Genomic DNA, 217,876 nt, shown 5'->3' on the forward strand with positions numbered 1-217,876 from the left:
TCCAAAATTTATACGTTGAAGTCCTAACAGAACAAGACTGTATTCGGAGAAGGGTCTTTAAAGAGATAGTTAGGTTAAAAGCAGGTTGCTAGAGTGGGCTGTAATCTAACATGTCTGGTGTCTCTGTAAGAAGAAATTAGGACACAAATACACAGAAACAGAAAAGACCATATGAACCATCTATAAGCCAAAGTGTTTCTCAAAGTTGTCATATCAGTTTATACTTCATTAGGTAGTAGGTTAAAAGTTTTCCTTATTCTTTTTTTTTATTTTAATGATTTTATTTATTTATTCATGAGAGACACACACACACACAAAGAGAGAGAGAGAGAGAGAGAGAGAGGCAGAGACACAGGTAGAGGGAGAAGCAGGCTCCATGCAGGGAGCCTGATGCGGGACTCAAGCCCGAGTCTCCAGAATCATGCCCTGGGCGGAAGGCGGCACTAAACCACTGAGCCCCCCGGGCTGCCCCAGTTTTCCTTACTCTACATCCTTGCTAACTCTTGGTATTAAGACACTTTCTAATTTTTGTCATTCAAATTCATGTGATATATCTTGTTGTGGTTTTAATTTCCATTTCCCTTGTTAATAATGAGGTTGAAAATTTTTACAATGGTCCAAAAGTGATATGCATTCAGTAAAGGTCATACTTTGAATTTTGAAATTTTTTTCATTATTTTAGGGCTGTTCATGTTTCCTCTTCTATGAAATTCTCATTCATTTCCTTTGCATATTTTTCTATCAGATTGGTCATGTTTTTCTTATTTGTTTTAAGATGTTTTACTTATATCAATTCATACTAGAAAATTTACAGTGATTTTCCAGCTAAGACTTTATTAAAAATTGTAAGATGTTTACTGAAGCATTTTGGTAATACCAAAGAAAAATTGGCAATAACCTAACTAGCCATAAATAGGAATTGGTAGTATAGCAAGCGGTACAACTGAACTATAGCCATTAAAAATAATTTTAATACATCTCTGTTGAAATGTAACGATTTCCAGAATCCAAGGGAAATAATTCAGGAGAATAGAATCTATTGTATATTCCCATTAGTGTAAAAAATTTTTTTTGAAGAATGTAACAGTATATAAACATAGATTCTACATACACACATCTACGTATAAGCTGGTATATGCATAAAACCTTTTGAAATTTAGCAGGAAGTTACATGGTTATATCTGAGGAAAGAGATTGGTACTTAAGGATAATAATAGACTTTTTTTTTAATATAAATTATTTGAGAGAGAGAGAGAGCCCCCTCACATGAGCAGGGGGAGGAGCAGAGGGAAAGACAGAATTTCAAGCTAACTCCATGCTGAGCACAGAGCCCTTTGCATGGCTAGATCTCATGACCCTGAGGTCATGACCTGAGCTGAAATCAAGAGTCAGAGGTCTAATTGACTGAGCCACCCAGGTGCCCTGAGATTTACTTTTATTTTTTTCTCTTCTGTTTTATTTTTTTCCATGTCATGTATTACTTTTATTTATATTTTATTTATTTATGAAAAATTTAGAATTTTAGATTTTGAATTTAGAATTTTTAAATTTTATGAAAAATTTAGATTTTTCCCTAGTGAAAAATCTATCCTTAAACTCATCTTTTCATAGCAGTGGTGCAAGGGAAATAAATTGTGAAACTTCTTGCTTACATTTTGTGACAGAGTATAGAATTTATTATTTATTTATTTTTGTTATTTTATTTATTTAAAATCAATTAACATATAGTATATTACTAGTTTCAGAGGTAGAGTTTAGTGATTCATCAGTTGAATATAACATCCAGTGCTCATTACATCAAGTCCCCTCCTTAATGCCCGTAGCCCAGTTACCCCATCTTCTTACCCACCTTTCCTCTAGCAACCCTTAGTTTGTTTCCTATAGTTATGAGTCTCATATGGTTTGTTTCCTTCTCTGATTTCATCTTATTTTATTTTTCCTTCCCTTCCCCCATGTTCATGTTTTGTTTTTTAAATTCCAGAAATGAATGAAATCATATGATATTTTTCTCTGACTTATTTTGCTTAGCATAATATCCTCTAGTTCCATCCATGTCATTGCAAATGGCAAGATTTCATTCTTTTTGATGGGTGAGAAATATATATATACCACAATCTTCTTTATCCATTCGTCTGTCAATAGACATCTGGGCTCTTTCCATAGTTTGGCTATTGTGGACATTGCTGCTATAAACATTGGGGTGTATGTGCCCCTTAGGATCACTATGTTTGTATCTTTTGGATAAATACCTAGTAGTTCAATTGCTGGATCGTAGGGTAGCTCTATTTTGAACTTTTTGAAGAAACTCCATATTGTTTTCCACAGTAGCTGTGCCAGTTTGCATTCCCAACAACAGTGTAAGAGGGTTTCCCTTTCTCTGCATCCTCACCAACACCTGTTTCTTCCCGAGTTGTTAATTTTAGCTTTAGAATTTATTATTGACAGTGTACATTAATGCTATTGGATCAGATAGATCATTAGTTCATTTGCTAAAACTGTGACCCAAAGTAGCAGAGGCTTAATAAGGATAGAAATTTATTTTTTTTTCATGTAAAAATCCAAGTAGATGGACTAAGGCTGGTATGGAAACCACACAAGCTTCTTTTCACTTCTTCTCCCATCTTTTTATTCTATCATCCTCGACACATGGCTTTCATTATGGGACCCAAGGTAGCTGCTCTGACTGCTGCTATAATGTCTGTGTTACAGCCTACCTGTGTGGTAGGGGGGATAGGGGAATGGCAGGCACTACTGTATTTTGAGAGCATAATACAGAAGTGCAGAAACAGGGTCACAACTAGCAATGCAGCTCAATATTCTATTGCTATATATCAAGGGAGAATAGACAATTAGCCATGTCTTCCACAGATGTCTGTTCACAACCCTCTGACTCCTAAGTTACATTTATTTCCTTAAGTGGAATTGAAATCTATGAAAATGACCTTCCATATATTTCAGAGTTTTAAGGTCCAATATAATTGTCCGGCACAGTAAAAAGTGGCATGAGAAAATAAGAACACATGAAACAGGAGTTGAGGTTTGTACAATGAAATATTTTAGCATGTGGAAATATATAAGAGAACAGAAGTGCTGATGGCTTCTGTGAAGAGGAAAGTTTGGACAAAATGTATGTGTAAAAAATTTTTTTAACTTTTGTTATTCAAGTATCCTTGATACACAATGTTGCATTAGTTTCAGATGTACACCATACTGGTTCAACAAGTTTATACATTTTGCTATGTTCACCATAACCGTAGCCACCATCTATCACCATACAACACAACTATCAACAGAATGTTTTTAACATTTCACATTATGATGGGCCAAACTCAGACCTAATAATACAGTACACTGAGGACCAATAGCTAGAGTCAATACACATTGAGCAGGAAAATTAGAGTTTGGGAATATATTACCCCTCCCCCCCAAATATCTGTCCTATTTACCATCAGAAACTAGGGTAACACATGTGATAATAGATCTTAAGGGCATTGCATAGTGGTGTGAGAATGGCAGAATGTAAGCCTGACTGGGGAAATTCATTGCCAAGGGGACACTTTCCTGACTCTAGATTTAATGTCCTGGCCAAGATATAACGTTAAGTACACTGTAGTAAAACAAATAGAAATGATGGAATTACCTTAGAGGAATATTGAAAAAGAGATCACAAGGCTCATGGAGGAAATACATTTATTATATGATCCCATAGAACCCACTATTTGTTTATTTTCCCTGGCAACTTGCCAGAGGACACTCCTTTGCTTAAGGCAATATGGAATGCACTGATAAAAGTGGAACCAGCATCTTTAAGAAACTCAGTAATAGCTGTCTGCTGAAAGCCAGCATTGATAGGAGGAGATACAGCCATAGAACTAGGCTCAAGAAGGATGATGGTGTTCTGGAATGGCAGTGTCCTAGGGGCAGCACTTATATGGAGAGGCAAGGTGGAAAAAATAATAGCAAGCAGCAAAAACAGGAGGGTAACTAGGGTCTGTTGTTTGTTTAAGAGATCACAGTGTGTTCCTAGGAAGAAGACATATGAGCAGCCCAAAACTATGAAAACTATGACAAATATAACCAGACTTGCATAATCCAGAAGATTAGCAGCTGGAGCACAGATGTCAGTCACCATATTGGATAATTATATCCCTAGAGCCAGTTTTGAGATCTAAATAAACTTTCTCTTCATAAAGACCCTGCAATACTACAGCAAATAAGCATGATAAATATTTCCTCAGTTCTCCCCACAGGGACCTGCACACATTTACCTGAAAGTGCAGTGAAGAAGGGGGATTACATAGTCTTCTTGAGGATTGTTGGATATAAATTCTGAGCTGACACTGATTCCAAAGATCCTAAACGTCATTGTGGTACTCTGGTTAGACTGGGGCTTATGGTGAAAACAGATTAAAAGAGTCATGGGACAAGTCCATCTCACAGGTGGATCCAATGCATTTGCAAACTCACACTGGTTATTTCTCCAGTAACCAAGTACAGAACTTTGATAAATATTCTTATCAGCTGGCAAAAGTCTTACATTGGTTTCATGACCTATTGAACAAGAGCCATTACAGTAGAATGGACTAAGTCATGGGATGCCTGGGTGGCTCAGCAGTTGGACTCCTGCTTTTGGCTCAGGTCATGATCCTGGGATCAGGGATCGAGTCCCGCATCAGGCTCCCTCTGAGGAGCCTGCTTCTCCCTCTGCCTATGTCTCTGCCTCTCTCTGTCTGTGTATCTCATGAATAAATAAATCAATCTTTAAAAAAAAAAAAAAGAATGGATCAAGTCGAAGCTCCTAAAATTGCCCATATATCCTCCTGCGAAGACAGTGAAGAAGCAATATGTCATCCTGAGGAGAGTTGCAGAGATTAGCACTCGTATAAAAAACTTAATGAAAGAATGAGTAGCAGTCCTCATTTCTCCATTCAAATCTTCTATATGACCTTTTCGAAAGTTGATAAATCAAACATATGGTGGTGGGCTATTATAAGTTTAACTAAATGGTAGTCCCAACCGTAGCTGCTCTGCCAGATTTGGTATCTTTACTGCAATGGATCAACACAATCTCTGTGACTTGATATACAACTATTGATCTGGTTAATGTATTTCTTTAGATTTCTATCGGTAATGACAATCAAAACCAGTTTGCTTTTACACTGGAAAAAGAGCAGTACATATCTTTGCAGTTGCTCCAGGGTTACAGTAAGTCTCTTAATGTTATTTTAATATGGCCTGCAAGAACCCAGATCATGCTGCTATTTCATAGAACATCACATTTGTCCACAATGTTGGTAACATCATGCTATTTAGACTTAGTGTATGGTAAAGAGCAAGTATTCTGGATTCCTTAGTAAGACAAATACATGCCAGAGGTGGAAGATATAATACACAAATTCAGAGCCCTGTCACATCAATATTTTTAAGGGATTATATGGTCTATTTAGTGTAGAAGAAGATGGAGTTCTGCAGAAGATCCAAACTGTGGTGTGAGCTGTTCTGCTGTTTAAGTCATGTGGCCCAGGGATGCCTGGGTGGCTCAGTGGTTAAGCGTCTGCCTTTGGCCCAGGGCATGATCCTGGAGTCCTGGGATCGAGTCCCACCTTGAGCTCCCTGCATGGAGCCTGCTTCTCTTTCTGCCTGTGTCTCTGCCTCTCTCTCTGTATGTCTCTCATAAATAAATAAATAAAATCTTAAAAAAAAATAAGTCATGTGGCCCAAGAGATCCAATGATGCTAGGGCTATCGATTGTAGATAAAAATGCTTCACGGAGTCCCTAAAAAGGCCTAATATGAGAGATGCATTTTAGATTCTCCAGGGTTGTGGGTTAATGGCAGGACTTTTGTAACAAAGAAGTACTTGATGTTTGAAAAAGAGCCCTGGAAGAGACTGAGTGCCTGACCACAGGATATTGAGTGATTATGTGACCAGAGTTTCACAACAGAAGATATATACTATCAGATCTAGGGGATCACGTGGTCAAGCTAATGAAACAGCACTCTGTCAAATAATAGAATGGTACATTTAGATCATACCAGAGTAAGTCTAGAGGTCACAAGTAATTACAGAAACAGATGTATCAGTGTCAGAAACAAGACCAGAATTCCACATCATCTCAATTGTATTGTTGCCTCTCCCCTTAATTATATTTAGGATATCATGGGGGATTCCATGTGACAAACTGAGGAAAAAGGTAGAGAGTAAGGCTCGGTTCACAAATGAGTTGGCTCAATATATTGGTGCTAATAAAAAATGGACTGACACCACTCTACAGCTACACTCAATGTAACCTTGAAAAAAATAATAAAGAAATCCTTCCAGCGAGCAGAACTATAAGTAGAGCATTTGGTCATTCATTTGTATAGAAGGGGAAATGATCTGAAGTACGGACATACTTGGGCCCCCCTGAGCAGGGACAAATGACTTAGGTGACTGTTCAAGGGCTTGGAAAAGCAAAATGGAATCTTGGAAACAAGGGAATTTGAGGAAGAGACATATGGATGGACCTTTGGGAGAGATCAGAAATTCTGCAGATTGTTTTGCCTTATGTTAATGCCCACCAGGGAGCATCTACTGAAGAGAAGGCACTAAACAACCAGTCTTACCAGACAGGGCAACACATGCCAGTGCTTCAGCCATGCAGTGCTTATACAATAGGCCCTTGAACAGAGTGGCCATAATGGCAGGCTTGGAGGCTATACATGTACCCAATAGCATGGATTCCTCTTAGGAAGCTGGATCTAGCTACTCCCCCTGCTTATTGACCTATCTGCCCACAACATAGACCAGTGCTGAGTCCTCAATATGAGATCATCTTTTGAGGATGCCAGCTAGGCACTTAGCAGTAGGGTGATTATATCAGGGCCCTTTCCACCCTGGACTAATTTATCCTTACTGATATTGACATTTCTTTGCATATGTGTTTGTCTTCCTGACTAAAGTGCCTCTGGAGATCATACCATCAGAGTGGTTACAAAATGCATGATTTACTGACATGGGAATTCCATACAAAAATGCATCAGACTCAAGAGATCCATTTTAAGACAAAGGAATTTATTGACCTGGAAGACCTGGGAAGTTCTGACCCAACAATATACTAGCTTTGTAATCTTGGCCAAGTTATTTAATCTCTTTTTGTCTCAGTTTATTCATATTTTAAGATGAGGATGACAGGGATCTTGTTAAGATCATGCGAGATGAGGCAATGTGTAAAAAAGCCCTTCAGATACCATCAGGTATAATGATAGGAATGCATTCTGGATGTGGAGCTGTGGTCTATAGGAGGAGCTTGTGGGGAAGTGGTATTACATGTTACAGGATTTGCCATCTGGTAGGGGAAGGAAATGTGCCTGCACCAGTTCCTATGGCCCTGAGACCCTGTGGTTTCTTCTAGCATTCAGGAACAGATTCCAGGTGGAGGCAGCTTTTTGCTTTGTTTTCTCAGGGAAGTTTTATGTATAGTAATCATTCCAAGTTGATGTGCTCCTTTTGTTTCCTCTGAATACCTGAACTCTGTCCAGTTTCTTTTAAAAGAACTATCTTTGAGGCTTTCTCTTTCTGTTGTAAATATAAACTTTCCCAGGGACATAAGAATTTTGGAGCTTGAAGTTGGTTGGCTGAGTCACGAACCCATGAGAATTAGTGTTCATAGTTGAAGTTATGCCTTATTCAGGTTGTACAGAAAGTGGTACTTCTTGGGGATATGAGCCAGATCTTCCAAAGGACAGTCTGTGAGCACCAGAGCCTCCTTATGACCATACCCCTCAGCTTTGCAGCTGTCATAAGTAGTCATACATGGTCCCTCTTCCTGAATTATTCTTGAACATATTGAGCAGAAAAGTCTTTGGTTAGATATATATTAAGCTTTTCACATAAGCTTCTGTGTAGATTTTATTTAAATGGAAGAGAACAACTATGCAGAAGCAAATAGCTAGAAAAATAAAATGTTCTGCTGTATTTTTATTCCTTGCATCATCCCAGCCAAATTATTATCTGTGGAGAAAAGGGGATTCATTGTCACTGTTTTCTGTGGGCATATGTTGGGGATAGTGGTTATTAGATCTCAGCAATTAGTAGGTACTACTCACTTTACTTTAAATATTTAAGAAAGTTCAATTTTCCTGTGTCATACCTTGAAGGACAATGCAGATCCTTGAGAATTTGAAAAAGATGGGGTCAGATCAAACTATCCTTAAAAATTATCCTGCTCTGGGATCAAGGATACCTAGGAGTTTGGTGGGAGAAGGGCGTGAAGTGATGGGAGGAAAGAGCCTGATATACTCACAGTTGAGTGAGTAAAGGGCAGTGAGAAGCTCCTTTCCACTCACTAGAACAATAGGGGTGGGGCACAAGGCATAAGGATTGATAACCAGGCAGGAATAGGCTCCAGTCCCCCAAGGATCATAATTTCAAGAGTTGTAAAGTGAGCTGGCAAAGGGTTCCGTTATGTCAGCACCACGAGGTGATTTGGTAAATTAAGGGATGGCATTGGGGCATGAGTTCAAATTGCTCTTTGAGGGAGAAGGAGGAGTTGCTGTAATGCTCTGAATCAGTTTCACTGGGAAGCTATGAAGAAATCCATGGGCCACTCACAAGCCAACACTGAGAGTCACCCACGCAACAAGAACAGGCCACAATCATTGGACAGTCACAGCACATTAGGCAGGGATGTGGTCAGTCTTTCTGTGAAGCTGGGGCTATTGAGGTACTACAGAGAATCCAGACATCATCTCACAAGCGGGAACCAACCAGAAACTGAACCAACACAACTGGCTTAGGACTCTAGCAGTGACAACTTCAATAACATCACAATGGGAATCTTTTTTTTTTTAATTTATTTATTCATGAGAGACACACACACACACACACAGAGAAGGAGAGAGAGAGAGAGAGAGAGAGAGAGAGAGAGAGAGAGGCAGAGACACAGGCAGAGGAAGAAGCAGGCTCCATGCAGGGAGCCCGACGTGGGACTCAATCCCAGGTCTCCAGGATCAGGCCCTGGACTGAAGGCAGCAGTAAACCGCTGAGCCACCCAGGCTGCCCCACAATGGGAATCTTGAATGCCATGTGTAGGCAACTGCAAATCTGCCAAACTGAGACTGATAAACTAGTGAAGAGAGAAGAAATATTCAGAACAAGGGAGAAAGAGAATGAGTCCACTTGAAATGAGTTCACAAACCCAAGCAGCTAAGTCAAAAAAATAGACCACAAACTTGATTATGAATTCATTTCAAACAAAGTAACTACAATTTTGATGAGCATTTTTAGGATTGTTAAAGAGATAAATGTAGAAATACTGCCCATAAATGCAACAAGAAATTATGAAAAAGATAGAGAGGAAATAGTTAATTGAAAATCTTGAGGGGATCCCTGGGTGGCTCAGTGGTTTAGTGCCTGTCTTTGGCCCAGGGCGTGGTCCTGGAGTCCAGGCATTGAGTCCACATTAGGCTTCCTGCGTGGAGCCTGCTTCTCCATCTGCCTGTGTCTCTGCCTCTCTCTCTCTCTCTCTCTCTCTCTCTCTGTGTCTCTCATGAATAAATAAATGAAATCTTTAAAAAAAATTAAAAAAGAAAATCTTGTAAATTGTACACACACATATATATTAATACTTACATATTATATAAGTAAATACATAAATGCAATACATATGTAAATTTTGTTGCATAGGTATGCTATACATGATCTATGCATATATGTTATGTATGTATTAGGCATAATCAAATATGCACATACATTTAATATGTATATTATGTATATATATGTGTATATTCAATAAACATGATAAATTATGATTACACAAAAAGAGAAAATTTGTGCATTGAAAGATACTTTTGAGAAATTTCTTCAAATGAAGCACAGAAAAAACAAAAATATATGAAAGAACCATTAAATACATGGTGAATAGTTGGAGAGACTTCAACATATGTCTAATGATTCCAGAAACAGTGAAGACAGAAAATAATGACAACATAATATTTATTGAGATAATGGTAGATACTTTCCAGGTTTGGAAAAAAACATGAAATCTTTGGTTGAAAAGGAAAGAGAAATAACAAATAAAAGCAGAAGAAACAAAAATAAATCCATAGCTGGACATAGCATAAAAAAACTAAAAAACATTAAGTTTAGATACAAAAAACTTAAATTCCCAAGGGAATTTAAGGAAAGGAAAAGGAAAAGTCCTAAATAACCTATAAAAGACTGGGGACAGAACCATCAACAGAAACATCTGATGAGAAAAGACAATGGGGTAACATATTCAATATTTTGAAAGTAGACATCAGGCTGGAAATGCACACTTGGGTAAACCATAAATCAAAAGAAAAAATGAAATTAAGACATTTTTTAGACATAAAATTTCTGGAGGATCTGTCACTAATTGATTCTTATTGAAAAAAATGATTACATGGTGAATTGTAATAGCAGTAGAAGTAAACCTAGAGGGAACACACGTGACTTAAAAAATTGGAGACACATAGGACCTTGAGAAAAATATGGAGGCACACAAATTGATAAAATATGCCAAAAACTTAATTCTCTAACTAAAACTCTAAGCATCAATAAAAGGATGTGTATGTATGTGTGTATTTGTGAAGGAATATTAAAGAATTGTATTTTTCAGGGAAGGCTATAAAGATATGGATTAACTTCAATTTTTAAAAAAGTGATTGAAAAAATATAAGGACCACTAAAGGAAGAGAAATACAGTCTACAGCTACTATGAGAGTAGAGGATATAAGTAATGTAGAAAACTTTATCAATTTAATGGGAGACATGAAAACAAACAAACAAAAAAGAAACAGAGAAAGGATGATAAACAGAAAACAAAATATGAAGAGAAAATGAAAATATATACTGGTCTCAAGAGAAAATGCACATATATACTGATCACAGTGAAAATAAACGGATTAAACTCAGTGAAATTCAGTCTGTTGTGTTAACTATCTGCAGCTTACAAGAGACTCAACTAAAATAAAAATCACACAGATTGAAAACAAAGTACTTACAAGTATACCAAGCAATTAATCAAAGGATATATCAATGTTAATATCAAATAAAATAAAACAGGATATAAGACAAAAGACTTTGATAAGAATGAAGAACATTCTACCAAGAAAATATAATAATGAATTTGAGGGCATTTAAAAACATAAATGCTTGAAACATATAAAGCAAAAACTAAATTACATGGTGAAATTAACAAGACACAATGTAGTTGAATTAAAAACCTAAACACGACATGAAAAAGATTCCAGAGAAATATTGAAAACCTGAGACTTGAACTCAGGACTTTTGTCACAAGGCACAAAAACACAAAGTATAAAAGAAAATATTACATATTTTACATTAAAAAAGCATTGTTGTAACAGAAGATATAACCAAACTCAAGAGTTCACCACTTGGGGTGCACTAAATTGAACACTACTTGAGAAAATACTGAAAGTAAAGAAATTTTTTAGTACTTATTACAAGTAAGGGGACAGGGAGGTAGCTCTCAAAGTATTGTCTCCCATGGGATTAGTACTGGGAGCTTTTATTCAGTGTATTAGATGGTAGGTGTAGGGAGTTTGCACAAGCACTTTGGTTTAACTGTGCATGCCTAGCATGTCAACATTGCATATTTAAAAAAATGGCAGAAAACTCTGCCCATAGGAGGAGATCTTAGTATTACGATAAACTAAAGTAACTTCAGGACAACTCAGTAAGGCTTCTGCACAGGTTCTAATCTCCAGTCTGGCTCAAACTGGCTTATGTAAGGGGCTATTGGGGGATGCATACCTAGCAAGAGGTGATCAGATGAAACACCTAGTTGAGGTCTCCTCTGCTGCAACTATTGGTTCTGCAAAACAAAACAAAACACACTCCTTCCATTCTCTTGTCCCTTCCTCTTTCTCTCTTCTGCTTAAAGTTTTCAGCCCTCTTATTTGAGTAACTTCCCACTGCATCCTAGGTAAAAAAATATCATATAAGACAAAAAACACAAGTCACATAACCAAAATAGGATTACAAAATCAAGAAAGGATTAATATCCAGTATGCAAAAACCTTCTGCAAATCAATAAAAATGACAACTTACTAGAAAAACAGACAAAAGATGTGAAAAAGAGAAAATCTGAATGGCCAATAAACATAAGAAAAGATTTCATCCTCACTAGTAATCAGGGAAATATATATCAAAACTATTTCATATCCTTAGATAGGGAAAATAATATGAAGAGTTGGAGCAACAAAACACTCATAGGTTCTTGGTAGGAATACAAATTGTAAGGGGAGCAATTAGTATTACAGAAGCTGAAGATTTCTATGCAATTATGCAAGATTTCATGCAATTTAATATTACCCAACAATTAAGATGGATGAACTAGGCCTACCTGTATCAGCATGAATAAATCTCCAAAATTTATTAATTCATGATAAAAGTGAGTTGGAAAGTATCTATAATATGGCACCATTCATTTAAAATTTTAAAACTTGAAAACAATATAAATTGCTTATGATTACTGTTGAGTAACAAAAATCCAACTGAATAAATTTTAAGTATATAATTGGCTTTATTAGTTGATTCATGCATGAATCAGGCAGTATCCCATCTAGCAAGTAAAGGGGAGGGTCTTATCATGCAGATTACTTCATTTTCCTTTGGGGAATGAAAAGGCTCATGTGATAAACTCATTGGCACCATCTGAAAATTTCTGACTGACCATTTAAAACTAGATTTTGGGGGGAGGCTGAAATTGAAATCAGATTAACCAAGCCCCAGTTTGAGGACTCAGCCTAAGAGACACCATTTTGAATCTGTGGTTTTCTTTTTAACATTATAATTTTAAATGAATGTAAAATAAATTTTAGGTGGGGTACCTGGATGGCTCAGTTGGTTAAGCATCTGACTTTGGTCTCAATATCAGGATTGTGAGTTCAAGCCCAATGTTGGGCTCCATGCTATGCATGGAGCCTACTCAAAAAAAAAAAAAAAAAATTTAGGTGTTATATTTTGTTTAAAAAGTAACTCTGACTCCTGGTTTAGTATCCACATGTATAAGGCTCTAAAGTAGTTGTTCCCACCCTTATAATAAAAAAGTGTGTTGAATGAAATAAACATCAGTGATTTTTTTCTTGGACCCCTCAAAGAACTGAGGCCATAAGACAAATTGCTTAACTGAAATCTGGACACACAGGCAAACGCGGAGAATATAGTTGAGATCTGCTTACCTGGAGCAGAAGCCAATGAAGTCATAAAATGATGAGGACACTCAAGTGGTAATTTTGATGAATTGCTGGAGGCTGAGTGTGGACTAACATGAAAATGAGAAACTCTTAGTCTTAGGAGGGACCTACATTTTCATAGGTTTTGCCTCTAGGTAAAGAGCCAAGAAAATTCTGTCTCCCAGCTCTGGCCAGGGGAGAAGAAAAGTAACCATTTTGAAATATACCCAGAGCATTCTTCATAAGAAAGGCCTACTCTCTAGTGGGAAAGAATTACCCAGTGTTTTACTCCACCCACTAAGAAGGGCCTTTACCCAGCTCCAGCTCACTTTGCCTTAAGTAAGAGGGAGAAGTTAAGAAATAGTTGTGAAAATCACAGCCAAGGAACACAGACTCACTAAAAGCCTGAGATTTAATTACAGAATTATAGAACTTTTTCCCTCCCCCACACCTTAGCACCCATTAACAGGACTCTAGTATAATTTGCTGTGGATTATAGCTAAAAGAACTTCAAAATACAGACTTAATTTAAGGAGGATGCAAAATCAAGGATACTAGGGGAATTTAAAGTCTCTGAAATCTATAGCTTATGCATTTCCAGGGCCCAGTATACCTGGGCCACTGAAACAAATGACCACAAACTGAGTGTCTTATAGACAACAGAAACTTATTATCGCACAGTTCTGGAGGCCAGAGGTCCAAGATGGGAGTGTTGGCAGGGTTTGTTTCTTTTGAGGGCTGTGAGGGGGAGTCTGTTCCATGCCTCCCACCTAACTTCTGTGGCTTCAGGTGTCCCTTGGTTTGTACATGGAGTTCTTGTGTCTTCACATAGTCTTCCCTCTATGTGTCTCTCCCTCCTCATGAGGTCACCAATCATATTGGATTAGAAGCCCACTCATCTTAACAAATTATATCTGCAATGATCTTATATCCAAAGAGGTAACATTCCTACATACTAGGAATTAGGACTTAAACATATGAATTTTGGAGGTACACAATTCAACTTATTACACAGACTAACAAAATAATAAACAAAGAAAACATAAATTGATAATATCAGAAATAAAAGAGAGGTCATCATACACTGTGTTAACTAACTGGAATTAAAATAAAAATTTAAAAATAAATAAAGAAAAAAAGAACAGTGAACAACAACAAAAAAGAGAGAAGTCATCACGACTTATTCCACTGACATTAAAAGCTAATAGAAGAATACCGTGAACAACTCTTGTTACAAATTTGGGATCTTTAATGAAATGGACCAATTTCTTGCAAGATACAAACTATCAAAACTCACACAAGGAAAATTAGATAATCAGAATAGGCTTATATTTTTTTAAGATATCAAGTCAATGATTAGTAATCTTCCAAAAAAGAAAGCACCAGACCTAGATGGTTTTACTGGTGATCTCTACCAGACATTTAATAAAGAAACAATACTGGTAATGCAATCTTTTCCAGAAAACAGAAGTTGAGGGAACACATCCTAACTCATTCTATGAGGCTAGTAGCGTCACTCTAATATCAAAACCTAAAAAAGACATCATTAGAAAAGAAAATTACAGGGATCCCTGGGTGGCGCAGCGGTTTGGCGCCTGCCTTTGGCCCAGGGCGCGATCCTGGAGACCGGGGATCGAATCCCACATCAGGCTCCCAGTGCATGGAGCCTGCTTCTCCCTCTGCCTGTGTCTCTGCCTCTCTCTCTCTCTCTCTGTGACTATCATAAATAAATTAAAAAAAATAAAAAAAAAGAAAATAAAATTACAGATCACTATCTTTCATGAACATACATGCAAAAATTCTCAACAAGGTATTTGCAAATCAAATCAAAGAGTATTTAAAAAGAGTTATACATCTGAACCAAGTGGAATTATTCCAGGTATGGAAGTATGGAAGGCTGTTTCAACATTTGAAAAATAATTAATGTAATCCACCACATCAATGAGCTAGAAAAGAAAAATCATACAATCATATCAACTGATACAGTAAAACATCTACAACTAACATGATACTTTATGGTGAGAAACTAGATGCTTTTCCTCTGAGATCAGAACAAGGCAAAGGCGAAGATGTCCTTTCTTACCACTCCTACTTGATGTTGTACTAGAAGCCCTAAATAGTGCATTTAGACAAAAACAAATGTACCGATTGAGAATAAGGAAATAAAACTATGAAGATCATTAAAACTAATAAGACTATTGGAGTAATTCAGATGAGAAGTATTGGTGACCTGAATCTATATGTAGTAAAGATGGAGAGAAGAAAATAGATTTAAGAGGTAGGAAATAGAAGTGAAGGAGATTAAAGATAGATTAAGTGTGCATGGTGAGGGAGGTAGAAGCATCAAGGATAACTTTTAGAATTTGGTTTGCATAGCTAGATCCGTGGTGGGGCCATTTATAGATCTGAAAGAGGAAATTTGGAAGGAAAATCATGAGTTAGGTTTTTTTTTTAATAGATTTTATTTATTCATAGACAGAGAGAGAGAGAGGCAGAGACACAGGTAGAGGGAGAAGCAGGCATCAGACAGGGGAGCCTAATGTGGGACCCGATCCAGGGTCTCCAGGATCACGCCCTGGGCTACAGGCGGCGCTAAACCGCTGCGCCACCGGGGCTGCCCATGAGCTAGGTTTTGTCAAAGAGAGACAGAGATGCCTTAAAGAATTCTAAGAAGTGAAGAAATATATGTGCTTTTATATGTGTTTCTGGAGTTCAGAGAAGCACTGGACTAGAAATTAGAGTTTGAATCATTTGTGTATAAATGGTAATTGAAACAATGAATAAGAAGAAATTGCCTAGAAGAGATTATAGATTGAGAAGAAGGCTAAAGACTGAACCATGATATTTAATGACCAATGGGAAGAGGAGGAGGAATGAAGGAGACAGAGGAGTGGCTAGAAAAGAGGAGAAAATCAGGGATAGTGAATGTGTGACCAACACATTGGTCAAGAGTATTGAGTATGGTAAGATACTGCAATGAACACTGAAAAAAGCCATGAGTTTGGCAACATAGAGGCCATTAGTGGCTTAACAGGTGTTTAAATGGAATGATGGGGTCATATGCCAAACTGGAATGAGTTTAGGGTTGAGCAGAAAGTGTGAAAATTGTGAAAACAGAAATAGAAAATTAAGAACAGAGAGAAGAAGTCAGAGAGAGAAGAGAGTCAGAGAGAAAAGACTGTAGTTTGCTAGAAATTGTGAGGTAGAAGAGATGAGTTTGAGTGAGGAATTATTATTTTAAATAACAGACACTTGTGTATACTTTAACGCTGGGGGAAAACGAAAACATTCAATTGAAAGAAGAGGTTAACTGTACTAATTATAATAAAAGGGATCATGGATAGTGTAAAGTTTTTGAGTAGGAGAGGGGAAAGAAGAGTTGGAGAGATTAGGTTCCTCTAAGATAACTGGAGAGATGCAGCCCAGGACAGAAACACAAGGGAGGTATGTATTTTTATTTTAGAAAGCTGAAGAAGTTTCCATCTGGTGACGTCTGTTTTTTCTACAAAGTAGGGACTTTGCCTCATTTATCTTGACTAGTGTATATGTATAATAAAACAATATTTCCCAGCATTCAATTTTTTCGGTAAATAGTAGTTTAGTTTTGTGGGTTATGGATTATATTATTTTGGGGATACTATCGCACACTGTAGAGTTACATACCTCTTTAGGCTTCTAATAGTTTATGCAAGACCTAAAATCTTTCTATAAGGAGAAAAATTATAGAAACTAAAACTAAGGGTGATTTTTTTGGCATATTTTTAAATGGCTGCCTCATGTTCCATCTTATATATGCATTATAATTATTTGAACATTAATTTCTTTTAAATAAATGCCATAATAAATATTCTTATATGTGTGTCTTTGTCTCTCATCATTTCCCAAACATGAAATTACTGTTAGAGTCTAAACATTTTAAAATCTCATTATGAATATTGTCAAATTGCCCTCCAGAAAGATATTCAGTTCATTTAGTCAAACCCAAAAGGCAAAATGTAATTGAGTGATAAGTATGCTAATTTAAAACCAGGTCTGTTTATAGTTTCTAGAATTTATGTTTTAAACGAACACTTTCTAACTTGGAACCATAGGTGGCACTAAAGCATCAAGGAATAGAACCACTTCCAGAATCCTAAATTGGCAGAGATTATGAATGGACATCCCAGTTACTCTTTTATAGGAGGCAAGCTATATTTCTAGAAAAAGAATTCTTTCTGTTCTTAACACTATCTAAAAACCACCTTCTAATCTTATACTTTTAGTTTTAATTGACATACTTGAGACTCCATAATAATATAAGCCTATTTGCATGTATCTCATCCACTAGGCTGTGGAATACACTTCACCATGCTATTTGCAAACTATTCCTTAAAATACCAATTGTCTTATGCAGAACTTTTCAGTCTTCTACTTCTATAACTTTTGTTTTTTTCCCAGAAGAAAAGATAGGTCATGGGTCAGAAAAGCAAAGAAATCTCACATGATCTTATCATAAAGGTTAGCACTCTATCACTATGAATGTGACTTCACGTGACATATTTAATTTGCTAAATTGTATAGTAGCCTCCTAGTTTTGTGTGTGAAAATTGTGTTTTAAACAAAACATATAAATGCCAAATGCATGTGTTCTGGTAGAAATGTTTTTTTGCGTGTTCCCACTGTCCACTGTTTATACTGGTAGCTATTCTCAGCTATTCTCGCCATCCATGTGAGTTCTGACCCAAACATTCTAGATTTCAATAGGCTAATGACTGAGAAGCAAACAGGCTTGCAGAGCACCTGCTTTTCTTACAAAACCAAATGGCTCCTACTGATACAGACAGAGCATACATTAAATACAGCTAGCCTTGACTTAGTCTGAAATGAAAATCTGGTAGTTGGCTTTCTCACTCAGTAACTTCCTTCAGCAACGACAGTAGAAAATGGTTTTATCATCCCCAAATTATGGTTGGAAGATAGGAAGGGAAGAGAAGCAGCAGGAAGCATTTGTGTTAGTTCCTTTCGGAAGATAATGTCACAAAATGCTAATCCTTACTACCTTGCCACTTACAAAAATACAGTAGATTCAGAGGACACAGGAACTGAGTCTATCCATTAAAACTACTTTATACTAGTTTAAACAATTATCCACTGCTTAAGAGATCTTCCAGAATCACATTAAATACACACGCACATACACACAAACACATATCCTTTAGCTGGGCCTTCTTGTTTCTATACAGATAAAGATCATACAATATTCTGGGAGCAGCTCAGTATCATAGATATGAGTTAAAATTCTAGGTACCCAATTCTAGAACTTTCAAGAACACTGCCTTATCTTTTTCTTTCTGCAGATAAAGTAGTTTACAGGTCTGCTTCACTGTAATGGGAACATTGCCTGAATACATATAAATATGTACATAGATGTTTAGACGTATAAAAATAAATTTATATGTATGTATGTGTATGTATTATATACATAGCAAGAGAGACATACTGCTTTTGATTATAGTTTGCTGATTCTGCTCTAAAAATTTTACACTTTATCTAGTTTCCTTCTGAAAAATGAAAACCTGAGCACTGAACAAATTAAACAGATGATTAAATGGTTGTGGAACTGTTTAATTCCAGAGAGCTTAGAGGCTTTAGCTGGGGACATTGTAAATTAAACACATGGCTTCATGAAGCCTCTCATACAATTTTACAAAGCAGTCTTTGCTGGATTGGCTGAGAGAGACACAATAGACATTTACTCATCAGTTAATGCCATTGGATGGGTGACCTAACTTCTCTGAAACTCAGTTTGTTCATCTAAAAAGTAGAAATAATACTTCAAGAAGTTATTCTGTTGATTAAGGGAGAAAATTTATATGTTTAAAAATATATATTACATAATATATAACATATATATTTGCCTTCTAAAAATTGAAGTATAATTGACACACAATGTTGTATTAGTTTCTTTCAGGTATACAACATAGTGATTTGACAACTCTGTAGGTTATGCTGTGCTCACCACAAGTGTAGCTACCATCTGTCACCATATAACACTATTGCAATATCATTGACTCTTTTCCTTATGCTGTGCCTTTCACTCTTGTGACTTATTCATTCCCCTTCACTTCTTTTTGCCCATCCTCTCTCCCAAAAAAGCTTCTGCTTTGTTTGTTCATTCATTTTGGTTTTTAGATTTTACATATAAGTGAAATCATATAGAATTTGTCTTTTTTTTTTTTTTTAGTTATTTCACTTAGCATAATACCCTGTAGGTCCATCCATTTTGTTGCAAATGGCAGGATCTCATTCTTTTTCAACTGAATAATATACATATACATACCTATATATATACACATATATATATATACACTATATATAACACACACATACACATGTATATACACAGACACACACATGCCCCATGTCTTTTTTATCCATTCATCTACAGATGGACACTTTATCCATTCATCTATAGATTGCTTCCATATCTTTGCTATTATAAATAATGCTGCAATAAATATAGGGATACATATATCTTGTAGTGTTTTCATTTTCTTTGGGTAAATTACCTACTGATTTCCACAGTGGCTGCACCAATTTACATTCTTACCAACAGGAAATAAACATAGGGATACATATATCTTATAGTGTTTTCATTTTCTTTCGGTAAATCACTACTGATTTCCACAGTGGGCTGCACCAATTTACATTCTTACCAATAGGGCATGAGGGTTCCTTTTGCTCCACATCCTCTCCAACACTTGTTATTTCTTATCTCTCTGATATTAGCCATTCTGACAGGTATGAGGTGATATCTCATTGTGATTTTGATTTGAATTGGGGTGTGTGTGAATATATCGTAAGTACCTAGTAGAGGTTGGCATCTATTGTACCAATAAATTAAATGGATCTATGAAAGGCTTCTTCCTCAGATTGTCTTGTGGGTTCCAATTCAATGTGTTTCAGTTCAATTCCAATTCAATTCAGTTCAATTCATTTCAATAACATAAACTTTTTTCCATAAGAAGCAAGACCACAGTTGTTTTTTATCTTTCATTAACCCTCTGACTAACCTTGCAGTTGCCATGGTAGCCAACAGCCCATACTCTCTTGGTGACAGAGGCTTCTTTACTATACAAATATCTATACACTCTGATGAAGAAAGAAAATTCTGGGTTTCATCAATAAAATTTTGTTTTAAATATCTTATTGCTGTGCTCTGAATCTTGATGCCCTTCTCTGTCTTGGGCACAGCTCCTATCAGGTGGAGAACCACATAGTTCAGAATCCTTCATTTGGGGATCCCTCCATGCCCAGAACCACCAGCTGACACAAGTGTCCCTTATTCACACTCTCTGGTTTCTACTTTCTGGGATCCAGTTTAGGGTCAGGGAGAAAGGAATTAAAGGCAGGAATTAAAACAGGGAGAAACAAAATCAGAAAACAAACAAACCAAGAAACAACAACAACAAGCCAGAAAACCAGAAAGAAAATGACAAGGAAGATGGAGAAAAAGAAAAGAAGTTAAAAGAAAGGACATAACAATGTTGAACAAATGAAATTTCAGTCAGATATATAATTTGGAGTGTTATGTTATCCCTATATAAATGTTTTTGTCTTTAATATTATTATTGTGAACATATATATCAAGTAGTACAAATCTATGTAAAGTAAAAAAAAAAATGTAAGCCTTTCCACCCACTACTCCTTCCTTCTTTCCAGTGGTTGCTAACCATTCATAGTTTAGTATGTTTCCTACTGAATATTCTCTTTGCATAAAGATTTTCTTTTTTTAATAATAAATTTATTTTTTATTGGTGTTCAATTTGCCAACATACAGAATAACACCCAGTGTTCATCCCGTCAACTGCCCCTGTCAGTGCCCGTCACTCATTCACCCCCACTCCCCGCCCTCCTCCCCTTCCACCACCCCTAGTTCGTTTCCCAGAGTTAGAAGTCTTCATGTTCTGTCTTCCTTTCTGATATTTCCTACCCATTTCTTCTCCCGTCCCTTCTATTCCCTTTCACTATTATTTATATTCCCCAAATGAATGAGACCATATAATGTTTGTCCTTCTCCGATTGACTTAATTCACTCAGCATAATACTATACAATTCCATCCACGTTGAAGCAAATGGTGGGTATTTGTCATTTCTACTGGCTGAGTAATATTCCATTGTATACATAAACCACATCTTCTTTATCCATTCATCTTTCGATAGACACCGAGGCTCCTTCCACAGTTTGGCTATTGTGGACATTGCTGCTAGAAACATTGGGGTGCAGGTGTCCCGGCGTTTCATTGCATCTGTATCTTTGGGGTAAATCCCCAGCAGTGCAATTGCTGGGTCATAGGGCAGGTCTATTTTTAACTCTTTGAGGAACCTCCACACAGTTTTCCAGAGTGGCTGCACCAGTTCACATTCCCACCAACAGTGTAAGAGGGTTCCCTTTTCTCCGCATCCTCTCCAACATTTGTGGTTTCCTGCCTTGTTCATTTTCCCCATTCTCACTGGTGTGAGGTGGTATCTCATTGTGGTTTGGATTGGTATTTCCCTGATGGCAAGTGATGCAGAGCATTTTCTCATGTGCTTGTTGGACATGTCTATGTCTTCCTCTGTGAGATTTCTCTTCATGTCTTTGGCCCATTTCATGATTGGATTGTTTGTTTCTTTGGTGTTGAGTTTAATAAGTTCTTTATAGATCTTGGAAACTAGCCCTTTATCTGATACGTCATTTGCAAATATCTTCTCCCATCCTGTAGGTTGTCTTTTAGTTTTGTTGACGGTATCCTTTGCTGTACAAAAGCTTCTTATCTTGATGAAGTCCCAATAGTTCATTTTTGCTTTTGTTTCTTTTGCCTTCGTGGATGTATCTTGCGAGAAGTTACTGTGGCCGAGTTCAAAAATGGTGTTGCCTGTGTTCTCCTCTAGGATTTTGATGGAATCTTGTCTCACATTTAGATCTTTCATCCATTTTGAGTTTATCTTTGTGTATGGTGCAAGAGAGTGGTCTAGTTTCATTCTTCTGCATGTGGATGTCCAATTTTCCCAGCACCATTTATTGAAGAGACTGTCTTTTTTCCAATGGATAGTCTTTCCTCCTTTATCGAATATTAGTTGACCATAAGTTGAGGGTCCACTTCTGGATTCTCTATTCTGTTCCATTGATCTATGTGTCTGTTTTTGTGCCAGTACCACACTGTCTTGATGACCACAGCTTTGTAGTACAACCTGAAATCTCTCACCACTGCTATTCAACATAGTACTAGAAGTCCTAGCCTCAGCAATCAGACAACAAAAAGACATTAAAGGCATTCAAATTGGCAAAGAAGTCAAACTCTCCCTCTTTGCCGATGACATGATACTCTACATAGAAAACCCAAAAGACTCCACCCCAAGATTGCTAGAACTCATACAGCAATTTGGCAGTGTGGTAGGATACAAAATCAATGCCCAGAAGTCAGTGGCATTTCTATACACTAACAACGAGACTGAAGAAAGAGAAATTAAGGAGTCAATCCCATTTATAATTGCACCCAAAAGCCTAAGATACCTAGGAATAAACCTAACCACAGAGGTAAAGGATTTATACCCTAAAAACTATAGAACACTTCTGAAAGAAATTGAGGAAGACACAAAGAGATGGAAAAATATTCCATGCTCATGGATTGGCAGAATTAATATTGTGAAAATGTCAATGTTACCCAGGGCAATTTACACGTTTAATGCAATCCCTATCAAAATACCATGGACTTTCTTCAGAGAGTTAGAACAAATTATTTTAAGATTTGTGTGGAATCAGAAAAGACCCCGAATAGCCAGGGGAATTAAAACAAAAACAAAAAACCCATAGCTGGGGGCATCACAATGCAAGAAAAAATTTTCATTCATATAAAGAACCATAGCATAAAACTGACCTGTGACATGTTGTTTTTCAGCTAATAATAAGTACAGGACTTTCTCCCATGGATTACATACAGATTTATCTCTTGCCTTTTAATAGTCACAGAGTGCCCTAACTCTCTTTGACCAGTACTTACCTTGATAAGTATCTAGGCTGGTTTTTTGTTCTCTTCCTTTAAATAAATAATTAAAAAAAGAGAAAAAAATCCAGAAATGTTCTAGAAAATGTTTGAACATTTTATTGACATAGTAAGTTTTTGGTAACACTATAGTGTGTATAATAACTTATCAGTGCTTCCACTAAGTTAGTGCTGCATAAAAATGATAAGGGTATTAGTGAGGTGACATGTTGAGTTCTCAAATAAGAAAGCAGACCTTTTATATCTAGTTCCTGGTTCAGTTATTTAAGCAAAGGTAGAGCTTGGTTAAGATTTGGATCTGACAATATGTGTCTGCTAGGAAGATATAGATATTTTTAGTAAGTTAATAAAATCCTAGGCTATGGAATTTAAAGAAATTAAAGAGTTTGTTTGGTCGTACCCTCTTACATTACAGATTAGACAACTGTGGCTGGGCACAAGAAAATGGTGTTTAGTTTTGCGTGGATATATACACTAGTATTTTGATAATATCATGCCTAGGTTTGTAACCTAGTAACTAAATGTTATTTCATTTATTTAATTATTTCATCCATTGTCTTGTAGGGGTAAATAGACATGACGGGGCTCCAACAGAGTTTTGTGGGTAGCACTATGGGCTTACATAAGAGTCTTGGATGTTATTGGGGTGGCTGCATAGCAGAGGTAATATAGGCACTGATAATTTTGAAAAGTAAACAAGAATTTTCCAGAAGGACAAGGAGACAGATCATGGAGGTTTTCTATATACAGTCATGATGTATTTTATTGTTCCAATTGGGACATTTTTGAGAGTAGATGGCTTAAAACAATGTAGTTTTAAGTGTGTACGTTAGAACAGTGGAGTGGTGATGAATAATCTCCTTCATGATATGGAAAAATAAATCAAGGTTAGAAATTAATTGATGGATATGGAATCAAGCGAGTGTCTTTGTCTATTAATACCCAATTATGACTACTTGGCAGGTTAGTCTCTTCTACTGAGGGTTGAAACTAGGAATCAGAACTCCCAGTTAGTAAATTTCTTAATATGAAAAATCATAAAGTTAAAAAATTTAAAAACATATTAAGTTATATGTTAATTAGACTAGTAATATTTCACTAAAATAGAACTGTCAGAGAAAATGTGGTTTTAGGTGGTCATCATTGTAAACCCAGGAACCATCTTCACTAGGGACAAAAATATATAGGACCACCCTCTTTCTTATTTATGGATACACAATGATAACATTTGTGTTCAATTTCTCTCTCTTGCTGCCTTTTAAAAATGTGCCCAGATTATTCTTAAAGTTTCTTCCCAAGTTCTCTTGCTTCTTAACCTTCCTTGGCTTCTCTCTAATTTCCTAAAGTTGATGTTTCAAAATGTTTCCCTCTTTGTTTGCTCTCTATCTCACTCTCTTGCATCCATTTCCACTTGTTTCTCATTTCTATTAAAAACTTCAATTTTATTCAGATGTTCACTCTTCTTCCACACAACCATGTGCTTCTGGGAGTGTTGACTTCATCTCCATCTCCAGGGGAGTAAATTATGAGTATTGTATCAATTTAATCTCATATCTCTTGTTAGTAATTCCTTTAGGAGAGGACATGTGGTATAGCCAAGGAAACGCTACTGGAATTCTGGTGGAGGCTGCTGGGAAAGGTTTCCTTACACATAAGAAAACAATCTAGGAAAAAGGTGGTTTTTCCATGTTCTTGATTTTGTGGTGTCTAGATGTAATTTCCATAATTGATGCAGCCATCTATAACCATGAAGGCAGAGTGGAGAAATGGAAGAGAACTTGGGTTTTTGATGATATTGTTGAGTCGTTAAATTAACCAATCCTGGAGTCTACCTTACATTTGAACTTTCAATTACTTGGGATATAATAAATTATTCTAAGTCAGTTTTATTCAGAGTTTTCTTTTTTTTTAAATTTTTTATTTATTTATGATAGTCACACACACACAGAGAGAGGCAGAGAGACAGGCAGAGGGAGAAGCAGGCTCCATGCACCGGGAGCCCGACGTGGGATTCAATCCCGGGTCTCCAGGATCACGCCCTGGGCCAAAGGCAGGCACCAAACCGTTGCGCCACCCAGGGATCCCTATTCAGAGTTTTCTGTTATTTGCTACAAAAGACATTATAAGTATATAAAAATGATTCAAATTTACTTCTTAAACCCAGGCCTCTCCTTAAAGTTCTCATGTTGGATATGCAGCTGTTTATCAGGCATTTCTATTTGGAATCTTAAACTACTCCTGACAAGTGATCTGTGGGTCACAAACTAGTTATTTTATGAGTGATAATGATAAAATTTTGTAGATACAGTCAGACCCTGATAATTCTCCTTTCTTTCTTTCTTTTTTTTTTAATATTTTATTTATTTATTCATAGAGACACAGAGAGAGAGAGAGAGGCAGAGACACAGGCAGAGGGAGAAGCAGGCTCCATGCAGGGAGCCCGACGTGGGACTCGATCCAGGGTCTCCAGGATCACGCCCTGGGCTGCAGGCGGCGCTAAACCGCTGCGCCACCGGGGCTACCCTAATTCTCCTTTCTGAAGAACAGTTTGATAAGGTTTTAGTGAACTGCAGGAAAAATAGCTCCCAAAGTTTTCAATACCCATGAGAATCAGTCTCAGAGGAACTTGGTTATTGGAAACACAGTAATTTATTTGCCTCTAATAAATGTAGTCTTCATTAAATATACAATGGGCAGTTAATCTAATTGAGTACAGTTCAGAAAACATTTATTGTTGGTGTTCCAAAGTATATACGCTGGGATGGATGCCTTAGGGGATACTCAGAAGAGCATGCTATCATGGGTGTCTCTGAAATCCTCACCTCCTGGGATAACTGCTTTATGTAGAATTTAAAGAACTGACTGCTCTGAAGCTTCAGAAACCTTTTGTCATTAAACTAAGGGGGAATTCTGCTGCAGGGAAGAAGCAATCTGTGAGTTTATGCCCTATTGTATAGCAAGCAATTGAACTGTCATCTTCCCTAGGAGCATATTCAAGTGAGAAAGTTCTCAGACACAAAAAACAAATAACCTGTTTGCTGGAGGCCCAATGGTATTTGAAACTAATGAAGTTCCTATAGTAGGGCTAACAAGAAAATTTGGTGTGTACTCCACTCTAGGATGCTGCCCTGTTCAGAGAAATCATGTGGTACCTTGGAATAGACCCTGGACTTGGAGCCAGAAGTGCAGTTGGGGATCTGCTCTGCCCTCATTGGTTTGGTGATTTCCAGTCTTTTCACTTCTGAGTCTGTTTCTTCATCTATAAAATGGACATGCTTGTTTTAGTCACAAGGTTCTCGCGAAAGTCAGCAATGGATAAGAAAGTGTAAACCTCAAGGTTAACATGATAATGCTAATAAACACTATCTTGGACATGAGGAGGAAGGAGAGTAACAGTGTAAAATCCAAGTGCTGTGTTTGATTTCCATGTCTGCTCATGAGAAGAAACCTTTGTTTTCTTACTGCCTTATGAAACTAAAACGTACACATTCACATATTTTTGAACATGAACTTTAGAGGAATATATAAGAATTACATAAGAATTCACAGGGATATAGAGCAATACAGAAATAGAAAATAAAAACTTTCTAAAAATAAATTAAATCTTTAATAATATAAACTATTACCCATATGTCATGTGCTGTGTTCCCACTCAATTTTATTATTATTATTATTTTTAAAGGCTTAAAGCTTTATTTCTACAAATCACTGTTAAACACCAAAGCCTTTACATATAGAGACCATGCTCCAACTCAGGCCAGGAGCACTGCTCTGCAGGAAGAGCTGCTCCGAGGAAAGAGGGTGGCACCATGGTCAGAAACCCAAGAAGTCCAAAGTTCAGGGTGAAGAGGGGTCAGGGTCTGAGGACCTCAGCCAGAGCAGCCCTGGCAGCTGCAGTGTGTGCACTCGATGATCCGGCCTACTTCCAGCTTGCTTTTGGGGACCCGGCAAATGCAGTTCATCCCAAAATTGGTGTCCCATGTCTGAATGCAGCGCAGACAGCATACATTCTCATACCCCTGCTTTTTTTTTTTTTGCGATCAGGTTTTTATCAGCATAGCCTTCTTTAATACAATATTCATACAGTTCTCTGCTTAAGGCTTTCCGCTTATAAAAGAAGTCAAAAATATAGCAGCTTTTCTGGTGGTGGATCCTGAAGATAGGCTGAGATTCCACTTCCCTCTTTCCCTCATGAGATTCTGTTTCAGCTTCTCTCATCTTTTGATCTAATTCATCCAGTGTTGGCTCCATCAACTCCCAACCATCTGGGGGAGCTTTCCGGCTTCTTTTGACTTTAGGCATTTTTCTCACGAGATAATTTGCAAAGATCGTCTGCTTCTCAAGAATGTAACATAAAGAACTCTGGTCTCTTCAGTTACAGGCTTAGGTTCTTGTCCAGCTCTACCAATTACTATGTGACTTTGGGGATGTCACATTCCCTTTCTGGTCCTCAGTCTTGTCTGAACCACCATCACCATCAGGCACCACTTCTCTCAGATTTTATTATTTTAACAAAACTTTATAAGGTGCTATGATCTTGTAAAACTGAGTGATCACATGGACTATCTTTGAATGTATGTATGCAGTTTGTTTTAACTGAAATTGTCTTATTAACATGAGAGCACAAATGTTAGAAAAAGAAGGGAAACTCTTTTATTCACAAGTATTTTATCTTTGTTTAAAAGTCTTATCAGTAGGATATATTCTTTAATCAACGCTAGGAATACAATTCTATTCCAAGTTAGAAGCAGCAATAGAAAGTTAAACATTTTAACAAGAGCTCAGCTAAGATTATGTTTAGTTAATAAGGAAAAAATTTTAGGGTGGTTTTTAAAGATTAATTTGTTTATTAGATAAACATCTGGGTTTGGTTCATCATTCATTCCTTTGGCAACCTTGATTAATTTATGAGATTTTCATCCCCCTATACTAAAAAAGCAGTGAGTTATCCGGTGTTACGCACCATTGACAGCAAGTTAATGGGATTCTAGATCCTTTCACATTTCTCCCTTTAGCAATTCCTTGTTGCTTTGAGTGGAACCATGCTCCAAGAGCGTATCTATGTGTGAGAGAGCAATACAGAAATGAGAAGAATTACAAGTGATTGGAAAGTGAGTCTGAAAAAATGAAAATATGTGTTTGTATTTCCTTTGGTTTGTGATAAGATATTCTGGAGGGATACACACAATTAGCCAAACCAAAAACGCAAACCAAAAACTAATATGACGTCTGTCCTGATATATACTCTTTAAAGGATTTTAATTTGTGAACCGTGTGAATGCATTATTACCTGTTCATGAAAAGGCTGTATAATATTGTCTGTGATTTAAAGTGTTCCAGGGTTGGGTCTTGTAAGGGGGGTGGGGACACAGAGATACAGCTAAAGCTTATTGTGGTTAATCTGCTCTCAAGTAAGAAATGCAGGGCATTAGGGAGGGAATTTGAAATTGAAGGGGAGGAAAGGCAGATGGAACTTGGGCAAGTGGTGCCTGGGAAAGCTGACCGGTTCTCTTCCAGCCCTGTGATGGGACTGCAACCTTTCTTTGGCTCTGACAGTTACAAATTGCATTCAGTTTAGAAGTTCCTCCTTAGACATCCACCTGTATATGCCGTGTGATCTCGGTGTTATAAAACAATACTGAGAGGTGAAGGGGAATTCATCATACTGGTTATTAACCTCATTTCTGCTTTCAACTTGTCTTTGTAAACTCTCATTGTTCCTTCATCTTGTTTTATCAACTTTATTTTTTGGGTGTATTTTATCTTGTTATATTATGCATTTATGTGAGCTACCATAAATTCTTTCTGGAACTAGAAGGTGTATGAAAGAATACATGCATAACTAACCTAGGGAAACGTTAACATATTATTTCTGTGGAGGTTAGAATACAAGTGATTTTGTATTATTTTTCTAGCCTTATGAGATATAATTGACATATAACATTGTATAAGTTTAAGGTGTGATGATTTGGTACATGTACATACTGTAAAATAATTTACCACAATAAGGTTAGTTAGCACAACCATCACCTCACATGATTGCAATTCTCTGTTTTGCTGTTGTAAGAATCCTTAAGATCTACTCTCTACAGGTGATTTTAACTATCTTATGGTTAGCCTTATGCATTTCCGAGTATGTAGGTACGTATATTATATATTTATTTACAGAGGGTATTAATTCCTTTTCAAATTAGACTATGTACATATATTTTACCAAATGCAAAAGAAAATGTTTGTGGTAGGACTGGTGGACTTTTCCAGCAGAAAAATACATAAGGTGGTAGAGAAAGAAACCAGAAAGGGGCTGTGGGACTTAATTTTCCTTTCACCATGTGCTTCTGTGAAAAGATGGGAAGAAACAATGTAAATACAGTGGTTCATTTGAAACACTGAAAAAGAAATGCTATTCTTTCAATTTCTTCCTTGTGTATAAAATAACAAGTCATGAGACATAGTTTAAAGTCAGTAAATACAGGTGTGTATCTTTTTTTTTAATAGTTGCAGTGCAACCACTGTATGGATCTAATGTCATTTAAAATTCCCCTACTGTTGAATATTTGGGTTGTTTCTACTTTTATTTGGCCAAAATGAAATCTTACAGTATAGCACTGTCAGGTCAGAGTGTTTGTAGCCAATGTAATTATACATATTCATCTTTCATTTTGGAGATCTACAACACTCAGATGATCATTCTGTCCCCACTCCGGCCTCTTGCGTCCTACATAATTGCCTTGTGTTACTTTGTATACCTGCTTCTCTCTAGGTCTCTGACCACCTTCATTTCACAGAGTTTCTGCAACTTGATCCTTGGTCATCTTGTTTTATCTGGTACCATTTATTTAGAAGTCTTGGCTAATGATGATTGTTATCTGAATCAGTTATTTCACTTAGAGGTTATAAAATGGAATTTTCTAATTCTACCACTTGGTCTCTAACTGATTTTTTTAAAATACAGCAATATACAAGGAGGGAGACCATTTCCAGAATCAGCAATTCAGTCAAGTAAAAATTTTAAGCCTGAAAAAAAAATAGCCATAAAAGAGCAAGATTCTTATTTTTAGTAGTTCTCTGTAATCCACACTTAATTGCACACTTGATTGAAATAAGGATAAAAAATCTAATTGTACAATTTGACTTTTCTGTAAAATTTTTGACAAAGAGTCAAGGCCATATGAAAATCAAAACCAGAATAATTTATTTGAATCCATCTTTCCATGAACAAAAATAAAAATAAGACTTTAGTATGTCATTTCCTTCAGTGTTTTACATCTTTCAAAAAAAGTTATTAGTAATTGACAACCTAGGAGAAGGGAAGTCTTGCTGTTGTGACAGCCATCCTTATTGTGTGGTACAAATAGCAGGAAGGAAGTTTGGGAATAAAATTATAAAAATTAATATAGTAATTTAACAGTAATGAGAATTAATAAAACAAAGCCTGTTGGAAATTTTACAAATATAAAGTTTCCACATTTGGAAATTAGATAGAAGTGTCAGTGTTGATGAAAGTGAAAGTATAGATTAGAAGTAATTGAGCTTTTTAGAGAAACTTGATATGAAAAGAGTAATTGGAAAGTCCTGTCTTTTTTCTTCTCTCAGTCACTATGATAAACTGTCCACTGAGGACTATTTCCCCACCATGTTTCTCCGTAGCACAATGCATTGTGTATATGCTGGAAAACGTTCAGTACAATTTTTACAAATGACTATTCTGCATTTCAAAGGAGTAATGAGTGAGAGGTATTAGGCTTGGTTTCTTCACTGATTCCAGATGAATATACATTTCCACTGTTTTTCCTCAAAATGTTCCTTCATTATTTCACTCCAATGCACTGCTTTACCCATGAATGCTCACCTGGCAAAGAGATGTTACAAGATATATAAAATATTCTACAGATTTCCAGTTCCATAGGTAGAAGAACCTTAAAATCTTATTCTTTTCAATAGCTGCAATAGGAATGTTTTGAACTAGTCAAGAAAATTACACTTATAAACAAATAAGTATAAGGAGTAAGCAATCAGTAAATTTTGTAGAAATTTTCCTTTTGAAAGTAGAGGTTTACTTACTCAAATGTCCTGATTTTAAAATACTAACAGCCAGCCAAGGGTTTAAAACAAACAGTGCCAGGAGCATTTAATGAGGTCAACAGATGGCATTTAAATGAATGTAGCCATAAGTTCAATAAGCAAATAACTGGGTAGAGTACTAAAATATGAAAACAGGTTGACTTACCTATTTATTAAACACCAGTCCAATTAGGTAACAGACACATGCAGCAGTGAAAACAACACTGCTAGAATAGTCTAAGAGCCAAAGAAAAGAATTTTTTGGCTGTCTTTCCTATCTCAGAAGCAACTGTCAAACAGGATTACAAGAAGGCAGAAAGTTATTATTCTTTACTCAGAGCTCCCACATTCACTTTGGGAAGTAGGGAGGAAAGAGATTCACCAGCCACCTGTAATACTGCATTATTCATAAAATTGATCTTTGAGTTTAATTGGACTTAAAGAATAAAGCCATGGGCAATCAGGAGGGTAATATGGCCTTTGCATGTTTAGGGAATATTTATTTTATTGAGGAATATTTATTCTATTAAGGACTGCTAGTCTTTGTTACAATAGCAAACAAGAACACACCAAACTATGGGGTCCTTAAAAGACTCAGGCTTTCTTAACCTCTATCCCTAGCAGATAATGTTCTGGAAATGTTTGTAGACTGACTGTAAATAAAATAAATGTAAAACACTTTCTGAAGAAAATAAAATACTCTACTTGTTCATTTTTAGTATATGTGCTGCCAAAGCGAGCACTCTACTTGTTCATTTTTTAAATTTAGGTAAAATAAATCTGTATTCAAGGAAAATTCCACTTTAAAAAATGTTGGCTCTCCTTTAGGATGAGTTAGGAGAGAGAGAGAGAGAGAGAGAGAGAGAGAGAGAGAAGGAAAATTTTAAGAGAGAGAAGAAAGAAGGGAAGATTCAGAGAGGTCAGATCAAAGGATGGAGGTAAAAGAAGAGAGAATCCTTGGAAGATAAAGATACACAAAGAGAAGCAAAGAAAGACTAGAAAGACAGGAAAGGAGGTGAGCCCAGTCCATGGAGACAGAAGACTGGGAGTGTGAACTGGGGTTGTTACCCCTAGAGGGAGCATGTCCTGAATAGCAGTTTTGAATAGTCCTTTATGGACTTGAAAAAGAACATTTCTGCTTTACTTTCAACCTTCCAAGTTTACTTCTAAAATAGAGTTTTATATTCCCAAGAAACTCTAAAGATATTGCTTATGTCTGAGAGCACTCTAGTTTCAGAGAGTGATTTTCTTTTTTAGCTTAGAGAATCATGTTTTTTTTTTAACAAGTGAAACCAACCTGATCACTTTGTGTTCTGAAATTATAGCTGCTATATTCTACAACTTTATAAATAAATCAACACTTATTTTATTATTGGGAGCTTTAAAACATAAACCTCAAGTTTTCATCTGGTTTGTTTGCATTCTAAATAAAAAATAGATAATGCAGAACAAAGGACATATAGAAAACCACGTGAATTTAAGTAGGATAAAAATCTTAATTGGATACAATCTTAAAATTGGGAAGCAGACACACTCTCAAAATTCTTTCTGTTCTTTACATTTAACAACAAAAACAAATCCCTTAATTTTCTATTCCAGAAGTAAAGAGAGTCAGGTGTCATTTGAGAAGAGGTTTATTCATTTGTGAGAGAAAGAGAGACAGAGAGGCACAAAGGGGAGAAGGACAAAGAAGGGGAGGGAGAGAGACAAGCAGACTCAGAGACACGATGAGCAGAGAGCCCTACCTGGGGCTCCTTCCTAAGACCCTGAAATCGTGACCTGAGCCAAAATCAACAGTAGGACACTAAACTGATTTAGGCGCCCAGGTGCCCCAGTAATATAAACATTTTCTTTTCTTTTCAAGCCAGAAGTTCCTAGCTCTGTCAAGGTCTGCTCGTAATTTACCTGACTCCCTTTTCTCACGGTTCCCTGGGTCAAGAAGCAATGCAGTGATACCTCTAAGGTATCCTGCCACTTAGCCCTTAAATGACTGCATAGTCCACTGTCCCCACCCCCCAGGACTGGGTCTCATTCCCCTACAATAATTTCCCATGCACTCATCCACTGCTGGCTGTTATTTTTGGTATTTATCCAGAGGTGTGCATGAATTACTTCGCTAGAACTGTTTCTTTTGCCAGAGGGGAAGTTCCTGTGTGTGGTTATTGATGTTCTTTTCAAAGTCAATAAATGACAAATAAAGAAATGATGGAAGATGATTTGTGGCAGTTATGCCTGCAGGAACAGCATGAAAAGGGGAAGTTCATTTCATTATTTCAAAAGGCTGTAGGCTTAATTTCTCCATGGCCAAGAAGGGAGGGCAAATCCTTAGTGTCAGCCCTGGGGTTAACTGGTAAGTAGTTTCCTGGCTTTGGCCTCAGCTCAGATTTTATCCTCTCTGGGTGTGAGGCCAGTGATTTTGTTCATTTGAGAGTAGAGTAGACTGCTTTGAATCTGTAATAGGCTGGGCATTTGATGATAACAGTGCTGTGCATATTTTGTCAGTTTTTTTTTTTTCCTGGTCCCAATTGTAATGACAGATCATGGGCTCTAAAACCACCACAGTCATTGGAAAATCATCAAGATGACCAAGATGGTTTGAGAACTGGCCTGAAAATCTCTTTCATACCCAGACTCATTGGGGGAAATGCTGGATTCCAAAGCTCTGCATTCTAGACCAGTGGCCCAAGTATGTAACTCTAGAAAATACTTTTGTGTTTGTCTATTTTTTCTCTAAAATTATTTTCTAGTGGGGAAGTGTGTTCAAATGTATAGGAGGATAATTTCCTGTTTTAATATTTTTCTTCTGAGCCTTCCAATACATTTTGGGGAAAGCAAAGTAGCATCACCAAATGCAGGTTCATACTTACTCTGGATGGTCGTGCTGTTGGGCAGGGATGTGCTGAATAACTTCATATATTGTACTGTGAAAATCTTGTCCTGATACACCATCAGAGGCTGGAACAGACCTACTTGGCATCTAGAAAATGTGGCACACACAAAAAATTAGCAGACTAATAAATAGTATGACTATTCTGCTGCATAGCTGAAAACAACTGGAAGTAGCGATGATTAGAGAAGTAGATCTGTTTATCTTCCCTATGATATCCATTTTCTCCTTGCTATGGTTTCCTGCACTTACCCTATGGTAGTTTGTGCAGCAGCATAGCTATGAAGTCAGAAGAGGACTTGCTTGACAATACTATCACTTTTTTTTCTTCATTTAAGAAAAAAGCTGGCAGTACTGTAAAGGAACTATAATAGAAAGAAAAATAGCAAAAGAGTAGATATCAGGACAGTTTAGAATCAGAGCATATACTATTATCTTTTATATTACATCTCAATTAGCTTTTTGACATTATTTGCCAATTATATGTGCAAAAATGGTTGAGAAGAAAGAATAACGTATAGATAAAAGCCCTCATCACACTGCAAGTTGATACAGAGTGTACCCAAAAATACAGAACACATGAAGGGATGTGTTTTGGATTGAAGGCAGTCACGGGCTCTAACAGAAGGCTTGGAAGAGTGTGGAAGTACTGCAGTATATTTCTGCCTGGTAAAAACCAACATGTGTTTTACTGAAACTGGCACTCATGTTTTATTAACTCCCATTCCTTATATCTGATCATTTTCTTCTTCCAGAAACACTGCTTTCCAATTAGTTAGCTGAAGTCTGGTTCCCCTTCTCATCCCAAGCTCTTCCAATTTTCATCACACTTCCAATGGATCACTTTCAGCCCTTTATATTTATAGAGCATCACCTAGAGAACTCTTTGTCCTTAATAAATCATCTGAAGAGTTTGTTATCTCATTCCAATTTAATCTGCTATGTTGTATTGGAATATCTTAGCTTTGTGTTTTCTTTGAAAACGATTTCCATTCCATTTGCTAAAGTTCTCACGTGCAGCCTTAGGATATGTAATTCATCCTTGCATTTTGTGCCAAGGAGATTTTTTTTTTAATTTAAAAAAAATTTAAATTTATTATAATTATTATTATTATTTGGAGTTCAATTTACCAACATATAGCATAACACCCAGTGCTCATCCCATCAAGTCCCCCCTTAGTGCCCATCACCCAGTCACCCCTACCCCCCACCCAACTCCCTTTCCACTAACCCGTTGTTCATTTCCCAGAGTTAGGAGTCTCTCATGTTCTGTCTCCCTCTCTGATATTTCTCACTCTTTTTTTCTCCTTTCCCCTTTATTCCCTTTCACTATTTTTTATATTCCCCAAATGAATGAGACCATATAATGATTGTCCTTCTCCAATTGACTTATTTCACTCAGCAAAATACTCTCCAGTTCCATCCACGTCGAAGCAAATCGTGAGTATTTGTTGTTTCTAATGGCTGAGTAATATTCCATTGTATACATAGACCACATCTTCTTTCCATTCATCTTTCAATGGACACCAAGGCTCCTTCCACAGTTTGGCTATTGTGGACATTGCTGCTATAAACATCGGGGTGCAGGTGTCCTGGCGTTTCACTTTATCTGTATCTTTGGGGTAAATCCCCAGCAGTGCAATTGCTGTGTCCTAGGGCAGATCTATTTTTAACTCTTTGAGGAACCTCCACACAGTTTTCCAGAGTGGCTGCACCAGTTCACATTCCCACCAACAGTGCAAGAGGGTTTTCCTTTCTCCGCATCCTCTCCAACATTTGTTGTATCCTGCCTTGTTCATTTTCCCCATTCTCACTGGTGTGAGGTGGTATCTCATTGTAGTTTGGATTTGTATTTTCCTGATGGCAAGTGATGCGGAGCATTTTCTCATGTGCTTGTTGGCCATGTCTATGTCTTCCTCTGTGAGATTTCTGTTCATGTCTTTTGCCCATTTCATGATTAGATTGTTTGTTTCTTTGGTGTTGAGTTTAATAAGTTCTTTATAGATCTTGGATACTAGCCCTTCATCTGATATGTCATTTGCAAATATCTTCTCCCATTCTGTAGGTTGTCTTTTAGTTTTGTTGACTGTTTCTTTTGCTGTGCAAAAGCTTATCTTGATGAAGTCCCAATACCTCATTTTTGCTTTTGTTTCTCTTGCCTTCATGGATGTATCTTGCAAGAAGTTACTGTGGCCGAGTTCAAAAAGGGTGTTTCCTGTGTTCTCCTCTAGGATTTTGATGAAATGTTGTCTCACATTTAGATCTTTCATCCATTTTGAGTTTATCTTTGTGTATGGTGTAAGAGAATGGTCCAGTTTCATTCTTGTGCATGTGGATGTCCAATTTTCCCAGCACCATTTATTGAAGAGATTGTCTTTTTTCCAGTGGATAGTCTTTCCTCCTTTGTCAAATATTAGTTGACCATAAAGTTGAGGGTCCACTTCTGGATTCTCTATTCTGTTCCATTGATCTATGTGTCTGTTTTTGTGTCAGTACCACACTGTCTTGATGACCACAGCTTTGTAGTACAACCTGAAATCTGTGTGCCAAGGAGATTTTGGTTTACGGTTTGTACAGTTGACTCTTGAACAAATTGGGTTTGAACTGCACAGTTCCACTTATACATGGATATTTTTTGATAAATAAAGTACAATACTATAAATGTATCTTCTCTTCCTTATGCTTTTCTTAGCATTTTCTTTTCTCTAGCTTACATTATTGTAAGAATATAATGTATAATACAAATATGCATTAGCTAACCGTTAATGTTATTGGTAGACTTTGGCCTCCAACAGTAGGCTACTTGTAGTTAAGTTTTGGAGGAGTCAAAAGTTACAGGCAGATTTTTGACTGAGTAGTGTTAGCACCCCTTATTCCCATCTTGTTCTAGGGTCAAGTGTATTTGAGATCAACTGTTGAGTTTCTTTGGTATGGGGGTGTCAAGGGCTATGATAAAAGCAATCTATAGGTAATAACTAACATATTGACCTAGGCTTATATTGGAGCTAGTGATCAGTAATAAATTTGTTCATTTCATGCCATTGCTTTCTGTCCAATTTCACAAAGAGGTGCTAAATGGACATAAAATGAAAATGTACAGCAAGTAGAGAGAGGAGGATTCCACATGTCCATGTATCACAAGCTAAGAGATGATTCTGATTTTTAAAAACTCAAAAAGTTAGTAATTTAATGTATTTCCCTCTTCCATTTTGAGATCTTGGTTTTATTATTATTTTTCCTTTTCTTCTCAAAGTCATTGCATTTGGCTGCTAATCTTTACACATAACTGCCATGCTGGCTTCTAACGCAGATTCTCCTACACATATCCTGTTCCTCATCCTTTTCCTTCCATTGTTGGTATTGATTTCTCACTCCTTCCAGAAGCACCTGTCACTATCAATGAAGAACCTTAGCTGACTCCTCAGGGGTTTTCAGCTTTGAATATGGACATGGCTCCAAATTAAGTTATTCTACTTATGACAGAAATAAGTGGGGCTTCTGATCCATAATTAAAGCGTTCATTTCTCTGCCCCAAGTTCTTGGGGATTATAGCATTTTGCACAAATACAGTCCCTCCCAAAACATTTTGAAACTGAGTACTAATTAATCACAAGGCTAAATTTAAAGTTTCTTACATAGATCCCACCCCTTTCTAATGAATTCCTAAGAACAAAAACTGCATTATTTTAAAAAAAGAAACCCCCAGCTTCAAAAACTCAATACTAAGTTTTACTGGCTCTTCAGTTTCCTGCTTTTCTATTTAAAAGCCACACTTGAGAGGGGGCTTTCTGCTGTGGTGAGAAGCTACTTGAAATAATATATCTACAAATATTTATTTTTGTCTTTTTGGTTGTAGAAGTGAAAGGTGAGCCAATGCTGTCTGAGACTGAATAGGGCAGTGCAAAGCTTTGCAATGCAGTCTCGCCCTTCATTTGTGATGATGGTGTTACCCACTTGCCCTTAGGAGGATGAAATCCAATCAGTCTCCCTCTATTACTTTATTTATTTATTTTTTTAGTATATGCACTGCTGAGACAAGCATCTTCTTTTACTCACATAGCATTTGCAAAGTAAAGTCTGTGTCTAGGAAAATTACTGGATGAATCTTACACATGGACAGAATTCACTAACAGATGAGGTAACCTATCCCTAAGGACAGATAGTTCCTTAAAAAAAAAAAAAAAAGGGAAATGAAAATGCCTTGAAGCAAGCAGTCTGTTTATGGCCCCTTCCCTAAGTGAACTATCACAGGGGAAAAGGAAGCAGAAGTAAAACTGGCCCTACAGGAATCTATAAAGATGCTAACAAGCTGATTAGCTCAGAGAACATTCTTTATGTCTGTTAAACAAAACGGATTGTTTTAAAAGACCTTGTCTTTGCAGACTGAAAAAATGTTTCAGTGATGTAAAAGCTCCTCTTCTCACATCTCAGGCACCTTTAGGGTAAAAAATAAAGATGTGCACTTGCATACTTTGGGTTTAAATGGTACCTTTCTTCTGAAGAGCAGAAGGGTATGATTGTCTTTGCAAGCTATGAGGGGAAAGGAAGGGGAAGCTGAGGAACACAGAGGGAATTCAGTGACATTACAGTCTGTAAACCATTGAGGTGATGCAGAATGTTTTAAATCAAGGTCCCCTGATCCACTATTTGTTTAGTTTCTTGAACATCAGCCTAGTTCTCTTTTCACTGAGCTTACCAGATAAAGAATGTTTACGAATTAGTGTAACTTCCTAATTGGTGTTAGCCTTACTTATAAAGGCCAAGAAAGATGCTTTAGCTCCTCAGATCTGGCAACATCATTCATTATAGAGCGAGTAAACTGCTGAGAGTAGCACAGCCATTTGACCACACTGCCTGAGTGCTTAACTGAATGCCGCTTACACCTGTGGTTAATCAGCCACTAGGAAAACCAACCCTGGGAACACCGGAAGCATCTGGAAAAGCAACAAATTCATATATTCCAAAGTCATCCAGAGCATCTTCATGGCCTGAAATGTAAAACAAATACTACTTACAAAACAAACACCTCAAATTGGTATTGTAGTTTTTTTTTTTTTTAAAGTCTTAACTTACCTTTATTGTTTGCTTCAAGTGCTATGTGTATAAAACCAATGTAAGGTTTCCTAATCCCCTACCGTCACATTGCTGCTAAGCAGTGTTGGAAATCATTCCTTCTGAAGCTGAATTGGGACGATTATTCTTAAAGCTTGATGTGGGAGTTGTGTATTCTATATTCAAATGAACATATGGGCAGGCTTGTCCTCTGTAACTCTCAGATATCAAAGAGCACACCAAGGTTTCAACCTGGGAGTCATAGCATAATTTACACATAATATGTACTACACCCTGCCAGATCTAAAACAGAGACCATTAAAACTAATAAGAATATATACTTAAATAGAGCTGCCCATGTGTCCAAAATATAATACAAGGCAATATCAAAATCACCCAAACTATCATCTATAAAATGATGTGAATGGGGTGGTTGGGAGGAGCCAGATGGTCTCTGGGGCTTGATAAGGGGAAGTAGACCCACATTCACTAAGCGTCCAGTCATATTAGGTACTCTACCTACATCATTGTATTTAATTCTCATAGCAACCCTGGTGTGTGTGTGGGGGGGAGGTGTGGATAGGGGAGTTATTATCTCTTGTTGAGGTCAAGAAAAATTAATTTTCTCAAGGTGACATTGGGGAAAAGTGGCATATATGGCACTGAAACCCAGCTCCATGTGACTCCAACGCCTGAGCTAAAGCCCTATTGCTAACTTAAAACAACTCTGCAGGGAGTCAGTAGAGAATGGCAATGAGGGCCAATGCTAGGGACAAGAAGCAGCAAGCCAGTCAAATCTCCCTTTCCTCCTCTCCCTGGGGTGGAGCTGCCAGCATTTATCTGCTTTAAGAATGAATAAATTGAGAGGGTCCTGGGCATTTTCAAAATAATGCAAGGATCAATGGCTTAGGATTCAAAAGAACTCAGTGACAGTGGACAAGTGACTTAATATCTGAGCCTTGGTTCTCTTGCCTCTAAAACGGAGTTGAGTGCTTTTCAGGCTTTTTTTACAGATTTGCATGACTTTCATAAAACCAATAATACAAGGGATAGCACTTTGTAAAGTGAAGGCACTATTCAAAGGCAAGGGATTGTTAGTATTATATTAATCTTAGCTTATGTGAATTCTATTATATTAATAGTAGATTATATATAATAATGAATATCAGTCATATGAATTAATATACATTAACATTGATAGTAGTCCCTTTCAGCATGGCCATTACCTGAAAGAGTTTGAGCTTTTCGGTATTCTGTTTCTGGCCTGAAAAGACAAATAGATGTTTCTGTTAGTAATAACAATTGAGGAAAAATCATTCAAGAAAAAATTATTTTTGTAGAAACATATGCATTACCTGCCTTCTAGCTTCTGTTTTATAACTAAAATCAAGAGAGAAAAAAACATAGTAAGGTACTTTGTCATACATATATACAACAATTTGTAAATTTTCTTTCTAATTTTAACCTACCTTTGTAGGGTTGATATTTTTTCCATAGGAAGAGAAGACACATGGATATAATCAAAAAGAGTGATACTCCTGTTATACTTGCTAAAGGGGACAATGATTTCCCTTTCTGTGCAAGCTTCTCCAGTCCTAAACAAAAAAGACATACTTTAAATATTTTTATTAAAGATCAATAATAAATTACTATATAATTTGAGTTGTTTATGCTTTATCTGGGGACATTACTGCACTTATATATTATTTCTTGTGTGTATGTATGTTTCTACATATATATATATACACATATATATGTATATATAGAGAGAGATAGAGAGAGATTGAGAGAGAAAGAGAGAGAGAGAATGCATTAGCAAGCAAGTGAGAATGATAAAGTCCAAGCAGAAGGAATTTTAGAATACACAGCCATTTGGCCACAGTGGCCTAAACTCTCTAAGAATATTTGTGATTGGAAATGTGGTAAACTGCCTAGGATAATATGGATGTGTTGGACTAGATGTAGCAAATAGCTTATGCCATACTTTCCAATAGGGTTTACTGTGTTCACTGCCATTAACTTAGATCTGTTTGACTTCATTGTATAAAACATCCGCAGATACTGAGTTGTTCTCTTTCCTTCCATCTCACTCTTTCAGTATAATTAGGGTACATGGATTTTCTAGGCAGGTGGTGTGTGATTAAAGGGCCAGAGGGGAGGTGTGTATTTCAAATACACTCTACTAATTTTTGATCAATAAATAAATTTTAATTCCTAAAATAGAATCTATGTGATTGTCAATAAAATATTTGAAGTCTCACATTGTAACTAAGATTCACTTTGTTTTGCAAGTCATTCCTTTTATTAATATTCCTATGTAAAATATGGGGTAGTAGGTAACATCTGCTGAGTGCTTATAATACATCAGGCTCTGTTCTAAGAGTATATGATGTATATTAACCCATTGAATATTCACAGTGATCAATAAGGAATTATTATTATCCACCTCTTATAGATGAGGAAGCTGAATAATAATTTTTGATGCTGGATGAATATGTCCTCAATTTTTTGTGCCATACATAATGTAATGGCTAGGGGCACAATATACTTTTAAATTTGATCTGTATTATTTTCTTCATCACTTTAAGTGTAGACAATTTTACTATAGAACAGCATCCTGTGAGTTTTTAAAAGTAGTATTTTCATGATAATTAAGTTCAAAATATTTTATAATTTTCATTGAGATTTCTTATTTGACCTATGGGCTATTTAGAAGCATGCTGCTTAACTTCCCTTAAGTTTGGGAGTTTTCTAGTTTTGTATTCTGTTGTTGATTTTTGAAAAGTTGAAGTCCACTCTAGAATGTAGACTCTGTTTGATTTTGATCCTTTGAATGCCAAGATTTTAGAAAAATGACCATACACATGGTTATAAGAACACAGAGTGTGTTCTAGAATTGTTGCATGTTATATTCTTTATTATTTCAATTAGGTCAAATTATTTTTCTCTATTTCTACTAAGTTTTTGTCTATTTGTTCTATCAGTTACCAAGAGAGATATGCTAAAATCTCTCACTCTGATTATGGATTTTTCTACTTCATTAATATTTGCTATTTATTAGATACACTTTGAAGCAATGCTACATACAGATTCAGAATTTTTATATCCTCCTGCTGGATAGACCACTTTAATCTTATGAAATGTCCATTTTTTATCTAAAGTAATACTTATCTTTTTTTTCCTTTTTTTTTTAAGATTTTATTTATTTATTCATGAGAGACACAGAGAAAGAGAGAGAGGCAGAGACACAGGCAGAGGGAGAAGGCGGTTCTATGCAGGGAGACCGATGTGGGACTCGATCCTGGGTCTTCAGGATCACGCCCTGGGCGGATGGTGGGTGCTAAACTGCTGAGCCACCCAGGGATCCCTAAAGTAATACTTATCTTTAAAAATTATCTAATTCTTATCTAATTTGCCTGATATTAGTATAGCTATATAAGCTTTCTTGCTTTTTTTAAAAAAGATTTTATTTATTTATTCATGAGACACACACACACACACACACACACACACACACACACAGGGAGGCAGAGACACAGGCAGAGGGAGAAGCAGGCCCCACGCAGGAGCCCTATGTGGGACTGACTCGATCCTGGGACTCGATCCTGGGACTCCAGGATCATGCCCTGGGCCAAAGGCAGGCGGTAAACTGCTGAGCCATCCAGGGATCCCTTATATCAGCTTTCTTTTGGCTATTTGTATGGTTTATCTGTTCAGCCTTTTACTTTCAATCTTTCAGTATACTTACACATAAGATGTATATTTTATAAGCATCCAATTGTATTTTTTGTATCAAATAGTAGTTTTTAAACCAGTTTTAAACCAGTTTGACCATATTTGTCTTTTAGTTGGAATATTTAATGGAATTACTAATATATATTTGGCTTAGATCTACAATCTTATTACTTTTTATATATTTCCTCCCTTTTTATGTCTCTTTTCTTGTTTTAATTTGGATTAATCAGGATTTCATTTTATTCCTCTTTTCTTGTCTAGTTACTTGTTAGTTGTACATTTTTCTTTGTCTCTTAGACTTTGAAGATTAAAAAAAGTTAACCAAAACTAATACTTGCACTGCTTACCACTTCCACTGGCCTCCAAAATATGAGAATAAGTTCCATATAAAAGATGAGAAAGCTAAGACTGCAGGATACACGATGTAGGGCTAACAGGGGCCAAGGGGGAAAAGAGGCAAGAGAGCAATAAGGAAGGAGTCTGAAGAGATAAGGAAGTAGAAGTGCCTAGCTGGCTCAGTTGGTGGAGCCTGGAACTCTTGATCTCAGGATCATGGTTTTGAACCTCATCTTAGATGTGGAGATTACTTAAAAATAAATGTTAATTAATTAAAGAGATAAAAGAGATTAGGAAGCGATGGTAAAAGTAACAAGTGGGATCCTCTGTAGGATAGAATATGCAAATTCAATCATTTTAGGAAACAAATTAAAAGGAACAAAAAGTTAAAAATGAAGGAGAGGCAAGAAGATGTCTTATTTAAATATAACATGTCCAATCTGCATATTAAACTAACTGTCAAGCTTCAGGATCACGGAAGTACCCGGCAAAGAGCTGATGCATGCAAGAATGTAACTTCACCATTAGAATGAGAAGTACTTGAAGTAATAATTATTAGCATATATAGGCAAAGAAATAGTCTCAGAGAAACTACAATATTTGCCATAGTCAATAAGTCATAGAACTAAGACTGGAACATAGTCCTAATTTTTTTCCATAGTCAAAGAATGGTTTTGTAATGCAGGTAGGCTCCTATATATTTGGCTTTCCCTCTAATCTTTTCTAACACCATACTTGATGTGTTTCAGCTCTCTCACTTCTTGACAGACTGCCTTCACCAAAATTCCCCTAAGCCCTCACAAAAGTATTGAATTCTAATTTATTCTTGTCAGGTTTCTGCTATGTGTTTACCATGAGAAAAATTGCAGAAAGACATTTTGGTATAGTCTCAGTTGTTTTTCCCTCTCAAGATTGGCCCCTGTTAGTCCTACATTGGAGAATTACCCTGTAGTGACCAGTGTCTGTACCCCAAAACCTTTGCTATAGCGAAGGCCAACCATCATTTTCCTGGAGAATGAGGAATAGGGATAGTACTTATTCTCAAAACAAATGATCTTCCCTGTAGGCCCCCTTCTTCTCTAGAGCATCCTGAGTCTCTCCTCTCAAGATTCTCTGTCCCAGAACATGAAATTTGCTCCCTTTCATAAAATAAAAAATGCCAAATATGTCAAGGATCAAACCAAGGGGCACAGTTGCTACAGTCTCAGCTCCAGGCAAGTGTGTTTTAGAGAGATGGACTTCCAGACCCCAACTTGAAAATAAGGCAGCAGGGAAATTCTGATTCTATTGCTACAGAGAATGTACAGGAATTCTGAATGCAGTTCTGGACACTCACAGGAGCCTCATTTTTTCTTCCAGAGAGTTTTCTACTGTTCAGCTTATAGCATACCATTCTCTTCATTATTTAAATGTGACTGACTCATTTACCAAAGCCCTAGTGCAAATGCTATTTGCCCCCTCCTTAGGCAAACACATAAAATGAAATAACATATTAAGTGCAAATATGGGCAAGAGGTGTGGTATCCATGGTATCACAGCCCTGCTGTTTGAGAGACTGCACCCAGAACAGGACAGCCATATGCTCCCAGTCTGCATGTCTATTCCTAGATCAGAATGGAGTTCTGAGATCTCTCTCATCCAATCTGTTTGCTGATTATGGTAGCTGTATGGATGTCAGGGTTGTAGTTCTTTCTCAGCCATTTTCTCCAGTGGCCCAAAGTGAAACACATCTCCTTAAGATCTTAACATGAGAAATTTCTAGACAGAAGAAATCAGTCAATTCATTTTACTGTTTTGGATCCTTTTTTTCCTTCTATATGAAAATATGTACAATAGAAATAAATACAAAAATGATAAACTTTTCAGGATCACATGCAAATTTGAGACATTTCTGTTATATCTGAATCTCAAACTACAGCCACATGGCTCTTAGGAACTCCAGTAATTTATATATTTGAATGTCTTCATTAAATGTCTTCATTAAATTTAGAACACTTGAATTTTGATCATAAACATCTTCATTCTAAAGAAGTCCTTAATCAAAAAAAAATCATTGATTTTTTTCAAAATACAAGTGGTAATTTTATTTTTTTATTTTCATTTTTTAAAAAGATTTTATTTATTTATTCATGAGAGACAGAGAGAGAGAGAGAGAAAGAGAGAGAGAGAGAGGCAGACACACAGGCAGAAGGAGAAGCAGACTACATGCATGGAGCCTGATGCGGAACTCAATCCCGAGACTCCAGGATCACGCCCTGGGCCAAGGGCAGGCACTAAACCGCTGAGCCACCCAGGGATCCCCAAGTAATTTATTATTCTAATTACTATTCTTCCCTTGAAACTTATATTCTAGATATGATTTTCAGTCACAGGTTTTCATAATTTCTCATTAATATGAAGCATACACATGCCATGAACAAACTAGAGTATCTCTTTTTATATGGCACAAAATTAGTTAAGGGAATGAGAAAATGCGCACTATCCTGTATATGTGATCTATTTTCTATTTTTTTTATTTTTATTTTTTGTGATCTATCTTTTAGAAAGACCATAGTCTTATTGATATTCTTAGTCGAGAATGTCAAGGGAGGCAGTTTATATAGTGATTAAAACAAGGGATGTGAATTCAGATATTTTATCACTTACTAGCTGTGCAACTTTGGGCATTGCTCCTGTTTTCTTTAGTGTACCTCCACTGAGACAGAAAGGTCAATTAGTATTTCAAATTAGATGTGAATCATAGCCCATGAGGTGGAAGGCACCATCTAGTCAAGTCCTACCCAGACAAGAAACATGGAGCCCATCATCATGTTCTCCAGGTTTCCTCTTTCCAACTAAAAGAACTTAATAAAACTTTTGATTATTTCCTAACCCTGTTATTTCCTTTCCATATTTGTGGTCTTGGAGTCATTTCTAACTCCTTTGTTGCCCTCTATGGCTCATTGCTGAGACTTTCTGGTTGGCCACATTATTTGCCTCAGTAAAAACAAAGCAGATCATCTATTTTTTACTACTGGCCTCTGGTTGTACCAAATACAACTTGGTTCTGAAAATATTTCAGAGGCTAGTATCTTATCCGTCAAAATTATTTCGAATTCTCCACCCATCCTTTTTTTAAAAAAACATTTTATTTATTTATTTGAAAGAGAGAGAGAGAGCACACCAGTGAGTGGGTGGGGGGTGGAGAGAGGCAGAGGGAGGAGCAGATTTCCCCACTGAGCGGAGAGACGACATGGGGCTCAATCCCAGGACCCTGGGATCATGACCTGAACTGAAGACAGATGTTTAATCAATTGAGCTACCCAGGTGCCCCATTTCCACTGATCTTAACATAGATTGCTTATCACAGTGGATGGTCAGTTAGCGATCAATTGGTAGCTACAAATGATGTTCATTTTTTCACTTTAGGTTAGTATACACTTTATTGCAGAGATTTGTTAATTTGGAAAACTTTTTTAAAAATCAAATATTTAAAACATATTAATACTACTCATTTACTTTGCCATTTGCTGCCGTCTGAGTTAAAGTTCTGTGGACATATGGGGGTTGAAAAATAGCTCTAAAAACCAAAAAGAGGTCACTAATGTTGACAACTCTGAATCCCTCTGAAAAATAAGCACCTGCTCTTCTTATTTACTATAATAACAAATACCTGGTCTTTGTACAGGTCAAACAGGTTTTTTTTTTTTTATATTTTGCAAAAGGCAATTATTTGATATAAAGACTGTAGCTGTCTTTGGGCTTTGGTAATAAGATCTTAATCAAATATTGGGGGCTTCTGATATTATGAAAATACTTTGGCTAAATATTAATGGAGAAAGTTCAGGCAGTGTGAAAGTTTTCAATGCAGTATACAACTACATATTGTAGTCATGTTTTCACTTGCAATGAGAATGAGGAAGAAGGCTAAGATGACAACCAGTTTGCTATTAAACGATTTCATATGCTTAATTACAGCTTGCTTTAAAATTATGCTTTGGTTATCTACTGAGGTAAAAATCTGGGTAAGCATATTAAAAGTTTAGTAAAATAGAAAGCAAAGGATGCACCTTAGCTGTTTATATGCTTGCTATTCATATTAGGTTGTGGTCATTTTGTTAGCAGGGATTTTTTTTTTAAATTGGCATTCTCAATGCTTACCACAGTATTTGGCCCATAACAGGTGCTAAATAATGAATAAATGAGTTTCTGATTTATAGCACTCTAAACACATATATGCTTTGGGGAACTATAAGGGAAATATCCATTGCCCAAATGACACATAATTCAAGTAAAAATTCTAGAATTGCACTGTCCAATATGGTAGCTACCAGACACATATGGCTATTTAAGTTATAATTAATAAAATAAATTCAGTACCACAGTTGCATAGCTAAATTTAAATGTTCAAAAGCCAGATGAAGGTAGTGGTTACCATACTGGCTAGTGCAGATATCAAATATTTCCTTCATTGAAAAAAATTCTGTTGGATAGCACTTTTCTTTAAAAATTTTTTTAAAAAATTTATTTATTTGAGAGAGAGAGAGAGAGAGAAATTGAGCATGAATAGGGGGCAGAGGGAAAAGGAGAGGGGTAGCAGGCTCCTGGCTAAGCAGGGAGCCCGACACAGGGCTCAATTCAAAGACCCTGGAATTATGACCTGAGCTAAACGCAGATGTTTAACTGAGCCACCCAGATGCCCCTAGATAGCACTTTTCTAGAAAGTGTGATATTTTCTTCATATAAAAATAGCACCTCAGAGTGCCAGTATATAAATTCATATGATTTCACAAATATGAATACTCTCAACTTTAAGGAATTCTGGAAGGATTCTATCCACTATATATTTCTTCATCAATTTGTAGTTTGTTATGGTCTTAAGAATTCTTGGTGGCTTTTTAATAAGTTCAAAAGACTATAGAGGGAAAAAAACTTAAACACATAATTATCATACTTGTGCATGTTAAATATTCAGATTTCTAGATCCTACCTTCAAGATCTGACTCAATCGGTCTGAGAGGTCTTAATAAAAATACATTATTAGGCCTATCCAGATGATTTTGATGCACATGGCCCAAGGGCCACATATTAAAAAATTTAGCCTAAGAATTGGAAGGATTATTTTCTTGTTTCATTTACTCAACAAAATGTATTGACCCTTTCTATATTATGAGCCCTAATCCAGGCATAAGGGCTGTAAAGATAGAGAAAGAGATCAACAGAGAAAGTATTGATGGGTGGTACTTTTTGCACACTTGTTGCTACACCACTAAAAGGCAACACCAGACACCACTCCCTGTCCAAACCTGCTCTTGGGTGTACCCCAGGTGGATACTGGCTTGTCTTTATGTGTAAAGTTGTGTCCAGGAGAGAGAGAAGAGAAAGCTCAAAAGGATGGGAATTTGGCAGAAATACATTTTTAGGTAGTGATATTTAACTTTCTGTGGATTGATGAGCTTTGCGAAAAATCAGATGATTTCTAGAGAATGTCAAAGTTCACAGACTTATAAAATGTTGTAGTTTCCAAGATGTTGAGACTCCTGTTGAGAACTTCCAGATTTTAGGTGTTTAAATGATGAAAGAGGAAGGAAGGTCCATGAAGGACAGTTAGGAGTCAAATTAGATAGTAGGAAAACCAGATTTCCAACTTATAGAGATTTATTCACCTGAATTAATGTAATAGCAGATATAAACCAGTTTAAATGAGTAGCATGCTTCTATTATATTCCTGATTTTAAAATCAGGAAAATACAAACACATATTTAGAAATCATTTATTGACTTGTCTTTTTCTTCATAGTCCCTCAGAGTTAGCAATTGAATTCTCCCTCCATTTTGTTTTGAGTTTTCTTTCTTTGACTCATAGAAGCCATGGATTAGTTAACTCAGGAAAGAGTTTCTTAGAGCTTATAACAATCCACAATAGTTTTTTTTTCACATAAGTGTAAAATAGAGCTAGGACAGCTTGTGTTTGTATTTCCTTGGGATCCTCGCCTTTTATGTCATACTTACCTACAGAGGTGATGATGACTGTGAAATGAGCTTCATCTCGCCGTCCAGTTACATTGTTGTAAGCACAGCACACATAATCAGTTGTCTTCTGGGCTACTTTTTCTGATGCAACTTCCAAGTGAGGCCCGTGCTTAATGACATATGTTGTATTGTCAGTCCTCTGGATCCAGGAATAGGTGTTGGGGGGATAAGAATCAGCAGAGCAATAAAACAAGATGGCCTCTCCAATATCAACAGTAAACACTTCTCCTACTTTAAGCCCTTTGTCAGAATTAACTCGAAGTCCATAAGGTCCATCTGCATTAATTAAAAAAAAGAAATAAAGAGGTGGCATAAATAATCACAACACAGTTACAGAGTTTGGGAAAGCTTGGCAGCATTTTATTTTCTATGAAAGTCTTCATGTTAAACCTTGGCAAACAGGTCCTCATTTAGATTCCCAATAAATCATGAGGACCTAAAAATGTGTTATTCTGATATCCATGACAATGGAAATTATCTGAGATGTGATTGAGCTTATCTGAGATAGTGAAAGCCTTGAAACTTAGTACATAATTTTAGAGACACTATTAACTGTGTGTTAAGCTTTTGAGTAATTAATGTATTGATAAATCTCCAATCATGTTAGACAAGTATCATTTTTCTGAAACCAAAATTGCACTTGAAAGCATATTAGAAATAGATTATGGCCATTATTTTCTCCATACTGTGAGTATTATCTGCTTTACCTTTCAGTTCTAGGGTAGGTCATACAAATATTTATAGAATGTATAGTTTCACATGGAGCACAGGTTTATGCTAATAGATACAGCAGTGTCCCATATTTTCATGACACGTTAACAATTAAATAATTTTAAAAATTTCTCTCTGCAAACTAAGCTTAGAATGTTTGGAAAAATACATCTTCACTATCATTAACAAATATTCATCAATCATTAATAAACTACTTAATTGTGAATATCGCATGGTGTTTTTCCTTACTGCAATTTTCTTGTGGCATTTTGCTATGTCTATGGCACCAGACTGCTTGCAGATGGAGACACATTTCCATTGCTTTCTTCAGAAAATAAAGACAGATTGAAAAAATTTCCCAGTAAGATAAAATATTTCTTGTTCAGTCTAAATTCTGGTTTATATTCTAAAAAATTTAAGATTTAGACATGATTGTGTTCAGTTTTCAACTGATCATCACCAACATCAATTGGCTACTTTCTATATGAAGTCACTTTAAGTGCTTACACAGACAACCACATTTAATCTTTAAAGCAACCACATGAGGTAAATGCTATTATTTCCATTATAAGATGAAGGAAAAAACATTTAAAAAATTAGTTTTCCCATGGTCCATAGCTTTTATATAGCAGAGTTGGAACTCTATAATACATGCATTTGATCATTCTAATTACCTCCCCCAAAATGTATGTGGTATAATTTTCTATATTAGAATAGTTCCTTATTGTGTAACTATAGTATTAGCTCTACAATAAAATTGTCTAATTATATATTAATTCTGTACTCAGTCAAGTAATAAATAAAAAAATTCTTGTTTGAGAGATACTATTAGACAATATACTTAATATGAGCGAAAAATGTGTAAGATACAGTTCCTCCTCTCAAGGAATTAATAAAATGGAAAAGGCTATGGATTATTTGCTCAGTAATAACCTGATCTCAAAGGTTCTGATTTTCTTTTTAAAGTACTGATGAGGGGCACCTGGGTGGTTCAGTGGTTGAGTGTCTACCTTTGGCTTAAGTTGTGATCCCAGGGTCCTGGGATGGAGTCCTGTATCAGGCTCCCTGCAGGGAGTCTGCTTCTCCATCTGCCTATGTCTCTGCCTTTCTCTGTGTGTCTCTCATAAATAAATAAATAAAATCTTAAAAAAAAAATAAAAAAATAAAAGTACTGAGAATTCATCGTTCATTATATGGAATAATATGATGTAATGATTACATAGTAGTCATTATCAGTTATAACTACATTAAATCCTGATTTTGTCAGTAATTAGTCAAGTGTTCTTCAGAAGTCATTCAAACTTTTAGGTCTCACTTTCCTCACCTTTACTATAAAAAGTTTGACCACAGGAATGGTTGCCAAAGTTCTTTCTCCCTTTGAAATACGTTTGAAAAATTGATGCCATGCTAAAGCTATTTTGGATACTGGCAAGCCAACCTTAAATTTTTTCCCAGAGTGGTTCTCTTTTATGTCAGCATTTTCTGACTAATCTACCATTGTGGAAACACATTTCCTAAGATAAAACAGAAACTGAGATACAAAACAATAAATGATATTTAACAAGGGAACATGAACATTACACATATTTGCTTCCTAAAGACACAAACATCTACAGGAAACCTATAGATTTACATTAATATGTATACAGGAGATGATCCTGATTTCAGAAGGCAAATATAGAAGTTAGTACCTTCAAATTTGAAGTATTCAAGAACAGGAGGTAGAAGATTAAAGTGAAATGAATGCCCTTTCCAGCACTTTATTAGCTGTACTAGAACCCTGTCATATGGCTCTCTCATTCCAGGCTATGATACATTCTCTGGGGAAAACCACTCTTTCAGAGTTGTGTGCTACTTGGAACCCTCTTATTCTGAATTCCACTAAACAGTAGGTTATATAATGGGAATGAAAAGTTGTTTTCACTCACTCAACCAAAATCAATACTGAGATGTTACTGTGTGCAAAATAGTGTTCTAGGCATCAGGAGGGAATCCGAGTGTCATAGACATGATTTCTGTGGCTGTTCTCCCAGGGAGCAGCGGGGTCCTTTCAAGTTGTCAGCATTGACGGAAGCTGACAGAACATTTAAGGAAGCAAAGACCACCAACTGCCAGGTACAAGTTATGGTTCACATAGTGGGAAACCAAAAGAAGGAATCAACTAAATTTTGGAACAACAAGAGATCTGAGTCTGTGCACAAAAATTAAAGTCTGAGAGAGCTTTTCTGCAAGTAGTGATAAACAAGAGAAGTGTGGTCATAAAAATACAGTCATTCAGTTTAAGTCTTTGTCTTTCACTGGATTTACAGAATGTGACTATAAAAACAAATTGCTTGATAATTTGATACATATTAAAATAAGTAATATTCTTTTCAGTCTGCTGACATTATTCAAAACTTTTTGAGAACTCCTCAATTGGAATTGCCTTAGGACCCTGCAACATAATGGAGTATTCTCAAAAGTAGTAATTCTTCCATTTTGGAGAATGGGCTCAATTTTTAAAGTAAGCCCACAGTCACAGCCAAGCTTGGTGAATAAGGTTGATTACCTAAGTTAGTAATATTGCTCTTGTTAAAAATAAAACGTGCTTCTAAAGAAAGGAGTCTTAGCTTATCTTCCCTATATGTATGCATATTTTGATTTTGCTACTTCCCTATTTGTTGAGTTTCATGATTGGCATAAACTTTTCTCCTCCATCTTAATTATGTGCAAATCTGGCTCTTCAGAGTTAGCCTCAATATCCCTCAAACTTTCCCAGCCTCTGTGGGAAACATTTTTTCCAGGTCTTGGAGCCTAACACCTTGAAGCATTTAAGTTCCTCGCTTCTGATATGATTTCTTAAAATGTAACACACTTTATCTGATTATGTAAGAAATACATGTTCATTGCAGGAAACCATGAAATTTAGAGAATCACGAAGATGGAAAGAAAACTCTTGTATTTTTACCATTTGAAGAACTGAATATCTGTATTTCAGTATATGGTCTTTCAATTTTCTATACTTCTCTCTTCCTCTCACACACATCTATCTCCTTCTTTCCTTTCTTTCTACTTTCTCTCTCTCTACTGCTTACAATGTTTTTTTTCTTACTACACTATGATGTTTCCTTTGTAGCAATCCAGTCGGACCCTCTTTTACTTTGAGGTACAGCCTAACGCGTTATTCATGAGAATGGGCAATCCAATTGAAGACATTTGGAGTGATTCACTAGTGTGGCCTCTTACATTAAAAATGAAAGCAGAAGGATGTTTCTACTTTAACTTTGGATTTTGGTCCAGTTTCTTTCCTGTGGTAAGAAAACTCCCAATTGAAATAAACCCTTTGCCTCAGAAATGGCTGTTTACTATGTGACTTGTAAAATCACATATCATCTGTTCTCTTTAACAATTTATGGCTGGGCGGGAACAGTACCGAAATTTCCATCATGATGCTGCTTGCCACCCTGCTTGGGAGCAGATGGTAAGTATTTACTGTGAATGACCTTTTTTTTTCTTTAATTTTTATCACTTAGAGTACTTCCCTGCAGCAGTACCATATGTTGCACACAAAATGCAGTGGTTACTGGGTTATTATTTACAACGGAGCTAGAAGGCATATACATTTCATGGATTATAAGTAGGAATTTGTCTGAATTACCAACTTGATGTTATATTTCAAACAAGTCCATAACTAGGTTATGACGTCATAACCTCAAACATACATGACCAGTCTTGATAGATTCTGTTAAACTTTTTCTGCCAAAATAAAAAAAAAAATTCCTGCTTTCATGAAGGAAGCTATCACAGAAACAGTGCCTTAGGAAAACAGAATTGTTGATTTATGCTGAAATTCTAAATTATGATGTGGACCTCCATGCAGGAATATTGGAATATGACATTTTTATTGAGGAACTCTGCTAAAGAGCAGAAACTAAAACAAAAACAAGAAATAAAACTAAAGGCCAAAGTACTATAATTAAGAAACTGTCATCTTATAATAGGAATTTAACATCACTATAGCATCATTAAGTAACACTGGAATCTGAAAGGGATATGAAGATCATCTGTTCCATTTTAGTCAAGTTCAAGAAACCTGTATTGAACTCTTAATCCATGTCAGGTATTGCTCTAGGGATACAAAAATGAATGATGCAGAGCTTCAATTTGGGGTTGAGATGCTTATGAGTAGAAAGACTCTAGTGCAGATAGTACTAGGGAAGAAGGTATATAGGAGCACAGCAAACCTCTTAGTCATACTGAAGAGCTGAGACAAGGTAGGGGTAGATAAGCCTTCCTGGAGAAGATGATACTATGAAGGAAGAGGAGGGTGTTGCCAGGTGAAGAAAGAGAAGTGGGAACATCAACCAAGGCACAAATGCTCAATTTGTATAGAATGATAAAGATTGCAAAAATGTTGATGCCACATCATAGGATAAATGACCAATTTTCACATTATATATTTTATTTAATTATTATAACCCCAAATTAAACCAAACCCAAACCCAAACCAAAACCAAGAACAAACAACAGGGCTAAAATAGCAATAGAATGAAAAATGTAAAAATCAATGAGTCTGAAAAAACTTAATGAGTCTGAGTTATGCTTCTGTATGCTATGTGATAAATAATTGTTTAGCACAAACCAGACCATGATGTTTGATTTTTGAATCAAATAAACTATGAGTGAATAAGTGAATGAATGAAGGTAAGATGAGATTGTTGACTAAGAGCTCTGCATTTGAATGTAAAAATAGTCAAGAAAGTAAATTAATACTATATTCACAATTACCACTTCGTAAGAGTAACAGTCGTTGTTAAACTGTCTACATAATTCATCTTTACAATGAGTAAATGGAACATAAATTCGTAAATTTTCTAAATGTTCTTCTTCCTACTATCTACCATTAGTCTTTACTCATGACTCTGTAAGACTGCCATAGACTATGTCTAAAAGAATGTAAAGAAAAATGTTTAGTAGATGATAGAAGACATATTCTGTGAAATCTGAATTTATTCAGATGAGGATATTTTCATTCTTTAAAATAACACTGGGTCAGAAAAAAGACTTAGGAATTTAAAGGTTTAACATTTAACATTCATATTATCTACCATTTATAGGTGTGATTATGGTTTTTTCCCTCATTTTTATTCTTTACATACTGTGTATCACCACATTCTATGATAATAATGATATTGGGGCATGAACTTGTGCATGTTAAAAGAAAAATTAGGGGTGCCTAGGTGGCTCAGTCAGTTAAGTGTTTAACTTGCCTTCAGCTCAGGTCATGTTCTCGGGGTTGTGACACTGAGCCCCTAGCCAGGCTCTGCGCTAGGCATGGAGTCTGCTTAAGATTCTCCCTCTCCCTGTCCCTCTGCCCCTCCCCCTCCCTCTTGTGCACACACACATGCATACATGCTCTTCTCTCTAAAAAGAAAAGAAAGAAAGAAAGAAAGAAAGAAAGAAAGAAAGAAAGAAAGAAAGAAAAAAGAAATACATAAAGAGAAAGGAAGAAAGAGAGAAAAGTCTTATTCTCACTTTGTCCAATTAAAATAAACTATATAGCCAAATAAAAGTATATTTAAAGATGCAAATGATACTCTCATGTACCTGTATTTGTTCATGCAATTTCCCCCAGGAATTTTTTGTTTAAATCTATGGCTAGAGTTTAAAGATAGGCAAATAGATGGAGAGACACATAGATATAAAAAAGAATTCATGTAAAGAAAGTATTTTCACGTAAACAAAATAAAGTATGTTAACTACTGATTGTGTTCGGGAAATAAAATGTTCTTCTCAAGGCATTCTTTCAGTTTTCATTTTGCAGGCATCTTCTAAATGATACAGGCTCTCCATAATTTCTTGCTGCCATATTCCCAATTATATCAGTCTAGATTTGGCTCACAGGAAAAAAAGCAAGCAAGAAAAAAAAAAAGGTGTATGGGGGGGGAGGGAAGAACTAAGATCATTGAGTTCTTCCTATGTGCCACTCACTGGCTTCTTTATTCATTAATCTCACCTAATCCTCCCCAGCACTCTTTTTTTTTTTTTTAAGATTTTATTTATTTATTCATGAGAGACACAGAGAAAGAGAGAGAGGCAGAGACACAGGCAGAGGGAGAAGCAGGCTCCATGCAGGGAGCCCGATGTGGGACTCGATCCCAGAACACCAGGATCATGCCCTGGGCTGAAGGCAGGCCCCAAACCACTGAGCCACCCAGGGATCTCCTGCCCAGCCCTCTTGAGACAGGCATGAACCTTATACCAAGGACAGTGGAGATAAGGAGATGATGACATTGATGCACAAAAAGGGGGTCTCTTGCATATACTGCTAAAGGCAGAACCAAGGCTTTAGCTCAGGCAGTCTCAATTTTCAACTCAGGCTCATAACCACTGTGCTCTCCACTGCATTCCCCAAATGACATGATATTAACTAGAATTTAATGTTGTTAAAACAAAAGATCATCACTTAATAAGGCATGCTCCAGCACAAGCTCCCTTCCTGCTGTCTCTCACCATACTGAATGATGGTTCCTTTGGCTTAATATTCAGGAGATGATATCCGGCTGCTTTAATACCTTGTTTTGCATTTTGTCCCTTCTATGTGAACATAAACCATTTAGACCAAGTAATAAAGAATAACGTAAAGATGTATCTACATAGCCCTAGGTTTGATTCACTTTGCCTGCTCATATTTTTTTTTTTTTCACTGTTTCAATAACTTCAATGCTTAGGTCTTGTGCTACTTGCAGTTGAATGGAAGTGTTAATTCATGTCAGAATAAACTTATTCAGTCAAGAAGATAACTACACTTATAAAAAGACTGCACCAAATCTGAATATTTCACTCCAATACAATGTTAGTCATGCAGATAGACACAGTTTATACTCTCTTTGTGAATCTGTTTCTCAGTCTGTGCATTAAGGCAGTATTTTCATAATGTCATCTGAATATAAAATTACATTAAACTATAAAAATATAGCTAAAAATTCTGCTATAAAAATAATGACATTGTTAAACACAGTGTAATTAATGACTGTAAGAAATCTCAAGTAAATTGCTTGCAGTGTGTGATGTTTTGGTGTTTCTTGGTGAAAAACTGTAATTTCCTCCTTCTATGGCACTTTTTCATATAATTTCTTCTGTTTCTACATGAAGGGAATGGTTCATCTCTGAGACAATGAATTCTGGACTACGTTGGACTAGGAATTAATCCTCTTTGGTTCCCCTACACCAAAAAATGAATTATACAACATATGAAGTCTTTTTTATGTGGAAGATTACTTTTCAGAACAAAATATTCTCAAATTGCTCTTAAATATATTTAATCACTGTATATAGTTCAAAATTGGTGACTTTTCTTTTCTGTATTGTTGGTTAATAAAATAAATATTACTTCCCTTTTTCCCCTCTCTTAAATATACCATTTCTATATCTGTATGACGTTTGTGATCTATCTTGAAAACGTGCTCTCTTGACAAACATTTTTTGATTTAGCCTAGACTATGTGTGTACAAGTATTAGCTTATAAAAGACTAGACGTTTTTTATTTGAACTTTTGTTTAAAAAACAATTTTTCCTCATTGTTTACCACATAATGCTGGGTGTTTAAAGTTCTCCATGATTCACCTCAAACGTATCTATCTGACCATCTAGTCTACCACATCCCTTGCTGTATCCTACACTCTAACTAAACTGGACCATTGGCCTAAACTTTGACCTCTGCTTTGTGTTTGGGTTCCTGCTGTCCCTATTGCCTGAAATGGTTTTTCTGGACATTGCTACTTGCCCCAATAATACTCATTGTTCAAGATTCATCTCAAATATTACTTTCTACAATAGTGCAAGAAGTAATGTTTTCCTTCTCTGAATTTCCATAGCTTTATAACATTATAGTGATAATAATGGCAAACAGTTATAGAGTACTTACTATGGGTCAGTCACTGTTCTGGGCAATTTACATGTAGTAACAGATTTACTCCTCACAGTAACTCTATGAAGTAGGTATTATCTGGTATTATAATGGTATTATCACCACTATATGGATGGAGAAACTGAGGCACAGAGAGGTAAGATTTGAACCCAGACCCTCTTATTCCTAGCCACTATGGTCCTTTGCACACTTCCCTATGGTATTTATGACATTGTATTTCATACATTTTATTGTGCACATATTCTCACTTCTGTTTAACTATAGAATAGCTTCTAGTTTCAAGATTCAATGAAAGGTTAGTGCCTTTGCATGGTTCTGGGTTCTTAAAATTGAGGCTCCTACTTTCCACTGGATATAAGGTCACACAACTGACCAAGTCAGAAGATGTATCCTAAAAGGCCCATGGCTGGTATTTCAACTTATTCTTCAAGAAATAGGATTGTGCTACTAGTTACATTTCATGACAAAGACAGTGTGTAGGAAGCATAATTGCAACTAATACTGTACTACAATAATGTAAAAACAAATGAGTTTGTGTTGATATTCTCTGTGAACACCCTTGTGTAAATTTCCCAGAACAAAAGTCATGAATATATATATTTTAAAAACTTACAATATATGGTAGGCATAATGATGTCACTTTCCATCTCACTGACAGGATTCTTCACCAGGCAACTGTAATTCCCTATGTCTTCTTTGGTCACTGGAGCAATATGAAGGGTATTGTTTTGCAGAGAAAAAGAGGTGGTAGAGCTGGAGTGGACAGGCCTTTCGTTTTTTAGCCACTGATAAACCAGCCGGGTACCTCCTTCCACGAGGCATGTCAGGGTCATGTTCCCCACATACTCCACAGCTCCAGAGGAAGGCTGAGTCTGTACCACTGGTTTTGTGACAGGATCTGCAATATCAAAAGAGATAGAAATGATTTTTGCTACCATGGAATTATAATACAAGTCTGTGTGGTCTTTCACATACCAAACCTGGGGAAATGATTCTAAAATTTTACATTTTTATAGATGTAGACAGTTCAGAAAATAATTAAATATCAATAAAAAATAATTAATGGAAAATGCAAAATAACAAAATATAAAAATATCGTTTATATTCTAGAATGTATTCTTCAAGGATTTTCTAATGAAAACCTTTAGTTTATAGATAATGCAGTTAGTGTATTATCTTATTTCCTGTTTATTGTACTTTCTCCCACACCATAAAGGTATATGCTCACGGGCAAAGTTTACATGGTATTCCCCTCTCTTGATTTGTTTTAATGTCCCAAGAATAGCTGTTTGGGTTAGATGAACCTAAATTTTTATCCACCATCTGTAAAATATATAGCTCATATATATTATACTCAGGAAATATTAAGGGAAAGTTTTAGATAATCACATTTTCACCACTTACATTTCTTTTTCTATATAAATGAACTAGTGATATGTTTCAATTGCCATGCAACATTATGTTAGTCACTTTACAAACCAAACCAGTCAACATTTCAACACTGACTCAATTTCAAAACAGGATAAAATGTTATTGCAGCTTTATCCCATTGGAGATATAAAAGACAAATCCAGTAGTAATTTCTGTTGGAACTTAAGTCATGGAAAAATAGTTTTATGTCATGAATCTGGTACATGATGTTATCTGTCAAATGAACAAATTTCCATGAATGAGTAAATATTTCTTCCCTGAGCCTTAAATGTAAAATTATTGGGTCGTAGTTGGAATTATATAAGTATCCACAAATATTTTCAGGAAACTTCATTAATCTTTGAAGTTCTTGGCTTTGTTTGATAAAGAGTTACACAGCAGTCAGTGATAAAATGAAGAGGGCTTTATATCTAGCAATGTTTCTCTGCTGCATTTTGGAGAGATATATGTTTAATAATCTTCTATGCATCTTCACAGGACTCAGAGAGGGTGAGATGATATATAAGTGAGAAATGATTGGTTCCAATATTTAGATTTCAATTTCCTATCGAGATTTAAATTGGGGTTGATGCTTCTCTGTAGGTAAATTCCTCTTGACTCATGTACACATTTTCCCACATGGAAATATGTGCATTGAGAAATAAACAGATCCAGTCCTTCAGCCCAGAGACTATAGAAGAGAATGAAAAATAAGAAGAAAGTAAATTGAAATAATTTGCAAGGGACCTAAGTAGTTCTGAAGCCTCCAGTTTTTCTTAAGATGGGTATAATCAACTTGTCCATTCAATTTAATCCTTTAGAGTCCCAGGCAAGAACAAAGGATGTGTAGCTTTTGTGTATATTATTGTGATTTAAAAAGAAAAATAAGTTGTGTACATTTATTACACAGGAAAAGCTTATGTTTCAAATATCTCTGTGTAGAAACAGATGTGGTATGAGATAAGTCAAATAAGTAATGTCAAAGGTCTTCTATGGGGAGAACCAATCAGAATAGGCTGCCTTAAACAGTGTGACTCACATGTGGAAGTTTCCCAGGAAGATATTTTGCATAGGCCCTAAACCCCTATTAAAACATTTTAGTTGCATTTCCCCAAATAGATCCAATTTTACGATATATTAACCTGCAATGGAATGTTCCAGTTAGTTTTGGGGAGAGGTAGGATACTACCTGGGAGAAATTCATTAACATTTTCTCCTTTTCTCTTTTCATAGTTGCTGTGTAGGCATCTGCTTCCACATCCTGTGCCTCTGCTCCTCTCAGTCTTTCTGCTGTCTACTCATTTACTCCACACACACACTGAATGCCTACTAAAGTCCAGCATCAGCTTTTAAGTGCTGAGGACAAAGCAGTAAACAATACAAAGTCCCTGCTCCCATGAAACTCTTATTCTAGGTGGGGGAGAGAAAAAATAATCAAATAAAAATATATGACACCTTGGTGGAAATAAGTGCTGTGAAAAGAATAAAGCAGAACTCAAGATAGATAGTAACTCTCTTTTTTTTCCCTCTCTCTCTCTCTTTCTGTTTGGGGGAATCTCTCTCTCCATCTCTCTCTCTCTCTCTTTCTTTCTCTCTCTGTGTTTGGGGGATTGAGGTTATACTTTATAAGGCAATCAGGAAGACTTTGGTAGATAAAGTGACATTTTGTCTGAGACCTAAAGGAAATAGGGGAGGAAACAATGCTACTATCTAGGAGAAAAGGAGTCTAGGTAGACTGAATCAAAGGCCCTGAGGTATAAGTGTGTTTGATCTGTTGTAGGAAAAGCTAGGAGGGCAGTATGGTCAGAACAGAATGAGTGAGGGGGAAGGGAGGTAGGAAACAGAGTCAGACAGATACTGGGTATGCTGAAAGGGATCATGTGGGGCCTTGTAGGACATTGTTAGTACTCTGGCTCTTATTCTAAATGGGATAGAAAGCAATCGCAGAATTTAAGGCTGCGGGAGGCAGGAGTAGAAGCAGGGAGGTCAGGTGGTGGCTATTAAGGATAGTCCAGGCCAGAGCTGGTGGTAGGGTTGAGACGGGCAGTAGAGGGAGTGGAAAGAAGTGCCTGAACTCTGCATTTTGAAGGTAAAGCTGACAGTGATAACTTGTGGACTGGATGGGGTGTGAGAGAGGGTCAATGGTAATGGCAAAGTTTTGCCCTGAGCAACTGATGGAATGGAGTTGGTATCTGCTAAATTGGAGGAAATTTTAAGTAGTAACCTGTTAAATAGGCTTTAGGGGAAAAATCAGACGTTGGGATTTGGACATAATATATTTCAGGAATGCTACTTATATACCTCAATAAGGAAACTAAATGTATGAAATTCAGCTGACTCCATATTCCCCCAGAGGACATTTCCAGCAACTTCCATGGCTCCTTCAGTACAGTCCTGGAGCAAGTCTCATCCTCCCCCAAATGGTGTATCAAGATAAAAGTATTCATGTGACAAAAACAGGGCTCTTCCCAAGGTATGTTCTGATATTGAGAAAATAAAATTTCTTCCATCTTATTATATCAGCAACTTTATCCTTGATGGTTTCCAGGAAAACAAATAATAAGTTCTGCTTATTGCTTATCTTTAGTTGGGCACTATGCATATACTTTTTTTTTACTATGCATATACTTTACATGTGTGTATTATTTAATCTTCAGAAAGCCTCATGAGATAGATAATGTAACTTGTGCCATGAGACACTAAGGCTTTGGGTTAGTTAATCTGCCCAAAGTTACAGAGCCAGGACCTAAAGCCCAGGTAGTTTAATCTCCTGAGCTGTTACTAATTGCCATGCTACCCAGCTGCCCATGTCACTTATAGTGGACTCACCATCAACGGTCACTTGGATCTTCTGGCTAGCTGATAGAGTTCCATTTCCCTGAATGTTGACCTTCACAATGTAATTGCCTTCATCGGTGAACTGCAGTGGGTTGATGAGCAGAGATGCATTGGGTGGCATCATGGTGAACTTGTGTTGGTATTCCAAATCAGGAACCACAGACTTGTTCACGGAGCTCAGTAAGTATTTGGGCATCGTGTGGGTTCTCTCAAACAGCCATATGATCTGGATGTCTGATGCTGGAGTGTGGAATCCATAGTGCACGGGAAGGTAGAGGGCCTGACCCCTGATGCCATGAACGGTGTGTGAGGGCACTGCCACTTTCAGCCCTGAGCAAGCACCTGCTATGAAGGAAAGGAAAGTCATAATGACCCTGAGCCACATTTCACAACCTAAGGGGCAATAAAGACAGAATCTGATCTGGCGATAATGCTTGCAAAGAAGAGAGGCTTCTAGGTACTGACCATTCTAGGACCTGTACAGGTAAATATTTGTCTCTGAAACCTTCTGTATTTTAAAAACTCCACCCAAAGACTATGTTGATTCAATGGCTTCTTTAAAGTCAAGATGAAAAGGAAAAGCAGAAGTTATTATCTATGACTGTTAAAGAATAATGGGAAAAGGAGAACTGGGAAAGATTATTAGTTCTAAAGTCCAGTGAAACTTCTAAAAATTATGAAATTGTGTTTGAATCATATCGTATCCTAATTAAACTCTGTGATTCTAGAAACACTTGAGAAGCTACTTCCTCTTCAGAATCTCCCTCCAAAGTCTTCTGCAATGGCTTACTAGTCCATTATTAGAAGTTTTCCCCTTTAGCCAAAGGCTTGTCACATGGAAATATCCCAAGGAGAATGGCATTAGATCATTAGGATTCATGATCAGTCATTCTTGCCCAGAAGCGTGAATCTGGTTGGCGTGTTTGAGGGATAGCAAGAGGCAGAAATAGAGGGAGCAGAGGGGAGGAGGGGGAAGAGAGTGGTAAGACATGAGGTCAGCAAGGTGGCTGGGGACAGATCAGGCAATATCTTAGGATCATGGCAAATCTTTTGGCAGTTTTACACTGAGTGAGATGGGGGTGAAACTGGAATTTTGTGAGCAGAGAGGGATATAATCTTCATTTTTTTTTTTTTTGTATAATCTAGCAACTGTGAGAATAGAACAATTTAGGGACAAAAGCAGGAGCAGGGAGACCACTGAGGAGGTGACTGCAGTAAAGTAGGCAAGAGATGTTTGTACTATAGACCAGTGTGGTAGTAAAGATATTATGAGAAAGGCTGAGATGCTAATAGGATTTGATGACACACTCACGTGAAATACAAGAATCAAAGAAGAGTCAAGAATGATTCCAAGGTTGTTAACGTGATCAACTGGAAGAATGGATGCCAACTAAGAAATTAACCATGGGGAAGCCTGGGAACAATAGATTTTTGTGAGGCAGAGTAGGAGTTAATTTTGGACACGTTCATTTGAGTGCCCATTTGACATCAAAGAGGTAATATTGAAAAGATATACTGGGGATGAAAGCCTGATTAATGTGGGTTTAAGAGAGAATGAGAGCCAGGGGGGCCTTAGGGCATGGAGCTCTGCTCAAAGCATGGCCCTGGCTTCCAGCCTCCTACCTACCTGTGTGGTTTGGGCCCATGTAGTCACTGCTATGTATGCAGGTTTCTTCTTATTCTCTTGCCCCTGGAGATTTCCACACTTTTACCTTGAGCCATGATACATATATTGAAAATTTATTTAGCACTTCTAGTATTTGCAATTAAGAAGAGGATCTTCCTTAGTTCAGACTACCATGTTGCTGGAATCCTAAATTAAAAGCTATGTGTTTTGATACCTTCATTTTAAAAGGGAGCAATATACTACTGACAGCATATGAACATTTGAAATAGTGAAGGAAAGAATGGCAGGAATTTAAATGTGAAGTACTTTGAACAGTGAGGGAAAAAAGAAAGAACAGAAACTATATTCAGTGAGTATTGACAATTCTTCTGGGGAGTTTTGTTGTAAATGGGAACTGGAAAAATTTTCTTTTCTTTTTTTTAAACTTCATTTATTTATTCATGAGAGACACATACACACACACACACACAGAGAGAGAGAGAGAGAGAGAGAGAGAGAGGCAGAAACATAGGCAGAGGGTGAAGGAGGCTCCATGCAGGGAGCCTAATGTGGGACTCAATCCCGGGACTCCCAAGATCACGCCCTGAGCCGAAGGCAGATGCTCAACTGTTGAGCCACCTAGGCATCCCAAAATGTTCTTTTCTTTCTTCTCTGTTCCTTTGGATGGATGCTGAACATTATGTTTGTAGCTACTAAAATGATCCACTAGAAAGAGAAAACTTGATGAAGCTGAATATGGAATAAAAATCCTAGATAAGAAAAGAGATTTGGGCATAAATACAGATATCTTACAATTTCAATTTTCCCATATAAAAATGGTTATTTTCTTTGATCGCTTTTCCTTTTCATCTCTACTGGAAAGAAGGTCTTTAAGCTTTATCTAAGTGATGTTATAAAAGGCCATCAATAGGGGTGTCTGGGTGGCTCAGTCAGTTAAGTGTCTGCCTTCGGCTCAGGTCATAATCCCAGGGTCCTCAGGTCATGATCTCAGGGTCCTGGGAGGGAGCCCCATGTCTGTAGGTTCCCTGCTCAGTGAGGAGCCTGCTTCTCCCTCTCCCTCTGCAGCTCCTCCTGCTTGTGCGCGCGCTCTCTCTCTCTCTCTCTCTCTTAAATAAATAAATAAATAAATAAATAAATAAATAAATAAATAAATAAAATCTTAGGGAAAAAAAAGGCCATCAATATTAGGAAAGGAAAGGTAAAAAAGTCTGTGTGTATGATTTTTTTTGAGAAACTAAAAGAGGTAGGTCTGCTACTATGAGGAACCAAATTCTACCAACAGTAAATCTCTCTCTTACTTCCCAGGGTGGAGATGAGGGTAAAGATTTCCATCATTTTGGTCCTCAGTTAGCTGTTGGTAGAGAGTGAGACCTGGATCTGGCAGACAAGTTAGAAAACTTAGGAGAAAGCACAAAGATGAAGATCACAGGAAGTGAGTAGGAGAAGGAACTCCCAGGTGCTTACCTGAGACTGACTATATGAATTGAGAATTAGGTAACTCTATGGGCAAAATGAATATGTGCCTTATAGTCTCCTTGGACTCTGTATTTGTGATGGATTTTATAATTTTTTTTTCTGATAATGGGCTGTACCTGCACATTCATTTTAGTGATTTGGTCCATAACAAAGGAGTTACAAAGGTATGAGGATTCACTTCTGTTTTCTTTTCTGGCAAGTGTAAGAATGTTAGATTTGTAGTTGGCCCTAGTTTGAATCATTAGAAAAAGAAGGAACTGGTGCTGGGAATTCTAAAGAGGAGGTAAAGTGGATTATGCAAACGAGTAGTGGTTTCTGCAAGGAAATCATTAAGAGAAAAAAAGAGAAAGTAAATCTAGGACCTAGACCTAGTAATGCCTGTGATATGTGAAATAGGGACCAATAGAAGAAAGTGAAGTTCTTCAAGTCACAGATTGAGAAAGACACTGGGCATTTAGATGGGGGACCAGAAAAGGAAAATATTCCTCTTAACATATGTGTTACCTGTACAAAACAACATACATCTATATGTTTTTCATTGAAGTTGGGGGTAGGAAGTGCCTGACATAATCCTGGTACGCGAGAAACAAAAACATTTTTTTTAATACCCAGGATCAGTAACCTGAGATACATCAAATGTAATTTTCACTGTACTTATAAAGTGTGTTGCTGTCTCCTTTTATACCAGTGAATATGAAAGTATTTATGAGGTTTCATGGTTCACTCTTGGGTTTGGACTTCCTTGTCCTACTCTCACCATTCAGTCATAAATTCATCACTTGCAAATTGCTTTGAAATAAGAGATTTTAGGAACCTAATCTTTAAATTTGCAGAGAAATTTATGTATTTGACACTTTGATAAAGTTAAAAATCAGCTGAAATGCAAGGTCTTAGTAAAAGTTTACACACTAGGGATAAAATAGCAATTGGCCAGGTAAATGGCCTTAGATAAGTCATTTTAATTCTCTGGACCTCAGTTTTCTCATGCGTGAAAGGAGGGTAATATTAGATGAGGTCTAAGTGTCTTCCTACTCTTTACATTTTGTTCTTGACATCCTTAGATGCTTTTCTCAGGGTAGCAGCTATCTTACATTAGAAGGTGAAGGACCCATTTTTAATTGAGAGGGCCCAGAGAATTTTGAAGTATTGACTCTCAGGTTTTGGTCTGCTTACATTACAATCCCTGGATGTCCTTTAGTAAGATGGAAATTCTGTGGTTTTTTGCTCAGGAACTGTGAGGGATGGTGGGAATCCACATCATTGTCTTGAGAATGCACTGGAAAAAGCTGCATGGCTGCTGCCTTAAAACTCGGTAGTTGACTTTGACAGTGAGTTGTAGTTATAGATCGCCTGAATGCAATTCTGGCCAATCAGTTCTTGTTTGGGAAAGTCAGAAGTCCTTATTTATGTCTTTTTTCCCCCTTTTTTTTTGCTTTGTTTTTTGGAAAAGGGGAAGAACTGTTTTTCATCTACTCTTTTTTTTTTTTTTTTTTGTAGTTGTAGTTTAAAGTATAACTGAGATTTTATTAGTCAGAAAATTGTTGGGAGGCTCTTTACTACTATGGGGGGCTAGCACAACTAGAATAGAAAATGTTGGTGACTTTGGGATCTTGAATCAGAATATTGAGTCTTAAGTATGAAAAAACTAATTGGAGAGTCTATGACTGAAGTTATGGGAAGCTAATTTTATTTAATAAATGGTTAAATACAATACAAATAAGGCAGCCCAGGAATAATGAAACTATTTTAGAAGAAAATAACATTTTATATGTCATAATAATTGTCTACGGGGTGTGAACTAGTTCTTTGGGCTATTTTAGAAATTGTGTCATGTCATTGTGCCTTAAATAATACACCACTACCAATATCTCTGAATGCATTCAATATATATGACATCAAATCATATGAAATCATATCATTTAATTTTTTCAAATATATGTGGTTTTTCAAATATACATATGACAGAGATAGTGCAGCTATTACAATAGCTTTTTCCTTAGATTGCCTATACCATTTTATCAGATAAATTATAGATAGCAAGTTATAAGAATATCAGCAAATAATGTAATTTTCTTTATACAGTGTCTTATCTCAGCTACTAAAATATTTTCATTTTGTAGGAAAGAACCTATTGATATGATATAATCCTTACTTGTAGTGAACTTTAGTGAATAAACAGATAATTGGATACCTTCTGTACATCTTAAGAACACACTCTTTCGCCATTGCTGTATTTTGCACTATTGATGTGATGAAGCTATGCTGTCATACAGTAGTGTATTAACTTAAAAAAATTACCTTCATTTTGAGAATTTTTCAAGCTTTCTTTTCTAGGTGTATGAGAAAACCTAAAGAACTGAAGCTATTGATTTTAGAAAGTTAACCTCTGCATGAACAAATAAACCTTAGGAAAATAAATGATCAAAAATTGATGAAATTTAATTTCTTTTTGATATTCCAAATAATTGGACTCAAATAAAAATTCAATTTTATTATTAGATTCACTAACACCTACTTTTTAAATATAAAAAAGAACCCCCTCCCCAAAAAAGAAAACCCTTATAGACTTTTTGCATATAAGGCATTATGTTAACTTGGAGGAACATTAATAATCTGACGTACAACATTATAGCAATAATCTCCCTTTTAGAGACTTCCTTAAACTGTTTAACAATAGCACTATAAAGGAATGTCTGGTGTTAGGAAACACTTGAAGTCATATTGTAAAATTTATCTATATTCCAGCAACAAAAGACTCCCTAGACCAGTTTCACTGTATTGAATATAAACATCAAACTTCACAAAGTGACCTCTAGCTGTACCTCAAGATAGTTGGCATTTACTTCCCCTTTATCATGTATGATATTAGCAAGCATAACACAACTATTGTTGACTGAAAATAAACTCCTGTATCCTTAGGGAAAATAGAAATTATGTTGTGCTTTGAATAGACTTTAAAAGCTATATTTTGGGCTTCAAAAATTTTAAGATTTTTTTCAAAAAAAAAAAGAAAAACAGTCAGGTTTCTAATATTCTAAAGACAAAAAGATTTCCACATCACATATGGTCTTTACAACATACTATCAATGGAGAAAAGCGAATTTGCGTAAGAAAGACTTAAGGGATAACTTAAGGAACATGCTATTTCTTTTTTTTTTTTTTAAGGAACATGCTATTTCTATGTACTTTTGTACATTTTATTTTAGTCAAATTCCTCAAATAAATTGTCTTTAAGTTCTTCTTAAAGCCAATTTCAAAAATATTACTCATGAAATGACAGCATTCCCGTTGTTATAAAATTAAAAATAAGTGGGGACACTGACACACAGAATACTTTCAGAGCCCAGAAAAATGCTCAAAGATAAAACATCAGTTATGGTGATTGTTGATTTTTTCTAAAAACTCAAAAACTAAAAATCTATATAGGTTTGAATTTGACAACATCAACTCTGGGGCAATCATAACTATGGGAAACTCAAACACTTTCTAGAAAAATTTACAAACTGAACACCTCAAAATACGTGGGATATATAGTTACATATAATTTGAATAATAATCGCATTTACAATGAAAACTATAACAAAAGATAGTGAAAGCGAGGCTCTAAACTGCAAAAGGCTAAGACAAATTGCTTAGTTAATCCATTCTTAAAATTTAAAGAATAAAGTCTTTTTTGAGTCCCTATCTGTTGACTATAGACAAAGCAAGAAAGGAACTTGATTTTTAAAACTAATCAATAAGAAGAATGAGAAAGGGAACACCTGGTGAAAAAAAAAAAAGATGACATAAAAACAACGGGAATGTTAGAGAAAGACTCTTAAACTCTAAGAATGAAAAGACGAATAAAAGGAAAACAGTAAAGTCAAGAAAAAAGTAGTTAATAGGACTAGCCACTGGGCAAAGAGAAAGGCTAACGATATTTTGGAGAAATAATATTTTAACACATTTTCTCCCTATTGTGTATAAAATGTTTTTCGTAACTTTGAAAACTCACCTTTTCTCACATTTCATGATAGGTAATTTAAAATGAAGCAGTTTATCATAATTAAATCATTTTTATAAATTGTTATGAGTTTCACTAAAAACGGTCACAAATTCATGACCTATGTGAATATTTGCCAAAATAAAATGCATTAGAGACTATGAAATCTATATGTAAAGTTTGTAAAAAGAAGAAATTCATTAGGTTTTTTTTTTTTTTAAGGATTTTATTTATTCATTCATGAGAGACACAGAGACACTGGCAGAGGAAGAAGCAGTCTCCATGCAGGGAGCCTGTTGCAGGACTCGATCCCAGGACCCCAGGATCACGCCCTGGGCTGAAGGCAGGGACTAAACCCCTGAGCCTCCCAGGGATCCCCCTCACTGGGTTTTTAGAAGGTCTTAATGAGTGCTGTTGACAATAATTGCTGTTCTAAGAAAACCACAATCATCTGTTTATCAAACCTCATTTCTCCTAAATGTTCTTGCTCTTTGCTGGAACAAAGTGTGTTATTGTTCAAAAGGTTCTGAGCTGTTCTTCAATTATCTGAGTGAATCTACAGTTTAGAGCAAATATTTACCTTATGCTCACGATTAAAAACAAAACAAAACAAACAACAAGCTGAAACACAATTCATGCAGTGCCTTACCTAAGAGAAGGAAAGCCCCCAACTGTGCTGCTGAAGGACTCCATGAAAGCATCCTGTCCCTGCATATAATGCCCTGTTCCTGGTGGCAACGTGGTTCATGGACCAGCAGCTGCTGGTTTATTTGCTAGGGAAATTAGCAGTGAGGTAACAGACCCTATCCTGTCTCTTGCTTCTGTGATTTGAATACAGAATGAATGTGTATACAAAGGACAGAGGGAGTGGGAACACCTGTTACATGCTCTGCAAGAATAGAGGCTTATGACTTTAGAACAGCTTCTTAGCGGTTATCAGACTATCAGTAATTGTCAGTATATGTCATGAATCATTCTTGGTTATTAATCACGTGAAGGAAAATATCCTTTTGGGTGACTTTACTGAAAAACTGTATGCTTTCATAATGAGAGCATATTGTGAAATTTCCTGGAAAAGGTAAATTGGTTTCCTATCATGCAAAATTGTGCCATTATTTTTAAATTAAAATTCTTTTTCTGTGAACATTGAAGTATTTCATGTATCTCCTAAGGTTATAAATCATCATGATGTCATTAAGTAACATGTAAAAGTTATACCAAAGCGTCAAAACAGAGCACCCGAGTATCTTTTAAAATGTATTTTTTATGTATTGTTTTCCATTATAAACATCTGGCATGGTTTTATTCAATCTATGGATTCATGCTATTTTTAAAAGCAAACCGCAGGTGTGTTTCCAAGTGACAGTGAATCATGGACCATGCATAATTATAATGAAAACAGATAATATCTGAAGCCACATTTTCACAGCTAAAGCATAGAGGAAGTAAACCAATGGCCCAGAGAAGCTCTTGTCTCTGCTGAGGTGTCTGGGCTACAGCTTTTCAGCCTGACTTCTTCATTGCCATGGGAGCAGGAATTCTTAGCACTTTCACTTAATTTACTAAGTTATAAGTTAACTCCCATTTAATTTCATTTATTGCAAGAAGGCTCTAGTCTAAAGGTTCCACTACATAAAGTATATAGCAAACGTATGTAACATGAAGCATGTAACATAAAGCATGTAACCAAATTTGCATGAAATCAAGCAAAATTCTTTGCATAAATCATTTTTAACAGTAAAGGCTCACTAAAGGAGTTCAATGATAATAGGAAAAAAGACTATTCCTCAAGTATAAAGGTAAAAAAAAAAGGAATGATAGTTATTTTATAATCTAAGTTTGCAAACAGTTTTTGCATTAAGGCTCCCAACTTTTCCAGAAGTGCTCCTATAGGTAAAGAGAGTGAGTGACTTGGAAAACCTGAGGCCTCTTCAGAGTTCATTTTATAATTTCTCCACGATTCAGAAAAACAGCAAGAGCTTCCTCCCAGGTGATTATATCACAAATTTCTCTGTGCTATCTCTAAATCTTGGACATACATCTACTGTAGCACTTATCTCATTAACCTCATTAATTTTGCTGCATGTTTATTTTACTCTGGGCAACTCAAATACAGAAACCATTCTAATTAATTATGGATGCTTAGCACCTTGCTGGTGCGTAACTAGTATTTTTGTTAAGTTGTTCCCCTCGAAACAAACCCCAAATGCTCCTTGGCCACTGTCTTCTGATTCTCAGTTGATGTTAAGAAATGCATATTGGTTTGCACAAAATACAATTCGGAAATACAGACGTTCTACAGATACCACATAGATTCTCCTCACATCTTTTTTTTTTTTTCTCACATCTTTTAAATCAATATTAATCTCTAATTGCCTTCTTTAAAATAAGCTCTTTCCAGGGTTTTTTTCAAACGCAGTGCTGACTCATGATGAAGCTTTTTGGCTCGTAGGCAAATGAGAGAAATAAAGACAACGTAGTGAGTTTTTCTTAATGCTAGGTTTACTCAAAGGACTGATTTTTATTTTAAGATTTTTTTTTGTTTTCTTTCGTGTTATATTTTAAAATGTCCTTTATTTTATGACATGGTTGATAACAGACACTACATAAATAAATGCCAAAGTGAATCATAGTTGTGATCTTTTCATGTCACGGCAAACATTAAAAATGACAATACTTGTACCAAATGCCTTGGGAAAGTGCTACGTGGCATATCCCCGACAAAGCCCCCTCTAGTGGCAGGTGGTAGGCATAAAGTCTTACCTGCCAGAGCAATTTCTGGATTCAGAATGTTTGCACAGGAAGCCATAGAAGGTAACGCTAAAATAGAACTTCAACTGTTGTCAGTTTTTACATGATTGCTAAAAATGATTTAAATGTTTTACTATTATATGAGAAATTTCCCACCATCAATATCTCACATCTGACTTGTAGCCTACAGAGGGGTTCTGCTCTACTATACTGTTCAGGGGCCTGTTTATTAATGTTAGTTATATTTACATTTAAAGTGAAAAGTCTGATTAATTTAAGCAATCCATATCCATGGTGATTAAATTTCAAGCAATGAAAGGAGCTGCTGTGTGTGTGTGTGGGGGGGGGCTAGTTTTCTTGGGGGTGGGCTTTTTTGTCACTTCAAAGTTTTTATTTATTTTGTTATTTATTATTTATTTATCTAGTTTGTTTAAATTGTAAGGTTGGTCTCATTTTGTAAGGCAAGCAGTCGCTACACAAATTTTATTTTATTTTAAGATTTTATTTATTTATTTGACAGAGGGAGAGAGAGAACACAAGCAGGGGGAGCAGCAGGCAGGGAGAGAGGAAGCAGGCTCTCTGCTCTGCAGAGTCAGATGTGGGGCTCCATCCCAGGACACAGGATTATGACCTGAGCCAAAGGCATATGCTTAACTAACTGAGCCACCCAGGCCCCCAGCTACATGCATTTTAAACACCTGCATTCATTATTTGTTGGTAGATATGAATATTTTGGAACGGTAAGAATTGCAAAGGTGGTAAAATGCCAGTGCCAAGGTCAATGTAGAATAGTGGAGACTAAGAATGGGGGAAAGAAAGCACTGTCTTATGTCGTAATTAGATAGATCCTAGGAAAGGTTATAGTTTACAGGTTACCGGGAAGAGTTGGCCGCTAGAGGACCATCTCATGGTCCTATGCCTCTGCTGGTATTCACTCCTTCACAGTTACATCTACAGTGCTGCCTCTCAGAAGCCTGGATTTACTGATGTGGCTGCTAAATAGCTATGCAGCAGTCTTCCTTCCTGGGCTCCTCTCCAGGTCACCGATTTACCTTCATCAACTGTTTTCTGCTACTGCTTGCTTAGAAAGTGTAGTTACCTAATCCTGGAGAGGCCACAACTTTGTCCTGCTTTGATATTTATTTATAGGATGATGTGAAATGTATCTTCTTAATCAAACCAGCTTTTATTTAAGTTTCCAAAGGCTCTTCTTGTTTGGGCCATCAGGAATATGCCCTTATCCTACTTTACTGCTAATGCTGCTGCCTTGAATCAGAATAACTGAAACTCAGCCCTGATGTTCCAATCTGCAAAAATGGGGCTGGCACTCCTTTACCAAGGGCCTATCACGCATGCAGTAAGCTTTCCTCAAGACTTGTTGGCAGACCATCCAAACTTTCTGCTAGTTGCCCTGGCCTATCATTAACAACCTTTGCAAATGTAAAAGTCATAAATAAGCCTTACATGCATTTTTGAAAAATGGAAATGAAATAACATGCTTCCCTTTTAAAAAGTATTTTTTAGGGTTCTAGGATTTTGTTGTTGTTGCTGTTTGTTTGTTTGTTTTTTAGTTTAATTTAGGAAGTTAAAAATGCATCCTGTATATCTCCATTATTTTCTATAATGTCAGGATATATTGGATTAGAAAATCAAGTTTTTTAGACAACAGCACTGATTTACATGTTTTCAATATTATAATTTGAACTTTTAGCAGACTGGATTGTTTATTTTTAGGTTATAATAAATAAGCTAAAACTTAGAATATTAGAGTAAAACAAAGTTTTAATGCTTTCTTGAATTTTCAGTGTCAAATAGACACATAAAATATTAATTTTCCCAATTAGGCTGATAGAAAAAGACAAAATATACATGGAATAAAAAAGATTTTTGTTTTGTCACTTGTCATTTCATGTATTGTATGAGGGGGAAATTTTGGGTTTGGATCTGGGTTGCAGTTCTGATTCAAGCTCTGATTTTAAGATGTGTGACCTTGAAATCATACATGTATCAATTTTCTTATTTCTTAAGAATGGATTTGAAATGCTAGAGCTGGTTGCCTGTGAGAATCACTGAAGATCTGAAACAAAGAACCTAAAAGAAAACAATAACAAGGGCATTCTCTTCAGGTGCATTTGAATGGTCAGGTTTGAGAATTATATGCTTTTCAACTAAATTATAAACTCCTTGAGGACCAAAACTCTATGTTAACTAACTAAAATGCTTAGGATATAGTGTTGCCTAGTGCCTAACAATCAAAAACTGAATTGGGTTTCATTTTACATGCTAATATAGTCAGCAGTTTCTGTTTCTTTTGATGCTTTCAGGGACTTATTATTTTAAAGATTGATTTTATTTATTTATTTATTTATTTATTTATTATTATTATTTATTTATTTATGAGAGAGCAGCAGAGAGGGAGAGAGAGAGGGAGGAGGAAAGAATCTCAAGCACACTCCGCACTGATTGAGAAGCCTGACATAGGGCTTGACCCCATGACCCTGCCATCATGACCTGAGCCATAACCAAGAGTCCCCATGCTTAACTGAGCCACCCAGGTGGCCCTTCAGGGACTTCTAAATATTGAATATTTTCACTTAATAAGAACTGCCTGGCAATAAAGACTAGTGTAGGTAAGGAATGAACTAAACCAGGGTTGCCCAAAAGTGCCTGGAATTTTTATGGGCTTAGAAATAACAGAGAAGCATATAGGCAAACATAATTTCAAAAGCAATTGTTAAGCCCAATGATACAAGTATGTACAAAATGATTCTGTTGGAGCAGTGAACTGGGCAGATTTGTGACTATAATTCTTCATAATTGTAAGGTGCTTAACAATTTATAAATTGCATTCACCTACATCACCTCATTTATCCTTACAAAAATCTTAGGTCAAATATTACAACCTCATTTGTAAAAAATGAGACAAAGACAAACGACAACTCAGAGGTCAAATGACAGAATTTCAGAATTGGAAATAACCTCTATATTGTGGCTTCCAAATTTCAGTCATTTGCAAACCACTTTTATTATTTTGCTATATCTTACTACCACTCATTATTGTTTACCTAATATTTTTGATTACTTTGGCACACTTTAACACTTTTTCAGTTGTCCTACGAAAATTTTTAAAATCATGGGCTTTCTAATAAACATTAATTAAATGTAAATTCAAAAAAATTATTGGTACTTCAGGACTCACTCTTCAAAACCATACATGAAACTCTTACTTAAAACAACATCTGGATAATCAGTCCTTCAGTTTCTGTTTGCATGTCTGCAGTAATGTTAGGCAAGTTAGTTTCTCCATTACTTAGTTTCCTCATCTTTAAAATGAAGGTTAAGTGCAGAGAGAGAGAAAATAAATTGGGGATAATTGTATAACCCTATAGAATGTTTATGTGGATAAATAGGGTAATATATGTAAAGCTATTAGCAGACTTCTTTTTGGCAGAAGGAGAAGCAGGCTCCATGCAGGGAGCCCGACGTGGGACTCGATTCCGGGTCTCCAGGATCAGGCCCTGGGCTGAAGGTGGTGCTAAACCGCTGAGCCACCCAGGCTGCCCCAGAGTTCTTGACATGTGGTAAGCTCATAAATGCTACCTGTTGTTAGCTCTGGATTGCTTTCCGTCCCCTAGTAGTCTCATAATCGGAAAATTCTTCCTCTGGACGCCCGGGTGGCTCAGCGGTTTAGCGCCGCTTTCAGCCCGGGGCGCGATCCTGGAGACCTGGGATCGAGTCCCACGTTGGGCTCCCTGCATGGAGCCTGCTTCTCCCTCTGCCTGTGTCTCTGCCTCTCTCTCTCTCTCTGTGTTTCTCATGAATAGATTAAAAAAAAAAATCTTAAAAAAAAATAAAGTCCTTTCTTTTTTTTCTAGAGGTTTTATTTTTTTAAATAATCTCTACACCCAACATGAAACTGAAACTCACAACCCTGAGATCCAGAGTGACAGGCTCCACCAACTGAGCCAGCCAGGCACCTTTGGGAAGTTCTTTCTTTCCTTTTTTTTTTTTTTTGGGGGGGGGGGGAGGGGGAGTTCTTTCTTAAATTAAACTCTGAACATCTCTCCTATCACTTTCCTCACTTTAAACGGCTAAAAGTGGAAATGAGAACTTCAAAGTGGCATGTAGACGACGACTATCATTATTGTTAGGCAGGTAGTGAAACGATAGGTGGGGGCTAAATCCTTGGGCTTTAGAGGTTTTTTTTTTTTTTTTTTTTTTTTGCAGAGATCCCGAGGCTGAGGAAGAACAGCCCTAACCCTGGACAAGACTGTCTATTAGACCACGCCTTTCGTCAGGCCGAAGTCCAGAGCCAGACGGAGAGTCCCAGCTTCGCAGGTCCCTTCTGGGACAGACAGTGCCTTTCCTAGAGTTCTCGCGTCCTCCCCCCCCACCCCCCCAGACTAGGTTGGGTTTCCTCCACTACACTCTTAGCGGGAAGTCACGTCAGTCCGCTTTACATACTGTCTTTTCAACGCTTGTTTCCGTCGCTTAGTGCCTGGCCACCTATGAGCTAGGGTTTCGCCTCACCGAAACGGGGTGACCAAGAGCAAGTACCTCCGTAAAGACAGGCGGCCGCCGTGGTCAGAGCAACAAGATTTGCAAGCTAACTGAAGCGTCTCGGGAAATGTAGTACCTGAACTGTCCTCGTCGCCTCATTGCCGGTGTCCGTCGCACCCGGAAGACTACAGTTCCCAGCATGCTCAGCTCAGGAAAGGATGACCCGGGTTGGCAGCTCCACGTGACCACCCACTATGGCTTCCTTGTGTCCTGGCCAGCTGTCTGGTGGTTCGGCGTGATTTGTTAGTGCTTTGCTGTAGGGTACCACTTTCACGATTTCGACATGCAAAAAATCAAATCTCTTATGACCCGACAGGTAAGTCTCGGAGGCTGAAACAAAGGCCTCTTTCGTCTCTGCTGGTGGAGGAGCCTAGATAGTCTGTTTCTGGGCCGGGGCGGGTGGAGACCTAGGGTATGGCTGGTGGCAGGTGTCAGGGGCACTGGGAAGTCGGGGGCACCCTGGAAAACTCTCCTGAGCCACCGTGATTGGAGCCCTGCTCAGGCGGGCTGTCGCGTTCCTTTAGATAAGGTCAATGAATGAGTTTCAATGAGGGCTATCTTTGTCTCCCTTCCTTTCCTTTTGGCATCTTTCCGGTGACAGCCCCAGACCCTGCAAGCCTCCCTTTATCTAAGCTGTGTGTCGTCTGTGAGCAGATGGCCTGGGTAGGGAGGTGAGGTCTGTGTAATAGAGATGACCTGGAAAGAGTGGAAAAAACGGATGAGTTGAAGACAGAATTGCTAGCTTCATGACTTTGGGCAAGTTCCCAAACCTTGTAGCATAAATTTCCAGATGTGAGCATGAGAAATAATTATTCTTGTTAACCTTATCTTACAGTTCTGACAGTCACAAGTAAGTTAATGTATGTGAAATGATACTTTAAAAAATCTTTGTTATGGCAAAATAGTGGCCTTTTATTTTTTATTTTTTTATTGTCACAATGATAATTCATGAATAAAAGCTTTGGCTGTTTTTGTTTAATTATTCATATATGTTAGGGACTTCAAATAATGTCTCAGTTTCCTTCAAGGAAGAAAAGGCAGAATTTCCTTTTACATTCTTATTGGTTATGAGTTGGTTTTAGAAGTCAATTATTTATTCAACCCTAATATTTCACCAGAATTGGCCATTCTTTATTATCTTTATATGAGAGAAGTAGAATGTAAAGTTTTGAATCAGAGAATTTTGAGAACTCTGGAGAATATGGAGAGTAGTCATTTAGTGAAAGGTTCATTTGCGAGTTTTGTTGTTGTTGATTAGAAGGAGATTACAAATTCCAAATTAAACTCTTATTTGAAAGGTAATCTGAATAGGTTACAAATGGTAGATATCTTGTGAAGAATACATGAGTCCTACATGATTGTTTTACACCTTTTAAATGATATTGTTAATGTCATGAAAATAAAATTTTACAGATCTATGAATAATAAAGTATTTCAGTAAGTGGCGATCCCTCACATTTGTTGAGTACTGGTGTTATGTACGGTTCATACCACTTATTACTTGAGAATATTTGGGTCCTGCTTCATTTTGCAGTAGCTATGTGACCTTGAGGAAGTCACCAGACTTTTTAGAGCTTTTGTTTTCACATCTTTAAAATAGGAATAACAACATGTATCTCATGGGTTCAGCCTGGTGGTGATGTTCATATAATATGATGAAGATTAAGAGAAATAGGAGTTAACATATCTTCTGGGTCTTATCAAGGAAGTGCTTGATCACAGAGGTCATCTCAGCAGCTGTGCGGATGCTGGAAAGCAGGAAAGCTGGAAACAGGCTGTTGCAGTAACAACAATAGATGATTTCAGACTGACTTTTGGTATCTGTTTGATTTGGAGGGGCATCTTTTTGATTTTTAAAACAATATACACTTTTGAACATTTTACCACTACTACCCCCTAACCTGACTTTAGAATGCTGAATTTGGACTTTTGTACAACAGTAAAGTTTGGTCTTCTCTCATGTTGCACACTATGCATTTCTGTGTAATCATCACTGTACAGCAACTTTGGTGTTTTGTTGTTTTTAACCTTATTTTGTGATAATGAACAGTAAGAAAAAATACACAAGTCCAGATACCAGTGATAATACGTTTTTATCTTCTAAATGTAGTGGAATTGTTGTGAAAATGGTGACTCTTCAGCCTCAATCCGTTGCTTATTGGACTTGAGCGGGTCAAATCATTGCTTAATTGGTATAGAAAAAAAACTAAAGAACACATACAAAAAGCTGGAACTATACTGTGTAAAATGTGAGGTAAAATTAGGAGTTTTATACAGATTTTTGAAAAGATTTTATTTATTTATTTAGAGAGAGAGCATGCGAGAGCAAGAGCGCAGGCAGGGGGCAAAACAGAAGAAGAGGGAAAGAATCTCAAGTAGACTCCATGCTGAGTGCAGAGCCTGACATCGGGCTTGTTCTCAGGATTCCAAGATCATGACCTGAGCTGAAACAAAGAGTTGGGCACTTAACTGACTGAGCCACCCAGACGGCCCTACACAGATTTTATTTTATTTTATTGTTTTCCTACACAGATTTTAAGAGTCACCCTTATTATTTATGACTTGACTTCCACATATTTAATCATAACTAATACACATTTCATGAATCTTTGAGATATGAAAGTAGGGTGCTGCCTGGAGTTACACTGGAGATTTTTAATTAGTACTGTTTATCATTGGGTTAAATATAGTAGTATTACAAATAAATATACACAAAGATGTTTCTTTTTTGTGAGGCTAAAGAATATATTGATAGTATCATTAAAGTGAAGAGATATGAAGGGTCTATGAAACTTAGGTATTTTGGCATTTCAGCTGTAAGGATCTTGGGTTTGGAAAAGAGTGAGAGGGTGGGTTTTGTTAGCACTCTTTATTTAGATGAGGTCTGTTGTTCAGCTTTCTCTATTATGCTGGCCTCTGTTCTTTCAATTCATTCAACAAATGTTTACGGATCACTATGTGACAGGCACCATTCTAAGTTTGGGGGTGCAGCAGTGAACAAAACAGACAAGTGCTCAGGCAGACGTAGTGATTAATGTTTGGGAGGAATAGAGGATAGGGAGGCCTGGGAGTTGGCAGTTTGGGATCACTTATAATTTTAGATAGTGTGGCCATGAAAGGCCTCATTGAGAAGGTGACGTTTGAGTTAAAAACCCAAAGGACATGAGGAAGTGAACCATGTGGTTATTTGTGAAGAAGCATTCTGGGTGAAAGGAAGAGCAAATGCAGAGGCCTTCAGGCAGGAGCATGGCTGAGCAACATCCAGAGGCCAGTGTGGCTGACATAAAGCGAGTGAAAACAGTAGGAGATGAGGTCTGGATGAGGTCAGAGAGCTAAGGGCAGGAAGCAAGATCACCTAGGACCTCATCTTGACCTCATCTCCTATTACTTTTTCTAAAAGCAAAGCCATGCTTCTATTTTGATTGAAATAGCAAGCAGAGGATTGATGTCATTTTACGTATATGGACTTCAGAAAGATCTTTCTGGCCTTTTAAAAGAATAGATTGAAGAGGGAAAAAGAGCAAAAACAGGGAGAACAATAAGGATGCTATTGCAGTAATCCAAATGAGAGACAGTATGGGCCTTAACAGAGTGTTAGTGGTAGAAGGGTTGAGAAGAGATTGATGGTGGGTACACTGTAGATATAGAGTTAACATGATTTCTTGACAAATCGGACTTGGGCTGTGAGAGAAGGAGAAGCATCAAGGTTGATTCCAGATGGCTTGGCCTCAGCAATTGGAATTGCCATTTAATGAAGTGGGTAAGATTGAGGAAGGAACAGATTCAGGGAATGCAGAAAGGTTTTAGACTTGCTCATTTGAAAGCCTCTTTTGAATATTTAAGTGACAAGATAAAGTAGGCACTTGGCTAAGAGTCTGAATTTCTGAGGACAAACGCAGGGATATAGATAAAAATTTGGGACTTATGAATGCATATACGGTGTAGAACTGGCTAAGATCACCAATGGAATGAGTGTAGTTATAAAACAGGAGTCCAAAGTTGGAGCTTTTGAGATTTCAATGTTGAAAGATGAGGGGAAGGAATGCCTGGGTTGCTCAGTGGTTAAGCGTCTGCCTTCAGGTCAGGTATGATCCCGTGGTCCTGGGATCAAGTCCCACATCGGGCTCTCTGCATGGAGCCTCCTTCTCCCTCTGCCTATGTCTCTGCCTCTCCCTCTCTCTGTCTCTCATGAACAAATAAATAAAATCTTAAAAAAAAGATAAGGGGAAGAGGCAGGTTAAGGTGGATCTAGTGAGGCAGATTGAGGAGCAGCCAGTGGGGTAAAACTGCAGCCATCTCAAAGACCACCTCACCTGTCCCATATCAGATCCTCAATAAATATTTGTTGGATACATGGTGGATAAAGAGAACAACTAAGTAGAGTGAAGTCCAGAAGCCAAGTAAAGAATTTAAAAGAGGAGGGAGTGATCATCTGTGCTAAATGCTGAAGATGAATGACAGAAGATGAGGATGAGCCTTTGGACTGAGCAGCATAGAGGTTATCAGGTACCTGACAACAGCACTTTTCATGAAGTGATGGGGAGGAAGGCCTGTTTAGAGTGGGTTTGAGAGGAATTGAGGACTAAGTATAACCGCTATGTTGAATTTTACTGAAAAGAGGAGGAAGAAATCACCTCACTTGATTTTTGATCTTTGGGACATTAAGTTGCTGGTCTCGTAAATGGAAATAGAAGATTGATGTAGATGTAACAGAAGTAGTCTGAAGTGTTAATCTGCTTTGGCCAAAGAAATAAAGTGCAGAGGCAAGTATTATGTATGCTGAATTTTGTATAAATTTAAATGGGGGAAATTTATCAAAACAAATACCAAATGCAAAAGAAAATCAAATAATGGTTAAAGATTACAGAGGCAGTTTCAATTTCATAAAAGCCAGGTACTGCTTTTGTTACAACTCTGACTTCCTGCTTTAGAAAAGTGAGGATAAAAATCATGACTTCATTTTTGTCAATAGAAATTTATAAAGTTGCTAATCAAAGGATTCAAGATGTATAATCCTAAAATACACGTGAGTGTCAGATGTGCTCTGAGACATTTATGTAATTCTTCATTTCTGTTTTGATAAAAGAAAAACATTTCTCTGTGAGATCATAGTAATATTCAGAATAATGGCTAACATGTAAGGAATGCTTGCCATGTTCCAGACACTGTTTTTGGCCTCTCACACACATTATCTCCTTTACTCCTTATTATTGGCCTCTGCATTATTGTTACATTGATTAGAACATAAAGACAGGTAAGTTAGAAAAGTTGTTCAAGACCGCAGAGCCCATTCCGTGTATCACTGAGCTCCTCTACTTCCTAACATATAATAGGGTTTCCAATGTTTACTACTTTTATTTTGTATGTCTGGTAGAGGGTTGCCATATATTAGGAGCATATCATTATTGTATGGGGTGACTAATTTGGAGGTAAGGCCTTTTCCTATATATTAGTATACATCACTTCTTTACAGCTCAGGTATTGATTTCTTTACTCATTAGCTCTGGGGAAAAAGAAAATTACATGTGATATATTCCTCCAAGAATTTCCTTAGATTAGTTAAACACATCTATATTTTTTAAAATGTTTGTTTAAAAAGGCATGGCAGGGGCTCTGGGGTGGCACAGTAGTTTAAGAGACTGACCTCTGGTTTCAGCTTGGGTTGTGATCTCAGGGTTATGAGATTGAGTCCTTTTTCTTTCTTTCCTTTCTTTCTCTCTTTCTTTTCTTTTCTTTTCTTTTCTTTTCTTTTCTTTTCTTTTCTTTTCTTTTCTTTTCTTTTCTTTTTTCTCTTCTCTTCTCTTCTCTTCTCTTCTCTTCTCTTCTCTTCTCTTCTCTTCTCTTTTCTTTTCTTTTCTTTCTTTTCTTTTCTTTTTTTTTTATGAGATTGAGCCCTGCCTCAGGCTCTGCACTCAATGCAGAGTCTGCTTCGATTCTTTCTCTTTCTCTCTGCTCTGGCCCGCCGTGCTTGCGCACTCACTCTCTCTCTCAAATAGATAAATCCTTTTTTAAAAAAAGGCATGGCAGTTATATTTAAAAAATGTATTTTGGAACGGTCATGATTTTTTTTTACAAGATTTTATTTATTTATTTGAGAGGGGGAGAAAGGGAGAGTGGGGGTGGGAGAGAGGGAAAGAGGGAGAGAGAAAGAGAGAGAGAGAGCAAGAGCAGCAGGAAAGAGAAACAGATTCCAATGTGGGGCTCAATCCAAGGATGTTGGGGTCATGACCTGGGCTGAAGGCATATGCTTAACTGACTGAGCTGCCCAAGTGCCCCGGGATGGTCATGATTTTGAATCAAATTTTGAAGTTTGGCACTTGTGTGTGTATGTGTGTGTGTGTGTGTGTGTGTGTGTGTGTGACAGAGAGAGAGAGAGAGAGAGAGAGAGGGATAGAGAGAGAATATAAGAGAGAATGAAAATGAGAGAAAGCTGGGTGGGGTGTTCTGGGAGTAAGGGAATACTTGGGGGTGAGGCAAAGCACCTTGTCATAAAAAAACTGTAGTGATCACTGGTCATATTTTGTAATAGGGAAGATAAAATACAGGGCTCTGTAATTTAAAATTAAGCACGTTCTGATGTAAGTCTCAGATAGTCAACCTAAGTATACCATATGTTTTGTTTACTGAGGACATCAGAGGGCCAATATAGGGCATCTAAAGGACAAAAACACTCTTCAGATTTATGTGCCAGCTAATTTTGCTTACAGACTAATATTACAGGGATTTTTAGGTATTTGCCTTGAATAGCCAGTATTTAAAAAAGAAGCTTTCAAAGAAAAGTGAGATTGCTAAGCTTCTTTCTGTCTTGATAACTTTCCCTGGTACAAGTGAGAGTTTCAGAATCCCTCACTTGATGTGAATATAGAAACAACCTAAAGAACAGTAGAAAGAAGCAAGACATGAGAGTTAAGTCTCAGTTATGCAGTATAAATTGGGTGCATTGGTGAGAGATAATCAGGTAGAATGAAGGTATTTATGTATTAATTAAGCGATTAGCATTATTCAAAAGTCTTTGATGAGCTCAGCTGGTTGGTGTATTGTATCAGGAAATCATAATACTTGGTCCTTCTTACCAGATGAATTTGGTAATAAGTAATAGATAAGTGCTTTTTAGAATGCTTTTTGTCATCCAATTTTCTTTTCTTTTGGTAGTTTTTAAACCATGGTTAAGTTAGACTTCAACCATTGTTGTGAAGTTGCCATATAATACTTTTATTTTAAATTTCCAAAAGTACATCTTTACTTAATTTAATAATAGTGCTATATGTAGTGAGTGTTGTTTTTACAGCGTATGTTCTATATATTTTAAAGCAGGAAAATTCTATTTTTAAAAAATAGATTTCTATTTTAATAATTATGTTCTATTATTTTACAGTTCTGCAGCATAATTAAAATTCTTTTGTATTTTATTATTTTATTATTTTTTTAAGGGTCTGAAAAGCCCTCCGGAGAGCCTTAGTGATCTTGGTGCCATTGAGAGTCTCCGGGTCCCTGGAAAGGTATTGATCTACATGTGTGAGCATGACTTTTCACTTCCTTAAAAAATAATATTGCCTTTGGGTAATAATTGATTCACAGAAGCTTTTCCTCCCCACAGGCAGATAGTAGTTATGATAAAGCTAGGTAAATTTTTATAGGATAGTAGGCTTGGGGCTTGTTTTTGCTTTCATTACTCATTGAGATATAGTATGATTCATTATAGTGAAGCAGAAAATGCAAAATTGATAGTTTATTATTGTATCAAATTCTTAGCATGAAAACTGTTATATATATATATAAACATGTATGTGAAACTTATTGATTTATCTGCTGTAATTTGGAGAAATAAAATAAAAATAACTTTTTATGCTGTAACACTGAACCAAAAATCATCGTTAATTATGTTTTTGTTATGGTGGAGAGATTTTTGAGAGGGTAACTAAAGCATAATTTATACTAAATTGTAGATATCTTAGATTTTAATCCCCTGATTCATGTAAACTTCTCAGTTTACAAATTTAATAAGTATTATATGAAAGCTAGCTGGCTTTCCCTCAGAAGAATTATTAACCATTTTAAAAAAATAAATAAATCCCTGCTGTTTCTCACTCCGGGGTGTTGCCACTTGGAGCGCCTTGTGAATAGCAGCTCCATCACAGATCAAAGCTTCTTCTTCTGAATGTCTGCTCTGGTGATTTTCAATTTGAGGATCATATTTGAAAGTATAACTTGTTTTCTGTGTCTGACATCTTAATACATAGGGTTTGTTTCTCTTGGTCAGCAATCATAAGGCCTTTCCTGACACTTCAGTGTCAGCTGCTTAGGAGAGGGATATCCTATTCCTATGAGGAGCCTTACCCCCTAATGTGAATTTTGTATTTATAGCTTAGCTTTTGTTTTGGGTCAGACTCAAACATATTCTATAAATATGATAAAATTCTAACCGGCCCATATGCATTAAATGACTCAGACAAAAACATCAGATGCATTTTGAACAGTTTTGTATGATATTATAAAAGATTGTTGCATCTGATGAAATTGGGAACTAAACCAAAACCATAAATCCTAATTGAAAAATAATTCTTTTTATTTCTTTGACTCAAGCAAACCATCATGCATTAGGAACATGCCTTGAATTAGGGTGAGTTAGATGGTTCAGAATCAGTGTAAAATTGATGAGAACCTCTTTAAAAAATACATTATTGCATAAGAATGTTCTATTGTTTTTAAACCTTGCAGGAACTTTGCTTGTCTTTAAACCATGCGCCTTGATGTTTTTCTAGTAGGGGTAGGTAGTGAATTTATAATGATCTCATTACCCACTCTTCTCACTGTCCCCCCACCCTAGCCCCATCTGGTGCCTGTGGTATGTAATTTGAGATGACTGGCTCTGGGTAGAGAGGCCAGGCTGGGATCACAAGGTCAGCAAATGTAAATGCTTTGGGTGATGATTAAGCTTGGGGCATTGGTCTGATTGACATACACTAAGAAGCTAAGTTAGTAAAACTGTAGAACAGTTCATAGAAAAAGTTATCAATGCAATCAATCAGCTTAAATGTAGCTTCACACTAAGAAAGCTCATAAACCCCTTGTTCTCACTGTGCATTCTCTTGAAACATCACAAGTGCTACAGGGTGAGCAGACTGCTGCCTTCTACTCTGGGCACTTTTGAGATTTTAAGAGTTGCTGGGTCCAGAGATTTGCATAGCTCCAGTCAGTACACAAAGTTTGACGTGGGTTAAGTCCCAGTCAGGATTGAAATGAAGAGTTAAAGAGACTCATTGTTCGGAAATTCCCTTACCCACAGAATAGCATGATATAACTTTAATGCTGAATGTATGTTTCATAATTTATTTTATTTTATTTTTCTTTAAAATTTTTATTTATTTATGATAGTCACACACACAGAGAGAGAGAGGCAGAGACATAGGCAGAGGGAGAAGCAGGCTCCATGCACCAGGAGCCCGACGTGGGATTCGATCCTGGGTCTCCAGGATCGCGCCCTGGGCCAAAGGCAGGCGCTAAACCGCTGCACCACCCAGGGAACCCGTTTCATAATTTAGATGTTACTTTATAGTTAGGTGATATGTTTTCTTAAAAAAAAAATTCTTAGATCACCAGAACTTCATCTTATCACTTGAAGTGTATACTCTTTGGCCAACATCTCTCCACTTACCCCACCCCGTAGCCTCTGGTAACCACCATTCTGGTCTCTGTTTCTATGAATTTGGCTTTTTAAGATTTAACATACAAGTGATGTCATACCGTATTTGTCTATCTCTGTCTGACTAATTTAACTTAGCATAATGCCCCTACTGATCCATCCATGTTATCACAAATAGCAGGATTTCCTTCTTTCTTATGGCTGAATAATATTCCATTGTATATATGTACTACATCTTCGTTATGTATTCAACTGTTGACTGACACTTAAAAGTTGTTTCCATATCTTGGATATTATAATGCTTCAGGAAACATGGAAGTACATGTATCTCTTTGAGATCCTGTTTTCTTGTCCTTTAGATATATACCCAGAAATGACATTGCTGTATTTTTAATTTTATTGAGGAACCTTCATTCTGATTTCCACAGTAGCTGCACCAATTTACATTCCCATCAACCATGTGCAAGGGTTCCCTTTTTCCACATCCTAGCTAGCACTCATATCTCTTTTCTTTTTAATAATAACCATTCTAGCAGATGTGAAATGATACCTCATTGTAGTGTGATTTGCATTTCCCTGATGATGAGCAATGGTGATATATATTTTTACATGGTTTGTTTTTTTATACAGTTGCCTTAAAATTAATGTCATGACTAGTTCTTGATCACTTGAACTTCTATGACTTCAGAAAATGACCTTTATAATGAGTTTTTCACATTATGGAAAGTATTTCAACAAAATCTAGAACATTAATTTGAAATGATTATTTTTATTTTTAAAAAATATTTATTTATTTATTTGAGAGAGAGCATGAGTAGGGGGAGAGGGAGAGGGAGAGGGAGAAGCAGACTTCCTGCTGAGCAGGGACCCAGATATAGTCTTGATCCCAGGGTCCTGAGATCATGACCTCAGTTGAAGGCAAATGCTTAACCAACTAAGCCACCCAGATGGCCCTTATTTTTATTTTTTAAAAGATTATTTGAGAGAGAATGCTCATGCATACATGAGCAGGGAGTGGAGGGGAGGGAGAGAGAATCTCCAGCAGACTCCCCACTGAGCACAGAGCTGAAGCATGGTGTGGGGGCAGTGCTGGGTCTCACCACCCTGAGATCATGACCTGAGCTGAAATCAAGAGTCAGGTGCTAAACTGAGCCACCTAGGTGCCCTGAAGTGATTATTTTAAAATCGTCTTTTCCTTTAATAAAAAAGTAATATATACTGTGAACAGAAAACATGGTAAACAGAAAAAAAAAAATCTTTAAAAAATCACCAACATAGTCAAAGTTAACATTGCCTTTTGGTCTTTTCCTTATGCATATTTAAAAATTTATTAAACATCTGTTTTCTGTTAGACATTCTGTAGGGACTGAATATAGCAGTGGAAAAACAAAACTCCTCTGTTGCCTGGGAGCTTAGTTCAAGTGGAGGGAAGATAGGCAGTAAGCAAGGTGATTGTGAAGTATGACAAATACTTTGAAGGAAATAAGGTGATGAGATAAACCCTGAAGCTGGAGGCCCTTTCACATGGACTACTCAGTGTAGGTTCTTCTCTTCTCCATTTTTTCTTTTTCAAAAATGGCAATATATTCTACAAATTATTCTGAAGCTTGGGTTTTAAACTTAGTAAAATCTAGTACAGAAAAGAATGCTTATGGTATAATACTAGGTTTGAAAAGCAAGCTGCCCAATAATTTGGCTTGGATAGGTATTTTTTGAACTTGATTTATACCTGTCATATTGTCTGTTATCAAAAAGACAAGGAATAACAAGTCGGTGAGGATGTGGAATAGCCCATGTGTGCTATTGGTGGAATATAAGTTGGTATAGCCACTTGGAAAACAGCATGGAGGTGCCTCAAAAAATTAAAAATAGATAATATGTACAGTTTAACAGAAAAAAATAGTATTACTGTATGTTCCAGCAATTCTACTTATAAAGAAAATGAAACCAGTAAGTTGAAAAGGTATATTCACCCGCACATTCATTGCAGCATTATTTACAGCTGCCAAGACATGGAGATAGCCTAAGTGTTCATAGATGGATGAATGGATAAAGAAAATGTGTGTGTATATGGGCATATGGCATGCACACACATACATACAATGTAATGTGTATGTATTACTCAGCCACAGGAATACAGTCTTGCTGGAGTACCTTGGTGGCTCAAGTGGTTGAGCATCTGCCTTTGGCTCATGATTCTGTGGTTCTGGGATTAAGTCCCACATCAAACTCCCCACAGGGAGCCTGCTTCTCTCTCTGCCTATGTCTATGCCTCTCTCTTTGTGTCTTTCATGAATAAATAAAATCTTAAAAAAAAAAAGAATACATTCTTGCCATTTGTGACAATATGGATGGACCTTGAGGGTGTTTTGCTAAATAAGTCAGACAGAGAAAGACCATATGATCAAATACTATATGATTTTACTTATATGTGGAATCTAAAAACTAAACAAGACAAAAAAGAAACAGGTGCATAGATACAGAGATCAGAGGCGGGCGAGGAGAGGTGGGGCAAAATGTGTGAAGGGGAAAAGTATAAACTTCCAGTTACAAAATAAATAAGTCGTTGGGATATAATATACAGCATGGTGACTGTACTTAATAATACTGTTTTGCATACTTTCAAGTTCCTGAGAAAATAGATCTTAAAAGTTCTCATGTAAGAAGAAAAATTCTGTATGTCTGGTGATGGATGTTGACTAGATTTATTGTGACGATCATGTTGCAGTATATAGAAATATTGAATCATTATGTTGTGCATCTGAAACTAATTAATGTTGCATGTCATTTGTACCTCTCAATAAAAAAAAAATGCATCACTGTCTTAGTTTGGGTTCCCCTAATATTCCTAATGCAAAAAGTAAGAAACAAATCCAATTTATACTACTTAAATAGTCAATGTAAGTACTTGTATAACAAAACTTTTATTTTTTTAATTTATTTATTTATGAGACACACACACACACAGAGAGAGAGAGAGAGAGAGAGAAGCAGAGATACAGGCAGAGGGAGAAGCAGGCTCCATGTAGGGAGCCTGACGTGGGACTCGATCCCAGGACTCCAGGATCTGGCCCAGGGCTGAAAGCGGCGCTAAACCGCTGAGCCACCTGGGCTGCCCTATAGCAAAACTTTTAAACGTTAACTTCATCTAATAGCTTTACCTAACTCACGTGTATGTACATAGAACATAAAAAAAGATATCCTTGATCTTTAGATAAGGACCCATTTCTTTTTCCCCTTGTCATAATGTCTACATTGTAATAAGGAATTGAGATTTCCGGGGGGGGGGGGGGGGGGGGGGGGGGGGGGGGGGAACGGATGTTGCAAGAAGGAAATAGTTTATAGTTTAGCTTGGGTTGTGTTATGTTAAAGGTTCTCGATGGGGGGCCTGGATGGCTCAGTTGGTTAAGTGTCCGACTCTTGATTTCAGCTCAGGTCATGATCTCAGGGTCATGGGATTGAGCCCTGAGTCAGGTTCCACACTTAGTGGGAAGTCTCTTGGAGATACTCTTTCTTTCTCTTTCTCTCCCCATCTCCATCTCTCTCTTCCTCTAAGTCTCCCACATGTGTGCTTTCTCTCTCAAACAAATCTTTTTTTAAAAGTTCTGGTATAATGAAGAACAAATAGAAGGGAAATATTAGGATGAATTATGGGAAATGGCTGTTTGTCTAGGTTAAAAATAAACTAATATTGGCAAATTTCATGTGATGTGACTTCCTAGAAAGAGGAAGATGATGAAGGAAAACTGAAGGGTGTTAGGTGTGCTTGAGAATCCAGAAAGGACTATTGATTGATTGATTTTTTTTTTTTTTAAGAACTATATAAATTTTGAGTGGGAAGAAACCTTAGAAATTGTCTTGGTACAATTTCTGCATTTTATGGACAGGATGATACTGTATCCCATTTCAAGAGATGTGAGTCAAATAATAATCCATATACTGGAAATTAGGAATTTTGGTGGAGAAAATAGAAAGAAAAAAATCAGGATTTTTTTCTGAACTTTCTTTCTTTTTTTTTTTTTTTTCTGAACTTTCTATAGAAAAGGAAACTTTGAGAGAGTTCAAAAATCTTAGCTTAAATTGTTCAGAGGCAACATCAGTGGTGTACAAACTTTGCTGCATGTTAGAATCACTAATAACCAGGGCCTCCCCCATTCTAATTAAGTCACAGTTTGTGGGGTGGAGCCAGGTGTCAGCAGTGGTTAGAGATCCCCACGTGATTCCAGTGTGGGGCAGTGTTTGGGAACTTTTGGCCACGTGGAGGTTGTGATGACAAGAATGGAGAAAGGGAAACCACAGGAACTGTTGTAGAAAAAATTTCTGAAGTTTTATTGCCAATTTTTGTGGGAAAGAATAAAGAGTTAGTGATGACCTAAAATTTCATTCCCGGGTAATGGATTATGTTATATTTCAAATTAATCGGATTTCTATGCTGAGGTAAGGATATAAGAAATTAATCTATACATTATTTACTGACTAAATTTGTTATCTTTGTAAAGAAATTTATACTTTTTGAATTATATGAAAGGTTTTTATTTTACATAATTGGTTATAAGACTTATGAAAACTTGAAACCAAAATTTATTATAATATATAATAATCACAATAGCTACAGGGTTAGTAGTCACAGAACTTATTAAGATTGCACTCAAAAGAGTATGTGTTGAATCCTGATTAAAATGTCAGTAATCAGAATCTTATAAATCTATATCTTGACTTTAAACACTTTCCCATAGTTCTTCCATAATGGTTGTATGTCATGAAAAGAGACTGTTAAAAAAGTACTAATATTAATGTCGTAATTTTTCTGGACTACTGCCTTCTGATATTATTCTTTAAAGATAAAGTTTTTTTGTTTGTTTTTTAAGGCCCTGATTTGACTGACTCATAAATACAAATTGAATTCAGCTAGGTTTGCTATTACATGATTGGTTTAGCTAGGCCTTTGATTTTTTTCACTAAAGAAAAATATAGGCCAAGGGAACAAAAGAAATCTCTGTTGCAGTCAAAACTGGAAAATATATTTGTCTAAATATGAGAAGGTATTTTTGTTTGTATACTTAATGTATTCTACACATATTTATTGAGTATCTTTTCATATACAATGTTCTGGGAATTTTCGCAGAATATTTTCTTGCTTGTAAAATACTAATGTGAAGATAAATGGATTTGGCTTGACTTCTTAGCCTTCATGAAAAAGAATCCTAAAAGCACACACTAACTACAAGCTTTTTGTTTTCAGAACTTTACCAAGATATGAGAAAAGTATGTTGGAATAAGAGTCAAGAGAGCTAGGTTCAAGCATTGAGGTCAGCTTAATGAAAGGAAGTTGTCTTAATTGCCTGATTAAGGAGAAGATGAGAGCACGAAGTGTAGGAAATGAAGAAGGGTTAAATTTGAGAGACTTTTTAAAAGCAGAATTTAGGACTGAAGATTTTATTGCATGCGGAAGGTGAAGGTATGGGAAAGACTGTGGTTTCTAGATACGGTATTGAAGGTGTTGTGATGTCTTTTCTCAGAATAGATAGTATTTCTTCTTTTGGAGGATGGGTTTGATGAAATGTTTTTAAAACTGATAGAAAAAAATCCACATTATACACTGGACTTCTCAATTTTTACTTCAGTTTGTGATGTGTCTTTTCTTTAATATTAGCCTCCAAATGGGCAGGCATGTGGCAGGCAGCTTGATGTTGTTCACTGAAGTTGAGAAATTTTTAAAGATAGCTTTATTTTTTTAAATTTTTTTTTATTTTTTATTTATGATAGAGAGAGAGAGAGAGAGAGAGGGAGAGAGAGAGGCAGAGACACAGGCAGAGGGAGAAGCAGGCTCCATGCACCAGGAGCCCGACGTGGGATTCGATCCCGGGTCTCCAGGATCGCGCCCTGGGCCAAAGGCAGGCGCTAAACCACTGCGCCACCCAGGGATCCCTAAAGATAGCTTTAAAAAAACCTGATGTCTCTAAAGCTGTTATCTTTAATATTTTTCTGTTCATAGAAATACATTTAGAAAAATACCTATTAAAGATATAACTGTTGAGGGACATCTGGGTGGCTCAGCAGTTGGGCATCTGCCTTTGGCTCCGGGCATGATCCCACAGTCCTGGGATCAAGTCTTGAATCAGGCTCCCCACAGGGACCCTACTTCTTCCTCTGTCTTCCTGCTTCTCTCTCTGTCTCTCATGAATAAATAAATAAAATCTTAAAAATATATATATATATGTATATATATATATACACACACACACATATATATGTAACGAGTAAGAGAAGTAAATAAAAATATTTGGCAGAGTATCACATATGAAAGGTTAGCTTTTTAATTTTGTGTTTTTAATATATGTTAATAGCTATATTTCTGAATAAAATCAATTCTTATTCATGATCTTTTTCTTTAAAAACAAATATGTATGTATTTGGAATGCTATTATTGTGTAAAAAATCATTAAAATACATTATTTCGACACTTAAATGTTTTATAAAGCTGGATTAAAATAATACCACTTTAATAACCTTCTAGAAAAATCTATAAATCACTTTACAGAAACCTCCCTTGAAATTGTAACCTCACCAGTATTCCACTAGATGGCACTGAAAGCCTGAAAAAACCCTGAAAAACCCCAGGTAGGCTTTAAAAGCTATGTTTTATTTAAAATACACAAACGCAAATGGATGATGAGCCGACTGCTTTGATGGATCATTATTGTTGTTCTAATGGGATTTTAAGAAAATGTACCATTTCCCCACGTAATCCGACATCTGGCAATTCATTAAAATTTATATGGTATATGTATGGTTTTAGGGTATCTGATATTGAATCCTGTTTCATTTGGAGACAAAACCTATTTTTGTTCAGTGATTTATGATTTTTATGATACTGATTGGATATTGAAAACTTTGTGGTTTTGTTCTTCCTTTAGCTCTGTGTAGATTTTGGTAGCCAAACATTTTTTGCTGTCATTTATCTCTAATATTAACTTTGATAAGACTATAATTATTTTTAGAATTTATTATAACAAAGTAGCTTTTTTATGTTGATTGACGAAGAAATGTAAACAGTAAGAAAAAAAACCTTTGATAAGATTTGTCTTGGTAAACCCCAATTCATGCTTTATAAGAATAAAATTTCTTTTTTTTCTTCCTCACTCCCTCTCAACACAATGCATTTTGCCATTCAGGTATGTTAATGTGAACCGTAGTCTAATAAATTAAGTACAGAAATGGAAGTTGATTTGCATTTCATATTTTTTATTCTATCCATTTTTTGTGAGGTTTTAAAACTTGACCTGTGAAATGGAGATTTTGCATTCATCTTTTTGTTTGAATAAAAAGCCTACTACTGAAGATTATGTTTCCAAGCTTTCTTGTGAGTTTAAAAATTAGGTTAAATTGCTTTTCAAAATTAAAGAGAAAATTGAGTTTAATAATGGTAAGGAGAACTGTGAAATTGTCATTACTCACTTTTCATGCTTATGAAAGTGAATAGAATGAAAAAATTTGAACTTGAGTGGGTATTTTTAATTTTTTTTAAAAGATTTTATTTATTTATTCATGAGAGACACACACACACACACACATACCCCGGGTATTTTTAATTTGTGTGTTATTTTGTATAATTTAAAAGTAGTAGTCAAATGCAGAATTCCTAGGTCTTTTTTTTTCTTCTAAACTTGAATACAGGGATCCCTGGGTGGCGCAGCGGTTTGGCGCCAGCCTTTGGCCCAGGGCGCGTTCCCGGAGACCCGGGATCGAGTCCCACATCGGGCTCCCGGTGCATGGAGCCTGCTTCTCCCTCTGCCTGTGTCTCTGCCTCTCTCTCTCTGTAACTATCATAAATAAACAAAAATTAAAAAAAAAAAAACTTGAATACATTCCCTTAAGAGATGAACTCTTAAGTGGGAAATAGCTGTATAAAGTTATAGCCTAGTTCCTTAAAAACCATAAATATACTGGAAATGTTTAATAACACCTTACAGTTGGGCAGCCCAGGTGGCTCAGCAGTTTAGTGTCGCCTTCTGCCCAGGGTGTGATCCTGGAGACCCGGGATCGAGTCCCACGTCCGGCTCCCTGTGTGGGGCCTGCTTCTCCCTCTCCCTGTGTCTCTGCCAATCTCTCTCTCTCTGTTACTCTCATGAATAAATAAATAAAATCTTAAAAAAAAAATAACACCGTACACTTGAGGGCTCCAATTGTTTTATAGACATGAATCCCCAGTTCTCATGAACCTTTTGTTATGTTGAGAGGACAGATGGCTTGGCTAAAACAAAGATGTTTACTCAAATTTCTGTTACGATTGTTTTCTTTTATTATGATTGTTTTTCTTCATTTTTCATAAAGTTACATTTATGATGTGCATTTGATATTTATATTCATGTAGCTTTATCCCAGAGATGATCAAAATGGAAGAAAATAGGCTAGGCAAAATTAGATGCAACTCGCAGTGTATTGTGACTGCTGAAAAAGACAGCCTCTAAAATATTGACTAACCTCTTTGTTTTCTCCCCCTTTCCTAAAATAATCCTGCTCAGTTTATTATGTTAAGAAAATATTGAATATTTATGCTTACTTTTTTGATACAGCATCTGGCATAGTGATATGTGTTAAGATATCTTATTTTTAGTAAAGGCAAAATATTCTAGGATATATAAAAATATATTGTATTAAAAAAAATCTCAATTGTTGCATTTTATTGCCTCTTGACGTACATGTAGATGCTCCCCTGACATTTTTCCACCCTGGGAAACCACCCTCTGCCATTTAACCTGTTCTATGCAGTTACAGTTACAGTTTTTATTTGTGTTTTGCTTTGTATATGCTACCTTATTTCCCCAAATTTCTAAGACTTGAAATTTCACATACTGTCTCTTCTCGAAATGGCACCTTTTCCATCAAATGTGAACTCCATGCCCTTTGGTGCCCTAGGATTTGTGTGTTCTCCTGAATGTGCCACCTTCCAGGGGATTGCTTATGCATCTGACCTTTCCTTACTTTAGCAGCTAGTTTGTTTGTTTTTTTTTACTTAGCTTTGTTTCTGTATGACTTAGTATAGGGAATTCTTATGTAGTGGGAATTTTTAAAAAAATGTTAAATTGAAATACGTGACTTGATTGAAAAGGTATGATAATGGAACTTTGAAAGTAGGCAGGTTATTTCCTAATGATAGTATAGAGAAGGACTTGTTCTTTTTTGCCACTGTATTTTCTTATCCCCTTTCCAGTTAAGTTCATTACTTTAATTATATTTTTTCTTCAGTTTATTTATTTATTTATTTATTTATTTATTTATTTATTTATTTATTTAAAGATTTTATTTATTTATTCATGAGAGACACACAGAGAGAGGCAGAGACAAAGACAGAGGGAGAAGCAGAGGAAGAAGCAGGCTCCATGCAGGGAGCCTGATGTGGGACTCCTGGTCTCCAGGATCACACCCTGGGCTGAAGGTGGTGCTAAACCGCTGAGCCACCAGGGCTGCCCTTTTCTTCAGTTTTAATTTGGGAGTAAGCAATGTAGTTCTTTAAATGTAATTGATTACCGCTAATGGGCAAGTTGTGGCGAATTTTGATGGTCTATAGTTTTGGTATATAATCTCTGGATTTTCAAGTTTTATAGAGCATTTATACTAGTCTAATATGTATTTGTGAGTTACTATGTGACTTAAAATGTACTATAAAATAAAATCCTTTAAAGAATTGTTATAATATTCTGTAAGACTAAAATATTTTATTCTCAAACTTAGCTTATCAAATACTATTGTAACTTTAAAAGAAATCACATATTTTAATATGGTATAAGGAATTTCATTTGTTATTCTGGTCCCCTGATTTTGCCTTTTAAATTTTATTGCAGGAAATCTTTTGTTCATTTTGTTTATGTAAAATTTTGCCTCATACATATATATTGGCTTGCAAAGTTGGTTTTAGGTGAAGAATTACATATTTTTATCCATCTCCAATTCTAAGAAACCAGTTTATATAATGGCAAAATTATGGAGTAATTGTGGTAAGAATATACAGTCTTGCACTTTCTGTTTATTTTTCTAATTTACATGCTTAATATGTCTCTAAAATTATTTAACATTTGTTATTTCTAGTTAGAAGAAAGATCTTTTATTAAGAGTTTGTGGAAAGTTTTGACTATCAAGGCAACATATGGTCTTTTCCTTTTTTTTTGTTCTTATTTTCATACAGTTCACTGTGTAAATTAATTTTTAGTTAGATCAGTGATTGTTACCTACAGCGTGCCTTGGCACTACAGCGCATAATTATGGAGAAATCTCAGTTCTCAGAATGTGTGTGATGGGATTGAGCAGGCCGTGCTAACATTAGCAAGACATGCAGAGAATGATCAGGTACAAGCAGAGTCTTCTAGCCTTCAGGTGCAGTGGGAGTAAAAGGAACAAAGTGATCAGTACCTAGTTAGAATGGAGTTTGTCTGAATGAGTTCAAATGCATATTTTCACACATGAAGCCACTAAGTTGTCTGGAAGGAGAGGGCATTTTATAGGGATATAGTTTTGGGGATATGTTTTGGATTGAATTCTACTTTGTGTGCTATGTTTCTTTTTCTGCCTTTCTTGGTTTTATCCTCTCCTTAGTCTAGGTTACTTAGAGTGTCAGGTGTTATGTGTCCATTCTTTGAAATTATACGGGATAGTCTGCTTTCTGATATAATTGCTTAGTTCTCCAAGAAGGAATGGCACTTGACCTTTTATATAAATATACAGATTGTACTCTTTTTACAGATTCATTACTTTTGTGAAACGTACACCTATGAGATATTTATAAATGAAATCATGTTTTCCCTTTGACATTCTTAATAACTTTAGATATTTGTTTCACTGTCATTTTGTGTGTGATGGTGGGAGCAGTGTTTGTGTAAATGTCCTTTATAGGTGAGAAAAATGAGGCACAGAGAGACTGTGTTAATACCAGAGTCACAACTAAAACCTAAGGGTCTTTACCTTTAGATCAATTAATTAGGTAGTATATGAAAAACCTCAGTGTGGAGTTATATGTCATTGACATTTATATATTTAAGATTGGAGTGTTCATTCATTGCGGTCTATTTGAATTTTTTGCTTGACTTTGTCCTTGATATTTTCAGTCTTAGCAATTTTTATGAATCTTCAATTTTTTTTTTTTTTTTGAGAGGTACCAACTACATTTGTTTGTTAGTGGTGCTGTGAAATTCCTAGGGAGGCAACATTGCCATCTCCTTATCTGGGTCTCTTTCTCTGCCTCAGCTTGCAGAGTCTGAAACTGCTATTTCAGATGCCTGTAGACTCTTAGGGAGGGAGATTGCCAGGAATTTCTGATCTCGTTTTCCGTGTCTCACTCATTTCAAATTCTTATTAAATGCTTGGAGGTTGCCCATGAGTAGCCTCGTTGAAAACCTTTCTGTAAGTAGTGTGTTTTTTTTTTTTAAGATTTATTTATTTATTTATTTATATTTTTATTTATTTATGATAGTCACACACACACAGAGAGAGAGAGAGAGAGAGAGAGAGGCAGAGACACAGGCAGAGGGAGAAGCAGGCTTCATGCACCGGGAACCCGGCGTGAGATTTGATCCCAGGTCTCCAGGATCGTGCCCTGGGCCAAGGGCCGGCGCTAAACCACAGCGCCACCCAGGGATCCCAGTAGCGTGGTTTTAATCCAAGTTTGTTCCTCAGTACCACTGTCTAGGGTGCAGATTAGTATGTGTATTGTCCATAACCATGCCAGGCCCCCAATAGCAATGCAGCTCCCACTATAGGATGCTGGATTTCACTTTACTCTTAGTTTTGGATTGCATGCTAAATCATTGATTACTGTATCTTTGACTTTTTTTTGTTGTTGTTAATATATTTTATAAGTTGAGTTATGGTACAAAAGAGGCATTTTCTTTCCTATGCTATTTTAATTATTTATGCAGATTTCATTTTTGTGTGACTTTGCTTTCTCTTTTAAATTTATTAGAATTTTAAATATAAACAGTTAACTATTCTCTTGAGTTTCAGATTTATTGCTCTAATATTTTCTTTTATCTTGAATCTAAGAGGAGATAATCTTATAATTAATAATTTTACATATTTAAGTTATAAATTAGTCTAAAAGATGTATAAGCTAGTTTCTTTTTTATAAATGAAAACCTATGCCCTGCAATAAAATAATCTAGAGTATTTCTGTTTGCAAAATTATGTTCTCTAATTGACATTATAATTTTGTGGTATTTAATTAATAATGATTTATTAAGGACTTTTGTTAAGTATTATTTTAATCACTGTAAAATTATTTTAAATATGAATTTCTTTTGTGTTCTTAAATGTATTTGAGATTAATATGAATAAAAATCAAAGGACTAAATTATTATATGTCTATAATAATGTGTTGATTAATTAGTATGGCAGAGAGTATCTGAATTAATGATATTTCTCATTTAACTGAAGGTTTATCCAATTATGCAGTGAAATTACATAGGATAAGTATGCTGACATTAAGGGTAGGGATTTGTCTCTCAAGCTCTTTTTAGTTGTGTAAATCCATAGAAGCCCCATTCTGTATCATTAGAAAGAAAACATTTTATCAAATACAGAGCTTTAGATTCATAATCAGATCATTAATTGAAGTATCAGCACACTTTGAAGGAAGCCTCATAGGATTACAGAGCTAAACTTGTGAATCATATCTGGAGCCAGTATTTCTTAGTCTAGCAGTGAGATTTCTAGCACAAGGAAGGATGGATGTCTGCTCTGCTCAGGGTCTCAGTGTTGATTGTGACCCACAAGCCATTGAGATATTATCTGGTTATCTGTGCTGAGGAAGATTTTAGAATGTTAAATTATGAAAATATGTATATATGTAGTATGTATTATGTATGATAGCTAATTACATAACTGTTAAACTTTTGTTAAACTTCTTTTTTTCCTTTTGTTAAACTTCTAAGTTCTTTCACCTACCAGTTGGCACATACAGAATTGAAAATAAAACCTGAATCGCCAAACTGCTAGTTTTTTTTCTCCAACAGATGAGTAGTTTTTAGTGTTTTAGTAGTCCTAATTTTCCATGAACTTTCCTGTTTTCTGTCAGTTGATCTCCTAGCTCAGAATGATTCCCAGGAGATGTGTGAGGGTTAAGACAGTGATTATTTATTTCCACACAGGTAGAATTAATTATAAAATGTACAAGTACCATAGTTGTGTTTTTTTTTTTAAGGAGGAATTCCGAGAACTTCGAGAACAGCCTAGTGACCCTCAAGCTGAACAAGAACTAATTAATAGTATTGAACAAGTATATTTTTCTACGGACTCCTTTGATATTGTTAAATATGAGCTGGAGGTAAAACAAAATTCATTAAAACCTGTTTAAACTCTATCTTGTTCAGTGACTGAATTTGTGTATGAGATTTGAATGCTTTTTGGGGTGTTTGTCCTTCATTCCTGCCATCCTTCCTTTTTTTATTCCTTCTTTCTTTCCTGGAAAATAGCTTTAAAAAATACTAGGACTGCTTTATGATGACCATACAGTGATTTATTAAACTGTTCATATTATTTAATCATGAAATTATTGTTAAAAAATATAAGATTAAGTGCAACTATAGAATATTGGTCTAGAAAGCATTTATGTATTTTTTTTTAACTGTTAGCATATAGTATATTGGTATTCTGCCTCTGTGTTATTTTAAATTGTATGTTTAGGGAAATTTTGAGACTTTTAATCATGAATGTATCATTACATAATTATTTACCCATGATGAAGACCTCTATGCCATGATGTTTAAAGCGTTGGTATTTTAAATTTATAAGAAATTCAAAGAAGTAGTAAAATCTGGTTTTAGATTAAAGCAAATACAGTGTGCATGCATATTTTACATGCAGTACATACAGTCAGCCCCCACTCATTCTGAAGTTTCATCAGTCCGTTAACTGAAACTTGGAGTTTCCAGTTTACACAGTGGTATGCACTTTTGTTATTTTCCTATCCTATCTTCCGAAAGCTTTGTGGGAAGAATGTACTCCAGCAACTGTCACTGTCACTCTATAGTGCTTAGTTATTAGTCATAGTACTTCAGAGGGGAAATGTGTTTTGAGTTCTGTTGTAGACAAGTAGGGCTATACCTGTGGCTTGTAGAGGGAGATGTTAGGATATGGGACTTTCTCTCATTCCCCTGTACTTTAGGGCTGAGTGAGGGATGGAACTTGAGCATCAGAAGGTTAGGTAACAAAGATGTGTAAGCTTTTGTGTCTGAAGTCTAGTGGAGAAAGTGGAGAGGCCAAAAGGAGTGGGTGGGAATGGGATGTGACCCTGTTTTACATGCACAGATTCTAGTTTATAAGTCAGAGGTGTGCAGGTAAATGAAACCAAAGTAAACTATTTTCTACTCTTCATTTATGGATATTTTTAGAAACTCCCTCCCGTCCTCAACTTGCAAGAATTAGAGGAGTACAGAGACAAATTGAAACAACAGCAAGCTGCAGTAAGTAAAAAACACCTTGCTTCCTGACATAAATGAAACAGCGAGGAAGTGTAATGTTTGCAGATTTTATGGTTTAACTTAACATGTTAAACAAATATTATTTAACATGACTCAGACTCAATGATACATTTATATAAGAATTGAATGCCTTTTCAGTTTCCCTCATGTTACCTTGGTATAGATTTGCTTCTAGAACTTAGAGTTTTTTTCTTTGGAATCCTGAATGTGATCAAAGGTTTTTGAACTTTTTTTTTTTTAGATTGCTAGGTAACTTTAGGCTCCTTATCATGCATGTATGACTTCCCTTCTCTAGTTTCTTATCTCAGAATAAAGGCCCCCATTTCTAGTTGAAATAGGCCCAAAGAGAAGAGAGAGTTAAGATTTAGAATGTCTCAATTGTAGTCACTGATTAATTGTGTGGCATTGGGAAAGTCACTTAGTTTTGTTAGATCTGTGAAGTGATGGGTTAGGCCTGCATTTTCTCAGATGCTGTAAAATTCTGTGATTCTGTGATTTGCCTTGCATTAGGCTGAGCTCCTTTCATAAAACTCAGACTATACTGTAGAAGATTAAATAATGTTAGTATGTGATCTTGTTAATTTTTTTTTAAATTTTTTTAATACTTAAGGAGAAGTAGTGGCTTATCTGTTTGAATTTAAGATGTAACTTTTAATAAAACATTTGACAAATAAAGGAAGATATACTTCTTCTTTTGTATTACACTCAGTGGTCTCAGTAGGTCCTGGGATCTCCCTGGGCATAACAGCAGTGGTGTGGGGAACGGACTTCACAGTAGAGGGTTGTGTGGTAAAAGTTTGTCATGCTTTTGGAGAACAAGATTTCGGTGGATGATGGCATCTTTTGCCTTCTGTTGGTTTCAGCGTGTTTACATATGTACCCATCTGTCTCTGTACTTGATGTGTGGTAGTATTCTTTAGGGAATGAGTCTCAGCACACGGGCCAGATAGCACAGTGACCTTTGGAATCTGGTAAGCCTGGACTCAAAACCCAGCCTTGCTGTAGGGGGCTGTGGGTCGGTTACTACTGTATGTAAGATTATTCATCTGGGAAATGAGGCACCCATTTTAATAGATTGTCAGGAGTACTAATTGAGATAATGGAGGGAAAGCACTTAGTATACTATTTGACACAGTGCAGACTAGCAACTATATTGACTACTTAAGTAGAAAACCCAGTTTTGGTAAAATTAGATCAGTTTCTGCCTATACATCTATGAAATTCATATCTATACAAATTCAAAGCAGTTAAGAAAATATGGAAGGATTAATGGAATAGTATGTATTGCTTTGTTCTCAGTTGCTTGGGGAAGGGGAAGGGAAACTCAACTAACTGAGTTTCCTGAGTAAAAATTCACTGAATGCTTTGGATGTGCCATGATGGTATCTATAGTACAGTCTAGTAGGTGCCCCTGAAACTGTGAAGTAAGAGCCTCATATTCAAAATCATTACAATTCTAACTTACATACACTAACATTTTTCATGGAATTGACCAAGGAAACCTCAGGTATGTTCATAGCATTCCAGAAAAACCCCTCAAGAAACACATTTTCAAGTTTTCAAAAGTAGAGGGCCAAATTACTGTTTGTCTTTGTATGTGGTATAAAGGATGTAAAGGGGTATAGGAAGTTCTGTTTCCCAGATACTGTCTCCATAAGTTCACTAATTATTTATCTTAGAGGTTCATCTTTTAAGAGTAAATTTTGTGCCCTTAAAGATCTTATACTTTTGTGTATGTTAGTAAATGATTCTCATATTATTAACAGTAATAATGACCATTTATTAAGTTTCTATTAAGGACCAAGTATTATGCTCTCTGTTGTATCTCTTTTACCAAGTTCATAGCACAGAGCATGCAAATATCTGCTGTAGAAGTTATTGGAAGACCTATGGAATATTCTTACAAAAATTTAAAATATAAAATGGAATAGGAAGTATGTGGCTTTTTCTTTTACTTCCTTTGTTTGAATGCATTTTTTATAGGTCTCTAAAAAAGTAGCAGATTTAATCCTTGAAAAACAGCCTGCTTATGTAAAGGTAGGATGATATTTGTCATTTCTAATAGTAAAATTTTTAAAATGCCTGAATGACTTACACTTGAAACTGTTGAAGTAATTCATTCTCTTGTCTATAGTTCTATAGCAACATATTGACTCTATTTGGGATGTGGGTGTGTGGGGCTATACAAAATGTTTTTCTCTCTCATTTGGGGGAATTTACCAAACAGAAGAAGTGAGGCTTTAGAATTGATTCTAAAGTAATCTTGGGACGCCTGGGTGGCTCAGTCAGTTAAGCGTCTGCCTTTGGCTCAGGTCAGGATTCTCAGACTGAGCCCCACATCAGGCTCACTGCTCAGTTAGGAGTCTGCTACTCCCTCTCCCTCTGCCGCTCCCCCTGGCTTGTGTTCTCTCTCCTGCTCTTTCTCTCTCTTAAATGAATAGATAAAATCTTTTTTAAAAAGTAATCTTTTTGATTTTTCCAAACTTTAGAAGGCCCAGTGAAAATTGCTTCTTTGTACTTTATAACATGTAGGTTATTAATAATGACTGCTCAATAGCAGTATAACAATCTGTATTTAAAATATAATAAAATTAGAATCTTCTTTTTTTTTTTTAATTTTTATTTATTTATGATAGTCACACAGAGAGAGAGAGAGGCAGAGACACAGGCAGAGGGAGAAGCAGGCTCCATGCACCGGGATCCCGATGTGGGATTCGATCCTGGGTCTCCAGGATCGCGCCCTGGGCCAAAGGCAGGCGCCAAACCGCTGTGCCATCCAGGGATCCCAATAAAATTAGAATCTTATAGCTGAATCTGTCTTTGCATCAGAAAACCAGAGATTCCAAAATCTATTGAAATACATGCCAGTGTTCAAATGAAGATGTTTGTTGTCAAAGCATCTTAGCAAACAGAAATCATACTTGTCATATCCTTGATTATTTTCTGAAGTTCTGTTGAGTAGAAACATTTTAATGGATATATTATTAGTATTTGCTTATGCCTATTTAAAGCAGGTTGGGTCTAGATTTCCTTATAAGCAATACTGACTAAATATTTTATCATATGTCATTGTGGAAATCATTTGAAAACAGTCATTTTAAATTATTTTGTGAAAGATATACCAACAGCTTTCAATTTGGGGTATCTTTGTTGCTTTGTTTTCCAAGCAGGCTTTTCTTTGAAACCCACTGAAATTTTTGTTAGAGTATCATATGAATAATAAAAATAAAATGCCTCCAACAATAACTTATACCTAATTTTTCCATAGGAACTTGAAAGAGTTACCTCATTGCAGACAGGTCTTCAGTTAGCTGCTGTTATCTGCACAAATGGGAGGAGGTATTGCATTTGATGAATATTTTGTTTTTTTAAGCTGGAAAACATTTCAAGAAAAATTGTGAAACTGTCATCAATAATGGATTTTTTATTATGACTATGGTTTCTAGAATATTGTTCATTAACTGAACATATATTATGATTTAAAAACTGCATTAAGAAGGTATGTGTGAAATGAAATGTCTGCAAATCTAATTATGGCTTTAACATATTACTGTTTTTATATTGTTTAGATTAGTGGTTCTCAAAGTATAAGGATCAGATTTTATTCTTTTTAAGTTCCAACTTACCACAGACTATTTTTGTAAAATGCAATAAAAACAATACTAAGAAAATAAAAAATAACCAAAGACATAGAGAATATAGTATCAATTGTTTTTATTAACTCATCAAACATAAAATTATTATGTCATTTTTTGCTCCAAGTGGTTTTTTAATACTTATTATCAATTTCTTACTTTTCTTGTGATGGATCAGTAATGGTTTGAAGATTGGCACCAGTCCACCCACCATGCTTTGAGTAATGCTGGTTGAGATTGAGCCGTTGAATAAATTTGTCAAATAGTAGTCACAATCCCTGATTTTAAGAGTAATTGAGGACACCACCTCATCGGTTGCCTAAATTGTTTTGTGTGAATAGTGTTCTTAATATAATAGAAAAATTTAAGTATTTCTTCTGTTTTTTTGCAGACACTTGAATATTGCCAAGGAAGGTTTCACTCAAGCTAGTTTAGGCCTTCTTGCAAATCAAAGGAAACGTCAGTTGCTGATTGGACTTCTGAAATCTCTGAGAACTATAAAAACATTGGTATATACAGGTTACTATTTAAAATTTAAAACCTAATTTTATGGTTGAAACGGATTTTACCTTTTTTTTTCCCCCCGCAGCAAAGAACCGATGTGCGCTTAAGTGAAATGCTTGAGGTAAGAAAACCAAGTTTGGAAATTTCGTGATCCTAGTACTATTAAATAGAAAAATTGTAGTGAAAAACAGTCAGATATGCATTTTTTCAAATTGCTACATGGTATAAAGAACATTTTGAGCCATGTAGAGCTATTTGCTCTAGAGCATTTTTCTGTTGACATAATATTTAATTTAGAAAAATTTATCTGGGGAAATATTTACTTTGTAGCAATGTGGGAATGTTAACTTCAGGAAGTTGATTGTATTTGCACTCAAATAGTAATAAAATTATCTTTTGTATCAAACAAATAGGGGTGAGTTAAGGAATATGTCATATTTGAGTTACGTTTGGTCTCTCATATATTTTTTTTTAATATTTTTTGGTCTCTCATATATTAATTGGTTTTCTGAGTGAGCCATCTGTTTTCTTTTTGATGCTTTCTTAACATTCTCTATGTACTTGTTTTATAAAGCATAATATAATATTTCCCATAATACTTGAGGTCCTTCAGGTAGGTACTTTGTCATCACCTCAGTATCCCCAGTGGTGTGAAGTGCATTTGTCCAATTATAGAGATGAGCCATAAGAAAAATCTTTTATGATTTTCAGTAATCACTGTGTACCTCTAAACTTAGATTTGAGAAATGCATATAAAAATTTCATTTGGCATTAAATTACAGCTTAGATGATAAAGACATTCCAAGGCATTAATGAATATTTCACTTTCTCCCATCCAAGTAATAACCAGGGTTGACCCTGCTTAGCTTCCAAGATCAGTTGAGAATGGGCACATGCAGGGTTGTATTTTAAAATATTTGTTGATTTCTTGGTGGTAGAACTCTTGAGTGTTGATTACAAGTGGAATTCATACTGGTTTGGAACATTTTTATATAAACATCACTGAAAGATATTAACAGTTAAAGAACACCCTCTATGTGAAACAGCTTATTATTTTGTGTAGGCTTTTTCCACATGTCATGGTCTTAGAGGGCTGTTACTGTGTATATGAATGAGCAGAATATTTTTTTCTATGTATATGTTTTAGGCTTGGTCTCTTTATATTTTATTATTTATCTATCATTGGTATCCTAAATTTTATTTAAGAGGAATTAAAATTTTCTGGTTCTGGAACTTTTGGATAGAGAATGAATGGAGATTCAGTTTCTTTAGAGGCTTTAGGAAAAATGTTTCCTTTCTAATGACTTCTGTTGTTATCTTAAGGAGGAAGACTATCCAGGAGCTATTCAGTTGTGCCTGGAATGTCAGAAAGCCGCTAGCACTTTTAAGCATTATAGTTGCATAAGGTAAGGTAATATAAAAATTGTAAAGCTGACTCTGTTGTCAGTTTTTAACATAAGAGATGTGTAACATAATGTTAATAAACATTGAAAATTAATGTTAAGTGCTGTGTTCTAGTTCAGCATTCTTGTTCATAAATGGGCAGTACAATGAAATTATAAATAATAATTCTTAAGGCATGAAAGATCAGATACTTTAATAATCATACCCCTTCTTTTCACCTCATTAAAACTCTTTTTTTTTCATATTCCTTACAATTTATAGAGTAGTAGAGAAGAATAAATTTATCTATTTATGTTTCTCTTGCATCTCTTGGGAATTTTTCCTCCTTAACTCTGCCAGCTTATAAATATTGAGAGTGTTACTGCAGTTTGTTTTTCAGAACCACATGGTTCAAGTGTTTGGCTTACCCTGATAAGAATTCTTTAGGAAAATTTAAGTGTGGTTTAATTTTATGTAATAATCATCTTTGTCATATTTAAGTGATTATGTATTTAATGTGTTATATCTTTTATTTAATTATTTATAAAGTGTACAATGTAAAAATGGCCAGGGCAGCCTTTGCTATTAGTTTTTATTAGTGGGTTTTTGGTCTGCTTCAAATGAAGGTTTTGGATTACTGGTGTTAGTCCCTTGGGGAGGCTCAATCCCCAGGTGTAATTTCCATCGTTCCTGTAAAACCATCTCAAGTAAGCATACAACCTAAGTAAAATCGTGTGCTTGTCAAGAAAATCTAGTTTCAAATGAAATTCATACCTATCCTAGAACATAGATAGCTCCTCGATCTCTCCTGTATGGAAATTCTGATAGTTAGTGAGCATGATGCACCCATATTGTAGATGTTGATTATTAGTACCTGAAAAATAAAAGAATTAGGGTAGACCAAAACATTAATACAGCTTTAATAAAATTTTTTCTTCTAATATACTCTCACATCATGGGTCTCTGCAAGATGTAGGATAAGAGATATCTATTTTCCCACTAGGAATGCTATTTAAATATTTATGGTATTTTTTTTCCTTCAGGGTCATGCATACTGAAGGAACACACTTTTTATTTGATTAGTAAATGCATAGTTGTATAATTCCAGTGATATTTTGTTTTTATCCATTGTAACAATGAGTGACTATCACTATTAAAGACTTGATTATGTTATTTAGATTTTTTAGATTGAGTAAATAGAGAATTAGCACTAATATGTGGAATGCATTTGAAAATTTCTAACAAGGGCCTTCTGGGTCCTGAAGAAACATAGCACGCATTTAGTTTGTTTTGTAGTGATAAATCAGTTACAGTGAGAACAGCTTATATATGACTGGGTAAACATAATTCAGGCAGTTATACGTTACTGAGTGCTTATTATATTCCAGGTGCTTTGCTTTGGAATTGGTTGAATAGTGATGAACTATACATAATGTAATCGTTAAAATCCTTGGTTTTCTAGATAATCTAAGTAATCTATCAAGAAGGGCTTGGATTGAAGAAAGCATAGGGGATGGTGGGATGGAGCTTTAGGGAGATGGGCGTTGAGCATACAGAGGAAGTATTGGGATGTAACTACTTTCAGGGTCAGAACTAAGAAGGACTTGAAGGAGGGGCATAGGAGTTAGCTAAGATAAGGGATGAGGGTGGTTGGTGGATAGGAGATGATGGGTATCATGATGAAGTCTTTGTTGCAGAGATAACAAGCAAAATGAGGACTGAAAATCTCTATTGGATTTATAACAGAGAAATCATAGCTGACTTTCTTGGGACAGATTTACTTGAAGTAAAAGTATTTCATTTGGCATTAAATTACAGTTTGGAGATAAATTTCATCTAAGTATAGGATGAAGAAATTTTATAGAGGGGAGATGTGGAATTGAGGGGGAAATCTGCATATTTGAAAATCTATGGGAAAATGAGAGGTTGAAAATACAATAGAGAATATAATGTTATGCTAAGGTTTGTAGGGGTAGAGTTGACTTTGAAAAGGTCACCTCTATTATAATAGGAAAGTATGAATGTGGAAAGTTGATGGCAGGAAATTGAGGTAGTGGGTGACATGTGTTGGCACTTTGGTTTTTCTCAATAATTAGAAACGTTGGCTATGCTAAAGTAATTATCTTAGTTGATGATAGTTAACTATACAAAATGTTTTTTAATGAAATTTTTATTTGGGCTTTTTAAAGGTAGCATGAAGTGGTTTCTAAGTACTTTCTCATTAATGTATATAGAGATATGTGGAAGAGCTGTAACTACAGTTATCTAAGCTGGTGAAAAGATTGAAATTGAAAAGATCTGGGCAGCCCCGGTGGCTCAGCGGTCTAGCGCCTCATTCAGCCCAGTGCACGATCCTGGAGATCCGGGATCAATTCCCACGTCGGGCTCCCTGCATGGAGCCTGCTTCTCCCTCTGCCTGTGTCTCTGCCTCTCTCTTTCTCTCTGCCCCTCATGAGTAAATAAATAAAATCTTAAAAAAAAAAAAAGAAATTGAAAAGATCTATAATGGTGACTTCAAGTAATAATTGTTTTATTTTACGCTTTTATTCCTACTTGGGAGAGCATGAGAAATTAGCTCACTTCTTGTAGGTAATGGGATAGAAGATATAGTGATAGACTTAGTTGACATGTGGGTCAGGTTGAACCCAAAAAATGAAAGGAATTCTATTCTGACTTCCTTTTCTGGTTTTATTATTTGATTGTACTTTTTAGGTTTTGTGCATTTATTTTCCCTTTTGCTCTTTTTCCTCTTGTCTTCTAAGTACAATACTGAACCTGCTTTTGAGCTCTCTGGTTCGGACTGTTCAGACATGATTCATCAACACTTTAAAAATTCATTTAATTTACCTAGAGCTGTGGAATTTAACCAAAGGCAAGATTTAATCTTTGCTTGGGCCTGTGTGAATCAGAGTGAAAAATGATTTGACAGTCTGGTCATCATAGGAATAGTAATTAATTACCAACTATTTATATTCTCAATTTCTTTAACATTTAAATTTATTTTCATTTCTGTTGATGATGACTAGAGAATCATGAAGTATTTTCCTTTTAGAAATGTCTGTAAGAGATCAATCCTTGATGCAGGGCATTTCTGGATTCTGGTGTAACTTAAAAAAATTTTTTTTAGGCAGGTTCATGTGCACAACGTACCTGCTTGTCCACTTCTTAATTTTTCCTATGTAGAGCATATGTTCCTCTTTTCTTTGCTAGTAACATTGTTCTTTTATTGGAAATAAGGGTTTTGGTAGATGGCAGAGATCCTGTGGTCTTAGGAGTAGATTACATGGGGCAACTGAGAGCTGACTTTTAAGATTCTAGGAGCAGGGAAAACAGAATTCATGTATTTCCTTCTTCATAAACAGCCCTTGACTGTAGGTCTCAAGTTATATGACTGGGTAGTTTAATACATAAAGTACCAAGTAATATGATGCCCCCTGTTGATTGAAAACTGAAAGAAAACTTGTACCTCTTCAGTACCTTGTATTTTCCTTGAGATAACAGTGTTTCAACATCTTTAATAAAAGATACTGTAGCACCAGTTTTGTTCACTTTTATAACTGACAGGGAACATTTTTACATTATTTGACATTTCTTGAGTTGATTGACAGAGTCATATATTTGGGATTCACTGGGAATAGGAATCAGCGTGTGTTTATTTAAAGTGTGTCTGCGAATGAAGTGTTTAATTTATTTTTCACTTGAAACTTATCTAAAGTAGTTTTAAGAAAAGTTATTTTTTAAAGTCAAAACTACTTTATTGTTTTTTATCTCATTTGAAATAAACTACTTGAGGGAATCTGAGAGCATTCTGGATTATGCACTGAAAAGTTTATATACCACCAGAACTGGAATATCTGTTGAGTACTATACTTTAGCATAGACACTTAATTTAATGTCTCATGATCTTCAAAATACCTTTTTTCCCCCTCAGAATATGAATTTAGCAGTTGAATACAAATTGTAGGTTATAAAACTTCTTTGAATCATAAAATAGTGAACACAGCTTTATGGAAAAAAATACAACAATACTAGGAACTATGTATACTTCCTCTGTTGCCCTTGATTCCTTTCTAGTAAGACCTCATGCTCTGTCTTTATCTGGGTTCAGGGAACCTAGGAACCTTGCCTGGGATAGTGTTTGAGTGGTTAAGTGTTTTGGCTGGGTCACCAGCCCAGCTAGCTAGACCCGTAAGTAGATCTGGAGTCCTTATTGTGCCATTTGCATCAGCCAAATTATTGACAGCATGCTATTCACAAACTGCCTGCACTTCTTATCTTCTATTTTAATTTTTTTTTCTGTCTCCTGCCCCCATGCTGCACCATTTTGAAATAATGTAAAGTAAAATGTACTGATGGCAAAACATAATATTTAAACAAAAGTGTCTTAAACAAAAGAAGTTTCTTTCTGCCTTACCCACCATTCTCTTTCCTACTCGCTGGAGTAAGACACTTTCGCAGCTTATTAGTTGTTTGTAGATAGTTGTTGATTCTCTGTTTACTCCTCATATTAAAATACCAGTAAGAGATAGGAATTTGGTATACTTTCTTTTACTTTTCTGTCTTCCAGGATATGTTAGTGAAACTTATTTTTACTTGGTCAAGTTTATAACGTTTATATTCTTTTTGCAGCTATAATTAAATCTTCGATGTTTTCTCAGTAGGTTACTTCTAAAAAAAATTAACCTAATAGAAATTGTATTTACTAAATCATGATTATATAAATATTATCTGCAGGACTAAGTAGAGTGATTGGACTTATAAAAAAAGAAAAGTAATCCTTTGTCTACATGAAAATCAAAATCCATTAGTGTTTGTTTTAATTTATTGAACATTTTTCACCTTTTTATAAAGATTTTATTTATTTATTCATGAGAGAGAGAGAGAGAAAGAGAGAGGCAGAGAGAGAGAGAGAGAGAGGCAGAGACACAGGCAGAGGGAGAAGCAGGCTCCATGCAGGGAGTCCAACATGGGACTTGATCCCTGGTCTCCAGGATCACACACTGGGCTGAAGGCGTCGCTAAACCGCTGAGCCACCTGGGCTGCCCCATTTTTCACCTTTTTTAGGTCCTACTCAATTGCTGTCATTTCTATAATGTTTCCTTTTTTAAAAATATGTTCCTTTGTCTTGTTTTGTTAAAGTTTTATTACAGTTATCTCTTTGAAAATTTTTTTTGAAATGGGAAATGTGGGGGATCAATTTTCATATTTTGAAATGATGTTAATTTAATCCATACTCATGATTGAAAGAAAAATTATTTTTTCCTTAGAAATTGGAATGCATTGCTCAGTTGTTTTCTAGCCTTTCACTTGTAGGACAGGGTCAGATGCTATTCTTATTCTCTATAAATAGTGTTTTTTTTTTTTTTTAAGAAATTTTAAGGATTTTTCTCTTTTTATTTGGTGTTCTGAAATTTCACCAGTTGTTTAGGAAAGTTAACTGTGTCAGACTCTTTACTCCTAGATGATGAGACAAGAATGAAGTATTATTTAATCCTTATCTGCATGAGATGCTGTGTTACTTGTTATACCAAGAGCTTTTGAAATGCATTTGTTCTCTAGGAGCTTATAATAACAGTCAGTTAACAGGCAGGACTGTGGAATAATATGCCAGTTAAGAGCACAGAATATATAAACAAAAGGACATCAGAAGTGTTCCTGCTGTGAATGGCTTGCTTCTTATACTCCTACAGGAATGGAAATATTGACACGTATAAGAGTGTGAATAGCAGCTAGACACTTAGCTTTGACAGCATTGACTGACTGTACAGTAATTCTAAATTAGATTTTAATTAGGTTTTTTTTCACTAAAGCTTTTATTTTTTAGCTTTTAAAAATTGAATCATGATGGTGGTGATAGTGTTGATGGTTGTGATAATATTTAACATTTTTTGAACTTTTCTTTGTGTCAAGCACTGTAGTAATCACTTCCCTTCCCTTTTCTTATTTGGTATTGATAAAATAGTCCACAGAGGTATTATTATTGTCTCTATTTTATAGATGAGGAAATTGATGCTTTGTAAAATAAGTGGCAGAGCCAGGTTTTAAACTTAGGTCTCTTGGAATGCAGAGCTTGTTGCTTTTAACCACTACTACGCTATACAATGATGTAGTAACTATTACGTACTTCAGAAGCTCTGCCTTAGGAGGCCAATTTTTATTAATCTGCTTTAGTAGCTGAGTTAATTGCATTTTTTTCCCAAACCTTTTTCTACCAGTTGTATTTGTTACTGGAATTATGTTAAGTAAATAAATTAATGAAATGAAATAGATTGTTGAAAGTAGATGAGACAATTCATAAAAATTGGGGGATAGACGGTAACTAAATGTGATTTGATATATGGATTGTTTTGCATTTATCTTTAAGTTCCTACCTTATCACAGAGAAACTGAAACTTGAAGTTTTAGACAATTTATGTGTGATTTGGCTCACATAAAAACAAAAGTTGAAACTCCACTCAAGTGAGAAGATTTTGGGTCTACATCAGAGATGGGTAAATGAAGTACATTATACAATTTTAGTTAAAACATTCACTATACATGTAAACAGATATGCACACACTACGTAGAAATATTTTTGTTTTAACTTTGATTAACTGACCAAATGAAAGGTCTGCTGAACTTGAGCACAGGGTGGGCAAACTGTCTTTAAAGAGCCAAATAGTAAATATCTTAAGCTTTGTGGGCAGTGAGGTGCCCTTACTTCAACTGTTCTTCAACACCTTCAACTGTTCAGCTCTCCCCTGGCAGCCTGAAAGCAGCCATAGACAATATAAATAAGTTTGTGTGGCTGTGTTCCAATAAAACTTTATTTAGAGATATAGACTGTTGGCTAGATTTGGCTCCTGGGCCTGATACTCTGCTCTTGAATTATAATTCATAAAGTTTGAAAATGTTTTGAACATCTGTAGTATTAAGTAGTGGACTCTGATTTCTGAGCAGAGTAGGAACAGAACTCTGGGTAGATTCAGAGTGATCTTAGGAGTTCTTTTATAGTCTATTAGTGGTTAGAAGGACCATGTGGACCCTTGATGGTATCTCACCGTTGTTGGTCTAGCTTCAAAGTGTTTGAAAGTCAGGTTTTCTCTGAAGTATGTTAATAAACTCTCTGCTAGCTGTGCCTAGATTGAAACCACTGGAATAGATCTCTGATCTAAATACCTGCAATATCCAGGGTCAATTAACATATAGTATAAACTTGGGAGTATAAATTTTACTTAAGATAATTTCATAAGTTTTAGCACTCTATTGAATCATATACAAAGTGTAGTAATTGGGTAACTGATATTTAGCATATAATAGAATCTTGAAAATTTAGAGTGGGAAGCGACCCTTTGGATCTAGCACTCTTTTGTATAGGAAACTTATGCCCAGGAATATTAAGAGACTTAAATCACATGACTCATTAATAACAGACCAGGGAAAGATCATTAAGATGTTAATTATTTCTATACCATGTTGTCTTCCTATATGGTCAAATTTGTACAAAATTTTGATTTATATGCAACCTTTTCAGGACTCATTTTATGAGTGTATATGTCCTAGATCAGCTATTTAAAAGAAGAATATTAGTTATTTATGGATGTATTATATGTAATATCTTCTATAGTGATGTTAAAAATGCCCCCTAGGGACACCTGGGTGGCTCAGCGGTTGAGCCTCTGCCTTTGGCTCAGGGTGTGATCCCTGGATTCGGGATCAAGTCCCACATCGGGCTTCCTGCATGGAGCCTGCTTCTCCCTCTGCCTGTGTCTTTGCTTCTCTCTCTCTCTGTCTCTCTCTGTCTCTCATGAATAAATGAATAAAATCTTTTTTAAAAAATGCCCCCCAAAATTGTTTGATTAATTCTATTCAGCTTGCAAATAGCCTTTAGCAGCTTTTAGCCTTCAATCTTAGAACTGGTAATTTTTTTTACTGTATTGTAGCTTTTATTTATCCAAATGTTTATGAGCAGATCCTTTTAGCATACTTTGTTTTTTTTTTTTTTTTAGCATACTTTGATTAACTGACTGAAATGCCTTGAATTTGTGTTGCTCTAAATGATGGCTAAAGGTTTCTTTGAAGGCTGTATAGTCAGTATATATACTCCTTAATCATATAATTTTTATATATGTATTTTCAATTAGTGGTAACTCGTCAAAATGCAGTTGTAGATTTTGAAAGCATTTTTTTTAGTGGGAGGGTGGAGAAAGAGGTGGGGGAGGGGCACTGGGAGAGGGTGAGAGAATCATAAGCAGGCTCCACACCCAGTGTGGAGTCTGACACAGGGCTTGATCTTACAACCCTGAAATCATGACCTGAGCAAAGATCAAGAGTGGAATACTTAACCAAGTGAGCCACCCAGGTGCCTCTTGAAAGCATTTTAAAGCCCAAATGTTTGATTTATAGATTTTATATTTAAAGTGTTATACATGCTCTTTACATTGCCATGTTTACATTAACTTTTTTTTTTTTTAAAGATTTTATTTATTTACTCATGAGAGACACAGAGAAAGAAGCAGAGCCATAGGTAGAGGGAGAAGAAGGCTCTCTGCAAGGAGCCTGATGTGGGACTCAATACTGGACCCTGGGGTCATGTCCCAAGCCAAAGGCAGACACTCAGCCGCGGAGCCACGGTGTCCCTTTACATTAACTCTTAATACATAGGGTATAGAATCATTTTAACCATAAATAATACAGGCAGTAAAACTATCCAGATTTGTGATAATTTTATAAATACTATAAAATTTATATTATTTACTATAAAATAGTTTTATAAAAACTATTTTTTTCAATTGAGTTGAAGAAACCATTACTCTCAACTGTGAGTAAGCTTAGATATATTTCTTTTTCACCAAACTCAAGATACTTCCTGTTGGAATATGCTTACCAGTTCTAACTTACTTATTAATCCAGGTATTCTTGCCTTTCTATATCTGTATCTCTATCTTCAGCCTTCGGTGAACTTCTCAGCCCTATATGATAGAGGAGTAGAACTGCTTTAGTTCTGCTTAACTGTCTTTTCCTCTTGTTAAGGCACCTGTAGACCCAGTTTAGGAAAGTTCTTTTTCTTCTAAAACATTCTTCTTTCTCTTTTTCTATCTCTGTAGTTTTATTTATTGAGGTAGAAAATAGGAGCTAAAGGAATGTGATGGGAAAATTTTACCCTTTTTGTTTAAAGTGCAAATTTGACTCAGCAGTGAGTCAGACAGTGAGTTTAGTTAGTCCTGGGGAATCTTGGAGAATAAGCCAGTCTGCTTAGGGAGACGGTCACAGATATTTGGGATGCTGGAAACAGAGCATTGTGAAACTGAGCGGAACAGTCTACAGGGGAAGACTTCCCAGAAAAGATGACATTAGGATGGACCTGAAAATACAGATGGACATTTGCGAGTAAGAAATGGAGAAAATATGTTCTGGTTCTCATGAACCTTATATACAAGAACAGAGTGTGTGAGGTCTGGGGTTGTTAGGGGAATTGCATCTAGTCTAGATGACGAAAATGTAGGCACTCTCACAGTTGAGAGTAATGATTTCTTCAACTCCTCAATTGAAAAAAATAGGTTTTACTGTTTATAAAATTATCATGAATCTGGATGGTTTTACTGCCTATATTATTTATGGTTAAAATGATTCTGTACCCTAGGTATTAGTTAATGTAAAGGGACACCATGGCTCAGCAGCTGAGTGTCTGCCTTTGCTTGGAAGGTAGTATTTCATGTCATTGTTAAGAATCTTGATGCTGTACTAATTTGGGGCTTTACCTTTGGTTTATTGGGGGGAGCCACCAAAGGTTTTAAAGCAGTGGAATAATACGAATTTATTTCTGCTTTCATTAAGAGCTGGAAACTCAGATGTCTTTAGGGACCAGGCAGGTAACTTTTTTTTTTTTTTTTTTTCCAAGCAGGTAACTTATATGAAGCTGACAGATATTAGATAGCAGGAAATGGTCAGGCCCACAGAACTAGTCAGGCCTGACTGAAGCCTTTCACATATAAGTTGGGGAAAACTATGTCTGCCGGGTCAAACAGAATATTGACCAAATCCAATCTGAAATGAAGACCCTGCTCAGAGTTATCCCTGAGAGCTTTTTGGAAGATGTTACACAATGTTTGGTATATAGTAGGTTGATGGTGTTTGTCAAATAAATGGCTGATGGATTGAAGGGTGGGTGTGGGTGTTGTGCAAGATTCATTAGGAGGCCATTAAGATAATTCAAGCAAAAGGTACTAACGCTTGAGTTAGGACACACAGTTGAGAAAGAAGCATAGGTAGATATGAGAAATACTGAAAGGGTAGAACTGTCAGATTTGATTACCAGTTAACACATGAAGAGAGGGAAGAATTAAAGATGACACAGAGTTTTCCAGCTTATATCGAATGGGTGGTGATGATGTGAATCAAAAGAGGGAGAAGGGGGGATCCCTGGGTGGCGCAGCGGTTTGGCGCCTGCCTTTGGCCCAGGGCGCGATCCTGGAGATCAGGGATCGAATCCCACATCGGGCTCCCGGTGCATGGAGCCTGCTTCTCCCTCTGCCTTTGTCTCTGCCTCTCTCTCTCTCTCTCTCTCTCTCTCTCTCTCTGACTATCATAAATAAATAAAAATTAAAAAAAAAAAGAGGGAGAAGGTGGGAGAAAGAACAACTGCAGGAGAAGATACTATTTTGGGGGGAAGAGGTGGAGGTGAGGAATGTTTTAATTCTTTCTAAGTGCCAAGGTACTTATCATGACTATCATTTTTGGTATATTATTTTGGGGCCTTTAAGTCTCATTCTCATTCTTCAATCATTCATCCATTGTTCTTTGAACAGAAATTATCCCAGAATCTTTTTTAGGTTTTTAAAATTTTTTTAAAGGAAAATCTCAGTTCTGCCTACAAGTATTCCCTTAACCTCTATCTGTGGCTATGGCTATTTTTCAGGCATAAACCCTGAGATACCTTAATTTTTCCGATAAGATATCAACCCGACACTGTTGATTGTCAAACTTCATACTTTTGTTTACTCTCAGTTTTTACTAGAGTAGTCTCCAATTCTCAACCTTAATCAAAAGTGTGCTTATGATAAATAGTATTTGTAGCAAATTGTCTAATTCCAACATAGTTTGGGCATATATCACTGAGACCATCAAAAAATGGATTACTTGTATTATTAGTTTTACTTTTCTGATACATTGCTTTTTATGTATCTACATCTGTATCTACATGTATCTACATGAAATAACACCAGAGGGATGATATTTCCTTAGCTTGCATTAAAGGTTTTATAAGAAGCAAATGCAAGGAATCCATGAATCCATCATTATATATTTTATAAGACTATTGTCAAGGGTGTTGTGCATTAGGAGATAAAAAGTCATTGTACCCTTTTCTAGGACTCTGGTAAAATATTCTCCCAGAACTTCAATGCCAACAAAAGTGATTTTTGTTTCCTTGGGCTTTTTTGTTTTGTTTATCCCTTGAGTGCTGGTATGTTTTGATATTATGGATACTGAATTATGTTGGACCCTTCCTGTTTGTTTTGGCTGCTAGGACCTTGAGAGTCAAGTTTATAAACAGTTGTAAAAAATACCTGGTATAATTATACTTTTCACTTGTTCTATTTGGTTTTAGTTTGTTTTAATTTTGTTGTTAGAATATTTTCTCTTGATTGTATTTATTTTGTTAGCTATCACAGGTCCTTTCTAGTAATTAGATACTATAATTCAAATAATATTGGTTCTAGTTTTTAATTTTTTTAACTGACCTAGGGAAATTAAAGGGAACAAAGGCAGATTCAACAACTAAGTACATTTTTCAAAGTGAACATAGTTGTTTAATTATAACCCAGAAATGCAAATAGAACATTTCTGTTATCCCAGAAACTTCCTTCATGCCCAATCCCAGTCATTTTTCTTCCAAGATAACCCCTGTTGTAGCTTCTGTCACCAAGTTAGTTTTGCCTGGTTTGAACACCATATAAGTGGTATCATATACTGACTTCTATATAGTAGACTTCTTTTTTTTTTTTTCTAAATTTTGGTTTGTTTTTTTTTTTTAAGATTTTTATTTATTTATTTTATGATAGTCACACACTGAGAGAGAGAGAGAGAGAGAGAGAGAGAGAGGCAGAGACACAGGCAGAGGGAGAAGCGGGCTCCATGCAGGGGGCCCAATGTGGGACTCGATCCCAGGTCTCCAGGATCACGCCCTGGGCCAAAGACAGGCGCTAAACTGCTGCGCCACCCAGGGATCCCCGATAGTAGACTTCTTTTGTCCAATATGTTTTTGAGGTTCAGGTGATACATTTTAATTGCTATAGTGTTTCATCATATAAATATGTCACACTTCATTTAATTGTTCATAAACAATTGTGTTTCTTTAAGTTTTGCCTGTTACAAGTAATGCTGCAAGAGTTGTGTATGCATTTCTGTAAGATATGTATCTAAGACTCCTGGAATGTAGAATAAATATATATTGAGTTTCAGTGTTAGAGTTTTTCAGAGGTTGTATCAATTTCCCCTTCCTCCAACTTTGAATTCAGTGTTTCATTTGTCCTGCATCCTTGCCAACATTTGTTGAAGTCATTTTTTTTTAATTTTTAAAAAATATTTTTAGCCATTCTGATTGTTTGTTATGTCTTCTTGTAGTTTCAGTTTGCATTTTTTGAATGCCCAGTTGGAGTACCTAGTATATATTTACTGGCCAATCAGATATCTCCTTTGTCAAGTATCTGTTCAGGCATTTTGCATTTTATTTTTATTCTTGTTATGTTGATCTGTTTGTGTATTCTTCTGTTTGTACCATGCTATCTATTTTAGTATATGTCCACCAACATTGTTTTTCAGATATTCCTACCTATTCTTAACCATTTGAGTTTCGACATAAATTTTAGAAGCAGCTTGACAGTTTTCATATACACATACAAAGCAAAACTGGCCAGAATTTTAATTAAAATTTCAGTTATTCTAGAAGATCATTTTGACGAGAACTGATATCAATGATATTACAGGTTATAGTTTATTTAAATGGTATATATCTTCATATATTTATGTCTTGTTTTAGCTCAATTTTGTATTGTATATTTTAAATTAGATTTATTCCTTGGTATTTGTTTTTTTTTTAAATGACATCTTAAAAATATTCGTCCTCTAATTTTTTGTTCTTAGTATATAGAAATTGATTTTACTTTTGAAATTGTACTTTTTATCTATATTATGCTTTTTAATCTTTAAAACTTGCTATCAATTTTGAATTCTTGAATTCTTAGTTTTTATCTATAGATTCTTTCAGAGTTTCTACCTATACAATTTTGCTTCTAGTAATGACTCTTATTCTTTTCTAATTCTTTTCCTTTCATTTTTCTTGCTTTATTGCACTGTCTGTAGGATCAGCATATTTTACTGTTCATACTATTTGTGAATTTATGAATTTTTTATTCAGCTAGTATATATATATATATATCCCTTAGTTTGTCCTTAAAGATAGTCACATCTAACTCTGTTTTGTTTGATAGTGAATTGAATTCAAAGCTTCAAGATACTTTAGAACAAATTGAGGTAAGAAGGATTAATTACGTCATAAGTTAAAATGGTTTTCTCTTTTCAGAGGTTTTTGAAAAGTACATATGCGTCTTATGTTTTGATTTTTGTGTTATCACCAGTGTTATAGATCACAGCACTTTATTGTTTTTTATTTGGGATATCTGTGCATGATCAAGTTAATGTTAATCTACTTATAAACTCAGTAATACTTTTGGAGTTATGCGATCTGAAAATGGCATTTTGTTTCTAAAAACACCATATCCAGAAAGATCCCCAAACTGTTAGTCATACATATATTTTCATGTAAATTATAGCCAAAACATTTACCATGTATTGATTATTTTTTGATTATTAACTTTTTTAGTTCAGTGAGCTAATTTGTTTAAAAATGATTCTTGGCCAATGAACCTTCCTAAATTCCTAAACCTTCTAATAAATGGAAAGGAAAAGATATGTCATTATGAGCAGGAAGTCTTGCTTTCCTCCTGCATTTATTCACAGTTCATCTCTTTCCTTGGCAATCTTTGAAAAGCAGAGTATTAATTCTAATAAATGTAATAATTATTTGTTATTTTCTAATATTTTATAATTTTCTAGATGAGAATACTTATAAAAATTGAAGTTGGACTTTCAAATGACCTTTTGTGAAAGTAGTTTTTCATCATAAATGCAATTATTTACTGATTGTGAGAATGACAATTTATTTGATAAAGATAATGCTTTGAAAATCCCTTAAGTAAATAAACACTTGAATATTGAAGACTTTCTTTTGAAAGCTCAGTACTTCTTTATTCTCAATATACAATATTATTCTGTGCTTATGTAGAGAATCATTATTTTGAAATGAAATAGTTGAAATAGAAATCCTTAAACAAAGTTGGTGCTTATGTAGAGAATCATTATTTTGAAATGAAATAGTTGAAATAGAAATCCTTAAACAAAGTTGGTGCATATGCACTTAGACATATAAGGTCAATGTAGTATCATTGTGAATTACTTTTCAGTGATTATAGAAGGGCTATTATTATTTTTTAGTAGTCCTACAAATTCAGTTCATATAGTTGTAAGATTTTAGCAGATGCTTGAGGAAACATAAAGTAAAAATAAAAAATAAAATTCCATTAGTAACTATTATTCTGTGTCCCTTGAAACACAGGCATGGGTCTTTAGATACTCATATATTAATAACATCTTAGTAAATCTGATTATAGTTGGTAATACATGAGAATTATAATCTATTTTTATTTAAATTTGTTTTTGACTGTTAAGTCTAGTGTGAGAGTAAATGTCTTTAGATATTAATTAAAAGTGACAAATTAGTCTCAACAGTTTCTTCTCATTGCCTTGAATACATAATTCCTTAACTGCCTCTTGCCTTCTCTCTTAATTCCATAGGAACAGTTGGATGTAGCTCTTTCCAAAATCTGTAAGAATTTTGACATTAACCATTACACTAAGGTTCAACAAGCTTATCGACTTCTTGGAAAAACACAGGTTAGTTTTGAAAGAATGTTTGCTTTTTTTTTTTTTAATTGGGAATCTGTTGATCTTTATGAATGCTCAGATCTGAGTATTACTAATGTAGCATCCTTAAAAAGTTTCATTTAACAAAGTACATTTTAATGCCATATTAATATAGATTCACATAGTCTCAGTATATGGACTATGATTGACACATTACAGAAGTTTGTTTTGAGCTATGAAGTGTTTGTCAGGTTTAATAATTTCACACTTTTAGGTAGGTTTTTTTTTTTTTTTTTTAAGTGTATTAGATGAGGATTCATTTTGGAGAGGATGTGTACGTTTTTACCTCAGCTCTTGGTCCTCGGTGAGAATTTCTTAATTTGAAGCTTCATGGTTCCTAGATAGGCCGGCATGGTTTCCTCCAAGTGATAGGTCAGCTTGTGTATATTGTGTATGTTTATTTATAAAAAAGGTCCATTTCATTTATCAGATTTTTCAAAGGATTCTCTTATTCTCCAAATGTCCTCACTATTCCCATGTTGTATAGGTTTACCTACTCTTACTGCTCAAGGGCTTCCTTTCCTTGAAAAATCTGCCACAAGTGTCACTGTTTGAAAGTTAAGTATACCTTCTGCATATACAGGATTATACATTTATCTATAAAACAGCTAAACAGGATAGATGTAAATGTTTTCTTCCTTTAAATGGTCTCCTACCTTAGAAGGAGATCTAAGAATTTACCAAACCATTGAAACTTCGTTTACTTTTAAAAACTGAATAAAGAAATTTGTTGCCTGGAAAAATTACAAGAAGATAGACTCTTGGTCATTTTGGACATGTTTAAGGACCCTTGAGAATATGATTGTAACTTCTAATTACCTTTATTAGACTAATTCTTATACTTATTAAATATTTATTATCACCTAATGTGTGCCTTGCTCCAGGCACCTCAATATGGGCCCTCATCTATCTTATCTTCTAGTAAGGGAAGCAAACGTTAAAGAAATAAATGGGGCAGCCGGGGTGGCTCAGCGGTTTAGCACCGCCTTTGGCCCAGGGTGTGATCCTGGAGACCTGGGATCGAATCCCACGTTGGGCTTCCTACATGGAGCCTGCTTATCCCTCTGCCTGTGTCTCTGCCTCTCTCTGTTTCTCTCATGAATAAGTAAATAAAATCTTAAAAAAAAAAAAAGAAAGAAATGGACAAGAGGTTGGGTTGCAATAAGTGCTATAAAGAAATACATATCAGGTAAGTGGATCAAGTCATAAAAAGTACTTATTTATATAGGATAGTTAGGAAAGGGTTCTCTGAGAAGGTAACCATTGAGAAACATCCTGAACAATGTAAGGGAATGATGGCAGAGGGGTTCCAAAGATGTGATTATGCATGACATGTCTAGAAAAGGGCAGGATAGGTACCAGTCATAAACACAAAGCAACAGACCAGTGTTCACCATGAAGATTTATTTTTAGGGATATAATGTGGTTATTTGAAGGGATTATTTGCAAATAACAGTACAATTATAATTTAATGAATAGTATTGATTTTTGTGCTGTATCTATAATTGATAAAGATTTTTCCTGTATTTTTCAAATCCATTGAAATTTACCTATTTTAATAACATAAAATTATGTTGTGTGTGTTTTTTCTTTCCACAGACAGCAATGGATCAACTTCACATGCACTTTACTCAAGCCATTCATAATACTGTATTTCAAGTTGTTCTTGGTTATGTGGAGCTATGTTCAGGAAACACAGATACAAAATTCCAAAAGCTGCAGTATAAGGATCTCTGTACAGTATGTAGCAACTTAATTCTATTCATATTGCCTCTCTTTTAGTTTTTAAATTCATATTCCATTTTTCATAGCACATGCTATTTGAAGATGCTACTAAAATAATAAGAAATGTTTGCCAAAATTTTTTTTTCTCCCATATTGTTCTTTTTCTCATAATGGGAGATTCAGTCACACAAATGGTAAAGGTAGATGAGATGGTACAGATTTATGGAGTGCAGTTGCTTCTAAATGGACTCTTTACTCTGTCATAGCTTCTTTTACTCTTTTCTCTCAGGTTTTTAATTCTCTTCTGTGATTGTATGTAGGGTACTTCTAAGCAATCATCTTAGCTGGTTTCCTGTATACACTTTCAATCAGCCTTTCTGTGTGTATAGGTGCTGTAACCAATTTCTTTTCATCCTTAAAGAATCAGGCGTCTATAGGAAATATAACCACAGGTGAGAAGTGAACTGAGTTGGGCTCTGTTTTAAAATTGGTCCTGCTGATGGATTGATGGAGGGTGTGAGAAAAAGAGAATGATGAACAACTGGGAGAACAGTGAGTGGTGTCATTTGTATTTACAAGGAAGACTGATTTGTAGTGAAAAGTCATGAATTCTGTTTCATACCTATTAGCATTCAAGGGAACTTGTTCAGGAGGCAGTTGGATAAAAGAACTTACGGAGATGAGAGCTGAAGTTATAGAGTCATCGGAATATAATTGTACTTAAAGCCATGATATTTGGTAAGAAGATTGAGTGTAGATAAAGGACCTTGAGGCCCTTAGGCCTTGTGATGTTCAGAGATTAGGTAGGGAGGAGAGACCAGTTAGAAGGATATGAGAAAAAATAGCTAGCTGTGTGGGAGAAAAACTAAGAGGTGGTGGATCAGCCTACAGAAGGCAGTATTTCCATAAGAATTGACTGTAAACCTATGTCAGATGTTTCTGAGAGTCTGTATAAGGTGATATAACAGAATTAACAACGTGGAGGTCATTGTTGACCTTGGTCTCTACTTCTAGTTCAAGAATGTTTTGTATCTCTCACTGGAGGATTCTTGAATTATTTATAAAATCTACTTGGAAAATAACAGTTCTAGAAGGTAGATATCTATTCTCTACTGTAATTATGTCCAGGAGTTAGTATAAAATTAAGCTAATCTTCATTCTTTAGTGAATTTATCAAAAAGTTACATGTTCATTGGAAACTGGAGAAATCTTATTTGAGCTACAGCAAATATTCCAGGAGGATATGATTATATATGATAGATTATGGATTAAGTTAATAATAGCAGTGGATGGTTGTTAATATAGCTAAAATTTTTAAAAATCATTTCATAAATCCTGAGGACTGTCACAAATACAATAATTGTTAACTTAATGTGTGATATAGTTGCATAATTACATTTTTAAATATCCAGTTTTAAGTACAGCCATCATTTGTTAAATTTCAGTGATTTTGAAATGTGTTGTTTATCTTATTCATATATTTTTTTAGGTTGATAGCATATTTAAATTAAATATACAAGCAATCAATTTCATTTTTTGATTCTTTTAGTGTTGTGCTGAAGAGATGATTTAAATGGTAAAGCAATTTATTACAAGGTAGTGATTTCTCTGTTACAGCAGAAAATAACTTTCAATAATTAAAACAAACATTTTAAACTAATTAGGCTTGTGTCTTTCAGTCGTCTTTGGTTAAATCTTGTGTGTGTTTGTGTATATGCATCGTGTACTTGGTTACCATTAAACTTTTATATATTTTTAAAAATCATAGACATATTTGTACTTCTGCTTCTTGAGAAAATCCTCTATACATTTACTTAACACAAAACTAAAAGTTGTACCTAACTTATAAATGTTTATGAACAAAAATTTGTGCTTAAAGTGTTCATCATAGCTTTTTAAAAAATTTTTCACTTTTTCTCAAAGTTGACTTTTGAAGTAGCTGTGTATATTTAAATTATCAGATAACAAGGGGCTTATCTTTCTTAATTTTATTTTGAGTTAATGTTTGTTAAAAGGACTCCAAGAAACATCTGGTAATTCTTTATAATATTATCCATCTATGTGTGATAGTGGTGAGGTATATATAATTAAATTAAGGAAACAAGTGATTTATTGGTATATTAGAGCTTAGTCATAGAACACCCTTGCCCCCCCGAACAGCTGGCACATATGTTATTATTCATCCAATATAGTCGTACACTTCTGGTTTACATTTCAAGCTGTGCTAAGATATGTGTTGAAGGAGTTTTGAAGTGGTAAGAATAGTAGCAAATATTGATGGCTTCATGAAGGAATTTCATTTGAGGAAAGGGTATAAACAGAATTAGGTATGGTAGACTATGTTGAAAGAACAGACTCAGAGGAGTACAATAATGAAGTGAAGAGTGTGATACATTTTAAGGTGGCCCATTTTCTTTGGAATGATTCTCAATAAAAAATCAAAGAAGTTCAGAAATTACCCTGAGCCTCTTAGAAGTATTTACATCAGTGTTGCTACAAGCAGACAGGGATATGGATAACTCTGAAACCTAACAAGTTTTCATTTGTTTTGTAATACTGAATTCTGTTTGATCTATCTATCTATCTATCATCTATCTATCTATCTATCTATCTATCTATCTATCTATCTATCTATCTATCTATGATTCTATTTATTTATTCATGAGAGACACACAGAGGCAGAGACATAGGCAGAGGGAGAAGCAGGCTCCATGCAGGAACCTGATGTAGGTAGGACTCTATCGCCAGACACCAGGATCACAACCTGAGCCAAACGCAGGCGCTCAACCACTGAGCCACTCAGGTGTCCCAAATTTGACATGTTTAAGCCAGGGAAAATTAGGAATAATTATTTCTCATTTTATCTATTTATCTATCTATCTATCATCTATCTATCTATCTATCTATCTATCTATCTATCTATCTAAATCTATCTATCAATCAGTTAGATTGATGAAAAGATGTGGACTTTTAGTAACTGAGTTCTATAAATGGAGGTGACTGTCTCAGGAGAGGAAAAATGGAAGCAACCCTTAGAAATTTAATAAACTAATGAAAGGAAATTTAAATATGTTTTCCTATTGAGATCACATATAAAGGATCTGGAATGGCACAGTTCAGGCAAGGGAGATGATTTGTGAAGGAGTCTTTAATTAGAATGTAAGGTTCTTGGTTTTGCAATGCATAGCAATTGGGAATCATTTTAGCCCTGATTAAAAGTAACTGATAATACTTACTGAGGTGGTGCTAGTGGAAGAGTATATCTGACAATGGAATGTCAGGTAAGAACAGAGTCCTCCGGAGATGTGTATAAGATGTTGACTGGTAGATCTTAGAAATGAGAAGAAAGAGTTCAGGCATTTGAGCAGTTGTTTTTCTTTGTATAATAGTAGTATTTTGAAGGAAGTCCTTAATCACAGAGTTTAAATATAACATTAAAAAATGAAATACATAAGGGGCACCTGGGTGGCTCAGTTGGTTAAGCATCTGCCTTTGGCTCAGGTCATGATCCCGGGGTCCTGAGATCAAGCCCTGAGTTGGGCTCCCAGTTCAGCAGGGAGTCTGCTTCTCTCTCTGTCACTGCTCCCCTGCATGTGCTCTCAAGCGCTCTTCTTTCTCTCTCAAATAAATAAATAAAATATTTTTAAAAACTGAAGTACATGAAATAATATACTGATCAGAGTTGAAAGGAATGGAGTTCCTATAAACAGGGAACAATTGTGTTTCCTTTAAATGGAAAGAGATTGGAAATGAAGAGATCTAATCATCTGCTTGTCCCTGTTCATAGTATTTTTAAAAACCACTCATATCTGTCTATTACTAAATGGGCTAGAATGAAATTGAACTAAAATTTTTTGATATCCCTTTACAAAGAAATCTGGGACAAAATTAGGGTTCTGTTTCTATTTACTCTGGTAAACGGAGAACTTCAGAGTTCTTAAGACCATCAGCATCCTATCCTGTTATGACATTTCTGCCATTTGTATCCTGTCAGCCATTGCTCTGAGTTTAAAAGCTTAGTTGGCTTTGAGCTTATTGAAATTATTTTGTTATTGAATGTACTTACTTCTCTTTCTTTACCAAACAATGTTTTCTGAATGATTTAATTAGAAACACAATTTTTCTTTTTATAGTTTATCTTTTAGTCTGGTTTTCCTGTTTTTCTTGAATGTATTGGCTTACAGCTGTTAGATCAGTAATTTAGGCTCTTTTAAAAATGTGTACATTATTTTGAAGCTCAAATTCTGATACTTAGCAAAATTTTCAAATGAGAATCAAACCTCATTCATTTCTGGAAAGGGCCAATGTAAAGGTTTATTTACTGAAAAAAATTAAGCCTTGTTTGTGATAGTATTTGCATAGATGTACCTTTAATGTTTATACCAGTCTGTGGAGAGATTTATAGACACCAAGTGGATGCTCTTTATTTAGTGATGTTGTAGAGAAACTTTTTGTAGATTTTTTGAAAGTTTATGAACTACGCATCAATTTAAAACATTTTTTTTTACAACCTTCTTTGGCAGGCTGTTGGATTTCCCTGGGAAGCTTATACTAAGATGTTAATTAGGATGTTATTGATTAAATTTATGATAATAGAGCTGGCTAAAGCTGGTTGAAATTTTCCCAACCACTTAAAATTTTTCATTTCCAAATGAGCGTAATGAGTTTTGAGTTCTGTTTTTGAAATGAACTTGATAATGTAGTAATACTTTGGTGAAAAATTGAGTTTTGTTTTTTTTTTAAACTTTATGAAATAATTTCAGTATGTGTGTGTCTTTTTTTTTAAAGATTCATTTATTCATGAGAGTCACACAAAGAGAGAGGCAGAGACATAGGTAGAGGGAGAAGCAGACTCCCTAGGGGGAGCCTGATGTGGGATTTGATCCCAGGATCTTGGGATCCACAGGCAGATGCTAACCACTGAGCCACCGAGGTGCCCTTCAGTATGTGTTTTCTCAGAGTCTGGCACACTGGAGGTATTTAGTAAATGTTTCTTGAGTAAATTGGTTTGTCCTCTTTGTCTCAGACTAATTGGTATAGTGTTGACACATTTCAAATTTAAGTATGAGGGAAAGAGAACCAACATTGTGTACCTTCTGTGTACTGTGTACTTTTTCTAAAGTTTCTATTTATTTATTTGAGAGAGAGAGTGGGGTAGGAGGGGCAGAGAGAGAGAGACTCTCAATCAGACTGAGCTGAGCATGGAGCCTAACTCTTGGCTCCATCTCATAACGCTAAGATCATGACCTGAGCTGAAATAAAGATGCTTAACCGACTGAGCCACCCAGTTGCTCTTCTGCCATGTACTTTTGCAAATGGTTTATGTGCATACATCATAGAAAGACAAACTGAAGACTGGTTTAATGTTTCATTCTTCTAGGCTTTAAAAATTTTATTATAAATAATATCTTGATATTGAATTATAATTCAGTGTCAGTTTCTTTGATGGTTAGTAAATATCTTTAGTAAGATCTCCTTTGAACATACCGTTTATTTTGATGTTCATATAGAAACCTAAAGACAAATTCCTCTTTTTAGCAAAAAACATGTTTCTATTCCCAAATTCTCAGAACATTTTCTGTTATGAAGAATATGTTTTTTCTCATCAGCTAAGCATGTTTTTGCTTCTCTGTAACTCTGTAACTGTCTCGTTATTCTTTTGCTGTTTTCTGACTTAAAATAGTCTGGTATTTATATGTTATTACATTACTTAGAGTCTTTATAGAGTTAGAATGTAGATTATATAAGTAGTTGCTCAAATTAAGCAATCATTAATTAACATGTTTACTTTTAAAAATATACATATTTGAAATCATAGAAGTAAAACATTAATAGAAAAATATACATAAGCAAAAAGAAGAAAATAAAAATTATTTATGCATGCAAAACTGGTTCTTTTAATGTGTACGTAAGTGAATAACTTTTAAAAGTAGGATTATGCTGTACAAACAGTTTTATAACATTTTCCCCCACTTTCTATGTTATAAATAATTTTTCATATAAGTAAATATGCTACCTGCATAACTTTTAAGAGCTTGACAATATTTCAGTGTAAGATCTTCTGGATTAATTAACCAGTTTTCTATTCTTAGATATTTGTTTTATTTCTAGCTTTTGTCATTATGAACAACACTGTAGTAAATATTCTTAAAGCTAAATCTTTGCACACATCTTTCATTATTGAGGGTAAGAAATGAAATTGCATTGTCAAAGGCTTTGCATTTATAAGGTTTTTGGTTCATTTTTTCCAAAGTTGCCCTCTAGAAAGTGTTTCAATTTATACTCCCCATCAGTGATGTCTGCTTTTATCCCTTTCCCTATATTCATGAATGCTGATTATTTTGTATTTATTAGCTTAATTGTCAGATACCAGAAGGTAGCATATCAAGAATAATTTATGTTGTTTATCACACAGGCATATTTAGGATGTGGAAGAAATTAAACTGGGATATTTAATTGATTGTTGGGGTTAATTTGGTTGATTTGTTGGATAGGTGAGTAGATATTTCTCTCATTGGAAAGTACATATTTGAACATTTGGTCAAAGAGAGAAGTCTTTTCAGTTAGAAGAGTAATATTATACATTTCCTTGAGTGGCTTCCGCAGGTCTGTTTTAAAATACTCCAAAGAATAAAGCTGTCAGATTTATTATCACATATTTGTACCATCACGACTCCTATATTTTCTTACATATGAATATATATTGATTTCTATATATTTAAGATAAAATAAAAACTAAGCTTTACTAATTTTTAAAAACTCAAACTTAATATCAAAAGACAGGTAAGGAAAAATGTTCCATGCTATTTATTCTCTGAATTGTCAAGAACCATGAAGGTTCTGAAATTTCATCCTCCTTACAAACTGACAAGCTAGCCTGTTACCCTTTCATGGATGCAGGCATAAGACACAACGCTCCATTTTCTTAATACTCTGACTTGCTAAGTATAAACCAGTTCCCTTATCATTACTCAGCTTTGTTAATCAAGTAATCAGTTCAGTTCAACAAGTATAGATACGGTTTTACAGAATATATAACCCAGTAAGGTGTCAACATTAATTTTGGTCAGAGGTAGGATAAGAAAAGTTCAAACAGCATAAAGTGTCATTGGGGTCAACACCTTTTTTTAAGGGATCTAAGGAAGGCAAAACTATCTTATTGTTAGGAGGTTGCAAGTTTTGAGCTAGGTCTTAGATTTCAATAGGCACAATGTATATGGCTGGGTCCAAGGGATAGTAAGGTACTATCCTGAGCAATGGCATGAGAAAAGTAGAGCATAGAGCAGGAAAAGCAACCATAGGTTGTCCAGCTTGGTTTAACTGGATTTTCAATATTGAAGATTTAGTTGTTTACAGTGTTATCTGGGACTGTGAGTGCCCCTGGAGTGCACGTTTTGGGCTGTAGTTATCTGGGTAGCCAGTCTTCCCTCTTTGGCTGGAAATGAAAGGGTTTTCTGGTCACTTGTGTGGCAAGGCCTCTGGGCTGTCCAAGTCGAAGAATCTGTCAGTGTAATGTAGACTCCTGGGCGAATTGTGTGTGTGTGTGTTGTTGGGGGAGGGTTGGGAATAGATGCTAAAGAACCAACCTGTTTTTAGAGCATGGCATGCACTGCCAGCAGAAACAAAAAATAATTTACTGATAGCCATTCTTGAGATCTGTCAAGAAACCCTATTTTTAATTTGATAGTGTTCTTACATTTAAATACTGTCCCTTTTTTGGGTGCTAATCTCAGCTTAGAGGTTCACAGCATTTTATCACCTGTAATTTTGAAAAATAAATTATGTATTCTAATTATACCTGCTTTGCTTGTTTTATTTGTATTAAGATGTCTAATTTGATTCAGGCCATATTTAACAGCAATTCGAAAAACATGAGAATCGTTTAAAGGCAACCCTTTTGTTTTACAATTTAAAAAAGATGCTAGTTAGTTGGTTCCAAGTTAGCATCACTTATATCATACAGAAAATATGATTTAATGGGTATATACAATTATAGTATTAATGATAAAATGCCTGGGAGATGGGAGTGACTATTTTCTCACCATGATATATTTGTGTTTTTATATCATGAATGAATCCAGTTTGGTACAAGGAAAGTTGTGCTATAGCATATGTATAATTGTTGTCTTTGGAGAGTCATAGTGTTTAAAGCTTCAGAGAGAATGTAGGTTATTTGTTTCATCCCTAGGGGTGTCTAGATGAATGAAGTGATATTACAGCATCATGACCAAGTAAGTCACAAAGTTGGGCCCTAAGCCCAAAAGTGTGCTATCTGTTCCACTATACTGTGCACGTCTCTGGCTTCCAATGGCTAGAAAGTACTGATGATGTTCAATTTTATACAGCTTGGCCTTTAATAGACGTAATTAGAGGTTGGAGAGATCTTGTAATTGCTTGGCTCAGCCACTTTCTTAGGTCCAGAGTTCAGCCTCCCCAGAAGTGTTTCTAGCTCCTGGGCCTAGTGCTGTTTGGATCTGCAGCATACTTCCTGAAGCCTCCCAGACAAGCCGTGGTCCTCCCCACCAGCTTCTTCTACATCATTCACAGTGCTAACAGCATTCATCTGAATATAATGCTAACTCTTTGTTGTTTTTTGAAATCCATCTATCAGTGTGTATATGAAGTTGGGGATGGGGGATGGCAGCCCTGGGAGTTTTGGGTCTCTGTGTGGATGCCAAGACATCTGTTCCCTTTATGTTTGTCAGGATGTGATTAGAGTGTTAAATCTAAGTGAAGCAAGAACAAAAAATACCTTAAGGATACTCCTAAGAATTTTTATTTTGACGTTTTAACATAAAAATCATCTTCCTGAAATTTTTTTAGGTATTTGGTAATAGAGATTTCTTTTTTTTTTTTTTTTTTTTTTTTTTTGGTAATAGAGATTTCTGATCAGGGTAAAAGTAAATTAGTAAGAATTAAAAAACTAAATCTAGCAGCCTCCTTTTTTCATATGAAACACTTAGCTTTGCACTTAATCCACTTTTAAAAGGTGGCATTTTTTTTTCATTGTGTGCTTCAAATTGGGAAAGGCTGCTTGTATTCATTTCACATTTTTTGAAAATAGCCTCTATATTCTTACTTATTGTTTATAATTAAGGCTAAGATGTTGCTGGTTTTACTAAGCTGATTTTATGATTTAAATTTTGACCAGGTAGGTAGGTTGAGATGGTTAAATAGCAGAAATGGAAGGTGCAAAATGTTACTTTTAGCCGACTTTTCCCCTCACTTCACAACTTTTGCTGAATAAATTGATACTACTAGCTTTCAGCAAAGAATGGCAGTGGAGAATAGCTCTAGAACACCGTAATATTTGATAATTAAATTTCTACTTCCTATATATTCCCAATATATTCTTAATTTTTAAAACAATTTAAGGACATGTTATTTTAGTTCTTTGGGGTGTCTCTTTGTGAATATTTTCTAAATTGACCAGTTGAAGACTTTCATTGCTACTACTGATAGGTAATACAAACATGGAACTGGAATTGCAATATGGCACTCCTCTGCCTTCAGTATTCCTGGTCTTATTCTAAATAAATCCTCCCTTAATTGAGACTTGAACTGTGATGAAATGTTAGTATTTAGTGATTGGTGGATGGATTAAACTAGTGGCAAGGTAGGCAGAGCCAGTAATCTCTAACACTGTTTTATGAAAGGTGAAACTTCAGTCCTGAGTGGTTTGTTGTTTGAGGACATATGACCACTAAATTGTGGAACCAGACAGCTGACTGAACCAGACAGCTCTTCTCTAGCCTTTTTTCTATTATGCCCTGCTGGTGTGAAGAAGAATAAATGTCTGAGTAGAAGTTTGATGGGCTGTTAATTAGGACACTCAAAATTCTCTTCTTGGCCTGCCTTTTATTTTTTGATTATTTATGCAGTTATTTGTTTATTTGCTGTTTTCCTTAAATTTCTTTTGTTATAGTTGTGATTCACCTATGTCTGTGTGATAAGATTCTCTACTTGAAATTTAGAGGTGATTTTCATAAATTAATGAGAGAACACTACTTGAAATGATTTTAGTAATAAGGTGTTAAAAGCATAACAATCATTTGTTGCAATTAGAGTTGATGCCAGTTGGTTATATGGTATACTGGAAAGCGGTTTTGGAGTCTAGTTTTAAAATGAAATGACACTTTTAACTTATTGCCAGCATTGTCTTCAAATGCAGAAATTAACATATCCAGGCTTAAATGTATCAAAAATGATATCTTTTTATCTATTCTACCTTGCCCTCTTTCCTTAAACTATATACTGTATATGTATTTAGTACAATGAATCTCTACATTTGTTTATATTTTAGAGTATAAATTTAGGCAAGAGTCATCTTGTTATTTGGTGCTCAGTATGTCATAGTCTTAGGTTTGTACATATGAACATATTTGTGAAGATAATAAAATTTGGATTCTTTTGGAAGACTTTTTAGGCATGTGCAGTGGTTTAGCTAGATTTGTGAATGTTTACACTTGGAACTATTTGGTGAAAAAAAGCTTGCTGTAACTTCAATAATTTTGACTTTTTTGGAAAGGAATTTACATATACATCTCTTTGTATCTCTTCCAAACTCGTTAAATTTCAGCAAATCATCAAGAGGTAACAGTAAAAAAACCTCCTTTTCCTCAAATAACTAGTAAAATAATGTAGCTCGACAGTAGCTGGGTTGAAAATAGAAGGTAGCAGTAGTTCTAAGATTCAATTTTCTGGTTTGTTAAACTGTGACAAGTATAATAAAAATTAATTGGTGAACTATAACAATTATTTGTATAGTCATAATTTTTCTTTGGGAAGAAATAAGACTAACACTGTCTTCCTTTTATCTATCCAAAAGAATGTTGGGATATAATTATATTAAATTTATTTGCATAATATAAATATAAATTTATGTAAAGTTGAGTTTATGAAGATGAAAAAAATTGACTTGTAAAAGAATACCTTTATTCAGGTGAATGATTGCTGAGTTGCAGCCCAGAACTTTTTTGTGATTTTTTTTTCCCCTCTGCTTTAGCTTTTTCTTGAACTTGTGCATCAGTAACAAGTTTTTTATTGCATGTGTGCTTTAAGAGATATGTAATGATGGGATAAAAATAAACCAAGGGGGGAAAAATATCAAGACTGGTTCATTGTATAGGTGGTAATTACAAAAGTAAACATGGAAAGTAGGCATAAAAAATCACTTCAAATTATGGCATAAGTAAGCAAAAATATTTTATATTAATCTCTGCAAGCTACTGCAAGCTATGTGTAAATCTGGATGGTCAGTCTAATTCTTCTGTGAATACGTACCTATAGCAAATGTGGTGTATTTGGAGAAATGTCACTTCCTCCTATGTTTCTTTCATTATTTCATCCCTGACCCCACCTTGTAAAGGTAACTAACTACGGTGTTTTCCTTGTTTATCTTCCCTCTGTTTATTTTTGTTATACCAGATATGTGCATTAAATTTTTCCTATTTCTTATGTGTATAATTTTAAATATATTTTATATATATCGTATATATAACTTACACAGAGAAGTTAAAATTTTTCCCTTTCTCATATATGTATGTATAAAGGGGAAATTTTTTTAAAAAGTTTAATTCCAATAGAATTAACATACAGTGTGATGTTAGTTTCAGGTGTATTGTATGTTGATTCAACAATTCAATATATTACTTAGTGCTCATCAAGATAAGTGTACTCTTTTTTCTTTTTTTTTTTTTGAGGGAGAGAGAGAGCATACATGGGAAGAGGGGAGGGCAGAAGGAGAGAGGAGGAGAGAATCTTAAGCAGGTTCTACACCCATCGCAGAGCCTGATGCAGGGCTCGATCTCATGACCTGAGCCAAAACCAAGAGTCAGGTGCTTAACCAGCTGAGCCGCACAGGTGCCCCAAGATAAGTGTGCTTTTAGTTCCCTTCACCTATTTCACCCATCCTCTCACCCACTTCCCCCCTTGGATGGTGCTAGAGAATATAATGCCAAGTGAAATATATCAGTCAGAGAAGAAATTTATGTGGAATTTAGGAAACAAAAAAGAATGAGCAAAGGAAAGAAAAGAGACAAACTAAAAAAACAGGTTGTTAAGTATAGAGAACAAACAGATGGTTTCCAGGAGAAATTGTTTTAATTAAAAAATTTAAATATGCGTGTATCAGCTTATTATTTTTCATAGTTGCATAGTGCTCTTTTGCGTGTATGAACGGTAGTTTATTCAACCAGTCTCTTGTTTGGACATTTAGATAGATTGCAGTATTTTGCAGTTATAAATAATCCTTCACAATGAATAACCTTGTGTATATGTATTTTTGCATTGTTTGAGGTGTATCTTCAGGACGAATTCCTAGAAGTGGGATTGCTGGGTCAAGGGGAATTGTACATATGTGATTTTGTTAAACAGTGCCAAATTCCCCTCCATAAGTTTAGATCATTTATCATTCCCACCAGCAATGAATGACAGTGGGTGCTTTTTCACAGCCTTGACAATAGAATATATAGAGTGTCAAAGATAAATAAAGCCAAATGCTAATTAAAGTTGTATGGACAGATTTTAACCATTGTTTACTGTTGAAACAGGGAAAAGAATCCGGTGTGAAACAGGCTCACCTTCCATTTGTACAGAGGTGACAAGGGCATTTTAAAGGAAAGGGGATGAGATGGGCCTCAAAGTCAGAGAATGAAAACTTACAGAAAACAGGAAGTGGAGGTTAGTTCCTGTGAAGCCCATCTGGGTTTGCTAACTGTGGCTTCTTGAAGTTAGGCCCCCTCTCTCCCTCAGAGGCTGGGAGACAGGGGACCTATCTTCAGGGCTTAGCTGAAACGACAGTAAGTTCTTTTGGCAGACTTGAGTTTTCTCAGGCAGGTACTTTAACAGGAACTAGGGTCATCCTAGGGATCCAGCCTTGAGCTATTAGAAGCTATGTTAGTGGTTTTTTGTTTGTTGTTGTTGTTTTTTAATTATTTATTTATTCATGAGAGATGGAGAGGGGCAGAGGGAGAACCAGACTCCCTGTGGGGAGCCCGATGCGGGACTCGATCCCAGGATCCTGACCTGAGCCAAAGGCAGATGCTCAACCACTGAGCCACCCAGGTGCCCCGATGTTAGTATTTTATGCAAGTCTTTATAGGCCAAGCATGAGGGCTAGTTGAAAAGAGAGCTTAGAGGATCTTGGCTAGAGTTTGGTCAAGGAGAGAATCTTTGATATGGTCAGCTTTAAAACTCTCACCAATCTGATGAATGAGAATCTGTGTCTTATTTAATTTTAATGTACATTTGCCCTATTAAAGAGTGAAGTTGGACATGTTTTCATATGTTCAATGGCCATTTTTGTATCTCTACTTGTGCAGTTTGCTTGTGACTTCTTCCCATTCTTCTATAGGATGTTTGGTCTTTTTCACCAAAACTTTGAAGAGTTCTTTATAAATGCAGGATATTAATTCTTTGTCATGATATATGTTGTGAATATCTTTTTAAGTTTGTCATTTGTCTTTTGATTTTGTTTATGGTGCTTTGTTTTGCCATGTAAATTCTTTTTAAAAATTTTATGTACTAAAATGTATCACATCTTAAATTTTATTATCTCTGATATTTGAGTCCTAAGTAAAACAGCTTTCCCTGTATCAAGCTGATAGAAGACTTAACTTAAGTTTTCTTCTAGTGCTAGTTGAGTTTTAGTTTTTACTTTTTAATCTCTTAACAACTTGGAGCTTATTCTTATGTATGGTATGAGGAGTGGGTTATTATTTGTATATATACATGTTATTTTTTTGTATTAATTTTATAACCTGCCACCTAGCTGAATTATTTTATTTTTTGAGTTAGTTTTATTATTGGTTCTCTACAAATTATATTCTAAATATATTAACATGTCATTTTCAGATAGAAATAGTTTGATTTCTTGTTTTCCTGTTTATTTGCTTCTTACTCTTTTCTCTAGTCTAATCACATTGACAGATACCTCCAGAACATTGTTAAATAGGGGTGGGGATAGTGGGCATCCTTATCTTGTTCCTGACCACAGTGCTTATGCCATAGTTTCCTTATCTTAAGGAAATAACCATTTTTATTTTTTAGGAGTTATTATTAGGAACAGCTGTTGAATTTTGTCCAAAGGTATATTCCAGCATCTATTAGGATAATCATTTGGTGTTAATATGGTGAATATATTAATAAATTTCGTAAGATTGAACCATCCTGCCATTCTTGGCATAAGCCCAACTTGTACAGTCTGACTCTGGAGTTTAACAACTCCTTTATTTTACAACTTCCTAGTTGAGTTTCAGAGATTTGACATGCTTGCACAAAAGTGAACTGAGCCATACAAGTTAGTATTTTTATTAGTTGCTTGATGAATGTTTTAATAGACAAGGAGCTTAGAGGAGGGAAAGATCATTACGGAGAGAAAAAACATTTTGAAAGAGAGGACCACTACCAACCTGTGCTATATTAAACGTCAAATACACCATAGCTATATTTACTATGTAGTTTATTTCTACTAGCTATTTACTTTGGAGGGCTTAATATACCAGTCTTACTAGCCTTTCAGTGCTTTATCAGCATGATTGGTTGTGGTAGATTGATTTAAAAAAGGAAAAAAAGCTATGAAATCTCAAATGATGAGACAAATGCTCCATTATAACATCCAAAAAAACCAGAAAGCCAGCAAAATAGATTGGAGGCATCACTCTACCTGCAGAAAAAAAAGGGCAGAATGACAAGCTGGTAGTTTATGCAAAGGATGGGGGGGGTGGGCGGATTCTACTTATTTTCATTAGTGAGATTTGAGACCACATAGCCATGTTTTATAAAATATTATTTTAAATGTTATTAATAGATATGGAATATCTATAATATCCTTGTGATTTCTAGAATTTAGAGATTGTCAAAGGTACTTAATTTACACAAATGACATGATTGATTTTCCTTTTGCAAGTTGTGATAATTTTTAAAGTTGACTTTTTAAATTTTCTTTAGCATGTTACACCAGACAGCTATATTCCATGTCTTGCTGACCTATGCAAAGCATTGTGGGAAGTTATGCTCAGCTATTACAGGACTATGGAATGGCATGAAAAGCATGACAATGAGGATACTACTTCTGCTTCTGGTAGGGTATTATTTTATTTAAAGACAACTATAAATATGCCATATTGCTGGGCTAAGGAGAAAGAAAAGGGATAGCCATGCTTTTAGGATTTCAGGGACTTAGGTGACCATAGGTGAAATGCTCACCGAAGAAAGTCATTCAGCTTCTATAAAAGCTCCATTACCTTTGGGGATTAACTGGGCCAAAGGACTTCTTAAGTACAGATATTACCAGTTTTCAGGAATATGTAATGACAGCTTTAGGACTAAATTATTAACAAAGAGCTTTTAAAAAATTAATTGTAAACTTGGTAAGGCATTGGTCTGTCCAATTTACTGTAAAATTAATGCTAATGTTTAATATTAAATCTATTTGCTAATTTTCAAGTTTTACTAATAAAGCTAGATTCTAAGAATTAGTAATTATATTTTTCTGGGGTGCCTGGGTGGCACAGTTGGGTGAGCCTTTGGCTTAGGTCACCATCCCAGAGTCCTGGGTTTGAGCCCCATGTCGGACTCCCTACTTAGTGGGGAGCCTCCTTCTCTTTCCGCCTTTCTCCCCACCACCATGTTCTCTTCCTCTCTTTCTCAAATAAATAAATAAAATCTTTAAAAAATACAGCAGGACTTAAATTTCATAAAAAGCAAGGTTGTAAAATATTAATCTTTGAATGGAAAACACCACTTTAAATGACTATGGTATTGTCAGCTACATATAAAGAACAAATATTTGAGAAATTATATTAACTAGACAATATGTTTAAATTACTTCATTTGTATAATTATATATCTTAAGTGGTTATCCTTGAACAATAGCTTAGATTAAGTATTCAAAATAGTTTTATTTTTTCTTTTTATTTTTTTTCAAAATAGTTTTAAAAGTAATAAATGTTTTTATCCGTGTTCTGTTTAATATGGGCAAAATAAATTATACTTCACAAGTTTTCTGTATTGCATACAATTTAATGTAGCTAAGCAAATTATTTTAGTAACTTCTAATTTCTGAGGTCTTGGTTTCTATGTTTGGGTGGATGGAAGAATACAAATGGTATTGTAGGATTCTGGTAGTACAGAAGACATAAGTTTAATATTTGTCTTGATTCTTAAGCTTATAAATATAGATAGCAAAAAATAGGAAAATTTTATAGAAGGATTTTCATCCTTTTATAAATATTGCTGGGGGGGATGATAAAGGAAGGGAAAGAGGAGAAAGCAAGAGAAGAGGTGGGCATTGAGTCAGGTTTCTAGGTCAGACTGTTTTTAACCCAACTCCTATGCTGTCATCCCTGTACTACCTCTATGAGCCCGGGCTTTACAGTCAGAGATACCTGGTTTCAGATTTTACTGCTATTTTCCAAAGATGAGAAATGAGACCTCAGTTTCTTTCTTAAAATGGTAGGTAAAAAAAACAAAACAAACCTCAGGAACACATCTAACCTGTAGGTTTGCTGTAAAGTTTAGGGAAAATGTAAAGTCCTTACACTATAGATTGTTAATATCAAAGGAAATAGGTCAAGAGATGATATTAATAATGATGGTTGATGATGAAATGTCCATAGGCCCTTTTTTCTTTTTTTTTTTTTTAAATCTCAGGTTACTTAGGGAATTGCTTGCTGGGACTCCAGATCTTCACAAGTTTATCCTTTTTTAGCAACTTTTATTTTTTTCTAGGTGCAGAAACTCAAGACATTTCAGCACCTCTTTTCTCTTTTCTAATACATTATTTAAGGAGAAACCAGACAAAATTTGGAACGAAATTAATACACACTTCAGATACAGGATGAGAGTTTAGGGGACAACACATACTCATCATAGTGAAGTTTGCTTTTTTGCTTCAGGCTCATAGTTTGCGTGTATTGTTGTATATATGTATGTATTTTCATTGGGGTGTAGAGTCATACTTAAAACACTCTTTGAGCCTTATATACTTAATCCTCTTCACTACAATTCCTTGACTTGATTCTGTGTATCTTAAGAAGGTCAGGACTCTGATTAGCTTAACAGGTGACAATATATAGAACTCTAAAAAGTCATTTGTTCACCTGAAATTATTCCTTTCATATTCACATTAAGAAATATAATTATAGGAGTCAGTACTTTGAAAATTTTTCTCCACAGAACTTCGTAAAGCTGATAGGGTCTTAAGAGGTCATCTGCTGTAGCTCCATAGTGATACTACTGGTATCCTAACATTTTACCATTCTAAAGTAAAACTCTAAAACTGTTGTCCAGGTGAACTGTCCTGAGCTGCTGGGTCCCTAATAGCCAAACCCTACAGTTAATAAGGCTTAACCTGTTGGAGAGTGGTCAGATGTACATTAGGCATGAATATGGGGCCTGGCCAATGCAAGGGCCTTTTGCTGGTTACCAGTGGTCATTATGCTAGCCTGAGATGAAATAATATCCTCAGTTGTTCCACACAGTTCATTCCATACAGTTCACATGCCTTCAAAAAGGCATAATCTTTTAAATATAAATGTATATAATTGTATTTCAGTTGCTTTTATGAGGAAATTTGTTTTGAAACAGGTCTACCTGTTAAAGTGGGGCATTGTCAGATTATTTATCTGGAATGGATAAGATTATTCTGGATCATGAAAAATGTAAACCATATGCATCATTACCTTACTGTGCGAGCAGTTCTGCAGTTTGTACCCTTGTCAACATAGATGTTAACTGATAATTAAGTTAATGAGTCCTGTAATGCCCTGGCAGTAGGCAGTATATAAATCATTGAGGACCCTGTCTCTGGGATCACCCTAATCCTAACACCTGTTTTAGACATTGTTTTGGTTGTATAAATATTAAACATATTTTCTGTATTTTACATAGTCTTACAATATATGAGAGTTAAAATGACTTCTTTGGAAAAAATGTAAAGCAAATCTGAAAACGTGTATCCTCTTTTTTTTTCAGAAGGGAGTAATATTGGTACTGAAGAAACTAATTTTGATCGTGGCTACATAAAAAAGAAATTAGAACATGGACTTACACGAATATGGCAGGTTTGGGTTTTTTATATCTTTTTTTTACAAATGCAATAGAAAGTTTCACGTCAAAGTTATTTTAAAAATTCAGTGTTTGAATTTTCTGTTATTTGTATTCCTTATAGAGTTAATTCTATGTTAGTTTTTCTTTGGACTAAATCTGTCATTCAATTTCTATAATTTAGTTCACAATTGTATTTGACTATAAGTCTTTTAATTTGAAAATCTCCATTGGAAATATACGTCTATTCCTTGTATATTTCTGCTTTTAGTGTCCTAGCAAATATATGCTTTCCTAAAGAAACTACTTTCTTGTTGAGATACTCTTTATTTTTATTTCATTTATTTGTGTTTTCTATTAATTTTAGGAAAAGGATAACTAAATAGGTCCCATAGTTGGGCTGAATCTAGTATAGAATGAAAAAAGATTTTCGCAGGTAATGATTTTTGTCCCTTGAGGGCATCTTACATGTTTATTGGCAGAATGTATCTACATAACTTTTTTTTTGCAGTTTAATAGCATAGTTGTTATCAGATAATTAAATTTGTTAATTTGTTAAAATGTATTACTTCCTAGATAAAAGTGTAATTTCTTTGAAGATAACTTTTTTGTTCTTTTCGGACTGTTCTTTTGGATCATATGGTAATTCTATTTTTAATTTTTTGAGGAACCTCAATACTGCTTTCCACAATGGCTGCACTGATTTACATTCCCACCAGTAGTGCATAAGAATTCCTTTTTTCCACATCCACACCAACACTTGTTATTTCTTGTCTTTTTGATTTTAGCCATTCTAATAGTTCTAAGGTGATATCTCACTGTGGTTTTGATTTGCATTTCCTTGATTATTAGTGACATTGAGCATCTTGTCATGTGTCTGTTGGCTATCCATAGGTCTTCTTTGGAAAAATGTCTACTCAGGTCCTCTACCCATTTTTAACTGGATTATTTGGAATTTTTGGTGTTGAGTTTTAATAATTATGTATTTTGGGTATTAACCCCTTAATATTTTATATAAACTTACAATATATGAGAATTAAAATGATTTTTTTGGAAAACAAAAATGTGTGAAACGAATCTGAAAATGTATCCTTTTTTATTTTCAGAAGGGAGTGATATGCATTTGCAAATATCTTCTCCCATTCAGTAGGTTGCCTTTCCATTTTGTTGATGGTTTTTTCACCATGATAAAGTTTTTTATTTTGGTGTAGTCCCAATACCTAGTTTTTGCTTTTGTTTTCCTTGCCTGAGGAGACATATCTGTATACCACCCAGGCAACCCTATTTTGAGTTTGTTTGTGTGTATGGTATAAGAAAGTGGTCCATGGGGCGACTAGGTGGCTCAGTTGGTTAAGCACCTGACCCCTGATTTTGGCTCAGGTCCTGATCTCAGGGTTGTGAGATTGAGCCCTACATCAGGCTCTGCACTCAGCAGGGAGTCTGCTTGGGGATTCTCTCTCACCCTCTCTCTGCTCCTCCCTCTGCTCTCTCTCTGTCTCTGTAAAATAAATAAGTAAATCTTTTAAAAAAAAAAAAAAAGGAAAGTGGTCCACTTTCATTCTTTTGCATGTAGCTGTCCAGTTTTCCTAGCATAATTTATTGAAGAGATTATCTTTTCCCCATTTGTATATATATCCTTGCCTCCTTTATTGTAGATCAATTAAATGATCATTTATCATACAAATGTAGATTTATTTCTGGGCTCGCTATTCTGTTCCATGATATATGTGTCTATTTTTGTGCCAGTACCATACTGTTTTGATTACTGTAGCTTTGTAGCATATCTTGAAATCTGAAATTGTGATACCTCCAGCTTTGTTGTTTTTTCTCAAGATTGTTTTGGCTATTCCGAGTCTTTTTTGTGTTTCCTTACAAATTTTGGTTTACTTATTCTAGTTCTGTGAAAAATTCTGTTGGTGTTTTGATAGGGATTGGATTAAATCTGTAAGTTGCTTTGGATAGTAAGGACATTTTAACAATATTAGTTCTTCTAGTTGATGAGCATGGAATATCCTTCCATTTGTCGTGTCTTCAGTTTCTTTCATCATTGTTTAATAGTTTTCAGAAAAAAGGTCTTTCACCTTTTTGGTTAAGTTTACTCCTAAGTATTTTATTCTTTTTGGCACAATAGTTAAGTGGAATTATTTTCTTAATTTCTCTTTCTGCTACTTTGTTATTAGTTTATAGGAACACTACCAATTTCTAGGTAATAAGTTTGTATCTTACAACTATACTGAATTCATTTATTACTTATAGTAGTTTTTTGGTCTAGTCTTTGTATAATATCTATGTATAATATCCAGTGACAGTTTAAATTCTTTCTTACAAATATCAGTGCTTCTTATTTTTTCTTCTTGTCTGATTGCTATGGCTAGGACATCTACTACTGTGTTGAATAAAAGTAGCAAGAGTAGGCATATTTGTCTTTTTCTTGATCTTAAAGGAAAAGTTCTGTTTTTTACCATTGAGTATGATGTTAGCTGTGGGTTTTTCATATATGGCCTTTATTATATATTAAACTACTTTTTAATTTACCATTAATTGTAGGTTTGGGCTGACTTTTTTCTGAATATTATGTATACTGGAAAGGGAAATCTCATACTAATTGAGTATATGTCTAAGGTCAGATATCAGTTGTTTCTTATTTAATCTCCTGATTTAGTCTCCTACTAATAGACACTAATTGTACTTAGTTGAAATTGTAGTATCTATGATAGAATTTCTGGTAATTCAGTTCCTTTGAAATATTGACCTTGCATTTTATATAGCTAGTTTTCATTCAGTCTGGCAACTTGATATTCCTTGATGTGTTAAATATGAGGTTTAGTTTAGAGCCGTTCTCATTTAAGCATTTGGCCATTTGGAAGTGATCATGCTTTTGAGTATAGATTATTGTGTTGTAGGTTTCAAGCTTTAGAATATCTTATCTCTACCACTCCCAAGTCTCTTTGGGCCTCCACCGCCATTCTCAACTAGTTCTAAAACAGTATTTTGCATACTTTAGGAACTCTTTGAGTATTTGTTAATTGAAATTACAAGGCTCAATTCAATTGCAAAAAGTAAAAGCTCTGAAAAACAAATGTTTCTTTCATAACACATTCAGCAGGCAAAGCCTGACCAGATTTGGATTCTTTCAGCAGTAGAAGCAGAAGAGTATTGTCATAAAGCTTTTTTGTAGTATTTATTTATCTCATTAAAGTGAACATTTATATGTCACAAGAGTATTAATGTGTTTTGTTTTGAGATACTGCCTTAGACCCCAAAGGGTGTTAAACGTATATGCTATAATATGCCATAATGCATTTCTAACATCTGAAATCTTGAATTCTAAAGCACAAGTGAGCATGTGACAATTTATATACGTTTATCATAAATTTATTATAGAGATAATGAAAAATGAAAAGCATTAGAAAATATTTAACCTTTTGACATAAAAACTAAACTCAAAATCAGAATGACTGATTTTTTATATGAAAATTTTATTTTCCATGCATTTTTTACTCCAATAGAAAATCTGTAAGAAGAATAGTTGTATCAGTTGTACCATTTGGTAGACACTGTGGATTTAAGAACACTGTGGTGAACCCATGGTACTTGACCTTATGGAGCTTACAGATCTAACTAGATGGAAAGTCTCGATCTTCCAAGATTTTCATTTTCATCTTTAAGTATTTGATATGTAAGAAATTAGTCATATTATTCTTATGCATCTTTTTTCTTTTTACTATAGAGAATTGGGGTTGCAATATTCTTTTTTTTTTTGGTGAACTTGAGATTTTCTCTACATCCTAGAATGCCACCCACTTTAAAAATTTTTGCTTGAGCATTTGGAAAATAACCATGTATTTCTTCTTTGTGGTGGGAGTTAATTTCTAAGTATATATTAAAGCAAGCTTATCATTAATTGTATTATTCTAATCTGTATCTTTATTTTTTCTTTGTTTCCTTGGCCTGTGTAATTCTGAGGGAGGAGTTTTAATCTTCCAGAAAGATTGTAATTTTGTCAGGTTTTTGTTTTATTTCTAACATTGGCTTTTGCTTTTTATACTTGGATGCTATGTTGATTGATGCTGCTATGCTAATAACCACTTTACCTACCTTCTTTGTATGTAATTCCCTTCATTAATTTAAAAAAAAAACATACAGTTCTTTTGTCCTGAGGCATTTTGCTGTGAATTCTAGTTTGCTTTATTATTACCATTGCTGTGTTTATTTTGTTCCTTTTTTTCTTTGACTGTCCCTTTATTTTAAATGCTTTTGGATCATGTTTTAGTTGTATCCTCTATAAATATAAAAGAAATGTTATTTTGAGACAGAGACTTTATCTTTTAATTGGGCAATTAAATCTGTTTATATTTTTATTAGTGTTTTGCTTTTTTATTACTATTTTTATTAGCGTTTTAATTCATACTTCTTTGTTAGAGAAGCTAAACATTTAAAAATCCATTAATTATTGATTGATGAATTATTTACTCATTTTTTGTTTATAAATTCTAAATGATCTATGTGATAATGAGTAATCTTTTGTATGCAATCATATATTTTCACTTATTATATTTTCAGTGTGCAGATGATCACCATTTTTATGAGGTCAAACCATAACCTTTATTCTTTGTGACTTATGGTAAATTTCTTTTTCTTTTTTTTTTAATTAAAAATTCCTTTATTTTTTTTCCTGGTACTGTTACCACAATTTACAGGGCTATATACTTGATGTAACAAAAAGGAAAAGAAAAAGAAAAAGCTACAACAGTATAAGGGCTCAGAAATGTACATCTAATGGACACTACATTGCATTAATCAATAGCTGCACTTTTTGCAAACTGGACCTATGGCAGTCCTGAGCAGCAGGCTTTCCTGTTAAAGCTGTAGTAACTTTTCTTACTATGGATCATTGTTCCCTCTATGGCATTTTTTTACAGTTCCTCTAATGTATTTGGGACAACTGTCTCAAAGTAACCTGCAGCTTTCCTGACAGCTCTTCACTCTCTCCTGCTAAGATCCGTAGTCCATTTTTCTGAATTGTTTTAGAGCCTTCTGCTACCGTATCCACCACTTCCACCACCAGATCCATAACTACCACCATAGGGACTGCCTGAGCTTCTTCCACCAAAATTGCCCCCCTTCATGGGTCCATGATTTGATTACTGTTGTCCACTATAATTTCCAAAATCATTATGATTCCCACCACCAATGTAGTTACCTCCAAAATTTCCTTCTTCATTATAATCATCATATCTTCTACCACTGCCACCATATCCACCTCCTTGGTGCTCATATCCACCGTAGCTTCCTCTACTTCTATAACCAGGACTGCCATCATAGTTATCACCATCATCTCCAAATCCATTATATCCACTATCACCTCTTCCATAACTACCTCTGCTGCCACCACCTTTACGTGGCACCATAGCCTCCTCTTCCATAGAAGTTTCCACCACAACCCATAATGTTACCAGATCCACCTTCATGATGTCTTGTGATCCAGCAGATGGCATTTCTTATTTATAAAGAATAAGAAATTCACTTCACAGTTATACCCATTGATAGTGTGGTACTTCTGAACAATTTGATCAGCTCTATCATGATCATCAAAAGTTACAAAAGCAAATCCTCTTTTTTCCACTCTGCCTGTCTTCCATAACTTCGATGGTTTCCATCTTGCCATACATTTCAAAGTAGTCTCTCAAATTATATTCTTCTGTATCTTCTTTAATACCATCAATGACAATTTTCTTCAGTGTAAGATGGGCACCAGGCTTTACAGAATCCTCTCTAGAAACAGCTCTCTTTGGTTTGACTACAGGACCATCAACCTTGTGTAGTTGAGCACACAATCCTGCATCCATCTCTTCAACACAAGAGTAAGTCACAAAACCAAAACCCCGCAACATTTTGTTTGGGGAAGTCTCTCATCACCGCACAATCTGTAAGTGTGCTCCATTTTTTAGAATGTTCTCTTAAACTATCATCTGTAGCTTCAAAACTCAAACCACCAACAAACAGTTTTCTCAACTGCTCTGTTCATTTGGATCTTGGCCTTCTTCCCCAGCAGTGGTGGCAACTCCCCAGGAGTTGGGCTGAGGGGCATGACTGGGCAGCAGTTTTACTTCTGTTTTGAGCCCAGACTTACCTCTTCCAAATTGAATTCAATATCTGTGCTATATTTATTCTTAAAATACTTTTTCCTATGTAAAGCTCAGATCAATATTCATCTGGTAATTATAGATGTTTATCTAAACTTTCTATTAATTGCTATCTCCCTAATACCTAGAGTACTGTGTAGGACATTTAATAAATACTCGGAAAATATTTTTGCTTTATTGGATTAATTTTTAATGTTTTACAAACATACAAAAACATTTAATCCATTTATCTGTCTTTTGATATGTGATATAAAGGAAGGAGAGAGGAGTTTTTTACCCCAAATCTAGTTAGTTTTCCCTTTGCTACTTTCTGAATAATCTTTTTTCTTGTCTCTGTCTGTGATGCCTCCTTGGGAAAAGGAGACTGAAGGCAGGGAGATCCGGATTCCAGTCTTAGCCTTGTCATTCATGGGGCATGTGAATTTAGGCAATTACTTGACCTATTTGCGGTTTTTCTTCTCTTAGGAGGATAGTAAATGCCTGCTCAACAGAGCTGTTTTAGGATTAAAGATAATATGTAAAGTTCTTAGCATAATGCTGACAAAGAGTAAATAATCAGCAAGCAGTAGTTTTTACTGCTGTTTATTAAGCTCTTGTATATATATTAGCACTATTTCTGAGTTGTTTGTCCTATTTTGTTGATTATTTGGGAACTGATAGTATTCTTCTTTTAAAAAAAGTTTTTAATATATTTAATACAGGTAGAAAAAGTCTTTCAACATCACTTATAACTTTTATTTTGTCTTTCTGAAGCTTTATAATTTAAAAAGAGGTTACTGCCTTATTTATATTTCCAGTGAATTTTAGAATGATTATTCATAGGAGAAGTTTTTTGTGATTTTGGTTAGAAATTCACTGAACCCCTACGTTAACTTGGAAAAGTTGACATCTTTACACTCATTCAGTCCCTTGACTCTCATTTTATTGAAATTTCTTTTGTATCCTGTTAGAATTGTTAGTTATTTAGGCCTAATGTTGCCAATTAAAATTATTCCTAAGTATATTTTTAATATTCATTTTAGGGATCCCTGGGTGGCACAGCGGTTTAGTGCCTGCCTTTGGCCCAGGGCAAGATCCTGGAGACCCGGGATCGAATCCCACGTCGGGCTCCCGGTGCATGGAGCCTACTTCTCCCTCTGCCTATGTCTCTGCTTCTCTCTCTCTCTCTATCTGTGTGACTATCATAAATAAATAAAAATTAAAAAAAAATCTTAAAAAAAATATTCATTTTAAATGAAGTCTCTTTTATTTTAAGATACTACAGTAGAAGTACATGAAAACTTATTTTTTATGTATTGCACATAATCACTTCCCAGAGTTATTAATTCTAATTATTTTTTAATTGATTATTTTAATTATTTTTGATTTGGTTATTTTGAGGTTTCTAGCCTACCAAGTCACACATAAATGATGATGATTTTTATCTTCATATCCAACACAAGGATATAATTTTTATCTTGCATATGTGTATGTATTAATAGTAATGATTATTGCCATTACTGTTTTTATATCTGATGTTATGGGATTGTCTCTGTGATATCACTGTAAGGATATTGGTTATTTGCCTAAATGTATATTCTTAAGAATGTATTTCTGTCTCATTTTAATGTATAACTGTAGAATAAATGGTTCTGGGAACTTACATTCTATATTTGGGCTTGAAATATTTTTTTGTTTTGTTTTATAGGATGTTCAGCTAAAAGTAAAAACCTACTTGCTTGGAACAGATTTGTCTATATTTAAATATGATGATTTCATCTTTGTTTTGGATATAATCAGCAGGTACTATGTGAGATCTTGTTTTATTCTTTACTTCGGTTTATTCAAACATGATAATCAAAGAAATCATGAGTCAGTGAGTTATCACATATAACTTTTTCATGGAAATGAAGACATTTGAACATTCATAATCAAATTTCTGCTGGGAGTGTGTGTGTTTAAATATTTCTGCCCTTCAGATGTCTGTGAACTATAGTGAATTTGTGAACTTTAGAATTTCTCCAAACAACCATTTTTATGGTTTGTTACCTTTGAAGAAAGATGACCTGGACTACTTTTGTTCTGTAATAAGGATGTTGCTAAATTTATATAAATCTTTTTATCCACCTAGGTTGATGCAAGTTGGAGAAGAATTTTGTGGTAGCAAATCTGAAGTTTTGCAAGAATCCATTAGAAAACAAAGTGTCAATTATTTTAAGAACTACCATAGGTAAGAACTCTAATAAAATATGAACAGACTTACTTAGGTAATAAACTTAATATGTCTAATGCTTAAACCTTATAGCATTAATTAGTTTAAAACAATTACTTTTGAATTTGAAAGAATTTGTCCTTTGTAGTTCTTTTTGCTATGGTGAAGGACTTATTTTTTTTTGCCAAAAATATTTTAAAATATTCTCCTTATTTATTGTAAATTTTGATAGGTTGCTTATCTTGAGAGTCTCAAAATGTTGAACTAAATATTGAACCAATTTCTTTATGGGTGAAAGATGATTATTATTGCAGAGTTCACCAGAAGAATTTGGCCACTATCCTCTACGGTGTGGGCTAGTAAGGAAGTTAGATCAGTAGAAGCAGCATTCACTGAGGGATTACTTAAAGCATCTGCATTTTATTTATTTATTTTTTAATTTTTCTTAAAAAAAATTTTTTTTATTGGAGTTCAATTTGTCAACATTTAGCATAACACCCAGTGCTCATCCCACCAAGTGCCCCCCTCAGTGCCCATCACCCCCCATCCACCTCCCTTTCCACTACCCCTTGTTCGTTTCCCAGAGTTAGGTGTCTCTCATGTTTTGTCATCCTCACTGATATTTTCACTCATTTTTCTCCTTTCCCTTTATTCCCTTTCACTAATTATTATATTTCCCAAATGAATGAGACCATATAATGTTTGTCCTTCTCCGATTGACTTATTTCACTCAGCATAATACCCTCCAGTTCCATCCACATCGAAGCAAATGGTGGGTATTTGTCATTTCTAATGGCTGAGTAATATTCCATTGTATACATATACCACATCTTCTTTATCCATTCATCTTTTGATGGACACCGAGGCTCCTTCCACATTTTGGCTGTTGTGGACATTGCTGCTATAAACATTGGGGTGCAGGTGTTCCGGCATTTCACTGCATCTGTATCTTTGTGGTAAATCCCCAGCAGTGCAATTGCTGGGTCGCAGGGCAGATCTGTTTTTAACTCTCTGAGGAACCTCCACACAGTTTTCCAGAGTGGCTGTACCAGTTCACATTCCCACCAGCAGTGCAAGAGGGTTCCCCTTTCTCCACATCCTCTCCAACATTTGTTGTTTCCTGTCTTGTTCATTTTCCCCATTCTCACTGGTGTGAGGCGGTATCTCATTGTGGTGTTGATTTGTATTTCCCTGATGGCAAGTGATGCAGAGCATTTTCTCATGTGCTTGTTGGCCATGTCTATGTCTTCCTCTGTGAGATTTCTGTTCATGTCTTTTGCCCATTTCATGATTGGACTGTTTGTTTCTTTGCTGTTGAGTTTAATAAGTTCTTTATAGATCTTGGATACTAGCCCTTTATCTGATAGGTCATTTGCAAATATCTTCTCCCATTCTGTAGGTTGTCTTTTAGTTTTGTTGACTGTTTCTTTTGCTGTGCAGAAGCTTATCTTGATGAAGTCCCAATAATTCATTTTTGCTTTTGTTTCTCTTGCCTTCATGGATGTATCTTGCAAGAGGTTGCTGTAGGTTGCTGTGGCCAAGTTCAAAAGGGTGTTGCCTGTGTTCTCCTCTAGGATTTTGATAGAATCTTGTCTCACATTTAGATCTTTCATCCATTTTGAGTTTATCTTTGTGTCTGGTGTAAGAGAATGGTCCAGTTTCATTCTTCTGCATGTGGATGTCCCAATTTTCCCAGCACCATTTATTGAAGAGACTGTCTTTTTTCCAGCGGATAGTCTTTCCTGCTTTATCGAATATTAGTTGAGGGTCCACTTCTGGATTCTCTATTCTGTTCCACTGATCTATCCAAGTACCATGGACTTTCTTCAGAGAGTTGGAACAAATCATCTTAATATTTGTGTGGAATCAGAAAAGACCCCGAATAGCCAGAGGAATATTAAAGAAGAAAACCATAGCTGGAGGCATCACAATGCCAGATTTCAGGTTGTACTACAAAGCTGTGGTCATCAAGACAGTGTGGTACTGGCACAAAACAAGCATCTGCATTTTAAAGTAAGAAGGCTTTAAAAGAAGGCATGATATTCAGAATCTAGTTACAAAGTCAAGATTATGTATTACATTGCAAAACAGTCACTACTGACTTTAGAAAGGGTGATTTGGAATGGTTTTGGGAGTGGAGGAAGGTGAGAAAGAATGTTTAATTAGCAACATGATTGTATGCTTAAAGCAGCATTAAATTGAGAGAGCTGTGTATTAGACCTTTCCTGATATAAGGTAGAACCTATACTATATCCCTTATATATATTTTATCATTTTAATTTATATCTTTTTATTCTATTTTTTTTCCAGAATTTATTTATTTATTTGACATAGATAGAGAGCACAAGGTGGGGGAGCAGCAGGCAGAGGGAGAGGGAGAAGCAGGCTCCCTGCTGAACAAGGAGCCGCATTCGGGGCTTGACCCCAAGACTCAGGAATCATGACTTGAGCCAAAGGCAGACACTTAGCCAATTGAGCCACCCAGGCACCCATGCATTTTAATTTTTGTAATTAAATTTTTATTTTGTTGTTGTTATTTGGTGCCAAGGAGAGTAAATATTTTGAATTCTGCTTTTTCTCCTTGTTAAGAAGAGTTAATAACTGATCACAGTAATAAGTGCCATGTCAGAAGAGAGATTATTAGATATCAAACCATTGATGAATTAATTATTAAGTAAATTTAAGTACAAGTGTTCTGTGCTATTATGAACTATTAAATATGTTTTGGAAGAGACTTAAATTGATCCTGTTCCAAAGTAGAGCCTTTGAGTTTTGTAATTGAATTGAAAAGAATGTTTAGAAAAAATTTTTAAAAAGTTTAATTGATTAAACCTCAGGAAAACAGCGATAAGGGGACAGCATGAAACTCTAACACTGCCTTTATTTGTATATTTTTTTCCTGTTAAAAGTTAAGCCCCGCTGAAACAGATGGCTTGGCTTTTACACATTGCTGTACTAAAGGAAGAGTTTGTAAATCATAGATGGGAAAGGATAAGGAACTCTGAAGGAGCTAGAAGCCTCACTTACCTGTTAGAATGAAAGCATGACAGATGTGCATTTCCCAAAGATTACTTTTAGTAAGATAACCAGGAGATCTTTTGGTGTTCTTAGTGATTGCACGATGTGTACGGTGGAAAAAATAAAAACTACCCTGATTTATTTAATAGTCTCCATTCTGCATTCTATTTTACTTGTCAAAAGGTGTCTGTCATCTATGGCAGCTAGGTCTGGGCATTTCTAGACCATGACCATGATGGAGATTCCTCACTACAATTCACCTTGGTGAAATTAGAGATTATAGAAATGAATTATTAAATGTTTCCAAAACACTCAAAATTTTAATGGACTTCTCTTGAGAAATATTTATGAAATTCATTTCCCATTGAAGGGGCTGTACAGTATTCTTTGAAGGAGAGCTGGACTGGGAGGTAGTAGACTTGGGTTCTTATTCTACATTTGGTGTTTGCAAGCTCTCTGACACTAGACAAATCATTTAACTCTCTGGGCTATGTTTCTATCAACTGTGAAATGAGGTGACTAGACAAAAAGGTCTCCATAAATGTTGCCTATAGATCTTGCCCTTTTTTCTTGCTGTGTTGTAAATTAGAATATCAGCATAGGTTAAAAAGTAAAGACTTAACTTTTTTTTTTTTAATTTTGTTTATTTATTCATGACAGACACAGAGAGAGAAAGAGGCAGAGACACAGGCAGAGGGAGAAGCAGGCTCCATGCAGCAAGCATGACATGGGACTTGATCCCAGGTCTCCAGGATCACACCCCAGGCTGAAGGTGGCGCTAAACTGCTGGGCCACCGGGGCTGCCCAAGACTTAACTTTTCTTTTTTTTTTTTTTTTAAGATTTTATTTATTTATTCATGAGAGACACAAACACACACACACAGAGAGAGGCAGACACACAGACAGAGGGAGAAGCAGGCCCCATGCAGGGAGCCCGTCGCGGGACCTGATCCCGAGTCCCCAGGATCACAACCTGGACCCAAGGCGGCACTAAACCACCGAACCACCCCGGCTGCCCCAAGACTTAACTTTTTACAAAGTATTCTTCTCTATCCCCGGTATCGAAATGAGTCTAGCTTATTATATACTGGCTATGGTCATTATTTCTCCAACAGCTGCCATTTGGCAAATTATGATAAAAATCACTTCGTAAAGTTAGTGCCAACCATTAGTGTGTTTTGAAGTAATCTCTTTCTTTATAAACCAAGATAAACTTAACAGGTGGTTTAGAAATGATGCCAATATACCTAATACTGAATTGACATTAGCTAGTGATGAATCTAAATCTATTAAATTCCAATTTAATATCATCTCCACCAGATCATACTACATAAATGTTTAAAAGCACTGTGAAACATGATGAAATATAGATCAATTGGGTTTTAGTTTTGTTAATGAAAGTGTTAAAATATGCTTATAATTTGTTTCATAGTCCTCTATGGTCAAATAAAGCTCTTGAGAATGAAGAAATTCTTAGACTGAATTATTCTTAGAGTCCACTTGGGCTATTGGTTTAAATATGATGGCATACTAAAAAGGTGAAAATATAAACATTTTACTCTTTGGGTGGAACATCTATAAAGTATAGTCATGTTGCTTATTGTAGTTGTATAAAAGTCATCTTTTTCTAGGGCAAAATTATATGATACTGTGAGAGAGCACAGTCTCTATCAATGTGAATTCTCATCTTACAAAAATATAGGTTTTATTTCCCCAAATTCCTTTATGTTCAGCACTATACATCCAAAAGCTATCATTCTTCTGTCAGATGTTGTATACATCCAAAGCTATCATTCTTCTGTCAGATGTTGCAGAAATCCCTAAAGGTCCAGCAACAGGTGTGAAAAGAGGGGAGAGGTCACCTATCCTAACTCCCATTTCCTGAGTAAGATAGGTTTATTTTTTAAACATCTTTAAAATGTGTGTTCTGGGATCAAGTTTATTATCCATATACTTCTCTTTGTTTTCTACCTGGAACAAGTGATTTAATCTTTGTATTTTGAGTACTGGGCCTTATATTTTCTGGAATTCACTTGCTTTTTCTCCCCCTATATATTTTTCTGCCAAATAAGCTCTTTTGGTTAAGGTTTCAGAGAGGGTAGTAAATAAGTGATCAGTAGTTTTAGTTTTTTTATGATAGATTTCAAGAGTTTTTTTTTTTTAAGGAAACAATCTAACAAATAGATTTAAATTTACCATGTCCAACTTATGCTTTAACTACTGTTTTTGTGTAACAAACTATCTTGAAATGTAAGGGTTTAAAACCACCATCATTTTATCTTTATTTCATGTAATCTATGAGTTGGGGGTTTAGGAAAGATGAACTGAATGAATCTTCTGCTCCTCGCAGGATTGGCTGAGGTGACTGAGTAGTACTCAGCTGATGGTAGGGTTTGTCTAGAGGATCCAGGTTGGTTTGCATGCACCTTAATGGAGATGCCTAGAAGGATTTACCCATTTGGGTTTGTTAGCCAGAGTGCCTATACATGGCTTTTCCAGCATGATGATCTCAGAGTGTTTGGACTTCTTATATGGCAGCTGGCTTCCCACAGCACTAAATTGTCCAAAAGACCCAGACAGAAGCTTCATGGCCTTTTCTGATGTAGGCTTAGAAGTCATTCAGTCTTTCTACCATATTCCACTGAATACAAGCATGTCATAAGACTACCCAGATTCAAAAGGAGGGAAATTTGATGGGGGGTGGGGGTAGTAAGGTCATGTTGTAGGAGAGAATGTGTGCGAGATAGGAGATATTGCTATAACTCTCTTTGCTATATTCCTTGGGAAAGTAAGAGAAATATTTTTTAGTAAACAAGTGTTCTTGGGACTTGGTTATAATGGTGCCAATAAATTAAGTTATCTTTAATATTTAAAATATTGTAAACCAGATTATATGAAAGTAGAAACATTTACATCTAAACTATAAAACAGGGGTTAAATTTTGGGGTTAAAATGAAAACAAAGTCTTCATGGTGTATATCTGAAATCAGACTAACTCCTTCTGCAATAGTATATAATAATAGGGGGTAGATCACTATTTAACTCTTCTGAGTTTGTACCGTTATTATTGATTTTGAGTTTTCTTTCTGTTGGTAAAGTGGGGCAGTGTGGTGTTATCAGTGGCCTTGGGTTCCTACCTCTTTTCTACTTACTAGCTTTACCATCTTTGTAATTTGGTTTTCTTTCTTCTCTGAGCATCAGTTTGCAAGGCTTGGGGATCCCTGGGTGGCTCAGCAGTTTAGCGCCTGCCTTTGGCCCAGGGCGCGATCCTGGAGTCCCGGGATCGAGTCCTGCGTAGGGCTCCCAGCATGGAGCCTGCTTCTCCCTCCTCCTGTGTCTCTGCCTCTCTCTCTGTGTGTTTGTCTATCCTGAGTAAATAAATAAATAAATCTTTAAAACAAACAAACAAATAAATAAATAAGACAGGCTTGTAGTGGAATGTTTACCTTCCTCGAAGTACTTAATTTTATCATTTGTTTTTAGACCCTACCTTTTATTGCATCAAGTCTTTTGTCGGTTAATTAAAAGATCTAGATTTCACACAGTTCTAATTCATAGATTTTTTTCCCCTTTAATCTGTAGGTCAGCGTATTTGAGATGCCTCTTAGATTGGTTATTGTCTTTTTTACTATATTTGCCCTTGAAAATCTTTTAGTTTTATTTTAATTGTACCTATTCTTTTGTACACCACAGGAGCTTCTTTGTATCCTATTTGTCTTGTTTCTTAAAGACATAGGGGCACCTGAACTGCTTAAATAATAATAATTAAGATTGCTTTTCACATAACATGTCAGCATTCATTTCTGTTATTCAGCATTTGATTGCAGTTTGTAGTTTATGTACTTACTGCTTTTGCATCATAACTTCATTCTTTATCTGTATTAGTAGAGTCAAATAGAAAAAAGTAAAATGCAAATCTTCCAATTTGTGTAAAAATGTTCTTGGGCAAAGAGATGTAAAGGAAATTTTCTGTAGCTCTAGTGAATCAATTTGGATAATATTAACCAATTTATCATTCACAGTCACAAAATAAATAGCTGTTTGCCTTTGACTATGTTTTTTCAACAGTGGTGCAATGAAAAGAACAAGATTTGGAAATCAGAGCCCTTTCTTTGCTGTCTATTAGTCATGACCTTATGATCCATCACAAGTGGATTGATGTTGCCTAAGGCTCTCTGTAGCCATATTTTCAAAATAGGCCTGCCTTTATTGCAGACAGTTTAGTTAGGGGAGTGAGAGGATTATTAAGGTTTTATTCTCTTGAAAAAAAATTTATTATGGTATAATATAAAAGTACATGCATCTTAATATACAACTCCATAAATTTCTAAATATATGTATACCACATAAATGAATCAGGTTAAGATACAGAATTTTCCACTACCCTCGAAGGATCTCTTGTGTCCTTTCTCATTCAGAACCATATTCTGAATGTAATGCTATTCTGACTTATATCACTATTGATTAGTCTTGCCTGCTTTTGAACATTGTATAAGTATTATTTTATGCCATTCTGAATTGTTTTGCTTTTTATTTAAAGTTTCCAGTCGTTTCTTACACATACCCACACACACACACACACACACACACACACACACACACATATAAATATGTTGATTTAGTTGACCTGAAATTCCTGTGATCTGGTAATTGGGTCATTCTTTTGAATTTTCTATGTATACAGTTATGTCATTTGTGAATAATGATGGTTTTGTGTATTCATTTCTATTTTTTGTACTAGTTAAGACCTCTGGTAGAATTTTGAATAGAAGTGGTGACAAGGGGTGTCTTTATTGTATAGTGCTTTGTCATTAGGTATGATATGTGTGGTTGGCTTTTGTACTTTATCTCATATTAAAGAAATTCCTAAGAGATGAAGTATACTTTAAGTCAAAAAGTATTGCTAAAAATAAGGAGAATACTTTCATAATAAGAGTGTATTCACTAGGAAGGTATAACAATCCTAAATTTGTATGCCTCTTCTGACATAACTCCAAAAAAACCCAAAATATTTAGACTAGAAGGAGAAATAGGTCTATAATCATAGGAGTTTTTTGTATGCCACTTTTAGTGATTGATAATGGAAGCAGAAAAAAATCACTGAGGATATGTGTTTGACTAACATTTCATAACATTTGCCTCATTTGTGTGTGTGTGTGTTTCTGTGTGCGTGTTAGAGAGACACAGACACAATAATTAGAGAGTACATATTTTTTCAAGAGCACTCAAGAAGTTTATCAAAATCGATCATCCACTGTGCCATAAAGCAAGTTCTTTAAAAATGTCAAAGGATTGAAATCATAGAGTTCATATTCTCTGACCACAGTGAAATTAAACAGGAAGTAAATAGCAGAGATAATGAGAAAATCTACCAGTTTTTGGGAATTGAGCAACCTATTTCCAGTGGTGTAAGAAGAAATAATATTGAAGGTTACAAAATCTTTTTAAATGAATACTGATAAGAACCATGGCATCAAAATTGAAGATTTACCCAAAGCAGAGGGAAGAATTTCTAGCTATGAGTGCAGTTTTTTGGAAAAGAAGAATGTTTGAAAAACAGTGCCATAACCTTCCATTTCAAGAAGTTGCAAAAATGACAACAAGTTAAACAAAAGAAAACAGAGGGAGGAAAATGATGAGTAGAAAGCAATGAAGTAGAAAGCAAATGTATAATAGAATTCTATAAAACTTCTAACAAGACTGAGCAAAAAAAAGAAAACACAAATTACCAATACCAGCAGTTTAAAAGAGGATATCTAGGGAATCCCTGGGTGGCTCAGCGGTTTGGCGCCTACCTTTGGCCCAGGGCATGATCCTGAAGTCCTGGGATCGAGTCCCACATCGGGTTCCCTGCATGGAGCCTGCTTCTCTCTCTGCCTGTGTCTCTGCCTCTCTCTCTCTCTCTCTCTGTATGTCTCTCATGAATAAATAGATAAATAAAAATCTTTAAAAAATAAAAAATAAATAAAAGTGGGTATCTGTAGATCCTAGACATTAAAAATATAATAGTGTATCAACTATACTTCAATTTAAGAAAAAGAATACAACAAATGGGTAGCGATATAGATACATAATAAAATGATAGGAACAACTTTATGCTAATAAAGTTGACAATGTAGATGAATTGACCAAATTTCTTATAAAGACAAACTTAATAGGCTGACAAAATAAAATATAGAATATCTGAATAGACCTGTGTCTTTTAAAGAAATTGAATTTGTACTTTTTAAAAACATTTTCATCTCTAGACCTGCTGCCTTCCCTGGTAAATTCTACCCAACATTTAAGGAAGAAATATCAACACCAACTCTTTTAGGTAATAGAGAAAGAAGGAATGCTTCATAACTTATTTTATGAAGCCAGTATTACACTAATACCAAAAAATAACAAGGACATTACAAAAAAGAAAAATTACAGGGGAGTTTCTCATAAGAACATAGATGCAAAAATTCTAAACACATATTAACAAAACACATTCAGTGGTATCTAAAAAGGATAATGACATCAGAAACAGGTAATATTATAGGAGAACAAGTTTGGCTAAATATTTAAAGTTAATTTAATTTACTAATTTATAAAATATAGGAAAAATCCCCTAAGAATCATCATAGTAGGTAAAGAAAAAAATTTGATAAACAAATTCCACCCTATTTCATAATTGTAAGAAATCATGTTTGTGTATAATTTTTACTTTTGATCTAATTATAGCCTTACATTTAAAATATGTCTCTTGTAAACAGCTTATAGTTATCTTGTTTTGTTTTGTTTTTAAATCCAGTCTGATGATTTTTGTATTTTGTTTGAACTGGGTTTTTTTTCTATTTCCATTTGATGTATTTATTGGCATAGTTCGGTTTAAATCCATCATATTGCTGTTTTATTTCTAAAAGTGTTATTCTTTTTCCATATATATTTTGTCTTTCTTTCTTTTGGATTGATTATGCATATTTTTTATTTTAATACTATTTTTTTTCTCGGCTTTTAAAAAATAGATTTCTGTAGTAGTTACTGTCATTTCAGTATGTACCCCTATTCTGTTATAGTTGACTTTAGGTTAATATACTTCCAGAATAGTGCAAGAACCAACTTTGTAACTGCATTTATCTTCTCTTATGCATTTAGTATTTTTATATGTTCTTATCTATACTTTTACTTTCTATCTTATATCCTGTATACTCTTTATGTAGGGAGTTCCCTAAGCTGCTTTTGTGAGAAGTTTATGGGAGGGCTTCAGCTCAGGGGAGCTGGTACCTTTATCACTGTAATAGTTTTATATTTTTTTATAATAAATTGACATGAGCTTAACAGCTTAAAACAGCATCCATTTATTATGTCACAGTTCTGAGGTTAGAAGTCTGGATCAGCTTGTCTAGATGCTCAGCTCTTAGGTTTCTCACAGGGCCAAAATCAAGGTATCAGAAGGGTGGGGCTCTGATTCGAAGGTTTTGAGGAAGAGTCCACATCTGAGCATATTCAGGATGGTGATAGAATTCAATTTCTTGTGGCTTTTAGGACTGAGATCCCTATTTTCATGGTGGCTGTCGACTAGGGAACATTCTCAGCTTCTAGAAGCTGCTGTCTAGTCATTACACAAGACCCCTTCCATCTTATTCCTTAAATTTTTTTTTAAGATTTTATTTATTTATTAGAGACAGAGAGAGAAAGAGAGAGAGAGGCAGAGACACAGGCAGAGGGAGAAGCAGGCTCCACACAGGGAGCCCGACATGGGACTTGATCCCCGGTCTCCAGGATCATGCCCTGAGCTGAAGGCAGACCCTCAACCTCTGAGCCACCCAGGCATTCTCTGGTGGGTTGTTATAGCAGCCACAGGAAACCATACAAAGTAGAATTGTTGGGTTAAATAGTAACTCTATATTTAACAATTTGAGGAACTACCACACTGTTTTCCAAAGTGGTTCTGCCATTTTAAATTTCCACTAGCATTGTATAAGGGCTCTAATTTCTCTAAATCCTTATTAACACCTGTTATTGTCTGTCTTTAACTATAGCTATCCTAGTGGATGTGACGTGATATCTTGTTATGTTTTTGACTTACATTTCCTTAATGGCTAATGATATTCAGCATCTTTTTATATGCTTATTGGTCATTTGTATATCTGTGCAAAAATGTCTGTTTAAAGCCTTTGCCCATTCTTCAGTTGGATTGTTTGTCCTTTTATTGTTGAATTGGAAGAGTTTTAAACTTCTGCAGTTTTAGTTTTTAGGTCTCTGATCCATTTTCGTTAATTTTTATATATGTAAGATTCGGGCACAGTCACTTTTAGAATATTCTCAGCCATTACCTCTTCAGAAGCTTCCGTTCATCCCATCTTCTCCATTCAGTTGCATGCATTCTAGATGTTTTAACTGTGTCTCATGTATCTTTTATGATCTTTTCTGTTGCTTCCATTTTTGTTTCAACTCGTGCTTCAGTTTATATAGTTTCTATTGATCTGTCCTTGAGTTCTTTAATCCTGTCTTCTGCTTTTTCTACTTCATGAGTTTTTAATTTGAGGTCATTGTATTTTTCAGTTACAGGATGTCAGATTCTGTTTTTGTTTTTGTTCATGATTGCAATTCTTTGAAATTCTCCTTTCTATTCATTTTGTACATCTTTTTCTCTATTTTATTTAACTTAATTATAATAGTTATCTTAAAGTCCCCTTCTGTTAATTCTAATATTTGGAGCAGCTTTTGCTTTTTACAGATTTACCCACTTATTGCCTCTTTACTTTAGAGATGTGAATTAAGAAAAAAGAAATCTAGATTTTTTTTATTTTTTAATTTATTTTTTTTTAAGATTTTATTTATTTATTCATGAGAGACATAGAGAGAGAGAGAGAGAGAGAGAGAGAGAGAGAGAGAGAGAGGCAGAGACGCAGGCAGAGGGAGAAGCAGACTCCGTGCAGGGAGCCTGATGTGGGACTCGATCCTGGGTCTCCAGGATCACACCCTGGGCTGAAGGCGGCACTAAACCGCTGAGCCACCCAGGCTGCCCCTAGATTTTTTTTTTTAAAAGCAGATTAGTAATAACAATGAAGCTGTTACAAGAAGGGGAAAAGTAGGGCAGGCCTGGCCTTTTGTTTCCTGGGTCAACTGGAAGGAAGTAATTTTTCTGAACTGTCTGTATAATGTGCTGATTATTCAGGATAGACAGTAAACCACAATAACATTAAAAAAGAAGAGATCAGTGTGATGTAAGTGATTAGTGCAGTGCTGGCTATTTGGTAATTTAATTTGTAAATGCTTTGTAGAGATAGGCACTGAGCTAAATATACTTGGAGAGTGATAATTATCTTAATCTTGTGGCTTAGTAAGTATGATTAAGATCTTTGCTATTTAGCATAAAGCTTTAATTAGTATTAATGATCTCATAAACTTTGTAAATTATTTCTCTGTTTTTTGGCATTGATATATGATTAGCTAGGGATATTTTAAGTATGTGAATTGGTGAGTAGCTTTTAGTTTCATCCCTTAATAAAAATACCATTTCCTGTACATTCATTATTTTTGTAATATTGTAGAGAGATTTGAAGTTTAGTAAAGACTTGAGAATTTTTTTCTCTTAAAGATGATATTAACAAGTAGAAGTAAGGATGCCTGCGTGGCTTAGCAGTTTAGCGCCTGCCTTTGGCCCAGGGCGTGATCCTGGAGTCCCAAAATCGAGTCCCACATCAGGCTCCCTGCATGGAGCCTGCTTCTCCCTCTGCCTGTGTCTCTGCCTCTCTCTCTCTTCTTATTTTATTTTAAAAATAAAATCTTAAAAAAAAAAAAAAACACGTAAAAGTAAATGTGTTTGCTGTGTTGTTGAATGGATTCTCAAAGTTGATCATGATTATGATGATAATTCTCTAACTGTATTCTATTTTCCTAGTTCTTGTGTATTCTTCCTCTAACTTTTTGGAGTGTTTCTTTTCTTTTTTTTAAGAACACGGCTTGATGAACTGAGAATGTTTCTAGAGAATGAGACCTGGGAGCTTTGTCCTGTTAAGTCAAATTTCAGCATCCTGCAACTTCATGTAAGTGTTTCTTAGGAACAAATGGATCTTTCATTTAGTTGTCTTTAAAAAAAAAACAACGACATATTACTAAAAAATCATTTATAAAATCATTAAGAAATAGCACCTTGCATTAAGAAATAGCTCCTTGCTTAAAAGTGATTAATAGCCAGCCTCTTTTATAAGAGTGATGCTTTTATGTAGAGATGACAAAATCTGTCTCTTTTTATAAATTCACTTTATATACTTAAGGAAAACTCTTTTGCCTGATCATTTCCTTTGGTTTCAGAAGAAGATCTACTGCTTTAAGTTTTGTAAAAAATTAATCAGTTGTATTTTGATGGTCTTTAATGGAAAAGCTTATATTTTCAGGATGCTTGTGATTTCTTGTTTGTTTGTCATTTCTTAAAGGAACTAGTATCTTCTTAATTTATGTTCCAGCTAATAAATGTGCCAATAGTAAGACAATGCCTCAGAAATAAAAGAAGTACTTATAAACGATACCCTTAACTCATTTTTATTAGTTAACTGATTCCTTGAATCCTCATAGAATATGTAATCTGTGAAAATATTAACTGATTTGTTTTCCCTTGGTTGAAACACATCGGTAGATAAACACTCCTTGTGTGATAGATGGTGCCCTACAAATACCAAATGTCAAAACACAATGTATAAACTTAGATCCCTGTGTAGAAGGTCCAGTATGCTTAGATTTGCTTTTGGAAGGAATGGCTTTTTTAGAAGCAATTTTCTTATTCTAGATACATGTAAAGAATACATGATTTAAAGTTTTTAATAAGGATAGTTTTTATGCTTATATTGTATATAATAGTTTACTTATCCAGTTCTATCATATTCTTTTCCCAATGTGGAAATAGTAAATACAGTGAATTAATAAATGCTTTAAAGACAACAGAATTAACATTGATTTTAACGTTATTTTAGAATTCTTTTTTTTTTTTTAGATTTATTTATTTGAGAGAGAGTGTGCACAGTGTTGCAATGGGGTGGGGTGGGTGGAGAGGCAAAGGGAAAGGGAGAGAGAATCTCAACCAGACTGAGCTTGGAGCTCTATACTGAGGTGGGAGCCTGATAATAGAGCTCAGTCTCACAATCCTGAGATCATGACAGGAGCTTAAACCAAGAATTGGACATTCAACCAATTGCGCCATGCAGGTGCCCCAACATTATTTTAGAATTCTTAAATAAAATGATTCCTTAGCATTATTTAGAATTCTAACATTGATTTTAGAATTCCTGTTTAAATAATTTTATTTGAATTTGTGTTTAACCATCTAATTATATCTGTGTGTATGAGCACATATACTTGATATAATTATAAAACATTTTTTAATGATACACACTTGAAATATTTTCACCCAAGTAAGCATTATCTCCTTTAAAGTAGTTACCTTGAATTTCCAGTTATGCAAGGTGGATAAAGATCTACTGTGTAAGATTTTGCCTATAGTTAACCATACCTTATTCACTTAAAATTTTTTTAAGAGAGTAGATCTTTAGGCTCCTGGCTGGTTCAGTCACTGGTGTGTGCAACTCTTGATCTTGGGTTCGAACCCCATGCTGGGTATAGAGGTTACTTAAAAATAAAATCTTTAAAAAAAAGAGAGTAGATCTCAGATTAAGTATTCTATCAATGGTTTTAAAAAGTAGTTACTTTGAAAATTATTCACAACTGAGATACTGTTCTCTTGACACATGTATTCCTGTAGAGTCAGTTAAAAAACAAAATCAACTCATTAATTTATAAAGTTGTAAAAATAATGTTTAGAATTATAAAGTAATGGCATAATTTTTGAGCATTATGATGGATCTGATTTAATGTGTAGCTGCAGTTTAAAAAGAAAATAAACATCATTTGAAACTTAACAAACGTAGTTTTTATGAAGATTATCTTTGAATATGAAAGATTTTAAATTTGGGATTAATATTCAAAAGATTAAAAGGTGTAAGAAAATGTATACCGGGACACCTGGATGGCTCAGTCTGTTAAGCGTCTGCCTTCAGCTCAGATCATGATCTTCAGGTCCTAGGATCGAGCCCTATGTTGGGCCCCTTGCTCAGCGAGAAGTCTGCTTCTCCCTCTCCCCTCTGCCTTTCCCCCCTGCTATGTTCTCTTTCTCTCAAATAGATAAATAAAATCTTTTTTTTTTTAAGAAAATAAAAATGTATACCAAATTTTTGTGAAAAATCATCAAGAGTTTTGTAATTCAGAGGAACTTTAGAGATTATTCCATCTCTTCCAAATGAGCAGTGTGCTCTTGAACTTGGCCCTGAATCCATCTGGACTACCTCAGTTTCCTCATCTGGAAACAGCTCTTTAGTTTTAGCATTGTGATTCTCTTACTGTATGTAGCTTGACTCTCTAATTTTATTGAAGAAATTGAGGCACAGAGAAGCCATGTGACATTCCCAACATTACATAGGAAGTTAATAGAACATAATGGATTAATGGCAAACTATAGGAACTAGATGACGTATCATCTGACCTCAGCATGTGTATTTGTGTTGTCTGCAGTGTGAAGAAAAAGAAATGAAAGTTTATATACATCAATATAACAAACATTTTGTTTTTTTTTTTGTTTTTTTTTTTTTTTTATAACAAACATTTTGATGTATTTTTATAGAACACCTTAACTGGTGAAAACATATAGTTAATTATTAACAACAATTAATTTTTATTGTTACCTTTTTATTGCTTAAAACCATTTTCTGCTAGGTCTTTGCTGCTATGCTAAAATGTTTAGAATTATTCAAATTTAAGTTATTTTCAGAAATTTTCTGTGCAGTTTCATAAACCAAGCCAAAAGTAGCTTGATACAGATAACACTTTTAAAAAGTGATATCAGCAACAGAGTTGTCTTTAGGGAAACCTTTGAGCACATATATTCAAATTTCTGCTTTCAGATAACTTCCAGGATTTAAAAGTGAATAACCTGAAGAATCAAGATTAATTTTTTTTCACTAACTCAACATTTATATTGATGGAATATGTTATGTACTTGGATTTTATTGTTGTTGCTAAAAGGTATCTGGTTCCTTTTTTCATGTCCAGGAATTTAAATTCATGGAACAGTCTCGTTCCCCATCAGTTTCACCCAGTAAACAGCCAGCTTCAACTTCCTCAAAAACAGTGACCTTGTTTGAGCAGTACTGTAGTGATGGGAATCCCTTTGAAATCCAGGCCAACCACAAAGATGAAGAAACAGAAGATGTCCTGGCTTCTAATGGGGTATGTAGTGTTTTTAAAACCTACTGTGAAACATAAGTGAGATTTTCATATTGAAAAGTGTTCTACCCAGTGAGCAAGGTAATTAGCTAGATTTATTTATCCATTTGCTACCCACCTTCCTACCTATATGCTTAAATACCTGTGATAGCACTTATATAGTAATGGCTTTACAGCATGCTTTGTTGAAAATGTCCTTTTAAACAATACATTTTGCCTTTATGTTTACTTTGTGCTCTTACTAGATTGCTGTATGTTCTTACTAGATTACTAAATCGGGCAGGAGTATAGTTTCTTCACTCATATTTCTGTGATTTGTTTTTAGATGGATGAGGGAATAGATCATCTGCACTTCCCAGCTTCACTCTTGGGCATCCGAATCATTTTGCTCCATTCCCTTTATCTGAGAAAGAGTAGTGTCTTGCTTGGTTACCCAGCAGGGATGCTTTTAGGATTAGAAGACAATTTTTTAATACTTTGAGCAGTTCAGAAAACATAATATAAACCAGAGGTTGTGTGAGTTAATGGAAAGGATTTGAAGATAGATGAATGAATATGACCTTTATTATTTATTAACTGTGTGACCCTCAGCAACTTATTTTAACTTTGTGAGCCTCAGTGTTGCTGTATTTACAATGAGTGAATGTTTACTTCACAGTTACCTGTGTTTTTTCAATATTTAATTTGGATGGGTCCTTCTGATCTGCATCATTTCTAGAGGGGCCCTGTATGATTTTTATTTTATATTTGATGAAGATGAAGTGAAAACTATTCAGATTTGATGAAATTCTGTTGAATTTCTGAATGTATTTTAGTTTTGACATTTTCTTTTTTTGTTTGGTGAAGATACAGTTTAAAAAATATTGCCATGAAGTATATCATTATTTTATTGTGAAGTAGAAGTTATTTCATAGTAATCCATGTTTACAATTATTATTTAGTGATTCTTAGTGACACTTTGCCTCTCTCAAGTAGACTAAACTGAAAGGAAAAAGTCTTTTCAGTATTTTTGAAATAATATATCCCTCTGTACTGATAATTTTCTAATTTAAATTTCACATAGCATTTGATTCTCATTATCCAAGCAGTGGTGTTCTATAAAGTCTTCTCTGAACACTGAATTAGCAAATACAGAACCATCGTTCCCAAGTGAAATGCAGGATTAGGTTCCTGTGAGCCTTTGGTCACAACGTTTTCATTAACCAGTCGGTGTATAACCTTGTTTTATATGTGTCTTTGTTTGAAGACTTCTAAGTTAATGTATAGTATTAAACATTGAACTCAGAGCCAACAGTACTAGAATTCCTGCCTGAATGAAGCTTATTTAACACATGTATTTTTGCCATAAGGCATATTACAGTCTTGCACTTTGGAACACTAGACAGAACTTTAGTCCTACACTTAGGGGCCATTCTAAATAGGAAATCACCAGCAAAAAGCACAAATATTTTTAAAATGTGACACTAAATACATTATGAAAAGGACACATTTGTTTAAGTAGGAAAGCTGAAGCAAGAAGGCAGAGGGCATCACCTTGTTTGCGCTCAGCTAGGAATGTGCATTTTGGATAAGGATAACTCAAAAGTTTCTGCGTACTCTTTACATAATCATGAATGACTGTGAAAGTGTCACGAAGTATTAATGTTGGGGTCACAAATAAAATTTAGGAAGTAGGGAAATTTGCAAATACAGAATCCTCAAAAGTGAGGATCTCTGGTACTGTGAGAATCATGAAGCTCTGTCATTATAACTAGGAGATCCTGGTTTGTGCGGATCCTCTTTATGAATATTATCAGGATAACCTGGTGTACATGTGGGTGAGAATGCCTCTAATGCTCATTTGCAGTTATTAATGTGTAATCTAATCTTTCCAGGTATCACGTAAGTCATTGAGGGTCAGGGTCCACATCTTACCATGGCCTGTCACACTGCTTTAGGCTCTCAAAAACTGGTTATTGAATTAGGTGGCCAATTTCTTTCCATGTTGTCTTCATACTGGTCTCCTCAACTGGCATATGGGGTAAAAACTTTGTTATAGAATAGTTCTGAAGATTCAGTGGGGAAATTCATGAAAGCACTTAATACTTAACATTCAAGAAATGCTAGCTATGATTCTGTCATATTAATTTATACTATTAAGCAATCATGCTGCTGCTGCTTTCTTTCCTGTGCATGGATTCCACTGTCCTCCCCATGCTGGCATGGGGCCTTGGTGCCATAAAGATGATGACAGTGTTAGGAAGGCAGCCTTCCTTTCAAGAGGAAATCCGCCATTTTTGTCCTTGCTCTCAGTAGTTGCTCAGTGCTCAATATAATTTTCTAAGGCTCCCTTGGAATTAAATCTGATCATAATGAATTAGATGGGACATTAGCATGTGTGTTATAAGAGTTTATTACGCTGAATTAACATTTCCACAGTGCCAGAAATTGTATACTCAACCTTTTTATGGTGAATTAGCAAAATGGAAGTAAGTATGATGAAAACACTTGAAGGAAGAGAAGAGATTTAAAAAATAATTTTTTTAGTCAACTGTACACACTTTTCCTCTCCTAAGACATAGCATGATGTTTGTTTTTGTTTTCTTTACATGGAGATTTGATTTTTTGGGAGACATTTAGAAGCTTTTGTGGGGATAAAATGTTTGTATTTCATGTTCCTTTTTTTTTTCTTTTGAGCTGGTTAAGATGGATGAAGGAGAAAATAAAAAGTTAATATTCCTGATGGCAAAGTTAGAGATAAGTTATTAAGAACTTTCTTCCCTAAACTGCTTCTTAAAAATTGGTTACTCTTAGTGTGTTGAAAGACTCCAGAAAAGTTGGCTGTTCATGCCCATTACTAAATATACTGTATTCTTCAGTATGAATCTGATGAGCAAGAAAAAAGTGCCTATCAGGAGTATGACAGCGACAGTGATGTTCCTGAGGAACTGAAACGAGATTATGTGGATGAGCAAACGGGTGATGCACCTGTGAAAAGGTAACTGTTCTTAGATTGTCTGGTATTCTGGTATTTCATATTTTATGTTGTGCATTTAAATAGAGGATTTTATTTAAAGGTTAGAAAAAAGCAATCAAAACTTAAATATTTCTGTAAGTTATAATGTCAGGTGATAGAAATCAATATGCTTTAAAATGATTCCTGAAAGGTTGACAATGTAGTTTTTTTATTTTTGGATTGAGCATCATCAGAGGACTCCTAATTAGAGAGTAGTGGTTTTTGCAGAAAACTTCTGGTTTATAAAATTAGTATTGCCATTTGGAGCAATTCCTGTTTTGTGTAGGTTAGAAAACTCAAAGAGGGAAGTAGTTATTTGTTTTGTATGTGGAATTCCTGCCTCAGTCTAGTAAATACAGAAAGTCTCCACTCACCTTTCCAAGGTTAATTATATTCATTGATTGGGCCTTCTATTAAGCTCCTTCATTGTTTTGTTTCTGTGATAAACTGTCTTCTTCAAAAACTGTGATAATCACATAAGAATTTTTTGTCACCTTCTCCCTATTAAATGGGCCTGATTCTTATATGTAAATGAGTTAACTTCATGAGTATCATACATTTAGTATACTTACTTAATTTTTAATGATAAATTTAAATATATTTTGCCCCAAAGTACCTAATTAGTACCTATTTAATTTGAAACCCTGATTGATATAATCTGTCTCCTCAAAAATGAGCAACTCATGTGATTGTAGATATTTTAATTGGGAAAAATTGTTTCCATTGGTTTTTATGTATGTGTGATGTTTAAATCCATCTATGGTCCATTATGAACAGAACAGAACTGTTCTGTTAGACTTCTTCCTTGGAGGTTTCAGGTATATTTTGGCTAAAAGAAAAGCTGTAACTGAAATGAACACATAAGACAGTGTCTGCCAGTATATGTGTATATATTTGCATTTTTGGTAAGGTTATGCGGTTACCTTTCTAAAGTGTCCTAACTTACCACTAAGAACTATGAATAATATAAACTATGAACTGCATTCAATCAATATCAGTTCTAACTTCAGAGGGTCTCTTGAATTTATAAAAATATCTTATATTTCACTGCTACCATCCAGGCTCATGCAGAAATTATCTCTGCCAGATTATTGGATCAGCCCCCCTTACCCTGGCTCACTGTCTCTATCTAGTGTTGCCCCCTCCTAATTCCTCTTGTATACAAATTTTAGATTTTTTTTTATTATTATGTACAGATTTGTTCATGTCATTTCCCTGGTTAAAATTTGCTTTCAAGTTTAGGTTCATACTCTCTAGATTTGATTGCCTTCAGTGGTCTGGCCTCTCCTTACCTTTTTTCTTGTCACTTTGCCCTCAGCCCACTGGTTCCCCATGCTAGCATTGTGAACTCTGTGCTTCTCCAAGCACACTCACTTCTTCTACCTCTGACCTTATTACTCATTGCCCCCCCCCCCCCGTTTTTTGTACTTACCATATAACTTTGACGTTTTCTTTGAACCTGATGTCATCCCCTACCCCAGACTCTATCATCTTACCTTAGACTTTAGATATTAAATTTAGATTATAAGGAGGGTATTTTTCATATTTATAAGTCTGAAATCAGGATACTTGGTACATTTGATATATAATCTCCCTGGAACATCTGTTTTTTTAAGGTGACATAACTTCTTTTAATGGTTGATAATTAATGTCTTAGAATCAAAGAAATACAGTATAGTACTTTATTTCTTTGCTTATGAATTTCTCTTCCTCTCTGGACTGTAAGCTCTATAAGGACAAGAGGATCATCTCTATATCACCACCTGTGATATAGGGTAACACTTTCAGTAACTGATTAGTGAATGAAGGATAGATTCTAATCTCAATAACTTACTGATTTACTAGTTGACAACCCTAATTGCAACTCTGTTTTGTTTTTCTGTATTAAGCGTTTCTAGAGAAACTCTAAAAAGCAGGAAGAAATCAGATTATAGTCTAAATAAAGTGAATGCACCCATCTTAACCAATACAACATTGAATGTAATAAGACTTGTTGGTAAGTAGTCACTTTTTTAAAAAAAACATTATTAGTTAAATTTGTTGACTTTTGTTACTTTATTGAGGTTTTCATTGTACATTCCAGTGCTCATCACAAGGGAGGTTTAAAGATTGTCATATGTCAATGCTTTCTCATCATAATTCTTCCAAATAATATAATACTAATATTATTATTAGTTGTTCTTTTTCAGTTAACTTCATAGTATTTGTGTCTTCTACTTTTTCTAAAATATTCCAGTTAATTGAAATGTAATGAAAAATTCTCTATGTGAGTTAGAGGTATGTGTAGGATAGTGATAGTACCCATTTTACATTTACACAATATTTTGTGCTTAATTGTTTCATTGATCTTCACAATCTTCCTGTCAGATAGGCAGAGTGAATAGTGATTCTCTGGCATTTTCAGACACAAGAGTTCTAAAAGCTAAATGTTCACACCATAGGAAGAGTTGTTCTTATTACAGATAAGACCTTTATTGATGATTTTATAGAAACAAATAACATGAAGAAATGCCATTTAAAATATTTAGGTTTGAAGATGATGTGGAATTTTTAATGTCAGTATTTCAGTATTTTATATGCCATCTTAACATTTATATCTCACAAGTAAGCCTGTAAATTTGACAAATAAGTCATAGAGATGTCTTCTCAAATTAATTAAGTCATCTATACCAGTCAGGAATTTTAATGTGTTCTATAAAAAAAAAATCTCTGTATTCTGTTTATATGGAGATGATAATGGCCTGCTGCCTACTTTGATTACTCTTGGCTCTGATAAAATGCTCTGTGTTATTGAAGATAATTTCTAAATTTCATTAATGAATAGGGTAAAGTACACAAAATGTTTCGTAGGAGCCCCACTTTCTTTAGGAAAAATAGTGGAAAAGAAGTAATGAGTTGGGAGGAACAGAAAAAGTATATATTTTCATGATACACAGAAAAATGTCAAATTCTAAAAAGTGTTTTTTGGCTGATCATTGCCAAGGAAATTAGTTTTACTTCTTTATCCAAGAGAGCTAACTGAACATAGCATGATGAGTTACTATCTGGAATTTATAGAACTAGAACTGGAAAGGTTCTGAGAGGTCATCTGATATAAATTTCTATAAAACTTAAGATTTCTTTATCTAATGCACCTAAGTTTTGGTGGCCAACTAGCCTTTGTTTCATGTCTCACAGTCACTGGATACATATTATTTGGCAAGACCACTCATTCTACTATGAGACTGATTTAATTGGTAGAAATCTCTTCCTCCTGATAAACCAGAATTTCTTTTTCTCTGTAATTCTATCTGTTGGCCTTAGTTCTATATTTAAAAGCAAAAAGAGTAAGTAAGTCTATACTTTCTTCTCCTATTCTTCCCTGTGATTACTTTTCAGGCATGGGTGGTAGTTACACTGTCCTTCCTTTCCTCATGCGCCCGCAGTTCATTCTTCAGGGTCAGTAACAACAAATTCTTATCTAAGGATTACTGATTGACATAGTGGACATTGTTTTCTAATAGTAGATTTAAGCAACTGAGAAAAGTTGCATTCTTATGGGCCTTTGGTAGGTCAACCCTATAAAGCAGAACAGTCCCAAATAAATCTTCACTCAGTGAAGAGAATCTGACCATTATAAACTCAGCCTTCACCACCACCAGATCTTTTACTAGAATTGCAATTAAGAAACAATGCCTAGTATGCTATTTTAATTCTCATGTCTTCCCATTGAGACCTGGGATTAGGTGCTGCCATTTATTCCCTCCAGTAGACTTTTATGCCTACCATTTTCTCTCCCTGGGATGTCTTTATCTTCAGTTTGTATATATTCATAAAATAGAACTTTAAGAGAACCACTCGCTAGGGGGTCTCCAACCAGTAAATGCTATTCTATTCCCCATTATTGCATAGAGGTGCTTGAAGATAATAAACTGGCAAAGGTAATGTCTTTTCTTATAAAGCCAGTAGTACAGTTGTGTAAATAAGATTGATTAATTTTGGGTGCCTGGGAAGATGAAGGAACTAATTATTCAATAGTTGGGAGGCACATTTTAGAACATTAAAGGCATATTTAAAATGTCCTTTTCAAGTAGTATTTATTTGGCAGGTAATTAGGAGAGATTAAACAAAAAAGTGTTAATGGGGCTTCCCAGCCCCAGGTGGTACCTAAATCTGTTAGAAAGGCCCAGGGAGCCATTCACAAGTGTGGAGAACTAATCAGAATGCTTGCTTGTGTAAAGAGAAAATTCTGTCAGCCTGACAATTTCTTGCAGACAGAAGCAGAGAAATTTTAAGGACTGTGTCTCATCATTGAAATAGCCTAGCTATTAAAGATTCTCTCTCCTGGAGGCAGCTTTTTTTTTTTTTTTTTTTTTTTTAAGATTTCATTTATTCATGACAGACACACACACAGAGAGAGAGAGAGAGAGAGAGAGAGAGAAAAGCAGGTTCCATGCAGGGAGCCCGATGTGGGACTCGATCCCAGGTCTCCAGTATCACACCCTGGGCCAAAGGCAGCGTTAAACTGGGGCTGCCCTGGAGGCAGCTCTCACTTGAGCAGGTGTGATAGGTCTGAGAGGGGCAGAAGATAGGTTGCCAAAATTCATGCTTGTGAAAGCTACAGACCTTGGGACAAAATTATTACTTTAGCAGCTGAAAAAAATAACATACCAACACATCATGTGTCCGGATTTAACATGAAACCAGAATAAAGTTATCTTTTAAGAGACTTAATAATTTCATATTAAGGAAAAAATTTATCATTGTGTAATGTAGAATACATTCCAATATATCTATTTCTCTAAAAATACTTATATTTTATTTGTTATTCATATGAAATATTTTTAAGCCATTTTAAAACACTTTCTGAGCTGCTAGCTGTATATACAACATGATATTTTGAGACAGAGATCCAAGAAGTGTCATCTTTCAGTACAATGTACAAAAAAACATTGGAGATTTGGGGGGCTAAGATAGAATATGCAAACAATAATAAAAATAAACAACAATAAAGTAAAAGAATAAAAGCTAGCAGCTAGTGACTTAGGTAACACACTTACTAATTTATTACTTTGGTCCTCACTTTATTGTTCCATGTGTTCTTCTGAATTGTTTGAGCTGAGCTGACTTTTCCTTCCTTGCTTTTATGCCTCGTTTATAGCATTTTCAGTTGCTTTTATGTGCTGTTTATATCCATTGATGATGTCTCAACTTTGTGTGCTGTAATAACTGACATCTTTTCATCTCAGATTCTGCTCTTGCTATTCCTCATCAGATCGTCAGCTCCTACAGATGAAAACAGTTGGAGTCACCTTTACAGCATATAGAGCATCCAGCTGAGCATTTTTCACTTTTATAGGTGCCCAATGTACTGGACTGATAAACCTTAATTTTTAGAATCTTGAGTGTTGGAGAAACACTTTTTCCTCCTCTCTTGTCCTGATCCACAGTGGAAGAACACACGTTCAGCACCTTCTCTGTACCCTCGTATTTACTCCACTACATAAGAGTGTGGGCTCACTAATTGAGTTTCCCCCAGGGCCACTGTTCAGGTGGCATGGCTCTCTCTGTGCCCCCTGCTGATGAGCTGTGTAGGGCAGGTCCACTTTTCCTCTTGGTTGTTCTCCTCCATGCTGTTCCTTGGTTGGTTTCTTTGCTCGACATCCCTCTGTGGCTTCTCCCCATGACTGTACAGGACTCACGGTCTAGATTTTAGGACTATTGTTTAAACAGTACGTCCCCTGTGAAGCTTTTCCTCATCAGATTGGGTTTCTTTTACATAGCGCTCTATCCTTCTCCCTTATTGCATTCATCACAAGCATACTTATTTTAAAATAACAGCAATAGCTAAGATTTTTTGCTCCCTTGTCACAGGCTGTAGGCTATGTAAATACTTTACATGCATTTTTTCAGGAATTCTTCATAGTACCTTTTTTATACACCAAGTAATTAAAGCCTCAATTTAAATAATTCGCCTTATGTCACACAGTTGCTAACTGGTAGATTAGCAGACAGATTGTCGGAATGATCCTAGAGCCAGTAAGCTCTTTTCATGCTTCACAACCAGTAGAGGAAATCAGGAATGTTAATTCTTATTACCTGGACAGAGTTCAGAGAGGTTACAGTATAGGTTGGAAACAAGAATAAGAACTTGCAGATGATCATTTGGGAAGAGATGCTTTTCTTAGTTATCTTGAGGCAGGTGGGATGGAGGGCTTAGGAGACAAGTTCACCAAAGTGAAGCCATTTTGGTTTTAGGCTGACCCTTAACCTAAAAGTCAGAAGATCATGAAGAGTCACAAGATCAGACTCATGAGGACTGCAGAACCCGTTCCCTTTGGCAACAAAGCCGCACAGCCTGGACATTCTTAAAATTGCTCTCTGATGGTAATTGCATAACCTGAAGACAATGGAAAAACTTAACTGCCTGATGTGAATGATAAACCCAAAGTTAGAGAGTAAGCCCTTCCCTATAACAGTAGCTAATTTAAATAAAACATAAAATCCTTTGTTAGAGGCAAAGGGGGATGGATCTTCTTCTTCACCTGAGAGGAGAGACTGCTACCTTGTCTATGAAGTAGTTCCTGTCTTACTTCTACATTTAATAAATCTTTGTCCCTCTCTCTAAATTGCCTGCTCTTGAATTCCTTCTCGCATGAAGCCAAGAGCCCTCTTAGCAAGGGAACTGAGGCCCATGCTGATGGGATGTCGGCCAATCTGGCTTCAGTCTGGGCTGTGTATTAAATAACTTTCCTCCGTGTTGCCAAAGCATGCTGTGTCCACTCCTGCACACCTGCAGTAGGGAAGTCTAGAAGGGAAGAAAAGGGGATCCCTGGGTGGCGCAGCGGTTTAGCGCCTGCCTTTGGCCCAGGGCACGATCCTAGAGACCTGGGATCGAATCCCACATCGGGCTCCTGGTGCATGGAGCCTGCTTCTCCCTCTGCCTGTGTCTCTGCCTCTCTCTCTCTCTCTCTGTCTCTGTGTGACTATCATAAATAAATAAAAATTAAAAAAAAAAAAAGAGAGAAGGGAAGAAAGGGGAAGGTGAAGTGCATCTGAACCACATCTCGATCCACTGACCACATTCTTTTAACTAGGCAGGTTAACAACTTCAGAGCCATGCTTTTACGTTTTTAAGTTAGTATTCTCAGCATTACACAGTGAATAGTAAAGAAGAGGTTGTGATGAAAAGCAGCAGTCTCCGCCCCCGCCCCAGGTCCCCCTGCTACCAGCCTATAGGCAATTTCTTGGTCTGTTTCTGTTTGTCTTTTCTCCTAGTTGTAATGTCTCAGAAAAGGGTGATGGGAGGTAAATGTTTTTGAATTCTTGTCAGTCTGAATATGCCTGAATTCTGGCCTTCAACTGAATGACAATGTAGCTGTGTATAGAATTGTAGATTAAAAATTATTTTTCCTCAGAAAGTTGAAACCTCTAGTCTTCTGTTCATTTTATTGTAGAGGAATTTCTTTTCCTCTTACTCTGAAAGCTTTTAGTATTTATTCCCTTGATGTTTCAGAATTCTCTAGTGATCTGTCTAGGTGTGAGTTATTTTTCATTAAGTGAGTTGGGTAGTTTATGACCCTTTCAGTCTGAAAGCTCTTGTCCTCCTACTATTTATTTGATGATTTCCTCCTCCCCATTTTCTCTACCTTCTTTTTCTTTGAGTTCCCATAGCTCAAATGTTTAGTCCCATAGATTGGCCCCTGCGTGTCTCCCATATCTTCTCTGCTGTTTTACATATTTTTGTCTTTTTGCTATACCTTCTAGGAGACTTCTTTTTTAATTTCTTTAATTTTTAATTTTAAGAATCACCTTAAAAATCTTTAAGAGCCCTTCCATATTCTCTTTCTCCTCCCTATATTTTTCTGTTAGAGGATTTTACATAATTATTATATTTGTTTAGCTTGAATTAATTATTTTCTCTGGGATCACTTTTTCTTTTTTTTTTTTCTCCTACTCTCTTCTGAGATTTCCTCCTGGGCCTTGTTTTTTGTTTTTTGTTTGTTTGTTTTTTTGTTTTGTTTTGTTTTGTTTTTATGACCTATTTGTATCAAAAATAGAAGGCCTAAGTAGCTGCTGTGGGTGTCCCCTGGTGAGTAATGAGAGCTATGCTGTTGCTGCCCCTCCTTGTAGGAATCCTGACTGGGAACTTTGTATAGAGCAGGGCAGGGCTGAGTGTAGTAAGTACTTAATGGGGATAGATCCCCAAATTTCTAGAATAGGTAAATTTTAATCTGTGGTTCAACATCTACCTAGAAGGCTTCACCTTTCTAATTTATTATTTTTAAAAGTTTGCTCAACTTTTGTTGTTTGGTTTGTTTCCTTCTTTTAGAGAGAAATCGTACAGTTTTTGCTTTCTTTGTTTTTGTCTGCGGGAACATTCCGAAAGCCAGTGCTCTGATGTTGGTGGGAGATAGTGGGAGAGGAGGGCATGCTGACTGGTAGTTCATCCCGTACATGGGCCTTCAATTAATCCATCCTTTTTCAGCTCCATTTCTTGTTCCTGCCCTTTTGCTCTACCCACTGAGTCTAAGCAGTCACTATCCTATGGAATAGCTTTCACCTCCTTTGTGATCATCTTTGCATTTTTCCATCAACCTGCTCCCATCTCTTGTCTGTCATCCAGGCAGGGTTTGGGACATGATAGCATGCAGGTCAAATCAGTAAGGCTACCTATTTTTATAAAATAAAGTTTTATTGGAATACAACCATTGTCATTTGTTTATATGTTGTCTGTGGTTGCTTTTGTCCTGCAAAGACCAAGGTGAGTAGTTGAAACTGAGACCAGCAGAGCTGAGTAGTTGCCATGGAATGCAAAGCCAAACTTTGTATACTCTTTGTTCCTTATAAGAAAGGTTTGCCAACTCTTGGTTTAGAAAGTTTTTGAGATTTCTCATTTTCTGATGATCATACCTACTTGCCTTTACGTCTTCATCCCTGTCTCTTCTTAGGTACAGGCTTAATCCACTGTAAAATTCTTTTAATTAAGTAATTCTGAGGAGGTACATAAGCCTCCTCATGCCTACAAAGGCTTACTATGCCATCATAAGCTGGAAAGACAGCTTATGGAATATAACATATTCTTACATGTTTTAATATGCTGGCAGCCTGCTTACCAGTTGCTACCTTCCTTGTAGGACCATTTAAGGTGTGAGGATAGGGACTCTAATTCTTTGTTTTAACACAAAGCCAAGGACATAGTAAGCCTTCAGAAAGTGTTGAATATTGAATGAATAAATGAATATAAATATGTTAAAAAGTTTTTTTAGAGTGGTGGGTTTTTAATCTAGGTTTTTTTTTTTTTCTTTTGAATCCAACATTTAAAATAGCTTTTACCGGGATGCCTGGGTGGCTAAGGTCATGATCCCAGAGTCCTGGGATCTAGCTCCACATCACAGTGACAGGCTCCTTGCTTGGTAGGGAGCCTGCTTCTTCCTTTCCCTCTGAAGCTTTCCCAGATTGTGCTTTCTCTGTGTATGTGTGTGTGTGTGTGTGTGTCTCAAATAAATAAAATCTTAAAAAATAGCTTTTACGTATTAATAATTCATTTATGTATTCTTTCTTAAGATTATTTATATGACCAGTAGCTAATCTTATTATTAGTACTGGAGAGGAGCTTTGTGTTCTGGATATGTATTAACTCAGATATTTATATTCTACCTCATTTTACTTGTTATCTCTGTTTTTTTTTTTTTCTTTTACAGGTTAAAGTAACAGTATTTTTCCTTTTTTTGTCATATTGTCACATTAATTTATGTGTAAATAGTTGCAGTTTAAAAATTACATGTTTGCAGTTGATAAAATAATCTGCATAGTGATTCAGAATGTCCTAGGAGCATAATTTTCAAGTATTTTTCAATTGTGATTTTTAAAAAAATACCTGTGTGAAATAGTTATAAAAGATGATTCTGAAGCAAAAGACTTGCAAATAAGAGTAAGAATAGAATTTGAATTGAGTGGTTTTTACTTTTTGGTGTGTGTTTCTCTTCCTGACTATCTGAATATTTAGAATCATCTCTCATTTAAATTAAGACAACTGTACTGAGTTCTTAAATAATAAAGAAATGGTTTAGATAGTAGACATTTCCATTAGAGTAAATTTGTCATTTTTTTCTACTGCAGTTAATGTGTTTCTCTTGAGTCATGGTGTCTTTAGTAGTACCAATTTAAAATTTACTCTGGGAAACGAACTAGGGGTGGTAGAAGGGGAGGAGGGCGGGGGGTGGGAGTGAATGGGTGACGGGCACTGGGGATTATTCTGTATGTTGGTAAATTGAACACCAATAAAAAATAAATTAAAAAAAAGACAACTGTACTGAGTTCTTAAATAATAAAGAAATGGTTTAGATAGTAGACATTTCCATTAGAGTAAATTTGTCATTTTTTTCTATTGCTGTTAATGTGTTTCTCTTGAGTCATGGTGTCTTTAGTAGTACCAATTTAAAATTTATAACAGTTATATTAAGTAGAGTGAGTACCTGAATTATTTGCTCATTTGAAAATTAGGCAAATGGACTGTTTTAACATCTTCTGCCGAATAGCATTTTTTATGGATGTGCTCCTTTCCCTATTATTTCCCTTAAGACAGAAACACAATTAGGGACTTATTATTTGTTATTTGATTCAGCCCCTCTCCCATGTACCCTTCAAATACATTAGCAAGTTTATAAATGCAGAAGTTTTGGTTTTTAATTTTTTTTCCATAACTGTATCATATGTTTAGAGAAAAGAGAATGTAATATTGACATCTCCCAAAGGAAGGAATGAGGAGGACATTTTCTTGGCACTTTGAGAGTATTGAGCTCTTGAGTGATGTAGTGATAAAGAAATATTCTTGGCCTCTGACACAGATTTCATAGGTCCAGGATTCAGGGGAATAGAAAGAGCCTTCCATGTACCTTTTTTCTTCTTGCTTTTTTACTTTTGCTATGTGTATATAAGCTTATGAAAAAAAATGCTTTTCCTGACATATATTGTCTTATTTATTATACCTAAACATTTTTGAAGAAATTATTTTACATCTCCAGGAATATGGAACTGTGTTATGTGTTTGTGCAGTGTCATTTGTAGAAGAGTATAGATGTTACATGAATATTTGACAAACAGTAAAATAATGATATAAAAACATTTTTGTAGGTATGTGTATCAGTGCTGTCCAGTAGTACTTTCCAAGATGATATAAATATTCTGTATCTGTGCTGTCCCATATAGTAGCCACTAGCCACAAATGACTATTGAGTCTTTGAAACATGGCTAGTGGAACTGAGGAATGTAATAGTTTATTAAAAATATGTATTTTGGTAAAGAGTTTTTTTTATTATCTCTTTATAATGACAGGCTAAGAGATTGTAATTTTTTTCTAATTTTGATTTTTTTTCTTTCCAGGTAAATATATGCAGATGATGAACATTCTTAAGCCAATTGCCTTTGATGTTATCCATTTCATGTCTCAGCTATTTGATTATTACTTGTATGCAATATATACCTTTTTTGGTCGGAATGATTCAGTAAGTCACCTTTGAGGGGAAAGTTTGTTTCTTTTAAAATTTATTTATTTTTAAAATGTAAAATTTTTCATTCTCTTTATATAAAATACACAAGTAGTATTATTTTAAAAATTATCCATCAAATCTAACAAAATTTTTGCTGTCAGCTTTTTGTCTGCTTAATTACCTTATTTATATATTAATTTTAAAGCTTTCAACTGCTAAACATATTTTATGTTATTCAGATTTTTGGCAGAAAAAGTACAGCATCTGTTTTTAACCTTGACATATTTTGGCAATGAAAAATGTGTGGGTTGCCTTGTTTAAATCTGGCCCAGTGTGTAATTGCTACACAGTAAATGAGACATTTTAAATATTGGCTTACAAACCTTAGCAGGCAGAAGATAATGGCAAATATTTATTAAAAGAATGGAAAACCTTTGAACTAAACCTTCTGTCTGCTACAGAATTGTTTCCTGTACTTCCTTTTTGTGTTTCTAAAGCTTTTATTGATTTTATCTTTTTCTACTCTTAAAGAACACAACATAATATTAGGCAGATGACTTATTTGATATTTGGTAATTATGTGGCTCACCTTGCCACATAATAATTTGATAGATTTGATAGATTTCTTTTTATTTTTTTATTTATGATAGTCACAGAGAGAGAGAGAGAGAGAGGCAGAGACATAGGCAGAGAGAGAAGCAGGCTCCATGCACCGGGAGCCCGATGTGGGATTCGATCCCGGGTCTCCAGGATCGCGCCCTGGGCCAAAGGCAGGCGCTAAACTGCTGCGCCACCCAGGGATCCCGATTTGATAGATTTCTATGTAAAAGCATACTGTTGGGTCCTATGACTATATAATGGTACTAACTTTCCATATGCTATATTTTGTATCTTTTTTAAAATGTGTAAATTTTAATGGATAACTACATTCATCACATAAATGTTCATATCCTTGCTGTGATTATAGTTATATCAAAGACATGATCTTTTATTCGTTTTTTTAAAGATTTTATTTATTTGAGAGAGAGAGTGTATGTGTGTGTGTGTATGTGCACATGTGTGTCTGTGAGCAGCGGGAGGGGCCAGAGCAAGCAGACTCTATGCTGAGTATGGAACCTGACACAGGGCTTGACCTTATGACCAGAGATCATGACCCAAGCCAAAACCAAGAGGTGGATGCCCAACCACCTGAGCCACTAAGGCATTCCAAAGACATGATCTTTTAATATGAGATCTAAATTTTCTGTTCTTAATCCTCTAAACTATTTCTTAGAAAGAATACTAATAAAATCAGACACAGAATGTTGCTATAGAATTTAGGTTACTATAAAATATGTACTAATTCGTTGCTCTGAATTTCGAACGTCAATAAATAAATATTAAAGAAGAAAGACATTGTAGAGTTTTAGCTAATTGTTAGAATCTTGAAGTCTTCCAGATGGGCCTTACTTACTCTCTCTCTTGGGCCAAAATCAATCTTCCCCCAGACTAGCACTATCCAAGAGAAGTTTTGCAGTCATGAAAATGCTCTAAATTTGTACTATCAAATATGGTAGCCATTAGCCACATGTGACTATTGAGCACTTGCAATAGATTAGTGTATCTGAGGAATGGAATTTTTATTTTTTATTTTTTTTAACTTTTTAAAAAATTTTTATTTATTTATGATAGTCACACAGAGAGAGAGAGAGAGGCAGAGACACAGGCAGCGGGAGAAGCAGGCTCCATGCACCGGGAGCCCGACGTGGGATTCGATCCCGGGTCTCCAGGATCACGCCCTGGGCCAAAGGCAGGCACCAAACTGCTGCGCCACCCAGGGATCCCAGGAATGGAATTTTTAATTGTATTTAATTTTAGCTAATTTATCACTAAATATAAATACCCACATGTGGCTGATGACTATCATATTGGATGGAACACTTGTGGATCACATTGTTGATAAGATGTGTTAAAATAGGGTCCTTTGGAGACTTTTAGAAACTAATGCTTTTGGACATGACTTTCTAGCTAATTACATACTAGCACAGATTTGTTTACAGTGGAGTTCACTAGGACCTGAGAAAGTTAGCAAAGTATATAGTTAGGCACTTATTGTAAAATGTGCTGCAAATTTTATTTAAAACATACCATGTTTTAAAGAACACATTATATTTTGTATTAAAGGCATTTTCAATCTTATAAGACTCAGTAACAGCTATTTCATCAAATAATTAGCTGTCAGTTTTAAGCATTTCTGACCTTAATCTGTGTGTCTACCCATATGTCATATTAGAAGCATTTTGTATTATATGAACCAATACAATGTGCTTATGAGTGAGTATGTATGAATAAATATAGCACTTTGACTCTTGTACTTTTTAAGAAAGATTTTTCCTATTGTTAGAGTATGCTTAGTAATACTAGCTTTTATCTACTGTGTGAATATTGAAAATATACACTTCCTCAAATAGAACCCTACTATTTTTGATTTATAACTTGGACCCTACTGTTTTTGATTCTGCAAAACTGAAAGAAACACTATTTAAAGCAAAACAAAAACTGAATCTCTATAAAACGGAGTTTTACAAATTTGTAAAAGGAAACACTCCATCTTTCTACTCATATTTTGCTTTGCTTAATTTTGAAGGTTAGTTTATTTTAGAGAGAGCTTGAGTCAGAGGAGGGACTGAGAGAGAGGGAGAGAGAGAATCTCAAGCAGACTACCCACCAAGCATGGAGCCCAGTGCATGGCTCCATCACATCATCCTGAGCCAAAATCAAGAGTAGGATGCTCAACTGACTGAGCCACCAAGGCGCCCCTTGTTTTGCTTAATTTTATATATATTTAAAGTTTTGGGGTTTTTTACCTTGAAAGATTATATTCTTAATTACCTACTTTAAATTCCTTTTAGAGTAAGACAATCTAAATAAAGAACATAAATAAGTTCTTATAAGACTGAAGAGGTAGCTTTAATTTTTTTTCAATTAAAAATTTTTTTCAAAGATTTTACTTATAAGAGACACAGAGAGAGGCAGAGAAATAGGCAGAGGGAGAAGCAGGCACCCTTGGGGGAGCCTGATGCGGAATTCAGTCCCAGAATCCTGGGGTCACAACCTGAGCCAAAAGCAGACACTTAGCCGCTGAGCCACCCAGGTACCTCAAAGAGGTAGCTTTTAATTTGCTAAGAAAATAAGCTTTCAATCCATCAGAAATCCTAGAAGTTTTGATATTCAAATACATACATACATACATACATACATACTCCAAATTGCCCTGTTAGCTGTTGAGTTTTAGGTGGTGGGAGTGGAGGAGTAATTAGGTAATGTGTAGAATGGGAAGAACATGGTGGGACATGGTTGTTCGTGCTTCTCTCCCAGGGAAGACACTTGTATAAGTGAATTTAGATGGACGCTGCCTATGGAAGAATAAGCATATGTTTCTCAGGGTTTCTAGAAAGTCATTGGGGTGGGGGGAGGGGCATACTATATGCAGTAGGCTAAGGAATTATTCCTGTCTGTACTAATTCCTTCAGAAGCTCTTGCTCTTCACTGAACTGTTTATAACCTACTATATCACTCTCTATTATAAATCTAATCTATTTGGTTCTATTATAATAATGTTACTTTTAGTGTTGCTTTATCTTGCCTTGCCCAGCTTTCCATTATTCACCTCTTGAGCTATGTTTTCTGTGGTTCTTCCTGTTCATATTCTCTCATGAAGACCATTCTGTATCTTACCTTAATACAATAGTAAGCATATAGTAGGTTCTTAGGACATATGTATTGATGTCCTAATTATTTCTTATCCAAGTAAATCTAATGAGTGTTCTTACTTGAAAACAGTTTATGAGCATCATTTAAAGTTACCTTTCATTAATGAGACTTTTGTTTGTTTTTATAGAGCATCTATGATTCAGTTTTTAAAATTTTAAGAATGAATTAACTTCTGCTTCTGGCTAGAAGACTAAGATCTTACTAAATGATACTCCCAAAAAAATAAAAAAATAAAAATAAATGATACTCCCTGTAGAAAATAATTATAAAAGCCTAATGTTATACAAAAGGCAACTACCAATAGATACTGGAGAGTGCACAAAGCATAATGACTCAGGGGTGGTGGGGGCGCAGTTCATGTTAGTGTATAGGTTGGGGAAAGGGGAGTTATAAAATAAATTCCATCTCCATGGCCTTTTAGCCCAAGATTAAATACAGTTCATACAGCACAAAGGTGGAGGGAAGCATGGGAAAGCCTTCAGTCTTTATGGATGGGGGAATCAGAAAAGTAAAGCCAGGAAACTGGGAATACTGAAAAGAGTAGGGGGAAGTTCAGAAGAAAAAGAGGCAAAAAGGAGATCCCAAATTCTTTTATCCCCATTTTTGATTAACCCATAACCTGTTTATATGAAACAGACAGACTGCAGCCAAAGAGAATGAAGCTGTTGCATAAGAGACAGTTTGTAGTTCAAGCCTAGCCAAGAAAATTGCATATGGAAAACAAAGGAAACAGTACCCAATAGAAAAAAATAACAATCCAAAGTCTCCAGAATTAAATTGATGATGCAGTCTAACTTTACACTACATACATAGAACCAAAAAAGTGGAGTATATCCTTAAGTAAAAAGAAAGTTTTTTAAAAGATTTTATTTATTGATTCGTGAGAGACAGAGAGAGAGGCAGAGACATAGGCAGAGGGAGAAGCAGACTCCCTGCAAGGAGCCCAGAACGGGACTCGATCCCAGATCCAGGATCGTGCTCTGAGCCTCAGGCAAGATGCTCAGCCGCTGAGCTACCCAGAGATCCCAAGAAGAAAGTCAGTTTAATTTGACTCCAAGATGTTGGAACTAAGGGATAAGGATTTTAGACTATTAGAACAGTCTTGAATAAAGTAAAACAAAAGATGTTTTAAATGTATAAATATCTCAGTAGAGAAATAGAAAGTTCTAGTAGAAACAGTAGTAAAAAACAAAGGGAAATCCTAGAACTGAAAAATACAATTTCAGAATATAAAAAAAAAAATTACTGAATGTACTTTATAGCCAAGTAGACATGGCAGAGGAAAGAATATATGAACTTGGAGATAAATTCATAAAATTAATCAAAATGAAGAACACAGAGAAAAAAGATTGGAAAACAAAATGATTAAAGCCTTAGGGACATGTTAAGTTATATAAAATGATTAAATATATGTGTAAAATGATCAAATATATGTGTAATTGGAATACCAGGTGGAGAAGAAAGATAGAATGAGGTAGAAAAAATGTTTGAAGGAACATTAGCCAAAGATTTGTAGATTTAAGATACTAAATGAAGTGCAAGCAGAATAAGCACAAAGAAACATATAGCGTGCAACCTCATGGTGAAATTGTCTTGAAAAAATAAAAAAACAAGATGAAATTAAGACATTTTTAGATAAAAAGAAAAAAAAACTAAGAGAACTTGTCACCAACAGATATGTAATACTGAAATGCTGAAGGAATTTTTTTTAAAGATGTATTTATTTATTTATTTATTTATTTATTTATTTATTTATTTAAGACACAGAAAGAGAGACAGAGACATAGGCAGAGAGAGAAGCAGACTCCTCATAGGGAGCCTGATGTGGGACTCGATCCCTGGACCCGGGCTCATGACCTGAGCTGAATGAAGGCAGACACTCAACTGCTGAGCCATACAGGCACTCCCTGAAGGAATTTTTTATAGGCTAAAGGAAAATGATACTAAAAAACTTGGATCCTCAAGAAAGAATGAAGAGCATTGATAATGGAAACTACTTGGGGAAATGCAAAGGTTGTTTCTTTTTCTAATTTCTGTATAAATCATACAGCTGTTTAAAAGTGAAATCACATTTTCTGGTGTTCATAATGTATTACATGTAACAACTATAACAAGATATGTAGGGGAATATGGACCTATAATATGGCAGGATTTCTACATATTATGTTAAAAATAACTGTTAAACATATGTTTAACAGTAAATGGGTTGTGAAATATCAAGAATGTATATTGTAATTCATGAGACAATGAAAAATAATTTTGAAGACTTTACCTCTTTTACCAGTAGGAAAATGAAATTAGAATTCTAAAAAAAAATACTCATATAATCAGGAAAGATAAGAAAAGAGGAACCAAGGAACAAAAAAGAGATATCACGGATGGTATCTTTAAATTTGGCCAATAATCACATTAAATGTTAATGGACTAAACACTCAAAGTAGAAGGCAGAGATTGTCAGAATGGATTAAAACAAAACCAAAGACTTTAAATATAAAAAACACAATAAGGTTGAAAGCAAATGGATTGAAAAGATATGCCATGTAAACAGTGTTTGCTGCAGTGGTTGGGGTGCCTGGGTGTCTCAGTTAAATGTCTGTCTTTGGCTCAGGTCATGACCCTGGGGTTGTGGGATCAAGTCCCCTAGTCAGGCTTCCCGCTCAGTGGGGAGTCTGCTTTTCCCTCTCCTTTTGCCCCTCTCCTGCTCTTACTCACTTTCTCTCTCTCCCTCTCAAATAGTCTTTTTTTTTAAAGCTGCAATAGCTATGTTAATATTAGATAAAATAAATTAGAAAACAAAATATATTACCAGAGACAGAGGCATTCATAATAATTTAAAGGTCAATTCAGTTGAAAGGGATAGCAAGCATAAATGTGTATGTGGCTACTTAACAGCTTCAAAATGCATAAGATGATAATCAACAGAATTCAAGAGAAAACAAAACAAAATTCCGTTGTAGCTGGAAATTTTAAAACTCCACTGTAACTAATAGAACAAGTATACAGAAAATCAGCAAATACATAGAAGATTTGAGCAACACTTTCAACCATTTTCAGTTAATTGATATTTATGGGACAACACACCTAACAACAACAGGATATATATTCTTTTCAAGTGCACATGATATGTTTATCAGGATAGAACATATTTTGTGGGCTATTAAGTATGTTATAGTGAATTTAAGAGATTGAAATAATAAAGAATATATTATGTGATAACAATGTAATTAATATAGAAACCAGTAACAATGAGATAACTAGGAAAAATCTAAGTATTTGGAAATTAACATACTTCTAAGATTTGTTTAAAGAAAACATAAGAGAAATTAGAAAATATTTTAAAGTAAATAATGAAAACAACATATCAAGTTGTGTAATGCAGCTAAATCAGTGCTTAAAGGGAAGTGTCTAGCTTTAAATGCCTGTAGTAGAAAAAAGAAAGTCTCAAGTTAATGATAAGCTTCCACCTTAAGAAACTAGAAAAAGAAGTGTAAATTATGTGCTATGCCTCTTAAAGGGCATCAAACCTATTATGGGAGCCCTACTCCCCTGACCTCATCTAAACCTAATTACCTCCTAAAGGCCCCATTTCCAGATACCATCTCATTGGAGGTTAGGGCTTGAGCATATGAATTTTGAAGGAACAACAAATATTCAGTCCATAAGTAGAATAACTAGAATTTACATACATTGTTTATGGAAATGCAAATTGGTACAGCCACTGGAAAACAGTATTGCAGTACCTTATAAAGTTAAAATTAGTCCTATTATATAAACCAGAAATTACACTTTTAGATATTTACCCAAAAAAACCCAGAAAATGTATATCTTCTCAAGGACATATACATGAATGTTTGTAGTGATATTATTCAAGTAGCCCGAAACTGGAACCCAAACGTTCATCAACTGCTGAATAAGTAAACAGATTGTGATATATCCATGTTATAGAATACTATTAAGCAATGAAAGAGCACGAATTACTAATAGGCTTACAACATGAATGAATCTCAAAAAGCATGTTAAATGCAAGAAAGAAGTCAAACACAAAAGACTACATGTGTTTGAGTCCATTTATATGACATTTTAGAAAAGGCAAAACTGCAGTGACAGAAAGATCAGGGATTAAGGGTGGAGGAAGGTAATCAGTACAAACGACATTTTTAAAAAGTGAGGGAAATTCTGTATCTTGATTGGGGTACTGGTCATAAGACTGTATACAAGTACCAAATTTCATCAAACTATTTTTACTTGCAGTGTCTGAATTTAACTACATAAAAATAAGACCCTAATGAAAAAAGAGGGGAAATGAAGGAATAAAGTTTATAAAACCTAATGGAAGTAAAGCATATTTAAAATTACCATGTAAGAGACACCTGGGTGGCTCAGCAGTTGAGCACCTGCCTTCGGCTCAGGGCATGATCCAGGAGTCCAGGACTGAGTCTCACATTGGGCTCCTTGCAGGGAACCTGCTTTTCCCTCTGCCTATGTCTCTGTCTCTCTCTCTGTGTGTCTCTCATGAATAAATAAATAAAATCTTTAAAAAATAAAATAAAATAACCATACAAAATGAGTTCATGTTTTACTACACCACACCATCATACAACTGTTTTAGCTTATCATACGTTGTATAAGTAATTCCTTGTTCTCATCCTATCTCAGATAGGAAAGGATGAGGAACAATAAATGTGTGTTCATGCCATATACAAGTATATATAATATATATATTATGAATATATGAATGAATTGGTGAGACTATATATTTTTATAGTTTACTGTTCAGAATGTTTTAAATTTTTTGGCTCATATAGAACATTTTAACAATTTTCCAGATGTCTGTATATATCTATGATTACATCTAAATTAAATTTATATTTATCAATTTAATCATCACCGAAGGAGCCAACTAACTGGCTTTTCATGTTTTTTGTGTTTTTAAGATTTTATTTATTTATTTATTTATTTATTTATTTATTTATTTTTATTTATTTATTTATTTGAGAAAGAGACTGTGAGTACAAGCAGGAAGAGGGACAAGCAGATTCCTCGATGAATGCAGAGCCCAATGTGAGGCTCTGGATCTCATGACCCTGAGATCATGACCTGAGCTGAAACCAAGAGTCTGATGCTTAACCCACTACATGACCCAGGCGCCCTAGTCTTTCACATTTTAACAGTCAAGAGTCCCTTCTCCTTTGTGTTCTTGCATGGGAATGTTTATAAATGCTTCGGCTTTGATGCAGTAAAGCGAATTCTATACTCTGAAATGTTTACTGAGCCTATCTTCAAAGTGATGTAGCATACCTTTCTTTTTCTTTTTCAGCTGGAATCCACAGGACTAGGCCTTAGTAGTAGTAGATTAAGAACAACTCTTAACAGAATACAAGAAAGCCTTATTGATATGGTAAGTAATGAACTGGAAGTAATTCTTTTGGGTTATAGAAAATAAAAATCAGCCACCTAATCAACTAAGTATAAATGTGTGTCTATGTGTATATTGAGTTTCTGAGTCCTCAGTATTACACTATATGCTTGTAGGGAAGTAAATGGAAGTTTCTTACAGTCTGTTTGGAGAGAAAAAACTTACATACATGGAGTATGATGTTGTATGATGTTGGCTATACATCCAGTACGGCTCAAAGAGAGGAAAAGTTTATGCGAAGACTTAATTTCAGAGAATGACTAAGAAAGAAGTAAGACTTATGCTAGTTTCTGAAGAACAGGAATGGGGTTAGTGGGAAAAAGAAAGACCTACATTCAAATTAAGGTTCAGAAGCTGAGAAAGGGTCTTGAGGTGGGAGCAGGCCTGGCCCAAAGTTTGGTCATCTTTGTGATTGGGATACTGGTATATACCGAAGAGTCGTATTACAGAGAGTGTTTAGGACCATTTTATAAATGGCTTTGAAATTCAAGGAAGAGGTTTGGATGTAGTCAGCTATGCAGTAGGGGTCCAGATTCTTGAATATTGTGTTGTATGATATAATACATATTTTAAAAAAATTCATTAGGCAGCAAAACAGGGCTGAGCCTTTGTAGTGTTTACGCTAACATAAGCATTTAAACTAACAGTTTTTTCCTGCGATGTGTTACTGTAGCCAGAGATTTTTGTTGTTTAGAACATTCCTCTGCATCTACATTAACCCTTCGACTTTTTATTTTTTCACTTACCCAAACAAGCAGTCATTTACATCGTTTCTCATTATGTATATACTTCTGCTACTGAAGTTTTTAATAAAAGAATGTAATCATTCTTTTAAGAAATACTTACTGAAATAATTATTTGCTGGGTGTGGTAGTAGTGTTGGGCATTCATCAGTGCACAGGACAGGTAATTCCTGTCTTGGAACTTACATTTTATTGAAGCAGAGAGACAGAAAAGCAGATCTGTAATACAGTGTCAGATACTGAGAAGCACTAAGAAGAAAGTGAAGCAGAGTGATTAGAACACTGGTCTCTGAACAGAGATGTGAATAAGATGAAAGAGGCATAGGTTCCTGTCTCAGGTGAGTACTGTTTACACAGAGAAAATCACATAGTATCCATCTCATCCATCTCCCTTATAATTTGGAGGTCTTTCTGCCCAATACATATTATATATATTTTCTCATAGCACCTAACTTAGCAAACTGCATTTCTTGGTAAATGTTTGTAGAATAAATGAAGAAACTCCAATCTATGAGTTTCTTGTCTCCTGGCTTAACCTGGCTTGTTTTCTTGGCTTTGCTATCCATTTAATTCTGATCTTCATGTTTAGCGTTAAGGCTCCTTGTTTGACCCAGCCACTTATGTGTTTGTTTTTTGTCTTTGTTTTGTAAAAATCTATTGGCTTTCAACCCCTTTGGAAATTATCCGTGTTTCAGTTTTGGTTTTCTTCGTTTGATACTTAGCATAACCTTGACATAACATCTTGTTTTCCAGATCTTAGTCTGCAGCTTAAGTTTTTCTTGTTTCTGGCTGAAAGCCTTGAAATTGATGGACTGAATCAGAAAGTCCAGAGTGGGGTATAGTTACCTCTAGAACCTATTACTCTTAACGTAATCTGGACTTCTTGAGAGTTATATGTGTAGATTCCTTAATAATGAAATAATAATATTACTGTTAAAAAGATTGGTCAAAATTAACCACTAGGGTCATTCACTCTCATTATCATAAGCTAGTTACCAGCTTATAATGATTGTCAAACTGCAGTTCCAAATTTGATCCTTAAGGCATGGATTTGATGCTTCAGGTTTTGCTGTCTGGTGTGTAATGAAGTATCATGATGGAATAAACAATGGGACCAAACTAGTTATTCAAACCAGTTCCTGCCCATCAATGGGTAACAGTGTATCTGTAGCATCTGTCTGACCAGTTCTGTGTTTATTAGATACAGTTTTTCCAGAACTGGTAGTTAGATTTAGAAACATGGTTTTAAAAACCCCTCCCCAATAAATGGAAAGATAGCTATGCCTGCTCTTTTTCTTTGGCACTTCGTCTTTTAAAGATATATTTTCTTCAAGTCCTCATCCATACCATCTCTGAAATTAAGACTGCATCTCGGATTGGAAGGGTATGTGAGCAGTCCTTCCTTCTCCAGTTTGTGAGGCATGCTGACCTTTTTGGCAGGGTCTCTCCAGAGTGTTTACTGCTTCTGTAGCAATACAGAAGTTTTTCTCAAATTTTCTCTTGGTTTCCTGTGTTTTATGTGTTCAGTTATTACTCATGCTGATAAGCATTGGTTTATTATTTTAGAAAATATATTTGTCATTTGCTAGACCTTGATCTCAGGTTTTTGTAAAGCTGGTATATTAATTTTTCTTCACTTCATTAATTTCATTAATTTGCATCTATGTTGGCAGAGAACATTAATTGGTTTCTTGGTACTCAATACATTCTTTGGCCATTAAAGTAATTTATAGGCTAATCAATCTGGAACCACTAGATGAAAGTTGTACTTTCTCCTCTATTTCCCCTATGTGTTAGGTAAAAGTTTAATAAGCACATTTCTGGTAATTTCATTTTCTCCATATATTTTTTCTAAGTTTTGCTTCCCTTTCAAGCTGTAAAAGGTATCATGGAATCATTACAGGTCTTAATGCCACCTGAAATCATTTATCGTATATATTCAATGTAAATAAGAAAATATGGCACATCAAATAGAAGTTCAAGAAAAGGAGTCTGGTGTAAGTCATAGTGGTACCAGAACTGAGAATTTTTAGTTATCTACTTGGTGATGCTAAGTTTTTTGCTTTAAGATCTTTGGCTAACTTAAAATCTTTGATAATAAAAAAATATTTTAAATCAGCCCAGAAAAGTCCACAAAATGGCTTCTCTTTATAGTAGCAAATTATTAGTGTCAGCATTGTGGCTTTCACTGTGAAACTAAAGGTTTTGATTAAGGTTTTATTTCTCAAAGTATTCAAAGGGTTTTATATCTTTTCCTTATTGTACTGGTATAATCTGAAACACTGATCCTCTTTAGGAGCTTTTCTGTTGACGTGTGCCATAAGCCCATACCATTTATTTATATCAGCTTGACATTTTTGTGACTCTCTTCAAGCATATTTCCCTAATGTAAACACAGGACTTTAGCTTTTAAGCAGATAATTACCATAATTTTTATGCCTAAAATACCAGTATTAACTAGAAACAAAGAATGGTATCCTAATGCAAACCCTTTGAAGTTGGGGCAGCAATTGCAGTGATCACTGCAAGAATGTTTTTATGAAAGAGCTCAGTAAGGAAGGAGTTCAGCACATTTGTTGTGGAGGAGGGTAAGGAGTAGGTAAGGACGAATGAAGTGGGTGAGTGCTTGTGGCCTTTCCTGTCATACCCAGAGATAAACTTAATTTCTCTCAGGCTATAGATAGAACCTCTCCTTGCCTTCTACCACCTTCTAGCACCACCTCCCTCTTCTATCCCAAATTAATTAGTATCTGCATTCACAGAATCTTTTAGTTTTTAAATAAATTTTATATGTATATGTAATGTATATATAGAGAGAGTGATACTAATCATAAAATAATGAAATTCAAAAGTAACTCTGCTATTATAAATGTGTAATATTCATGGTTATCTTGGAGATATTTTGAGTGCAATATTGGCAGAAAGTTCACCAGTTTTTGTCAGTTTAATCACAAAATATTTTATTTTACTATATATTTTTTTACTTTATTTTACTTTATTTTTAAAAAAGATTTTATTTATTTAAGAGAGAGCACAAGTGAGAGAGGGAGCATGAGTTGGGGAGGAGGGGCAGAAGGAGAGGGAGAAGCAGACTCCCCGCTGAGCAGGGAACCCAATAAATGGATGTGGGGCTTGATCTTGGGAGCCTGATAATCATTACCTGAGCTGAAGACAGGGATTACCGCACTGAGCCACTCAGGTGGTCAGTTACAAAATATTTTAGAAGAGGGTATGTTTGATGCTTAATATATACTTGTAGAGCATAATTCTCCAAGTCTCTACTCAGAAAATAGTTCAGAGAGGTAGATTTGGCTGCATCACAACAAAGCACTTTCTATCATGCAGAAGTATAAGACAGAAAGGATTATAAGTTCCGTATTGGAAAGAGGTTCAATCTGAAGCTCACAGCTAGCTACTCAGAATGTATAAAAAATGTAAAGGTTAAATGAGCATAGATAAGTTTTCTTCTATGATTTTATGAGTTATTCCTATTCCTACAAAATTGGACCACTTTGGTGAGCTTAGCCATTATGCCCAAGTGAGTTAACTCTTCCTTTAATTCCTTTATTAGTTTTTCTTGTTTCAGGGTTTCAGTTCTCTTCCTCACTATCCACTGATGTGCTCGGAGATGAATATGCATAACTCTGAACCAAGAAGAAAATACAGAGTATTATAGGGGGTATTGGAAGTAGATAGAAGGCAGGGAGCTATGTGAGGAGAGAGTATAAGACTCAAGGGATACAGATAGCTATCTTTATTATTAATTCATTCAACAAACACACTTTAAGTGATGAAGTACTTTGTAGAAGATCAGTGAGTGGTCCTTCTGGTATAAGAGGCAGATAAGGAATAAATGAATATCCAATTTAATGTCAGATCACATCAGGAATTACAAAGAACTAGGAAAGGATGGGAAGAGGAGAGAAGGGGTATGATTTTGTTTAGGTGATCACACATGCCCTCTCTGGGAAGGTGACATTGATGTAAATCCCTGAAGGAAGAAATAGGAGTAAGCCACCTGAATAAGAATTCATTTATTTCACATTTATTTAGTGTCTGTTTATTGAACACTTTATATATGATGCTAGACTCTGTCTGGGAGTTGAGGATACAATTTTGGTGAGGAGAGGACAGTCAGACAAAACTCCCTACTTATGTGCAACTTGTTTTCTAGTAGAGAGGGAATATTTTGGGGAAAAGTGTTTCATGTGGAGGGAACAAGGAGTGCAAAGGCCCTGAGATGGAACCATGCTTGGCCTATTCCAAGAACAGCACAGAGGTGAGTATAATTAGAAAGAAGCCAGTAAGACAGTTAATGATAGATAAAATCAAAGAGGTAGCCAGACCCTAGACCATATAAGGCCTTTGAACTTTACTCTTAGGAAAACCAGAAGGTATTGAGAAGACCAGAAGCTATTTAAGCAGAAGAGTTGACATGATCTGACTTAATTAGGTAAAATAGAATTATTTTGGTTATACTGCATAACAGTTAAGGAAAGAGATAAGGTAGGTGGCTTGTACCAGTGTTAGAGGAAGTAGTAGTGAGACATGGTCAGATTCTATATCTGCTTTGAAGGTAGACCCATCCATAAGTGAGGAGTCAATGATGACACCTAACTTCTGCAGAATGGAGGTGACATTGCTGGATATGGAAAAGACTTTTAGGAGGGACACATTTGAGTTCAGTTTTCAGATATGTTAAATGAACTGAGGGTAAGAGAGAGGTCAGGGCTAGCATGTAAATTTTGAGCTTTGGGCATGAGGATGTTATTTAAAATGGGGAATGAAATCATTTAGTGAGTGAAATGTGAGTGAGAAGACTGAGGACTGAACTCTAGGACACTCGAGTGTTTAAAGGTCAGGGAGAGGCAGACAAACCAGCAAAGGAATCTAAGAGGTGACTCATGGTGTAGGAGAAAACTAGGGGGGTATGTACTCTGGAAACTAAGCAAAGGAAGTTTTTCAAGAATAGCCATGTAGAATGCTACAGTAGGTTAAATAAAATGGGTAATCAGAACTAACAATTGGACTTGGCCATAGAATGCCACTGAGGACCTTGATAAATGTTTCTTTGGAATAGGGAGATGAAAGCCTGACTGGAATGTGCTTGAAAGAGCCTAATAGGGGAAAGTAAAGACTCTTTTATCATATCCATCAGTTGAACTGTTTGATGGCCTGCCAATGCCAGAAGGCATGCCAAAGTCTTAAGGTATAAAGATGATGAAATTGATCTCAACCCTCCCAAGAACTCAGAGAGAGGTGGAGGGATCAGGAAGCAACTGACAAAGTACACTTTATGCCCTATAAAGACATAGGTACATGTGTAGGTAGCATTAACGCATTAACACAAGTAAGATACTAATTTTTGGGAGACTGAGAAAGTTATAGAAAGGAGGTGAATATGACCTCAGACTTAAAAAACGAGGAGTAGAGAGCTAGGCAGACAAGGAGCAGAGAGCTGATAAGAGTGTCAGTAAGACAGATATAACAGTAGTCCAATGCATTTAGACTCTAGGGGCATAGAAGATTGCCTGGAAATGAAGCTGGCAGGGTAGCTGGTATCACTGTAGAGGAGTAATATCATGGTGACAAGTTTAGACTTTTGTCCATAGGGATGGATAATTAATTGAGACTTAAACTGGGGAGTGGTGTGATCATATCTTCATTTTAGAAGGACCACTTGGATATTCTAGAAAGATCAGCCAGTGAACTGTGTGCAGAGTGAAGTAGAAATAGGAAAAGCCAGAGGGAAAAGTCTCAGTTCAGGGACTATTAACCCTGCTAAGAATGCTGTGGGGCCTTGGTCCTGAAGCTCCAGTGACGGGGGAAGAAACAAAGGAGAGTGTGTGTTTAGGCATGATGAGGGTGGGGAAGCATGAATGATCCACGGTTTCTAACTTGGGTAGTGTGGTAGATAGTGATTACATAACCACCAGCATTAAATGAAATAGCACAGGCAACCAGTTGGTACCAAACAGTATGAAATTTTGTGACATTGTGTGTGTGTGTATGCAGTAGAGGGTGATTTCTGTTTTAGTAGAAGGAAGTAAATAATGGAGCAGTGACATTGATTAACTTGCATAGCTTCCTTATCTTGATTCTCCCTTAGAGAAAGTACAGTTCCCCAAAAAACTTTTAAATGCTAATTAAGTAATTAGAGATTGAAGAGAAATAATATCCTTAGTAGAAGATAGGATATAAAAAAAAAACTAAAGAAGAATAAAAGTATTTTATAACTTGGAAGTTTTGCAATGTTTTAATTCCATTTTGCTAAATTTATAAACCTGTTATGCTTCCAGAGTCCTGTGCATTTGATGTCTTTTTCATTTATAAGGCAAGTGTTAGAGATGTGTGACTATGTAATTGATTTAAGAAATAATCTAAATTTACATTTTGTATACTTTTAGATTTGTCTGTATCCAATTTTTGTTCCACAGTTTTCTTGGAAGATCTTTTAAAGCTCAATACACTCTGCTCTCCAGGCATCCCTTTCTTTTATTCTCATTAACCATTAGTAATGTGGCCCCAGACACCTACAATGCAGTTAGGTCAGTTTCAGTTTATAAATGCATTCTAGTCCTGCATTCTTGAGATTATACCAAAGTTACCTTGATTAAAGTGTGGATGTGAAATGGTTAATCACATCATAATTTTGGAATGTACCAGCTCAATCCTCCAGAGGCTCTCTTTTCTCATTTACAGGTTCCTGAGGGGCATCTCACTATTGTTTCTATAAAACATCTGCCAATTCATAAAGATGGCTTGTGTTGGCCAATTTTAGGTCATGTGCAGATAATAGCACGTGGAGCTGGATCATTTTCACTTAGTATAAAAAGAAAATTTCCAGCAGTTAGAAAATATAAAAGAAGGAAAAGAAAGAAGAGAAACTAAATGTAATTAACATGTATGCCTAAAAGTGTTTTAATTATAGGTCCAGTTTTATAAAACCACATGGTTTATTGCTATTAGATTTGATTTCAGGCTGTGTGTTGTATTTCAGGAAGTTTCAGCTGATCCTACCGCCACCCTTACCGCAGCAGAAGAGAGAAAAGAGAAGGTACCAAGCCCACACCTCAGTCACCTAGTGGTTTTGACATCTGGGGATACATTATATGGGCTGGCGGAAAGAGTGGTAGCCACAGAATCCTTGTAAGTTCTTAAAAACAGTTGCTTTGCCTTTAAGTATTTAAGAAAAGTTATAAAAGTAAGCATTGTAAAACTAGATTTCTAGCTTTATCCATCTTCCACTTCTGAGTGTCACTTAATGTATTTCTGAGGAGTGTGTCCTAAAATAGATTACCAATCGATTTTTAAAACTGCATGGTTGGTTTTCAGTTACATATATGGAAGAAAGGAAATCTTTTAGGTTTCAGTCCTGAGCAACATGATCCATGCTTTAAAGTTAAAAGTTAAAAAAAAAAACAAACTATAGCATATTTTATATTTTCCTATTAAATTATGATTCTGAAGAAACTAGTTACATTGTCAGTTTAGTGTTAAATATAGTCAGCCCTTCACATCAGCAAGAATGCTTCTTGACCTTTATTAAATCCTCCAATTTTTAATACGGGTGAAGCGCATGATCTTCCATAAAATGTAGTCCAGTAAACTTAAGAGCTTTTGTGTACATAACAAAACATAGGGAAAAACAGGGCAGCTGCTGGCAGTCCTCCGGGCAAATGACTTACACTCTTGCACACCAGCCTCCTGACCGGAAGTTCACATGTATGTCTCAGCCAAGTTACGGTTGGTTGCATGAGGTTACTTATAAGAAATGCCAGATGTTAAATCTGTGAATTCAAGTATCTGTTCTCTATAATTTAATGGGATCCTTTACAGGAAATCTTTGCAAACAATACTGTTGTATTTCTTCTTCAGTCTTTCATGTGGTCTGTGCCCCTGTGTTGCCTGCAGAACAGCATAGCTCTGCACCGTGTGGTTCCCAGAGCAGTTGATTGGAAGTTACCCTTCTTCCACCTCTGCTCACATTCCGTGTAGGTTGTAAATGAGCTACTACCAGATAGTTCACTCAAGTGGAAAAGAACTGTAATGGTTGAACTTTTGCTTAGAGATCTTAATGATTACTTATATAAAAGTATTAACAGGCTGTGGATCCTGCACTTTGCTTTCATGGTGGGTTATTTATTCCCTTTAGGGTATTCTTGGCTGAACAGTTTGAGTTCCTTCAGCCTCATCTGGATGCTGTGATGCCTGCAGTCAAAAAGCCCTTTCTCCAGCAGTTTTATTCTCAGGTCAGAGATACTCTTGGATGTCACTTCAGTTGTGAGCACATTATCTTGGGTTTTTTCACTAATGACCAGTCTCCAAATTCCAGGAGAATGATTAGAATGTGCTTATTCACTCATGAATTCTTGTATTAAATACTTCCTGAGTACCTTGCATAACTTTTAGTCTAATGAGAAAGAGAGAGAGAGAGAGAGAGAGAGAACCCATTAAAACTATTTACAATTAAAAAAAAACTATTTACAATAAAGTATGATAAGAGGAAAGAAACAGCAGCAGGGTATTTAATCTTGGCTGGAGAAGGAAGGGAGGAAAAGGTTGCCTAGAAAGACTGTCTAGAGGAAGGATATTTAAACCGAGCAGCCAGCTACATTGGTAATATATTCCAAACTAAGGGAATGGCTTCTGTGAAGACCAGCCAGTGAGCGAAAGCATGGTGCATGTAAGTGGCTGAGGGGAAAAAAACTCTGATTGTCACAGCAGAGAAGAGGGCTAGTGGTGCTAGAGATGGCTGGAGTAATAAAGCAGGAGCCGCATGGTCATGGTGCTCTCAGCCAGGAGGTGGACTCTATTTTGAGAGTACTGGGAAGGTCCCAGAGGACCTGAAACAGTTTAAGTGGTGTGACAGTGTGTTTTAGAAAGAGTGGTTGGCAGCAGTAGATGGCAGGCCTCCAGGCAGGGAGACCGGCTTGAAGGATCCTACAGAAATACAGTTGAGAGATGATGAAATCTTGAGATGGGGCAGTTGGAGTGGAAATGGAGAGAAGTGAAAAAAAAAAAAAAACAAACATGAGAAATATTTGCTCATCTCTGAAAAATCCACGGTTCTTTTATTGTTATGCTATCAGTGGCCTCAAGTTGGTTGTATGTCTAAAAATTATGTTTTCTGAGACCTTTGCCGAGAAACAAAAGTGTTTTCGTAATTTAAATCTCAAGATATATAGTATATATATTTTATTTTTAGATGTGATGTATGCTAGAAATAGGCATAAAATATTTTTTATAAATTTGATACTTTTAGTAAATATTTGTCTTCCTTTCTGTGAAATTTATTTCAGACAGTTTCAACTGCCAGTGAACTACGCAAACCAATTTATTGGATCGTAGCCGGTAAAGCTATTGATTATGAACAGATGCTGCTCCTAATGGCTAATGTGAAGTGGGATGTAAAAGAAATTATGTCACAGCACAACATCTATGTAGATGCACTGCTAAAGGCAAGTACGCGAGAAAGGCCTTTGTTAAAGATGAGTCCACCAGGAAAACTATTCCTGTCATTGTACTTGCTCTCAAGTAGTGAGATTATAGTTATTACATCTCTAACATCATGATATTAAAGCCCCTGAATTGGAACAGATTTGCTTTTTGAATTTTGTGTTCTTTAAGACCCAAGAAATTTTTTGTTTTTGCTCACTAATATCCTGTCTTGAATTAGAGTTTGATTGGCATGCCTTGGCTGACTTTCATATTAAGTAATTTCAATAACGATGGCTATGATGACAAGAGATATTTCTATTCATTAGAAGTTATATCTGTAGTTATATGGATTTATTACCAAGAGACCAGGCCCCTGATGATTCGGTGGTGTTGTTGTTATTTCCAGAAATCACATTACTTTTGCAACATGTCATGCAAAATTTTTGCATTTAAAACTCAAATTTAAAAGTTTTCTGGGAAAAAATAAAAGAAAATAAAATAAAAGTTTTCTGGGAAGAATTGTACATTTTTTTAATCATTTATGCATCAGGAGATATTTGTCGATCACCTGACACGTGCAATACACTGATCTAGGTGCTGACAACATAGTTGTGAATTAAGGAACTTACATGCCCTCAAGGAATTTATGTGCCAGTAGGGAAACAAGTTATGATAAAATATGTCAGATAATGAATAGTCCTGTGAACAAGTAAATAAGCAGCAGAAGAGGGATAGAGAGTGGCAGGGGGTGGGTTAGGGGCAATATTGTTTATTTACGTGTGGTCAGAAAAGGATTCTGATAAAGTGAGAGTTGGGTAGAGGCCCGAAGGAAGCCAGGAGATAAGCCATGTGTATGTCAGGTGAGGAAAGAGCATCTGAGGAGATGAAAACTGCTTTCAGAAAAGTCTTATTTTTCATATTTGTCAGTGAAAAGAAAATTGGCCCTTCTTAAGATCCTGACTTTTATCTTGTTCACACAAACATTTTTACTTGCTTAGTCCAGGGCAACAGATGGTAGTTGGGGACACTTGCAAACCAATAAGCAAAGCCAAAGATCAAAATAGATATCAGGAGGCACCTGGGTGGCTCAGTGGTTAAGTATCCGCCTTTGACTCAGGTCATGATCCCAGAGTCTTGGGATTGAGTCCTGCATCAGGCTCCCTGCTTCTCCCTCTGCCTATGTCTCTGCCTCTCTCTGTGTCTCTCATGAATAAATAAATAAAATCTTAAAAGAAAAAAAAAAAACAGCAGTGGAATTCCTCTCTCTGCCTGGTACCTTTTTGAGCTCTGTGATGGAGACTGCAAGGTTGTCCCCAGACTTGGGAACTAAGGGTGGAAGATCAGTTAGCAGTGTCTAGGGGTTAGTGTCAGGTCTAAGGGGTGAGTGACAAAGGTGCTCTGTAATTGCCACCTTGGGAGAACTTTGATTTCTAGGACCCCCATGATATTTCAATTGGGAATTTTAATTTGGAATGTGATACAAATATAATTTATAAATAATCATGCATCTTTTTTTTAAACAATTTTGTTTTTGAAAAGTTGATTTCATTTTTTAATGGCATGCTAACCATGGTACTCATAGGGATGCAAGAAGAAAGATTTCTGCACTCAGTGAATATGTATTCTAAAGGAGCCTACTTGCTTTGGTTATTTTTTTTTTTTTAGGATTTTATTTACTTGAGAGAGAAAGTGTGTGTGTGTATGTGTGCACGCGGGGAAAGGGAGAGAGAGAGAGAGAGTCTCGAGCAGATTCTACACTGAGCTGGACGGAGCTCGATCCCACAACCCTGAGATATGACTGAGCTAAAACCAAGAGTCAGATGCTCAACCAATTTGAGCCACCCAGGTGCCCCTCGTTATTTTTAATTATAAGAAACATTAATATTGTAAGAAAGAACCAATGTTATTCAGATTATTAACATGAACCCAGTTTTTAGGAGTTTCAAACCTTCTTTCCTAAGAAAGCTTTTATATAACTTCTATTCATGCTATTACTTTTCCAAGTCTAAACCTTTAGGTAAAAAGCAATCTGCATTTGTTGGCCTCCAAAAATCTTAAGTAAAATGAAGTGTTTTTATTGTTCATTTAACAAGCATTCTTGAACATTTAATTTAGCAATGAGTAGAATGACATTGTTTACAGTTAACATATAACTTTATATTTTTTAAAGATTTTATTTATTTAAGACAGAAAGAGAAAGTGAGACCATGAGTGAGAGGGAGGGGAAGAGGAAGAAAGAGAAGCAGGCTCCCCACTGACCCTGGGATCCTGATCTGAGCAGAAGGCAGATACTTAAGTGACTAAGCCACCCAGGTGGTCCAGGATATAACTTTATTTTTTAAATATTAGTGGAAAATACTGAATCGTGACTGGAAATCTAAAGCAGAGTTTACTGCAGTGAAGCATAAATGCAATAGCAAATACTAGTGTTCTACTAGATTCATAACATGAAGAGGATAAAGATACTTATTTAACTTTGATTTTCAAAAGTAAGCTTAGTGGATTTAAAATTCACTTTTTCATATAATTAAAAGCAATTAACTGTCAAAAATAAATCATCAAAAAATTGTGATTAGCAAAAGAGGAAAAGGATAATAAGTAATCATGTGGTAGCTTGAGTGGTGATGATTATATTAGATTTTTTTCCCTCTGGTATGTTATTAGAGAATTTGAACACATATCAGTCTTGACTTGTTAAGCATTGTGTAGCTACTGTCCTGAGGAAACTAAAGAAAAAAAATCTCATTTTTAAACCTATTAAATTTATTTGAAACGTATTGTTTTTTTTTTTTTTTTAAAGATTTTACTTATTTATTCATAGACACAGAGAGAGAGGCAGAGACACAGGGAGAGGGAGAAGCAGGCTCCATGCAGGGAGCCCGATGCGGGACTTGATCCCAGGTCTCCAGGATCACACCCCAGGCTGCAGGCGGCACCAAACCGCTGCGCCACCAGGGCTGCCGAAACGTATTGTTAAGGAAGGGTCGATAGCATTTACTTTTGTAAATTAATGTATTTAGATGATAATAGTCCAAAGAAACTAGAAGTACATTTATTGAAGGGTAAACCATTTGCTTTCTTTTTTTTTTTTTTTTTAAGATTTTATTTATTTATTCAGGAGAGACTCAGAGAGAGAGAGGCAGAGACACAAAAGCAGAGAGAGAAGCAGGCTCCATGCAGGGAGCCCGACACGGGACTTGATCCCTGGTATCCAGGATCACACCCTGGGTTGAAGGCAGCGCTAAATCGCTGAGCCACCTGGGCTGCCCTGCTCTCATGTAATTGTTAGGATTTGTCTAAGTTAGTTTCATATATTTTTATTTTTAGTGGAGTGGTATCATAAAAGTTACTAATAAGTAATAAAAATACTCAGTTTTCCTGTAGGAAACAGGAAGTATTTTGTTTTATTATTTCCTGTATTTAAAATTTGCAGCTATTATATGACTTTCAAATCATTCAGAATATAATAATATATTTACTTGTAAAGAATGTGTAGGAAAGAGGATAATTTATCCAATTGTTCTCTAAGGAGTGAGTATAGCCTTAAATTACAAATGGTTCATGATTCACTCTGAGTTGAAAGCTTATCAAAATATTTCTTTAACCTGGGTTTCTTGAAGATAATTTTAAAGACATGTTAGGTTATTACGCTCTTTTAATCCATGCCGACAGTTGCGGAAAAATTTTAGATGAAGAAGCATTTGAACATGTTAGCATTGTTTAATCTGTTAATGATATATATCTCCTTTGAGGTGAAATGTAGTATACTCTGTATCACAACATAGTTTATTCAATTTGATATACTTAAAAAAAAACCCTCTTCATTCTAAGTTCAAGTTACCTTTTGCTTTCTCTTTGTTTTACTTGGTTTGATTCTGAGTCTTTCTAAATCTTTTTATTTGCTGGTAAGATTGGAAAGCAATGTGACATTATAATTATATTCACATATGGCCATGATTTTTGTCTTCTTAGGAATTTGAGCAATTTAACAGGAGGTTAAATGAGGTTTCTAAGAGAGTTCGGATACCTCTGCCCGTGTCTAATATACTTTGGGAACACTGTATACGGCTGGCCAACAGAACTATTGTGGAAGGGTAAGTTTTCATGAAAGCATTATCTGAGTCTTCAATGATCAAGCATAATACATAGAAAACATTGCATGTTATCATTATTGGAGATAATAGGTAGAGAAAGTCATAGATAGCAGACAATCCTGTAATAACTGAGGTTTGACTTTAGAATATAATTGAAGAACCCTTATACCCCAGTGTGCCTTCTCCATCTGAGCTTTCTTTTCTAGGTGGTTACCTAGAACCACCTAGTAGAGCAGTGTAGAAAGTAGCATCTCATGGTTATCTGAAAGTTAAACTCATAATAGTTATTATTACCTATAATTATTATGATGATGATTATCCATGACATTTATTGAGCACCATGTGTCATTTACTGGATCAAATACCTCACAGGATTTTATCACTGAACCCTAACATAAACTCTTTGATGGAACCATTATTCTCTGTTTTCTCAAGGAGAAAACCTTGCTTCAGAAAATCAAGGAGGTTAAATAACTTGTCTAAGTTCACATAGTTTTCCAACACCAAGAAGGTTTATGAACTTCTGATGGCAAAATCAGGCTTCATAACCACTGTCTGTTAGTGGTATCATTATATCATTATAAACTGTATAAATCTTTCATATGTTGACTTTAAAGATCTATCAGTACTAATTTTCCCACTTACTCAGAGACCAGGCTTACATCTAGAATATAAGAAAGCTTATAAAAGCTTGCTGGAAAGCAAGCTGCAGTCTCAAAGACTGTTCATAGTGGTCTGGAATTGCACATCAATTGAATTTCCACATTGTCGTTTATCTGATTTCTTTTAAGCTCTTCTTTGATATAAAGAAGAAGGTATTAGAGAGTGGGGAGGTGAACGGTGACAAGCCGCCAACACTTTTGCCACTCTGTTTTGAAACCAACAGCGTTGTAAATCACAGAATGGCTCAGTGTCAATAGTCATGACTGAAAAGTATTTTTAATAAATTTGTTTAATAAAGTAGAAAAGTGAATAATGTTATATTTCTGTGCAAAATACTTTTTTATTAAAGAAGAAGAAGAAGCCTGATCACTTCAAATAATATGTGCTTTAGATTCCTGGCAAATTTCCTTAGGGGAAGTGCCTAATTCTTAGGGTTGGATTCTCCATGTTTTCTATTATTGAAGGATTGAGGCACTGACTTATGAGTAATCACATGTTGTACTCTTAGGGTTAATACATTCTTATTACTACTCTACCCTAGAACACACAGTTTTCAGGAGTGTGGGGTGTCAGAAGAAGTCTATAAAGTGTATGACAAGTTATGTATGTCCCTTTTTTGCTTATATGCTCACACATTTCTTAGGTTTAGCTGACTGTTCATGGGGGAATTACTGCATTTGTTTCCTCTGCATCCAGCAGTTACAATATTGAACAGTTTTATGAAACTAAGATTACTTTGGAGTGTTCATAGCTTAGTTTTTTTTTTTTTTTTTTAATTTTTATTTATTTGTGATAGTCACAGAGAGAGAGAGAGAATGAGGCAGAGACACAGGCAGAGGGAGAAGCAGGCTCCATGCACCGGGAGCCCGACGTGGGATTCGATCCCGGGTCTCCAGGATCGCGCCCTGGGCCAAAGGCAGGCGCCAAACCGCTGCGCCACCCAGGGATCCCCATAGCTTAGTTTTTATAAATAATCTTGGCAGCCAGATTTCCGGGAATACCAGTTTTACTTTCTTACAGATAATTATGTTAATTGACAGGGGGAGAGAACTGTAGAGCAGCCAAAAACTTAAGCAGTTAGTGGATCTCTTTGCTTAGCAAACGGGGAAGCTGAGGCCCCATTGGTAAAATGAGTATGGAGTGCTGGGGCCCCCGCTGAACCCAGTCCTTCTAACACAAGACTCCTGTGCTCTTTTTCCTATAATCCTCTCATTTCTGGAGAATCTGTCGAGATATGGGTTAAAATAGAGTTTAAGTACCTACAGATTTCTTTTTCCATCCTATCATTTCTGTTTTTTTTATTATTATTATTGTATATCTTAGATATGCCAACGTCAAGAAGTGTAGTAATGAGGGTCGTGCCCTGATGCAATTGGATTTTCAACAGTTTTTAATGAAACTTGAAAAACTAACAGATATTAGACCCATTCCTGATAAAGAATTTGTGGAGACATATATTAAAGCCTACTACCTAACTGAGAATGACATGGAACGCTGGATCAAAGAGCACAGGGTGAGAGCTGGAAAGCAGTCCATTGGATTTCTATTCCTTTTCCTCTGTGCTGTTCTTGTCTGCTGTATTATATAATTCAAAATCGTGAGAGTGCAGTGTAAAGCAACAGCTGATTCTTTACCATATTTGCACTGTGTCTATGCAATGCCCTTTGCATAATCAAATCCTTTTGAGACCTCTCCAAACTGCAACAGTAATTATCTGAAAAGGTAGCCAGAGCCTGAACTTTAGCTGTGTTTATCCTGCAGCTGTGTTGTGGGAAAAGCCTGGCATTGGTTAACATCAAGACAAATTGAAGACAGCAACGTTGTCTTGTGATTCACAAGCTAATGTCTATTCTATAACTTAAATCTTATGGTCCTCAACAATGAATTGGCATCATACTGACATGTATTAGTGATGATTAGGTGTATTAATATTTAAATGACTAAATTTAACTTCTTCCTGCGTTAGATTTTACCTTGAGTATAGATGGGGTCATTTTTCTTCTGTGTGGATATATAGATAAGTAGAGAAAAATATTATTTATTAGGTGTTATTTAAGATGCTGAATTTTTGGCATTGTTTAATGCAACATATTTCACCAGAGCATGCTCAATATGGGGAGCTTTCCTATATGATTGTTCTACTGTTTGTCTAGGTAAGGCAATATGTGGAGATAGAAAATGAAAATATGGCAAGTAAAAAAAAAAAAGAAAAGAAAATATGGCAAGTATTAAAATTATCACCTAGTTTTATTCCTTCACTAACTCTAGTGATCACATTTACTTATGCTGTAAACATCATGGGTAAAAGCTAAGTAGATTGTTATTTCATCTGGGTAAGGAAATAAGGAATTATTTATATTTGCCTTATCAGGCTCATCCTATCTGATTTTAATACTCTAGAGAAATGAAATGAATATTAGCCTGAGTTTTGTGTAAATGTGCCCACTGTAGGTCAGTTCCAGATCCTTAGGAGCAAAGTAGAAATGTACATATTATTTTCAATGATTTTTATCAGTACATCAGAATTGAGAAAAATGTCATCCATTTTAGTCCCATTGACTTCTGACATTTGAAAGCCAGAATACTAAACCAGGAACAGATGGACTGCTGAATGTTGCTGGAATCCATTTAGTAAAGTAAGCTGTAAACACTTGGAAGTCACTCCTGTGGAAGGGGTCTGGGGGAAAAAGGACAAGTAACCAAGGGGATAAAGCATAGGTCTTAGACATATGTTATTTGATGCAAGAATGATCCCCATTTTTGAGTTTTTTCTCTTAATATAGTGAACCAAAATTTTTAGCTTAATATCTTATGAGAACTTTAACTGGTATTTGTAATTCAGTGAAATTTTTTTGGGAGCCGACTGCCCCCATCTTCTAAGACAGTGTCTAGCCCAGTGCTTGATGACAGTGGATACTTGTTAAATGCTGACTGATTAAGAGAATTTACTAGATGCTACCAGATGCTCTCAGAGCTCAGATACAGAAACTGAGTAGCTTTCTGAGTTTTTAAAATGAACCTTTTTTCATATTTTGAAATTGTCTGTTTAGTGGTTATAACTCCAATGACAACAGGTGACTTTTCTTATTAGATGGTAGTATAGAACTCTGTTTCCATGTCTGAACCCTTTTTGTTCATCCTCCAGAACCAGATCAATATGCAAACCTTTCTGGTAAATCCTTATTCATTCTTACCCTAACAACTCATTATCCGAAATTTGGGAACCAAATAGATTTGTACAGCATAAAAGACATAGTCTTAATTTTACTTACTAGCTACAATGGCAACATGAGGGTTTAAAAGCCAGTAACTTTCTGATCCTGGTTACTCTACTCATTTGTCATATCTTAGAAAAGTTGTTCTGTGGTTAGAGATTTTTTTCTTTCGCCTAAAATGTTTGCAAAATGTAGAGTGCCAGAAAATAATTACTTAGTAGCATTTTAAAAATTTGAGAGGTCAGTATATTTTAATAACTTAATAAAGACTGCCACAGAAACAAGCATAAAGTGTCTGGTCTTAAAAGTAACAAAAGCATAGGCACGGCAGATTATTTTGCCATATTGAAGAAACTACTCCTTTCTGTTTCAAATGTGTCCTGCAGTGTCCTTATGATTATTACAGCTCAGTAAACAATTTATCTTCCATGTCTCAAAGTATGATTTCCCCTGCTTTTCACTGACTTGTAGTGCTCAGTCACTGTCCACTGAAAACTAAATATCTGCGTGTTCTTTTCTGTGCATTGGTCAAATATGTCTTTCAGTGTACTAAATTTGGATCTTTTTTTTCTCTCTCCTCGCCCCCCCAATGTACCTCGAGCAGGAATATTCAACGAAGCAGCTGACCAATCTGGTAAATGTTTGCCTAGGATCTCATATCAATAAGAAAGCAAGACAAAAACTCCTCGCTGCTATAGATGATATAGACAGACCTAAAAGATAAAGAATACATTCTTTTTTCTCAATGGCATTGATCTTCTCTCAACACATATGACATGAAAGCCAGTTTTCATGCACTCTTGACTATTGTCTGCTAAGAAATCTTTGTGCATGTACTTTCCAACTGGAAAGTGGAAAACACTGAAATTTGTGTGGTGTTCTGAAATGACTTTTATATGCTCTGGTCCTTCTCTTCAACTCTTAAGTCTCATTTGTTGTATTATTTTTCTGAAAGTATATTATTGCCTTGTCATAAGTATTGTTCTGTGACTACAATTACACATTTTACTGAGGAATATACTGTAAGTATATGCTTAGTGATAATAATACATCCATGGGCAGTTCTTGGAGAATGAATTTATGTTGATATTTTTTGCCCTCTCTACTTGGTTCTTAATATATAAATGAGAGGGTTTATGTATAGCATCTCCTAATTATGAGCTCTGCATGAAAATTGAAAAGTATACATAAGCAAAATAGTTGAAAAATCAGTATGTTCTCTGTGTTTTTAAATGTCAGAGTTTATGTTGGGGTTAATTTGGTTATAACAGTGATCATAAATGATGAAATTGAATAAATATTATACTCTAACATGATCTGCCTATGTGAGACTAAATTTTGATATTTTTCCACAGCAAGCAGAGTTTATGAAACTGTAATGGAATTTTTCGTTGTGTTCTAATTTTAATGATCTTATGTCCTGGTACCAGTGGTGAAAAGTAGTTTCGTCTATCTTTTCAGAGCCTGAGTAGCACCTAGAGTAGTGATTATAGGATTTTTTTTCCCTTTTTCTTTTCTCTTTTCTTTTTTCTTTCTTCCTCCTTTCTTTCTTAGTTCCTTCCTTCCTTTCTTCCTTCCTTCCTTCCTTCCTTCCTTCCTTCCTTCCTTCCTTCCTTCCTTCCTTCCTTCCTTCCTTTCTTCCTTTTTAAAATGTGGGACATTTTTTCACATAAGCGTTGCTCTCTTTGAATTCTGCTTTTGTCTTAGGACGGGAAAACCTGGTTTAGCTGACTTAGGGAAAGAACTGATAATAGTCAAGCATAAGTTTATGATCATATATTCACCTTACTTAGATATCTGCTTTGTATCACAGACGTAAAATAATGTAAGCTAGCAAGGAATAAACTTTGGAACTCAGTTAATTAGTTTTTAGTAACTGTGTACTTTGCTTTGAAACCAGAGATCTATCAACATATATGACATAAAAGTCAGTTTCCCATGCACTCCTGCCAACTGTCTGATAAGGAATTTTTTGCATGTTCTTTGTTACTGGAGAGTAGAAGACTCTTAAATTTGTGTGGTATTGGTACAGGTTTACTGGGTATAACCTGTAACATGAATAGCTCACAGAATTCTGAAGCATCATCTCATGAGAAACAGGCCTTGTGTCCTCTGTGAGTCTTCCTATCACAGGAACTGAGATGCTGAAGTGGAGGGCAAAGGGTGGCATGTGATCAAGCACGGAGGTGAATAAGGAGGTGATTGCCACTCAGTGTCTGCCAGTCCCTGCAGATGTTCATAACTGGCATGATATAATGCAAAGCGCTTTTAAAATATATCTCTGTGTGGGTGTTAGTGTGTTTGTCTGTACAATGAGTATTTTGTTTTCAGCCTCACACTTTGTAGTTCATTTACTGTCAATATTGTCAGAAAAACTTCCTTCTCATAAAAAGATATGAGCTTGATGCTGTAATGGTCTGCTTGTGGCATTAGAGTGTGTACTCATAAGGCCGATTTTGCCAGTAGCCATTATCCATATGCAGCCACTGGAAGAAAACAAATATGAAAAAAGCTTGGTCCTCGTGCTTAAATGACATATTCAGCTGGACACAAAGAGCTAATCAGTCTCATTTATTTCTCAGTTGATTAGGAGCTGCTTATTTCTTCTCTTTAACATGGATGTTATAGTTGGCTTTCTTTAATTTCTAGTTTGGTTTGCCCTAGGTAGTATGAACAGCAATCACCTGCCCGGTAGAGTGTTTTCCAGGATGATAGGAATTGATACAAAAGAATTACTTATTAGGGAATCAGCCATGCAGTTTGACAGACCTTTTAACTTACCTCTTACTCTGCTTTGATAAATACTTTTGAAAAAGCTTTTATTTTTTTCCCCATTTCAAAGTAGCTTAATAAGTGCTCATTAACATCAAAACAGTAACAGGATACTTGAGTTGTGAAATTACGTAATAACAAGAGTTACCAGACATTTCTCAGATACATGATGCAGTGATAATGAATTATAACCGTATAACATTTTGTGAGACTAGTTTTAAGATAAATAGAATTGAAAAGCTTGAGAATATAAGTGGAATTACCTGTGTTCCAAAATCTTTACTATTATAAAAATTTTTTGTGTGTCTGAGTTTTCCTTAACTTTGACATTTTATGTGAAAATGTCCTATGAAATTCAAGATTTAAGTTGATATGGGAGCATAGTAAAATAGCATCCCCTGAAAAAGAATGATGATTTCTATAAATGCATTGTCTTGCATTAAAAGATGCTAAGGAGATATATAGTAATCATATGAATGAGTTTGCTTCATTTTATAAAGCCCCCACAGAGATCTTATAAGTTCACTTTGACTAGTAAGCTCATTTGCTCAACTTACAAAATGAAACAGTATTTTGCTTGAAGCCAGGACCATAAGGTATTTTACCATATCTTTAAGCATAATTTCCTTTGAAAATTTCTATTTAGCTGAGTGCTAAAGTGAAACGTTAAGTTAGATTGAATAGATGCTGCTTTACCTGCTCACTGAAATGTAGTCATAAAAAAGGACTTGTAATTCAATTCACTTTGAAAGCATAGTTATCTTTTGTAATGAATAATTGGACCTGAAGATGAAATACAAATTGTGCCCAGAGCAAAATCAAGAAGTCCAGATGAAAAATATTTATATTTCTATATTAATCCTTATGGGTAATTTTAATACACTTAGTAGTTAAAACAAATGGTACTTAACTCTTGAGAATGCTTAATGACAAAAAATTATTAATACTCTGGTATGATCTTTATAAATATTAAGATCATTGAAGCTTTCTGCATATTTTCTTTTTTAGTATTATGGAAAATATTTGCTCAATTCTTATCATCCACAAATTTTTAAAGGCCATCAGAATGTCCAAAGTGCACAACACTCCCAATGTCAGATTTTATACGTGAGAATTATTAAGTGGTTCAAAAATAATTGGGGGAAAACAGTCCATTAACTCTGATATAATTTTTTTGATTGGTGCATCCTTTTGTGAATACTGCTGAGGATACTTGCATCATTTTTTCAGTTTGAAAACAAATCCATAATTAAATTCTCTCTTTTATTTCTAGAGATGTTGAGGGAAGGGGCAGGAATTTGGGAAAGAAGGATAACTAGTCTCTCTCTGGGATTTTGGTACTTTACTGATATGATTTATCTAGAACATTTTTTGTTTTGCTTTTTGTTTTTGATGAAGAACCGTTTTTTTAAAAAAGATTTTATTTATTTATTCATGAGAGACACACACAGAGAGAGAGAGAGAGAGGCAGAGACATAGGCAGAGGGAGAGGCAGGCTCCATGCAGGAAGCCCAACGTGGGACTCGATTCCAGGTCTCCAGGATCACACCCTGGGCTGCAGGTGGCGCTAAACTGCTGTGCCATTGGGGCTGCCCGAGAACTTTTGGTGATTACATCTGGATCTCAAGACTGAGAAGACTCCGTCCTGCTGAAGGTCTCCAGATTTGCTCTTTACAGAGTTTTTCACAGTGAACTGAATCTTTCAATCCAGAAAGGAAATTTTTTAAAAAGTCTACAACCTATATTTTAATCTGTTTCTTCCCCCATCCCTTGTTTCCTTATTCTGACTACCAGTAACCAAAAGGATTTATGTTTTGAAGAAAAGATATTTCCATACTGTGAGTACTTTGGTCCAACCACCACAAATAGCATGCTAATCTTTGCCCTAGACAGAAGAGACATTTTAGTCAGAGTTTCCATTTCAGCAGAAGTCCTTTCTGGAGCCTCCACTGAAGTGCAATTACACCCTCGGGTAACTATTAGAAGACAATTTTTGCTGACTGCCTGCTGTGTTATCTTACTTCTGTTATCCCTACTTCCTATCACAATTCCACCTTTAGAACCCAACCAAGATGTTATACTTTCCATGAAACCTGTCCTTCTCAGGAATAGGTGCCCTGGGGAAGAAGTGACAGGGAGTGGTGGTTGTGGTTGTTACAGAATTTTAACAAGGAAGATTGCAAAATATCTCCCTTAGAATGAAATGAGGAGGCCAGCCATGCAGTTATCTCAGGTAGAGAGTTGCAGGCTAAGGGAGTAGTAAACAAGGTGAAGGCTTAGGGTGAAGGCTTCTGCTCTGCAAACTGTAAGGAGACCAGTGTGGCCTGGCACAGCCAGTGGGAAAGAATAGGAGTGGAAAGGATATGCTAGGAGGAGTCGCACAGAGTGAAGGCCTGTGAACCACAGAAAAGACTTTGATTTTACTTTCAGTTAGAAAGCATTTGGAAGATTGTGAGCAGAGTGGATACCTGAGTTCTGACTTAAGTTTTTGCAAAATAGCTCTTTTGTGTTTGAGAAAAGGCTATAGGGGGACAAGGATTGAAGCAAGGAGACAAAGAACTTACTATGGGAAGCCAAGAACAGCGTAACGGAGACTTAGACTGCAGGAGTTTTGCTGGATGTGGTGAGTGGTGATCAGATTCTAGATGTGTTTCAAAGTTAGAGACAGGGTTTGTTGATTGGTTGATGTAATGTTTGCGGAAAGAGGAATTGAAGATGATTTTTTTTTAAGATTTTATTTATTCATTCATGAGAGACACAGAGAGAGAGGGAGGGGCAGAGACACAGGCAGAGGGAGAAGCAGGCTCCAAGCAGGGAGCCTGATGTGGGACTTGATCCCGGGTCTCCAGGATCACACCCTGGGCCAAAGGCAGGTGCCAAACTGCTGAGCCACCCAGAGATCCCTTAAAGATGATTCTAATGAGGAAGTGGAAGTCTTTGGGAGAACTGGGTTTGTGAAGATGATTGAAAGAACAGTTGGACAGCTGAATTTAAGAGATATCATTGGAGGTATCGAAGAGGCTGTGCACCTGAGTCTGGAAAAGGGATGTAGATGTAGGAGTTATCAGCATATAGCATAAACCCAAAGCTTTCTTTAGGAAGCAGGAATCATACTTGGCCCATGAATATTGTTAAGCATTGTTCATAGAGGTTTTGTCCCTTTAGAGTTGCCATCTGCGGTGCAATGGAGCTTAGGACAATTTCCACATCACACAGAGCAGGTTAAGGAAGATGCTTTCTTGGGGAAACTCACAAGCCTGGGACAGCAAGAAGAGTAGTCATTGACTCTCACCCCCTTGGCATTGTCACTGTGAGAAGTGAGACAGGGCTGGGAGCATGTAGAGATTTTGTGTGGGGCTGTGTTAACAACAAATGTGAGAACAACTCGCCACCTAGTGACCTGAGGCCTGTGGACAGTATAGTTTTTTGGCTGGGAAGCAGAAGCCATCTCCTTGGGGAAGATAAGTTCTGGTGCAGCCCTTTTCCTAGCTAGCTCATCATTCAAGCAACCAGAATGAGCACCAGGGTCCTGTCTTGTGTCACACACTAGCCAAGCTCTAGTGGATTGGATAAATCGTTCCTGTCCTCAGGAGTTTAAATCTAGTAGGATAAACAGATGTAAGACACGGATTCCATGCTGGAGAGTACTCCAAAGGAGAATTCTGGAATGGGAGGAAAGACTACACACAGGAATATATGTTCCAGTGGAGACTGAAAAAAAACAGGTGTTGGGGAGGAGGCTGATGGAACAGAAAAGGCAGTGTGGTTGGCACACAAGGGGCAGGGAGAGGGTCACTGAGAAGACCGAGGAACTGTGACAAACTTAGTTTGTGTAGCCAAGCAGGAGACAAGGATGAATAAAGCAGCAGATCTTATTCAATAATGCATGACAGGCATTTTGAGATGGGGACCACGTGGGCCTGTCTGTACTCTCAGACACTCCAAGTAGAATTTTAATCTCTGCATCCAAAGGAATGAATGACCTCCACTGGTCCAATCAGCTATGGGGAGAAGGGAATCTGTATAGAGGAGGGAATTTCCCAGAACATTTATCTACCTGTGTGTTCCCCTGTATATCTTGACAGCACTTAGCCCTGACTCTTACTTAGCTCAAAACTATATGATGGGTCAAGTGGTCAAATGGAATGCAAATACTGCCACCCCTTCAAACTAGAATTCCTCTCAACTGTCCTGAAGTGCTGCTTGGTTTCTTTGGGGCAAGACTGTCAGAAGTCTGGGATCCAGTCCCACATTAGGCTCCCCGCATGGAGCCTGCTTCTCTCTCTACCTGTGTCTCTGCCTCTCTCTCTCTCTCTGTCTCTCTCATGAATAAATAAATAAAATCTTTAAAAAAAAGAATTCCTTACATTTTTAGTGCTTCCAGATTTAATAGCAGAGCCTATTACAGGTGAATGATGTGTCTTGACATGGGGAAGTGAGAATCAGTATTTATGCCATTATGACAGGCACCTGCTCAGGAGTCGTTTCCTTCATTCAAGGAAACCATCCAAGGGATCTTCTGACTCTTAAGAAATTCAGGTGTGATTCATGTGACAGTGGTAGTGTTTGTGCTGCCATATTACCTTCTAGGAAATTCCAGGTCTTCTATTCAGTTCCACCTCATATGTGGGGAAAGTTTTCTCCATGTGGAAGTCTTAAGTCTGGGGCTCTCAAGTGGTAGTGGTAGGTGGCTCACATGTAATAGCAGTGTCCACACTGAGCAGCTCAGCACTTAGTCCCTTCTTTGCTCTCTTGCCCATGTGCAGGATTGCTTTCACCATTTTCTGCTTTGTTCTGCATTTCTTCCTTTCTCATCCCAATCACCCTATTGCAACCTCTTTCTCTAGCCCCAGTCTTAGCAAGTGTTGGGGAACAGAAGAAGTAGTTCTATAAGTGGGCACATTTTTCTTCACACTGAAATTAAGAGTGTCTTAGACTCATTAGTTCAGCTTCTTTGAGGGTTGAAGGAGGAAAAATGGTACTTGGATGTTAGTGAGAACCAAAGAAAAGCAACAGAAGCACAGAAAAACAACAGAGGCATTACCAGAGGTATAACCTTGCCATTTATCAGTATCTTAAGATTGCCAGGAAAGTACTCTCAGTTCTCTTAGTAGATTTATTTGTCAGTTGTAAATTTACAAATGCAAGGACCAGATATTTTCCTCTCCAGGCTCATATGTTCACACAGATCTCCCTGTGCCCCGATCTTCATCGACTGAACAAACAAATGTACTACCTGGTATCTGTTTCTTCAGATAATGGAATGGTTGTTTTAAACTTTATTTGGGCTGAGGTCCATTGGTTACCTCTTCTGAGTCATTAATCTTTGAGACAAGTCTTGTTCCAAGCTAACTACCTGCGGTTTTGTTTCTGAGACTTAAGTGTGTGTCAATAATAAAATTGTAAATGGGATTACAATTAGCGCACACCATGGACTGATATTTGGCAGTACCTGATATATTTTTCTCAATAAGTACTTTGTCTTTATGTTTAAAAGCTCACTTGTTGGACGCTGGTTTAAATGCTTTTCTAAGCATCTTGTAGAGGAAAGCCAAGGTGATCCTCCTAGGTGAAGCTCCATTGCTTATCATGTGCACATTATAGCAGATTTCAACATATTGTCAATTTGAAGTGTTGTTTGGCAAGTATTTAACCATAATAATGGGAACTTGGCTCTTGTGGCCTAAGGCCCTTTGATGGCTGCTTTTTTCATTTTAAGCCAAAATAGATTTGGGTTTTTTGTTTTTGTTTTTGTTTTTGTTTTGTTAGAAGTTGAATCCTCCTCTTTTTTCTTCGACTCTTCTTTTGCTTTCTTAGCTCTTAGATTTCATCTTCAGGAGAATATGAAGAGGAACTTTGGGAAGACATCATGATGTAATCAAAGTGATGGTGGCATAGAAGACTTTTTGCAGAGGTCCAGGTGGGCAAGTATTGACCAGTTGGTGTGATGAGCTGCTGTACCCTAAGCTTCAGGAATAATGCGTAAATGGCAGAACTGTAGAATTTGAAGTAGGAAGATTTAACAGTGACCGCATCACACTAGAATTGTCCATCTGACAAGGTAGAGTTGGAGAGTCAAAAATTCTTTAGTAAAAACAGGTAACAATTGAGCATGCAGAAAAAAGACAAACGCTAATCTCTTCACTGTGACTTGAGGAGTCCACAGTGGATCTCATGGAGTTGGGAGAGTGACAAGTAGGCAGGAACTGTCCAGGAGTCTGTAAACCCAAAGTCCAGTAACATCCTGTTCACCTAGGATACAGTGAATCTATATTGGAGGCAGCATATGCACTCAGCAGCAGGCATCTTAATATGTAGCCCCAGGGAATAAGAAAACAAAGTGCTGAGAAGCTTCCAGAGTAAAATCTTAATAGTTTTAAAGCTAGTAGGGAGCTTAGAGGTCACCTAGTGCAACCTTCCAGTAGGAAAGTTAGGGATGTCCTAACCTGTGGTTATTCACAAAGGAGGATATCTTTTACAGCATTCCTCCTCAGTCTTAGCTACTAACTGAGAATTTCCAGCAACAGATAACTCAATTTTTCACAAGCTCTGATCATCAGACATCTTCCTGGATCTGAAACTACACTCCATGGGACCTACTCTCATTGTCTTCTGTTATACCCTATAACCAGGAAGAACATAGAAACCTGTCTCCTTTCCATTAATGCTATGAATATCTGCATTGACTGATGATAACCAGATCAGATGCAGAATGTCAGATCATTTTGAGCTTATAGCCAACTGAAGATCTTAAGTTTATTCAGTGCTGTTAAAATCCTGTCCTCTTTAGCATTTGTACAGTAGATTGTTTTAAATGCCAATTTAAGATCTTATGTAATTTTCATCTAAAAAATATTATTTTGTTACTTTGGACCTTGTTACAGCCTATTTGGAATTTTTTGGTTCCAGATTCTATCATTTAAAACATGAAACATGTCTTATCTTACTTTGTTGACCAAGTGACAAGGAAGTATTTCTTGTAGGTCCTTAGTCAGGTGGACAAGAATGTGAGTGGGACAGAACCAAGGACAGAGCTCTCAGCCCTGGCACAAGGCAGCTCCAGTAATCAGAACTCTTTGAACAAGTGTATAAGAGCCATGAATGCACTACCTTTAATCACTTACCCCATGTTTTTCCAGTTTGACCATAAGGTAATATGAAATTTTGTGAAATTTGGGAATATAATACTAGCAACACCTTCAAAATGGGAAGTGAAAATATTGTGATATTCCTGTCCTCAACAAAAGCCTCGCATAAAGGCATTTGATGATAACCTTTAAATTTCATAAGTGCTCACAAGCTATTTTTAATATTTTATTTTTGAATTCTGCCAAGTATTCTATGGTAAGCTCACCAAATGATCATGTGGGAAGCCTAATTTCTTTCGATACATTAGAATATTATTTACCAAATTCCAGACTTCAGACATCTCTCCACCATTCATATAATTGTGCTTAAATTTCTGCTAATTCTTGTTCCTTTTCTTACCACAGGAGGAAAGCTTGAACTCATGTAAATCTCTAGGTGTTTGTGTACTTCGGAATATTATCCATCTCTGGTTTCCATTTGTCTTGTTTTTAACTTAAATTCAATTAATTAACTTATAGTATATTATTAGTTTCAGAGGTAGGATTCAGTGATTCATCAGTTGCATATAACACCCAGTACTCATTAAATCATGTGTCCTCCGTAATGCCTATCACCCAG

The 217,876-nt window shown here is 35.6% G+C and overlaps 2 protein-coding genes and 1 pseudogene across 6 annotated transcripts; 1 reads left to right on the forward strand and 2 right to left on the reverse strand.

Moving 5' to 3' along the window:
- Nucleotides 1–26,865: 26,865 nt before the first annotated feature.
- LOC119876972 lies at nt 26,866–35,339 on the reverse strand (annotated as a pseudogene).
- HEPACAM2 (HEPACAM family member 2) lies at nt 31,153–70,136 on the reverse strand. 2 transcript variants are annotated; one of them, XM_038556834.1, is made up of 9 exons: nt 62,172–62,565; nt 58,546–58,830; nt 49,292–49,588; nt 40,700–40,825; nt 40,586–40,610; nt 40,457–40,494; nt 39,093–39,166; nt 34,159–34,268; nt 31,153–31,528 (listed from the first exon to the last, which is right to left on the reverse strand). In XM_038556834.1, exons 1-9 carry the CDS (start codon nt 62,563–62,565, stop codon nt 31,519–31,521), a joined length of 1,359 nt encoding a protein of 452 aa, XP_038412762.1. In that variant the 3' UTR covers nt 31,153–31,518. The 2 variants fall into 2 exon arrangements, with proteins under 2 accessions (XP_038412762.1, XP_038412761.1); XM_038556833.1 differs by lacking the exon at nt 31,153–31,528 and adding an exon at nt 69,915–70,136 and having other exon boundaries at nt 34,155–34,268; nt 62,172–62,525.
- Nucleotides 70,137–76,734: 6,598 nt separating this feature from the next.
- VPS50 (VPS50 subunit of EARP/GARPII complex) lies at nt 76,735–209,255 on the forward strand. 4 transcript variants are annotated; one of them, XM_038556829.1, is made up of 28 exons: nt 76,735–76,892; nt 84,007–84,075; nt 99,412–99,534; nt 100,601–100,672; nt 102,674–102,727; nt 103,959–104,029; nt 104,717–104,834; nt 104,915–104,950; nt 106,153–106,235; nt 119,682–119,724; nt 121,105–121,203; nt 122,833–122,973; nt 137,908–138,040; nt 140,935–141,023; nt 148,840–148,934; nt 149,263–149,361; nt 162,290–162,380; nt 165,433–165,609; nt 168,465–168,583; nt 170,491–170,597; nt 179,966–180,087; nt 189,143–189,223; nt 196,985–197,133; nt 198,140–198,236; nt 199,287–199,445; nt 203,398–203,519; nt 205,506–205,695; nt 208,002–209,255. In XM_038556829.1, the coding sequence occupies exons 1-28, from the start codon at nt 76,860–76,862 to the stop codon at nt 208,119–208,121; spliced, it is 2,892 nt and encodes a 963-aa protein (XP_038412757.1). In that variant the 5' UTR covers nt 76,735–76,859; the 3' UTR covers nt 208,122–209,255. The 4 variants fall into 4 exon arrangements, with proteins under 4 accessions (XP_038412757.1, XP_038412758.1, XP_038412760.1 ...); XM_038556830.1 differs by having other exon boundaries at nt 99,415–99,534; XM_038556832.1 differs by lacking the exon at nt 205,506–205,695.
- The last annotated feature ends 8,621 nt before the right edge of the window (nt 209,256–217,876 follow it).

The sequence above is a fragment of the Canis lupus genome, chromosome 14 (genome assembly GCF_011100685.1).
Source record: "Canis lupus familiaris isolate Mischka breed German Shepherd chromosome 14, alternate assembly UU_Cfam_GSD_1.0, whole genome shotgun sequence".
Taxonomy (NCBI): Eukaryota; Metazoa; Chordata; class Mammalia; order Carnivora; family Canidae; genus Canis; species Canis lupus.

Coding starts and splice junctions, on each gene's coding strand:
- VPS50 (XM_038556829.1), top strand. CDS start 76,860: ATGCAAAAAATCAAATCTCTTATGACCCGACAG. Junction 104,030..104,716: donor ATCTGCACAAATGGGAGGAG/GTATTGCATTTG, acceptor GTTTTTTTGCAG/ACACTTGAATATTGCCAAGG. Junction 121,204..122,832: donor GACTTCTTGGAAAAACACAG/GTTAGTTTTGAA, acceptor TTCTTTCCACAG/ACAGCAATGGATCAACTTCA.
- HEPACAM2 (XM_038556833.1), bottom strand. CDS start 69,966: ATGCTTTCATGGAGTCCTTCAGCAGCACAGTTGGGGGCTTTCCTTCTC. Junction 58,831..62,171: donor GATCCAAGTGACCGTTGATG/GTGAGTCCACTA, acceptor TTGATATTGCAG/ATCCTGTCACAAAACCAGTG. Junction 40,495..40,585: donor AAACAGAAGCTAGAAGGCAG/GTAATGCATATG, acceptor TTGTCTTTTCAG/GCCAGAAACAGAATACCGAA.